The 288,358-nt window shown below is 44.8% G+C and overlaps 2 protein-coding genes and 1 long non-coding RNA gene across 4 annotated transcripts; all 3 read left to right on the top strand.

Moving 5' to 3' along the window:
• The first annotated feature begins 36,585 nt into the window (after positions 1–36,585).
• LOC142564910 (uncharacterized) lies at positions 36,586–170,421 on the top strand. 2 transcript variants are annotated; one of them, XM_075676112.1, is made up of 7 exons: positions 36,586–36,703; positions 143,188–143,292; positions 145,226–145,338; positions 151,313–151,381; positions 161,626–161,661; positions 167,317–167,382; positions 170,298–170,421. In XM_075676112.1, the coding sequence occupies exons 2-7, from the start codon at positions 143,193–143,195 to the stop codon at positions 170,400–170,402; spliced, it is 489 nt and encodes a 162-aa protein (XP_075532227.1). In that variant the 5' UTR covers positions 36,586–36,703; positions 143,188–143,192; the 3' UTR covers positions 170,403–170,421. The 2 variants fall into 2 exon arrangements, with proteins under 2 accessions (XP_075532227.1, XP_075532226.1); XM_075676111.1 differs by lacking the exon at positions 36,586–36,703 and adding an exon at positions 138,171–138,268.
• On the top strand, positions 63,490–77,925 carry LOC142563706 (uncharacterized). The gene is made up of 3 exons (XR_012824389.1): positions 63,490–63,529; positions 73,799–73,864; positions 77,787–77,925. It is a non-coding gene; the product is annotated as an uncharacterized LOC142563706 (long non-coding RNA).
• On the top strand, positions 101,154–105,334 carry LOC142563397 (uncharacterized). Its single transcript, XM_075673952.1, has 3 exons — positions 101,154–101,612; positions 104,136–104,343; positions 104,943–105,334. Exons 1-3 carry the CDS (start codon positions 101,154–101,156, stop codon positions 105,332–105,334), a joined length of 1,059 nt encoding a protein of 352 aa, XP_075530067.1.
• Positions 170,422–288,358: the final 117,937 nt, after the last annotated feature.

Here is a 288,358-nt window from a genome sequence, read left to right on the forward strand (position 1 = left end):
TTAGCTCATGTGGCAGCTGCCATCTTACAAACTATAATGACTGCTCAAATAATACGGATCCGTTAGCTATTCATCTTTTCTTTCCAATATGCCTTCTTGCATGTTTTATGTCGTTTTTTACGGAAAGGAAGCCGACAGCCAACGTAAATATCCCGTTTGGAGAATATCGCGTGCAATTCCGCACCCCGTCATTGTAGTCTTCCGGAGGCAGTTTTGGAAAACTTCCCGGCTCCATCAGGGAATGTCAATGTACAGATGTGAATATGTTGGTGAAAGGTACTAACTCAATAAAAACAATAAAAATGTAATCTGGAGTATTGCGTGGTTAAAAAAGATAAAAAATACAGACTCGACTCCCTTTGACATCTACACCAAGCGAATCATTCTTCATGTGATTTGCTCATGAGGCCTGTGCGTGTGACGTGAAGTGTGATCCGAAATATTAGTTGTATAGAGGAGCATGTTATACGAAGAAAGTAACTTATTTGCAGCTAATTACAGGTAGGCGCGTTACTATACACACAGTTACATGCAGTGCATCACACATAATATAATTGTTTTAATTTTCAGTTTCTTCTAGTGTAACTGTGGATCAAACGCGCCAACCCTCTCAACATGCTGGCTTGGCCGCTAAAAAGGTGCTTTCATGTGGCTTGTCAAAGCATGCGCACAGGGCGATCAACGGTGTGTCTCTATGCGTACAATAGCCTGACGTTTCATAGTCTTCATGAGACTATATTTGAAGGTAGCAAACAGGAGGGTTGCTTACGACTTGAACTAACATCAAGTTTGTCACTGAAGTGCTTTGAGCCCTTTTGCCGCTGTATCTGCTCTTTAGTTTGAGCGTGTTCCCTTTCTGATAGGACTGCGAATGATTTTTTTTTCAGACGCTTTGCAGGCCATATTTATCCCGATCGACTAATTCAACCAATAGGATACTGAACCACTTAGAATGTTGAACCGGTATGGGATTCCCGTACAGTGCTGCACATTATTCTGATGTGTACTTGATCGTGTGTTCTTATGCAGCTGGTGAATATTGGAAACCTTTGTGTTGGTAGATTTGCTGTTGTTCACTGATCAGCCTTGACTTCTGTGAAGTGTTAAGCAGACTTGGGAGACGCAGCAGTAGGACTCCAGGCCATGACATCAGCAACGTGTGATTCATTACCGGGATTTATTACCGCCGCTGTCAGAATGCGGCTGTCAGAACCTGCCAAATGGAGTATTTACTTAATGTGATACATCATGGCATTTTACCAGCTGAGGAGAAGCCAAGATGAAGCGATGGACGCTGACGCGGTGTCAAAGTGTGGTAGGCAGCGAAGCTTGCGCGTGCATATGCTACGTTGCGAAGCATACTGTCATAAATTTGCGAGTGTTTCTTGCCGCTGCTTCTTTCCGCATTTGCTTCTTAGAACTACTTTCATAGTGCTCCGTGGCCCCGATAGGGATCCTATGATTACGGAGAGAACATTTCGTCGTCGGTTGTCGCTCGACAACATTGCCTACCAGCACCTTAGATGGTACCAGCTTCCAAAGAAGCTAATGTGGAGCCTGCGCGCGGCAGTATAACCACAGCTGCAACCGCGCCCAGCGCGATCACATATCATACCGACGAACGTACGGGTGCTGATGGCCATTCCGTCAAGCCATATGAATGATTATTTATGCAGCGTTTTTTTGTTCTTTCCCTAATAAGTATCAAAGTTGATGTACTCATTTTCCTTGTAGTATTGTTATGGTGGTGGGGATAGTGGTAGTGGTGATGTTGCGACAGTACGGGGTTTGGTTGGGCGACCTGGTCCTCAATTGCTCTGCCTGAGCGTCTCTTTGTGCGCCAGTAATGTCACCATGAGTAAATGGGTTTTGCTCTCGCACAAATGTGAGAATAATGCGTGACAGTTGCCACTGCCATTCTTTCGATGGCGGTGCGGTGAACGGGCGAGCGCGTTTGCGCTTGGCGGTGCTGTAGCAGACTCATGGAAAAGGACGCTTTCGAAAAGGGGTGAGCAGTGGCTTCATGTAAGAATATTGCCTCAACTACATATGCATGGTGCGCGATCACATTAGCCATTGACCCCGTTTCTTTCGTGCCTGGTCCTTTAATCCCAGCTTAGGTCCTTCCTCAGTCTCATACATCGCTGTTAGCGTGCCTCCTACGCCATTTCGGCTGCTGCGTTATCTTAGCGTAAGAAATCTTTGGCTAATAAATTGCATAGGAACGGCGCCACTTAGTGAATTGCACAGAAAATATGTACAAAAAGTGCCCGGAACTGAACTAGAAAGCTTCCCTTTATTAGCAATCTGATTTTGAGACAAGCCGTACTTGGGCGCTCCAAACTAATTTGGGCCAACCGGATTACTTTAACGCGCGCACTTTGCCTTTAAAGGGCGTTTGGCAGACCGGCACTTTTGAATGTGGTCCCTATCAAAATGCGGCTGCCGCGACCGAGATATGATTTCACGACCTCGTCCTGAGATCGTATAACGAAAAATTATTCCAAAATATTTTTATTCCAATCTCTTGATGTCAAATTTGCGTAACCGCCGACCCAAGCATCGTGCGGTGACCCGCATGGTTGTCTGAACAGAACAATAAAAAGCTATCCTCGTTTATAGGACGTCACTTTTGTTTGCTTTAAAAACGAATAACAATGCTTATACTGAACGGCTTGTCTGATCTAATTGGTTGAGAAGAGACGAGGAGTAACCTCAAATAGAGAGGGATTCAATGACGACGACCCAGTGCACTGAAAATCGGTAACTGGATTACGAGGGTGGTGCAGGCTTCTGCGATTGGTCCGCTTTTCCATAATTAGCTTGCGGTGGCTGCCCGAAAATCGCCGTAGCGTGCAACCTAAGGTTAAAAATGCCGGTAAAATGCATCCTCAGCAAAGAAGAGTTGGCAGAGCGGGGTCGTAAACGTGGCAAAAGTCTAAGAAAACGTTACACTGTCCTGCAAAATTTTACTGTACGCAAATAAAGCCAAGCGCTGCGGCAGGGGAAAGTAGTCAGTGCCCAAGCGATCGGCGGCAGCAATCTAACGCGATAGCGTTAAGGAGCTCGTGTCGCAGAAAAGCCGGTGTTGTCGGCGTCGCCGGCATTGGCCGTGATCGAAAAATCCCGGAAGGCAATTCATAAATAAAAACCACTTGCAAGATGGGCTGGGTTGGAATCGAACGAGGCTCTGCTGAGTGTGAGACGGAGGAGCTTCCACTCAGCCTTGAGTTCGATGGTTGAAGGCGGGACAAAAGCGCCTCTAGTAAATGCGATGTTTCCTTAGAAACGCGCCGTAGAAAGTTATACTGCGGTGTGTATAGGTAATTATGAGCCTATAAATTACAGTAGTCGCAGTTAAACGAGTAGAAAAGTACGTTTGTGCTACATTTCTTCTGGGTTTGGCGCACATGCAGATCCATCTTGCGGCAAACCCAGAAGACCCCCTCTTCGCAATGTATGGCGCTGCCCCGATAGGTGGCGCGCCACTAGCTCGCTTCTCCCCTTCGTCTAGTTTGAGCGCATTGGGGCCGTGCGGCGACCGGGGCGAGGATGCCCCAATACCCCTGTGTTTACTAAGTTTTCTCGCTCTCTCCCCTTCCAACTTCCAGCCTGCACCACTGGAACCCTCTTGTTTAGGCGACGCGGCTGCTCTTCCACTCACAGCGCAATTCCTAGGTGGAGCGTCCGATGCGGGATGCCTCTGACGTTATCGCTGCGCTGTGGCGCGTGTGCTGGGAAAGCGTCCACTGCGATGTGTGCCGTCCTGTTGGTGAGGAGTCATGCGTCTGCGTGGGGCTCCTGGAATAAATGATTCGAAAGAAGTTGGGCTGTGGGCTTAGAAATATCGTATATGAAAGCTATGTCTGTGTTACCCAAGAACATACCGAGCGAATGAGTGGGCGGTGTGAACGGGGTGCACTAACGCTGTCGTGTTCCACTCTTGAAGGCGAAGCTTAAGCGTCCTCCAACTTTTTTCACTGCGGAACAGGGCAGCCTGCGGCTATTGAGAGGAACATTCAGTTTTGTTCGGCATATTACTGCATCTTTAACGAGCACACGTCTATTTGACATGGTGAGTTATCGTGGATTTTTGACGTCGCGCGACTTGCCGGTGAAGTGGGTGCAGCCCAAAAAGTTTTGACCAAAAGCCATGGCTAATGGCGAAGTGGTGCCGAATCAGGGGCCCTATAACGTAAAACTATTCCAATATGTTTTTGTTCCAATCTCGAGATGTCAAATTTGCGTAGCCGCCAACGCAAGCATCGGGCGGTGACCCGCAGGGTTGTGTGAACGGACCCATCAAATGCTCACCTCGCTCATCGGAGGTTACTTTTGTTTCCTTCAAAAAACGAATAACATTGTCTACACTGAGCGGCTTGTCTTATCTCATTGGCTGACAAGATTCGGGGAGCACGCTCAAGTGGAGAGGGAGGCGATGGGGCTGAGCCACTGCACTGAAAATTGATAACCGGATGAAGAGGGTGCTGCCGGAGTCTGCGATTGGTCCGCTTTCCCTTGCTTAGCTTGCAGTGCCTGGTCGAAAATCGCGGCGGCATGCAGCGGAAGCTTCAGAATGACACAAAAATGGATCCTCAGCAAAGAAGAATTGGCAGAACGAGGTCGTAAATGGGTCGAAAGTGCTCAAAAACGTTATACGGCCACGCAAACAGTATATTATACACAAATAAACCCAGGCTCTTCGGCAGGTGCGAGTACCGAGTGCCTGAGCGATCAGCGGCAGCAATCTTTTATTCCTTTCGGAAGGGGGAAGCCTGCGGCTATTCAGAAGAAAATTCACTTTTGTGCGGCATATTAATGCATCTTACACGTCACTTTGACGCGATGAGTATTTGCGGTCTTGTGACGTCGCGTGACAGGCAGGGGAAGTGAGTGCAACACGAAAAATTTTAACCAATAGCCAAGGGCTAATGGCAAAAAGGCGTCGAATCGGAAATAACTATTTTTCTTTTGCTCGGTCAAATCATGCATAAGCAGCGTGTACACGTCTTATCATATGGGGAGCTATCGCGGTTTTCGTGACGTCGCGTGACAGACAGGCGAAGTGAGGGTGGTCCAAAAAGTTTTTAACCAATCACGGAGGACTGATTGCTGAATTGGAATAGAAAAGTTTGGAATAATGTTACGTTATAACGCCTCAGAAATAACTATTTTTCTTTCGTTCTGTCCAACCGTGTGTAATTAGCGTGTATACGTCGTGTCAGATGGGGAGCTATCGCGGTTTTCGCGACGTCGCGTGGCAGACATGCGAAATGGGGGTGGTCAAAAAGAAGTTTTTGACGAATCGCGGAGGGCTGGTTGCAGAATTTGCATAGCAAAGTTTGGAATAGCTTTACGTGATAGCGTCACCGTCAAGCACAACGCCAAAGCCGCAAATGCACCACGTGGGACTGAAATAAAGTTATGAACATGGAATATTTCAGTGATCTCAGACAAAAATTATGATGGCTCAGACGACTCTTATTAGGATATATATGAGGAAATCTATGCCTTGCCACGAAACTCGAACAACCGGACTAGGTTAAAACGCAGGAGACCTATAACGTAAAACTATTCCAATATGTTTTATTCCAATCTTCTGATCTCAAATTTGCGTAACCGTCCACCCAAGCATCGGGTGGTCACCCGTAGGGTTGTCCGAACAGGCCAATCAAACGCTCTCCTCATTCATAGGAGGTCACTTTTGTTTGCTTGAAAAACGAATAACATTGCCTACACTGAGCGGCTTGCCTTATCTAATTGGCTGACAAGAGGCGAGGAGCACGGTCAAGTAGAGTGTGATTCGAGGGGGCCGATCCACTGCACTGAAAGTCGATAACCCGACGAAGAGGCTGGCGCCAGCGTCTGCGATTGGTCTGCTTTCCCTTACGTAGCTTGCGGTGGCGGGTCGAAAATCGCGGTGCCATGCAACGGAAGCTTACGAATGGCGCTGAAACGGATGCTCAACAAAGAAGAGTTGGCAAAACGAGGTCGCAAACGTGCTGAAAGTGCTCGAAAACGTTACTTGGCCACGCAGAAAGATTTATTATACCCAATCAAACCCATGCTCTCCGGCAGGTGCGAGTCGCCAGTGCCTGAGCAGTCGGTGGCAGCTATCTTTTATTCCTTTCGTAACGCGGCAGCCTGCGGCTATTCAGAAGAAAATTCAGTTTTGTTCGGCATATTAATGCATCTTTAACGCGTAGTCGTAACTTTGACGCGGTGAGTCTTTGGCGTTTTGTGAGGTGGCGGGACAGCCAGGTGAAGTGGGTGCAACCAGAGTACTTTTGACCAATAGCCGAGGGCTAATGGAGAAAAGGGGCGAATCATAAATATTTTTCTTTTGTTCGGTCAAATCATGCGCAATCAGTGCGTACACGTCATATCAGATGGGAAGCCATCACGGTTTTCTTGATGTCGCGTGGCCGACAGGTGAAGGGGGGTGGTCCAAAAAGTTTTTGACCAATCGTGGAGGGCTGATTGCAGAAGTGGAATAGAAAGTTTGGAAAAGTTTTACGTTATAGTGCCCCAGGACGGTTTCTGAGAGGTTAGCGTACTTTTCCAAGCGATCTAGTAGTTGCGATAATTAAGCAAGCAGGCTCCACTGTTTCTGACAAGCAAATTCTTATATTGTGGAACCAAAACATTCAAATGAAAAAAATTATAAAACCCTAATTATTGTGTCAGTTTTATGCGAACTAAGTCACGTTCCCCTTATTTGTAGAACATCGCAATGAGCATGCATTTATATACGTCATCTCCAATAATGTGCACTCATAAAATCACTAAAATGAGACACAAATACGTTTGGCTCAATGTTGGATGCGTATTCTTGAGTTCTGTTTTCTTTGAAATATAAGGCTGGTAAATAACGTAACTGAAAATTAAGTACATCAGTCTTGGACCATTCTACCTACAAGAGCATCAAAGTGTTCTTTCATTACCTGGCCAAGACTGTCGTCAAGTCAAAGATATTTTTGTCATAAAAGACACCGCTATGTTGCGTACTCACACGCCCTACAAGGTGTGATTCGGCCACGCTAACTAAGTATCTGAGAAATCTTAAATATATTGCTGTTTTAACTTTGTTTCACTCGTTTTTAGTTGGAATGGTGAAACTATTTTAGGTTTCTCTCTTTCGATATAATTTTGAGTGAAAGTTACATTAAAGACCACATTTCTTTTCTTCTTCATTTGACTCATCGCATGCCCGCAATAGAGAATACTGTTTTGACCCACAGCCTTCGTGGCTAGTTCTGGGTTAAATAAGAAAACACAAGTAAAAGCAACAGTGTACTCGTTGTACTAGACAATTTAAACACACCGTAATAAAGAATCTTTGCGGGTAAAATGTAGGATAAACAAAAAGTATGTTATGACAACCGGGGATACAAATAGAAAGACTGTCAGCAATCACGAAAGAAGTTTTTTAAGCATGGTACGAAAATTTCACCAGTTTTTACACTGGCTGGGAGTGCGTTCAATATTATAGCACCGTTGAACTCCACGCGTATTCGGTCCATATATGTGACACGGTGATAAGGTAATACAGTTGTTAGTAGCTACCCTCGTGTTTCGTGAAGAAAAATTACATATTGTGAATGGTAGCGGATAATTAAAACGTATTATTGCCTTAGCAACATTCACTTTATTCGCCCTACTGAACGGCAGAACACGAAGCAATTGAAACAAATGTTTACTTGGACCAGTATGTTTAGAAAAGATTAGTCGTACCGCCTGTTCATGAAGACTGACGACAGGTTACACGTAGAATTTGTACGTACTACCCCAAAGCTCTAAACAATAACAAAGGTAACTCTCTGTAAAGGCAATGTAAAGTAACCGCAAAACTTTAAGTTCAAAACATTGACGGGCTTTTAACAATACATGACAACCATACGCCAATTTGGAACATACCTTACCAATTTGATATTTCCATTGCATAACCTATTCAAAGAAAACTGCTAAATACTTGGAGCGGCTACATTGTTAAGCCGTGCATTATTCAGAAACATAGACAACAAGTTCAAAAACAAGACAAGTTGAAGGGGTCGTGTAAGCTATTTTACAAATAAATAAAATAAATTCGTTTCCTTCCTCCGGCAATAGAACACTACACAATTGGTTTCCCTCCTACAGGATTGAAGACTACAATATTGCGCTGATTAAGGCCAATCATTGTGAATAATATTGAAAATATGACTGGACATGTGTCTTGTGCCTCAAGTTTTCACGGAATAAACTGAAGACGTCGGTGAGCTAGGTTGTAATGGCATTACAAAACAGCCGTAGGCTTTGACGCTCGTAGTGCACTATGTATCTCGAAAGTATTGATACTTGCTACGTCATTCAGTTGTTACCTTCGTATAAATCTTAGAGGACGTTCGTTGAGGGCAAGTTTCCAGGACGACCCTAGCAGGCATACTAGTCCAATATGAAACGCAAGACAAACAACAGGGCGTAATTCTTGTTGACTGGGGTCGCAGTGTTGCTAGGTGACCAGCAATGAAGACAATCAACAGTGGCAAGAAAGCGACTAAGTTTATAGCGGTGCAGTACACCATATATGCTGTTTTATTATATTTTGTAAATAGCAAATAAATTTTAAACTTTTAGCGAACTACTATGTATTGACAGATGTGCGGATTTTAGCGCAAGACGAAACTCCGCTGAAGTGCCATTCTGCCATGCAGCCGACGAGGGAAAGCAACATTAACAGTTTCGGGGACATAGCCGCACTGCTTGTATGTTCCGCCCTGCTGTGAAGATGAACTTCTCTATAAAGTCCAAGTGCTTATTTATCGATCTGATTTTTCATAGTGAGGAACGCCTGTCTAAGGTGTCTTTTTTTTGCCATGAGCAACGGATACGCATGCGGTATACTGTCTGCATCTATTATGTCCTCCGTTTTCAGGTGTCGGCCCAATAAAGCAGTTGCCGTTAGGGCCTGAGGTATCCTCTCCTCTTTGTCCGTGCTCTTTTGCGCTACAATGTCCTAGATTTCTACAGTATTGGTAAACTGATTTTCAGGCTTGGAAGTCTTTTCGAGAGTGATTCTGGCGTCCCAAAAAAGCACGCGATAACCTAGCCGGGTACTCAGATTGTTGGCGACAACATGGCGAAGGGATCGGCGTGTCGTTTCGCCACGCCAAGCCAATGTTAAGCGCTTCCTCAAGAGCGGTACTCATAGTCAATCTAGCATCGGATAAGCGCTTCTGTTTTGCGTCGTCATGTAAGCGAGCTTGGCACAGCGCTTCTTCGGCTGTAAGTTTTGTGCACCGGCGCAATTCTCGTACGCTCATACGCCTACGACGAATCTGTCTTCAACAAGGCGGTCCTCGACCAGCAGGCTCTTATAGCTACAGCGCTTTGCCAGGTTGCGTAATGCATTAAACAAGTCATCCACGTATTTGTCTGGCTGCTGAGCATGGCGGTGGAAACGACGACTTTCGTATATGCCATTTACTCGATGCAAGGAGTGCGAATCGAACTTTTCTTTGACGGCATTGAAAGAGAGCGCCTCCGATGTTGACACCCTGAAGGACGAAAGGATGGCCCTGGCTTGCGGACCCATACAGTAAAATGTCCGTACCTGGGCCTCGTCACTGGCACTGTGGATTCCGTCCAGGAAAACGTAATCCTCGTACGTTGAAATCCAGGTTTGCCAATCTCCCGAGTTTGAAAACGGGAAGTTCTCCAGTTTATGTCCCAGCGTGAACAATCTCCACTTTTGGTTCTTTGGTCTCGGCAGTGGCGGGTACTGTGTCAGGCAAGTTAGCGTTAACGGCCGGGTTCCGCTTCTGACCACGTTCAGCACAGGAGTCGAGAGTTCAGGCGGACTATTGGCAAGCGGAAGCCCTGTTGCACACATGGCCCTTTCAGTGGATTGTAGCGCCTCCTTGTGATCACTTGCTACAAGGTATACAGGGGGTGGCATCTACATGTACCACCTGAGGTGAGCGCACTGTTTGTTGGTTTCAAGCCATCTAAATGACACGTTAAAAGAGTCTGTAAGATATTACCCTCGGCGTTGCGACGCCAGGTCAGATTTTGTGGGAATTTTCAACGTGCGCTCTCTAACGCCCACACACAACCTGATTTGGCTCATACGAGTTTGAGGAATTTGGAGCGCAGCACGGCTCGCCTGACCGAAGTATCCCGGAAGTGTTGCTTGATGGTGCTCTGAGTGGTCCTGGTACTAAAGGAACACATCGTCAAGTAAGTGTTGTAGTGCTATAGGATGGCGTGACGGTTCCACAGGGCGGCATTGGGGGTCCTCGAGAAGGGACCCAAATACCATCATGAGCTTGCGCTTTCTACCCAGGAACTTTCGGCATTGAATCGGCGGATATCCGAAGATTCCCCCAATTAAGACCACGACTATAGTGCCTACTGGCAGGATCCGATGCTCTTTACAGAACTGCTGGAACCAAGCGTGCGAGCATACATGACCCTAAAAGGTTGGTCATATTTTTTGCCGAAGGAGCAGTTCGGCCCTTACGCAGTCCTGCAAAGGAGGACAATGTGTGGTGCTTTCTACAGGTGCTCATAGCGATAAGGCACGGGAAGCGGTGACAAAGGACTTCTCCCCGCAAAAGTGTTAGCAAGTCTGCAGCTTCGTGCAAATAATTAAAACTGCCAATATATAGGCCAAGGCAATAATTAATTGTAAGGGTGAAACGCTTATTGCGTTTTTCAAGGCATAATCTCAAAAACACGGCCTTCCTTGCCCAGGAATTGCCAGGGAAAAGCGCGTTTGGCAGCAGCACATAAATCAGTTTCTCTCAAGACAACTTAATTTCCACTGACCGGATGACCCTTTTCTTACAGAAAGTTGAGATGTCATTTCCCATCTAAAAGACAGCGGTCTGATTGGAAGTGCCCTTTTATTTGATGTGGAAGATTTGTTTTATTCTGTGCCCCAGAAAGAAATGTGAGCTTCCGTTCAGGTGTGTATTACGTATAATGGGGGCGGTGGCATTTCAGATCTCAGTGGCTGTGCCTATAGATATCTTTCATCGGGTTATGCATTGCACCACTGCTCTGCGACATTTTTCGGACTTCTATTGATCGCGGTTAACAAATCTATTATTGAAGAGCGAAATTTCGCTTGAAACGTTTTAGGTGTGTTCATTTCTTTGATAGATTAAAGAACTGTGCACTTGGTTTTAGCTGTTCTACTGAACACTATTTAGTCCCTTTTAGACAACATGGCAAGGACACGCTATTTAGACATGAAGCCCCATTCCATGGTTCAATGTGGTTTTGGGGAATTTTAATCACTTTTAAGCATGTCCAAGGTTGTTCATCATATAGCACAACGATGCGAAAAGCTCTCATGTCAAGGATTCTGCTCATTCTAAGCTCATTAAGATGTGAATTGTCGCCATATCCCTGGAATCCAGGCATATCAATTCCGACCTTTTTGAGAAACAATTGGCAGAGCTCAGTGCTGCAGGCTATACGTGCTCGGTCTTGGAAGGTGTCTCGGAGACTCCTGAAAAGAGGTAAAGGACCCTAGACGTTTTCCAGCACCTCAGCCCGAAAAAATATTAGGGCCGAAGCAGACCCCTATGTGCAGGAGATGTCCTTCAACATGAAGGTCGCCATTAGGTACGGTGTACCAGTTAGCCAGTCAGTCAAAAATTCTATTGATGTCCTGAGGAAGGATAAGCCGTTGGTGATCACACGCGGGGAGCTCCTCGGGCCCAACCCGTAGGCGACGCCCTAGTCGGGACGGGTACGTGGTGACGCTCCGCCAGTTCTTGGGCGCTCTGGACAGCCTTAAGTTGGAGTTAGAGATCCGGGCTTTTGAGGGCTTCTTGCCATTTGGGCTCACTGGAGAGAGGGCCTTTGGTAACGTGGTATATTGCCATAGCATGTGCGTGAGTGACAATAAATTTGTGGGCACACGGGGCAATTTGCCGGGATTGCTGAGTTGTAATGGCTTTAGCAGGCCTCGTGACGGATGCGAATCAGTTTTTAGCATTCGAAACGCGGCCACCTGCGCGCGTTCGAGTTTGGCTTGCTGGAGCGGGTAGTTCATTCTGCCTTTTCGATATTGTTAGGTGATTTCTTGGTAAGTGAGTAGCGGGTCATAAAACTGAATGTCCAGCCCCTCGGAGGCCGTAGGACCGACGCGGCGGGCGAGTTCTCGCGCACGTTCGTGGCCCGTTTTATTGAGGTTTGGTTTTTGCAGGTGAATGGCTTTCCCCATGCGAGCGGTGAACCAGGAGAGGCATCGTTTGCTCTCTTTTGAGCTCGCCAGTTGTATATGCTCTACCTCTTTAGATACGTTGCCACTTTCCTAAGCCCCAATTGCAGCACGCGAGTCCGTGAAGACACGGGTAAATTGTGGTCTGCCATGGGGATGGCTACGGCCATCTATTCCGCTTAAGCGCTGGTGGTCGATTTGACCGATACGGATGATCGTAACCTTCCGTTGCCGTCCACGACTGATATAGTGAAAGTGGATGTGTTGCCGTATTGGGCCGCGTCTACAAATGCGGTGGCTTCACAATCCGCGTCGGTGCGGTCGAGAATCGCGCGGGCGCGGGCGCGGCGCTTACCCAAGTTGTATAGTGGGTGGACGGTTTTGGGAAACAGTGAGGCTCTGCAGTTCTCTCTAACTTAGCTCGGTAGGGTAACCGCGTGCTCGAGATAAGGAGATGGGGAGACATTAGCTTCGCTTTGGATTAGTCTACCGTCTTTGGACGAGGATAGGCCGAGTATTTTCGTCATAGTCTGAGCTTCCATTACTTCGTCGATGTTGCTGTGCATGTCTAGCTGATCTACTTTTGCTATACTTGCTCTTTCTGGAATGCCCAAGACTTGTTTGACGCTCTTGAGCAGGAGATAGTTTAGATTCGTCTTTTCTATTTTCGTCCAGTTGTGGCCAGAGGCGACGTAATTAATGTGGTTCATAAGGAACGCGCGGTATATGCGCAGAAGGTTATCGTCGCAGAGACCCTTCCTGCGCCACTACACTCTGTGGATGAGTCTGATCATGCTTTCGGTTTTGGTGGTTAAGTGTTTGATCGTGTGTCCGTGGCATCAGGTGGCTTTGATAAGGAGCCCAAGAATGCGTATGTGGTTGACTCGCGGAATCTGTTGTCCGTCTCTTGTGTGTAGTGCAATCGCAAGTGTAGTGCAATCGCCTAGAGGAGTTAGGTAGCGCACTCCTTAACAAGACTTGCAAAATAGTAAGAGTTCCGATTTCATGGAGGATAGTTTCATTCCTGTGTCTAGTAGGTACTCTTCCGTGTCATCCAGGGCAGACTATAATGCCTGCTGCATGTCTGGCAAGGAGACTACCAGGCTCCATATGGTGATGTCATCTGCATATAGAGCGCAGTTTACGTTCGGGATGTCTCGTACTTTGTCTGCGAGTCCCTTCATGGCTATGTCAAATAGAAATGGAGAAATGACTGAGCCTTGCGGTGTTACGATGGATCCCAGCGGTAGGGGTCCGACTTAAGTTGTGAGTCTCGCAGTCGAGCTTCTCAGTCTTTTAGGAAGGAGCATTTTCTTTCGGAACCGCGCAAACTAGCAGGCCTTTTCCCACGCATTCTTTGAGAACAAACAATGCTTGATTACAAGAAAACGTACATTTGACCTATGTTGAATGCGCTACCAATTTCGTCTATATGATATCGGTGTCGTGCGGGAAGCTCTATATAGGTGAAACCGGGAAGTGCGTTAATGACTGAGTGCGGGAGCATGAACTGCCAATTATAGAAAAGGCAATGCGCAGCTGCCTGTGCATTGCCTGACCTGCAAGTGTAAACAATGGCGGCGTCAGCTTAAGATTCTAGACAGGAGTAAGGATACCCTTGCTCGTAAACGTGTAGAAGGTTATCACATCAGAATGAGAGGCACTGGTTGCTTTAGCGACACGTCGATCTGCTGATTTGATAGCGAGAAACGTCGTTTCAGTTTCTTTTTCTTCCCATGAAGCATGTGTATGCATGCGCTATTAAGTAGGCATCTATTATTTCCTATTTTTCTGCGGTGGACTCAATAAACCAGTTGTAAGCTAGCGCTCCCGGTGCGCTGTATATTTCTTCGTCTATATGTCATTGCGCCAGAGTAGCTTCAATTCGTCTGCGTACTAAGACGTAGGCGTTAATTGGGCATAGTTGTACTTAAACAGAGGGTATGCCTCCTCAGTTCAATAGCTCACTTTATCGCATACAGTTTTGAAAAGAAACATAAGGTCTTTAGCAGAATTCAACCCAAATCTATCGTCTCGTGGGACTGGACTGTTTATCGGTCTTTGGAAAGACTGATTGTGATGGAGCGTAAACATACACAGAACACTAAGACACCGCAGCCGCCACAAGTGTGTGTTATCGTCCGTTTATTAGTGCGCGTTCAAACTGAATCTGTAACTAACTGTGTACCAGTTAGTTACAGTTACAGTTACAGTTACCAGTTAGTCTCTCAAACTTCAAGCCGAAGGATCAGAGCATAACTAATATAGCAGATATGCTTTATATTTACCTTTCTAGGAAATGGTCTGCTCAAATAGATTGAGCAACCAGTCAGATTATTCTAAAAATCCGACGACAGCTGCCTTCAAAGAAACTCATTATTTGTGATACTTTCCGAATCCTTAGTAGGACTTCTCCTTTACAGAGGCCCTGGCAGAACTGAATTTGCGCAGCCGTGACGAATGAGCAAATCACAAACACTTTTCGCTTACGAAAAAGCCCACATTCCAAGATGTATTCCCTGAAGACTATGCAAAAATGTCAACATAAATGGCACGAACATTTTACCATAATTTTGAAGTTGCTGCTTCTCTCTTCATGTTTCCTAAAGCCTCATTTTATCGTTACGTGTTAACGGAAGCGTCGACTAATCTGACATCTTCAAGACGCATAATATCAAGTCAATGGCACGTGATTCAAGAGTGTGATGTTCTAATGCAGATTTTTGAGCGACCTGGTGATTTCCTAAGCCGCGGCATCTTAATATTAACCAGGACGTCTCAGGATATAACAATGTCGTTTGCTGAACACTGATGTAGCGCAGCACTAAATCTAGCATCTTCCTTCATTAATATATCGACTTGTCTGAAAAACCGGCTACATGTCGAATGCCACATGTCGGCCACCAAAAGATGCGCGAAGTGTGGAGACAACACTTTCTTAATGGTCAACCTAATCCTTGGAGTGCGCGCGTAGACGAGCTGCTCTTTTATTGCCTATGCATTGATTTTGTCAAGCCTTTGTCAGATGATCAGCAGAAGATAATGCTGCATGTATCTGCATAGATAAACAGAGGCTTGCTCCTCTTTTTGCACTGAAAGAGGCGTTTGTGGCGGGAAATTGCGGTTTTTCTGCCGGGAGCTTTAGTTGGGCTCATATAGTCTGCTTTCTTGTCGTGGAGTGATTATTAGGCGTCTTAAAGTTCACTCCTACAATTGACACACAATCCTGTTGTGTTGTTTTTTGTCCTACTCGATTTCACAGCATTTGAAATTATGTAAAGCGTTCCAAACGACACTACAGAGCTGGTGTTTGTTTGGCGGCATAAGTTATCTCTATGTTTATCCTGCTAATCCAGTGTCAAAACATCGATGTTTAATGACAGCACACTCTGAATACTTATTCCACAACATTAAAGACTCGCTCACCCCACATTGACAGATCTGCTTTCTTCATTTCGGAGGAAAAATTTCGGTTTTCATATTCTCTGTCATTCACTCGTTTTTCCACGTTATGGTGCTGCTCAGGCAGAATACACAAACAGCATCGAGGGTAATCAAGGATGAGTGGTTTCCCTAGCGGATAAGGTGCTCGCAGTAAATTTTGACTTCTAGCCATGTGTACAGCGGACAGATATATTCAAGGGGGCAATAGATACTCGAAAACTGCTACGGGAAAGACTAACTAACGAGGAAAGAGCACTCGAATTCCGATTATATCACTCCATTTAAAAAAAAGCAAACTTTAGTTAATGCGACAAAATGTTCTTGGAATCAGTGAAATCATTCAGAAGTTGTCAACATTGCGGTAGGCTCCTATGACGTGCGTGTATGTGTGTGTCTAGGCCAGGCAGTCACAAATGTAAAGCCATGAGAAGTGTTTGATTATGCTGTTCACAAACTCTGGCGAAATTCAAACAATAGGTAAAGTTGGCGCTTACTTTGGGGCATTTACAAACAGCGTTAATAAACCAGGAAATGTGTGGTGTTTCTCGACTGAACAATGGTGAGGAATGGAGCACGCACTCAAGAGTGGGACACGCGTTTATTACATTTCGTAACACTACACGTCATTGTCACACGGGCACATGGTCACCAAAAGGATGTTCAAGAATGGGATATGGTTGGAGCTGAAAATAGCTATTACGCAAATAAGCAACTATACAATATTAAAGTGATTTCTCACGGAACAGTTGTTTTTTGCAGGCTGATTCAGGATTCATGATGTATACTGGGACAGGCAATTTTGGAGCACGTAAACCACATAGAAGAAACCAGCATTTCTCATCGGCTCGAATATATTCGAATTAGATGGCGCACAATCTTGAGGAAACTGCATGTAAATGTGGGAATCAAGAAAGTTCTATTTTAAACAAAACATATTAACCTTACTGCATCAAACAAAATTGGCGTAGGAATACGTTAAATTTGTAAAAAGGCACACACATTTTATTAAGACAGCTACTGCTGAAGGGAGTATTGACTGAATTTTTCTCGAAACGTCAAAACATTTTCTTGCATAATTCCACAGTACCACGTATCAGCGAAATAACCTAAATGTGGTTTTTATTTGATGAAACCGCGACACATTTAAATGCCTTCCTTCTTCTACACCAGGTGTGTTCCATAAAGCAACTGGGAGAAATTTTTTTGTGTGGAACACTTGAAGTGCAGTTTCCATATTCTAAAAGAGAATTTTTTTATCCCAATATTTAAGTGCATAAAATGAATTCATTTCTATTTATTATTCGGATATGCTGGAGAAGCCTGTTATTGTACAGTATCGATATGTCTCATAATCATTGCTATCCCAAATAAAATACCTATACCTACACCTAAAAATACTGCAGCATTTTTGTTACCTATATCGAATGAATGCCAGCTATGGACAAGCAAAACTTGTCATGATTACTAAAGCAGTGCTTCACTGCAGTAAACTATGAGCTTTGCTTCGGCACTGTTAGGGCGCTTCACGTATATAGCATACCTCAGTGCAGAATTTATTCGGATAACATGTGAGCGCGCATAGTTTGCGCCTACGTTCCATTTAATGGTTCTACGTCTACACCTATCTCGTCTTTTTGAGCAGTGCTCGAGTTCTTAATTTCTCGAGTAATGGTGTGATTTCACAAATTTGCTTAGGCACCATCTGCTGCGTAGGCGAACGTTACTGGACCTAATGTTTGCTTCGCGCTACACGTACTGATTTTCCTCATAGTCAAGGCAGATATTGCTGATGATTCATTAGGTCTTATATTAGCTCAGGACGCATCGGGTGCTATCAAACGCTCGACCGTTTGTTCAGAGAATTTGGAATGCTGAGATAGATGTTAGACTTCATTTTATTATAGCTGGAGCTTGATTTGTGTCCAAAAAAAGGAAATAACCTTGATCGCATAGCTTAGCCTTCACTTATATGGATATTTGCATGCATACATAGTGTATTGGCTTTATTTAAAATTGCATTTATTTGATTCACGTACCCTATCTCCCTTCTCGACCTTGTTCTCCATTTCATGCATGATTCATAGAATCACGTCACTTTGCCTAATTTCCTACTTTCACCTACTACTGCGCTGTGCAGTAGTAGGTGCAAGTACATATTTTGCAAGTGCTTAGTTCAACTGTTCTTATCTCAAACTTGTGAAAGCGAGGCTTTCTTTGCTTATCATTCCATGCTTTCAGCTGGGTTGGTCTGTCTGTCTACCTGTGTCTCTGCATCTCTGCCTGTTATGAAATTATCGCATGTTGGAAAAGAACCTACTACTTCGTTTGAGTTGAACAAAACAACTAACATTATTTCCAAAAGGATGCACCTTGCTGAAATTGTTTGGCGCAGAAAAGCATTACCCGTTGTCCAAAAGAATGAGGCTGCAGTTGGAATTTTTTTCATTGTTCCCGGCAATGATGTTGAGCTCATATATACCTGTAGTCCACGTATAAAACAGTTGAATTGGTCTCCCCAATGTTGTGTCATTAGGCGTGCGCGTAATGGAGGCTCTGAGTCTTACTTCTCGTCCGAAAAGAATTTCGACCACCTGTCCAACTTTACAGACCTGACTCGCCAGGTAATGTTCGCGAATACAACGAGGGTTCCCTTTTTTATTACACTTGACGAATTCGACTCAGCCAACTGGGCTTATTGTACACTCCTCAAGCAGACATTGTGCCAGTAGCGCGAAAATTGGTCGACAATATTTTGGTGGTGGCGCCATCGCTGAGTGAGCTCTACATGTGGGTGAGCCATATCTGTAATGGATCTGCTGTGAAAAAGAGTGCTCATTTGCTTTTCTGTTAGGAAGTGCAATGGTGCTAGAGGTTTCGATTTCCTAACCTAAGTGTAGATGTAGGTCAAGTGCGGAGGGTTGATGACAGCTTGAATTTCAGTCAGTATTGTCGTGGTTTTCTCGAAGTTGCAGCTTCAACTTCCAAGACATTCTTCAATGTAATTTTCATGGACCCAACCATCCTTTCGCAGAATGCGCCCTACCAAGCGGCTTCCTCAGTTTTGAATTTGCAGTGCATCTTGTGGCTTGTAGAGAAGTTGTGAATGTCTTACCCTCTTATTGCTGTCCACAGCCGCCTTAGATCTGGAGAAGTAGGCGGCTGTGTTTTGGCGTTGTCGAGAAAGATGACCTGAGAGACTCCTTTTCTGGAGGTAAATCTTCGGAACGCCATCATGAAGTTTGAGGTGGACATGTCGGTCAAAAGTTCGAGCTCTATTGCACGAGCAACTGCACGCTTGAACCGAACCATCTGAGACTTCCGGTTATTTCCTTGATGCTTTGGGTTTTATTCGTCCACAAGGGCCCACCCCTACAAATCAAAAGCTGACGTGTGTGTCACCTTCTCACAGAGCAGAGGACCGACTGGCTGAGCAGCACCTTGAATGCTGAAATTGTTGCAAGTCACCAATTTCTTGAACATCTTTTGCACCCTTTACCTTGCTCTCAAAATCCAGGACTGACTCACTTCGGTGAGCTTCTCTTGCTTGCTAGCATGCTGGAGACCCTGGTTGGTTGCGGTGATCGTTCCCTCTTTGAAAGGACGTCACGAGGAGAGGATAAGAGGATGATTAACATTAAAGGACAGCCCGGCTGCATTGAGCTTTCCTCCCGCTCTTAGCTATGTATTGTCGTCACAGATGATACTGAGATCACGTAGCGGGATAATGCTTGGTATGCGTGTTGAGTGGCGAATATATTGGAGTTCATCTAAGAAGACTTCAAATTGTGCTTTAAGAATCAAACAACTGTCATCATTTTGGATTTCCTCTGTCGTACTTCTGGTTGGGGTGCCTGGCGTTGTGGAAGAATCCTAACACCTAGACTGTTACCTGAACCAGTTAAGACAGGGAGCTGTATTTTTGAAGAGGCAAGACAAATTCCTCCACAGGTATATCATTAAGGAAAAGTGTTCTTTCCTGCTCTGTAATTGTTATATCAGAGACACCTCATGAGTCGACCAGCACGTACAAAACCGCAAAAGCCAAACAGATCCATTCTACTAAATTTAGCTGCACTTGAGTGCTTAGGTGTTACTCCTCTTGTCAAATAGTGATTCCATAAAAGCGATTCCAGATCACTGCATCAGTTCGCAGCTGAATCTCAAACTCTGTTTTCTACAAAGAGCCACTATTATGCAGAACGTCGCATCCCAGTCCAATCTAATAGATGTATCTGTCTGCAGAAAGTATTTAGCTATTGGGAGGTCCATGCATTGCTCCAAATATTCTCTCAACCATGCACCTGTCACCTTGCCCAATAATTACACTTTCGGAAGTGAAATTCCCTTGGTCAGTGCTATTTGGGATTTGAGAGAACCGCTTTCACTTTTGCTTCCCAGAGCGCTTAGATCCATTGATACACTTTTCTGCCGTAAGCTTTGGGGCTCACGTCTGTGGATACCCATTTTCACATCTCTGAAGATGAGCACTTCCTATTAGGTATCCCTATGTAAGCTACCACATTATATTGGCACAGTTAAATTGGTTTGTTGCAACTTAACGCATTTTCGAAGTGCGCGCACCTTTTATCGCCTCATCTGGCGATCCTTCGGGTTCGGACTATCTCTACTAACACGTGCTCCTTTCTATCTTCCTGCCACTCGGCTACTTATAAATACGCTCTACACGTTTGAATAAACGTTCATTTTGTTCTACTGACTACGCTGAGGCTTCACTGGTCTGGCGTTATTGCGAGCACGCCATGGCTATGCTACAGTGGCGACGAAGATGGACATCGCCCATGCAGTGAAAGTCGACGCTGAACCGGAACCCACGCAGAACCGAGAAACCAAGGTCATCATGGCTCACCAACTTCCCGACTTCGATGAAGGCAAAGATAAGTGGAAGCCGTACCTTATTAAAGTAGAAGCATACTTCGAAGCGAATGCGATTGAAGACTCGACTAAGAAAAGAGCATTGCTTGTTGCTGCGTTAAATACGCATACGATCCAAGTGCTGGCAGGGAAGGTGGCTCCACGCAAGCCAAATGCATTGACGTATGAAGAAGTCGTCGAAGTTTTGAGTGAGCACTACAGTCCCAAAAGACACGAAATCACCGAAAGCTACAAGTTCTTCAGTCGTTGTCAAGCGGAGGGCGAGCCTGTTAATGAATTCCTGGTAGACATTCGCCGAATAGCTGACAATTGCAATTTTGGCAGTGCTTTGGATCGCATGCTTCGAGATCGCATTGTTTGTGGAATACGGTCAGGTGCCCTGCAGAAGCAGCTACTGGCACAGCGAGAATTAACGCTACAAGACGCTGAAGCAATGGCCCTTGCAGCTGAGGCTGCGGATAGTGATGTAAAAGAGATGATCGGACCGGCAACGACACCCGTGTTAAAAGTACAGGCGTATCGGAAAGAAACTCTAGTGGATGAGAGGAGGGCTGCCACACGTCAAGAATGCGCAAGGTGCGGTAGTACAACACATAATGACGCGTGTTGCTCCTGGTCTAACGCTCGCTGTTACCGCTGTGGACGACGTGGTCACCTTGCAAGGAAATGTCGAAGTCGCGGGGCTAGAGAACAAGGCACGGCAAGGACAGCCCAAACTAACACCCTCTTGGGGACGGAAGCCTCAGCCGACAAGGAATCCGAAGCCACCCACATTTGGACTTTGGTATCCCAACGAAAAAGCTGTCTGGAACCGCCGATCCGCCGAACGTTTGATTGGTGCGGTGTGCAGCTGAGCATGGAAGTTGATACCGGGTCGCCCGTTTGTGTCATCCCGCGTGAACTATATTATAAGCACCGTGAGCAATGGCCGAAACTGAAACCGTCCAGTTTCAATTTATCTTGCTACACAGGACGCCTTCCAGTACTTGGGGAGCTTGCGCTCCCGGTTTGTCATAAAGGGGTGACAGTGGAGTGTGCGCTGACAGTCTTGGACTGTGCGGGACCAAGCCTCTGCGGTCGCGATTTAATCCAGCGGCTGAACAGCGCAGGTGCTCCAGTGGTTAGTTTTGTAGAGAACTTGGCGGCAACAAATGACTCGAGCGAATCCAGCGTGAACAGCATATTCAATGACTACAACGACATGTTCTCCGAGGAACTGGGGCTAATCAAGGGTCCTCCAGCCAGCCTGCACATGAAGGAAGGCGCCGTACCCAAGTTCTGCAAGGCCAGACCCATTCCATACGCGCTACGCGAGCGAGTGTCACTCGAGCTAGACCGTTTAGTTTCTGTGGGCGCGCTGTCGCCGGAGGCACACTCTGAATGGGCAACGCCCATAGTCGTAGTGCTTAAGAAAGACGGCGCAGTAAGAATCTGGCCACAGTAAATCCAGCGTGTGCAACTGAGCAATACCCATTGCCAATCATTGAGGATATGTTTGCCCGATTACACGATGGGGACTATTTCAGCACTTTGGATTTACGGGATGCATACAATCAAGTGGCGCTAAACGATAACGCGAACAAAGTTTGCGTCATTAATACGCCAAAAGGGCTATTTTGCTACAATCGACTTCCTTTCGGTATAGCCTCAGCGCCCGCAATATTCCAAAGGAAAATGGATGAGGTATTGGCTGGCCTTCCAGGAGCACAGGCTTATCTTGACGATGTGCTCATTTCCGAAAAAGCGAGTGACGGCGGCGAAAGGCTGAAAAACGTCTTACAGCGCTTCCGAGAGCGCGGTGTAAAGCTAAGGTTCGATAAGTGCAACTTGCGCAGCCCAGCAGTAACTTATCTAGGCCATCGGATCGATCGTGATGGGCTTCATCCGACAGAAAAAAACCTTGACGCTATCATGAAGGCACCAAGCCCCTGTAATGTCAGTGAGCTTCGTTCATTCTTGGGTATGATTACTTTTTACGCGCGGTTTCTGCCGAACATGTCAACCACACTTGGCCCATTGTATCAACTGCTTGAAAAGAACGCACGCTGGCAATGGAAACAGCCGCAAGAGCACGCGTTTGATCTTGCCAAGCAAAGCCTTAAAACAGCCAAGGTTCTAGTTCATTTCGACCCTTCGAAGGAACTTAAACTTGAGTGTGACGCGTCTCCGTACGGTGTGGGAGCTGTCTTGTTTCACACGACCGGTAACGTTCACAGGCCCATTGGGTTCCGCTCGCGAACATTAACGCAGGCGGAGCGCAACTATTCGCAGCTCGAGCGAGAGGCACTGGCACTGGTATTCGGCGTCACGAAATTCCGCGACTACCTTCTAGTTCGGGAATTTACCTTAGTGACTGACCACCAGCCATTGTTGGGCCTGCTGAAATCGGACAAGCAGACGCCCACAATGGCCGCCGCACGGATACAACGTTGGGCACTCCACCTGGGGGCCTACCGCTTCAGCCAGGCTGAAGTGTTTACAACAATAGCTAGCCTAAATAACAGGGATGCCAAACATGTCGATGGTTTGAAATCTAAAGCTCTTAAGTATATTGCTGGTCTGCTAGTACCTTTTTAACACATATTTTAAATCTTCGTCTTAGTCAATATGTCTTTCCGCATAAAATGCAGCTTGCACGGGTGACTGTTCATAAAAAGGAAAACAAATATGACATGAACAAATATAGACGTATTATTACTCTACCTTTTTGATCTAAAGCCTTCCAGAAAATCATATGTAGCCGTTTTCGCAAATTCAAAGCGAAACTCAAGATAATAATTAATTTTCAATATGGCTTTCTGCGATGTCTAAGTACAGAATTTGCCTTTCTAACACTAAACGAGACTATTTTAGTGCACTTCCATCAAGGTAATTTTTACTGGTATATTTGGGGATTTTTCAAGGTATTCGTCCTTATCAGAAATGAAATATTATTTGGAAAATTTGAGTGGTATAGTTTCCTTGGCAGAGCATTAAGTGTAATACAGTCTTATTTGGAACATCGGTACCAAATTGTTAAAATAGCTGACTGTCTCCGAACAACTATGGGTTTCTACCTGCATACTTCCGGGCAGTATTTTAGGCCCATTCTTGTTCAATATGTATAAAAATGATATTACAAACATTTAGCCTACGGAAAAATGTCTTATGTATGCCGACGACACGAGCATTTTCCTAACATGAAAAGATATTGAAGAATTATTTGACTACCCAGTATCCACGCTGCGCGCTTTAGAAGAATGCACTGAAAAAAAACTACTTGACGGCCAATGTGTCCAAGACGAAACGCGTCTTGTTCAGGGCAAAATGGAGAAATGTAACTGTATATAGAAATATAACCTTACACGCCTATCAAATCGAAATTGTTTCTATGTTCATAACTTTAGGTGTAATTTTTACACAAACGTTATCCGGGATCATCTTATCAACCATTTAGTAACAAAACTCTCTCAAGTTATACGCCTCACACATCGCAGCCATGATATTGTATCACGGAATGCTATGCTAATCATCTATAACACCCTATTTTCCTCAAGGTTAAAGTACTTCCCAATAGTGTGGGCATCTACAGTGAAGCGAAATATGCAAAAGCTCCATAAACTGCAAAAATGCTTTCTTCGTACCGCAGAAAATCTACACAGTCGTTTTCGCACACATAAATATTTTGTAAATACAGCGTTAGGCCTAATCGGATGACATACAATGATATACAAGTAAGCGTTATATACAGGAAATAAAAATGGCGGTACATTGTTAAACAGTTCGCGAACATACATAGCAACGTCCCTAGACATGTCACCCGTTACAGGGAATAGGAGAATGTAAAAACATGCCGCACAGGCTATTGTCTTCAAACACAGGAAGATCAGTTGCCGAGATCATTAAATCAACTGAATAGAGAAACTGTATATCAGGAAATAAATAAGTTTAAAGAACTCCGAAATATTATATAACGGAATGATCATGCCTTTGACTGTAATGGGAAATCTCCAATTACGCTACTCTTTTTTTTGCTCCATATTCTTTTATTTTTGTTCTCAGGCTTCTTCATCTTCAATGGAGCCCTTTCTCCTTATTTCAAGGGACGATGTTTAAATTACCAGTTTTTGTTGTATACGTATGCATGTTATTTCCACCAGACCAGTAAATTGTATTTCTGACTCGTATTGTATATTGAATAATTGGAATTTTAATTGTAGTGAATTGCATTTTTCTTTCCTTTGTAGGCTAGAACTGCGAATGAATTTTTGTTCCTATTGATTATAGGAAATTATTTTGTCGTAGCTTTCTTCCTTGCATCAAACTAATTGTATGTTTCTATCCATTTGCGGAAAGTGGATTTTACTAATCAATGTGTACTTTCTACTGTGGGGCGCATTGTGTTTGTTTCTTTTTTTCTGATGTAAGCAGTGCCGCTTTACTCTTATCAAGTGCATGGGGGCCTGCGGCTTCCTAAAGCAGTCATTTATAACAGCTTGTACTGCCGGCCTGAAGTGCCGTGTACCGCACACATGATACGAGTAAATACATTATTATTATTATTATTATTATTATTATTATTATTATTATTATTATTATTATAACAAAGGTTATCGCTCAGCGCAGGACGCGTCCTCAGGTATCGCAAGTTGCTCGATTGTTATGAATGGTTCTATCCAGTGTGTGTCGTCACGAGCCTTGCATGATATCAAGCTATGCGCGGCGCGAATTGTGTCATACTTTCTGGAACACACGCGCGCAGCAGCAATTACTCCAGAACTTCTTATGACTCGTGTATAAAAGTCGACGTGCTTGACCCGCTGGTAAACTTTACGACGATCGCCGACTGTGTTTACCGCTACCGTTGTGTTTCCAGTGTAACTTGCTTTTGTGGGCACAGGTTCGCTTAATAAAAAGTTCAGTTATACACACTTTCGCTGCTGTGTTTTTCGCCTATCACTACCACTACGGGAGAGCGGCCAAAATGATGTCGCGGACGAGTTCCTTTCACTTTTATGTGCAGCTTATTGCCGAGTTGGCATGCAGCTTTCTCTGCTAGCCGGTGGACCGAGTGTTCCTTTCTCGTCGCCTATGCGGATCTCGAGAACAACCCTGAGAGTCACAGCTATAACCAGCAAAAATTACTGGTTCATCCTATGTGACCTGCGCAATGCTTTTGCATTGCACTCAAGTGGCACATCGGCAACACAAGCGCCATCATTCCACGGCGAGCCCTTAAAGAACTCGCGTCGGCGGCCCTCGTTTAGTGGGCAGGGGATAGCGGCCAAAATGCTGTCGCTCACGAATCCCTTTTGCTTTCATGTGTAGGTTGGTGGTACTTCACCTCTTTATTCTAAACGATCCAACAATCTTTACCTGCTGCCGTCTCTAAACGTTGACCCTAGCAAATCGAACAAAGAATAGCTTGACGCCATAGTCGCCCCGTCAGCGAAATTCGGCCGTCACCACTGAGAGATGAAAATGAACTGCGCCTTCATGTAGCATAGTTACGTGTCATGTGATGCCGCGTCGAAGAAACTTAGTTCTTTTTCTGTGAGAGCCAGAGAGGGAAGCTAACACACTTATCACCCAATTTTGCGATCATCTGCGCTTCAGATATTTCACGGATGAGCTGCGTACTGCTACGGGAAACAATCGTGCATTGGTACTCAAGAGATTTGCAGCCATGATCGCGACAATGAGTTGCCAAGAAACCACCGGAGCCATGCTTTATATTGTTGCTGTGTTCGCGGAGCCGATCGCTCAGGCAACGCCCAGTTTGTCCGATATATTAACGCGATAGCGTTAAGGAGCTCGTGTCGCAGAAAAGCCGGTGTCGTCGGCGTAGGTGTCGGCGTCCGCGGCGTTGGCCGTGAGCGATAAATCACGGCAGGCACTTCATAAATAAAAAGCAACTTCCAAGATGGGCTGGGTGGGAATCGAACCAGGGTCTCCGGAGTGTGAGACGGAGACGTTACCACTGAGCCACGAGTTTTTTTTTTTTTTCTTTATACCACTGAGCCACGAGTTCGATGCTTCAAAGCGGTACAAAAGCGCCTCTAGTGAACGCGGTGTTACCTTAGAAGGCTCAGGCGTGCGTCGCTTGCTGAGGCGCGCATTTCGTTGTCGCGCCGAACGCTGCGTTGCTTGACGCTCACCGCGTCCGATGCGGGGCGCGTTGTCGCTGCGCCGTAGCCCAATACCCCTTGGCGGGTCGACGGGAACGCTGTCGCGTTCCACTCTTGAAGGCGAAGCTTAAGCGTCCTCCAATTTTTGCTTGCCACATGAAAGCGGGAGGTTGTAAACCACCCGGACGCGGAATGACATGACTCGCAACTGTGTTACATGAATGCGCAGTTCATTTTTATGTAAGCGCATGCGCGGTATGTACTGCTTCACATGTATAAAATCGGTTTCAGTGGTACAATAAACATACTTTTTAAAGTTTGCGCTTGGTGTGGTCGTCCTCTCACGTCCGTGTCATTTTTTTAGTTGTGCAATATTATTTGAGTAATGGATTACCAACTTGGCCGGAATGCTGCTCTCATTAACGCCTAAGACGTTCACGCTGAAGATTAACCGTTGCAAAGGTGTCGTGGGCGCTGATCGACTCAAACCTGCCTATGTCGCCTCTTTTGCGGCCGCGGTCCCTCCAATATACCTGACCCCCATCCGTTTATCAGTCTGGGCGGTGGCGCCTAAGCACGGTCAATGGGTGGCTCCTCTGTCTTGCACTCTACGTGGGGAAGTCCTATGGCACCCCTTCTCCAGGGCCATGGCCCCAGGCCACAGCTCGCTCAGCGTGCAGCGTTCATCCAGGAACAGGAGGTTAGGTCGCGACCGCGCAGCGAGTGCAGCGGGATGTAAAAAATAAAGAAGTACAGTTCAAAATCCAAGCTGCTGGAGCTGGGCTCTCTTCGCATTTTCTGCGGAAGGGTCAGAATATCCTGGATCATAAAGAAAGAAGTCCGATTCTCTTGGCATCAACTTTAAACTACGTAGATACTACAAAAACTACACCACCTAAGATGAAGATATTCACTTTGGGTGTATTTTGCAATGGCCAATTGAAAAACAAGAAAGTGTCTAGGAAAGAAACCGAAGCTACGGACGTTTCATTCAGATCTGTATGTGTTAACTACTTGATCACGGAACGCCTGGAGAGCTGCATTTTCATGCCAAAATGTCTTGCATAGATTTCGCAGCGTTAACGTCTTCTGAATAAATTGAATTCAGCTGTTTTATGTGCCAAAATCACTATTTGAAGACACGCCGTAGTAGGAGACACTGGATTAATTTTGACCATCAGGAAGAAGACGCAAACCGGGGATGCGTGTGGCGTCGGCTCCGCCGATTTTAAATGATTGTCGGCGTACATTCGAAGAATTTACCGACGCCCTATTATCGAAAAGAAAGTGGACGTTCCACGGACTACCCTGATATCATTCTAATGTAAGTGGAGCGTTTATTTTCGGCCCACTGACCAATTTTACATAACGCGCACGCCGACACGGCCGCTACGCCTGACCCAACGAAGCTGGTGGCTTCAGCCCTGCAAGGTCACCTCTTTTCGGGCTAGCGCTGCGCGATGGCAGCGGTGAGCGTGGAAGGGGTGGATAATAACGAGAAGGGAGTATCAGAACGAAGCAAGTTGGAGCGTTGTGAAAAGAGAAGGGTGTGCCAACGAGCAGACCAAATATCACGCAACCAAATATCAAACAGCACGTTTCTCAAGCGTGAACGCAGTCAATAATAGGTGGAGCAGGGGACAGAGTACAAGACAAATCATGGCGGGCCCATTCAGGATGCCCAGTTTGCCGAAGGCAGAGCACAAGATAATAGTGTGCCCACGTGACGGCTTCAAGGTCGCGTACTATGGGATCAATCGCCTAGAATGCTGCGTCGCCAACACCGTGGGAATCATTAGGAAGGATTCGGAAGATTACGGAAGATTACGCGATGTGGGCTAACTACAAACAGAACATTCTAGTGATCAGCACGCCATCGGAAGACCGCGCCGAAAGACACAGCACTATCCCTCGACTGAGGATGGGAGACTGAGATAGGGCCAGCGCTTACGAGTCGGCTCCGGAAGATACATATAAGAGAGTGATAAGAGGAGTAACGCACGAGGTGTCTCCTAGAGAAATGGTGGAGAGTCTAGTAACACCAATGAATCCGACGGTCCTCATAGCCAAGAGGTTGCGGTACACTCAGAACGTCATCATCTTTTTTGATGGGCATCACGTCCCAAACTACGTGAGAAACGGAAGGGTACTTCTCAAGTGCTTGCTATACCGGAAACAAATAGACCTGTGCTTCCAGTGCGGGCGCCTGGGTCACAGAGCCGATGTCTGCCCGAACCCGAACAGCAGCATATGTAGAGATTGCGGGATATAGAACCCGCCGCGGGACCACGAGCACGAAGCGAAGTGCCTGCTCTGCGGCAAAGGCGGGTCGCCGACGTAATGCGAGTTACAAGTTACCGTACTTGGTAAAGAGGCGCCGCCGGGGGAGAGTCAGACGAGAGGAAGAAGAACCATGTACGACGAAAGGGAAGCCGAAAGACTGTACAGGCCAGGATGGCAAGACTGGAGACAGTGGTCGGAAAATCGGAGGAAGGACGGATCCGGATTGGAAAACTTTTCCAGGCTCCAGGGAAGAGAAAGGGGCCGCTGGACTTCCAACAACCGAACGAGATTGTGATCGCGGTCCAGATCGAGATCCAGACCAAAGACTAGTAATACTGGATCTCCCAAAGCAGAGGATCCCAGAGCCCAAAGGAATGAGCAATGTCAACAGCACCGCGGTGCCCTTACAGGTGAGCTGGGCCAACGCGATTTCCGGGGTGCGTGTGGAGGCAGAAGCTGCGTTTCAAAATAGAGTTAGGACGCTAGAGAAATAATAGGTGCAGATCAAGCACAGCAATGTTGCGTTTATGGATGAAATTAAAAAACTCCGGGAATAGAACGACCAATTGGGGTCCCGAGAAGTACCAAGCAATGAGGAAACCTCGCCAGTTATCAGGGAAAAAAAGACAGCAATGGAAGAAGACGGAGTACTCACCCCCATTAAGCGTAAAGCCGAGAATGCTCCAATTGAAACTAGAGCAATGAAACACAAGCGAGCCATGACGCTCCAAGAAAGACATCCCTTACAGCGCGTAAATAGACGGGGACCAAAAGAACGACGAAGGCTAGCGCTGACTTCCAACTCATGTTGTTTGGAAAGACACCAAGAAAAAAGCGCCCCCCCCCCCAAAGCATAAATCCGGCGTGAGTTTGCATTGAAAATTCAAAGAAACCATGACTGCCGCCTTAAGATGCACGAGAGCGCTTGAGCGACTTTAAAAAAAGAAACATTTCTTCATCTGTTAACGCAGTTGACGACTTACTAACCGAGTTACCTTCAGCAATCGCTGCTGCTAACAATGATAAGTCCAGTGCATTTATTAGGATGCCTACCTGCGATAGTGTTTTTTTAAGCGGGATACAGCCGCATTGTGCGCTATGGACACCTAGAAACCCTTCCCGCCCTTTGCGCAATTTAATGCTATGTTCTTGCAACCGAACATTCAGACATCTACCTGTCTGCCCTATATAAGACCGACCACATTTCAGGGATATCTTGTACACCACACCTTGCGAACAAGCCTGTATACTTCTTTCTATAATTAATACTGGAAGTGCTACGTTCCTTAGCAACATGATTAGTCCTGACACAAAGCCGTGCAAGTTTCTTCGGAGCAGAGAAAAGAGCATCGATACCTGCTCGTTGTCCTATTTGTTTAAGTTTGTAGGAGATACCATGAAGGTACGCGAATAACAGCAGTTTTCTTTCTACGATCATAGCTCAAGCTCTTTGTATGATCATGTACCTGAGACTCTTGTCTGAGTATCGGGGAACTTGAGCAGTAAGTTAAGCACTGATCCTCACAGCATTGAGCCTCAGGCTCAATGCTGTGAGGATTAATGCTTGAAAGGTAACTGAAGGACTAAAAACTTAATAATAATAACATAATAAAGTGCACCATGATCGGTATCTAGCAGCGTGAACCTTCCGGATACTTCAGTGAACTTGTGCAAAGCAGTAATCATGGAACCATGGCCCGTGCGTAATTGGCAGGACCCATAAGAAAAAATACTCGGTGCGGTAAGTGCTAAACACAGTTTGCTAGTTGGAAATATGAGAAACCTTCTGCGGAGTATCAGCGGCAAGAAAGAAAGAAGTGGTTAATGTTTCTTGTTTATTATAAAAAGAGCAGAGGTTAGATATGGATACGACAGTAAAAAAGTAGGCTGGGAACTCTAGAGAGGAAGATTGATAACGTCCCCTTGCATCGGCGTGAAACGTATTTTCTCTTGTTCCACCGAAATATTATATGTCGAAAAGTAAATCCGGAAAGTATGGAGGATTCATTACGATTCAACAATAAAAAACGTTTGGTTTGTTGTGGACACTCACACGTTCGTAAGATAAGAGCCTATCTTCGCGGTCTTTTTCGTCGCAGCCGCTGAAAATTGCTTGATCCCGTTGACGCAGCGAGCCGGACATAAAAGGGTGGGCGATGCCAGTGTTGATGTTTGGCTTACGTCGTCAGGCAAGATGGGCGGTAACTTGCGACTGCGCAGGTCCAGGGTTGGGGAAAGCCTACGAAATTCCACAAAATATCTAACGTTGTTTTATTTAAAAGTCTAAACAGTATTTCTGTTGTTCAAGCTTCACTCACCTAGCGCGCAAGCGCTGTTCTCGAGTGAGGCCATCACGAGCTTTCTTCGGTACAGTTGTTTCGTCTCTAAAGGGGAGGATGCTCCAAGTTTGCCTTGATGCATTTATTATTGTTTCTGTGCTGGCTGCACAGAACGGGGATGGTATGCACGGGGATGGTATGAGCAATGCGAGAGTACTCTAAATCTGTCCAGTCTCATCAGAGTAATCGCTCTCTTCAAGCATTATATTGCGGCACAAAAATCAATGATTAGAGTATAGAAGAAGCCCACGTAACCTCCAGTGGGAGCGCTAACGATTACCTTGTTGTCGACATGGTTAATCTATCGATAGACAATTGTAGGTTTTCGAAGAGTGACTTAAGCCCCAACTAGTCTAGAAAATGAGTAACTAAGAATTCTTGAAGCGCAGCAGCCTCTTTTCAGGCTTTAACGGTGCCTTGGACAGACGATGTATGACCATTTTCAAAACCCGTCGAACACTCTATTTTGCACCACTAACAGCCCTAAATCGAATACCTAGTCACTCGCTCTGCGTTCTGCGAGCTGGAGCCTCGGTAGTATTTCTCCCAATGGTACATAGTCCGTCTGTTTCCGTCTTAGGCTATCTTTACCATCTGCAAAGAATCGTATAAGTCCTTGATTTTGTTGTCTTTGACTCTGAGCAACTGTGTAGTAGCTATTTGTGGACAAAATCCAATCGGCAGTGAAGTCAAACTTGCATACTTGAAGTCCGCGTAATAGCACCCCCCCCCCCCAAAAGCAATCGACGTCACTCCGTCCGCTGCTTCTAAATATCATTGCTGAGATTTTACGCTCAAAGAATTCGTCCAACACCAATTTGACCGGTAAAAGTGATGGGGAAACCCCTTGACGTACTCCTATCGTAGGCTGATGAAGAAGGACGGCATTATCACAACATAATACAGTAGTGGCCGTACATAAAAACAATTTGTTTAGTTGAAAAAGCTATTCGCGACTACGCTCCTCTTTCGGCTAACGGCGATTGCGCTGTGTGCTATATTATCAAAAGATTTCCCATTAACTGATGACACTGCAAGATGCATCAAACTGTGTCTTTCTTCATGTATGGTTTTCTTGAACAAGAAGACGTTTTTTAGACATTCATCTGCTAGGATGCACGCTCCATGTTGCCTATGAAGCTTCAACTCGGCCATAATTATTTTGACATAAATCTTGCGACTGATGCACGTAAGCACATGGGACACGGTAATTTACCGAAGCTGTGTCGCAGGCGAGGCCCAAGATAACATTGAAATTAAGGTGTTCCATTGCAAGAAGTACCAACAAATGTCCGTGAAGCCTGTTTCGGTTCAGTAAAACACGAAGAACAAGAATCAGCGCCGAGCGCAGTGTTTTGCCTTAAAGGACACCGAGAAAAAGAGCATCGCTACTTGTAGGCGGTCTTCCTGGCACAGTCTCCGCCGCATGGAGTTTTCCCTTTTCTTTATCTTCCCTCTGCAATTATAGTGAGGTACGCGCAGCATACTTGGGGCCAGCCTTCTGTTATCACAGAAGGCTTCACGAAGGTAGGCTATACTGACAATTTCTTTGTCTTAAGTGACGACAAATTTTCTCGTTATCTCCTAAAACCACAATGCTTGAAGCCACACAGGTGGTGGTTTATGAATGCAGATCTTACCTCTTCTTTCACAGCGGCCCAGGGGTCTTCTTGTACAGGTGTGCCTGTCCTTAATAAGATGCCACCAGAGTCCACAGGTTCATCCGAGACAGCTTGATTTTTGCGAGACATAATTCTCTCATCTCTCCTAATGTAACTATGGTGTGTATGATGACAGTTGATGTTGCCGAGTGTCTGATATGTAAACTTTTCAAGAACATGCTGAGTGATGTTGTAGACTGCTTTCTCTTTCAGCTTTGCCCCATAAAAAGTCATGAGATTCTCCTCTTCTTTATTTCAAGTTGGTTTGGGTCTTTCTCTTTATTGCAGCATTTTATGCCTCCAGGTGGGTGTGTTTACAGTGTTGGCTTGAGCTAATCTTTGAGTAAAAGGCTACGCATATTGAAAATGTGGAACTGTTAATGCAGAGGAGGGATTTAAAACAAGTACAAAGACTACAACACCATCAGCCATGGGCGCGGCCTTCGCACCACATCCGAACTCGTCACTAACCCTGCAACATGAGCCCGTGGGCCACATGAGGGTCATAGTTACTCAAGCCTTAGCCGGCGCATTCATTAATTTTTTTTTCATATAAACATTGTATTATATACTCTTAATCACGATACACCAGTTGTGTTCACTTAGGCTGATCGCTACTGTTATGTACATTATAGAAGCTTCGAGGATAGAAAATGGAAGAGTTGTAAGTAGACATACTATAGTGTTGTCATTGAAAGAGCAATCTTCTTATAATGCTAGATGACCATTAGATTATTTAGAATATCGCAACGTTTAAAATATATTATCACCATACATTGCCACATATCCATATTGCAGGATCGTCCAAGAAACGTGTCCGCATGTCGGTTATGGTGATTTTTATACATTGGGGGGTGGGCGTATCAAATGGTGTGTCAAATGGTGTGTCAAAATGGTGTGCCATGCATTGGTGTGTCAAAAATGGCAGCATCTCGTGCCAACGTCAATTACCTCATTCAGGTGACGGTGCGTGCTGGTAATGATCCTCATTCTATGGAACATATCGAACATACCCTCGATATGGGGTTAGCCATAATGCGCCTCCGCGTGTTCATTGTGGGGATCATAGTTTTAAAACAGTGGCTCTCACCCAGAACTAAGAGTTAGCCAAAATGCGGGTGACGCGGGTGACGCGCGGGCGAAATTCACAGAAGCCGCCCTCGACAGACCTCCTCTCGTGCAGCCGTTTCTTTCTAATTAAGGTATCGGTGGACGCGCTTGCCGCATGCCATCGTTGAAGAGACGACGGTGCGCTACACTAGTGCCATCACGTAGCGGTCGTCGCAGTAGAGCCCGTTTGCCTGGCGCTATGCCCGTCTCGTACTTTACTCATACCTTCGATGTCCGCTTTCCACCTCATAGTTCCGCTGCACCCTCCTCATCCGCTTTCCGCCTCGCGCTGTCTTTGCGTTCACCATCCCTCATCCCCCGCTATCGACCGCGTTCACTGTTTCGTCATTCGCTATGTTCATTCGCTGCATTACGCGCAACGACGCTGAGGGACGCCCACGCTAAACGTAGGAATGGGCGCCTGAGAGCTTTGCTCTGAATATATTTGCCATCGTGGCTACGTTAACTAGCTCGTCGGGATAATTGAGGAGTTTGGCAGACGATTATGTACTCCATGCTCTGGCAGATACCCGTGACGCTTACTGGCAAGGAACTGCCCAGTGCACTTAAAATAAAAAAGCAGAAGTTAACACATACAAGTGTACATAAGATTTGGAACATTATCGAAGCGCGTGTACGTGAGGTAACAGGGGCACGCCAGTTAGCTATACATCAAAGCTACATGATTGAAATGTGTAAATTTCTGACATTTCGTGAGGCACTTCCTGAACTCTTTCTTTTAGATAGAATGTGTCATGTTCGCTAGATCCGCAGTGTTTTTTAACTGAGGCGCTATATTGCACTCTCTTGGAGATTGGTCCCCGAACATGGTCTGACACTCACAAGAAACCACGGTTATTTCCCAAAGAACGATGAACGCACTAAACATGCGCCAATAAGGTAAACAGAGAGCCAGATGCAGTCCCTCATGCGCGGCTAGTTCTGCGGTTGTTCGCCTTTGTTTCCAACCCTCTGTCCCCCGTAATCATACACAAAGGGCGTCTGGCTAAGGACCCGCTATTTCCCTGACTCTGAGGCTTTCGTTATTCTTGCAGATGGTCGCAGAAATAGGAACTTGATCATTTAAATTTAAATCCCAGTTTTGTGACTTCGCATTTACAATGGAAACACTCTGTGCAGAATTTTACCTTGACTGGTCTGCCGTTTGCCTTGCTTCTGAATGTCGAGGAATGACTCGCTTGAGTATTTCAATATCTCCCGTGCACCTACGCGCGTGTATTGATATGGCCTATTGCTACCATCACCAAAGTCATTTTGTGTTCCTCGACTGGTTTTTCTCAGATACACTTTTGATATTTTCTTGTGGAACTCAGTGTACCAAAGTAGGGGAGGTTCACGTCTCACTAACAGTGAGAGGCAGAGAGGTGAAGCGCAGGCGTCGGCCTATTTCTTTTATATAGCATACAATGCACTTTTTCCTTCCTACACAGAAGCCTCGGCTCTATTATGCGAACATTCCGCTGGGAAGAAAAAACACGCAAACGCCAAAGGAAGGTTTTGCAGCTTCCCACAAGCCGTGGTGGCCTTCGTCACAGAGACATGCCAACAAACACTAAAACTCTAGTAGCAAAAACACCATAAAAACCATTCCGTGATGATGCTTCCAACATACGGTTGCTGCACTGGCTTTGTAGCCTGAAACTTAATTTCACAGCGACTTGGTACTTAGGAGGTCAACACAAGCACCACTCAAATCATAGAGAACCGTTAGTCGCCGGGAGATGAAAATGGAAGCAATGAGCTTGCACAGCGTAAAAGATAATTCTTCGCCAGGTAATCGGATCAACGAAACCTGCTCAGCAATGAAAAAAACAATGAATCATCATGTAGTGACTCAAAATGTAGCAGGTGGCATAGAAATCGCATCCCTGACTAGGTGCCTAAGAACATAGGGTGCCTACTTACGCGTCCGCTATTACCACACTGGCGAATGGTAGCAAATGACCACTGCCCGAAATGAGGAAAACGTGAAATGGGAAATCACGTGGTGGTTTTATTGCAGAAATGTTATTCATTCAAAAGCCGAAATGTTTTTTCATGCGATATATTCGTGGGAAAACTGGGTGATGAAATACAAGGGCGATCCAGTTACTTTTGTGCTTCGATCTATAAGATATTGTCATGAATAATAATTTGGAGGAACATCAATGCATTTTTAGCGATAGTACGCACGGCATACGTCTCTAAGATAATCCTAGAGAATATTTCATTTTCTTAGGTGCTGAACCTTGGACGCTTATATTGGCCGGATGTGTTCATTTTTCTGGGGTTTTTTGCATAAAATATAAAAGAGCTCCAAATGTTCGTGCACAAATTTCAGTTTGTCGGCGGGCAGCTGCTTGAGCACCTAAATGATGATCCGATGAAGTGGCATAGGAAGAGTTTTCTTTTGCATTTTTGCTACTTCTGTACAGAGCCAGATTCAGCAAGCATAGTTCCATTAAAGTCGTCTGCTCAGCAGGTGAACGGTTCGCGATGCAATAAAAGAAGCTACGACTAAGGAAATTGAGGAGTTCAGTAATGTTTGCCGGTAAGATAACCGCAGCTCTCGTAGTAATAAAAGCGAGCGCTGTAGAGTGTGAAAGTGCCGAAGATGCATTGCGTGTGACTCCGCGAATTGCGACAGTTCTGGTAGGTAAAAGTTTCTGAAGCCTTCTAGTACTGTCCATAGATATTGCAAGGTAGTGTGTGTGAAAGTGCCATCGTAGTAGGTCAGACTGGTCTCAATGTATGCACTGTGTTTGTATTACATTTATTGGAACGAAACACTTGACAACCCTGAAGCATACGGCGTCCCCATCCAATATCGTACGTGCGACTAGCTTTTTCTCTTGTCTTGAATAATTAAATGAACGCCATTCCCATTCACAAAACTTGAACGTCATCTGGCAAAAAAATCAGCAAGCTCATATGAAGCACGCGTACGTCAAGGCGTTGCAACCATAATAAGTATTCTAGGCAATCTACAAGTGCGTCAGATAAATCAATTATTGAACTTGAACTTGTATCCTCTCCTCAATTTATAAAATACATAAAGACATTAGTGAAAGCAATTTTGGCATACGTCTAATACACACGGCTGTCTTAGCACTGGCTCTTTTATTTTACGTGAGAAAGGACTCTCGCATTTGCGAGGTCAACAATCGCATGAATTTTTCAGAACGCATGAACACGATAGCTTTCTACCCAGTACATGCAGCACGCGCAATTAGGTCTTATGATTTCATAGCAAGGCAACCAATGTTTTCAATCTGCCCTTGTTCCGCAGCTGTTTGTCAAGTTACTGATTCAGCACTGCCCATATTTCTTACAATACACTATAAACAACATTCATGGGTTACATATATTGGACACTCGTGTTTTCAACGATACTGTATAATATGGAGAGCGGATCGTCATGTTGAATTGAATTGCCGCGTAAGAATCTTCCTTTCTCTACGCTTCCACCTTTCTTTGCAGCTTCTTCAGCAACTGAAATTTCCAGTACCGAGACCACGACGCTGTAAGAGATCCAAGGAATATCTTGCAGATTCATAGGGCTTTAGAAAGCGTTTCATAGACAAAACTTGTTTCAGGACCCTGAATGTTATAGTGGTGTCGGAATGCTTTCAAACTTCCGACCCTCTTTTTAGGCTTAATGATATAATTTTTGCTGTAATAACAATTCCTCTAAAACGATTCTAAAGAATTGAAAGGGTGTTATGGGGAACAATGCCAATCATATCATGGTTCTAAAGGTATTTATGAAAGCTAATTATGTGTTGAAGTCAATTAGGGCTCGTATGTGTCGAGCAAGCTGTCTTCTATCTCTGCAGCACTTCGGCCCCGGCTTCTGTCTGGGTAAATTTTATTCGGTAATCAGAAGGTATCGTGTACGAAGGGAGTAGTTGCATATTTAAGAGCAATGGCAGCCTGATGGATACGTCAGGTACTTGCGAACTAAATAGCATATAAAAGGAACAAGTTTATTATAGACGCAAGTACATCACATCTCTTCATTTGCCAGTGTTTTGATTTTAGGTATGCCTACTAGGAGGTCGTTAGGGTGTTAATAGATTTTTTTCAATCCCCAACGTTCGTTGGAGAGCACACTTGAAAGATTGTACTTTTTCAGAAATTCTCTCAGAATACAAAATGTTTTGGTAGCATCTGGGTTAGAGCACAATCGGCAGTCATACTCCAGACTCCGCAATTCTCGGTGCGTTGGGGGCGTTGCTCATGTGTCATGTGTTATAGAAAATTACTTATTGTACAGCATGTAAAGAAAAATCACCAACAGCTCGAAGACATCCTCTAGTGGGCCGATATCTACTCACTACAGCATGCTGATTCACTGAACAAGTCCTGTAGACCAATAGCACGACGCGAACAGGCAAATACAGACAGAGTAAATCTTTGAACGTGTCCTTAGTACGGAAAGAATCTGAAATCGGTCCAGTGTACTTGTGAAATGGCTCAACATGGAAGATTACGCTTCCGAAATGACACTAGAATGCCCTTCGAAGTTTCTTTATAGAACCCTGAAGTTTTATCAATGTTCTAAAGAAGATGTGGTCAATGTGCTTATCCAATTTAGGCCTCGTAATTATGGAATAGAAAGAATACATACATCCGACATTTTCGCGGGAACAATTGGTAAAGGAGTAGTAGTGAACTAGACCTCTTTTTTATGGCTTTCATTCCTAGACACAGTCTTGGGGAGGGTGAAAACAATTTCTGCCTGTTCGAACCAGTATTTGAGCGTAATTAAGTTGCAGTGTAATGGAGGTCGATTAGTTCTATTGCAAACGAAAGCTAAAATTCGGGAGCCGTCAGCAAGCAATTGCCTTTGAACATGTTTTAATGCGATAGCAAAATATAGACACTCCACGCTGACTTCTGCTGTCGCCGTCGGCGTCGGCGCCACCGTGAGGACCCGTATAAAGTCCATGGGCGATAAAATTGTCGCCGTACGCCGTATGCTGCACGTGCGAGTGAAAGCGTCCGAAGGTGAGCCGGCCTAAGCACGAGTGAGCAATGTGGGTCGGAAGAGCGCCCTCTCCTGTCACACGCCAGGCACCAGGGTGGGGTGATGGGGTGGGGTTTTCCGGTGGCTGCTGCTTACGGGGCGGTCGTGCAGATGCCGTATATTGGAATCGATCTACGACGTGGCCAAAGTCCTCGCGCGGTCCTGAACTTCAAAGCCATCCGCAATCTTTGCAGAAGGCGCGTATAGCGCTGGTAGCTTCGTATGCGCACTGCAGTCGACGTTTCGTTCGCGTTGTAGTGAGATATGCACGAACGACAATTCGCTTGCTGCAGCTGCCGCGCTTACTCCCCCCAGGGTTTAGACACCGAGTTCCCACGGCCATCCAGCGATAGCTGTTCACCTGTGCATTCATGACAACGTGCTTGCTAATTTAGGTTTAAGCAAATTTTTTACAAGGTTCTACTTCCTATCTATCTGGCAATTTGCTCTCGCAATGGGTGTTTGTTTCTGGCGAAACTGCGCCTTTTTTAAATGTCTACAGCCCATTATAACTCACCTCAATGAGAAATAATACGGAGTAGAACAATGCTGTTTATTGGACAACTGATGAGTCTTGCGGTCTCTTCAGCTGTCAGCCTCTCGTTGAAGAAAGCGTGTTCAGTTGTTTCTAGAGACCTCAACCTAATAACAAATATTGGCGGATAGGCTCATTTTACACAGCCTTTAAATTATTGCTAAATATGGGTTTCATTTGAGCGGTTGAAGTGCATTCATGGATAATGTCTCAGTTTGAAGACTCTTCTCAGTGATGTGAGGAACATTATGAATAACAACCACTTCTTGTTTTGAAGATACCTCTTTTCTAACATCTTATTGTTAGTTGACGAAAAGATCAGTGGATTTAACGTTTCATGCGAAGGTACTCATAATATGGTAATGTAACTAGTAGCATGTGCCCATTAACCATATGGCTTTTTAATTTTCCGCTACGCGCTGTGTAGTGGTAAGCAACATAAATGCTCCTCTTGCCAAACATTCCGCACATCTTCTCATTGGACATTGTGCCTACTCTCTGTTTCTTTTGTCTGTGTACGTTTTTGATCTACCTTTTACACCGTCATTACAATAACTATCTCCTATGGTCACTTGGCAAAGATAATTTTTATTTGTCGTTGCAACGTGTTAAATTGAAAGCGCTGCGATCGAATAATGAGGACTAGCACTATAGTCGATGTGGTTGAACAAGTTCTCTTAAGTGGCAAGTTAGCATCAAGTATTCGCATCTGTAAAAGAAATGCACCCCTGAGAGCACTTGTGCAGTGCAGGAACGGACCCTGGAACATTCATGCCAGATCACTGCGAGTCTCAATTTTGTAGAATTTAAAGAATGAGACCGTTTTCCTAAAAATAGCTGCATACGTTATGAATTTTCTCCATTCATTAATAAAAATACCTTGGAGCTTTTAAAATAACAGCCCTAGTGGTGGTAAAATACACAGAGCAGCCTTCTACATCTAATATAATTGCAATGAATGTTCATGAAAATCAAAATTGAATTCTGAATTCTGGAGTTTTACGTGCTCAACGCACGATTGCATTATGAGGCACACCGTAGTGTGGAACTCCGTATTTATTTTGACCACCAGGCGATCACCCAACGCTGAGGCAGGAGCCGGACCACTATTGTACATCCCCGAACATAGCAACAGCGTTGTCATCGCTTCCTGGGTATCAAATGCAGCAGCCTTTTTTGTATTTGAAGAGCCATAATCACCGACTCTATTGTTACGGTCGTGGCGTAAATATTCAGCATGTCCTATTACAATTTAACCCAAAAAGCCCATTACATACAGGCTGTTCCAGCTAAATTTAGCCATAGTTTAAATAACTACGAATGCCACGTAGCTAGACAGAACCAAAGTAATATTGTTTGCCGTCGTTTGGAGATACTCAAATTATTTTTCTATTCCTGCTAAATACATAAATAGTCCTATATAATTAATGAACTCAAATATTATAGCTATAAAAAAGTATCAATGAGAAAATTGTATACGTACATGAAAACTCCCGATACAGATTTATCTCGCTCAGTACGTGAGTACATAAAAGTATTTTTTTTAAATTGAAAGACGGCCAAGATACACGCAACATTTCCACGCTACTGGCCGCTCACACGACATTGCGTGCATTTGGGGGCTTCTTTCTCTCTCGGAAAAACGCTTTTATACACCACATTTGTAAATGTTCATTGGCTAATACATAAATGATTCCCTTATATGGCTGCATCCACTCCTTTCAAACATCGTGTAAGTATATGTGAGTCGCGAAACATTAAAATGGCATTTCATCATTCGAATACATCGGACAAAGTGAACAAGCAATTTTTTTGTAGCTATGTGATGTGGAAAGCGCATCAGGGAGATTAATGGTTCCGTGCAACGCCCTCACGCATATTTTGGGTTGTCAAAGCCCGAGGTCTAAAGAGCGAAGTTGCAGTTTTAGTGAAATGTTGAGGGCCAATAATTTTTGATATCGGGGTTCTTTTAGCGCAGTCGATTGAATTGCCGAATGATGTGTTCAGCGCAGTTTGCATTGCGAGCAGGTGTAGAACAATGTTTGCCTTGAAAGCGACCAGTGTCACTCTAGCAATCTCTAGAATGTTTCTGTATCTGACACACTTTCATCATTCTCAGTTGTATATAGACATCATCCTCAACATCAACGTGGGCCATCCCTGGGGAATAAACAGGTATGCTAGCGTTAGCTGTTCTGGTAGTCTTTCTTCTTTCAAAGTCGTCGACGCGCGTCAAGATCACGACGTCCTGCTGCGTACCTGCCCTACCTGGAGCTATGATCCGGTCGCCGCTTGAGCCCAGTCACCCCTACAGCTATAGAAACATCGGTTCCTGGCACTTTCGCTGCCCCTAACGCACCCACACCCACGACATTGGCTGCACTGACATCGTGCAACATCACCAGCCCTCAACGCGATCCGCCAGTCTTTTGCGGTCTCCGCCGTGACGACGTCGACGACTGGATTGACATTTACAACCGTCTGAGTTCGGCCAATGGGTGGACCGACAAACAGGAGTTGACTACAGGCATGTTCCCTCTGACCGGCTTTACGAAGACGGTGTTTTCACCATCAAACTGACATCGCGGACTGGTCACCCCTTGCCACCACCTTGCAGTAAACGTTTGCGTCGTGATCTGCCCAATCAGAAGTCACCAAGCAGAAGCTCACTGCGCATGCCCAACTATCACATGAGTCATATACCTCGTACATGGCAGATGTCCTGGCTCTCTGCGGCCACGCCAGCATTGGAATCACGTAAGCCGAACACATTCGCCACATTCGTTAAGGCATTGGTCCCAACGCATTTTATGCTTTAGCGGTTCACAATCCTAAGTTACAGAAATTATATCGATGTGCCAGCGCTTGGACGAGCTTCACCATGAAAGCGACCAACACCTGCCTTCTCATTCTGCCCTACCTGCTCTTATGGGCACTATTATTCGCGAAGATTTCAGGAGCCGGAGCAGAGGCAATCCACTGTTGCTTCCAACCCATACCCAACGGGCAAACTGCGCTATACTGAGAAGCAGGAGCTGTTAGCCATGACGACTCCAACAACGTCTGTCGATCCAGCAGAATTTCCGAGGCGCAGATACGCGGATGTCGCTGCCATACCACCTGCCGCTGTCGCATCTGGGCAACATGAACTAACTCCAGCCATTTAGCTTTTATGAGCGCCAGATCAGCGGCTGCAGCTTCGTATCCTCAGTGGTGTCCACATCGTACGCTCTGCTTTTAGTGCGGTATCATTGCCGCCACCACCGACTCCATGAAAGCCGAGGCTATGCCGATTTCAAGAGAGACAGGATCCACATACCCGATCCTTACTACCCAGGTCTATTCGCTTTCACGCAGCGTCGTTCTCCATCTCCTCCAGCATTTTCACGTCTACCTCAGGGCTCTCGTTCAGCGTGAGAACGATCTGATCCGCCCTATCGCCGCTTTGCTCAGTCTCCTGCTTTGATGACCAACACTCGGAATACTAAGGATTGCAGTTTTTGGAGGGAAAACTGCTTCCCGCCAGACATCAGAAATACCTCCTTGTCTCCCGGCCAATATGCTGTCTCTAACTATCGAAGGTGTTCCTGTGCAAACGTTTATCGATAGCAGTGGCGTTGTTTCAACTGTGCCTAGTGATTAGTGGTCAAAGCTCCGTAAAGTCAGAAGACAATATGTTGTATGCATATTGCACGGTTCTAATAACTTCCTAATCTACCCAGAAAGACAATGTACGCGTCTCGTGCTTTGACCAGCGGAATTTGTCACCTCATTGAGATGAATGTGCCACTCGCGAGCCTCTATGGACTTATTCTTGGTTGGGAGTTCCTTCATTCTACATCCGCCATTATATATGTAGGGAGAACGTCGTCCACATCACAGATGCAGTGGATGTACTTATTTTGGAGTCCTTAACTTCCATATTGGCCCTGGTTGTTGCTGCTGACTACATCCTGCACTCTGGTCGCGAACACGTTGTAGGTGTCACATCTATCCATAAAACCGGTGGATACGCACTCGTTACTGCTTCTTCATGCTGTTTATCACGAGGAATTCTTGTCGTCCCTTGTCTCCTCTGGTTTTCATGTGGCCGAGCTCTTCTGTTAGCCTGCAACACAAACCAACCTCCTGAGGAGTTGTCCAAACGGATGACCATGACAACCTTGACCAACTCTCTATTGATCACTGCCGCAGCGCTTTCCCCTTCTTCGTTCCCATTACCTGCCTCAGCTTTGCATTCTTCTTCTCTCCGAATCATAAATGGTCCCGAGCGAACCGCTGCCCATTCAGAAGCGTTACTCACCCTTTGGGATGAGCACAAATGCTGTTTGGAATACTCTACCACCACACTGGTCCAGATTTCCGTGGCTGCGCAATGCATCGAAACCTAATGTTCTGAAATTTGATGCCGTCGCCATCGTCGTCTTTCGCAGTTGGAACGGAAGGTCATTGAACAAGTTGATGACATCGTAGCGCGAATGATTATATGACCTTCATCCAGTTTCTGGTATTCTCCTGTTCTGGTGCAAAATAAAGATGGTTCCGTTCCTTCTTGCATTGCTTATCGAGCTCTCAATACGATTACACGCTAGGATGTATATTCTATAGCCTGAGTTGACGACCCCTTAAACAGACTACAATGAGCGGAATATTTCTCCAGCCTTGATATGCGATGAGAATATTGGCAGATTCCTATGAATGAGGCTGACAAAAAGAAAACCGTTTTTGCCACGCCGGACGGACTGGATGAATCTAATGTAATGCCATTTGGCCTCTTCAACGCGCGAGCAACGCTTGAGTGTATGATAGACATCATTCTTCGTGGCGTTTAGTGGAAGTCCTGCCTGTGTTACCTAGATGATATCGTCGTTTTTCTTCAAGCTTCAGCAAACATTAGATGAAGTCCTCCAATGCCTTTCAAATGCTGGTTTTCAGATAAATAGAAAAAAGTGCACATTCGCCCGCAGAAGCATCCAAGTCCTGGGTCATGTCATTTCACAAGACGGCATCCAAAAAGACCCCATGAAGATTGCTGCTGTGCTTCAATTCGCTCGCCCATCGAATCAGAAAACATTGCGCCGCTTTTTCGGCCTGGCATCTTACTTTATCTCTTTTATATGCAAATGTGCTACAATAGCAGCTCCTTTACATAGCCTACTGGCCACGGGCGCCACTTTCGAATGGTCCGAAGACCGTGAGTCGGCAGTTCAAGCCTTTAGGAACACATCACTTCAAGACCGCTGCTTAATACCTTTGATGAGAGACCGCCGACTACACTCCACACTGACGCAAGTGCACAAAGCATCGAAGCAGTGCCCCTGCAACGGGGTTGGGCATCTCAAGAGCCGCTTGTGGCATACGCCAGCCGGAACCTCTCCCCATCTGAGCGGAATTACACCATCACAGAACCAAAATGCCTGGCGATCGTTTGGTCCATTGAGGAAATTCTGTCGTGCCTCTACGGTAGCCATTTTACCATCGTCACCGACCATCATGCTCTGTGTTTGCTGTCTACTGTAAAACACATGCCACGACCCCTGCGATGCCGGATACTGCGCTTACAAGCATGTGAATTCACATTTCACGTACCGGTCTGTAAAATGTCACCATGATGCAGACGCGCTGTTTCAATGCCCACTTTCCCCATCCCTTGATCATGCGCACTACACGTCTCCACCGCCTCGCTCTGACGCAGCACCTGCCTCACACCAGGTCTCGGTAACGTCGCAGGATAAAGCTCGGCTTTCTTCAGGCTCCGATTTCACTTCCCTTCAGCTCGCAGGATCCAACTGTCCAACTCTCATTTCTCGCCTTCGTGGCCTAACTAAACCATCGAACAGGTGCTTGCGACGCCAGTTTCTGCAATTTCCCTTTCAAAATGGGGTATTTCACTGTTTTATTTATTATTCCACGGGTATCTAGTGGGTCTACACCTAACATGCTCCCTTCGTCCTCGAGTTTTAGAAGATTTTCACGATGACGATGCCGCCGGCCACTTAGGCTTTCACAAGAACTAAGACCACATCAAAACACGCTGCTTCTAGCCTGAACTGCCCACGACGGTGGCCAAATGCGTTTCTTCGTGCGCATCGTATCAGCACCGTAAACGCTCTACGTCCAACCGAGCATTTAAATTAGTTCCAATTGACTTATGCGGTCACTTGCCCTTGACGCCCTCCGGTCACCGTTGGATGAACCTTGCGGTAGGCCCTCTAATAAGATACGCCGAGACTGCGCCTCTTCGATCTGCTGCTGCTTCTGAGGTTGCTAACATTTTTGCGATTCATAGTGTGGCACCATGGTGCTTCTCCCATTCTTTTGACTGAGCTTGGCAAAGCCTTCATGTCCCATGTCCTAGATGAAATCTTGCACTCGATTAGTACGAAGCATAAAACCACTTGTACATATCACCGGCAAATGAACGACCTTACTAAGCCCTTCCACCATACGTTCTCCAACATGATTTCAATGTACATACGTTCTGACCATAACACCTGTCCAACAATTCTTCATTTGTTACATTCGCCTGCAATACTGCGATACAACGGAATACCGGCTACAGCCCTGTCTTATTCGTGCGTGGGCGATGTGCGTCCTCCGTCTTCCACAAAGAATTCTTTTCTCTCCTACTTCGCCTAACGCTTCCCTTCCAGAAGAGTTTGCAGCTCGAGTCGTGCATTGACGTGAAATTGCTCGTAGAAACATGGAAGCTGCACAAAAAGAAAGAAAACATCGCTGCGACAGTAAGCGCAGCGACATCACCGTCCATCCTGGAGACCGATTCCTCCTATGGAAGCTGGTTCGAACCGCTGGACTTTCCGACAAATTCCTCCACCGGCCCATTGGGCCCGGCACCGTTCTACAAGAAACTACCGCAGTGAACTGTCTAGTCACTCCGCTTCGATGCGTCGCGGACGGTCGTCATCGTAGTGCAGAAAATGCTCACGTCCCCCACATGAAGCACTTTATTCTCCGTTGAGCCGATCTTTAGATTGCGGCCAAGTTGGCCGCTTCTACGAGGGGGGCATTAGTATAAGCATATTTAACGTACTTCATCCTTTCATTTGTATATAGCCATTATAATCCCTGTTCTTCTTCTTCGTGGTGAGGCCTGGGCAGTTCCTACAGATTAAACGGATCTGCTGGCGCTGCCTGTTGTGTTCGTCTTCCAATTTTCAGTATTCTCTCAATTTATACTCGTATTTCGATAGCTGACGCGTAAAACTAAATGCTACACGGGCTAGAAACAATTCGGTTATTGCGTCATCTCTGGAAACGTACCACAGTAAAGTTTCTTTCAGGTAATCGGTTATGTCAGCCGCGACCACCATTAGGCCAGAATGGAGAACATTTCACTAGCAGATATATCTCAAGAAAGTCGGTTTGATCTCGTCTGAAAAAAAAATAAATGTATACCAGTGTTGTTCTCATCGCTTCTGAAAATTGCCAGGAATCAGATGACATTCGTTTGTCTATTCCTGCGTTTTACAGAAAAAATAGAGTGTATTTGCGTATCCGCGTGCACACAGGAGGCAACTCTGCAACGCTATATTGCAATATTGGAACCTTAACGCACCGCAAATGGCCCGCACATAACAGTCTCACTCCGTGCGTTCCATAATGAACTTTTCATTGATTTACAATGCCTTGTAATACATAAGTACTTCAAATATTGGAGCCTTAATTTTGTGGACGTTAGCCGACGTGAAGCCATATTTCATTGTGCAGCTTGGTGATTCTAGTATTCGACTTATCATGTATTGGTCGCGAGGGCTAGGCTTGGCCTAATGCTGGCAGATGCAGAAATGTGTCAGTCCGCCCGATCCGTAGTAAATAGGCTAACATGTGGAAACCTCTTATATAATATTCGCATCCTATTTGGTGACATAAAAATATCAAACAATGTCATATTACTCAATAAGTACACCGATTGTATACATTTACGTGCCGCCCTAATTTGTGCCTGCGAACGACCGCAAAAAGACATGTCTCGTTGAACTTATTAGCGCTATCCACAGTTTCGAAAAATGAGCAATTATTTTCACATACTAAAGCAAACAGCGGGCCTCTATTTCTTGAGGCCAATTCTATGAAATTTTTGGAGGAGCGTCATTCAGTACATATGTCCGTGTAAAAAATTTTGTCTTTACTTTGTGCCCTTGTACTGGCTTGCTCTGTCTCGCTATTTAGTGCTTCTCTAAAAAGTTTCGATGTACCCACAAGGTTAATTTCTGTACCCTGTGCCGATTCTCCGCGTTTATTCATCTATAAACCGTGATTGAGCGTTATGAATTTGTATGTTCAGGTTCCAAATTCCACATGACTATTCTTCGCTGAAGGTCTTTGTCTTCTTGAAGAAACTTCTATTCACTTCTTTTGCACGTTTACTTCTATTTCGTCGTAACTAAAAATGAATTTTCTGTGTAAGGTGTTCCAGCAAGAATATTAGAGGCTTTGTTTCTTCCACATGCGAGGCTATCCCGAAACAGCACAGGTGAGTTGGTGGAGGCCACAGCGGGCTTGCCCGTTGGGATAAGGTGAATTACTTTTGCGATGGTTGTACTTGGATGTATAAGGTGAATGTATAAGTTTTTTGCCGCAAGTTAAAACACGCACAGAAGGAAGAAATATAAAGACAACACGGGCGGGCCGAGTTGTCCTTATGTGTCTTCCTTTTGTGTGTGTTTTAACTTGCGACAAAGATCATGTATTTTAGTAAGCACCAACTAGGTCAACAAGCAGTTCTGGATGTATATAATGTCAACGTAGACACTGATGTTAAAGGTGGATGTATGGTACCTCTACACTAATTCACTAAAGTTTACTTAAGGATGCACTTAAGCACAGCTCAAAATTATAATGGGCGCATACAATGCCTAATTATTTACTTGGAGCGGGGGTATAAGAAATGTATTGCTCATACTTTGTAGCACAATAAGTGAAAATTGATCCTCTCAAATAGCGTATTCACATGCTGCTGAAATATTAATAGTTTAGCTTTTATTTCACAGAAAAAATGCAGGTGTCTACCCTCATCCAAGCAAGTCTGGTGGTCACATTCGCATTTCTGCCATGTGTTTTCGAGCCGACTTTAGCGTGCAATACCAAGTTGCCACGTAAGGAAAACTGCTTCACAATAAGTACATGTTCATCCGCTTCATTTAGTTGTTCTATAGTTTATAAGAAGTAATAAACATTATGCCATAAAGAAAAATTCATGACAATATTGTCGATAGGTGCAACTGAACTAGAGACACCGCATTTTTTCATAACTCAATCTCAATCCTACAGGATAAAAAACGTTCTGCTGAAAGACAGAACTCATAAGCTTTGTTAACCAGCCTGGTGCCGTTTTTAACTACAGTAATTCACCTCCCCTACATCCCTAGTTTTGCTTTCGCACGTGAATCTTATCTTTTTATGTTCGATTAAGTTAGGGTGGCCGTCTAATGGGGACCATGTCTTTTTCTGTGTGTTCTTTCTCTTGTCTCTGGTTTCCAGTGTAGATTATGTTTGGAACTTTCACGTGTCCCAACAGTGGACATCAATATTATGGACACAGTTATTACACATTTCAAACAAAAGATAATCAAATGAGCAAACGTAGTCACGCATTGGTGTTAACGAGTAGAATTTTTTTATCAGTGAGCACTTTCTAGGTGAAGACCACAAGAGCGCTAATTTGCTTATTGTGTTCGACGTGTTTGCGAGATAGGTTGTGAGAGAGATGTAAGTCGCTGATACATACTCTGTGCCAATTTTTGTTTTCCAATTTGCCTTTATTTTCATAAACGTACAATTTATGGCGGATTTAAAGAAAAGGTTGCTCGCAGCAACTTTACGGGCCTTAAACCCTGTCTGAGGGCAGCAGCAGCCGGTACAGGCACTGATTCAAGACCGAAAAAAACAATACATCAACAATACAATGACAAATTGGCTTAGACATTATGCCAGCAAACAGAAATGCATTGTAAAAACTGCGCAATCCATGGTCTACACACTACGCAATCCACAGTGTACACAAGAGCAACAAAAGCAGTGACAGAACCCTTAACCGAGTAAACATTGTAAGGAAAGAATACGACGTGATTCAGCCGTTGACAAAGGCTAACATCAAACGGAGATGTGCAACAACAGTCTACATCAGAAACAGTCACAAACAAATTAAATCGTGTTGAAAAATCACTGGAATACTTGTATAAACACGATATAGGACAAGAAGTGACATCTATGTTATTACGTTTGAGCGTGTTTAACAGGCGTGGTAAGCGATGGTGTAACATTTGAAGAGCATAGTTAGTGCGAGGATGCGGCACATACTAGTGTTCAGGTGACAGTGTACTGTATTCCGTTCTGTTTCTAATTATTTGCGCTAATGACGTGATGTATCACTGGCTTTCCTTGCCCCCCCCCCCCCCCCCTTTCTGTCTTTCTATCTCTATAAATCGTTTCAGCGCGTAGCCATATTGCACCCGTTCCTGCATCCAGCTTCAGCGTTCCCGGTGTAACCGAGCGAACGAGCGCTGCGCATCAAAGTCCAACACGCAGCGCAGTGGGCGAAGGAAAAAAAAAGCTCTGAGAGCAAAGGGAGCGCGAAGACGAAAGCGGAGGAAAAGGGTATGGTGAAAGCGTGATAAGGAAAGCGTATTGACGCACAAGGCGCGCACTGCGGCTTCAACGGCTACGATATGGCGCCAGAGTAGCCCGCTCCATGAGAGAGTTCTGTCAGCGGCGACTCTTCTGAATGGCCACCACGCATCTCCCACGCGCTGCTTCTTGCGATCTCTCCGTTAGCGATGCAGGCGCGCCACACTTCACTACGTTTACAATGTGCCGCAAGAGATAGATTACACTCTCCAGATATTATTCCAGTAATTCACAACACGCATAGAGCTGCGCCGAAGTTTCGCATTAGGACGTATCGTAATAGTTCGTGAATATTTTCAAGTTATTTTCGCTTGGAGTAGCAAACAAGGTTTTTAACGCGAACGCATTTTAGGCGCCATTACGCGAAAAATCAGCGCAGTAGTCGCAACGAGACGCAATGATGAAAAAGAATGGCCGGCGGCACAGCGTAAAGCTACATAAGTAAATCAAGAAATTGACGTCTAAATTTTAGGCAAGTTTCTGCAGGCCAATAAATTATTGCTTTTGAAAGGAAAGCTAGGTAAATATTGGTATGGTTGGAAATGAAGCCCTGGCCTCCGGGGTTGGAGACGAGCACGCTTTCCGGAGGCCACGGCGGATCTACTTTTATGCTTGAGAAAGTGTCTGCCTAGTGCGCTCGTCATTGGGCACGTGACGGCGTAGCCAATAGACAGGAGATGAAGGCACGTTATGAGCGCATAAAATAAAAGCATTGTTGTTCAATTGAATGCCGCTGAGCGGTCCATCGAGTTATGAGCTCCTCGCGGGCAAGCGTCGCGTTTTATAGGGCTTTACCGCCGGGCATCTAAAGCGCGGGGGAGAGCTTGCACAGAGAAGAAGCGCGCTTAAGAAAAACATTTCACCAAATCAAGTATAATTCTTTTCTATTCCCACCCGTAGGAAGTCCTAAGTGTGCCTGTCATATATTTTTTTTTGCGGTTAACCTACTTGCTTTCGTTTGTTCCGTTTTATAACATACGTTTTGTCTGAATGTAAATGAAAGGGCGCACTTTAAATTATCCGTTATGAATTTTACTCGCAGCTCCAGGACCTCGCTTAATGCAAGCAAAAGTGTTATTTGGTGAAATAATGCGAGTGTGCAAGACGGAAATACTGGAATACGTAAAAAATATACCGCCTCACCTGTTTCACAAGGCAAGTACATCGGTCTTTCTAAGCCACAGATATTTGTTATTATTGCTGTTAATAATTTTCCTCTTGGTGTAATCAAAATGCTCCAATGAAAGGACTATGTTTTTGAGGAGAACATGCAGTATCAGAATTAGCATACCAAAACATAGCCGGCAATATCAACCTTGCGTAAAAGCTCATCTCAAGGGCGCACATTTTCAATATTAGGGTCGCTATGCGTCACTTACGCTGTGCCATTCTATGTGCACGTAATATGTTGTATAAAATATATTATTGAAATTATCTAATCCAACTTTTGTGCGTTCGCGAAGATTGAAGAACGTTCTGCTAATGAGGCAATATTGTTTACTATCTCGGAGTAATAGACCACGGAACACATGATAACAACAACGTGGCACATCGTGAGGAAGAAAGCTTCCACATTTTTTGTCATTCCAAAACAGAGTTGCTTAGCTTTCGGCCTACAGAACTAAAATTTCTAGATAGAATCCGACGGTTGAGAAAGCGCTTTTTCCGTATTTTCACATCTTGTCCTCGTTACACGTCATAAGTTTTCTCATTCCTAAAGCACTAAGGTCTTTGACCCAGTTTACCTGTACTTATGACTACAATGAGACATAATGGCAAATAGATGATGCTGAATATGGCACGTACCGTTTCACATTTCAATGATGCTTAAGAAACCGCAAGTTAAGAGAAAAAAACATGATTGTCTTACCCACTGAACACCAATTGTTCTATAAGCCGTCTTTGCAAAATATTTATTGTTTCTCGTGCGCATCTTTTCATAACATTGTCGGATGTGTTAAGACATCTTGTAGCCGTCGTGGAGGTCGTGTAACTCACCGCAATTTAAGGGATATAAGACGTCTTGGAAGACATTTTGCAGCCGTTTTAAAAGCGCCTATCAAATATTTTGCAAAGCGTTTGGTAGTTTAAAAAAAGGCTATAAGAAGCTTTGCGAGACCTTCCTGTAGCCATCTTAAAAACTTATTTTCACAGATAAAACAGCCTCGAAGAGCTAGGCACGACACTTCTAATCAGTATATACGGAACGCAGCCCTCTAATTTGTTGAGTAACAGGTCTTTAATGGCACACGTTGACGCACGTAACAACAATTTCAAAGCTCTTTAAACACTGATGGCACAATATCTCGTGAGGACTGTTTAACCTTCATTGCAACCGTCAGCACTTCAAAAGTAATCGAATAGCACCGCTTGATCATCTAGGGAGAAGTTAGCTTCAACAATGACAGGAAGATCTACCATGCATGTCAAGGTAAAGCGGGAACTCTATTGTCAGGGAAAATACCAGCACAAAAATAACATTCGAAATGTACTCTAGATGCTTAAGTTTAGACTTAAAATTGCAATCCAGATGGTCTGTGTGCGTTCAGTTTCTAGTGTACAGCAAAGTATTGCTTAGCTTGAGTTACCTGGTTAGAAAGGGTAACTGCATTTACGCCGTGGTCTGGGAAGACCAAGGATCATTTTACTTAGCTTGTTACCACTGATAGAGATTTAAAGAAGAAACGATTAGAAGGGCTTCAGCAATGCTATCGCAGAAGTTTTCTTGCATGGATGACTAGCAAACACCCAAATTCAGAAACGCAAAACACCTTTCTATTATAGCATTAGGCATGAAGGAATTGTGTGTCTTCTGTTACTTGTTGAACGGGCAAATTATCGGAAATGCTCCTAATGTTTTCAATTGTGAGCAAAAATTTGGCTCTATCCACAGCATCAATGCTTATGTCCTGTTTCTTACGACCCACCATAGCATCACTGAAATATTGCCAAGGCCACAAAAGTGATAACCTTTGTTAGAGCCTCGCTTAACAGAAAGCGTGATTAATCAAGCAAAGAGGCAATTCAGAGGCCAAATGTTTCAAAGAATATGCTATATATACATCAATAAGAGGCTGCTACATCAGCAAATGTTTCTACTGCACATTCTAGACTGTTACTTTGTGGCCGTCTCTTATCACACATTGGTCAGTTTGCACTTGCAGAAAATTCTCCTTGTTCCTAATGATACTCTACCACAGATATGCCACTTGTAAATAGAAGGTAAAACAAAAGATTTCACGCATATAAGCTACAGTGGAACTTCGGTATACTGAACAGTATGTAACACCTTGTTAAATATGACAGAGTGAAATTCCCCTTGAAATCCCCGTAAATATCCACTTTTTTGATACCTTGTTTCAACAAAGTAAACTTATTCTGTCAATATATATAGCAAGTTTGATTTATAACCGCAACAAGAAGGGCTCGAGCCTTGTACGCGCAATACATCGCTTACATACGGGGCCGATGTTCCAAACTTTTGGGTATTTGCGTTGTGTGCGTCGTTGAATACTGGCCGTTCTCACCATTGACTGTCCGCAGCACTCCACTCAGCTCAAGAAACGCCATTCAGACAGACCCCGCACACCGACGTGAGTTTATTCTGCACACAAGGACTAATTCTGAAACTTGCAAGGTGACGGCCATGCCCAGCTAAGCCTACTCATGCACGTTGGGCTACCCGACAATGGCTTTTCCTATGTTTTTCTCTCTTCAAACGTAGCCGCAATCTGGCACTGTGGAATTTGACCTAACGAACTCTATAACAGTCATAACAAATAATGAAGCAGTGATTAATCACACGGAGGCGACGTTCGACAGCAACAGCGGGAAAACTCTATGCAAGATCGGACCATGGGTGATGCTACTAGTGCGACATCAGAAGAAAGAATCCGTCGCAACGTCGAAGACACTGAAGGAGTTCTCATTCGAACACAGCAAGGGGCAGAACACAAATGATGGAAAACGGCAACAAGCCCCTCAAAAGTCATAAGGCTACAGCAACGCAAGAAAGCCACGTCCTCGCTGGCCAGCCACCCCACCGCTACCAGAAAACCATTACAAGATTGCTTACAAATTTCAAGCCGGTGTGAAAGTATCGAACTGGAAAGACGGAGTGATAGCAAGAGGATTAGCCCAGCGTGCGGAGTCACACCCCAGAAACACTACGCCAAAGTGATCATACAGACAAAGTGGCAACAAATCTTAATTCTGGCAAGTACCGAAGAAGGGGATTGCGCACTTAAACTAGCAGAAATAACGAGCATCGAAATAAGAGACGCAACATGCGAAGTCACACTGTACCTGAAGCCAATTCCGGGCACAGCACGTAGCGTTGCTCACGGAATAGAGGAAGACACCAGCGACAAGCAGATAGTAGGTCTACTAGAAACTACAAACAAGTGCAAAATCCTGTACCCTAAAATGCTGGGAAGATCGACGTCGGGATCACCTTCGAGGGCCCGCACGTGCCGTTCTACGTTAAAGCGCAGGTGTGGAAGTGCCGATGATAAGAAATACACTGACACCGACTTTGCCGTTAGTAAACATTGGCAACCTTCAGACACATTTGATCTCCCACTGAAGTGACCCACCAACGTTCGGTAGATGCCTCCATCAGGTTCTTAGATCTTAGATTGTTTTTGGCAAGTAACCAGGTATGTTGGCAGCATGAACCTCCGGCTAGTAAACCTCTGCTACCTTCTGGTTCCTATCACTCTTAGTCAGTAAAACGCAGCATTACTAACATGTGCCTGCTGAATGTTTTTAAGAAGTCCTGCCCACATCGAGCAGCGGCGAATTTTCTTAAGCAGAGTGACCGACTGGAAGAGGCAGGCTACCAGCAAGCTGTTTTAGTTTCCGTAGCGGAAACAATCCTTAAGAAGTCGTGAACTCGCCAACCAGACTAACCCTTTTTCCCGCAAGGCCCCGGACTGTGTAACAAAAACGAGAACAAATGCGTAGAACGTCAGAAAGGGGTCGTTTATGAGATTGCTATAGATTATGGTAGAAAGCACGTGGGACAAACAGAGCAGTGTCTGAATCGCAGGCTGAGGCAACACAATAACAATGTCAACAATAGGAAGGCGGCCCACCCGGCAATTCATTGCAGAAATTGCAAATGTAAGCCAGACTTAAACGCCTGCGCTATTGTTGCCAGAAGCTATGACAAATGGGTTCCATTATTAATTGAGGCCAAAAGGATCATTGAAGCAGGTGATGCGTGTGTAAGCGTTGCATCGATAGCCCTATCACGCAAAGAACTGCTTTACCTGAACGCGAATGCGTTCTGAGAAACTGTGAGTGCGCTCCTAGTATAAATCAGTGGCGCTTTTGTTTTCCTGATTAAACATCGTTGGAAGTGGCGCCCTGTATGTGTGTTCTTTCTTTATCCACCGTCGTTTTAGCGCCTTCACTTCAGATCTCGCCCCATGAAACAGCCAGTAGGGACTATCGAAGGAAGCTGAAATTGGCCCCGCCACCGTTGAGAGTCAGGGAGCGGTGGTGATCGAGACAAAGAAGCTTCTGGTACCAGGCCAGCCTAGTAACTACCAACAACAACGAGCACATGATGACCATGTCACCATCACCACAGTGACTGAATGTACGGAGCACAGAAAACGATCCAGAACCAAATCGGAAACGAGATCGAGGGGGAAGAAAAACAGGGCGTCCCCCGTATAACGTAACAGGCGTAAACATGACAACGCCCAGCGCAAGGCAAGCTGGGCCAATGCCATCACAGGGCACAATCATTTGTCCAGGGAGAATAATGGCATTCAAACCGCAATACACTCCAGGTACGAAGACACGATACTGATTCTCCGAACAAAGAACGTTGAATTGAAGCGAGAGCTAGAAAAGCTAATAAAGAAAGCACAAGAGAAGGAAACCAGTACAGAAAAACAGCTCGAATACCTCATGCAAGAAATAGAACAACTACGGAGAGAACAGACCCAGCAATCGCAAACACCCCTACCGCAGCCTTCATTCCTACCACCACCACCATCAACACCAACAGAACCAGAGTCATCAACACTTTCGAGCCAAGCAGTGACAACCTAGAACGACCTCAAGAAACTTAAGGACCGCATCAACGCCAACGTAACCGTCATGATGGAAACCACACTGCTCACAGTAACGCAGGTTATGCAAACCACAAAAGCACAGATGATACAGACTGGGTTCCAATCTTTCAAGAGCGAAATAGAGAACTAGATTCAGGCTCTGCAGACCAAAGGGACACAATCGGGAGAAAGTTTCAGTCAGCGCATTCACATGCTAGAAGAAAGAGATAATGTTCACAAGAAACCTAAGTAACCCGCGAGAGAAGTCAAGATAATGCAGACCCTAATCGAACAAGATGGCGAGGCTAACTAAAGAGAAAGATGACTACACGCAACACCGACGGCTCGAAATTTGGCAATGGAACTGTTATTCTCTCCGAAGTAGGAGAAGAAACCTTGATGAGCTCTGCACGCAGATTGACCGAGATATTATAGCCTCACACGAAACCGACGCTGAAGACTTCAAGGTCAGTGGTTACCTCACTCACGTCACCGACGGTAAAGCGAGGACAGCAATCCTGACCAACATGGCCATTAAATCTCAACAACATGACATCCAACACCTCACTGAAGACACCCTCGTCTGATATTGTAGCCGAGAAAGAACAGCAGCAAAGCCTCTTTCTATTAATCGTGTACAGGCCATTAAAGCACCACCTAAAGGGATCTAGAAAAGCTAAAGCGAGAGGTGAAGGAGCTGAGCAACGGGCTGTTAGTCATTGGAGATTTTAATGCTCCCCATGTGGCCTGGGGTTTTGCGGTCTGAAAGAAAAAAGGAGAAGATCTGCACAACGTAGCCCAACAACACATCCTCACGCTACTCGACGACCCGCAGACACCCACACGCATCGGCAACAGTGTATCTGGAAACACCAGCCCCAACCTCACATTCGTACACGCACTCAAACAGTACGAGTCGAGCGGCATGGACGAGAATCTGGGTAGCGACCGTTATATAGTTCAAACGATCATCCCGTACCACAAAGCAACGATGAAGATCGGAAAAGCCAAGATCGAGGACTGGCACGGCTTTCGCAAAGATGAGAGTACCATTAATGCGATGGTAGACGCCACATAAATATGGATCAGAGGAGTCCTGGAAAGAGCCGGAAGCATACGAGAACAATCCAACTGTCGCAATTCAACCCAGTTTTCGACCCCCACTTACTCCTCTTGTGGGAGGCGTGGAGGGCCCAAGCGCTGACAACGTAACAAGTGCAACCGGAAACTCAAAATCTGAATCTCCAAGCTGATCAAGGGAACGCAAGAGTACTCTGAACAACTTGAAAGAAAGAACTGGGGCGAAACATGTAACACGCGTCAAGGCACCTTAAGCAGCAGGCGCACTTGGGCGGTACTCAAAACTCTCCTATCTAATAAGAACGAGAACGCCGAAAAAGAGAAAACGCAGAGACTCATACACAACCACCGGGGGAAAGAGGACGACATTATAAATGAAGTGAAGGAGAAGCTCCTCAGTACGGAGCGGAACATTACTGTAGATTAGCACTTTAACGAAGATCCAGGCAGCCAAAATATAGAACTGGATCGGCCCATTACAGAAGCGAAAATCGAGAGGGCCTTGAGCAAGTTCACCCGCAGCACAGCGCCGGGGTACGACAGAATAAAGAAGACACTCCGGAACCTTGAGGGACCCTGGGTAGATGCGCTCTTAATATACGTCAACGAGTGCTCGGAACACGGTAAGGTACCACCGGAATGGAAACATGCCGACAAATCATGATACCTAAGCCCAACAAGCTCATCAGCGTGCAGAACCTTCGACCTATATCCCTCACCTTGTGTGCTGGGAAACTCTACGAGCACATGGTGCACAAACATATGATCGAACGTCTTGAAGACAATGGACACGTCCAAAACACCGTGTTCACATTTAAGGCTCACCTGTTCGCACAATACGTGTCACTGCAGGTCAAGGAAAAAGTCTTCGACAAAGTAGAACCGCACAGCAAAAGAGCCATCCTCGAACTCTACGTGAAGGGGCTTTCAACAACGTACCACACGAAGCACTACTGCAACACCACAACGGTTATAACTGCGGCGAAGAAATATATAAGTACATCAAAGCTTTTCTGAAAGAACGGACCGCCACAGTGGCGATTGGCTAATTACGCTCTGAGAAATTTGACATACCGCGAGAAGGAACGCCACAGGGCTCCGTCATATCGCCGACGCTATACAATCTGGCAATGAGCTCGCTACCAAAGCAACTGTAGCAAATAGAAGGGACTGGTCACGCCATATACGCTGACGACCTCACCATCTGGACTACGGGAGGGTCGGCAGGTAAACAGCAAGACGCTCTGCAAGAAGTGGTTAACACAATGCAAAAGCACCTGGAAACATGTGGACTGACATGCAACCTAAAAAGTAGGAGCTCCTTTTGCTAAGAAAGCGTACAAGAGGCCGACGACCGCAGCAGATACCAGACCCGGTAGTAAAGGTGGGAGGCACCAGGATTCCACAGGTTACGATGCTCCACATCCTCGTACTCATGATTCAAAAGGACGGGGCTGGGGGATCATAGTTGAAAATATTCAGAGAACAGTGCGACAAATAACCCACCTTATCAAAAGAGTGACGAGCAAAAGTCACGAACTCAAGGAAGAAGACTGCACGAGAATCATGCAAGCGCTGCTCACGAGCATCGTCACGTACGGGACCCCATACGTTGGCATGAAGAACAGTCAACGAGACAAAGTAAACGCCCTCATCAGAAAATCCTACAAAGTTGCCTTGGGCCTGTTCGCCTCCACGTCAACAGCACAACTTCTCAAGATGGGAGTCCACAACACGTTGGAAGAGCTCGTGGAACCGCACAACATCAACCAACTGGAGAGACTAAAGCTGACAGAGACGGGAGAACCCTCCTTCAACATCTGGGCTACCGAGTCGAGGATGAGAGGCACCTGCCTCAGCGTATCCCACACGAGATCAGAGACAAGCTACACATAAGTTCCATTCCAAGAAACATGCATGCCGAGTACGACAAGGAAAGGAGACAGACGAGAATGCAGGCGTTTAAGCACGTACTCGAACGCCCCAACAGGAAAGAAGAAAATGTGAGATACACGGACGCAGCTGCGAACAGAACGAACGACCGATTTGCAATCAGCGTGGTCGACGGGAAGGGCGAACAACTTACAGCCACATCCACACCTACCAACGATGCGAGCGGAAATGCTGAGCATAGCCCTGGCTATGTGCAAGAACACCTTGGTTACCATGGTGAAAGACTCGCAAGAAGCATGCAGAAGGTATATGAACGGAAGGATCGGAAAGGCAGCACTTCAGGTCTTGAACAACACCGCGATAGAAGCAGGCCAAATTCTCTGGACGCCTGGACTGGAGTCTCTCACGGGTAACCAGACGGCGCACGCCGAGCCACCTACGATACGCAGAGAACACGGACCCACGACTTTGACGAGGATGATGATCGGATATACAAGAAGTACTCGAATTGCTTGGCGAGCTACTAGAAGCACAGGCATCGCTACCGGCGCGCGCATAAGACGATGAGTTGGGAAAAGCGGTAACCTGGTAACCAGCTTACAAGCGGTAACGGGTAACCAGACTGGAACCTACTAGCATGGAACACTGATGCACGCCATGTATCCGGGCACCTACGGGTGAGACTGCAAGTTCTGCCCGCCCAACACGCCCAACAGCTTGCGCTATATGGTGCTGGGGCGCAAGAATAATCGAGAAGTACAACCGTCATCATCACCACCAGGCGATAACATGCAGAAAGAAGCGGTTTCAGAGGAAGAATTGGAAGATCCGTGGGAGGCTATGATGGTGACGCAAGACCCTGACAATAAGCCACGGTTGTGAACAGGGCTCGGGCGGCGGCAGCAAGCCATGGCTGCCTGGACTGACGCGGCCACTCACATTTGTGCTCAAGAAGCCTGGTCTAACTATAAATTTAATTTCTCTCTCTCTCTCTTACCCTTTCGCGTTTAGCGTAACTGCGCAAGTTCCATTACCCGAGTGAGTTATGTTTCCTCAAGAATGTCACAGAAACCATTTCCGGCAGATGCCACTTCTCTTTTGCATACTCCAAACGAAGCATAATTTTCTCATAGTTGGCATTAATTTTTCTTGGTTAAATGGTATACGTGACGTAATGATTCGGCCTAAAGACGATGTCATTTCAACTGACAATTTAGTGCCATTGAACACGTGTCTGTTTTTTACTGAAAGGTCAAATATAAAGTCATAGAAATGCGCATGATATTGCTCGGTCAACATGATTAGCCTATGTTTCTTATCTGTAGAGACTAATAGGCATGTCTGAATCATGAGCAAATACACCATAACAAGCGCGTATCCATGTAGTGGAAGTATAATAGAAACCCTCACGTAATTTCATATGCGTGGTACATCTCTGTGAATACATTTCTTTTCAAGGTTCTTGCCTCGACAAGCTTCATAAATCCTTTAGCTCTCGTGATGCCACCAGCTAAGAGCTGCCGGTGGCGAGGCTGCCCAAGCGTCATCCGCAGGCGCTGAAGCTGCGCTAACTCAAACATTCTGTGCATTTGTTACATTAGGACATTTACTAGCTCCAACCGCTAAGCCATTGGGGGGTTTTACGTGCCAAAAACACGAACTTGTCATGAGGCACGCCGTAGTGGGGGACTCTGGAAATTTGGACCACCTGGGGCTGTTTAACATGCACCTAAATTTAAGTACAGCGGTGTTTTCGCATGTCTACCCATTTAAATGCGGCCGCTGTGGCCGGGATTCGATCGCGCGGCCTCATGCTTAGCAGCCCAACACCATAGCCACTAAGCAGCCACGGCGGCTTTTGTTGCAGCCGTATATTCTTTTAAGTAGAGGTTTTCCATTTGTGCTTGTATATGTCTGCGACGTGTAATTTGTAACTTGGAGATGGTGTTGTTTATTAGCGAGTGATTTCTGTACTGTAACTCAGTGTACACGAAAAGAAAACAGTTACCATTACACCTAAAGTTGCAACGGCCAGGCTGTGTACAAATATTCGACTGTAGAACTACCTGCGCAGCCCTGCCTATCTAATATCCTCTTAAGAACCAGAAAGTTGGAGTGATAGACAGTTCTGAAAACATAACGACAACAAATTAGAAGGATATCAATATGGTTGGCTATACTTACCAACATTGCTACTTCGTAACACAATGCAGAGTAATCAACGTTCCGTTTGATTGCATGGTGAATTTCATGCGACAGTTCCTGTCACTAGATGATCCCGTAACGACTGTCGATCAGTGCTCCTTTGGAGCTGTTTTCTAGATAATTATCGTTTATACTGGGTACACATCTTTCTGAAGATTTTCTTGTCTATATGATTATGGTTGATTTTCGCAGATTTTACCCATTTCATGCGCTGTCTACAACGAATGCCGATGGATAGCTGAAGACAACGGCCTTAAACCGGTAGCAGCCTTTTTTTCTATCACATCCTTCAAACGATGCCCGTTTCGAAGGTTTTGTGTAAAACCATTTGACACTTCATTTGCGACTTTCCAGCATAAAAAAAAACTAGTTTTGTGAAAGTGCCTGATATAACAATGAACGTAGCTTAGTCCAGTATACCTTCTGTATTTAGTTTTTCTGATTGTATTTTTAGAATGATTGTTGCAAAATTGTCTCACTTGCACACTTGCGGCCAATTAGTACAAAAGAAGCATTGTTATTCACAGTATCATTCCTCATTGGCTAAAGATTAATTGCTACGTGGGCGACCACGGCCTAGCGTGAGCAGGCGATAGTCTGCTGGTTCCGGAAGTACGCAAGTATTAGCCTAATCCAAAAGCAGATTTTCGCTTCCATCATGCTGCTTTTAAAGTCCATTAATAAACATAAATAGCAACAATAGAAAGACGCGCACTGACGTAAACACGGTTCTTGATTGATGTCAGCCATTGGCCAATAGCGACAGCGTACATGGATCGGTCTGTACTACGAAATAAAGCGTCTAAAAAGGGATGACGAGCAGATTTCCGAAAAAAGCGTTTCAGAAGAAAGTGACATTGCGCTCCCCCTGCGAGCTCTGCGCGCCGCTCAGGACTGCAGTATTCGGCTAAGATATATACAGAAGCTATGTGTGGAGTGTCATTTTTCACCGAGCCCTATGGGTGGTTGGGAACCCTTTTAAGTCAAGTAAGTAAGTCTGCCGTTGAAATTGGGCAGCGTAAACACGCAAAACTATGCGAGCCGTCATTCATGTCAGTTATCATCAACGGTAGGACGGCACAGCCCGGAAATCCACGCTCCGCAAAGTGGAACAATTGTTTCATCTCAAAAAAAATAATCTAGAAGCATCCGTTCTGTTTGTCCGAACGTTATTGAATCGTCGCAACTGCCAATTGAGCTTCGCGCAAGAGGAAAAAGAAAGCTGTCTTTACATTTGTGGATAACGGGACATTGCATTGACTTCCGTTTGAATCAGCGCATGTTCCACATCTCCGGCGTGGACGTACACTAGTTTTTGTACAACTGTATTCATAGAGTTTTTTTCAGAAATTGGCTGCAGATGACGCCTCATTGAAACTATCTGGCTTTATTTATTCCATGTGTGGTTTCTGGGCTTTTAGGAAGTCGGAAGCTCCTTTCATGCGCCCGTTGCTGCCGCTAGTCTGCAAGTTCCGCTTCTGCAGCCGCATTTTCAGCGTGTATTTAGTCTTTCTCTTGGATTATTTCGCTTAATCTGCCAGAAAGATGCTCTCAGATAAGGATATAGAAGCAAGGACACGTACCCCACCTGTCTCGATGAGGGTCAATTTTTTCAATGTACTCTTCCCAGTGAATATTTAAAGCATCTCCGACAATCTCACTGAATACTCAAGCACCACCCAGTGTTTGCCATCAGGCTAGTAGGCTTTTACAGCCGCCGGCCCCTACGCTCTCTCACGAAGTTGATTTCGACTACCACAATCGGCTGCTATGATTATAAAATACGAGCTACAATTGAGCTATTCAATTAAAATCGTATGTGTTGACTATCCTCTTCTCTTCTTGTTTTATTGCTCCTGCTTGTGCCTTGAGTCTTTTTTTCTGCGCCGGCAAATGCCATTATACAGCTAAATCTATGGTTAATAAAATATTTATTGTTCTCACGCCAGTAATTGTTAATAATATAAAATTTTCTTGGCCCACAGTTTATTGACTGCTGCATATCAGCATACCAAAACAAGGTAGGTGGGACCAGTTAATTTATTATTATTGTCTAAAACCATTTTGTTTCTTTTCAGCGTATACATGTTTTGAGGTCGCTTTATAGAATAGGGCTTTTATTATGTTTGAGTTATAGTTTCTGGTAGTAGTTTTATAGGACTGACGTAGCGGCAACGGACACTTGGGCGTCTAGCATTAATGCCTGGTGAAGTGGTCTATCTACTCCTTATGCCTGAATAGCGGACCGGAAGATACATTTTCAACCACCATCACCCGGCGCCATTTACCGTCTCATAATATCTCTTCAACGCTGGGAAAATGTGCACGCAAGTACTATGGCTCAAATATTGTTTACACAATCAACCAGAGCTCCGTGCTGCGTGGATCGCCAGGCGGCGAAGTAGGGGAAAACAGCGATCACTGAAAGCTGTCTCCTGCAGTGCAGTTGTGATGCTGATGAGAGAAGTAATACATTGCAGGCAAGAATATGATGCGGCTGAGTAGACTTCTCTTTTAGCTTTTGTGTCTACGCCATCTTTAGTATCTAACATGTATTTCTAGTCCATATTTTATTTACGTAACAATTCATACATTTTAGTTTTTCTTTGAATTAAATGCTGATTTTTATGCCTTAAGCCTCATGTTTAAATGTGAGACCTGCCGTTGCGGGGACTTCGGAATGTTTTTGCTACTTTTGGGGCAATTTGCCGCCGTAAGCCCCCGTCCTAGAAGAAGCTCCGGAGCGAGTCAATTAAGTTTTCAGTGTGAAGGACTCAGACAAACGTCGTGTACAAACTCAGTCTTCGCGGAGCGCCATCCAATTGCGGTGAGACGCGCAGGTCGACAGTTTACCTGAATGAGCGTGTCAACAAGAACGTACGGGCCTTTATAGCTAGCGACAACGTTCTGACACAGGCCAAATTTGCGCACTGGAGACCACAAGGAGACTAGATCCCCAGGAAAACAGGTGATATCCCGATGGTGCCTTTCATACCGTTCTTTTTACCGGCCTTCGGAAGCTTCACTACGCATGCTGGCCAAGCATTTAGCTGCTTCAGTGAGACACAGATTTTCGCCGAAGAAGAGATCGTCGTGGGTTGCGCAAGAAAAATATGTTGTCCAGCCTGCGGCACGGCGGACGAGTGTAGAGGAGGAAAATGGGCTGTAGCCAGTAGTTTCCGGATTTGCAGTATTAAAGGCATACGTAATAAAGGGCAAAAATTCCTGACAGTCTTTAAGGTCGGATGAGACGTACATGGAAAGCATGTTCTTCATTGTGCGGTTCGTATGCTCGGTCAGCCCATTTGTTTACGGGTGATACCTTGTTCAATGGCGAAAACTGGAAGTACACAATTGAAGAAAGTCTCCTATGACATCTGCGGAAATCTGACGGCGGTCGTCGCTGCTGATGACTCGAGGAGGGCCGTGACGGAGAATAATGGAGTGCATCAAAAAAAATGAAACTTGGTTGACGGTCGCAGATGGTAAGGCAGCCGTTTAACAGTACCGGGTCGGATAACCTGCAGCTACGATGATCCAAAGGTTCCTTTTCGATGAGCGGGGATACTCCAACTTGCTGGAAAGGTGAGCTAGGCGGCGGCAGTGGTTGTAAAAGTTCGGCTGGCGTGGTAGTTAAGTGGTTGTGGCTGTCACTGAGCGCCACTGCCCACATGCTTTTCAGTTGACCGACACATACATCGTCATCATCATCGTCATCATCATCATCATCATCATCATTACCATCATCAGGAGCAGCAGCAGCCTGTTACGCCCACTGCAGTGCAAAGGCCTCTCTCATACTTCTCCAACTACCCCGGTCATGTACTAATTGTGGCCATGTTGTCCCTGCAAACTTCTTAATCACATCCGCCCACCTAACTTTCTGCCGCCTTCTGCTACGCTTCCCTTCCCTTGGAATCCATTCGGTAACTCTTAATGACCATCGGTTAGCTTCCCTACTGATTACAGGTCCTGCCCATGCCCCCCATTTCTTTTTCTTGATTTTAACTAAGATGTCATTAACTCGCGTTTTTTCTCTCACCCAATCTGCTCTTTTCTTATCCCTTAACGTTACACCCATCATTCTTCTTTCCATAGCTTGTTGCGTCATCCTCAATTTAAGTAGAACCTTTTTCGTGAGCCTTCACGTTTCTGCCCCGTGCGCGAGTAGTGCTTAAGTCACAGATGTTATACACTTTCTCTTTAGGCATAATGGCAACCTGCTGTTCATGATCTGAGAATGCCTGCCGAACGCACCCCAGCCCATTCTTATTCTTCTGATTATTTCAGTCTCATGATCAGGATCCGCGGTCACTACCTATCTTAAGTAGATGTATTCCCTTACCACTTCCAGTGCCTCGCTATCTATCGTAAAGTGCTGTCCTCTTCCGAGAGTGTTAAACATCACTTTAGTTTTCTGCAGCTTAATATTTAGACCCACCCTTGTGCTTTGCCTCTCCCGGTCAATGAGCATGCATTTCAACTCGTCCCCTGAGTTACTAAGCAAGGCAATAGCGACAGCGATTCGCAAGTTACTAAGATATTCTCCATTAAATTTTATCCCCAAGTTCTTCCCAATCGAGGTCTCTGAATCCCTTCTGTAACCACGCTGTGAATAGCATTGGAGATATCGTAGCTCCCTGCCTGACGCCTTTCTTTATTGGGATTTAGTTGCTTTCTTTATGGAGGACTACGCTGGCTGTGAAGCCGCTATAGATATCTTTCAGTATTTTTACATATGGGCTCGTCTACACACTGATTCCGTAATGCCTCCATGACTGCCGAGATTTCGACTGAATCAAACGCTTTCTCGTAATCAATGAAAGCTGTATATAAGGGTTGGTTATATTCCGCACATTTATCTATCACGTAATTCATAGTGTGAATATGGTCTATTGTTGAGTAGGCGTTACGGAATCCTCCCTGGTCCTTTGGTTGACAGAAGTCTACAGTGTTCCTGATTCTATTTGCGATTACCTTAGTAAATACTTTGAAGGCAATTTTTGAAGTCTTTTGCATTCCTTTTCTTACAGATTAGGATTATGCTAGCGTTCTTCCAAGATTCCGGTACGCTCGAAGTCATGAGGCATTGCGCATACAGGGTGGCTAGTTTTTCTGGAACAATATTCCCACCATCCTTCAAGAAATCTGCTGTTACCTGATCCTCCCTCGCAGCCTTCACCGTTTGCAAAGCTCCGAAGGCTTTCTTTACTTCTTCCGGCGTTACTTGTGGGATTTCAAGTTCCTCTAGACTATTCTCCCTTCCATTACTATCGACGAGTGCCATTGGTACTGTATAAATCTCTATAGAATTCCTCAGCCACTTGAACTATTTCTCTCCGCTCTTAGGCACGATGAAATGTACGCTCTAATCATATAAGTCTAGAGGTAGGATCGTCGTGCATGGCCCGCAGAATAGTGGAACCTTGTTCCTCGGGAACAACCAGAAGGAAGCAGGCACGAGTGGTTGCGAAATTGCTTCTTTAGAGGAGGCCATCACGAGTACAAGAGCCTCGAGGTGTTCTGGAGTCAAGCGCCGTGTTTAAAACCGGCTGTAAGCTGACGCCTTCTCGCTACTCCTTCTCAAATGTCTCTTTACGAGAAAATTCTGGGCCACCCAAATTATCTACAGACGCTGCCCGCGCATGTAAGCCATCTTGACGTGCAAGTCCATGGTGTTGCTATATCTGCTCTTATATACCCGTGTGCGCATTTATATGTTATCAGTATTTATCTGCTCGTACTTTCACCGCTTCGTGAAAAATTTCGCGGCTATCGCACGACCTATTAAGGCGCTTTTCAAGAAAGACGCCCCTTTCAAATGAGGCAATAGCGAGGCCTCTGCAATCTCGCATCTATTCGGCCTTCTCACCATGCCGACCGCGCTTGATCCATTTTGATCCTTCTGTCCCTACTGAAGTCCGTACCGATGCCAGCAGCCACGGAATTGACGCACTCCTATCACGACGTCCGCGCGCCGCCGATCGTGCTATCACTTACGCCAGCAGGCTCGTCTGTATCTTCTAGCGCAAGTATTTTATCATTGAGCCTGAGTGTCTTGCCCTGGTGTGGGCGGTTGCGAAGTTCCGCCCATACTTATATAGCCGACCCTTTTCGGTCCTCACAGGCCATCACACGCTTTGTTGGTTGTGCTCGCTGAAAGATCCTACAGGATGACTTGCTCGCTGGCCGTTAGCCCTATGAGAATATTCGTATTCTGTCTTATACAAATCTGGCCGTCTCCTCAAGAAAGCTGACTGCCTGTCCCGCTGTCTGGTTGGCCAGCCTGACGACGCCAACAGTTGCAACACCAACATCATTTTCTCTGTGTCCGCCTTCGCTAACATCGCCAACGAGGGGTACCGGGATCCATTTCTACGAGCACTCATCGAGCGTCTGCATTATTCATATACTGGCGCCTCTGTTAGCCAAGAGGTCCTCCAGGACGGCATTATTTGCCAAAGAAACTGTCGGATCGCCTGAAAGATTTTTACGGATACCTGACGGATCTACCTGAGGACACTGTGGGGTATCTCGCACGTACGACCGCGTTCGCCGCCACTTGTATTATTACCGGTCCCGCTCACTCCATCCGACGCTTTCTTGCTGCCTGTGATTCCTCCCAGCGTAGGAAGAATGAACAGGCTTTGCCTGCCCGTCATCTCGAGCCGATAACCGCCTTTTTGAAATCGTTCTTCCGTGTCCGATCAGATCTCCTTGGCCCCTTTCCCACGTCGTCGTCTGGCAACAAATGGGTAGCCGTTGCAACTGAGTACACCACCCGATACGCCATCACATGCGCTCTCCCGACCATTTGTGCCACTGAAGTCGCAGACTTTCTTTTGCACGACATCATGTTACTTCGTGGCGCCCCACGACAGCTGCTTACTGACCGTGGTCGTAACTTTTCCTTAATTAATCGTAGACACTACCTTGCTGCTCTATTCAACAGAAGCAAAGCACCTTATACCATACTCAAACCATTGCACTCACGGAGCGGTTGAACCATATTCAGAAAGAAATACTGTCCATGTACGTTTCAAAGAACCATCATTACTGGGACATTGCCTTTCCTTGCGTCAAAATTGCCTACAACTCTTCTTGTCACGACAACGCGGGATTTTCTCCATTTTATCTATTGTATGGTTCCGACACCGACCTTCCTCCTGCTGTGAATTCAACAAGACAGTATGCGCGACGCCATCGACATGGCCAGCCATGCACGTCAGCGGGCACATACTCGACTGACGGCGTCACAAACTGCTCTTCAGCGTCTGTACAACGCGCGCCACGGTGACGCATAGTTTTCGCTTGGTGCGCTCGTGCTGCTGTTTTCACCTTCTTGTCATGACGGACTTTCAGACAAGCTACTTTCCCTCTACACGGGACCCTACTGCGTTCTGTACCAAGTGACGCCAGTGACGTATGAAATTGATACCGTTAATATTTCACCCTCTACTAAAGTACCCAGTGATGTTGTGCAGGCGAGTATGCTGAAGGCCTAACACATTGCTTCCGAGTCCGGCGTTCAGATGCTACGGGCGGCGCTTTTGCCGCCGGTAGTAGTGCAACAGACCAGTATTCCTGATTTCAAAGGATGAAGAGGCGAGCTGGGCGAAGTCTACGACGCCGATTTGCGGCTAGCGCGAGCTTTTTGGTTAAGTGCAGTGTATCGACCTGTATATATAGATATAGATATTTAATATTGTGACGTAGCATTTATCACGCCGTTTCTTCTGCGTCGAAGATGCGGTGAACAGAACACGCCCACAGCATGGACCACATTCAAGAGCAAACCCCACAAGCGATGATGAAGAAGAACCCCATATAAACCCCACATAATGATGATGTTCATGTACAGATGACAGAATAGCTTACAAATGCCCACACTAATGTCCCGTCGCGTGACAGCGGCCATCCTGGCTACAAATCAAAGGGGCGGCGAACGCCTCGTGTAAGGCTTCGTACGGGCAGCGCGGACAACGTCAGCAGCGCGGCAGCGGCGGTCATTTGGAACAATAACTGGTGCCACGCGATAGTTAACCGGAGAAGTCTGCTCCAAGGCTCTGTAAGGGCCGATGAACCGAACTTGAAACTTGTCACACAAGGCCGGAGTACGAACTGGTGTCCACAGTAGTACTTCCGCGCCAGGGCGGAAGCACACGACGCGACGAGAAGCGTCGTAATACAGCTTGCGGTTCTGTTGCCGTGCTTTGGTGTTGGTGCGGACGAGTTGGCGACAACGCGGAATGCGGGACACATATTCTTCGCAGGAGGATGGCCATCGATTGAGAGTTGGCGCGAAGAAAGAGACGTGAAGACAGGAAGAGGGCAAACGACCGTAGACAAGGTAGAATGGCGAGTAACCAGTCGTCCGTTGAACGGCGGTATTATACGCAAAAGTCACGAATGGCAAAATGGCGTCCCAGCTTCTGTGATCTGGTTCTATGTACATGGCTAGCATGTCTGACAACGTGCGATGAAACCGCTCTGTTAGGCCATTGGTTTGCGGATGGTAACTGGAGTTAGTCTTGTCAGTGGTTCCGGAGGCTCTGAGTACTTCGTGTACTAGTTGCGAGATGAATGCTTTGCCGCGATCGCTCAGGAGGACGCAATGTGCACCGTGACGCAGTATTAAGACTTGAAGTATGAATGCAGCAACTTCAGAGGCGGAGGATGAACTCACACAATCTTTTTCGGCATAGTGTGTCAAGTGGTCAACAGCTGTCACAATCAATCGTTTACCGGTGAGATTCACAGAAGTCGTTAGCATTGACCATGCAGGCAAATGCTAACGACGTCAAGTGGTTGTGACAGACACGGAACCGGTTGTAGTTGTCCGCTTGAAGCTGATGTAGGGAGCTTTTTACGCTGACACAGGGCGCAGGAAGCGACATACCTCGCTACACTAGCGGACAAGCCAGGCCAGTCGAAGCGACCTTTGATGCGGTCATAGGTTTTCTTGGAACCAAGATGACAAGCCGCCATGTCGTCGTGAAAAGTCTGCAGGACATGAGCACGTAGATAGCTTCGCAGGACAAGAACCCAGCGTTGACCGTCAGGGTGATAAATATGACGGTACAGGACGCGATCGTCAATCTTAAATTGCGTCAGCTGTCGATGAAGGCAGGCGTTAGGTGGTCGCGAAGCTCCTTGAAGGCGGTCTATGATGCGCCGACAGCAAAAATCGGCAAGTTGATGAGATTGGAAGAGTCTAATCTAGCGTGGAGGCATCTAATCGACAGTGGCCAACAAGAAAGCATGTGAAGAGAGATTGCGCGAAAGCATGTCACGGATGGTAGTTGGAGGTCCATTGCATGGTTCCCTAGGACGAGGACAGCCAGAAAGCGCGTCTGCCTCCTGGTGTTTTTTTTCCGCACTTCAAGGTAATTGTAAAGTCGGATTCTTGCAGACGAATTCACCCACCAAGTCGTTCAGACAAGTTCTTCAGCGTTGAAAGCCAGCATAATGCATGATGCTCTGTAACGATTCTAAAATTCCGGCAGTAAAGAAAAGGTCGAAATTTCTGCACATACCAAACGATAGCTAGGCGTTCCTGCTCCGTGATGGCGTAATTTTATTAGGCGTTTGACAGTACACGACTTGCGTATGCGACAACCTTCTCAGCCGCGACTCCAGCATTTGCTACAGCTGTAGTGTGCCTGCCGGCATTGATAGGTATTAACCACCACCGCCAGCACCGTGCTCAACGGTTTTATGCCTATACATTTCGTGGGCCCGCTAACGAGCCCTAGCCGTATCCCAGTCTATTCCAACAGCTGCAGCCGGGACCTGCGAACCGCAGTGGCTCCCCCGTTTCCGAGCGCAGCCTTACACCGCCACCGACCCAACGGCCGCTCTTCGTCCCCACGTCATCGCTCTTCACCGCCGCCGCTGGGCAGCTGGTGCAACCAACGAGGATGAGGCGGCAGTATAGTCATCGTCATCAAGACACCCTTGTGCAATAATGTTTAAAAACAAAGTGGTGTTTCAGTCGTCTATGTGAGTGCGTTTGCTTTAGTTGATACCGGGGCTGCCGTTTCTGCTGTTAGCCGGTGTTTAGAAAATCGTCTAGGACAAGAAGTTATCTTTTCTTGTGATGGGAACGCTACTTTTCGCGGAGTTAGCGGGGAAATGTTACGCCCACTTTCATTTATCATAGCAAACCAGACATTTCGAAGAGAATATACTGCGCTTGCACGCACAACGCATGGAATTATGTTGGGAATCGATTTCTTGCGTGAGGTGGGGGGGGGCAACTTTGATTGTGGCATTGGCACGATTTATCTTCCCCGCGACGCGCGAACTTCAATGACAGACACTGCCAGTGAGGCCGCGGACGTCCTCTCTGTGTCGGCAAGATGGGTGTCTGCGCCCTCAAACATCAATGTTTGTACATGTCAACACATCCCGCCCTCATGCGGGTTCTTTTTTCGGTTTAGCCGAGCCCGACTATAACAACGCGCTAAAAAAATGCGATAGTGCCTCGCTCCCTTGTTGTCAGCACTATTGGCCTCACGGCGCGGAAGCTTTGAACACTTACCAACATGCTATAAATTCATGCTGCTGCTGACCGCTTACCTTTTGTAACGTAAGCGTACAATAGTGCCAAGCATGAAGTGACAGGATATGGTCCGTTCTTTTCGCTCTACGTATGTGCTCCCCAGAGCTTTCTGACCACAATTCTACATTTATCGTGTCAAGAAGGTCCTTCAATCGCCCAAAGTCTGTGTCGTGCTGAAGAAGCACGTCAACTGGCGCATCTTAGGACGTTGTCCTCACAAGGCGACAGCCAGATTCGCTACGTTGAGCGGCTTATCACCGCCAGCTTTACTCCCCGTTAGTACGTTTGGTTGTGGACACCTGTTCACAAAAACGCGTCGCACTAAAGGTTTCTCGCCACTTACACTCGACCATTCGTTATACTCAGTCACTTGAGCGATGTGAACTACGTCGTTGGGAAAGTGACGGCAAGTAATCAGCGCTCACGTGCGACGAATGTTGTTCGCGTGGCCAGACTCAAGCAGTGGCATCACAAGTCCTGTTAACTCACTCAGCGAGCTTCGTCTACCCCCGGGGAAATGCAACAGCACTGTGCGATTGAGGCAGGGAAAGAGGAAGTCGGGTGGGTTGCAATCGCTGGCTCGGAGGGTCTCTGAGCCTGCTGGGCCTTTCCTAAGGCTGCCTCCTGGACCTTGTTTCACACCGCAAATAAACATATTTCACAACAATATATATTTATATATATATATATATATGTGTGTGTGTGTGTGTGTGTGTGTGTGTGTGTGTGTGTGTGTGTGTGTGTGTGTGTGTGTGTGTGTGCGTGCGTGCGGGTGTGTGCGCGTGTTCTATTATATATGAAATCTGCCGTCGCTCTGGCAGCTTGCGCAACAGTGATCATTACCAGGAACCGTATGCGGGGAGGGCTACGAGCTTCGCATTGTTAGCAGGAGCGCATTTGCATGAGCTATGTAGTTTCGATGCTTGTTCATTATTGGAACGGATGCCCTGCTGTGTAGGTAACACATGATACGAACGAATTTTCGCACCGTTCCTTTAATCAATGAAATATTTTTCCCTGACATTATAACAACATTTTAGGAAGCAAAACGTTGATATGGAACAGCACATATGTTTTTACAAAAATTGTTGTGCATTGGCCACCTTTACAAAATAGAGGTATTAAACTACTAGACTCTTAACTCGGTGTCAAACGGGAATCTTCGTTGTGTAAGTCGCGTCTATTAAAATACCTTGAGTAGATAAAACTTATACATGAATTTACACCTTATGTAAAATTACTGCCATGTTTAAAAACGTTTTCAAAATATCTTACCGGCAATATACTTGCATATTGCAGGACAGTGCAACGTACACAATATGTTCCCTACCTTGAGATACATTGACAGCTGTAATTACCATAATTGCAATGTCGTCTTTATTGCCTGTATATATATTTGTTAGAAGGATACTGAAGTTTCTTTCCTTTTTAGGCCTAGAAAAATATAATTGTGACAGTTTCCGGAAATTGATATATATTAAATGCAACAAACGTTATCAAAATAGATTCAGCGGTTGTCTACAAAAAGCACAGATTCATTCTCATATTTCTAGATAGAAGGCAGCGTTGCAAAGCTTCCTTATTATGCACCTCATAGATTATAAACAGAGACGCCGACGCAATCTAGGTGCGCCTAAGCAAAGAGTTTATTCTATGAGACTTCTGGTTTCTCTCCGAGAAAACGTCATTTAGAAAATGTAATTACCTGTGTATTTTCTTCCCAAAGAGCGCCCCGTTTTACACCAAGTTGAAGTTGACAGATGCTTACGGAAGAAGCGCAGAAAGAGGCTTGGTAAGCATTTCAAGATATCACAAATACAATGAGCCTTTATATTAACACATAACGGTACTTTGTCAGCGGTAGCTCACAGATTTCCATGGAAATGCGGCGACTTTCCTTGAGTGAAATCACTGGTAGTTTTGCGGCGGCGTTCTACTCAGGCGCCGGCTGCGTATCGCGAGGCTGAACGTTGCCACGCAGGCCGTATCTTGAAAGGGATCTGCGTTAGGTTCAGCGTCTATGTGTGCCGAAGGCTAAATAGGTTCGTGTGCGCTGTGCTTTGCAGGTGATGACATATGGGGACTGACAAAGAAGCTTGAGAACAAGTTAAGGGCTGTGCAAAGAGCGATGGAACGAAGAATGCTAGGCATAATTTTAAGAGGCAGGAAGAGAGTGGTTCGGATCAGAGAGCAAGCGGGTAAACACGACATTTTAATTGACATAAAGATAAATAAATGGCGCTGGGCAGGTCCTGTAAATCGTAGAGTAGATAACCGTTGGACCATTAGGGTGACAGAATGAGTACCAAGAGAAGGGAAGCGCAGTATAGGACGACAGAAGGCTAGGTGGTACGACGAAATTGCGAAATTTCCAGATGCGGTTGGAATCAACTGGCGCTGGAAAAGTGTAATTGGAGATTGCGAGGAGACGCCTTCGTCTTGCAGTGGACATAAATTAGGCCACTGCTGCTGCCGCTGCTACCGCCGTCGCAGCCGCCGCCGCTGCAGCCACTGCTGCCGCTGCTGCTGCTGCTGCTGCTGCTGCTGCCGCTGCTGCCGCCGCAGCAGCCGCTGCTGCTGCCGCGGCCGCGGCCGCGGCCGTTTTGGGGTTTTAATTGGGGAAAGTCATGCCACAAAAGGTCAGCCATACGGGTGTGAAAATTGCACTCTTGCACTGAACATATTTTCCTGGAGGCCGAAGAAACGTTTGGGTGTAGAGTGCTGATCGCCTCGGCGGACGCCAAGTTCGTCGGGCAGCGCCGCCGGAAATAAAGGAGCTATAAAAACAATTATCTGGCCCTCTTAATTCACTAATTCTGACTGTAAACGTTATGTAAAGATGCGGCTACCCGCGCCACCAAATTCTGATAATATTTCCCAAGCAAAACGACACAACGTGTCGTTCGGGCGTATTGTAACAGGTGAAGCGGGTGAACTTTACGAGTGCGTTTCTACGCAACTCAAAAGCTGCTTTGCTCCACAAGTGCTAACGGCTTCAACGCCATTTTATTGTGGGTGCATAAATAGAAGAATGCATTGACAATAATAAAGAAAAAAAATGTCCTTTCTTTTCTCGCCACCTGCATATAAAAATGATTGGAAATTTTAATTTTGTTGCGTAAATCAAAGTCTCGCTAGCTTTATACGTAAAAATGCTGTCCTTTTCCCAATGTTGCCGGCTCAAACAGCCCTGCTTCAATCACGGCTCCCATAACCACCCTTGCTGATGTCGGCGACAATTCGTTCGGAACCAGTTTTCGCCCGAAGCTTCGTGACTTATTTCGATCAAACTTGAAAGTGACGCTGAGGTGTCAACATTTTTCTTAGGATCCACGATGTATTTGGCGGATTTGTAAATTATGTAGCAACAACACTAAGTAATGTTTGGGCAGGCCGCTTAGCATAATCTTGCATTGTTAGGTATCATTTCCTTGCTGTCACAGAAATAAAATTGGTAATATACCATGAAGTTAGCTGAACAGCCTAAAGCCTAAAACCATCACATGCGTGACATGAAGTGCGTTCAATGGAGAAGAAATACAGAAAATCGACGTGCGCCAGCACACGATTCAAAACATCACTGAAACAATACCTCATATTATGAAACCTGAGCGGCATGAGAAACGGTCATGTGAAGATGCTATCAAACAAAAACAAAGGATTTACGGTAAGAAGACGTCATACGATCAAGGCACAGCGTGTCTTTTTCAATCATTCATGCAGCCAAACGTGCACTTGTATATTGCTGCTGACTGCCGCGAAATATATTTTCAGGCAACATACCCCAGGGTCCTTATGTGCTCAGCATGACAGCAGTCGGCACATAGCTTATGAATCAACCCACTAGACAGCATGAGTCACCGTGCCAATATTTGCTGTATGAGACGGCCTAGCCATCCACGCCGGCCGGCGTAGCGATTGCAATGCTTCATTTGCGACTTTGGCGCATGAATAAAATTGGACACGTTGGATGGTTCGAAACAGACCAGTTTAAGGATGACCACTCAGTTTAATTGCCTAGAGTGGCGTAATGTACAACGGGCATTCATACAATCAACAATACCATGATACTGACATGTGTACCTGTTCTTCCTTCTCTCGTAATCAATTTTTACCGGCCAACAGATGTTAAACGTTACCGCTTGACGCAGGACGCGGCTGCGTGCATCGAAAGTTTCCCGAATGATATGGATGGTTCCATCCGTTGCATGTTACCACCGAACTTCGTGTAATCTGACTGTATGCTCGACGTGAATTAGTACCTTTGGGTAGGCACGCTTGAACAAACGATTACGCTAGCCCGTTCAACGAGTTCTGCACAAAAGCCAACGTGCTTGACCCGCAGATCAGATTTAGACGATCGGCGACTCTCTTCGCCGCTATCTTTGTGCATCGATTGTCACGTGGTTTTGTGGACATAGGCTAGCCCGATTTAAGAGTTTGGTGATACACAGTTCTTGTGTTCCTAAAAGTCGCTCCAACCTGACATTATAAAAGCGCAAAGAAGCCAATAGAACTCTGCTGAAGTGTTTTCCTTGAGCTCATGTGGAGTAAGCTAATATGTGAGTTTAGGGTTCCTAATTTGAGAGATGGCGGTTACTTTAAGGTATCTTACAGCGAAGCTGTTCGCCTCTAGCCCCCGTATGCATACTCCGCATGCGTATCAAGTAAGAATGGCCTTGCGGCTTGAGCCGTTGTCATGACGAGGAATGTGCGCGCTCCTTACCATTTGGGGTAGAAGGGGTGGCACACGTGCAAAGGCCACATGCGCCTGTGCACGTGGCCGGTGCCTCAGTAGTGATAAGGTCACGCGCGTTCGATGTACCGGCGCTGCAGCTTTGGAGGCGGATAAGGGGAGAGGGGAAAGAATATGGCGACGGCGCCTGGGTAGGTGATCCGCGGTTCTGTGGTTATTACGTCACGCGCGTGACGGGTACCGGCGCTGCTGGAATGAAGACTGATAGAGGGAAAGAGTGTGGTGACGACGCTGTGGCAATGGAGACGGGTAGGGAGAGAGCGGAAAGAGTATGGAGATGGCGGCTGCGCAAGTGGCTGGCACTTCTGTGGCTATAACGTGGCGCGCGTTTGCTGTACGCGCGCTACAGCTTGGGGAACGGGTAGGGGGAGAGGAGAAAGAGTATTACGCCGGCGGCTCTTGACGTGGCCTCCGCTTCTGTGGTTATAGCGTCAAGCGCGTTAAAGGTACCGGCGCTGCAGCAAAGGAGACGAGTAGGGGGAGAGGGGAAGAGTATGGCGAAGGCGCCTGTGTAGGTGAACCGCGCTTCTTTGTTTATAACGTCACGTGCATCGGGGGTACCGGCGCTGCTAGAATGAAGATGGGTACGGGAGAGGGTGAAAGAGTGTGGTGACGACGCTGCAGCAATGGAGACGGGTAGGGGGAGAGCGGAAAGAGGATGGCAATTGTGTATGTGCACATGGCGTGCGCTTCTGTGTCTACACCGTCAGGTACGTCGGAAGCGGTGGGGGAGGGGCGAAAGGAGGAGTGGATGCACGAGATGCATGGGAGGTGCGCTGACCGCGGCGGCGCTTGTGTTGGCGTAGTGCGGTACCCCGTGAAAGAAATATATGAGCTCATAATGTATCAAGCCCCTGTATGCTGCCTAAAAAGATTCGCTTGTAATCTGTCCGCATATGAATGTTGTGACCAACAAATGTTTTTGTGTTGCTGACGTCTGTACATTTTAATTTTCTAGGTGTGCCTACTCAAAGGTGCCCAAGATCGCCGTATCGGTCTACAGACCTTTGACGACGCCGCCGCATTCGCACGAAGAGCTGTTCTAGCGTATGGATGGACCTGAGTTAACAATATTCGCGGATAACATTCGGCATCAATGGAGCCGATATGCTATATTGCTGTTCTATAGCAATCTACTCCTCAAGCTTTGCTGTTGTACCCGCCGTGGTTGCTCAGTGGCTATGGTGTTGGGCTGCTGAGCACGAGGTCGCGGGATCGAATCCCGGCCACGGCGGCCGCATTTCGATGTGGGCGAAATGCGAAAACACCCGTGTGCTTAGATTTAGGCGCACGTTAAAGAACCCCAGGTGGTCAAAATTTCCGGAGTCCTCCACTACGGCGTGCCTCATAATCAGAAAGTGGTTTTGGCACGTAAAACCCCAAATATTAAGCTTTGCTGTTGTAATGTACCCGTGTAAGTAGTCATCTCGGTGCCTAATTCTATTACAATAAAATGAACTATTCGGAATTTCTAAAGCATGTCACTGAAATTTGTTCCATGACTCTCAGTATGTAATGGTTGGAAAGTATGAAATGCACGGAGCACGAATCTTACGATGAAATAAGGAAGATAGCCAAAGTGAAGGACAAGGAAAGGTTCAATTTCACGAGGAGTTCGTATTGAGGCCACAAGTAGAGGGTGATTTAGTCAATAGACACAGCGAGAATGTTATCAGTGCCAACTGGCTGAATGTTGGTAAGAAAAGTTGTACAAATTTATTCACACTCCAGCATGAAACAGATGTGTCAGCGATTTACAAACAAGTATGTATATTGGTGTTCTAAACAGCGATTTGGTTTTCGTCGTTGCAGTACAGATATACGTTTTACCCTGTGTACAAGTTACCACGATAAACTAATGTGTAACAGTGAGTGCTAAACTGTATGTCATACGCGCTACATACTGGTGTCAGAAATAAATTATTTCCTGTGTTTATACCACGGGTAGGCAGCAAAAATCAGGACATCACAGGGGTGTCTGCGTCAGACGCCCTTTGGTGTGTTGCGGTACTGTCGACCCGAGCCCATTTGCGTCTGACCCTCCTGCGCTTAGCCATGCGTGGGTTCCCGCGGTTGAGCTGAGGCAACACATCACTTGCCCAAATGCTTCACGTAGACGGCACCCCCCCCCTATAATGAAGAAACCATAGAAAATCTGTAGACACCTTATCCTATTCACCACTTCACCCTCTTGCTCTCCTTTTTTCAACATCTCTTGTCTCCTTTCTTTCTTTTCATTTCCGAATTTCCTGGCTGGTATGGTTATGTTCCTATAAGCATTCTCAAAATGCTGCCCTTGAAATGGGCTTCTAAACACTTCTTATCGAAGTCTAGCTATTCAGTTGAAGTGCAAGTTTATTATATGATAAATACTTTGCATGAAAAAGTATTTTATAGCGCTCATAATAAGCAAAATTACTGCTAATCAAAGATCGCCTTTGATCCCCTTCGCGGTGATGGTCCTTCTTTTTTAATGATTTGCACGGCGAAATGGGATGTGCTCATAAATACCGCCTATTCAACGTGGCCGTGGTGCGCAAACCAACTTGGATTTCGGATGTTAACCTTGACACCATTACTTCCCATTTCGACGCCGACGACAAGCGAAACTTATCCAAAGTCCGGGGCAATTCTTTAACTTACGTTTGAATTCACGGTGTCTTCATCCCATTGGTGCGCTACTGTCTGCAACTACGCATGATTCTGTTTTCTTGCACCGACTGACAAGTACCACAGAATATTTCGTGCTTATTTATAAGGCAACCACACAATACCCGAAGGTAGAACATAGCGCCATTTTGGTCTTTTCTCGCGCGAGCACGTCAGCAATGCCAACTCGCATTGTAAGGATTGCTAACGTAATGAGCTTCGACCATGACGGCGAAACGTATCGAACCTGTACAACCCGGGAAGCAGGCAACCTGTTCCGATGACATGCTGGGGATAGAGCGGGCTCGGTGCGCGCCTAGAGCACTTCACCCACACAAACCTCAGGGGAAATTCGGTTGCCCGCAGTAGCCTGCAACAACAGTACGCTCGTCACGGCACCCGGCGAACGGTCGCGCTATCTATCTTAAGCAGCACACGCAGTTACACGGAACTGTAGCAGAGCGCTACGCTTCCTACATGCAAGACAAGGCTGGGAAGTGGTGCTAGCGACCACGGGCTACACTCTGGACGAGCTACGCTGGATAGTAACCGCATTTAAATCGCACATTTTGAAGTGCTGTCAATGGTTCAATACTAACAAGACTTTTACGCTACAGATTACATGTAATTACTTAGTTTTAACCAGTTACGTTAGTAAAACGATTACGTTGTGTAGTAAGTAACGACCACTGTTATTCTGATATTTTCAATAAGCCATTACGCGTAACCAGTAACATGATTCATAAAACAAGCTCTAATGGCTACGCAGGTTTGCGCGCTTAAAATTGGCGGGATGGAAATAGTCCAACATAAGGAAAGCATGTGGCTGCCTAACGCAATTTGTGAAATCAGCATCCTGCAGCTAAGTCTCGAACACCTGAGTATGACAGGCTCGCCCATATTTACACGTTTTTGGAGGCCCGAGCACTGAGCGTTTTTCGTTTAATATAAATTGATAGTTCTGTCTTTCATGCGTGACACATACACACCTATTTTTACCATTGAAACACAATAGTAGTTCATTGCTGAATAATATATATAATAACTTGATGTTATTTTGCATTAAAGTTTCTCTCCTTCATCAAGGAACGTGAACGTTTGTTGTGGTTGGTTACAATTTGTTCTATAAATTTAAATTGCATAACAGTAAAGGGCACTGGAAAGAGACCCTTGAAATGTTCGCCGACAAAGTGAGAAAGCACTTCTATATACATCGATGCTTACATTGGACTGTAGCGCCAGGTAATATTCTGTGAGGGATTTTCATTTATTTATATGACCTTACGGGGAGCGCCGTGCTGTAGTTCAAGTAAAAATAAAGCCTTTCGCTTTATAGAGGTCTCAGTTCCAAGCATTGTTGCATTCAGTTAGCACAATCTAGAGACAAAGGTGGTCGTACACTACAAGGCAACCCTTCTCTCCAGCGCTCATATTGAGCAACTTTTCAGTGCCGCAGCAGATGTCTTGGCATGAAAACCTGTAAACGTTCTTTGTGAACCTTGTACAAGACAATTCTTAGCGAAGAAAAGTGGCAGTGTCGCCCGCAATAAGAAGCGTTGATTACGATGGTAAGTTATTGGTCAGCTATTAGTAGTAAGGTTAGTTGTTCATCAGCGGTGTAAACTGACGCATACATTCGCTTACTAAATAAATTATCAAGCACACCGTGACGTGCGTAAAGGGAAAACAAACACATCTTGCTGAATGACCAGTGAGCCTCGCTGTCAAAGCGGTAGGAATTAAGAGAGCTAGCAACAGCGAACGAACTCCTTAGTGCTGCCTCTGGCATAAACGTGAACTACCCAAGCAAGAACGCAACACAGATGATGCCATCAGCTATCTGGTGTTGGTTAGACTACGAACCCACTGCAGATTACCTGCAAGATAGTACGTGTGCAGCAGCGTTCAAACGAGTCATGCGCAGTCGCAGCCAGAGTAGAAGCGGAGGCGTGCGCTACCCTGCTCCTTTTGTACCCCTTTCCATTCCCTTGCGCGCTTCCCCCTTGGGCGCGAAAAGTCGCCGTACACTTCCCCGACTTCCTCCCTTAGTAGTGTCGACAGCTTCCTGGAGAGTGGCTTCGACTTGTCCGTTACTTCCACCCAAGCACAAGACAGTGATGTCGTCCACGTAGATCCTGTGACCGATGCCCTGGACCTTGCCTAGGTATCTTGAGAGGTCGACCATTGCGATGCTGAAGACGAGCGGTGAGCTGACTGACCCCCTGGGGGGGATGCCTCTTCTGTTCAGCTCCATTTTCTCCGGTTCCAAACCTCCAGACTTAAGGATGGCGCATCGTTTATTCAAGAAAGACCTGACGAAGGCATGGAAGTACGAGGCTAGGTCGAGTTTGGAAATGGCGTTGAGAACGAACTCGTGACGGATGTTATCAAAGGCCTTCTCCAGGTCCAAACCAAGGATGGCTCTCATGTCCCAAGTGCAGCGTTCCAGGATTTGGATCTAGATAAGCTTCATGGCGTCCTGGGTGGAGAGGCTTGGCCTGAAACCAATCATGTTGTGAGGGAAAAGGTCGTTGGTCTCGATATACTCGGCAATTCTGTTATGGATGGCGTGGTCGGCCACCTTCCCTACACATGACGACAGTGAGATGGGGCGGAGGTTGTCCAAGCTCAACGGTTTACCGGGCTTTAGGATTAATATGACCTTCGCCAACTTCGATTGTTCCGGTACAATTCCCTCCTTCCAATTTCGATTTATCTCATCTGTGAGAAACTCGATCGATGCGTCCTCTAGGTTTCTGAGAGCCTTGTTGATACTGTGATCCGGGCCAGGTGATGACCTACCATTGAGGTTGTGTAGGGCGTGACAGATTTCACCGATTTGGAAAGACTCGTCCAGCGCGGGGTTCGGCTTCCCTTTGTATACTAGGTATGCTGCCTCATCGGCCAAAGTTTTGAGCGGCAGGTACTTCTTAGCCAGCATCTCCAGCACGTTCTTTTCCGAAGACGACTTCTTGGCTTCGTGGAGCGCTTTATTGAGGACGCTTCTCTGGTTTGACTTGGTGCTGGAGTCATCGAGAAAGTGTTTGAGAAGATTCCACTTGCCTCCCGTCGCATCTTCCCGTCAACTGAATTGCAAATTTCGTCCCTTTGCTGCCTAGGCATGGCTTGGCAGTGCTGGTGGATCTGCTTGTAGATCACGGCTATCTTCTTTCTGAGCTTGCGATTCTAGCGTTGGCTTTTCCACCTCTCGAGAAATGATTGCTTGGCCTCGAGAAGGTGTGTTAGCCTGCTATCCATTCTGTCTGTCTGTAGATCTGTCTCTATGGTTTTGGTGGTGGAGCAGACATCTTGCAGAATTAGTGAGCACCACTGGACGAGACTCTGCTGCTATTCTCCATGGGGGGCGCGGGACTTGCGAACCTCGCGGAATTTGTCCCAGTCAGGGACCGAGAAGGCCTTCTATCTTTTCTGCTCCCCTTGTAATCTGGTGGCCGTGATGAAGTGATCACTACCGAGGTCTACCGCATCTTGCGGCTGAATTTGCCGCGATTGACGGTTTCCGAGTGACTGTCAGATCTCCTTTCGCATGACGTCGGCATTCAAAGCAACCTGAGGCTGTGATAAAAAAAACATCTGCAGCTCCTCTCACTCAACCGATCTCATGATGTTGCGCAGATCGTCGGTGTCCAGTGAATAACTTCGACGTAGTTTGTAGAGATCGTGTGGCGGTCGAATTATAGGTTCCGCATTTGCAGTGTTTTCTTTATGCTGGCGTCGTCGTGAAGAAATTCTTTGACGATCTTAGGTGGGTGTCGTATCTTGCGGGTATACACACTAACAAGAGCACAAGTGCTTGTCACTCGAAACAACTACTTTATTACGTTCTATACTACATGCTAAAGCACTCTCTTGCAATTGAAAAACGCTTAAAGACTCATACACGAAAAGCTTAAACAAATACTGCCCTTGCAGCTGTGTTTACATTGCTGGAAGTCGCGCATGGAAAGTAACAATCCCCTCATAGATGTTCACAAATGCACCAGCATGTAATAACTCCATCCCAACACCCAGTTGCAATGTTTGCAATTGACGCTCTTTTGATCGAGGCTATACAACGTTCTGTAAAGCTTGAGTTACTATTTTTACCGCCACCACCTGCCCGGAAGGGCCGGGGTACCGTCATCAACAGCGGTAAACGTACCGGCCATCCTGACCAGCGGCAACAACGCCAACACGAACCACACCGGGGCAGCAGGGACGCGCGGACAGTTGTGTCCCCACAACACCTCTGCATAATAATCGTAGCTGTGTCCCGCGAGTCCGATAGCAGACGCATAGTCTGGCAGTGGAACAACAGGGGCTTCAAAAACAAGAAAGCAACGATGGTGCAATACATGAAAACGCTTTCGAATAACAAACTTCCTGTCGTGCTTGCCTTGCAAGAACCTTCCCGCGGCCTGTCCTTTACCTTTATTTCATTGTGAATGCCTAGCCCTCATTCAACCGGTGGACACCTTTGCATCTTGGACGCTCCTGCCATTTCTACTCCTGCGGACCTTGGCGCACTTACTTCTGAACCTACGGTTGATAAGTCACTCCTCGACGCCTTCCACTGCTCCATCGATAATGGAAGGTCATCTTCAGATTGAAGCCAGCTCATCGCTCTCCTGCAGAAGTTACACGCTTCTTTCGATAGAAATGTTTCCGGTTAGGGTCGCACATCAACCGTTTTTCACCAGATAGATATCGGCAATCATGCACCTTTACGGCAACGCCCATACCGAGTATCCGCCTCTGAGCGCCGTGTCATTGACCACCAGGTTGCTGACATGCTCAAGTGTGGTGTTGTGCAGCCTTCCAACAGTCCCTGGGCATCAACAGTCGTTCTCGTTAAGAAAAAGAATGGCTCTATTCGACTCTGCGTCGACTACCGACTTCTGAATAAGATAACGCGAAAGGACGTTTACCCGTTACCGCGCATCCACGACGGAATGGACTGTTTCCACATAGCGGAGCTCTTTTTATTGCGAAAGCAATACTGCTCGAGGTTTCCGCTCTTGGCCGTCGTCCCGGAGAATCCACCATTGAGCGTTAGCGTAACCTATGTGTTACGTCATACCAGCTGTGGATAAGCGGGGCCCCAACTCGGCTCGTCGCGATCGTCCCAGCGAATCTTTCAGGCGCCGTTGCCGTGGGGGAGGCGCTCGCTCTACGTGACGTCATGCCAGCTGTGGAAAAGTGGTCCCCCAACTCGACTCCTCGCAGTCGTCCCAGCGAATCCTCCACGGTATGTCGGATGATGTGTATAAGGTGAAGCTGCAACGATGTGCTGCAGCTAAGAAGCGGCGGCGTGCGGAAGAAGCGGATGAAGAGCAGGAACAACGTTTAGCTAAACGGCGTGCATATTATGCAGCCAGGCGAATGCGTTCAACATCTCTTGATCTGGGTACATCTATAAGTATCATGCATGCTCCCAATGCTGACGCGACTTTGGCGAAACCTGATCGTTCGACAGCAAGCCTTATGGATGCTTTAAATGGCGCCGAGACTGCATCTACACGTTCGATGAGCAGTATGGAACTCTACAACCTGAACAGAAGATTGCTTTCGCAATCCACTAGGCTTGGCCATGCTAAGCCTCTGCCAATTTTTTTTCGCTGGATTTACGTTCCGCATACTCATAAGTTTCTTTCGCGCCATCTGATCGACCTAAAACAGCATTTATAATACTTTACGGATTATACGAATTCATCGTAACGCCTTTCGACCTGTGTAATGCTCCAGACACATCTGAGAGCATAATGCACCATATATTACGCGGCTTCAAATAGAACACATGTATATGCTATCGAGAAGACGTAGTTGGCTTTTCCGCTGATTTTCGAACACATCGGAGCCGTCTCGAGCGCGTTCTGAAATGCCTTACTGACGCGGGACTTCAACTCAACTTAAAGAAGATGTCGTTTCGGCGCGCGAAAGCTCACTATTCTTGGCCAAGATGTGTCGCGAGATGGCGTCCGTCCGGATCCAGCCAAGCTCCGCGCTGTCAGACTTTCCACAACCAAAGAAGTTAAAGGATATTCAAGTTTTCTTTGGTTTTGCTCCTATTCCCGACGTTTCATCCTGCAGGCCCCACAGAGGTCCGTACCGATGCTAACGGCGTCAGACTCGGCGCCGCACTCGCGCAGCGAAAAGCGGGGTTTGATGAATATGTCGTTGCCTGCACGAGCCGAACTCTAACAAAGGCCGAGGCTAATTACTCGGTTACAGAGAAAGAGTGTTAGCCATTATTTTGGCCTTTGGAAAACTTCGTCCTTATTTTTATGGTCACCCTTTTGATGTCACTGATCATCACGCCCTCTTTGTTGGCTGTCTACTTTTAAGGACCCATCTGGCCAACTTTCTTGCTGGGCCCTTAAGCTACAGGAGTACGACATCCGCGTTTCCTACAGTTCCGGCCACAAACACACTAACGCTCACGCCCTTTCTCGCTCACCGGTGTTCGCTAACTGCGCTGGCGTGTCTGCCCTTGAGCCCACACTGACATCTCATGCACTGCGCAACACGCCGTCAGAGCGGCGCAAGGATCCATGGATAAGTGATATCATCAGCATCCTTTCAGGTCCATCCACCTCTTCACCTACTCGCGCTCTTCGCCGCCAGGCTACCCACTTCTGCATTCGCGACGGCCTTCTTTATCCCCGTAATTACCTATCAGACGGTCGCAAGCGGCTACTTGGCTACCCCGCTATCTCCGTGACCTTAACTGCGACGCTTTCCATGCAGACCCTCCGTGTGCGCATGCCGGCCTCTTCAAGACCTCTGCTTGACTACACATCTGATTGTATTGGCGCGGCATGTATAACTACGTTCGAAAGTTCATTTGCTCCTGTGCGCAGTGCCGACGCCGAAAATTACCTCCCCGACAAGTCTAACCATCAAAACCCTTCCCGAGGCCTAGTCGGCCCTTTGATCATGTTGGTATAGACATATACAAACTGCTACCTTCCACTGCAGCAGGCAATCGCTGAATTATTGTTGCAGTGGATCACTTGACCCGCTATGCTGAAATAGCCGCTCTACCAACTGCCACCACCCGCGACGTTGCATCATGTCTGTTACGATATTTCGTTCTTCGCCATGGTGCCCCTCGCGGACTTCTGAGCTATAGAGGTCGTGCCTTTCTTTCCGATACTTTGAAGGCACTACTGGGCGAATGCCGAATCGTCCACCACACCAGTACAGCGTACCATCCGCAAACTAACGGCATGACCGAGCGCTTCAACCGTACTCTTGGCGATATGCTCTCGATGTACGTCGCCTCTGATCATTCAAACTGGGACCACGTTCTCCCTTTCGTGACGTATGCGTACAATACTGCGGGCCAAGCAACTACTGGATTTTCCCCTTACTTTCTCCTATACGGAAGAGAACCTTCTACTACACTCGTTACCATTCTTTCATATACACCTGACGCGTCCCAAAGTACTCCGCTATCTGAAGCTGCTCGTCAGTCAGAGGAATGCCGTCAGCTTGCTCGCTCTTTTTGCACTGAGGACCAGTGACAGCAGCAATCCCGTCAACCTGCCGACCGTTCTGCACCAACTTTTTCTCCTAACTCTCGGGTATGGCTTCGGGCACCCGCTACCACACCCGGCCTCTCCGCAAAACTTGTCGCAAAATATCTAGGACCGTACCGCGTCCTGGAGCAAACGTCCTCCGTCAATTACGTCATAAAGGCCCTCACGCCATCCACGGACCTGCGCATCGAGGCCGCGAACTTGTCCACGTGTCTCGCATTAAGTCGTACTACGACCCAATTGTAGTCTCTTCTTCTTAAGCCGCAAGGATGGCGCCTTTTTCTGCGGAGGGTGATTGTAACGAAGACGAGTAGCCTGCTTCTAGACTAGCTCGTGGTTCCTATTCTTGGACGAACGCTTGTGACTGCTACCTATTCGCCTGCGCCCACCGCTAATAAATTTCCTAGCAATATATATATATATATATATATATATTTATATATATTACTTCTTTAAACAAATGCACTATCGTTAGCCATATAGTCGGGAACACGCGAACGCGGGGCAAATAGCTTCGAAATCGAGTGAAAGCGATGCACGGATGAAGCTGTCAAAAAGTCTGGAGACAGGCGGTCGCTCTTCCGCTAGCTTTTGGGACTTCCAGCACCCCTGGGTCTGTCGAGAATGGCAGCTTAGGGCATTTCACTGGCCGCCAACAGTGGCCAGTGTCGGATATGTGTCGCAATGACTTACAGCGAGTCAAGGTTTTCTGCTTTCATGCTTTGTTAATTCATTTTTGTTCGCGCATCCGTTTCAAGGGAGTTTCAGATCTTCCTCGCATTTTAAACAGATTCTGTTAGTGATCAGACGACGTGTCAGTGGCACCTTGAACAGCGGCGCGATAAAATTGGAACCCAAGACAATGGAGGAATAGAATAATAGAATTACAGAATAGAACAAATTAAGGCTAAGCAGTCGCTTGTGTGAATTTGTTTTCTTCAAGCCTGTTTCACTGTTTTCTCAGAACCACTTATGTAGAACACTGCAGTGACCAACGCACAACAGTTAAATGTGATTCGGTAGCCATAACGATGTCTCGAGATCCCTTTAAACATTGTGAAGACTAGATAAAAATGTCTAAAGGAGTTTATACGCTCTGCAGTATTGCTCTCGTGTCAAGCCGTACATTAAACACCGTCAACAGCATTGTCCAGGCTTGCCGAAACGAATGACGCATTAACGATGCACCGCACCAGAGACGCCATCATTCAAGTTTGGATGACCGCGACTTTTGCCTTGTTGCTGCAGAGAGAGCGAAAAGCATTTGAAAATGCAAAGCCAGTGCGAAATGCTCTCGGCCTAGAACATTTTACTGATAGCAACGCGCTGCGAAGGCCCAGAGAAGCAGGATTACGAAGCCACCTACTTCGTAATCCTGCTCAGGCCTGCTAAGGCAAACCTCAGGCAGCTCGCCTGAGGTTTGTTACCGACCACGTGAGCTGAAGCGACGAGGAGTGGACGTATGCGGTTTTCTCAGAGGAATCTGCATTTTGAAGCCGCAGCGACCAACAAAGGAGAGTGTGGCGAACGCAACGCGCACGCTTTCGTTCGCAAAATATATAGGAGGTGTCCACCGGTAGATGTAGGTCTGTGAAAATTTAGGGGGGAGGCGATTTTACATGTTACCCTAGGTCCACGGGCAAGAATTGATCGGAGGTTCATCTGTGCTGCCTATTGCACATTGCTCATGCCCATGATTGCGTGCGTGTTGAATGCACCGCATCCAGGTGCGTAATATATTTTTCTAGCATGACTTGTCTTACTGTTATCCCCGCGAAGGACGTGGCACGCGTTTTGGACGAACGAATGTTAATGCAACTTCAATGGTGTGCGTAGGGTGCGGTACGAACTTTATAAGCATGTTCAGGGATACATAAGAGTAAACATTTCGAGGTTATCTGTAGACTTGGCCACCTCCGAGCAACTGTGTCAAGCGATTGATTAGCAGTGAAAGTTTCTTCAGCGTGACACTACCTTTATCAAGACCCTCTGCGGGTCATTGCATAATATAATGGAGACAGTCATTCATGCTGGCGGCTGTATGACACATTAGAAGGTCGCCAAAGCAAAAGTGAAGAAAACGAGCATATGCTAGGGGCGACACTGGTCCCCTATATTTAGTAGGGTATGATGTGGTAAAACTTTGCTGAAGTCCTGCAGATCGTGCTTATTCACGAAGTGGGCCGCTCCCACGTGGGAACCAGAAGGCCGAGCCACTCGGCCGCATCGTGGGCCTGCCGGACAGTCAAAAGTTGGACAATAAGAAGAGGGCTTCTGAAAAACTCCTCCCATCTGGCCGACCTGTTATGAATGATAGAGCGTAACCGGGCACGCCATCAGTGCATGTGTTCTAACGTGGATATTTCACCACAATCGCGGCAGTACCGATGGTGTAAGTATCCGCATAGAGTGTATGTAAGAGCGATGGATTTGGATACGTATCTGTTTGTAGTAGACAGAGCGTGAGTGCTTGAGCTCTATTGAGCCGCGGATGAGGAACGAAGTAAGTTCTACGGCTGAGATCGTAGCGTTTAGCAATCTCGCTGTAGGTAAAGGGCGTGTTCCTGTGCTCTGGAGAGTCGGCTTGCGATTGGTCGGGGGGTAGCGCGGTGGTCAAGTTCACGCACAGCCCAATGAGCCAAGTAATTCAGGTTGGGAGGAACACCCTTTATCTCTCCCTGATATGCGGGAAACCAAGAAATGAAGCGGTGCGTGATTGCCTTACCCCCAAGAAGTCTGAGGGCCTGTTTGTAAACGGTGCCTTTTTCAAATGCTCTGACTGCAGACCTTGAATTACTGTGGATGACACCCCATTAGCTGTCCAGCGGGGCTAGTGCAATAGTCGTTTGTTCAGCAATTTCGGAGTCTTTTGACCTAACCGAGGCAGCATTGGTGATTCCTTGCCGACCATCGACAGTGACGATGGTGAACGCTCGACAACCCTTACAAGAAGCGGCATCCACAAAGCTGATCTTTCGCTCATCACTGTGCATATGATATGCCTAAGGAGGTTGGCCGCCTTTGCCCTCCTTCTTCCGCTGCTATGGTCGGAGTGCATGTTCCTTGATATGGGCGCGACCGTAATGTTCTCACGTACTGATGAAGGAACGTCAGAGAACTCCTCCGCTACCCTATCGGGGTGATATCCGAGTTCCCTGCAAGATGGATCTCCCTGCCTTCTTTGTAGTTAGGCGAGTAAACTTTGTGCGGTCCTGGGCCTCTGCAATCTCTTCTAGAGTATAGCCAATGCCAAGCTGCATTAAGCGCTCTGTACAAGTGTATGTGGGTAATTCGAGAACGCGCTAAGTAATATTCCTAATTTCTGCATTAAATTCATCCCACTCTGCCTGTTTCCATCGATGCATGGCTGCACGTATGCGAGATGACAAAGAATGAAGGCATACATAAGTCAAACGAGGTTAAGCTCCTTGAGTTCATGATGCCGATTTGATACCCTCCGAACTAAATTAACGAACAGCCCTTTTGGTTTTAGCAATTAGCTTTCTATAGTCTTGTCATTTTTACTGCTGACTCAACAATCATGCCCAAGACTTTGATTGAATCAGCTCTAGGGATGCGGCGACCGTTTCTTGTATATAGGGTGAAGTCTGTGTCTGCTAACGATGTCCACCCCTTGAGCCTTGGACTCCATTTCTTGGGACTATACAGTGAGAATTCCATCTTCAAGGGGGAGCATCTGAGAACGGTGGGTTCCAGATAGGTTTCCGTAGTGTCTATGGCCTGTCCTAAGGCTCCCTCAAACCGTCCATAATTGCTTCCTGTGCACCATATAGATATATTGTCAGCATACATAGTGTGTTTGATGCCTTAAATCTCGATAGGCTTTCTGCTGAGGCCGACCATGGCTATATTGAATCATTATCATCATCAGCCTGGTTACGCCCACTGCAGTGCAAAGGCCTCTCCTATACTTCTCCAACTACCCCGCTCATGTAGTAGTTGTGGTCATGTTGTCCCTGCAACCTTCTTAATCTCTTTCGCCCACATAACTTTGTGCCACACCCTGTTACGCTTCACTTCCCTAGAAATCCACTCCGTAACCCTTAATGAGCATTGGTTATCTTCCCTCCCCATTACATGTCCTGTCCATGTCCATTTCTTTTTCTTGATTTCAATGAGGATGTCATTAACTCGCGTTTGTTCCCTCACCAAATCTGCTCTTTCTTATCCGTTAACGATACACCCATCATTCTTCTTTCCATAGCTCTTTGCGTCGTCCTCAATGTAAGTAGAAGCCTTCTCGTAAGTCTCCAGGTTTCTGCCCCGTACGTGAGTACTGGTAAGACACAGCTGTTACACATATTTCTCTTGAGGGATAATGACAACCTGCTCTTCATGATCTGAGAATGCCTGTCAAACGCACCGCAGCCCATTTTTATTCTTCGGATTATTTCAGCCTCATGATCCGGATTCGCAGTCACTACCTGTCCTAAGTAGATGTATTCCCTTAGCACTTCCTGTGCCTCACTACCTATCGTAAACTGCTGTTCTCTTCTAAGACTGTTAAACATTACTTTAATTTTCTGCAGATTATTTTTTAGGCAACCACCCTCCTGCTTTCCCTCTCCAGATCAGTGAGCACGCATTGCAACTGGTCCCCTGAATTACTAAGCAAGGCAATATCGTCAGCGAATCGCAAGTTACTAAGGTATTCTCCATTAGGTCTTATCCCTAATTCTTGCCAATCCAGATATCAGAATACCTCCTGTAAACACGCTGTGAATAGCACTGGATAGATTGTATCTCCCTGCCTGACGCCTTACTTCATTGGAATCTTGTTGCTTTCTTTATGGAGGACGAGGGTGGCTGTGGAGTCGCTATAGATATCTTTCAGTATTTTTGTATACGGCTCGTCTACACCCTGATTCCATTACGCCTCCATGACTGCTGCGCTTTCGACTAAATCAAACGCTTTCTCGTAATCAAGGGAAGCTATATATAAAGGTTGGTTAAATACCGCACATTTCTCTATCACCTGATTGATAGTGTGAATATGGTCTATTGTTGAGAAGCCTTTACGGAATCCTGCCTGGTCATTTGGTTGAGAGAAGTCTAAGGTGTTCCTGATTCAATTTGCTATTACCTTAGTAAATACTTTGTAGGCAACATACAGTAAGCTGATCGGACGATAATTTTTCAAGTCTTTGGCGTCCCCCATTTTATGGATTAGGATTATGTTAGCGTTTTTCCAAGATTCTGGTGCGCTCGAATTGATGAGGCATTGCGTATACAGGGCGACTAGTTGTTCTAGAACAATCTGCCCACCATCCCTCAACCAATATGCTGTTACCTGATCCTACCAATATGACCTCCCCCTTTGCATAGTTCCCAAGGCTTTCTTTACTTCTTCCGGCGTTACTTGTGGGATGTAAAGTTCGTCTACACTTATCTCTTTTCCATTAGCGTCGTGGTTGCCACTGGTAGTGTGTAATTTTTATACAACTCCTCAGCTACTTGAACTACCACATCTATATTAGTAATCATATTGCCGGCTCTGTCTCCTAAGGCATACATCTGATTCTTGCCTATTCCTACTGTCTTCTTCACTGCTTTTAGGCTTCCTCCGTTCCTGACAGTATGTTCAATTCTATCCATATTATACTTACTTATGTCAGCAGTCTTACGCTTTTTGATTAGCTTGGAAAGTTCAGCCAGTTCAATTCTAGCTGTAGTATTAGAGCCTCTCATACATTGTGCTTCTTAAACGGATCTTTCGTCTCATGCGATAGCTGACTGGTATCCTGTCTAACGAAGTTACCACCGACTTATATTCCACACTCCATAATGATGGCCATAAGGTTGTCGTTCATATCTTCATCACTAAGGTCCTCTTCCTGGGTTAAGGCCGAATACCTGTTCTGTAGGTTGATCTGGAATTCCTCTATTTATCCACTTACAGCTAACTCATTGATCGGCTTCTTATGTACCAGTTTCTTGCGTTCCCTCCTCAAGTCTAGGCTAAATCGAGTTGTTACCATCCTATGGTAACTGCAGCGCACCTTGCCGAGCGCGTACACATATTTTATGAAGCCAGGGTTAGCGCAGAGTATAAAGTCTATTTCATTTCTGGTCTCACCATTCGAGTTCCTCCACGTCCACTTTTGGCTGTCCCGCTTGCGGAAGAAGGTATTCGTTATCCGCATATTATTCTGTTCTGCAAAGTCTAATAATAACTCTCCCCTGCTATTCCTAATGTATATGACACATTCCCTCACTGACTTATCTCCAGCCTGCTTCTTGCCTACCTTGGCATTGAAGTCGCTGAGTCCATGTAGAACTCTACAAATCTCCTCGTGTAACTCTGCATCCAGGTAGGAATTGCCCTGGTCCAGGTAATAAAGATGTACAGCAGACCGCCCTTACCCGACTAGGAGCAAGCGTGCGGATTAACTCATCATCAGAGGTCATTCGTGCGGCCTCATGCATGGCTCTACGAATGACATGCCTCTGATTAGACTTAGTATTTGCTTCGTTAAGCAGATGCTTAAGCCAGTTCCAAGATTTACCATTACGCATTTGGCCGTCTCTCGAATTGCGAAACTCGTGCCACTGCTGTTTAGAGAGGGTTATACAATGTTCTTTAATGTCTTTGTTAATCTCAGATATCTTTTGGTGTAACCTATGATTAAGGCAAAAACACTTGCACTTGTCGAGAATGGACTGTTTGGTCTCAAACAGATGGGCTAAACAGCTGTCCATTTTCTCAACAGGAAGGAGGGTGCACACCTTCGAGGTCACGCTCAGAACGTCCTCTTCGACTTGACCCATTCATTGCTTTATGGTTGGTCGGCAATCGGAGAAGGGCCTCTTCTGCGCAGCTTGCGAAATTTATCCCAGTCAGCGTACGAGAATTCGCGCTGTTTTTACCCGTGATAGGAAGCTGCGCAGCACATATATAATGACTACTATCAACGTTCTCCGCCAAGTTGTTCCATTCGGGCTCAGTCACGGTCTTTAGAAAGATGAGATCAGGCGTAGAGTCTCTACACGGGGATATCCCGATTCGGGTCGGAAAGTTAAGGTCCATGATCATCGTCAAGTCCAGATTCATGGCATTCTGGGTTACATCAGTGAGTTTCCTACTATTGAGAGAACATACCCCCGATTGCGCAGCTATGGAGCAAAACCCAGTCATCGAGATGCCAGGCGAGAGGGTTTCCTCTAATATGATAACCCGGGACTTTCTTTCACAACCGCGTAGATATTGCTGTAGCGGCGCCTTCTTCCTAGAGAATCCCCTACAGTTCCGCTGCCAAATTTGGAATGTCTCAAGAGGCGGAGCCATCTCTTACGAGCTGGACACCGACCCTAGGTGGGGCTAGAATTGTGGCTACACTGCTAGCCACTAGTTCAGGAAGACGTATTGGCGGGTTTGGGGGCGCTACCGGGCCCACAAAAACTCGAGAAAGAATTACATTTTGGCCAACTGCTGTTTGTGTTTGCTTCTAATGTCGTCAGCTTGCTTTGCATCTCAGTAATCCTATCACTTAACTGCTTCATACTTCCACTGAGGCCGGTTAACATCTCGCGAACCTCTGATTTAGCTTTACGTGACACGCTCTTCTGATCACATGCTATATCCCTCTTCTTCGGGGGTCGTTACCCGTCGCTACCCACGGCCATCGGGACTTCCAGAACTTCCACGTTGACGGGAGCGCTGGGTTACGAGTTCCTAGCACTCTTAGTCTCTGCTAACTCTGCCATTAGCCTATTATTGTTCTCTCACATGGCCGCGTTCACGCGAACTATTCTCATGATTTTTGCCAAACTATCATCACCCTCTGGCAGCAACCTCAACATCACCTCTGATGGTCCTCTACGGATCCAATCTGCCCAAGAGGGGCAGCCCTTCTTGTGGACGATCTGCTGCTGCTGCTGATGACATCCCCTGGCTCTGGATCTGTACTTGGATCGGCTTCTGGGCTCGAAGAAAATCATGGAAACAGATCGTCTCCTCGAGTGACCAGGGGAACGGCTCCAGGATAAACTCCTGGAACGGTCGCGCCTCCTTGACAGCATTCTGAAGCGACGACGATCTCCCTCGACGGCTGGTTCCTGGGGGTGATGTTGGTCGAGCTTCAGGAACTGGAGCTCGCCCCCGTTGTAATCCGGGGTAGCGCCTCTCATCTGGCCCCTTTCGGGTCTAGCTTGTTCTCTTCGACGACATCGAATGACGTATGAGATTTTGAAGGGTTGTCTGCATGCCTTCCCTGTCGTGAGATGCCTCTCGCCGCACAACTTGTATTCAGGCATGCACCGACGCTGGTCGTCTGGGCTCAAGGTTCCCCATCCTCTGCACACGGCTTCGCTAGGCGTCGGACATACGTCGGCACGATGGCTGAGCCTCCTTCAAACGTAGCTGATGTCGATCTGCTTACGAGATAAAGTACATCTGATCAATGCATTGTCAGATCTGACGTATTTGGGTACCCGGCATCCGTCAAAGGCAATTAGGATGGTGCCAGTGTGCTCATGCTCTTGGCTGCCGGCGTCAGGGGGATTCTTGCATTAACAATATTCCGCTGTAACACCTCTGGCCCGTCACAAAGGGCACAGTCTCGTATTACTCCTTTGCACGTAACATATGATGTCATGCGGTATGCCGCTACCTCGTGGAGACGTCCCTCCACCAAAATTTTCCTGATCCTGACATATTTGATTGTGTTCTCCTTATCGGGGTTGCTGACCAGAACGATTCTTATTCCCATACATTCATTTCCCACTATGCTAAAATCGCGACCAGGGATTCTAGTATTTATAAATAAAGAATATTCTGTTGATTGTTGGGACAGATCGTGTCCGCTTGACGCTTCCAATCCTCGATACAAGTAGAGGTGTTTAATGCATCAGCCACCACAGTCGGGCCTATCCTAGATATATTCCGGCCATCCCTCACCCTGATCACAACTTTAATGTCCTCCCTGGGGAGCGGCGGCATTTTACGACGTTGAATAATGCATCTCTTGACACCCACTCTGGTCCTGCCACAATCGTTCTGCCCGGGCAGCGCGCTATACTGGTCCCGTTGCTAGGCCTGTCTTTCGACGATTTCGTGAAATGGTGTCTTTGGCTGCCAAAATTCCAGCCGGAATCGTCTAGAAACTCGTCGGGGGGAAGGTCTTCCCCTTGCACAATATATTCCATAGGAAGAGGTCGCACCTAGCAGCCAAAAGGCTAGGAGCGGTTTCCCGCCCCGAACTCTTATGGTCCAACTGCGTTGCGATCTAAGTCAAGAAGAGCCGTGCAATTTGAAAAATTTCACTCACTGGCAACAGTCTGGTATCCTGTTGTAGCTCACAATGGATCTATCGGCTTTGAAATTAGGCACCCTTAAGCTTAAAATGCGGTCAGAAGCTTTCCAAAAAACGGCAGCCGATACAGACGAGGCATTGTGTACTTCCTTCTCCTTTGCCCTCAGCCCTATTTCAAATGCTTTAATATTTTTACCATCGTCCTTATATATTTCCTACCTAAATATGCTTAGTTTACACGTAATAAATTGGAAAAAAAGGTTTCAAAAGCACCAAAAATATTTTTCTGAGTCAGCCTTTTTCCGCTACTTTTTCCGCTTTGCAATATTTATGATAGAGCAACATTGGAAGATACGATTGTAAGGTAATACGTGAGCATTATTTGCGGTCGATCATCTGGTAATCAAGCAACGACTGATTGACAGAGTTGCCGAGTTGACACACCAAGGCTCATTGCCTCGGATATCACGCAGTGTGCTGGTAATAAGCAGTGACCTGTTGCAACACCCTAATGGGTGAACGTCATTACTTGTAATTCTTCCCATTGGGCGGAATAATGTAACCGTAATTATTCGCATTGAGCGTAATGTAATGCAATGAGAAATAATCATTTGTTAGCCTCGTTGCTTCGTGGCTCGAAGGGTCGCATGGTTTGGAAATGTCGTTTGCCAGAATGGTGCGAAATCTTCGAGAGGGGCCAAGGATGAGAACCATAGCAGAAAGCTATACAAGCCCGTCTTCAGTACCCAGATGGGGTCAGAACCCCAGTTGTCCAGGGCAATACAAGGAATATCGCTCGAGCCACCATGTAATATGTGTCACGAGCATACGCTCCATTTGCTTGCGTAATGTTCGGGTTAGCGCTATTGGGCTCATATGAGCAATATCTTCTGAGAGATTTCTGTGTATGGGAAGAGGATATAATTCTGGATGTCGTCAGGAATGTGTAAGGGCTCCTGTAGCCCAACCTTCGTTTATGGCGCCCAGACAAGCATCGAGAACCTAGCCTTTGGTGTTTCATACGATATACCATCCTTTCCTGGTGCCTTACCTTAGCTTCTACAAGTATATTGCTGCTAAAAATTCCTCTATAGAGAAGGTAACTTCAATACTCTCGATGTCAGCAAGCGTAGGCGACGTGCCTACATTCATTGGAAGCCTTTTTGATGAACGGAAGGGTGCGGTTCCGTGCCCAACGCAAGTTAAGAAGCTGTGGGCCGCACCTTCAGCGAATACCGCTTGCGTCTGGCTAGATGCTGACAAGCGCAGCTTGAGGAGTCTGGAGGGTGCCGACCGTGCTAAATTGCGCAGAAGGTGCACCAGATAGATGCATTGGACGAGGAATGGCCGAGAGAAGAGGATCCGTCTGTCCAGCAGCCAACTCATAAGCGGTGTTCATGGCACCAAACTTCTGCTGTAAGGCGTTGGACCTCCAACCGAAGGGTATTTGCTGCACAGCCTTGTTCTGACACAAGTTCTGCTTGCAGGTGTGACGCGTAGAGAAGCAGAAGTTAACAATCTGGAGTGGTTCGCGATTCTTCAACCCACGAGGTATGTGTTGCTTGAACTAGTGTCGCACTAACACAATGGGACAGGTCCCAAAGACATGTGGAAACTGCGTTTTATGGCACCGCCCGGTATCGATCACAATTCACCACTCGATGCAGCCGGTGAAGGCGGCCTGTTCCGACCGAAGGTGAGCCAAAGTGAATCGAACGGTGGCTGCTATCCGAGTAGTCGGGTTCACAGGACCACGACACGGTCATCCTTTCTAGCCACCAAGATAAGTCCGCTGAGTGTGGCGACACGGGAGGGTGGAAACTTCGACACGTAGCTGCTGACACATTAATGAGTAGCGTAAACTGGGCGTCGACAAATGTATGCAGCACACGCATGGCGGAACACCATGTGGTGGTGGGGAGGGGAGTGGGCGTTATCATCTCGTGCTACGATAATGTGGTAGCCACGATGTTTCTTTCTTATATGGACCAACCAAACACTTTGCCATAAAGAGCACAACGGTGAAAGATTCACACGCGTCTCATAAAGAGTGGAACGCACAGATACTGCCTTATCTGGAGGTACACCAAGCTTTGCCCTTCTATGGCCGAACAATGAAGACGATGAGAATGCCACAAATCCGGAAATAGGTGGCCGGCAGTTGGATTCTTGTAGCAGTAGACCATAAACTCGAAGCTTCCTATATTTCACACGCTGTCAGAGCTCTCCGACTTTCTCAGCGAAGTCACGTCAGGTCCAATGTAAAATGTCTTCTGGTGCACTTGAAGATGTAGGAGTCATCACAGGTTAAAGTTAGCCATTAGAGCCCAGGTGAGTTGCTGGAGCTGTTGCTCAACGAAGTGCAAGAATTTTTGTGTCAAAGCAATTTCCACATATATGCCGGGATAGTCACATGAGCAGGAACGGATGTCGTCGAAAATTGCGATGACCGTGTTACGTCACGACAAAACTGCAGCATTGTGCTAAGTTCCTTGAGGCACTGAATTCCCTTTTCAAGGGAGGGCGGGCGAACGTCGATCTCGAACTCTTCCTTCGCCAAGAAAAGAAACGTGTGTTCCACCGATTGTGACGCCTGTTGTGGTCGCCAAATGGACTACCTGATGGCGCGTTCACACTGAGCCATCCGGTGTCTGGCACGGCGCCCTCTTCGGCGGAAACCAGTTCGGCGGCGGCGAGATCTGCCGGAATAGCCGCTTCCGCACCAATCGCTCCCGGACGGATTTTTGCGGCAGCTGCTGCCGGATTCCCTCACCGCGAACCAATTGGAGCGCGACTCAGCAATTCGAAACATGGCGGCCAATCTTGACGCGCTCGTCATATCGCAGCCTTCGTACGCGTCCCGACATCGGAAATGCTCATCAAATTGGTGCGTAACTGCCCCGCCCTTTTCGACAAGTACCACGCGAAACCCAAAGTCTAAGCGACCTGACAAGGTTGCGTGACCAAGCTACGCGAGCTCTTGCAAAGCAGGACGAACCCACCAACGCCGCTGGCGTCATCTCTTCGGCGAATGCTTCTGCGGATCACGCATCGCCAGAAAGGTGCTTGCCAACAGGCCTAGCAGTACTGCCTCTTGCTCAGGGTTCATCATTATCTTTCCAACCAATGGTGGACACGCGCAAAATTGACACCTGCTCAACGCGAGCGGAGACAACTGCGCAATTTCGAGCCGCGCGAACATCCGGGCTATCCCGCGCTTGCTTGTAGGTGAGCACTCTATGGGGCAGATGGCGCTGTATCTCGTTCCGGTGGCGCGGTGTGCAAGCAGTGTGAAATACACGATTTTCGGCGGCAGGAGAATACCATTCGCTCTACACGCCGGATTCCTCAGTGTGTACGTGCCATAACAGCTGTGTTATATGTAGATGTTCTAAAATCGTGTGTCGTACTTCCTGCTGTCACCTGGCTAGCGTTCTCTTCTATTGAGACCAGAACAGCGTAACTGTTGTACACAGAGACTCGCTTAATCCAAGAATCTTGAGGGCCCCTTGCTGGTGGCAGGTCGAGCTTTCTTAGTGTTCTTCAATTTGCTGTGGCACGTGGTGGATGTGATGTCATGATCATTTGTTTGGCACAGGCCGCGTCAAAACTATGCTGACGTTTCAGGCGCCATGGTGTCGTCCTTGGGTGGGTACGGGCAGGATACATTCAAGTGTCCATCTTTGTACCAAGAACAGCAGTATACAACGGAATGCTTGAAAGGACGCGGGCGAAGTACGCAGCCTCAGTAGAGAACACGTTCAGATGGGGAATTAGGATATTGAAGCGTTTTTAGGCACCTACCATAGCGGCTATGCAGTGAGCAACCCGACCTTGTGCGTGGAACGCCACAGTTCCTGCAGGAGCATTTCAGATCCTTCGTCGTGGACAACGCCATTAACTGCATAGCGCCTTAATTCAGTACTATAGGCGAGGTGCACCGGTACTAGAAAGGCACATTGTTCTGGGACTTGTATCTGTTGCAGTTCTTGGAGCTTGTAAACTAGCGCCAGAGGGGACACCCATACTGAGCCCGTACATTTAGGTTTGCGTAGAGCGAAACCTTGAGGAAACTGGAAGTCTCGACGCAGGCGTTGAAATCCGGTTGAATGATACGGTTGGGCAGAGAAGAGAGGTCGTATGTACAAGGAGACTTTTTAACCCCTCCGTGCGACGTTGTCGTTTGAGACACCGGAGACACATGTCTCGTTCGTACGTGCAGGCCTTGTGATGAGCGAGGTCGTTTTGGCGCTGTTGAAGCTACGTTTAAATCTAATTGAAGTCAGAGCCTTCCGTCATTCCCTAGGCCGAGGTGTACGCCGCGACCGCAGAGCTGCAGTGCGCCATGCTGGTGATATCCATCTTGCTTCCCTCCCACTTGAAAACGAGACGCTCCTGGCATGGATGGCGGTTGCATCGGTAATAGAGAGGTTTAGCTTGTCCGGAAAGCCGCCCCGTGGGCGTATTACCGGATTCCCGGTTAGCGTTTTACCGGGTTGCCGGATGAAAGCGAGCAATCGAGTTTTAGCAGGCTTTCCGTACGCCCGCACGCCCCCAACGCCCGCGTAGCTACGTTCCTAGCTCAGATTTACTGCCAAAAACTGACACTCAATGACCCATGCTAGTCGTGTTTTTTTTTCTTTATGAAGTAAGTAATTTGCTTGCTTTATTATTTGAACGAAGCAATAAACAAACATTTGTCTTGCGTTTGCTACGCGCCAAAGTAGCCAACATGAAGCCAAGACAAGCCTGAGCCACGTCTGGACGCTGATCGCTAATTTGTGACTTACGCAGGCTATAAGCAAGCACTCTCAGTAATTTGCCTTTGAATTGTGCGCACAATTGTGTCTGCGTTCATCAGCGATGCCGTATAGCGTGCTTCACGACGAACTGCTGCTGCGATCTCTGCACTGGGATGAATTAGAAGATGTGCACTTGCTCCCAGTGGAACCACGGCGGGATCTTCGGAATCATGGCCTGCTTAATTTGGATGCCATGGACAGCACGTTGTTCTACCGGTCGTTCAGGTTCGAGAAATCGGATCTGGACGATCTTCTGACCGGCCTCCTGATTCCAGAAGAGGTAGAGAGTGCTCAACGGGTTCGAGTTCCAGGCCGCGAGGCACTGTGCATGACGCTGCGGCGTCTCGCCTGTCCGAGCCTCTTGTGTGATCTTGAGGTGTTCTTCAGCCGCCACAGTTCGGTGATATCGAGTGTGGTGTCTAAAGTTTTATCTCACATTGAATACTACTTTGGACACCTCCTAGCGGACCTCACGGAGCACAGGTGGCTCAACCTACAAAACCTGAAGCTGTTTTCCCAGGTAAGAGCACGCTTTCAGCAGAAGTGTAAAATACACATCCATCCTGTTCCCCCACCCCCACTTTCCTTTGTGCGTACTTTTTCTTTTCATTTAAGCGAAACCACCTTTGCTCTTCCTTCGACATTCCCGCGGGGATAGCCGAGAGCGTGCAGACTACACATGAGCAGCAGGCTAGAGGGGCAAAGGCGACGCCAGGAAGCATGCCCTGTTTGGGGTCTCTTCAGTTAAAAGGGGAAAAAATGCATGTTCAGTTAAGCCAGCGACGCATTTTTTTTTACTCTCTGAAAACGGGTAACGAAACGACCTAATCAACAACATTGGAAAATGCAACGCGGTAGCTTCTCGAAGCAAGCAACTCGGGGACATATGGCTGAAGGCTTTAGGGTTTGACGAATTCGCTGTCGACGAGCAGAAGTATGCCTGCATACATCGCGAGACGACTTCGTCGTGCCAGTGCACAATGCGGCTTGTCCACATGCCATATAGAACTAGAAAAATTACAGCTTCATAAGGTATGCCATTTTCTTTCTCAGAAGGAACCTGATAGCTTATAGATGTAAAGGAAAGCCTTGTTCTAAATTTCGCTGTAGTAATCCCAAAGAACATTGCACTACAGCTTTTGCCTCCATACAGGATTTAACCAGCCGTATGAGACCGCTGCAGGTGAACAGTGTGTGTCTTACGCTTGTCCTGTCACCGTTGCTAACACGTGTCGTACTATGGCGCGAACAGGCACACCACGTAATCAGTGTGGTCCTCACTTTCAACTATGTAGTAATGAAATGAGTGAACAGCCTCTTTGCTCTTTGCTCATGGCAGTTTGCAAGGCGAAACTACAAATGTATGAATGCTTCAAAGCAAGTGAATGTGGGTGTTATCTGGAGGTGCTTTATGGAATTTCAGAATTCGACGCAGCTCTCATTTCATCGGAAATGAGAGCTGTGAGAGTATTAATTTTAAGATGTGCACTGGGCAGTGCTAACTTAATGGACGGCAAGGAAATTGTATTTAAGGAAAGCCGAAATGTCCTGGCTGCCGAATTTTATGGACGAGGCCATTGGTGTAAACATTGTGCGCTGACACTTGAACATGCCTTTGCCTAAATTCAGAGCTAGTGGTGGTAACGATCATTGTTTTCACAAAGGGTACTTAAATGCTAGACCTCACACAGTATGTTCCATACTTTTCCATTACACAGCCCTTGCTCACAACCAGACCGTGACATCAAGGTGACACTAATGTGCAAGGTGCAGTCCAGCACACAAACAGTTGTGCCACGATGCAGTGCGCTGTGTGAGGTGGTGACAGTACACAACTTCCCACTGAATAAAAATTGTGCAGGACAAACCGTAATAAAACATCTCACTGTGTATTCTTTGTACTGCGTAGACAAACACATTTTGCACCCAAGATAATGGTTAATATCATTTCAACACTGTCATACTTCACAAAACTGTGAACATAAAAATTCGGCACTAATTAATGGTCAGGCAGTGCCAGAATTAAAGGAAGCTTTGCTTCAACTGATTGCCATAGCATGTGGGATATGCATGCTTTTTCACCTATGTTGTGTGCTTGTATGGGTTTGTGTTTAAGAGAGCGAGGGAGAACCTTGCTTTATTCTGTTGTGGTGCTAGAGTTTTAAGTCATGTCAAAAGTGCAGGCAGTGAGGTATGCTTGTTGCATCTTGAACAGCAGTGCTGGGTGAGCAATGAAGTCTAATCCATGCTGTAAGGCATATGTACACTCTTTAGGTGTGTGCACATGACAAGGAATGTAGTCACGAGCGCTCTCAGCTAATGTACCTTCATGTTGCGCTTGTGCACACCGGTCAAAGCATCCTCCGGGGAGAAACCGGTACATTGCACGAGCAAAAAGAAGAATGAAAGGAAATGGTCTTGTTGCCATGGTAACTGGTACACAGTCCGCTCTCTTATCACGCACAGGACCAACGTGGCTATTTCTGCCTGGTCAGTGGCAGGGTGGTATTCATTACTTGTGGAAAACAAAATAGTCAGCCAAGAAGATATTCACGTGTTTAAATGCAACAAACTTTTAGTTGTGAGTCAGCGCTCGTGTTTGTCTATTCTTCATCCGTGTTTTTTAGTGCACGCTGTGTGTAATAGTTATGAAGAAGTGTGTCGTTTCATTACCTTCTAAAATAGTTCTTTTTGTACTTCGCACGTAACCATGTGCAGATGACGAAGATTTGGCAAAAGAACAGTCAAGTAAATTTGTTTGTTGCACACAAGTGCATGCATGAAACGACGCCACAACAGCGGACATTTCTACTATACAAGAATTGCCACCTCCGACGTGACACACGTACAGTCAGAGATACATCTTCTGGCACGATTTCGAAACAGGGACATAATTAGCTCTTCCTGCAAGGCACGATGTCCACACCTAAAGAGTGTATCATACACTGTAGTCTAATCCTATTATGATCTTTTTCTCAATACGTTAAGAGTTTCTTGCTATAGATAGCTGTTTACCGCTGTTTCTTTTTTCTTTTTTTATCAGGCCATTCACAGGAAAGGCGCTCCACTGAAGAACTGCTGGGGTTTCGTTGATGGCACAGCGCGACGAATTTGCAGGCCATCAGTTGGACAGCAGGATCACTTCTCTGGCCACAAACGGCATCACGTGCAAAAATATCAAGCCGTTATGTGCCCCAATGGCTTGATTTGCCAAATGGATGGACCATTTCATGGTCGGCGCCACGATGCTGGTGCGTGAGGTTGCCTCTAAATTGCTTCTCTAATGCGCCATGGCGATTAGCTTCAATAACTCAAATACCTAATCTAGTATGGCAATATTCAATGTTATAATTGCTACCAAGCTGCCTATGCATGTCCTGCCCTGGCGTGTTCCATATTTTCAGAACCACTTTACACTTACAGGACGACTTCCACCAAATATCAAACTATACATGTTTGTGTTGTTTGATTTTCTTGCTTACTTAGGTATTTCTGACCGAGAATTAATGAGGTCGTGAACCACCCCTCGCGCATTGTGAAAAAAACACATTCAGTGGATAGCATACACTCCTCTGAACATTTCAGCTAAATTTTTCAGTCATGGACGACGCATGAAGTTCACAAGGTTGCAAGGTTACCTTTTTCACAAACAAATTGTTTTCGAACAGAGGCCTTCCGCTCACCCATTTCAAAGCTACCAGCACCTTGCATGCTTAATGGTGAAAATGTATACCCTAATAAGGTCCCTTAACTTTTCTTTAGCTCACGCACTGCTTCTGTTTGTACAAAACAAGTGCATTTGCATGAGTCTTTTTCTTCTACTCTCACAAGATCTGTAGCTTTGTTTTAGGAATTTTGAAGAAGACGGCCCTCTACAGGAACCTGGAGAAAGTCGCCCAAGGCCATGAATATGTCATCTATGGCGACCCAGCCTATCCACTCCGGCCCCTGCTCCTTAAGCCTTTTGGAGGTGCATCATTGCAGCCCTACGAGGCTCATTTCAACAAGCGCATGAGCACTGTGCGGCAGGCTGTGGAATGGGGGTTTGGCAACGTGGCAGCGGACTTCGCATTCGTTGATTTCCACGAAAATCAAAGAATGACTCAGCAGAGGGTGGGGCGAATGTATAAAGTTGCAACACTGCTGTCCAAATGCCGTACTTACATGTATGGCAGTCAAGTGTCTACATACTTTGGCATTGCACCACCCTCTTTCAGAGGATATCTGGTACCTTCCGAATAAGTTGCCCGAGATAGTGTATTGCAGGTTCTATTGCGCAACATTTTGACGGCACACACAGAAGAGAAACACACTACAGAGCGCTACTTGCACCTGTTGTTTTATTCCCTTGTCAATGGAATAAATGGGGCAAGATACTGGGGGGAGGTGGAGTAGCGACTAAAAACAGATAAACAAAAAAATTTTACAAACATGGCCATCTACCAATGCGAAGCCGGCTTTGTCATGTCATAATTTTTTCTGCAGTCAACATCCCAATAAAGGAACCAGGATACAAAATTTCAGATTAGCGCGTGAGGAAATCTATTTCCTTAGCACTAAGGGAGGCTGATGGCATGCTCACGCGCATACTTCCCAAACGCACAATCTCAGCAGCTTTGATTATCTCTTGCGTCATTTGGCTGCCATCTTTGCTCACAATCTTGCATTTCTTAAAGAATGGCCGACATCCGCAGTCTCTACAATGTACCCCAAGGTGTCTGGCGACTGCTTTTGAAAGAAAGATTAAAAGAGCATGATTATAACTTTTCAAAAGCAGTCGCCAGACACCTTGGGATACTTTGTAGAGACTGCGGATGTCGGCCATTCTTTAAGAAATGCAAGATTGTGAGCAAAGATGGCAGCCAAATGACGCAAGAGATAATCAAAGCTGCTGAGATTGTGCGTTTGGGAAGTATGTGCGTGAGCATGCCATCAGCCTCCCTTAGCGCAAAGGAAATAGATTTCCTCACGCGCTAATCTGAGATTTTGTATACTGGTGCCTTTATTGGGATGTTGACTGCAGAAAAAATCACATGACAAAGCCGGCTTGGCATTGGTAGATGGCCATGTTTGTAAAATTTTTTTGTTTATTTGTTTTTAGTCGCTACCCCACCTCCCCCCAGTATCTTGCCCCATTTATTCCATTGACAAGGGAATAAAACAATAGTTACAAGTAGCGCTCTGTAGTGTGTGTCATCCTTTGCGCTGATAGTCTGTTTGCTTTATGTGGAGCGGTCCTGCAAAGTCTAGTCTAGTTAACACCTTGAGTCATAGAGAGCTAAGACAGGTTGTGAAGTCAAGGCTTTCTTAATTTGTTGAAAAGCCTGCTTTTGAGTGGCATCCCAAATGAAATGCGAGTTGGATTTATGCAAGCGCTCCATCAGCGGGTGTGCGGTGTCACAGAAGTTTGGAATGAACCAATACGAAGTCGGTCCTCCTCTGGAAGTGCTTGAGCTCTATCATTTCATGTCATTTTAGCGATGGCTTCTATGTCCACGGAGTTGTTGCGCCGTCTGTGATCGCTCCCAGGAAGCTTGTACTTTCCGGAGATGTACTTAAAGGGACACTAAAGGTTACCAGAAAGTCAAGTTAAAGTGGTAGAGCAATGTTCTAGAACGTCTAAGGCATCACTATAATGGCGAACAGAGCTTTAGTAACCGAGAAATTGAGGTAAATGCATGACACGATTCGAGACCCCCAGCGACATTCCGGTACTAGCCCGATGACGAAAGCACTCCTCATAATTTGTGTTACTAATACTCAACTACTCGTATTAAAAATATTTCATTCGATTATAAGACGGAAGAAAATGCTACTTGTCTACGTCTATTCGATTCTAAGAAAAAATAACATTTTGACGCCCTTCAGTAGTATGGGTGGTCGAAAGGTTTCGTTTTCGCTCGACTCTGCGCCGCGCACGCTTTGGAGTTCCAGTAGTTTCGTTATCGCGTCGTGCTGTGCGGGTTCTGCTGGCTCGCGAAACTTTCATTTGGAACAAGCAGCGAGAATGCCACATCCATGTGATGTCGTGGGAAGCCCTCGTTGCTTTCCCGCTCCGGAGAGCCGGTGTCGAGGCCGCCGTCGTAGTACGCAACGACGCTGGCAGCGCGAGCCCTCAGCAGCAGGTCGCGCTCGTCTGTGCTCAAATCGCTGAAGTTGAGCCCAGCATCGCGAGACAATCTGTCGTTGTCAGGGTCCATTGCGACGAGCGTCGAACTTTGCGTCATAGAATGAAGTACCAGCTTATGGTCGCGCGTTTCTCCTTCCGCCAGCCGCCATACTCCCGCTTTCGCTCTGCTGTCGGCTCTGTCTTGGCTCTGTTTCTGGCCGCGCGTTTGCGTTTTGCGCAGAAAAGCCGTAGCACCGTCTGTGGACGCCGTTCTACTCACCGACGGCACAACGTCACTGAGAGACCATGATGTCAGTACTCCTCGATCGGAGGGCGGGCGACTTGAACGGCGCTAGAGGTACGCGGACGCTTCAGAACGTATTTTCTCTTAAAAAAAGTTTCTCCTTGGCACGAAACAAGCGTTTCGAGGTTTCTGAGATGGTATTTCAACAGTCCACGTTGGCTTAATACTAACCTTTAGTGTCCCTTTAATTGCAGATGATGAAGCATGCGTGATGATCAGCATACAGTGGTCAAACGTCCCTTTTTGCAGCACTTTTGATGCTGGACTCTTATTTGGGGTGTGTTCCTTGTCTACCGCACCAGTGACAGGAATGCTTTGTCTGAGGTTGCTCAACTGTGTTGCGTTTCCTGTCGACACGTCGCGTTGGGCGAGTTGTATGCAAAGATCGATGGTTTCCGATGAGCCGGCAGCATGAATGTGCGGTTGCTGCTTAAGGACTTCCTCAAACTGCTTGCCGCAAAGTACTGCTTTCTTCAATGTGAGGTCTTGTCCAAGCTGTAGTTGTGTCACGTTGCGTTAGCATTTTAACCAGCTTACTAAGGCAAGTGAGAGCTGTATCACAGTTATCTCTGAATAAATGCTTGCCCTCTTCCCACAGTAGCGTGACAATACATTTGCCATTAGATTTTCTGTTAGTCTCGTCAAATCGCTCTAGAGACTTGTAAGTGATTGAGTCGCTTTGCTGAGCGCTACCCATTGCCTTGAGTCAGTCACCAAAAGGGCTGCAAAATCTGTAACATTTTGTGATCAGAAAGACTTGCCACTTACAGTGCACAGACCATCAAGTTCGTATTGCGTTCGATGAATGCTTTGCTTTGACTTGGTCCTTGGAGTGTCCATCCTATGATGGAATTTACTGCGACTAATCCTTAGATATCTGTGCTCCATTCAAGTTCTCCAGTCAATACCTTCCAGAGATGTTCTCACCCGATGACCAAACAAAGTCCGGATTTGGCATTTGCTTCAAAGAAACGCCGCTAATCTGCAAGAAATTTGCCTTTAAATCTTACTTGTCCCACAAAGTTGTTGTCGATGGATGGTGCAGAAATGTAGCGGCATATGGCACCATGATTGCTTGCACTGTGAAGACTTGGGCATTGTACTAGTTATGCAAAGCAACTTTCACGATTCTACGCCTTTCAGTGCCTGATGGAGTGCTGAAACGCACGGACCTGTGTTGAAAGTGATTCTTGTCTCACCAACAAGCTTTGGTCGTAACCTTATTGCGAGACTAAGTGAGCTTTACATGACAAGATCTTGACTGGTGAACTCGTGACATACATCTGAAGCAACAATTGTCCTAATCTAGCTGTTCCTTTTTCTCAGCCAGAGAGAGCTTAGCATCACAGGTTCGTGTGGAATGGTTCTTTGATTAGCAGAAGAAATGCACTTCTCACCTAAGGCACATTATGCAAAACTGGTGCTGTGGTCTCGTGACTTTTCGATGTATGTACACCTTCCGAACGCACGCCGCTTATGTGAAGCACTTCACCTGGCTTTCTAATTCTACCCTGGTAAAGTTGAGCAGCTCTTTCAACTTGGCCGCTACCATTTGTCCCGAAACATTTCCCAGAGGGTCCGCAATGCTAAATCCCCTTAGCGCCTCTCTGCACTTCTCTTGCACAAGATCAAGTACATGTTACATGACAAGGCGTTCCGCATGACGTCTGCCAGCATTCCCGAAAAACTAAGGGCTGGTAGGTTCGATGCAGTAAGGCAATGAATATGCAGTTACGTGGCATCATACAACTTCTGGAGACCTTGCATCGTGTTCCCGACATGACATGCGGAAAGTTTCTTGGGTTGACAAGTGACACTGTTCAGTCTTCTTTTGGTCACCGAACCTTTACGTAAGAAACTCGACGGCATCCGCCTAACATTCTGTGGTCAGTAAACCAGCAATCGACGCTGCTGCCTTATCTACAAGGCAATTCCTCAAGTAGTGGAACTTGGTCTTGTGCAATAGTGTCGCACTGCGTTGGGCAGTTTTCTTCAGACTGTTCCCAAAATTCTGCTAATTGGTGAATGTCTCCTCTAAAAATCGGAATGCTAAGCTTGAGCAGTCATAATCCTAAATGCGACAATGCCATGTTAATTGCGGCCAGATAACGTTGAGCAGAAACTGCACTGCGGGTCGCATTCAAGTCGTTCCAAAGTGGTGGTCTGGCAGAGCAATTCGGCCAGCATACCATGACCCGATTGTCATAATCTGCTGCAGTGCTGTATTCTGCCTCAAGCTCGTCGTCAGGAACGTGCCCTTGAATACTGGCATTAAGACTTGAATTTCAAGATTGCTGCAACTCAGGCAGTCAAGAATACGTGTGAGATTGGCAATGTCAGTGTTGCAGCTGTTGAGCAGCACTTGGACCCCCCTTGCAGCTGCTTGCTGTTCTGGGCATGTCAAGCTGCCCGCTTGTTCTTTAGATGGTCCATCAGTGAAATTCCTTGGTGATGCTTGGGAGTGTTCGTCGGTCTCTTGATCCTCTCACCCACAGCGTGAAGTGGTCGAGTGTAAGGTCGCTTGAATCGTGTGAAGGAACGTATTGTCGTGCATGGGGTATTCGGCCGCGAAAATATAAAGAAACTGAGCTGACACAAGAAGTCAGACACCGAGCCATTTTCCCTTGCATTTACAACGCCCTTTCAATATTTACCCATGTGTTTAGTCGGTGCACAATTATTCTTTTTCTACAAAAATAGAACAGTGATATTATTAGAGAGGTTTAGCTTGTCTGGTATTCGGGTAAACGCAGGTGGACGGCGTGTTGGCGAGGAGGCGGAAACAGGAGTGGCCTACATGATGTAGCCACCTGGTAGCGTAGAGCTCGAACAGACGAAAATGGTTAATATTTCAGCAACCAAGTGTATTTTACATTGTTGCGGGTGTAAATTTTTGGCAGCAACACGGTTATGCCAGTGCCCAAAATTTACACCAGCAGCAAAGTGGAATACACTTGGTTAAGGCAATATTAGCTGTTTTGTCTGTTTGAGCTCTGCACTGTCCAGGCCGCTCACGTTTACGCCTCCGCCCCAACGCCCACCTGGATTTACCCAAATACCGGGCAAGCTAAAGCTCTCTATTCTCGTATTGTGCGAACTTTTTCTTTTGCGACTCAAATTTATAAAATTCCTAGCTTCCACATTGAATTTAACACCACAGCAGTAAATTGCGCACACATAAACAAGGAACGTGTTTCGTTCCCCACTTTCGAATTAGTTGCAAATTTCAGTCACTACAACATAATATTCCTTTATTCTGACTGGGTATGATCACACAATAGTTTTCACAAATGAATGACTGCTGCAGTATATTTGTAAATTTGAAAACGTAACGTGCCTGCCATTGTTGCATTGCTCGCATGTTAAATGACGCAACTTTCCTTTATTGACCCTTTTCATGGCAGTCCCGTGGCCGCTGCCATGTTTTTATCATGTGGCGACGCATCCATTGCTTGCCTCAACTGCGCCCATTGCCTCCGCGTTTACAGTGGGTGTGTATGACGCTGGTGTGGCTTAGCAAACCTCTTTTTTGGAAGGTGTCGTAGATGGTAACTGGGTGGATCACACGAAGCTTTGACTCCAGTTTCGGAGAACATGCAAAAGTGCTTTGGAAGTTGATTATGCTATGTCCAAACAGCGTATATGGTGCTTGTTTTAAAAGCAAGGCTAAATACATATTCCAAGCTATCCAAACTTTCCGTTCATGAATTGAATCAGGATTAGTGTTTTGCTCTTCGTTCTTTATATGGCAAATTTTTGAAGCAGTGGCTTGTCACATTTCTGACTCAAATTTCCTTGGTGTGGTCCACCATCTGATTATTTCTTGCTAAACATTTGTGGGTGTGCTCACTTGCGACAAATTTGTTCTTGCTGCGCGCGAGGCTTGAAACGTGGCCGTTTTGTACATTGTAATATCTTGTAGCAAACGTGTCTTATTGCTAGCAGCTCGCTTACTCTTGTGGACCCTCACAAAGCATTCGGCTTCGACCATTCGTGTGGTATAATTACAGTCCCTTATTTATTGTGCGTATATGGCATGCATATTAAAGTGTGTGCCCATTCACTTATTAACACGTTGGCACTAGAGTGGGTGTAAGATTGTGTGCCAGTTGGGTTAGATATTTGTAGATACTGTGCAGGAACGTACTATGACACGAAGCGGCGCTACTCTCTTTGTCTATGTTTAACGAGCGATACTGACTCTTGCCGTCATCCCGGGGCTGAAGCACTTTCTTTGAAGGTTAACGATACAACGCTGGTGGATGAGCAAATTTCTGTATCCTCGAAGAAAGCCGTACATCTTGAAGTGCCGGTAACATGTGCGGACAATTGCAGAAACAGTCCACTAATTTTGCTGCAAAGATTCATTCCATTCCTTAGTATGCCAGCCACCACTTTTGCAGCCAACTACTGTACGTCTTCAATCCACATGATTGGAGCACAGTGCACTAGCGAAAACTCAGTTCTATTTCCAACAGCTGATTGTACAGAAGCAAGGTGGAAGCGGTAATGGTTTCATATTCGTGTGCTGTCACTGAGGAGACGTGCGGTGCGCCATCTCATTTCTCTACAACAAACTGCTCCATGAAAAGTGTCAATACGTTCGTTTACCATACATATTGTGACATGCTGACGAAGATGATGATGTCAGCTTGGTCGGAAGACGATGCTCTGGACTTCGCGCGCTGTCTACCGTCTTGTCAGCCGCTACGATTATCGTAAATATCCTGTAAATATACGTCTGACTACTTTTAACCTCGTAACAATATGTACAATTTTTTCTTTGTTGTTTGTGTATGATGTACTTCGGCATGTATAGCAAGAGACCCTTTGCGTATTATGTTTTTTGTGTTACTCTGTTTGCTGTGTGGCTTTTCTTTGGACGTTTGTGTTGCGCATTGCCTGTGTTTCTGGACCTAGTGAAGCTGCTAAAAAGCAGCTTTTAGTCCAGAAACCTTTGTCTCAAATGAAAATAAAGCTAAATTGAATTTAGGTGAATGAATGTCGGCAAGTTACTGAAACATTCATAATCTGCAACACAAAAGTAGCAAGAAAGTTCTGAATGCCGTATGTTGCTTGTATTGTGTCCACAGAAATTGATTATAATTAAGGTTCACAGACGTGTTACCACAGAGAAGGCTGCATAGTAACATGTTAATCTGCAGAGGAAAATATAACGACTGATTCCAACATGACTTTCGCTAATGAGCTACTTCGTTTGTGCCCCACATGTTGGTAACATCTGTGACATGCAAGGACTACAAGTTAGAGTGTTTTACATTTAGTTGTACAAACTGAAAATAAAGGGAAAAACCAGAGAACAAGAGATGGACTTCGCATATCATGAAAACTAAGCCTCCTGGCAACATGGCAGCAGGACAACGGACAAGAATACTCGGAGAAATATTTTAATAGAGATGTAATTAACAGTGAAAATATTGCACTTCAAACTGCAATGCAGTGTACACTTCACTGCCCTGCCTTCTAAAGAATTGTACCATGATTTGCATGGACAAAGCACTGGACACATGGCACAATAAACAATTCTTAAATAAACAGAACTAGAATAACAGTTGATGAACATGAAATTGACCATAAAATGTGACTATTCATTCTCATGGCTTGAAAAAATCACAGCAAAGATATTGTACTTCAACCTGTGCAACGCATTGTGCACTTAACTGCCATAATATTCTAACGCAGTGCACCATGATCTGCGTGAACTGAGATTACAAAAAGAGAGGGAAAAAATAAGCAGGGAATGAAAAATTGATGCATCGTGCAATGCGAAGACTAAGCATCCTCAACACGTGAGCAAAGAACTGAACACTTGCGATGACTCATAAATAATCTTTAAATAAGCAGAATTACAATAGCGTGGTCGACGAAGAACACGTGAATTAAACAAAATGTGGCTATTGATTCTCATGGCTTGAAAACATCCCAGCAATGATATTGTACCTCAACCTGTGCAAGGTAGTGTACACTTTGCTGCCCTGTCCACGCATTCTGAAAGTGTGCATCATGATCTGTATAAATTGAGACTCAGAAAAAAAAGTGAACAAGAAATTGGGGCATCGTGCATTCTGAGGACTAGGCATCCTCAACAACACGTGAGCATCCAACAAATTCATTTCGAAATTTATTTTCTATGAAAACCGCCAAAAGCTACGGTATACTAAGGCACTAAAGAGATAAGAAGGCAGAAAAACAGCGCTTGTTTTGTGCTGCTAAGCTGAGAGCCTTGTCTAATGCGTGGCAGTGATATTATACTGCAGAGAATTCCTGCCTGATTGGCCTGCGCAATGATAAGCACAAAGTTTTCGACTGCGATTTGACAAAATTGTTAAATGATAAACCGAGGAAATTTTGGAAGGTCGTCAACCCTATTGAATCACGTTGTCACTCTAACGAATTCGGAGAAACCACTGGAGATCTCGAATGTGATAACACCTTTAACATCGTTTTTAGCACATATTTGCCTACGCCACCGGCCAGAACTCCGTCTACTATGCCTGCTATCACAATATTTCATGATGGAAATTTATCTTTGTTACATAACACTAAGCTTTCTTCATCGACAAGCGCCATTGATAATAATTCCAAGCTGTTAAAGGACACCAGACATACCATTACTACATATCTGTGTATTTTCTTTTATCATTCACTCTCTGTAGGTCACATGCCAAACGATTGGAAAGTGCAGTAGGTCGATCCTATCTTCTAATCTGGCAAAAGAAGATTGCCCACTAAAGTACTGCCCTATATCATTAGAAGTTAAAAAGGCCTTTGCAAGACATAAAACAGGGAAAAGCAGCAGAAGATGGACTACCAGTCGATTTATTCAACGATAAAGGAGACATAATGCTTGAAAAACTAGCGGCCCTTTATCTGACTGTCTATGGACTTCAAGAGCCCCAGAGAACTGAAAGAATGGCAATATTATACTAATCCACAAAACAAGACATTAAAGAATTTAAAAATTATATGCCCATTAGCTTACTTCCAGTATTTCGTAATCGCTAAGATAATCTCCAATTGAATAAGGGCAACACTGGACTTCAGTCAACCAAGGGAACAGGCAGGTTCCATGAAAGGATACTCTACATTGGATCGTATCCATGCCATCAATCAGGTTAAATCCGCAGAGCACAATCAGCTTCTCTATATGGCTTTCATAGATTAAGAAAAGGCGTTTGATCCCATAGAGATACCAGCAGTCATAGAGGCATTACGTAATAAAGGAGTACAGACCGCTTATGTAAATATCTTGGAAAACATCTACCGAAATTTCACAGCTACCTTATCCTACACAAGTAGGAAGATACCTATAAAGAGTGGGGTCACACAAGGAGACACAATCTCTACATTGCTATTTTCTGCGTGCTTGGAAGAAGTATTCAAGCTATTAAACTAGGAAGGCTTAGAAGCAAGGATCTATGGTAAATATCTCAGCAACCTTCGATTTGCAGATGACATTGTCCCGTTCAGCAACACTGGGGACGAGTTATAAGAAATGATTTAGGACCTCAACAGAGAAAGTATAAGAGTGGGGCTGAAGATTAATATGCAGAAGACAAAGATGATCATAAATAGTTGGGCAACGGAACAAGAGTTCAGGATCGCCAGTCAGCCTCTCGAGTCTGTGAAGGAGTATGGTCACCTAGGTCAATTACTCAGGGCACACTGATCATGAGAAGGAAATTCATAGAAGAATAAAAATGGGCTGCAGCGCATTCAGCACGCATTGTCAGATACTGACTAGAAGCTTACCATTATCATTAAAAAGAAAGGTGTACAATCAGTGCATTCTGCCAGTGCTGACATATGAGGCAGAAACTTGAGACTGACAAAGAAGCTCAAAAACAAGTTAAGGACCGCACAAAGAGCTATGGAATGAAGAATGTTAGGTGTAACGTTAAGAGACAGGAAGAGAGCAAACGGGTAGCCAATACTCTAATTGGCATTAAAAGAAAAAATGGAGCTGGGCAGGCCATATAATAATAATAAACGGGTAGCCAATACTCTAATTGGCATTAAGAGAAACAATGGAGCTGGGCAGGCCATATAATGAGTTGATTAGGTAATCAGTGGACCATTAGGGTTACAGAATGGGCACCAAGAGAAAGAAAGCGCAGCCGAGGCCGGCAGAAGACTATGTGGGGTGATGAAAAGAAATTCGCAGGTGATAGCTGGAATCTATTGGCACAGGACAGGGGTCATTGGAGATCACAGGAAGAAGCCTTTGTCCTGTATTGGACATCAAATAGGCTGATTGATGGTGGTGATTGTCATTAAGTGTCCCGTGCAAAATCATTCAGCATGTCATTTACTCTCATATCGTGGCATTTCTCGATAAAAATACTTTTCATTCATCCCAGCGTGGCTTTCAAAAGGGGTTTCTTATGCGAGACAACTGTCCATTTTCTTTCATGATTTGCATGTTAACTTTGACACCAACATACAAACTGATGCCATTTTCTTAGATTATGCAAAAGTGTCTGACAAAGTGGCGCATCAACAATTTCTATTAAAACTAAACCAGTTAAAGCAGTGCACAATGATCTGTACGAACTGACTAACAAAAGAAAAAGAAAACAAATATTGAATAAAAATTGGGGCATCGTGCATTCTGAAGACAAGGCATCCTCTATGAGTGAGCAAAACATTGAACACTTATGGCAACTTAATAAATCATCGCTAAATAAGTAGAATTAGTGTGGCTGATGAGGAACACATGAATGAAACACAAAACCCGAGCATTCATTCTCATGGCTTAAAAACTTCACAGCAAAGATACACCTCAACTTGTGCAAGGTAGTGTACCCTTCACTATCCCATCAGAGCATGCTAAAACAGTGCGCGTAATGTGAAAACACTGTGTACTTAAATTTAGGTACACATTAAAAAATCCCAGGGGGTGCAAATTTACGGAGTCCCACACTACGGCGTGCCTCACTATCAAATATTGGTTCTGGTACGTAAAACCCCCTAATTTAATTGTTTTAAAATAGTGCACCATGATCTGTATGTACCGAGATTAAGAAACGAAAGAAAAAGAGCAGTGAACAAGAAATGGGAGCATCATGCATGTGAACTGAGAGTAAGAAAAGAGAGGAAAAAAGAGCACTGAACAAGAAACTGGAGCATCAGGTACAATTAACACTATTTTTGGAGCTTTTCCGTTAAAGCTTTGATCAGCTCCAGCTGGGCAGTCTGGTACACTTGGCTGCTCCGCCGTTCCTCAAGAAGTGCGGCCAGCTCAGTTTTTCGCAGCTCAAGCTCCTGCTCCCTCAGCCTCACGTTGTCGTCATGCTGGCGGATGTGGAGCTGCATCTTGTCGTCGTGCTGGCGTATCTGGAGGGCCAGTCTCTCCCGGTCAAGTTCATGACCGAGCATGCGCATCTGCATTTCTTGGTCTGACCGGGCCTCCAGATACGCCAGGGTGGCTTCATTATGCCCTCGTGTGCCTGCACAAATCAAGCAAGGAACATAAGAAATGTTATGAAGCGTTTCTGAACTTCATGCTTTGAAGCACAAGCAGTGCTTTTTTGAAGGCGACAAACGCAGCATTGAGTACAAGGACACACACGTGTGTCTTGTACTCAGGGACACTACAGTAAAAGCTCATTAATGCGACACCCGTTAATTTGGAAATTTGGGTGATTCGGATGGCTCTATTGGTCCCGGCCAAAGTGCATGGCAGTGTATGGGCCCAAACCTTCGTTAATTTGTCAGAATTCGGCCCCACACCGCTTAATTCAGACAAATGCTGACGGTTGCCGCTACACGAAAGTGTGGTAAAACAGCGCAGCGTCGCCGAATGTCACTGTCTTCTTTCTTTGCTCCACTGCGCCTTCGATGCCATTTTTCCTTGTGTTGTCGAGTCGGCATCATCTCTTCTTGCGGAGTTGTCTCTTTTCGTTTTGACCATGTTTTGCATGCCACCACCATCCTGTGCTACGGTGATGGCAACGCCGGCAAAGCGGGAGAAGTACGAAGCCAACAACTTGGCGACTAAGGTGGAAATTTTGCAGGCTTTGAAGAATGGCGAATTGCGACAGCACATGATGACCAAGTACAACGTGAAGCAGAGCACGTTGGGAACATACGTGAAAATGAACAGATTCTTCAGGCATCAAGAAAGCGGTTGCGAACCGCAGCTTATCCCCAGCTCAAAGAAGCTTTGCTCCAGTAGGTTACTGACTGCTGCAACGTGCATCTGTCAGTCTGGGAGGCCCTAACTGTCAGTCTGGGCCTGCAGAGAACGCTACAATGGATTTTCATAATAGCCGACGTGAAATTGGCCATTCTCAGGGAGGATTTTCTGCGCCACTTCGCACTGTTAGTCGACGTGCATAACCGGAAGTTACAGGACCCTGTGTCACAAAGCGATGTAAAAGGCAAGCCTTCAAGACATACGCTGCTCAGCCCTATGCTGATCAAGCCAGCAGGCCCTCTTCGTTTCACTTCCATACTGAGCCAATTTTCTGACCAGACACAACAGCGCCAAGTGGGATCCCCAGTAATACACGACGTGTTTCACCACATCACCACTACTGGACCACCGGTTTACGCTCGACTATGTCGATTGTCGCCCGAGAAACTGGTGGTGGCACGACAGGAATTCGACCATATGTTGGAGTTGGGTGTCATCCAACCATCTTCCAGTCCTTGGGCATCTCCCCTTCACATGGTTCCTAAGCAATCATCCGGTGACTGGCGTCCTTGCTGGTATTATCGAGCACTGAACAGTGTCACAATGCCCGACAGGTACCCCGTGCCACATATTCACGACATACTGGCACCTGCACAACAGATGCATTGATGCCTCGTGTACAGTTCGTTAAGGGGTCAACGTGCAACATTGTTGAAGGTACCATTAAAAACAAATAAATGGCCGTATCGAAAAAAATAATAGAACAGCCTGATCTGGGTGTACAAACCCCCACCACCCTCCTTCTGTCGCATGCTAAATACAACACCCCTTTCTGAATGCATCAGAAGCCACAACGGGCCAGTAAGCACTGTTTAGCTCACCCAAAAATGTAAAGTAGAAGTTTTAGCGTGGTTGCAGAACGTGAAACGCAGAAACGCTTATTGAAACCATGTATTACAATCGGCCACTAGGCCAATTTTTATGAAATTAGTTGCACTTGAGAGAAAAAAAGTCTAGCGACTGTTGGAAGCGAAACTATGATTTAAGGCCTGAATCTTTTTCTTTTCGAGAACTTCGTAAGTTTGCAAAAAAATAAAAGCACGAAGTTTACAACTTTGTAGCTCTGCACCAAGAACAGATGCGCAGTTCTGTAAGCTACGCCCATTACAGCACTCAAAACAAATTCGACATCAATTTATATTGTGCGTGGATTTGCTACACTGTTTATAAGAGTATTGCGAAAGTCCTACTCACATGTTAGTGGTCTATTTCAGAACCATGCGTACCATGTCAACTATGTCCGCTTTAAATGTAGAGTTAGATGCAATTCACGGAGTCATATTATTTTTCCTTACTGTGCTACATCGCTGCAAACTTCACAGTAACCTTTTCAGAAAATTTTGGATTTTAAGCTATTTTTATTTTTAAAATTGACAGCGTAAATAAAAAATTTAGTAACAACAGTCATTAGATTTATCCTTTTTCTTTGAGATGCAACAAAGTTAATCAAATTCGGTGCAATGGTTGCTAATAAAAATGATATCTCATTTTCTGTGGATTTAGATTGAAGCTCCTGAGCTAAACCTTCCTCTTAAGGTCGCAAAAGTTAACTACGTGATAATTCTATGTTCCTTGCTTGCTGCATGGCTCGGTCCTCCTCTCCTTCCCAATTTTTTTTGGCGACAGCTCCTTGCACAGCATGCAGAAAATCAAACAGTCATGTCATGGAACTGGCCCAATCCTCAATCCATTCACACTAATTTTCAGAATTGTCCACTCATACATGAATAACACTTCACACTTGCTACAATGAAAGCAAAAGAAAGCACCACGCAGTTCGCACCCGGTGTAACACTGCAGAACCACAAGCTCGACCATGGTCGGAATATGCAACTATCTGCAAACAAGTGCCGAACTGCGCAATTCACGAGCCTATGCTATGCGCCAATCCAACTGACGAGTTTGCAGTGGCCACCGGAACCGAAGACTGTGGTAACAACAGTGCGCAAAACATACATGAGCGTAACACGAAGCACTCCACTGCATTCCACTGCACCCTACTGCCAGACTTGGTCAGTAAGGCAGACAAGCGCTTGTGACACCAGGTTCTTTGAGAAGAAAGTTATTTACGTCTCAGTAGTGTCCTTCGTACTCGAGGGGTCGCTTGTATAGGGGCAGCAGGTGGCAATGGTCTGTTGCTGCTGCTGCTGTTGCCATGCACGGTCCCATGGCAGGTGCCCATTGCATTTGCAGGAAGCTCTTAAAATGCAAAATTTAATATTGCCTGAGTGTGCATTTAGGAATTCTGTAACATCAGGCAGTACTGGCACTAACTGCAGTAAAGCAGTGCTGAAAATTGGCTTTTCACTTGAATTTCAGACATGCAGTATTCACTGGACTAATGCAGCTTTGCTGAATTGTACATACTACAAACAGTATGACAATATAGGTGTGACAATACTTTTATACGCAAGGGGACAGATATATGACATACACCAATAGTGTGTTTAAAAACTACCATCATTACCAATGTGGCCTCACTTGATGATTATTATTTATGCAAGTGCTGACAGAAAGCATTCGGAATGTGTTAAGTAGGCAGTTGGCAGCATCCAATCAGTTATATTATTGAAGCATAAAATACTGGCCTTACTATTACTGGCTGCACTGCTAGTACCACAATGCATACAGCGTGTCTGTGGTGCCAGAGGGAAATGAATGAATGAATGTGTAGTTTTTATTGGCACAAGGGCCAGGTATGGCCAAAGAGTGCCATGCCAGTGTTAGTGATTTCGCAGTGGAGTGATACAATCTATTAAGTTGATGTGACGTGGCTGTAAAGGGGCCTAAAAAATAGTCGCTCTAAAGGCTGTAAAATCTACATGTAGTAAGGTTATGGCGATGGCTAACGACGTGTACTATCAGCCTTAAACTACATTACGAAAATGATGATATACAAAGCATGTCAGAATCAAAGACTGGCCACAGCACTATGGCCTCACCAGAGCCCTTGAGACACAAGGTCCTGGAGGCATGTGTTATGCAATGCTGCTATCACAGCGGCATCCTCTGAAGAGAGGGAGCGCTACGAATGTATGGGACTAATAACATGTAGGACAACATCATTGAAGAAACTGAGGACTGCTTTGGCGTTAAAATGCGGTACTTTGCCAAGAAACATAGCCGGGTGAAGCGGGATACAATACCGCTATGCCAGAGGAAAATGTTTATTTCTCTCAGCTTCGGCTTCCCGACCCTCAAGTAAGATGTGGAGGACGGTCACCCTCTCCCAGCATCTACAACAGGTTGAAGGTTCATTTCTAGAAAGTATAACATTTATGGGGGGGGGGGGGAGTCCCAAATGTGGGTCCTATTCTGAGATGACAGAATAGGAAATCTGTTCGAATAGGAAATCTGTTTTTGTTGCAGAGGGCCAAGAACTTAATTGTGGCTTTATCACCTGCAGTTTATTATTTGTTTCTATGTTCCACATGCATTGCCAGTGGTTTCGCAGTTTCCTTCGTAAGAAAGGCTTCGGATCTGTGACAGGGACAGCAGCGGTAGGATTAACAGCATGTGATGCACTTGATGTGGCCATCTGGTCCGCCAGAATGTTACCCTTGGTTCCCCTATGGCTGGGTACACAGCATATAATGATATGATGGTTAGCAAGATAAGCTTTACACAGCTCGGAATAGAGCTAAATAAGTACGGGATTTTTATGCTTACAGATTGACAAGGCTTTCACGACACTTAGGGAGTCTGTATACACAACTGCTTGTATATACATACAAGCAGTTGTATATACAGTATATATATACTATATATACCTTATGGATGGTGCAAGAGGGAGTGAAACGAATAAGATAGTTACCTTGCAATGGCAAACTGGCGTCATTACCACCTGTCCCCACTGGTGACCTCTGTGTGGGGTTTTCGCGTGCGAAGTCACTGGGACTTGCCGGCTGCCCTTGAGGTGTAAAAAAATGGAGTATAAGATTTGCACATGAATCAGGTCATTGACAAATCTGCAGAGTACAATCAAAATCTCTATGTGGCTTCCATAGATTCAGGAATATAATCGATGTTATTTGTTTCTATTGTTTAGTGTTTTAAAATTTTAATGTTATCTGCATGTTTAAGGGTCTAAAAAAAATTGTTCCCCGATACTTCAGAAGTCCTAAATCTGCCACTCACATCAGCAGTTTTATGTTACTGACTGACAGCTAATAATTGCAGTGTCTGGCAATATTTTCTCATTTATGCAGGACTACCGTATTTATTTCAATATAGGTCACCCTTTATTTTCTGGAATGGTATGCAAAATGACCTATTGCCTCATACTCATTGCAAAAAATTTTGATCTTCATTCGTGAAAAAGCTAACAATATTTATGAGCTAATGGAGTTCCTTCGACGCGCAGGCCATAAAGTCAGTCTGGAGATTATCCAGACTAGCTTCAAGAAATACTGCTATCCAACGAACTCGGAACACAGTATGAGCAAATGCACTGTTCTGGGGAAATCAGCAATGTAGGGGAAGTTTCATGAAAGGAAAGAATTGTGTTATCCATCTGAAAGTAGCCTACAGCGACTAGGAAACCCCCCCCTCCTTTTTTTTTCTTTAAAGAAAGCTGCACAGTTCCAAGAAAATTCATCCTGGCCTTGGGATTCAATCTTGGACAAATGCCTTTCCAGGAGAGTTCCTCCACCGACTGAGCTAACCAGAAGACAAGATGAGGAAGAATTAATTGACAATTCAAAGCACCAGGATACTGATAGAGTAAATGAGTTCCGCAGTAACCCACGAAGTGGCGCCTATTATATGAGCACATTAACAATGTCTTCCTCAAGACAACAGGTAACAGATTACTTGAAGAATCGAGTACAAGCGGCACTATTTTACTGAGCTTTCATCATATGCACTGAGAATAAGGTACTTTTACATACGACAACATGGCTCAGGCGATGCAGGCCACCCACTTGAGGCCCACCTGCCTGGGTCGTCAGGCTCCTCTTCTCGCTCTGGTACGAACACGTGCACGTCACTGTTCTCCCCTACAGATAGAAAAGAGCACAAAATTTCATGACATTTAAAACAAAACCAGTAGCTTTGCTAACACTTAGGGCAGGTTCCTTGTACTGGTTCCCAACAGTTCAATCATAGGGAGGCACGCGTGGTGAAATGTTTGCCTAAAGAATTTGTGGGAGAAAACTGCACTTTCAAGAGGAAGCAGCAGCACAGTTCTACATAATTTACACATTTTAAAACGCGGTCCCATAAAAATTGCAGGCTTGAGGCATTTAGATTACGGTAATTACAGTAATTACTTTGCTCTCATGATTCATAACTGCAGCTGCACGGCTAAATAAAATGAACATGGTATGCATAATTGAATGCAAGCTTTCAGGAAGCCACATAGCGACCAATCTTAGGTGTGAAATGAATAATGATAGCAATGCATATGGTATGGCACAAGGGCATGCAGCATTGTATTTAGCAATCTAGTTGAGTGCTAACATCTCAACTCATGCACGTCGCACCCCCCCTCCCCCCAAAGAAGAATAAAAGAAAAAGTGAAGTATTAAGTCTCCTACCACAATCAGTAGACGAGGCAGCGAAGCACTCCATGGCAGCTGTCTTGCGGGTGCTGGGCTGGCGCTGCTTTGCCCCTGCGGCGCTCGCAGCAGCGCAGACAGGCCTACCCTTATTAGTGCCGCGGTGGCTCCGCACCGCTGATCTTGGTGGTCGGTAGCTGTACTTACGTGCCAGGTCTGCTACCTGCTGTAGCAGCCTGTGCACCACCTCGTAATCTTCCTCCGTCCCTGATCTAGAAAAGCAAACAGGCGCATTTAGAAAATTTGGCCGAAACGTGTTAGCTTAGGATATCGACGAGTAATAAACGTCTGGAACACTTACTTTTTCCTGTTTTTTATGTCGTCCCGCAAGAACTGCGCCAGGAGGAGGTCCAGCCGTTCTCTCACGCTGCGGAGATTGCAAACCACTTGCGTGAGTTCGCTAAGTTTCTCGGTGATCTTCACCCACATCGTGGGATCGTCGAATGGGTTATGTGTTAGCATTTCTTGTAATATAATAATATCATCGCTTGGCATAAATCGCCTACGCGAACGAACGACAGGAGGGACAGCCATTTTGTAGTTCTTTGTTTTGTTTTTTGGGCTTGTCTTGACTCGGCTTATTTGGTCGTCGGTGTAGACGCGGTAATCTGGCCACCTGGGTCGGAGCGGACGGTACCGGGATCCGGCAATCCGGTAACGCAATAGGGTATCCGGTAAAGTCATGCGCATGCGCAGTTCGCAACCGGTAAAACGCCCCAACGCTAACGGGGCGGCTTTCCGGACAAGCTAAACCTCTCTAATGCTGCGCACCCTCGACATAGCGAACGGCGACACAAGAGACGGAACCAGCACAAGATTATGTGATGGATGCCTCCGCTGGATGGGGTAGGTGGGGGCAGTCTTTTAATTATCTCCATGTATATATTCATAATCATAAATCTTATTAGCCATATATAGTCATAAGGCATTCTCATATGAACGAGCATAAGAGCTCATGTGTACCAGTGAAGTGCATCGTGTCAGGTTTTAGATGGACAGATTCTCGAGAGTAGCCCTAGAGTGGATACGCTTTACGACGGTGTTGACTCGTAGATAAAGTGTCTGCGAAGAAACGCTGAAAGCCCGCCTTGGTGAATTAAACCCTTGTAACACGAGTGGCCTGAACCGCGCTTTAGACAACCGTGGTTATTGCAAAACAAGGTTGAACCATTAAACTGCTTAGCGTCAGTTGATAAAATGCATTACCAGTCGCGACGGCCGCATTCCTCAGTTTTTGAAATACCAAATCGCTCGTGCACTGCACACGTTTCGCACGTTAAAATATACTGCGAAATAATCTCCGTCACTATACGGAGGATTACCGTCATTATACAGACGAACTTCAAGTAAAAATACGGAAAATATGTCGTATTTAAGAAATACGCCAAAATATGCCGGAATACGTGGGAAAATACACGGAAATACTGCCCGTTTTAATTTTTACGGATATTTCACTCTAATAATACAGTAGGCTACGTTGGTTTTCACGAAACAGACTGAATTGCGTATTTTTGTTGTGCTAACATCTGTATTCTTACGAGGAAAACTATACAGGCTGTCTGAAACAGCGCTCGTACTGATGAAGTTTCATCTAACAATATTTTAGTGAGCACACAGACTGTAGGCAGTGCTAAGATACGTACAGAATGTGAGGGCCAGCGTTCTGCGAAATGCTGCAATAACAGATCGTATAAATATATATACGCATCGTCTATACAAGTCGTAGTTTGCCACGCATACGTGCCTTGTAATTCTGATCGTATTCGCAAATATGTACGCGTGTTTGCAATTTTCTCCAATTCATTTTTCTGCGTTAAGGTGCTGCTCAGGCACAATACGCAAACAGCATCGAGGGTAATAACAAGGATGAGTTCTTTCACCAGCGAATAGGACGTCCACAGTAAATTTTGCCTTCTAGCCATGTTTACAGCGGACAGATATATTTCACAGGCCAGTAGTTACTCGAAAACCGCAATGGGAAAGGCTAGCCAACGAGGAAAGAGCACTCCAATTCGAAAATTTGGGTAATGCGACTAAATGTTTTTTTTAATTAGTGAAAACATACCTAAGTTGTCAACATTGAGATAGGGTCATGTAACGTGTGTGTATGTGTGCTCCTAGGCCAGGCAGTCACAAATATAAAGTCATGAGATGTGTTTCGTGAAGCTGTTCACAACCTCTGCCGAAACTGAAACAACAGTTCATGTTGGCGCGTATTGTTGTACGTTTTCAAACAGTGTTAATAAACCAGCAAGTGTTCGGTATTCGTCGACTGATTAAAGTGACATATGGAGCATGGACTCAAGCGTACGACAAGCTTTTAGTATTACGTTTTGTAACACTACACCTGAGTGTCACACGAGCATATGGTCATAAAGAGGATTTTCAAGAATGGGACAAGGTTTGAGCAGAAAATAGCTATTACACAAAAAAGCAACTACCAAATATCAAAATAATTTCACACGGGGCAGCTGTGTTTTGCGGGATAATTCAGGATTCATGATCTATACTGGGACTGGCAATTTCGGAACACGTAAACTACATAGGCGAAACAAGCATTTCTCATCGGCTACAATATTTTTCAATTAGATAGCGCACAAACTTTAAACTGCATGAAAATGTGGGAATCAAGAAAGTTCTGGTTTGAAGAAAACATATTAACCTTACTGCATCAAGCATAATTGGCGTAGGAAACGTTAAATTTGTAAAAAGGCACACAAATTTTATCAAGACAGCTACTGCTGAAGGGAGTATTGACTGAATTCTTCTCGAAACGCCAAAACATTCTCTTCTCTAAATCCACAGTACCACGTATCAGCGAAATAACTTAAATGTGTTTTTATTTGAGGAAACCTAGACAAATTTAAATGATTTCCTTCTTCTATACCAGGTGTGTTCTGTAAAGCACCTGAAAGACATTTTTTTGTGCGGAACACTTGAACTGCAGTTCTATATTCGCAAAGACAAGTCTGTTCTCGCAGTATTTGCGTGCATAAAAAGAATTCATTTCTATTTATTTTCGGGTATGCTGGAGAAGCATGTTATTATACAGCATTCATATGTCTCATACTCATTGCTATCCCTTATGAAATACCTATACCTACACTTAAGAGTACTGCAGTATTAGTGTTACCCATATCTAATGAATACCAGCTACGGATGAGTAAAACTTGTCAAGATTATCAAAGCACTGCTTTGCTGTAGTAAGCTGAGTCTTGCTTCAGCACTGTAAGGGCGCTTCACGTATATAACATACCTCGAATGCACAATTTATTCGGATAACATGTAAAGCAGGTATAGTTTTAGCCTATGTCCGATTTAATGGTGCTACGTCTGCGCTTATCTCGTCATTTTGAGCAGTGCTCGAGTTCTCAATTTCTCGGGTAATGGTGTGATCTCACAAATTTGCTTACGCTCCACCTGCTGCGTAGTCGAACATTACTGGACCTAATGTTTCCGTCGTGCTAGTACACGTACTGAATTTCCTCGCCGTCAAGGCAGATATTGCTCATGATTTCTTAGGTCCTATATTAGCTCAGGATGCAGCGGGTACTATCAAACACTCGACCGTTTGTTCACCCAATTTGGAATGGTGAGATAGATGTTAGTCTTCATTTTCATATATTTTGAACTTGATTTTTTTCAAAAAGAAGGAAATAACCTTGATCGCACAGTTTAACCCTAACCCATATGGATCTGCGCATGGATACATGCGCTATTTATGTAATATTGCATTTATTTCGTTCACGTACCCTATTTCCCTTCTTGATCTTGTTCTTCATTTCATGCGTGATGCATAGAATCACTTGACTTTGCCTCATTTCCCACTTTTACATACTACTGCGCTTGGCAGAAGAAGGTGCAAGTGCATATTTTGCAAGTGCTTATTTCTCCTGTTCTTTTTGCAAACTTCTGAAATTGAGGCTTTCTTTGCTCATCATTCCATGGTTTCGGCTGGGTTGGCCTGTCGGTCTGCCTGTGTTTCTGCATCTCAGCCTGTGATGAAATTATGGCATGTCCAAAAAGAACCTACTGCTTCGTTTGAGTTGAGCAAAAGAACTAACATTATTTCGAAAAGGATGCACGTTTCCGAACTAGTTTGGCGTGGCACAGAATTGCCCGCTGTGCAAAAGAAAGAGGCTGAAGTTGGAATTTTTTTCCTTATTCTCCAGGAATGCCGTTCAGGTCATTTCTACGTGTATTCCACGTAAAAAACCGTTGAATTGATTTCCTCAACGTTTTTTTTCGGTAGGCGTGCACGTAATGAGGACTCTGAGTCTTTCATCTTGTCTGAAAAGAATTTCGACCACCTGTCCCGTTTTCCAGACCTGCCTCGGCAAGTAATATTCGAGAAATAACACGAGATTTCCTTTCTTTAATACGTTTGACGAATTGGGCTCAGCCAACTATGCTGATTGTACACTCGTCAAGCATACATTTTATCAGTGGCGCCAAAATTGGTCGACGACCCTTTGGCGGTAGCGCCATCGAGGAGTGAGCTCTACAGGTGGCTGAGCCATCTCTGTAATGGATCTGTTGTGAGGAAGAGTGCTAATTTGCTTTTATATTAGGAAGCACGATGACGCTAGAAGTTCGGGTTTCTTAACCTGAGTGTAGACGTAGGTCATGGGTGGAGGGTTGATGACAGCTTCAATTTCAGTTACTATTGTCGTAAGCTTCATGTAATTTTCATGGACCCAACCATCCCTTCCCAGAATGTGCCCCCACGAAGTGGCTTCCAGTTACAAATTTTCAGTGGATCTCGTGGCTTGTGGAGATGTTGTGAATGTCTTATCACTTAAAAGTTGCCCGCAGCCGCCTTAGATGTACAGGTGAACGCTGCAATGTTTTGGCGTTGTCAGAAAAGATGACCTGACAGACTCGTTATCTAGAGGTAAATCTTCGGAACGCCATCAGGAAGCGTGAGGTAGACATGTCGGTCAAAAGGTCAAGCTTTAACACGCGAGTCACTGCACCATTGAAACGAACCATCTGAGACTTCCGGTTATTTCCCTGATGCATTGGGTATATTGGTCCACAAAGGCCTACCCCTGAACATCAACATGTGGCGTTTGTGTCACCTTCTCACAAAGCAGAGGACAGACTTGCTGAGCAGCAACGGGACTGCTAAAATGGTTGCAAGTCACCCATTTCTTGAGCATCCCTTGGTCGCACAATCCAGAAAAATCCATATATTCGTTGGAAAACTGGGCGATGAAATACAAGGGCTATCCAGTTACTTTTCCACTTCGATGCGTATAATATTGTAACGAATAATAATTTGGAGCAACAGCAATGCATATTTAGCGCTTTTTGGCATGGCACACGTCCCTAAGATAATTCTAAAAAATATTTCATTTTTTAGGTGCTGAAGCTTGGACGTTTACATTGGCCTGATGCGCTGTTTTTGTTTTTTTTTTGCATAAAACGTCAAAGAGCTCCAAATGCTCGTGCAAAGATTTCAGTTTGTCGGCGGCCAGGTGCTTGAGCACCCAAATGATGACCCGATGAAGTGGCATAGCAATACTTTGCTTTTGCATTTTCGCAAGTTCTGTACAGTGCCGGATTCAGCGAACATTCTTCAATTAAAGTTGTCTGCTCAGCTGTTGAACGCTTCGCCATGGAATGAAAGGAGCGTGCATGACTGAGGAAATTGAGGAGTCCCGTAGTGTTTGCCGGCACGATAACCACAGCTCTCGGAGAAATAAAGGGAGCGCTGTAGAGTGTGAAAGGGCCGAAGGTCCATTGCGTACTACTGGGCGAATTGCGACAGTTCGGGTAGGTAAAAGTTTGTGAAGCCTTCTAGCGCTGCCCTCAGATATTGAAAGGTATTTTGTGTGACAGCGCCATTGTAGTAGTTCAGACTGGTCTCACTGAATGCGTTGTGGTTGTATTACATTCATTGGAACGAAACATTTTAACAACCGTGATGCATAATGCGTCCCCATTCGATATTGTACGTGCGACTAGCTTTTTTTCATGTGTTGCGTAATAAAATAAACGCCGTTCTCATTCATGAGACTTTCAGATCAGCTGGCTAAAGAGCAGTAACTTCATTTAAAGCACACACCAAGGCGTTCGAACCATATTAAGTATTCTATGCAATCCAAAAGTACGTCATATCAATCAATTATTCAACTTGAACGCATATCTTCTCACCTAGATATAAAAACATAAAGACATTTGCAAAAGTCACCTTAACATACGTCTAATACAAACGGCTTTCTTAGCGCTGGCTCTTTTATTTTACTTGAGAAAGGACTCTCGCATTTGCAAGATCATCAATATCATAAATTATTCACGACGCATGGCTCTGATAGATTTCCAACCAGCGCATGCACCATGCACAGCTTTCTGCACTGTTCCGTCGCGTGATTTCATAGCGAGAAAACCATTGTTTTCAGTCTGCCCTTGTTCCGTAGCTGTTTGTCAAGTTACTGATTAACCACTGTCCATATTTTTTATTACTATACAATATAAACAACATTGATGGGCTACATATATTGGACACTCGTGTTTGCAACTATACAGCATATTATGGAGTGCGGATCCTAGTGTTGAACGGAATGGAAGCGTAAGAATGTAGTTTTCTCTCTGCCTCCACCTTCCTTTGCAGCTTCTTCTGCATCTCCCGACCCTGTTTTTAGGCCTAATGATGTCATTTTTGCTGTAATAACAATTCCTCTAAAACTGTTTTAAAGATTTGGAAGGGCGTGACGGAAAAACATTACCGATCATATCATAGTTCCAACGACATTTATGAAAGAATGGTGCTTGCTATGAAAGTGCTTAAACCCATACTTGGAACAAGCAAATCTAATTATGAGTTGAAGTCAATTAAGGCTCATATGCGTCGAACAGATAATCTGTCTTCTATCTATGCAGCACTTCAATCTTGCCTTCTGCGTGCGTAAACTTTATTCGGTAAACCGAAGGTATCCCCTACGATGGCAGTAGTTGTATATTTAAGAGCAAGAACAGCCGGATGGTACATCAGCTACTTATCAAAGAAATATATTAGAATATTAAACGGACAAGTTTATTATAGACACATGGACATATGATCTCTTAATTTGCAAATTTATTGAGTTTAGACATCCCTCTAGGAGGCGTTAGGGTGTTAGTAGACTTTTTTTTCGTTCAGCATCGTTCGCTGGTCAACAATAGCACTCTGGAAAGATTCTACTGTTGCAGAAATCGCCGTATAAAACAAAATGTTTTTGAAGCACCTGGGTTAGAAGGGAATACGGATTATTATGTCAGACTCCGCAATACTCGGTGGCGTTGGAGGCGTGGGTCGGGCTTCATGTGTGCAATTGATTTACCCATTGTATTGCATGAGAAAAAAAAACATCACTTACAGCCATGAGACACACCTCTAGTGGGCCGATGTCTAGTCACTGCAGCATGCTGATTCACTGAACAAGTACTGCAGAACAATACTACGTGAAAACTGGCAAAGACAGAGCGCGAAACAACTTGAACACGGCCTTAGTACGGAAAGAATCTGAAATTGGTGCAGGGTACTTGAGAAATGGCTTAATATGGAACATTACGCTTCCCAACTGACATTGGAAGGGCCTTTAAAGTGTCTTTCTAGAAAACTGAAATTTTATGAAAGTTCTAATGAAAACATGGACAATGTGGTGACCCCTATTGCACCTAGTATTTATTGCCATACCAAGGATACACTCAGACGACATCCACGGGGAAACAGTTGCTAAAGGAGTAGTAGTGAACTAGGCCAATGTTTTTATGAGTTTGTTTCATAGACGCAGTCTTGGAGAGGGTGAGAACAACTTCTGCTCGTTTGCACCAGTATGTGAGCCTAATTAAGTTGCAGTGTAATGGAGTTCGATTGGATTTATTGCAAACAAAAGCTTAGATTCGGGAGCGCTCAGGAACCAATTGCACTTGAAGATGTTTTATCGGCATAGCAATTTTACAGACACTCCAGGCGCACTTCTGCTGTGACCGTGGGCGTCGGTGCCGCCGTGAAGATCCCTATAAAGTTCAAGGGCGAGCCAATCGTCGCCGCGCGCTGTATGCTGCGTGTGCGAGTGAAAGCATCCAAGGGTTAGCCTGCGAATTCATGAGCGCGCTATATGGGACGGAAGCGCGCCCTCTCCTGTCACACCAGGATGAGTCTCACCAGGATGAGTCGACGGGGTGGGGTTTCTATGGTAGCTGCTGCTTACGGCGCGGGCGTGCGGACGCCGTATATTCGAAGCGATCCACGACGTTGCCAAAGTACTTGAGCGCGCCTCATCTTCAAAGCCATCGACATCGTTTGCAGAATCCGCGTACAGCGCTGGTAGCTTCGTGTGCGCTGTGCATTCGATGTTTCATTCACGCTGTAGTGAGAAATGCACGGAGGTCAATTCGCTTGCCGCTGCAGCCGCACTTACCCCCTCCATGGTTTAGAGAGTGAGTTCCCGCAGCCATCGAGCGATAGCTGTTCACCTGTGCGTGCGTGATAACGTGCTTTCTAATTTAGGTTTAAGCGAATTCTTTACACTGTTTTACTTGCTATCTATCTGCTAATTTTCTCTCGCAATAGGCGTTTCTGTCGAAACTTCGCCTTTTCTAAATGTCTACGGCCCATAATAATTCACGTTGATGAGAAATAATACGGATGAGAACAATGCCTTTTGTGGGACAACTGATGAGTCTTGTGGTCTCAATTGTGGATTGTATGCTGGATTGACAATTGCAACCGTCTCAGTTCGGCCAATGGATTGACCGACACACAGAAGTTGACTACCGTCATGTTTTCTCTGACCGGCGTTGCGAAGACTTGGTGTTTTAAACGTCCAACTGACATCGCGGACTGGCCACTCCTTACCACCAGCTTGCGGTAAACGCTTGCGTCTTCATCTGGCGCATCAGAAGTCACCAAACAGAAGCTCGCTACGCGTGTCCAACTTCCACATGAGTCATATACTTCTTAAATGGAAGATGTCCTGGCTCTCTGCTGCCGCGCCAGCATTGTAATGAGGTAAGCGGAACGCATTCGCGACATTCTTTAAGGCATTCGTCCCAACGCATCTAATGCTTTAGCGGTTCACAATCCTACCTCAGTTCCAGAAATTATATCGATGTGCCAGCGCTTGGACGAGCTTCACCATGACAGCGACCTACACTAACACCTCATTCTGACCTACGTGCTCTTATCCGCACTATTATTCGCGAAGAATTTCAGGAGCAGGAACAGGGCCCAATCCACTGTTACTTCCAACCCATCCCCAACAGGCGAATTGCGCTACCTTGAGAAGCAGGAGCTGTCAGCAATGACGACTTCAACAACGTCTGTTGATCCAGCAGCATTTCCGAGGCGCTGTGATACAACGTGCCGCTGCCTCATCTGGGACATCTCATCTAACTGCAGCCATTTAGCTTCTATGAGCGCCAGAGCACATGCTGCACCTTCGTACACTCAGTGACGTCCACCTCGTCCGGTATGCTTTTAGTGCGGTATCACTGCCACCGCCACCAACTCAGTGAAAGCCGAGGCTTTGCAGATTTCTAGAGAGAGAGGATCCGGAGAGCCTATCCTTACTACCCAGGTCTATTCACTTTCACGCAGAGTTCTTCTCCATCTCCTCAAGTATTTCCACGTCTACCTCACGGCTCCCGTTCGGCGTGAAAACAATCTGATTCTCCCTATCGCCGCTTTGCATCACCGCTTTGCTCAATCTTTTGCTTTGATGACCAACGCTCGGAATACTAAGGATTGCAGTTATTTGGATGGAAAAACTGCTTCCTACCAGACATCAGAAATACCTCCTTGTCTCCCGGCCGATATGCTGTCTGTAACTATCGAAGGTCTTCCTGTGCAAGCGCTCATCGATACCGGTGGCGCTCTTTCAGCTGTGCGTAGTGACTTGTGGTCAAGGCTCCGTAAAGTCAGAAGACTTTATGTTGTATGCATATTGCACAGCTCTAATAACCTCCTAATCCACCCCGAAGGATAATGTAGGCGTCTCGTGCTTTGACCGACGGAATTCGTCACCGCATTGAGATGAGTGTGCTACTCGCGAGCCTCCATGAATTTATTCTTGGTTGGGAGTTCCTTAATTCTACATCCGCTATTATATATGTAGGGAGAACGTCGTCCACATCACAGATACAGTGGGTGTACCTATTTTGGAGTCCTTAACATCCATTTTTGCCTTGGTTGTTGCCGCTGACTAAATCCTGCACTCTGGTCGCTAACACGTTGTAGCTGTCACATCCATCCAGGTAACCGGTAGATACGCACCCATTACCGCTTCTTCATGCTGTACTTCACTGGGAATTCTTGTCGTCCCTTGTCTCCTCGGGTTTTCATATGGCTGAGCTCTTCTGTTAGCCTGCAACGCAAACCAACCTCCTGTGCTGTTGCCCGAACGGATGACTGTGACAAGCTTCACCAACTCTCTAATGATCACTGCCGCAGCACTTTCCCCTTCTTCGTCGCCATTACCTGCCTCAGGTTTGGATTCTTCTCTCCAAGCCATAATTGGTTCGGAGCGAGTCACTGTCCATTCAGAAGAGTTACTCGCCCTTTTGGATAAGCACAAATGGAGCTTTGAATAGTGTACCACCACACTGGGCCACACTTCGGTGGCTGCGCACTACATCGAGACTGTTCGTTCTGAAATTTTACGCCGTCGCCCACATCGTCTTTCGCAGTTGGAACGGAAGGTCATTGAACAAGCTGATGACATCGTAGCGAGAATTAGTATACAACCTTCATTCAATTTCTGGGATTCCCCTGTTGTTCTGGTGAAAAAGATGGTTTCGTTCCGTCTTGCATTGCTTATCGTGCACTCAATACGATAACACAGTAGGATGTATATTCCATATCCCGAACTGACGACTCCTTAGACACACTACAATGAGCGGAATATTTCTCCAGCCTTGATCTGCGATGAGAATATTGGCAGATTCCTATGAAAGAGGCTGACAAAGAAACAACCGCTTTTGCCACGTCGGACGGACTTGATGAATTTATTGTAATGCCGTTCGGCCTCTCCGACTCTCTTGTCACACTTGAGTGTATGATCGACATTGTTCTTTGCGGTGTAAAATGGAAGTCCTGCCTGTGTTATCTGGATGACATCATCGTTTTTTCTTCCAGCTACAGCAAGCATCTGCAAACATTAGACGAAGTGATCCAATCCCTTTCAAATGCTGGTTTTCAGATTAACACTAAAAAGTGCACATTCGCCAGCAGAATCATCGAGCAGAAGCAGTACACATCGTTTCAAAAGACGGCATCTAAAAAGACCCTATGGAGATTTCTGCTTTGTTTCGATTCATTCGCCCATCGAATCACAAAACATTACGCAGTTTTTCGCCCTGGCATCTTACTTTCCCTGTTTTATATGCAAATGTGCTACAATAGCAGCTCCTCTACATAACCTTCTGGTCACGGGCGCCACTTTCGAATGGTCCGAAGATCGTGAGTCGGAATTTAAAGCCCTTAAAAGCACATCACTTCAAGACCGGTGCTTAGCCACTTTGATGAGAGAGCGCCCACTATACTCCACAGTGACGCAAGTGCACAAGACATCGGAGCAGTGCCCTGCAACGGGATCGGGCATCTGAAGAGCAGCTTGTGGCATACGTCAGCCGGAACATCTACACCATCAATACACCATCACAGAACCAAAATTCCTCGCGATTGTCTTGTCCATAGAGAAAATTATCTCGTACCTCTATGGTAGCCATTCCAGCATCGTCACCGACCATCACGCTCTGTGTTGGCTGCCATCTATGAAACGCATGCCACGACCCCTGCGATGCTGGAAACTGCGCTTACAAGGGTGTGAATTCACATTTCACGTACCGGTCTAGAAAATGTCACCATGATGCAGACGCACTGTTTCAATGCCCACTTTCCCCTTCCCTTGATTACCACTTATTAGCACATCCCTTGATTGGCATCCATTTTTACATACTAAAGCAAACGGCGGACCTCTTTTTGATCAGGTCAATTCGACGAAACTTCTTGGATGAGCGTCATTAAAAGTATCAGTCACCCCGTTCCGTAGTATAAAGGTTAACATGTACGAAACCTCTCATATTATATTCGGATCCCATTGGGGGACATAAAAGTATGATATGTCATATTACTCAAAAAGAAGATCAACTGTTTTTATTTACGTGCAGTCCTAATTGGTGCTTACGAAAGACTGCAGTAAGATAAGTCTCGTAGAACTTAGTACCGTTACCCACACTTTAAAAAATGAGCATTTATTTTTACATATAAAACAAACAGCGGGCCTGCTTTTGTTGAGGCCAATCCTGTGAAACTTTTTGGAGGAGCGTCTTTCAGTACATATGCCCGTGTAAAAAAAATTTGTCTTTACTGTGTGCCCTTGTACTGGCTTGCTTTGTCTCCATGTTTAGTGCTTCTATGAAAAGTTTCAATGTACCCACAAGGTTAATTTCCTAACCCAGTGCGAATTCTGCGCGTTTATTCATGTAGAAATTGTGTTTGATTGTTTTAAATCTGTACGTTCAGGTACCAAATTACACATGACTGTTCTTCGCTCAAAATCTTCACGAAGAACTTCTATTTACTTCTTTTGCATGTTTATTCTATTCTGTCGTAAGTAAAAACAGTAATAAATAAAGTAAACGTAAGTAAAAAGTAAGAGCCAGTGTCTGCCATCTTAGCTTATCTTATCCAGTACGACTCTCTCTACACGGATGAGGGATGCGCCCTCACATTTCTTGGCGAAAATCTTGCGGTTCCTTGTCCAAATGAACTTGTAACTCTTTTCCCTCCCTTTCAGACGAGCCAGTCTGAACAGATTTTTGTTGTGGCGCGTCAAATTTTCATTTAAATAAAGCCGCTGTAAAGACCCTGCTTGAACCAAGCCCGAGAGACCCCTCCTTGCTCTAACCTATTTGTCTTTAGTTGCAACTTCGCAAGTATGGACCAATATGGGCGGAATGGAATCCGTTCTACTGGGTTAGTTGTGATCATATTAGGTGTAAACTCTGTTATCCTTAAATGCTGGGCCAACTGACCCATAAAGACCTCAAATTCTCACTAGGCGTGAGCGGTAGCCCGTGCGATTCAAAATTGCCCTTCCTACTATACTATTCTAGATCATTTACTTCGCTCCTTAGTTTGTCCAGCAAGTCAGCCTGAGTGACAGCAGTTGAAGACAATGATGCCACTTGAGTGTGTAGATGGGTCATCTCCGCTTGGTTAGCTTCCTTGGTGGAAATCATGGTATCATGCTTATTAGACAGAAATTCAATTGACTGAATTTCACTGACTTTTTCAGCCATCTTTTCCCATGAAGCTTTAAACGCAAGCAATTCTTCTACCTTAGTAGCAAGTGTCACATCTGTTCTCGTCAGTTTATCTAGTTTAGCATTTACTGCAGAAAAGTGATTGGCGAATGAAACGCCATCACGGTTCGAGCATGTGTCTGGCTGACTGTTTTCGACACGTTTGCAAGACGGACAAGTCCAAGTTTAACGCTTTGAAATTGACATCTTTGCGTACGCGCTCTCAGTTAGTGAGGAACAGTTCGTTCCAAGGTGATAACTCCCCTTGCAACCAAAACAAGACAAAAACTTCCCTTCCGAAATAGTGGTACAGGCAGAACAAGCAGAAGACATTGTTGCCGTCAGCGGCATAAGACACTATAGGTATGTATGTATATTGATGGCAGAGAACTGCATTTAGCTCGACGAAGCGGCTTGCCGCTGACTGCAACGTTTCCCGAGAATGCCAGGCTTTATGTAGTCGGCGTGAGGTACCACGTGATCGTGAGTAGGCGTGAGATACCACGTGATCATCAGTCAAGGTGATAGCACCCAGGCCCGCCGATGGTTGACTGCCAGTGGATGAGACAGCCGTCTAGGTGTACGCATGTGCGATAGAGCATTCCAGCGGTTTGCATTCAGAAGCCGCAATGCCACGATCCTATTCAGCAATACACCAGTCCGGCCTGCCAAGAATGAAAACAAGGTTTAGCTCAACGAAGTGGCTTGCCGCTGACTGCCGACCTACTGAAAAAGGACCGAAGTGCGGAACTCGTCGTGAATAGCGGGACTGGGAGACAAGAGCATTCCCTTGAAGTCTCGCAGCATTGGGAGGATAAATAAATAAATAAATAAAGAAGAGAATGGTGATGTGCAGCGCTCGCTTTCAATGCGCTTGAACTGTAGTGTCCTATGAGGGATTTCGTACAAAAGGGCCTCTCGGCACATCAGGCCCCTGAATACCGGAAGGTTTTTTTTTACGACCTAAAGTCACGCGAATGACATTACAAAGCTAGAAAAATAGCGTTATTTTGGTTGCGCATTCGGCCACACAATATGGTAATAACACTAGCATCCCATAAGTTATAGTTAGCAGAAACGTTGACTTCTGTAAAACTATCTTTACCATGGTACGTATATATTGTCTTGATTTCTTGAATTGTAGCACGCCGCCGATCAGAGCGTAGTGATAGCTAGGAGCAGCCTTCAATTAGCATAAATAATAGAGTTGGCAGAAGCAGCCAGGTTGGTTGACACGCGTTTTAGGGCACGGGGAAGAGAAAAAAAGGCAAGCTCACCTGTCTAAGCAATGTGCAGAGGTGTTTTTGCCAGGCGAGAGTTATATTAAAGATTTCAAAAATAATGAAGCTTAAATATGTGTGCACTCATCTTCCGTGTTCTGACATGACTTGGCGATGTGTCTATGCTTTTAACATTGCAATAAATTCTGATATTTATCTGGCAGCTGCACCGTTGTGCATGCAAGATTCACTGACTTGCATACATATATCTTTGTGCTTCTGTAATAAATTAATTGGAGGAAGTGCCCATTTCTTCCCTCTCACTTAACTTGTCCTCGTCCTTTTGAATGTGCACGATTCATTAGGGAGCTCTGAGCTATTACGGGACGTTGTAGGAGGTCGTCAAAGAAGGCGGCGAAAGGGACAACTTTGAGGCAGCGACTCAAGTCTGCCTTCTCAGTCTAGCAAATTAGGTGAGTAAGGTATTTTTGTCGCCTATGGAGACTTTATTTGGCATCACTTCGAGCTTGAAAACTACATCTCGCGATACAAAACAAGCATCTGGCAGCCTTGTTCGTTCTGTCTGTAGTCGTTTTTTTTATACGATGACGTATTGATTGCAGCATTACAAAGATTGCAGGGTGAATCGTCTAATCTCGGAAGGGGCAGGGGCCATTTTCTGAAACTTGTCACTCGTACTCAACGCAGAACCACAAGGTGCCGTATTCCCCAGCAGCACCACAGTCACGAAACCATGGGCTCTTCAGGCACCCCTTCACATTTCTGCAAAAAACCATGCTATTGTGCCCTAAAGCAATGGGGGCCCAATATAGGAATCCTTACTACTCTTAGGACCTGAAGAACGTATTGGTAGCCAGGCTTGCATGCAAACTTTATCTCAGTCGGCGGGAGCACATATTGCCATAAGGCAATCAGAGGACACATCGGTCAAATTTGCTGGATATGAAGCTGGAGCTTCAACATCTGTTGATCTGGATATTGTAATACTTCCAGGCAATGCAACTACTAGCAAGGCTTCCATACTGAGCTGCTGTTTGTATGTGCTTCGGTAAAATGCCTTTCTCGCGATACATCTCACCGCCATGCACCAGCCACCGCAGTATTGCATGGCATGTCAGAATGCGCGAAAAAGCCGTACTTATTTCGGCGACGGCTGAGACGCAACCGATGTGTAATTTCTGAGGTGCTTCTTTTTTGCGGATAAGATTGTTATAAGGAGGCACGCGCGTTTACATAGACATGGGTAATCGCACCACCAACGAATACTCTGCAACTGTTTCCGTAGATACTAGGCAGAAATACAGAAGTAAAGGTAAAACGGAATAAGCATTCGTGTTGTTTTTGTTTCTGAGGTATGGCGTCGCAGGAAGCCAGTAAGGAAGACCAGTAAGTAAGTCGACACCTTTGGGTCAACGACGGCTGTAGCCATAGCCAGCGTTCATTGAAGTGAATGACGCTCTTAATAATATTCTCTCGACTACTTTTCGATGCGCAAAAGATCATTCTAGAGCAGACAGTTATGCTCGCGTCAGCTGAAGAATACACAAGGCTGTTGGCAACATGTGCACTGTGTGTAGCATTTGATGATGACTTGCCCGATCTCTCTACAGGAGGGATATTATCATCCATGAATGCTAAATAAAGCAAGCGTGGCTTGCTTTAAGCACATAACACAATAACAGTGGCATCGTCATAAAAACGATTACTTCCTAGCACTTAAGAAAATTAAAAAGAAAACGTACGGCTGTCAGTATATTTCACCGTTACTACCCTGCGTCTAGGAGACAACGCCCGTATGGATGATAAAAGTTAGCACAAACCTCAAAGTTTCCTGCCATGCCTCCATCCTTAGGAAGTTCTCCACAGCCTCCACGTCCGTCTAGGTTTATTGACTTGTTTTGTGGCTGCTAGTCAACTTCTTTCCCAACACGCGTCACGATACCGGCGAGATGAAAACCGACATGTATTTTATAAAACCTACCTATTCCTTACACCGCATGCGCGCCAATACCCAAGACGTCTCAGCAATGATACTTCCGAGTTTCTTGCTAGATCGCTCTGAACTCTGGCTCCTCCATGCGTTCTCTCGCAGATACTTTCATATGTTCAGCAGTTCTATGTAATGCTATTTATATTTATACGTTTCATTCCAAAAGGGGTCTGGCACCTGATCACCAATTCATCAGAGAGAATTCCTTTAGGCTTCCAAACATAATGTTACTTACGGGATTGTTTCCTACGTGACATAAGATTACCCTTGGACTTGCTATCATAGACGGGTTGGAAACATTACCTTTAAAAGGCGAGCGCGAAACGGGTGTCTGGAAGTGCTCAACGGCAAGTACGATTCTGTAATAACCTATATGAAATGGTTGACGGAAAGAAAATAAGGGCACTGTACTAAAGCATTATTTCTCAGAAACTTTATTATTTACTGCTTTGCGCTAAATTGAGGTTTTCCGTTGCTTCTCTAGAGCTGAAGTTAAATCTATACACTTACTGTGCACACTGGCTTACTGACATGGATTGGTGATGCGCACGCAACCAAACTCTTCCATGACGAAGTGCATAATCCCTGTCTGTAATGGCTTTCAAGTCTCCACCATCGTCAATACTTGATTCCTATGCTACAGTGGCCGTTTTACGACAATTGCAGAGTGTGCTACAGTAATATACACGGGGAAACGCATGAGGGAAATTCTATGTGCTTCGCATTGTTCAAACGTGCTGATCACCATACGCTTTTGTTACTTATTCTGTGCTTTTCTTTATTACAACGAATACTGTGGGCTATCTTGCATGCGTAATTCCATTGGACACAAGCACTTTCAACTTGAATTCGTAGAATGGTTTCTGTCAGCAGGGAAGAATAAATCACGGCATCTGAGTCGTACACAGCTTCACAGTGAACAAAAAAATGTCTCACCTGATGCAGCACATGTAGAAGTGGCCCATCGGTCATAGAGTGGGAAATTGTTGTTGAGAGATCACTTTGCTCTAATTTGGTAAACTTAGACCTCTCCGCTAAGGTAGATGCCGCGGTATACTCCCACCGTACTGCTTTTGCACTGTCAGATTCGGACAATGCAAATAAGCCTCTTTGTTGTGGCACCTTTGACCGAGTGGATGAACGAATTGAGGCAGAAGAAGCCGCCATTACTCTAGGAATTGCTCGCATTTAGGTGGAATTCATCTTCTCACATTCAAAAACAGCGATTCGTAACTTTGCTATGCGTTGAATTGACACACCCGCCTGCCGCATCCTACAATCCATCCCTCCTCCCACACACATATTTAATATCCTATGGGTTCCAGCGCACTGTGGACATCCCGAAAATACGGCCACCCACGAACAAGCTAGAGTACTCGTCAACCGGGCAGTGGACGGTCCACTTTCTAGTCTCAGCGCGCGGGATTAGTGAAACTTCAAGAGGACAGTTTCTCATTTCAATACATTGGACGGAGAGTGGACAACAGGCAACTGTAGCTATATCATGTTTAATGTGCCTAAGGGAGCCTAATGATTCCTCGTATACCTTTCTCGCACGTTACGGGTTGCCAAAGCCCAAGGCGCAAAAGACCGAAGTTGCAGTTTCGGTGGAATACTTGAGGACTACAAATGCTCTACATTGGGGCGCGCTTAGCGGAGGCGATATAATTGCCCAAATAAATGTTCAGCCGAGTTTGCAGCGCACGCAGCTGACGAATGATCTTGTCAATGGAAGCCGTCGGTGTCAGCCTCGAGGGCTCTAGAATTTTTCTTGTTTCTTACGTGCATATATACTCGCATTTCAGATGCAGAAGCGTAAAACTAAATGCTATGTGGGCTAGAAACACTCAATTTGTCACGTCCTCCCTGGAAACTTGACACAGTAAAGCTTCTCTGAGATGTTTGGATGTGTCAGGAGTGAGCTTCATTATGCCACAATGGAGAAAACATTATAGGACGACAAGCCTCAAGAAGGTCGAGTTTGTTTCGTCTGAATAATACATAAACGTATATCAGTGCTCTATCGTTTCGACGCTTGTGAAAATGGCCATCAGGAATCCAATGACATTTTTTTGCTAATTTGTACATTTTAGAGAAAACTAATGCTCATTTACTTGTCCTTATGCACATAGCAGGGAACGCATTAGAAGCTACGCAACTAGCCCGCATATAGAACAGTCGCTCCGCGCGTTTCATATGGCACTTGTCTTTGATGACTTATTCCTTACAAAACAGAAGTTTTTTACACATTGCAACTTAAAATTGTGGACGTTAGGCGACGTGAAGTCACGTGTATGTGTGCAGCTTAGTGCTTCGAGTATTGGCCTTATGATGTATTGCTCTCAAAGGCTACGCTTTGCCTGTAGCTGACAGAAGCAGAACAATGTCAGTCCTCCCGTTCAGGTGGTGAATAGGTTAGCAGATACCAAATATACAAAATTATATTCACATCATATTTCGTGACGCAAACGTATGAAAGAATGTCATGTCACACAAAGAGTGTCTCAAATATTTTCGTTTACGTACCGTGTTAGTTTGCAGGTGCGAAGGACTGCACTAAGACAAGTCTCGTTGACATTAGCAGCGTTACTCGCAATGTACGAAAATTGGCATGAATTTTTTACAAACCTAACACAAATAGCGGATCTCCGTTTGATCAGGTAAATTATATAAAACATCTCGCAGGAGCGTCATTCAGTACAAACGCCCCTAAATAAAATTTGCTTGTTACTTTGAGCCCTTGTGCTGTCTTGCTGGGTCCCGTTATTTAGTGCTGGTCGAAAAAGTTTTAATGTACACAGAAGCATGATTTCCAACCCTTGTACGAAATCTGGCAGTTTATTCAGAAAAAAAATACTGTGTGAGATCGTCTTGAATTTGTACGTTGACTTAGCGAAACTGCACAGAACTGTTCTTTGCTCGATGTCTTCGTCTTTATGCAGGAATATGTTTAGTTGTGTTCGCATGTAGCTGAAAATAAATTTGCTGTGTAAGCTGGCGCAAGCAAGAATATTATACGCTTTGCCTATTCGACATGCGAGCTCTCAAGATACAGCAATGGTGAGCTGGTTGCTGCAGGAAACAGCAGGGTTGCCGGTTCTTTTGTTGAGATAAAGTGGAATACTTTTGCCGTGGATGTACTTGTATGTATAAAGTGGATGTATGCCGCCGCTAGAGCAATTGAGTAAAGTGTACTTCAGGACTCACTTCAACAGAGCTAAACATTATGATGGGGGGACACAATTCTTAATTTTTTACTTGGAGCGGAGATGTCCTAAAGGTATTGCGCACATTTTGTGGCCCAATAAGTAACAATTAGTCCTTTAAGATAGCCTACACGTGGGCTGCTGCAGTATTGATATTCAAATATTTATTTCGCAGACAGAATGCAGGCGTCAACTCTCATCCAAGCGTTTACGGCGGTCATATTTGCCCTTCTGCTATGTGTGTTCCAGCCTACTTCACCGTGCAATACCAAGTTGCCACGTAAGAAAAACTGCTTCGTACTAAGTACTTGTTCATCAGCCTAAAGAAGTTGCTTCTATAGTTTATAAAAGGTAAAAAGTGTTATGCTGCAAGGATAGAAAATTCATCACTTATACATCGCCAGGTGCAATTGGAATGCATCTACTGCATTTTTTTTTCCTAACTCAATGTGAACCCTTCAGGATAAAAAGCGCTCTGCTGAAAGGCAGCACATATAAGCTATCTTAACAAGAAGTGTGTTGTTTTTAAGCAGGGTAATTCACCTCTCCTATGTCCCTAGTTTTCCTTTCGGGCATGAATCTTATCTTTTTGTGTTCCAATAAGTTAGGACAGCCATATAATGGAGACCATGTCTTCTTCTGTGTATTCATTCCCTTGTCTCGGGTTTCCAGCGTAGATTATGGTTGAAACTTCGGGGTGTCCCAACAGAGGACATGTATATATAGCCATATTCATAATATATTTCAAGCAAAGAATTATTAAATGAACAGAAGTAGTCATCCAGGGGTGTTACAGACTTCAAATTTTTGTCACTAAGCACTATCCGTGTAAAGACCAGAAGAGCGCTAATTTGCTTACTGTGCTCAACGTGTTTGCGAGATAGGTTGTGAGAGGGAACGTCGGCCGCCTAAAGATATTCTGGGCCAATTTTTCTTTTTGCAACCTTTCTCTCTTTCCACCTCCCTAAACCCTTCGAGTGCGCAGCTCCGTGGCACCCGTTCCTGCATCGAGCGTTCCCAGTGTGACAAAGCGAATGAACACATCGTACGAAAGAGCGAACAGGGAGCGCAGCGGATATTGAAAGAAGGCCGTGATAGCGAAGACGAAAGCGGAGGAGGAGGGTATGACGCAAGTGTGGGAAGCGTAGCGACGCGCAAGGCGCTCACTGTGGCTTCGATGGCTACGAGATGGCGCCAGACTAGCGTGATCCATGAGCGAGTTCTCTCTGGGGCAGCTGTTCTAAAGCGTGCCCGCATGCCTCCCACGCGCGGCTTCTGGCGATCGTGCGATTAGCGATACAGTCGCGCCACACTACGTTACGCTTACGATGTGCCACGAGAGAGAGAGATCGCATGCGCCAGCAAACATAACACTAAATGACAACACACACAGAGCTGCACGGAAGTTTCGCATTAGGGAGTACCCTATAGTCAGTGGATATCGTTGAATTTATTTTTGTCTAGAGTAGGAAACAAGACTTTTACTGCGAAAGCATCATCTTCCCCGTTACGCGAAAATTTAGCGTTGTAGTCGGCGGCGTGACCTAATGATGGTACCGAAAATGGAGGACGGCATAGAGAAAAGCCGCATAAACAAATAGAGGAACTGACGTTAAATTTCTCATGGCGGTTCCTGCAAACAAAGCAAATTAATGTGTCTGAAATAAAATTATGCAAAATATATATGTGGGGTGGGGGGAGTCAAAGTGGGGGGAGCCTCAGGGATTCCCCACGAGCACGCTTCTTCGACATCATGGCGGCTCTACGTTTATGGTTCACTAAATGTGTGCCTATTGCGTTCGTCATTGGGCATTGAACGGCATAGCCAATGGGTAGGAGGTTACATTGCGTTGTGAGTGTATCAAATAAAAACATTGTTGTTCAATTGAATGCCACTGAGCTGTCCTTCGAGTGATGAACTCCTCGCGGGCAAGCGTGTGCGTTTTCAGTTGGCCTTACAGAAGCACATGTAAAGCACTGGCGAGAGCTTGCATGGTCAAGAAACCGGCATAGAAAAAAATTCACCAAAGCAACTATAATGTTTTCGAATTTCCACACCTAGGAAGTCCTAAGTGCGACTGCCGACATTTTTTGCCGTTAACCTCACTGGCATTTCTTTGTTTCGCTTTCTAACGTACGTTTTGTTTAAATGAGGGTCAGTTAAAGTTCTTCCTGGGAACATTTTAATTCTAAGTTATGAATTTTACTTGCAGCTCCAGGACCCCGCTTATTGCAAGCAAAAGCACTTTTGGGTGAAGCAATGCGAGAGTGTAAGAAGGAACTAGTGACATACGTAAAAAATGTTCCGCCTCACCTGCTTGGCAAGGCAAGTACATCGGTCTTTCTGAACAGGAGACTTTTGTTATTATGGCTGTTATTGGTTTTTTCTCACCGTGTAACCAAAATGCTCGAAAGAAATGTTTATGTTTTTGTTGACAACATGTAGTCATATAATTTGCAGACCAAAAGCAAGTCGGCGATATTTACCCTGCATAAAAGCTTATCTCAAGGGCGCACATTTTCAACATAACCACATTATGTGTCAGTTGTTAGGCTGTGCCATTCAAAGTTGACGTAATATGGTGTTGCAATGTATTCTTGAAATTCTCGAATGCAACCTTTGTGCATTCGCGAATATTGAAGCACATTCTGTTAATTTTGCAGTATTGTTTACTATCTCGGAGCAAAAGAATATGGAACAGATGATAACAACAATGTGACACATAGTACAGGAAATAAGCGTCCACTCCTACGTCATTCGAAAACAAACTCCTTAGGTTCCGGCCTACCCAATTCAAACTTCTTAATAGGATCAGGCGATTCAGACATCGCTTCACCCGCATCTTGCGTGTTATGTTCACTACACTTGTTACAAATTTACTACTTGAGCGACCAAGGCCTTCGCCCCTGCTTATCTGTATACATCACTACGATCTGAGACAATGGCGAATGAATGACGCTGGATATAGCATGCAACGTTCCCCATTTGAATCATACCTAACAAACACAAATTAAATGAACAATTACTTGCTTCTATTTCCCCCTGAACAGACGTTAGTCTATTACCCGTCTTGACAAAATATTTCAGGCTTCTTGAACACAACTTATCACAACACTGTCGGGTATCTTAAAAGATCTTGTAGCCGCCCTGAAGACCATGTATATAAGGGATATAAGACATCTTGCAAGACATTTTGTACGCCCTTTAAAAACGGACATAACAAAATTCCTGCGACTTTTTCTAGCTGTCTTAAGAACGTATGTTAACAATATAAACATTCTTGAGGAACAAGGTGCGATAGCTTCTAAGCAGTATTTACGCAGCATAGCCGTATAGTTTGTTTAGGGAGAGGTCCTTTAATGCCACAAGGTGATATGCGTAAAAATAATCTAAAAGTTCTTTAATAAGTTGTGGCACAATGTCGTGTCAGTACTGTTTACTTTAATTGTAACCATCAGCACTTCAAAAAGTGAAGCGAAAAGCACAAGTTGTTCATCGTGCTGGGAAATAGTTCCGAATATGACAGGAATATATACCATACTTGTCGATTTGCAGCCGGAACTCTATTGTCAGGAGAAATAGTAGCACAAAGATGGTACTTTAGGTATTCTCTAGACACTGAAATTGAGACATATCATCGCAATCGACACGGTCTGTCTGCTTCCATCAAGTTTCCAACGAAATGTTGCTTAGATTCAGTTATCTCGTTGGAAACGGCATCCACTGCACATACGTGACGGTCTGGGAAGACGAAGCATCATACCTTTTGAACATTGATAGAGATTTACAGATGGAATAATATCATGGAGTCCAGCAACACAATCGCGGATGTTTTTACTGCATGGATGACTAGCACACACTCAAATATAGAAACAAAAAACACCTTTCCATAATAACATTAATTATGAAGGGATTGAGTGTATCCTGTTACCTACTAAATTGACAAATTAATTTGAATGCTCCGAATCTTTGCAATTTTGAACAAAAACCTGGGTTCTACAGACATCAACAATGCGTATATCCCATTTCTTAAAACCTACTGCAGCATCACTGATAAATTCGCAAGGCCATAAAAGTGATAACATTTGTTCGGGCATCGTTTAACATAAAACATGATTAACGAAACAAATGAAGCACTGAAGCGGCCAGAGGTTTCAAAGAACATTATTAAATTATTCAAAAAATGCTACTATATAACCAAAATGTTCCTTATGTGTGACTGTCTGTTTTGACACATTGCTCATTTCACAATTCAGGGAGCTAACTGACTCAGAAAATTCTAGAGGCCGATGCACTCGCAGAAAATTAAGATTGTTCCTAATGTTGATGAACCTCAAATTTGGCACGTGTAATTTCAGGGGAAAAGAAAAGATATCACGTATTATATGTTACAATGAAGATTCGTTATAATAAAACGGGACATAAAGCTTTATTGCATATGACGAAGTGAATTCCTCTTGGTGTGCGCGTAGCTATCCGCGTTTTTAAATATTTTTTTCAACGAATATCATCCTGCCAACAGATACGCCAACCATGACTGTCTCTACAGCAAGAAATTCCCGACCCTTGCAGGCTCAAAAGTTCACTTTCCACAGGGTTGAGGACACATGCGGGGCCGACGTTCAAAACTATTGAGCATTTGCGCCGTGTACGCCATCCGAACACTGGTCTTTCTCATCACTGCGCGAAGCAGTGCATAAACAGAGGCTCAGTATCGCCTTAGCAATTTCTCTCACTGCGGTACCGCGCGCGCTCCTGCAGCTGGACGTGGCATCGGAGACTACAACAGTGCAATCTCAGAGGCCACACATCCCTATGTGTGCCACATGCTGCTCGAAGAAGACGAGCACTGTTCGCGTCAAAGCGTGCAACCCGTTCAACAGGGTCGTCGCTTCACCGGTTTGGCGATGGTATCGGCGAGCGAAATGAAAGGCGAAACGAAAGACCATTGCCTTGAAATGGAAGGCAGCTATCGTAAACGCAATCGTATCAGCTGCGAAGAATTCGTGCATTGGGGACGCCGAAATTTCTTTTGCTGCTTCCTGTTCAGCGCCCACGTGGTCATGTAGCGGTTCTGCTGGCTGCAAGGCCGCCTTCTTTTTTGCAGATTCAAATTTCTGGCGATATTGTGCATGTATTGCAATGAAGGGCAGAAATGAATATGTTGAAGCACTTTCGGTGGTCCCTTCACCTTTGATATATTAGTTCTGCGGAAACCCGTAAGGTGGAGAGAAGTAAATAAAATCCCTTCAACTTTGTTGTGAAGAAATTCTATTATGAGTGATAAGAGCTCCCACTTATTTGCACGAAAGCCTTGTTTACAAATATTAACTGTTTGAAATTTGACCAGGTGATCTTGCGTATTCTGACGGAATAATGAATGCAATCGCTACAATTAGGCTTTTTCTGCAGTCTAGGCAGCTAGTGCCTTAGATCCTGCCGCGAAATCCCAATTTTTTCCTGCCAATAACGAAAGTTTTGTCCAAGAAGGCCGATGTCATAGCTACATGCAGCTACGTCCTCCGCAAAGTACGCCGTAGGCGACATTTTTTCATTTTCACGCCACACACATGCGGCTTCAAGCAATTTTCGAAGTTGCATCTTTTGTTGATGTAAACCTAGCCACATGTTGCGCAGGGTATGCCTATAGCATACCGAAAGCCATTCTACACCATGTTAATAGCTTGAATGACATATTGAATGGCATCATTAACACAAGGTTGTTCGGCGAAGCGAGGTCATTTGCCTGCCTGAACAATATTTTACGCAACGAACTTAACTAGAGGCGTAACCGAACAGAGAATATTCACGACCTACCCTAAGCACCCTGAATAGAGCAAATTTTACGAGCTCGCACTAAGATATTTCTTTTAATTCTGAAGACTAGATCTCTGACAGTGACCTGCACAGATTACGTCCGAGTGAGCATAACTTGAAATTTTCAGTCCTTCTGTGGAACATCGTTGAGCCCCGCCACATCGTAGGCCACGAGCCCTCATACTCATGCCACCCTTCCCTATGTGCACTAAGTGAGCGAGGCCTTGGCACATGTTCCGAAAACCTATGAAGTCACTGCAGCGCAGGTTTTGGGGCCCTAGTTGCAGCATGAACTGGTAGACGAGAAGCAGATGCAGAAGAATGTTTCTAAGCGCTGTATACAGAATACTCTGTGGTAATCGCAACTAGCTTTACATCGGCGAAAGTAGTGAAACAGAAAACGCTTGGAGCAACAAATATATAATGTCGAAGAGAAGAATGAGAACTGAATCGGACGTGAGATAAATGCCGTTTTCATTGCACTTGCGGATGACGTGACAGTCTGAATGTGCCAATTACCTAGAAAACGCGCCCCATTAATGTCCGATGTCTGCATTACCGCGACCGGCATTTCATTTCGACGCTCCTTTTCATTGACACGTTTCCTTTTCATTGACACATTTGTAATATCTCCTGCTTCACCACAGGAGTTATGTTGGGTGCTATGATGCGCAGTGTTGCCTGCGCGTAATCTTACATTACGGTGGGAGTAGCTAGAGCGCTGCGCCCTAAATACCCGTCACTTTGACGACGCTGTTGAGAAGTCTTTATTACACTTTCGATGCACTAAAACTTGACTTCTCATTCTACACTACGAGAAAATGTATGCGAAAGGTGTGTGATGCTGTCGATTTCTTGATGCTTTTGTATTTCATAAGCATTTCGCGCATGAGTTATATTCCTGAATGATGACCCGACAGCATTTCCTTTGAGTGCACTTCCACGTTGCCTAATCAAACAAAGAATAATTTTCTCGTAGTTAGCCTGGATTTTTCTTGATCAACTGGGCGTGTGTGAACGGATGCTTCGGCCTGTGTAGGTCGATGTCTTGCTTCGGCTGGCAGATTTAAAGGACCCTCCAGGACGCCTCGCAAACTGAAGCGTTATGCTCCAGAAATTTCACAAATCCACGCTGTACAACTCCGAAATGGAACATTCCGATCTCCTCTGCCAAACAAGCGCCCACATATACCCGCCGCCGCATGACGGCGAGGATGACGAAGCCTGTCCAAGAGCAATAAAAGTAGAGGAATTCGTTGAAGACCAACAAGCAGACCTGGAGCTCAAAAACCTCGTCCAGTACTAGGAAGGCAACACCGATGTTGTCTCTAGGTAGTTAGGGCGAATGAGGGCTGTCTTAGTTTTCTCTGCAAAGCGGCCTTTCCTTAGAGAAGAACTCACCAGTACGCGCCAATAATCTTCTAGGTTGGCCCTCAGCATTGCGTCCAGAGGTTTTGCACGACCAACATGACGATCCAACCGCTGGGCACCTCGTACTCTCCCGTACACTTTCGAGGATACAAGAGAAGTATTACTGACCATACCTAACCGCCGACGTTCCCCTCTACGTGATGACGTTCCAAGACTACCAGGGACGCACGGTATTACAAACTGGCCGGAGGGATTGCTGTAGCCAATCCCGCCACCTTATCGACCACTCTGGCAGATCAGAATGGACTTGTTGGGACCATTTCCGACGTCAGCATCTGTGAATCAGCGGATCGTCATGGCTACCAACCCTCTTACCTGCTACACCGAAAGGAAATCCCTGTCTAAATATAGTGTGGAAGAAGTGGCCAGAACACGTTGCTGCGACGTGGCACCCCGAAAGAACTCATCTCCAACCGAAAAACGGCTTTAACAGTGCAACACACACAAGGAAATCTGCAACACAGCCGAACAAGCCACCGCAGGCAACTGCCTACCCCTCGCAGACGAATGGTCTTACGGAGAGGCTGAACATGACCCTCGCCGAGATGTTGACAACGTTCGTCGGGATCAAACACAAGATATGGAATTACGTCTATCCACGTGTAAGCTTCGCTTACAACAGGGGGATGGAAGCAACAAGGCACTGGACGCCGTTGAAGCTTGTTTACGGACGGAACCCGGCGATAATGCTAGACGCCATGCTACCGCATATTACAGACGGAGACAGCCGCAACCTCGCCGAATATCTCCAGCGCGTTGAAGAAGTCCAACAGCTCGCACGGCTCCGCATCAAAAACCAGCAAAGGACTTACAGCCAGAACTACCATCCTCGACGATGCTACGCGGAGTGCCAGCTACGCCGAGTACCATGTTTGGGTTCGACTCGAATGGGGAGGGGGGGCGCCTGAAGGCAACTTGGGGAGACATTTTTGCCACGCTATTAGGGACCCTGCAAGACGGCATTATGCAATCACAGAGGCGCCGCTCAGGACCTAAAGTCGTCCACGTCGTAAACATTTTTTGCGAACTATGTTTTCGTTTGTTTTCCCAGATTATACCCATTTCATGCGCTGTCTACAACGAATGCAGATGGATATCTCAAGGCGAAGATCTTAAACAGGTAACAGATTTTTTCTCTCTCACATCTTTTAAATAATGCCCATTTCAAAGCTTTTCTATTAAACCATTTGACACATTGTGTTGCGACTATTCAAAACTAGTTTTGAAGGTGTCAAATATTTCAATAATAAACGTACCGTTTCCTAGTATACCTTCTATATTCAGTTTTTGTGATTGTATTTTGAGAACTTTTTTTCGCAAAACTGTCTCACTTGCAGAGTTGCGGCCCATTAGTACAACAAAATGCCTTGTTATTCACAATATAATTTTTCGTGCTGCAGTAAAGTGAAAAACCTGTGCGAGTTGGAATATATCCGTCCCGCACTGATATTTGTGCGTTCTACGCTGATCCAAAGTATGCATAAGTAAGGCTGCCTCATAATGAACATACACAAAGAAGGTTAAGACAATTCGCGATTATTCCAAAGCTCATATTCCCGCAATTACGCAAGAAATGGAGCATTTTATGGATGCAGTGATGCCCGATTTTGATCAACGAACACTTGAAGAAAACTGGTCCCTTTATAAGTGCAAGCTGTTATTCCTCATTGGAAAATATGTTCCCCAATGAAGAGTACACTGTAATCCCCAGTAGCCTTGGTTTACGGCCACCTTGCGCCGTCTTCGGAACAAGAAAAAACGGTTATTTCGTTCCGCAAAAAAATCTAACAACCCGACTCGTTGGTGCGAATACAACCGCATCAACGATGGATATTGTAGCGCCATTTGCCAAGCTAACAAAACCTTTTTCAACATTACTTTACCATCGTACTTACACGTCAACCCACGTAAATTCTGGAATGTTGTTCGTGGTAATACCCCATCCACAATACAATTGTCTCAATCTAACATCCCTGTTCAATGTGATCCGTGTTGCACAATTTTTATTAATGTCCTTGCTTCCATTTTTCATGAGGCTGCACCTATGTTTTTGCCACCTTCAATGAAAGTTTGATACCTCAATGGATTCAATTCTTACAGACTGGGTGGGCGTTAGAAAGCTAATCGGTAGTTTGAAAATATCTTCGTCGGCGGGTTCAGATGAAATTAATTCAAAAATACTCAAGTGTGCTGAACTTTATTCATCAACTATTCTTTTTAGGATATTCGAACAATCATTACACTGCTCATCACTACCAAGCGACTGGAAGGTCGGGTGGTGGTTCCTATTCACAAATCAGGTAACACACATTGTCCCGAAAACTACCGTCCCATATCACTAACCAGCAGTCCCTGTAAGATTATGGAGCACATAATATAATCCCACATAGTTGATTGTTTTGAGACGAGCTCTTTTTTAACCGTCCGCATGGCTTTAGGAAATCCTTCTCCTGTGAAATGCAACTAGCTTGCTTTACTAATGACCTCTTCTCTAAAACCGACTTAGGAATTGACACCAATTGCATCTTTATTGATCTTGCTAAAGCCTTCGATACCGTATCCCATAATCTACTAATCTATAAACTTAGTCTTCTTAACATTGACCCGCTAGTACTAGACTGGAATTAAAACTTTCTTGCTAATAAAACACAATATGTAATCGCGAACAATTCGTCGACTGCGCCCCTCGCGGTAAAGTCAGGCGTGCCGCAATGGTCGGTTCTCGGTCCTCTACTTATTCAAATCTATAATAATGATCTTGCTTCCTTTGTGAAATTTTCAACTATTAAGCTTTTTGCTGATGACTCCGTTATATACAAAAATTACTGGCCTCATTGATTCTCGTAAACTTCAAGACGACATTAATAACGTTCTGTTATGGTGTAACAAGTGGTCTATGAAGCTTAACTTAGGCAAAGGTAAATGCATGCGCGTATCACAGCGTACCAATACTACTAATATGCATACATATTTCCTAAATGATAGCCCTCTCTCAGTTGTCTCATGGTGCAAATACCCTGGACTAAACATCACCAGAAACCTTTCCTGGCACATGCATGTCGGCATTATATGTAGCAATGCCAATCGCAGGTCGGGCTATTTGCGCCGTAACTTCTCATCCGCACTATCGTCACTGAAACTAACTCTCTACAAAGCATTAGTTCGCTGCAAACTAGAATACGCATGCGCCATTTGGGACCCGGCTAACATTACACTCATAAACAGCATACAAGCCATTAAAAATCGTGCAGCCAGTTTCATCTTATCAAACTACTCCCGACATGCTAGCGTTACCTCAATGAAAACAACACTTAACTTGCCAGAACTTTCTTTCCATCGTAGATGCTTCCGCCTTTCGCTATTCCATAAAATCTACCACCACAACCCTTTGTTGAAAGAACAGCTTATCACCCAACCGTCATACATATCACCTCGCTCTGACCACAGTTTCATACCGGGTGTGCCGTCTTCACGTACTAAACTTTGTACTAATGCATTCAGCCCTGGCACAAGCAAATATTGGAACCACCTTCCCACCACCTATGCACCCATCCTGGATACCGACACCTGCAAAACCAGCATTCATGAAACGCCACGATAAATGTGTTTTTGTATATTGCACATTATTTTGTTATGTTCACCCACTCCTTTCTCTAATGCCTTCGGGCCTTGAAAGTATCTTAAAAAAAATTTTATAAATAAATAAATATTAAAAACACATATTTCCAGATTCTTTGGTATTATGCTCAGTTACAAGAAAAAAAGCAGTGTTGTCGTGAGAAGGCACTGCGGGTATTTTCGCTGGTATGTTTTCACGGAATATAGACGTTATTGAAAGTATGAGGCAGCAAATTGCCTTGTCCGTGGAAAAATAGACGCCCCCCCTCCCCCCAACCTGAAGATCTGGTTGATTTTTGTCCTTAATTGTCCAGCCCTTGTGACATGTTTGCTTGTTGTTCTTGACATCGTATGTCGTATTTTTTTTACATTGAAAGTGCTTTTTTATCTTCCGATTAGCTTCCCAGACTCCATGGTGCCTTCCGGACAGATTCTGGACTTTCCGCATGAAGCCTCCTGGCACACAGTACTTACCATTACTGTAGATCGCGGCTTCGGTGCCTTCCCACAAGCTATGAAGGCCCGCGTCAATATATGCGTGCACTTGTGTGACGTGGAGACGGGAGAGACCACACGTGTCAGGGAATTTTTAGCCCTGCGAATGGCGTACATCGAACGTGAAACTGCCATATTTGACGTATACAATACGCCACTCTGGCTTTCGGTTGGGTACGTGCCAAGAGGAAGCGTAACGCTTCGTCACACGTGAAAACACGAATTCGACGCTCTCTAAGCAGCTTATGAAATACCGTATTGCTCTTACAGCAACCAATTTCTGTTTTTCTGCCCTCCTACATTGTTCTTGAGCTTTTGAGAATGTAGAAAAATATCGTAGAATTATTTGAGCTGTTTTCCGCTGCTCTGTTTGGTCTCGTTCATAAAACACGGCCTCCGCACCGCCATCTGTATCGTCTGTGCACAGTTCTAAAGGCATCTTAAGACCAGGCAGCACAAACACGGCTTCCGGGGATATAGCATCAATCGTGCGGTGGTCAGGCTTCCCACACTCGCCACTGAACACAAAAGGTACGCAGACCAAAAGGTTATGGATAAATTGCCATTTATTAAACAGATGACTGCGTTGACGTCGCAGCCTGTAAGACTGAGGGCGCTAGCCCAGTCTCTTCTTCCACAGCGGGGCTTTATGAATACTGTCCACTACGTGGCACCCCCCCCCCGTCCCCCAGCGATGAAGTCACTGCCGTTGAGCGCTGCAAGTTGTGGAGATAGTACTGTCACAGTCTAGATGAGCTGGCTTCAATCGGCTGATGGAAATTGTCTCTTTGGGTCACTGAAAAGAAGTGTGAAAAACTTGACGTCTCGCTAGACGACTTTGATGGGACCATCGTAAGGAGCTTGTATAGGAGTGCGAGTAGTGTCGCGACGGATAAATACCTCACTGCTATGATGTAAAGATGTGCTTATGTAAACATTTCTGCGGTCGCTACGAAGCGGCGGCAGTATAACAGCGATAATTGTAGTGCGAAGGCGGGCGGCGTAATGTTGTAGGTCAACAGTTGACGGTTCCGAGGCGAACAACTCACAGGGTACGTGAAGTGTGCAGAAAACGAGTTGTGCTGAAGAAGACTGTGCATGTGCTTTCAGAGCTCGGCAAATACCTAGTAGAACGAAAGGCAGGCGCTCCGTCCCTTGAATCGTGGAGTTATGGGCACGAAGGCCTGCTTTCATTTGACGATGGAAGCGTTCTCCCATGCCATTGTAACTTGGGTTATAAGCTGTTGTTCGTATGTGCCTTACACCCAGAAGACGGGAGAGATCTTCAAATAGGGACGAATCAAATTATCTTCCTCTGCCTATCCTAATGGTCTGTGGTACGCCGTAACGAGAAATTCAGGTATATAGGAGGGTCGGGGTCACGGATTCTGCAGTAATGTGAGAGAGTGGCATTGCTTCAGGAGAGCGTGTGAAGTAATCAATACAAGTGAGTATGTATCGTTGGTTCTAGGACGGTGGTAGAGGACCAATGATATTAATGTGAACGTGGTCAAAACGAACGTCTGGTGGTGGAAAATGACTAAGCGTGCTCATAATGTATCGACTGATCTTGGTGTGGTGGCACTGTATGCATGCCCAATCCCAGCATCAGACGTCAGCGTTCATACGCAGCCACATATAGCCGGAAGTGACAAAGACGTTCTGTGGCACGTACACAAGAGTACGTACAAGGAGTGTAGTGCGTCGAAAACTTGCTGAGGAAATTGTTGTGGAACGTACGGTCGACAATGACCCGTAGACATGTCGCCTAACATTGTGACGTTGCAGCCAGGCAGCAGGATATCTTCGAAGCTCAGAGAATCGTTGGCAGCCTGGAGTGTAAACAAAGTTCACGGACTGTGTGTTGAGCGCTAGCGTGGGGGATGAAGTCAATTCCAAATCTATTTACTTGGCTTGCCTTTGTTTGAATCCATGACATGGCTTCAGCGACGGAATTATCGCACTTTTATATGCCGAGTATTAGTGGTGAATTTGGAGATATATGTAAGCTGGCGAATTTCGCGAGGAGTGTGCGAGGAACTGTCTGAGGTAAAAACATAAATGAGCGGTTTGTGGTCGGTCAAATCTTGACGGACGTCCCAATCTTGACGTCCGGCAAGATTGGGACGGAAGTGGCAAACTGCGAGGTAGAGTCCTAGCAATTCGTGACCAAAATTGCTGCAGCAGGTTTCTTGTGGTGTCAGCGTCCTTCAATAAAAAAAAATAGGCTCTCATGTATTGCCAAAAAGCTGTTGAAACATGGCACCAACAGCTATTACAGAAGCATCTGCCATAGCATACAGTGGAGCTTCCTGTTGCGAGTGTGTCAGCAGAGTAGTGGTGGCAAGGGCGTTCTTGGCCGACATGAAAGCAGATTCAGCAGCATTAGTCAATCATATAGGCGTGCTACCTCGTCATTTTCCAGAGTAGAATGTGCAGAGGCTGCAAAATTAAAGTACAACCAGGAATGAAACGGCGATAATAATTGATGAGGCCCGGAAATGCCAGTAATTGCTTTGTGAAAGAGGGACGTGGGGAAACATTAATGGCTTGGACACGGGATGGGACGGGTTGGATGCCATGCACGTCTACTCGAAGGCCCTGGAATTCGAGAGAAGCAACGGTAAACTTACTCTTCGAGATGTTTGCAACCAGCCCATATTCACGGAGGCGTTCAAACACCTTACGTAGGTCTAATTCATGTTCCACAGCAGAGCGGCTGAATAAAAGAATGTCCTCTAAATAGGCGATGCCACAAGTCAGGCCACGGAATACTTGATCGACGAACCACTGGAATTTTTGAGCGGTATTACGGATGCCGAATGGGATCCGCACGTATTCGAGCATTGCAAAAGGGGTAATGACTGCAGTTTTTGAAATGTTGGAAAGCCCGACACAAATCTGATGGTAGGCTTTTACTAGATCCACGTTGCTAAATATGCAGCAACCATGAAGCGATGCGGTGAAATTCTGGATGTCAGGTATTAGGTACCTATCGGGAATCGTCACTTTCCGGCGCTACAGTCGGCACACGGTTGCCAATCACGCGTATTCTTGGGCACCATCTGTAAAGCAAATGACTAAGGTCTAGCGGAAAGACGAATGAAGCACAAATTGAGCTTGTGTTCGAATTCGCGCTTTGCAATATTCAGGCGGGCTGGTGCTAAGTGCTGAGGTCGCGCGTATAGTACTACTGGTCCTTCAGTCACAATGTGGTGCGTGACGTTGCGCACTATTGGGCGATCTGGCGGGGGTGGTTCGAACAGCTCTGGAAATTCCAGCAGGATTGTGGACCACTGTTTCGGTACCTGGGTCTGTGCTTTTACGAGACGCAAAGGTGGTGTAGACGTCGTGTTAACTTGTACAGACTTGTTTGTTGAGTCAAGAAGGCGGCGGTTGGGTAGCTTGCTCGACGACAAGGTTAAACTTCCACAGAAAATTGGCGCCGATGTTTGGCTCGCGGACGTCAGCGACGGTAAACGGTCATCTAAAAGGGCGTTGCAGACCAAGGTCAGCAGTGACCGATTTCTGGCCGTACGTTTTAATGCTGGAACCTTTGATGGTAATAAGAAATGCCGTGTCATGACGATCTCTTCTGCGTCCTTGAAAAGTAGGGGGAATGACGCAAATTTCCGCACCACTCTCGTCAAGAGAGCGAACTTTCGTGACACGGTCGGTGACGTAGAATAGACGGCTTGATGTAGAGCCAGTAACACTAGCCGTCATCTTTGAATGGCCCGACCGGTTCTCGGAATGTTGCAAGGCGGACGGCACTGACGTGCGCGAATGTCATATGTGGCGTGATAGCAACAAATAAAGAGAGACGGAGGGAGCGAAACCTTTTGGTCATACGAGCGATGCCACTGCTGATGGTCATTCGCCTGAAAGTGAACGGCAGCCACCTGGTTAGCTAGCTCCTCTACTTCCGCAGCAAGGTGCGTGCTTGAACAGTCGGGTTCGTTAAGGTTCTGCTGTAACTGGTGTTGTGTCGCAACGGTGCATTAAAACGGGTGAAAGTGGATATCACAGACTGAAAAGAATCCATAACCTGGTCTGTCATCGTCGCTAAGGCCTCGACAGAGGTCGTAGTAGGTGAGACACACAAAATCATGTGTACCTGGCCCGGTAGGCGCCGAAAGAATAGCTCCCGAAGGATTTTCGAGTCCGGTGATGATGGACTCGTTCCCAGGAGTTGTTTCATGCGGCGAAGCGTCTAAGTGGGTTTTTTGTCAGTAAGTTCCTCCGATAAGAAGAGCTGTGGACCCCATCGCAACTCATAGTCGGTGGTGCGCCATAGTAACTCCCGCTTAAGGGTATCGTACTGATCATCGGGCGGAGGAGCTAGCAGCATGTCGCGTACCAAAGCTGCAGTAGTATGGTTAAGCGCACTCACGACGTTGTCGTACGTGGCCACCTGAGATGCGACTCTGTAACTGCGAAACTGCACCTTGATGTGGACGAACCAGAGTTCGCAGTCCGAGGGACAGAAATCACGAAGTTTAAGTGCGGCGACAGAAGACGTTTTGTTTTCTTCGAGACGTCGTTGTTCAGCGACTGGTTCCACGGCGTTGAGAAGAAACTTGGTGGACATATACAGTTTTGATATGGTATTATGTCCGTGGTCACTAACTTGTAGGAACAGAAGGCCCACAAATAATTGCATTTATTAAAAATATGACTACATTGATATCGCGGCTAACATCGTCGAGCCAATATGCCTGATGGCGCTGGTCCAGTCTGTTCTTCTTCCACCGCGTGGCTCTAGGAGTACTGTCCATTACAGGTACACACAACTGCATCAGCTTATCCTGTTGAAAGGTCCATATGCCGTATAACTCCCATATCCAATAAACCGATATGGCACATGTAAGATCCCGTACAAAAGCCTGTTTTTCCACATGTCTCATTATGTGATTAGATACAGGAATTATGGCGAATAGGAGGTAATTTCAGTAGGGCAGTAAGTCATAATGTCTTTGCGGTGTTATCCTTAATGAACGCACCGAATCGGCCAGCGAACCGAAGGAAAACGCGGATTGAGCGAGTGTATTGAAGGGCTTCGCGAGCTGAGTCATCTTTTGTACAGATTATTCTTTCGTGGTTTTAGTTTTACTATAACAAACTCTTCAAGAAAGGCTAAATTCGCCTGTTTCTTGCATGTTACTCTTGCTCATATCAATGGTTACATTAATTTACTAAAGGCCTCTTATACTTCCGAAATCTGTTTTACTATTCTTCTTTTGTCGGTAAAGATGTGATGATGTTCTCGATGTGGACGTTAGAAAACTTTCCCAATAAGTCACCGAGAACACATTCATCATTTTCTGAAACTAAAGTCTATATTATTTCCAATTAAATTGTAAGTGGTTGTACGCGTGAATATCGAAATGCGCTAAGAAGGCACTGCACCGCCCGTAGTCTTCTTGTAGTGGCACCAACGAGTCTCGTTAACAAAGGTAAATTCAACAGAAGAAACAAGATCCTTCCCTTTCATTGATGATATCACCTATTCGGGGCGTGGGAAAGGGTAACAAATAAGTCAAACCGATTAACAGCCTGCAGTCCTTGCAAAAACGAAAAAGCCATCGTTTTTCAGTACTTTTTTACGATGTGAAGTCTTCCAAGGTGTCTAACCAGGAACGGCCAGGAATGAGAGGGTGCCGGCAAGCACTCGTGTGATCTGACCTCATGTTCTGCCTGGTTCTAGGCTAGTTCATTGCTCAAAACTAGTCGAATTTAGCGAGACCCGACGGCTAACACACCGATAAGCAGGGTGGCCAGAGCTTGATCCCTACGCGGGCGACCACGGTCAAGCGACGGAAGACTATAATCTTCTTTCGCAAGTACGCAAACATTATCCAACTTGGAGAGCAGATTGTCGCTTACTTCAGCAACAGAACGAAGAGACGCGCACTTATCCGAAAACAGTTCTTGCTTGATGTAAGTTACTGGCAAAATGCAGCCGCGTACATGGATCGGCTGTATTAAGAAATAAAGCGTCCAAAAAGAGTGAGGAGCAGACTTTTGTTGAAAAAAAGAGCGCTTGAGAAGGAGGTGACACCGCGCTCCGGTTGCGAGCTCAACGCGTAGCGCACGACTGCGTACTTTGGCTGAGATATTGACAGAAGCTTATGCTATGTGCGGAGTGTCGTTTTTCACCGAGCCCTAGGGGTGGCTTACAGGAGGTTGCGGCGCCCTTTAGGGTGAGCAGGTACTCCATTGAAGTAGGACAGCGTGCACACGAAGAACTATGCGATACCTTATTCATGTCATTTATGATCAATGACGTAGGACGGCAGAGACAGGAACGCGACGCTCCGCAAAGTATAACAATTGTTTCGTCTAAAAAAAATAATCTAGAAGTGTCCGTTCTTTTTGGCTGAACGGTATTCACTCGTCGCACCTGCCACTTGGACTTCGCGTACGGGTCTATCTTTACATTTGTATAATGAGACATTGCATCGACTTGCGATTCAAATAAATCCATATTTTAGACATTCCCTGGTAACAAAATAAAATGAGCGCAAGTGCCATATCTCCTCCTTGGACGTACACTTGTTGTTGTACATGTGTATTCATAAAGTATTATTCAGAAATTGGCCGCACTGGACGCCACACTGAAGCTATCTGGCTTAATTTATTCTGTGTCTGGTTTCTGGCCTTTTAGGAAGTCGGAAGCTCCTTTCATGCGCCCTTTGTTGCCGCTAGTCTACAAGTTGCGCTTCTGCGGCAGCATTTTCAGCGTGTATTTAGTCTTTCCTTCGGAAAAACTTGTTTATGTGCCAGAAAAATGCTCTCAAATACGGATATGGAAACACGGACACGTACCCACCTGTCTCGATGAGGGTGAATTCGTTCAGTTTATTGTTCCGAGTGAATATGTAACGCAGCTACGACAATCTCGCTGAGTACTCAAGCAGCACCGAGTGTTTGCCACAAAGCTAGTAGGTTTTTAAGGTCACCTGCCCATACGTTCTCTTAAAAAGTTTATTTCGACCCCCATATTTGGCTGCTATGAATATAAAATAGGAGCTACAATTGACCTATTTAATTAAAATCGTACATTTTGACCGTCCTATTCCTTTCTTATTAAACTGCTCCTGGTTGTGCCTTCAGTCTTTTTGGTCCGCCTGCAAATGACAGAATATACCTACATGTATGGTTAATAAGATATCTATTGTTAGCTTATGAGTATTCGTCACTAATAACAAGTTAAGGCGCGCGCTTACAGCAAGTTTTCTTCGTCCACAGGTTATAGACTGCTGCATATCAGCATACCAAAACAAGGTAGGTAGGACCAGTTAATTTGTTATTATTTTGGTTAAAGCTCTTTTTTTTCTTTTCGACGTAAAGGTGCGTCAAGTTCGGTTAATAAAAATAGGTCTTTTATTATTTCTGAGTTGTAGTTTCTTGTAGTCATCTTGTAGGGCTGACGTAGCGCCAACGGGCGCTCGGGATTCTAAGACTAATGACTGGGGAAGTGGTACATCTACTCCTTAAAACTGAATAGCAGTAAGGAAGGTTTATTTTAAACCGTCACAACCGCGAGCTATTTGCAGTCTCACAATGTCGTCAAGGCTGACAAAATGTGTACACGAATACTATGTCTGAAATATTGGGTACACAACCAACGGGGGCTGCATCCTACGTGGTACGCCAGGTGGGGCGAAGTGAGTGAAAACGGGGATCTCTGAAAGTTGTCTCTGTAATGTTATCATGATGCTGCTCAGAGCAGTGAGACGTTGCACGCAAGAGTCTGATGGGGCGGAGCAGAGTTCCTTTAACTTTCGAATCAAACATTTATTTCCAGTCTATACTTTATTCTGTGTAACGATTTGTACATTTTTGCTGTTCTTTTCATTAAATGCGGAATTTCACGCCCTAAGCCCCCTGTCTAATTATGAGGCGCGCCGTTGCGGGTAACTACGGAATATTTTTGCTTGCTTTAGATATATTATGGTGCGCTAAGTGCACCGCAAACGGGCGATTTAGATTTCACAAACAGAGGAATGCGGTCGCTGTGACCGGCACTGAATTTCATAAACCGACGCTTACACCGTAATGGTTCAGACACTAAGTAACCATGGCGATGTTTAACTTTGTCTTCGTTTACACATCAGCACTGGCCCAACACCGTCTTAAAGCGCATTTGTCCAAGGGCTACTTCCCTCGTGAATCTGTCTGTCCGTCGACCTCCAAAGTGTGGAGAGAATAGGCCGTTTGGTTAACATGGGGTCCTATGTTGGTTCATATGAGAACGCCTTATAACTACGTATGGCTACTGGTATTTATAATTACGAATATACATAAAGAGCCCTGAAGAGGTATAAAGAATAATTAGGCCTATAAAAGAATAACATGACTGATGACGATCAAAATAATTGAGGTTAATGACGGGTAGGAAAGCCTAATAGAGAATAACTAATTGGGCTAATCAACAGTAATTACAGTTACATTATTTAAGCCTAGAAAAATCTTTAGGGGAATGAAAACATTTAGACGTCATTACAATGAATTGAAAATGCATTAATAAGACAGATCAGACCTAATTGGGGCAAGTACAATGAATTAGGTCCAATATTTAATCATTCGCAACAAATCAGTCAAAACTAATCAGCGTTATGCGGGTTGATGAAAATAACCAAACCATAATTTTGTTTAGGTCATCATCATCACCATCATCAGCCTGGTTACGCCCACTGCAGGGCAGAGGCCTCTCCCATACTTCTCCAACTACTCTGGTCATGTACTAATTGTGGCCATGTTTTCCCTGCAAACTTCTTCATTTCATCCGCCCTTCTCAATTTCTGCCACCCTCTGCTACGCTTCCCTCCCCTTGGAATCCATTCCGTAACTCTTAATGACCACCGGTTATCTTCCCTCCTCATTATGTGTCATGCCGATGCCCATTTCATTTTCTTAATTTCAACTAAGATATCATTAACTCGCGTTTGTCCCCTCACCCAATGTGCTCGCTTGTTATCCCTAACTGTTACACCTATCATTCTTCTTTCCATAGCCCGTTGCGTCGTCCTCAATTTAAGTAGAATCCTTTTCGTAAGCCTCCAGGTTTGTGCCCCGCACGTGACTAATGGTAAGACACAGCTGTTATAAACTTTTCTCATGAGGGATAATGACAACCTGCTGTTCATGATCTGAGAATGCCTGCCAAACGCACCCCAGCCCATTCTTATTCTTCTGATTATTTCAGTCTCATGATCCGGATCCGCAGTCACTACCTGTCCTAAGCAGATGTATTCCTTTACCACTTCCAGTGCCTCACGACCTATCGTAACCTGCTGTTCTCTTCCGAGACCGTTAAACATTACTTTACTTTTCTGCAGATTAATTTTTAGACCCACCCTTCGGCTTTGCCTCTCCAGGTCAGTGAGCAAGCATTGCAGTTGGCCCCCTGAGTTACTAAGCAAGGCAATATCATCAGCGAATCGCAAATTAGTGAGGTATTCTCCATTAACTCTTATCCCCAATTCTTCCCACTCCAGGTCTCTGAATAACTCCTGTAAGCACGCTGTGAATAGCATAGGAGAGATCGTATCTCCCTGCCAGATGCCTTTCTTTATTGGGATTTTGTTGCTTTCTTTATGGAGGACTACGGTGGTTGTGGAGCCGCTATGAATATCTTTCCGTATTTTTACATACGGCTCCTCTACACCATGATTCCGCAATGCCTCCATGACTGCTGAGGTTTCGACTGAATCAAACACTTTCTCTTAATCAATGAAAGCTATATATAAAGGTTGGTTATATTCCGTACATTCTTCTATCACCTGATTGATAGTTTGAATATGGTCGATTGTTGAGTAGCCTTTACAGAATCCTGGCTGGTCCTTTGGCTGATGAAAGTCTAAGGTGTTCCTGATTCTATTTGCAATTACCTTAGTAAATACTCTGTAGGCAACGGACAGTAAGCTGATTGGTGTATGATTTTTCAAGTCTTTGGCGTCCCCTTTCTAATGGATTAGGATTATGTTAGCGTTTTTCCAAGATTCCGTTACGCTCGAAGTCATGAGGCATTGCGTATACAGGGTGGCCAGTTTCTCTAGAACAATCTGCCCACCATTCTTCAACAAATCTGCTGTTACCCGATCCTCCCCAGCTGCCTTCCCCCTATGCATAGCTCCCAAGGCTTTTATTACTTCTTCCGGCGTTACGTGTGGAATTTCGAATTCCTCTAGAATATTCTCTCTACCATTATCGTCGTGGGTGCCACTGGTACTGTATAAATCTCTATAGAACTCCTCAGCCACTTGAACTATCTCATCCATATTAGTTATGATATTGCCGGCTTTGTCTCTTAACGCGTACATCTGATTCTTGCCAATTCCTAGTTTCTTCTTCACTGCTTTTAGGCTTCCTCCGTTCCTGGAGCATGATCAATTCTATCCATATTGTACTTTCTTATGTCAGCTGTCTTACGCTTGTTGATTAACTTCGAAAGTTCTGCCAGTTCTATTGTAGCTGTAGGGTTAGAGGTTTTCATACATTGGCGTTTCTTGATCAGATCTTTCGTCTGCAGCGATAGCTTACTGGTATCCTGTCTACCGGAGTTACCAGCGACTTCTATTGCACACTCCTTAATGATGCCCACAAGATTGTCGTTCATTGCTTCAACACTAAGGTCCTCTTCCTGAGTTAGAGCCGAATACCTGTTCTGTAGCTTGACCTGGAATTCCTCTATTTTCCCTCTTACCGCTAACTCATTGATCGGCTTCTTATGTACCAGTTTCCTCCGTTACATCCTCAGCTCTAGGTTAATTCGAGTTCTTACCATCCTATAATCCCGGCAGCGCACCTTGCTGAACACGTCCACATTTTGTATGATGCTAGGGTTAGCACAGAGTATGAAGTCTATTTCATTTCTAGTCTCGCCGTTCGGGCTCCTCCACGTCCAGTTTCGGCTATCCCGCTTGCGGAAGAAGGTATTCATTATCCGCATATTATTCTGTTCCGCAAACTCTACTAATAACTCTCCCCTGCTATTCCTAGTGCCTATGCCATATCCCCCCCTGCCTTCTCTCCTGCCTGCTTCTTGCCTACCTTCGCATTGAAATCTCCCATCAGTATAGTGTATTTTGTTTTGACTTTACCCATCGCCGATTCCACGTCTTCATAGAAGCATTCGACTTCCTGGTCATCATGACTGGATGTAGGGGCGTAGACCTATACAACCTTCATTTTGTACCCCTTAAGTTTCACAACAAGACCTGCCACCCTCTCGCTATTGGTATGGAATTCCTGTATGTTACCAGCTATATTCTTATTAATCAGGAATCCGACACCTAGTTCTCGTCTCTCCGCTAAGACCCGGTAGCACAGGACGTGCTCGATTTTTAGCACTGCATATGCTTCTTTTGATCTCCTAACTTCCCTGAGCCCTGTAATATCCCATTTACTGCCATCTAATTCCTCCAATACCACTGCTAGACTCGCCTCAATAGATAACGTTCTAGCGTTAAATGTTGCCAGGTTCATATTCCAATGCGGCCTGTCCTGATCACATAAATTTACAGGTGGTCACAGGTACGATCACATAAATTCGCCCATAAGATTATTTCGAACCAATGAAGTTCATGGATTATATGATTGCAAAAGGTCCCTGGAATACTTGCACTAGAATGCGCCATCCTTCTTGACACGGTGAGCTGCTGTGTGCGCATTTCAGCCGCAGTCAATCATTCGTTGCATGAGTGTAAAATGATCGAATGGAAATAACGTTTGTGGATTATCTGAACACTCCCCCTAGGGAGTTTATGCAGTAATATTTCCAACAGAAATATATGTAAGAATGTATAAAGCCCTTTCTGGGGTGACGGCAGCACCAAGTGTAAAAATGGACCCGGATCCCGGCTGCACGCAAGTGGATGTCTAGCGAAGCGGTTCTTTATATATAAAATATTCCTCTCTCTTTCTCTCTCTCTCTCTCTCTCTCTACATATATATATGCGCCTTTTTTTTACTTGTGAAAGCTGTTACAGCGACCTCGCAAACTGCCGTCCACGCGCCAGCTTGCACAACCGAGATCATTACCCGGAAACGCTTCTGGACAGGAAGCGCTGAGCGCTTTGCATTGTTAGCAGGAGCGCCTTAGCATCACCTATAGGGTTTGAAGGCTTATTCTTTACAGAAACGAATGCTGCGCTGCATGCTGCATGCTGCACGCGTTATACCTAAGAATTTACGGACCTCTTGCTTAAATCGCTCAAATATCTCTTTCTTTCTTGACATTATAACAACATTTTAGGAAGCAATACGTTGATCTGGAAGAGCACATTTTTAGACAGTAAATGCTGCACATAGGTCACCTAAGGGAAATCGAAGTTTGAAACTTCTAGATACCTAACTTGGTATCAAACGCATACCTCAGTTCTGTGAGTTTCTACTATCAAAGACCATGGGCAGGTAAAAGTGATACATGAATTTACAGCTTATGCGAAATGAGTGGAATTTTTATAAACGTTTTGCAAATCCCTTACTCGCAATAAACTCACTAATTTCAAGGTAGTGCAAGTACACAATATTTTACTTACTAAAGATGTAGGATTACATGTAATTATCATAATTGCGATTTCGTTGTTATTGCCTACTTACATTTTTGTAAATACGATACTTATGTTTTTTTTCTTAAGCCTAAACAAAAATAATTGCTCGCTGCAGTTTCCAAATATTGATTTCCTTTCAGTGCAACAACCGTTATCAAAATAGTTCCAGTCGTTGTCTACAAAAAGTATCAATTCATTGCCATGTTTCTAGATAGAAGGCTACGTCCGAAAGCTTCCTCATTATGCACCCCATAAATTACAGAGACGCCGACAAAGTCTTTCTGCGCCTAAGAGATTATTTTGTGTGACTTCTGCTTTCTCCACGACAAAACAACTTAGTTAGAAAATGTAATTAGGTGTGTTCTGTATTTTCTTCCAACAGAGCGCCCCCTTTTACACCAGGTTGAACTTGTCAGAAACGTACGGACAAGCTGCAGAAAAAACCTTGGTAAGTACTTCAAGTTATCACAAAAGAATGAGAAACCAGCAGCCTTTATATGAACACATGAAGCTACCGGACAGCTGTAGCTGACAGATTTTGGTGGAAGTGCTGCGACTTCCCTGGAGCGAAATCAGTGGTCATATTCTGGCGGCGCTTTACTCAGGCGCCGCCTGTGTATGCCGCGGCTGAGCGTGGCCACGCGGGACCTATCTTGAAAGCAGTCTGCGTTAGGGGCAGAGTCTAGGCGTGCTGAGGGTTAGAAAGGTTCGTGCGCGCTGTGCTATACCCTCATAGTTAGCGTTGAAGCGAGTGGCAGCACGAAGGTCAATTCACTCGCTGCTGCTGCCTTTCTTCCTCAGGTGTGCGTTTTGAAAGCGAGTGTCCGCGGTAATACAGTGAGATGTCTCCTGCTTGCCCGTACTTGCATGACACCGAGCTTGTTCATTTATTTATTAGGCGATTATTTACAAGTGTCCACAGCTGATAAAACTACTTCCCTTACTTCGTATAGCTGTCTAATCAGATGTTATCGCAATCGATTCTTCACCTATCGCAACACAACGAGTGATTCGCGCGTATTAATTTAATTGTGGGGTTTTACGTGCCAAACCACTTTCTGATTATCAGCCTCTCCGCAGTGGAAAAGTCCGAAAGTTTAGATCACCTGGGGTTCCTTAACGTGCACCTAAGCCAAAGTACACGGGTGTTTTCGCGCTTCACCCCCACTGAAATGCGGCCGCCCTTGCCGGCGTTTGATCCCGCGACCTCGTGCTTGGCAGCCCAACACCATAACCTCTAAGCAACTACGGCGGTTTGATCCGTACATATAGTAACAGGGGAAAAGGGTGAACTTACTGTACACTTCAAGAGCAGTATTGCCCTGCAAGTGCCAGGGGCTTAAGCGCTCTTTAGTTGTGAGTGCATAAAAAGAGGGTATTCATTGATAACAATAAAGTAACAAAAAGTTCTATTATTTTTTCGCCATCTGTACATGAAATTAGTTATGAAGTTAATTTTATTAAATATAGCAAAGTCTGTCTCGTATTACATGTAAAAAAAGGAGCTTTTGTCTATCTCAGTGTTTGTTCCCCGCTCAAATACACGCGCTTCAATCGCGGCTCCCCTAACCACTCTTGCTAACGTCGGTGACAGTTGGTACTGAGCTGCTTTTCGCCCGAAGCTTCGCGACCTGTTTAGATATACCTTGGAGGAGACGTTGAAGCGTGCATATTATTATTATTATTATGCAGAGCGTACTTCGCGGATTTGTAAATTGTGTAGCGACAACTAAAGTTTGTTCAGGCCGCGTAACTTACTCTTGCATTATTACCTATCACTTCCTTACAGTCGCAGAAATCAAAGTGGCAATACACCATGGGCTTAGCTGAACAACCCAAAACCATCACATGCGTGACATGAAGTACGTTTAGTAGTCTAAGAAATTGAGAAAATTGACGTGGGCCAGCAAATGAATCAAAGCATTGCTGAAACAATACAACATGCTACGAAACCTGAGTGGCTTGATAGCCGTTCAGATTGAGATGGTTTCGAGCAAAAGCAATCGATTTAGGGTAAGAAGACATGAAACGATCGAGCAGTGCACACTGTGTCTTTTTTTCTATCATACACGCCACTAACTTTGAACTAGTCCCGATTGGAATGCACAGTGAAATGCCTATCGGCCACATACCCTGGCGTCCTTGTGTACTCAGCAAGACAGCAATCAGCACGTAGCTATTCGCTCAACCCACCAGACAGCATGAGTCACAGTACCCGTCTTCGCGGTGCGAAACCGATTGGTCAACCATGCCGGCCGTTGTAGCGATTGATATACTTCATTTGCGACTTTGGTGCATAGGCAAAATTGTACAAGTTCGAAGGTTCCAAACAGACCAGTTTCAGGATTTCCACTCATAGTTTTGTTGCCTAGAATGCAGCGGTGTGCAACGGACATTTATAAAATCAATAATTCCATGATGCCGACACGTGTAATTGTTCATATTTGTCCCGTCATTGCCTTTTACCGGCTAACAAATGTTGAACGTTACCGCTTGGCGCAGGACGCGTCTACATATATCGGAAGTTACCCAAATGCTTTTGACGGTACTATAGATTGCACGTTGGCACCAAAATTTACGTAATCTAATTGCATGCGCAACGGGAATTGTTCTGTACCTTCGGGCCGGCCCGCTGGAACCAGCGATTACGCTAGCACGTTCGAGGAGTCCTGCACAAAAGCCAGTGGGCTTGATCCGTAGATCAGATTTAGACGATCGGCGACTGTGCTCGCCGCTATTTTGGTGCATCGATTGTGACGTTGTTTTGAGGCTAGTGGTTCGCCCGGCAGAAAGTTAGTTTGGTTATACACATATGGTCTTAAACGTCACTACAGCGCGACAATACCAAAGCGCGAAAGAAGCCAATAAACGATCTTGAAGTGTTTTTTCTGAGCTCAAATGGAGTCAGTTTAGGATTGGTAATTTGAGATATTAGGGTTACATTAACGTATCTTGCAGCGAAGCTGTTTACCTCTCGTCCCCGTATGCATCCCCCGCATGCGTTGCGAGCAGCGGTGGCTTTGCCGCTGGCGTCCGTACCGTGATCAGGAATGCGCGCGCAGCTCACCAATTCGGGGATAGGAGGGTATTACACGTATGAAGGCCACGTGGGCCTGTGCACATGGCCCGCGCTTCTGTGGTTTCACCACCACGCGCGTCGGAGGTACCTGCGCTGCTAGAATGGAGACGGATAGGGGGAGAGGGCGAAAAATAGTGGCGGCAGCACTGGACCAGTGGGCATGGGTAGGGGGAGGGGGAAAAGAGTATGGCAACGCCGCTTCGATGGTCATCCGTCCCCACATGAATGTTGTGACCCCACGAACTTTTGTGTGTTGCTGACTTCCGTACATCTTAATTTTCTAGGTATGCCTACTCAAAGGTGCCCAAGATCGCCATATCAGTCTGCAGGCCTTTGACGACGCCGCCACATATACACGAAGAGCAGTTCTAGCGTATGGATGGACCTGAGTTAAGAATATTCGCAGACGATATTTCAATCTATTTGAATGAAATAAACTGTTCCGACCTTCTAAAGCCTGCCACAGAGATTTGTGGCGTGGCTGTCAACATATAATGGGTGGAACGTAATGAATCGTAATGGGTAACGAACGTAATCGAACGCTAATTGAACGTAATAGGTGGAATGTAGTGGGTCTTAGGCTGAAATATGAAAGATAGCCAAGGCAAATAAGAAGTAAAGTTTCAATTTCACGAAGAGTTTGTTCTCAGGCCACCAGTAGATGGTTATTTAGTCATTAGACATAAAGAGAAAATTACCAGTGCCAACTTACTGAATGTTAATGAGAAAAATTATATAAATTTTATCCCCCTCTCGCATAAAACAGACCCCAATTAACAAACAACTACATATACTGGTCTTCTAAACAAGGACTTTCGCTTTATTGGCTGCTGTATGGATATACGTTTCTACGCGTGTACAAGTTACTGCGACAAAGGGATGGGTAGCAGTGAGTGCTAAACTATCACACAAGCACTGCATACTACCTACAGAAATAAAACATTTACTGTTTTTCAGACCACAGGTAGGTAGTCCGGATCAAAGCACCGCAGAGACGTCTGTGTCCGGAGATGTGTTGCCATGATGGCAACACAATTCGAACCTGTACAAACTGTGAAGCAGGTAACCTGTTCCGGTGGCATGCTAGGGCTCCAACGGGCTCGGTACGCGCTTGGAACACTTCAGGCACACAGACTCCACAGGGCATGCAGGTCTTCAAAGTAGGCTGCAACCAGAGCTGGGTCATCACGGCACTCCGCGTTGGTAGCAGAATCTATGTCACGCAGCAGACGCAGTTACACGGAACTGTAGCCGAGCGCTACGCTTCCTGCGTGCAAGACAAGGCTGCGGAGTGGGGCTAGCGCTCACGGGCTACAGTCTGGACGAGCTATGTGGTGAGGAGTGGTTCTGTGCTGCGACAAATTAACTGCTGGATAGGAGCCGCATTCAAAGTGCGCATCTTGAAGCGCTGTCAATGGTTCGATACGAACATGACTTGTACGCAACGAATTAAATTTAATTAATGACTTTTAACCAGTTACTAGTGCAGCGGTGGAGTAGAGGCAGAACACCCGCCTCGCGTGCAAGAGGTCCGTGGTTCGAATCCCGGTGCCGCACAATTTTCCCACGTTTTAAAAAAAACCGCGTGTTGATAAAATTGCATAAACAACCCTGGAGTGTGGCCTGATCCAGGTGACCAGAACCGGTAACGCACTCCCTCACCAGAGCAGCATTGGCCACCCTGGTGCAGTACTAGGCCACAACCTCCTATATGAACACAACAATCAAACCCCGGCCCTCAGTCCCCAGCAGCTGCGAAACAACTGACCACGGCGGCGGTCAGACCTGCGACGCAGCAGAGGGTGCTAAGAATCCCTGGCTCCGAACAGGCCGCCATTGGAATATGAACCTGGCAACGTTTAACGTTAGAATGTTATCTAGTGAGGCGAGTCTAGCAGTGTTATTGGAGGAATTAGAGGGTAGTAAATGGGATATAATAGGGCTCAATGAAGTTAGGAGGCCAAAAGAAGCATATACAGTGCTAAAAAGCGGGCAGGTCCTTTGCTACCCGGGCTTAGCGGAGAGACGAGAACAAGAAGTCGAATTCCTGATAATTAAGAATATAGCTGGTAACATACAGGAATTCTATAGCATTAACGAGAGGGTGGCAGGTCCTGTTGTGAAACATAATAAGAGGTAGAAAATGAAGGTTACACAGGTCTGCGCCCCTACATCCAGTCATGACGACCAGGAAGTCGAAAGCTTCTATGAAGACGTGGAGTCAGCGATGGGTAAAGTCAAAATAAAATACACAATACTGACGGGCGACTTCAATGCCAAGGTAGCCAAGAAGCAGGCTGCAGATAAGGCAGTCGGGGAATATGGCATAGGCACTAGGAATAGCAGGGGAGAGTAATTAGGGGAGTTAGCGGAACGGAATGATATGCGGATAATGAATACCTTATTCACCAAGCGGGATAGCCGAAAGTGGACGTGGAGGAGCCCGAAAGGCGAGACTATAACTGAAATAGACTTCATACTCTGCGCTAACTCTGGCATCATACAAGATGTGGACGTGCTCAGCAAGGTACGCTGCAGTGACCGTAGGATGGTAAGAACTCGAGTTAGCCTAGACCCGAGGAGGGAACGCAAGAAACTGGTACATAAGAAGACGATCAATTAGTTAGCGGTAAGAGGGAAAATAGAGGAATTCCAGATCAAGCTACAGAACAGGCATTCGGCTTTAACTTAGGAAGAGGACCTTACTGTTGAAGCAATGAAAACAATCTTGTGGGCTTCATTAAGTAGTGTGCAATAGAATTGGGTGGTAACTCCGTTAGACAGGATACGAATAAGCTATCGAGGGATACTAAAGATCTGATCAAGAAACGCCATTGTATGAAAGCCTCTAACCCTACAGCTAGAATAGAACTGGCAGAACTTTCGAAGTTAATCAACAAGCGTAACCCAGCTGACATAAGGAAGTATAATATGGATAGAATTGAACATGCTCTCAGGAACGGAGGAAGCCTAAAAACAGTGAAGAAGAAACTAGGAATTGGCAAGAATGAGATGTATGCGTTAAGGGACAAAACCGGCAATATCATTACTAATATGCATGAGATAGTTCAAGTGGCTGAGTAGTTCTATAGAGATTTATACAGTACCGATAGGTCCCACGACGATAATGGAAGAGAGAATAGTCTAGAGGAGTTCGAAATCCCACAGGTAACGCCGGAAGAAGTCAAGAAAGCCTTGGGAGCTATCCAAAGGGGGAAAGCAGCTGCGGAGGGTTAGGTAACAGGAGATTTGTTGAAGGATGGTGGGCAGATTGTTCTAGACAAACTGGCCGCCCTGTATACGCAATGCCTCATGACTTCGAGCGTACCGGAATCTTGGAAAAACGCTAAAATAATCCTAATCCATAAGAAAGGGGACACCAAAGACTTGGAAAATTATAGACCGATCAGCTTACTGTCCGTTGCCGACAAAGTATTTACTAAGGTAATTGCAAATAGAATCATGAACACCTTAGATTTCCGTCAACCAAAGGACCAGGCAGGATTCCGTAAAGGCTACTCAACAATAGACCATATTCACACTATCAATCAGGTGATAGAAAAATCTGTGGAATATGACCAACCTTTATATATAGCTTTCATTGATTACGAGAAAGCGTTTGATTCAGTCGAAGCCTGAGCAGTCATGGAGGCATTGCGGAATCACGGTGTAGACGAGCCGTATGTAAAAATACTGAAAGATATATATAGCTGCTCCACAGCCACCGTAGTCCTCCATAAAGAAAGCAACAAAATCCCAATAAAGAAAGGCGTCAGGCAGGGAGATACGATATCTCCAATGCTATTCACAGCTTGTTTACAAGAGGTATTCAGAGACCTGGATTGGGAAGAATTGGGGATAAAAGTTAATGGAGAATACCTTAGTAACTTGCGATTCGCTGATGATATTGCCTTGCTTAGTAACTCAGGGGACCAATTACAATGCATGCTCACTGACCTGGAGAGGCAAAGCAGAAGAGTGGGTCTAAAAATTAATCTGCAGAAAACTAAAGTAATGCTTAACAGTCTCGGGAGAGAACAGCAATTTACAATAGGCAGCGAGGCACTGGAAGTCGTAAGGGAATACATCTACTTAGGGCAGGTAGTGACGGCGGATCCGGATCATGAGACGGAAATAATCAGAAGAATAAGAATGGGCTGGGGTGCGTTTGGCAGGCATTCCCAAATCATGAACAGCAGGTTCCCATTATCCCTCAAGAGAAAAGTATATAATAGCTGTGTCTTCCCAGTACTCACCTACGGGGCAGAAACCTGGAGGCTTACTAAAAGGGTTCTACTCAAATTGAGGACGACACAACGAGCTATGGAAAGAAGAATGATAGGTGTAACGTTAAGGGATAAGAAAAGAGCAGATTGGGTGAGGGAACAAACGCGAGTTAATGACATCTTAGTTGAAATCAAGAAAAAGAAATGGGCATGGGCAGGACATGTAATGAGGAGGGAAGATAACCGATGGTCATTAAGGGTTACGGACTGCATCCCAAGGGAAGGGAAGCGTAGCAGGGGGCGGCAGAAAGTTAGGTGGGCGGATGAGATTAAGAAGTTTGCAGGGACGGCATGGCCACAATTAGTACATGACCGGGGTTGTTGGAGAAGTATGGGAGAGGCCTTTGCCCTGCAGTGGGCGTAACCAAACTGATGATGATGGTGATGTACGCGGTGCACCCCCCTCCCATGGCTACGCACACACACACACACACACGCACACAAACACACACACACACACACACACACACACACACACACACACACACACACACACACACACCGATGCACAGCTATAACCTTTTATCCACATCCTTGAATACATACGAATCCACCCATAGGGAGGCGATCAGCAAAACGAGAATAAGGTGAAAACTAGAGCCAACATTTCGACAAGTGGACTCTTGAAGACAAGTCCACTTGTCAAACCAATTTGCTCCAGCTTTCACGTTGTTATCGTTTTGCTCCTGTTCCTGAATTTCCATCTCCCGGCTTCCCCTGTTTCACCTGTAAGGAGGCCAGATGTAGACCCACACAGGTGTGCACACGCGCAGAGCTAGCCATTTCATACAAACAGATGAATACGTTTGAAACCATCAGTAAAGAAACCAGGGTATATGTGCACCATGCATGCCCATACACACACATGCAGGATATGAGGAAGGAACGGAATAAGGTTAACATATATGCATTTTATTAGGTTCAGATGTCTTCCAATGGCATGGGAGAATGCTTCCATCGTCAAATAAAAGCAGCCCTTCGTGCCCATGACTCCATGATTCAAGGGACGGAGCGCCTGCCTTTCTTTCTACTAGGTCTTTGCACCGCTCTTAAAGCAGATGCACAGTCTTCTTCAGCACAACTCGTTTTCGGCACACTTCACGTACCCTGTGAGTTCTTCGCCTCGGAGCCGTCATCTGTTCACCTACATCATTACGCCGACCGCCTTCGGATTACAATTATCGCTGTTATACTACTGCCGCTTCGTAACGACTGCATAAATGTTTACATAAGCACATCTTTACATCATAGCAGTCACGTATTTATTCGTCGCGACACTACTCGCACTCCTATACAAGCTCCTTACGATGGTCCCATCAAAGTCGTCTAGCGGGACGCCATGTTTTTGACACTTCTTTTTAGTGGACCCAAAGAGACAATTTCCATCAGCCGATTGAAGCCAGCTCATCTAGACTTTGACAGTACTATCTCCACAACTTGCAGCGCTCAACGGCAGTGCCTGCATCGCTGGGGGAGGGGGGGTGCCACGTAGTGGACAGTATTTATAAAGCCCCGTGGTGGAAGAAGAGACTGGACTAGCACCCTCAGTCATACAGGTTGCGACGTCAACGCAGTGATCTGTTTAATAAATCTCAATTTATCCATGGCCGTTTGTTCTGCATACCTCTTGAGTATAGTGGCGAGTGTGGGAAGCCTGAGCACCGCACGATTGATGCTATATCCCCAGAAGCCGTGTTTGTGCTGCCTGGTCCTAAGATGCCTTTAGAACTGTGCACTGACGACACAGATGGCGGTGCGGAGGCCGTGTTTTATGAACGAGACCAAACAGAGCAGCGGAAAGCAGCTCAAATAATTCTACGGTATTTTTCTACATTATCAAAAGCTCAAGAAATATGTAGGACGGCAGAAAAACAGAAATTGGTTGCTGTAAGAGCAATTCGGTATTTCATAAGCTGCTCAGAGTGCGTCGAATTTATCTTTTCACGTGTGACGAAGCGTTACGCTTCCTCTTGCCACGAACTCAACCGAAGGCCAGAGTGGCGTATTGTATACGTCAAATATGGCAGTTTCACGTTCGATGTAAGCCATTCGCCGGGCTAAAAATTCCCTGAAACGTGTGGTCTTTTCCGCCCCACGTCACACAAGTGCACGCATATATTGACGTGGACCTTTATAGCTTGTGGGATGGCACCGCAGGCGCGATCAACAGTATTGATAAGAACTGTGTGCCAGGAGGCTTCGTGCGGAAAGTTCTGAATCTGTCCGCAAGGCACCATGGAGTCTGGGAAACTAATCGGAAGATAAAAAGCATTTTCAATGTAAACAAAATACGAAATGCGATGTCAAGAACAACAAGCAAACATGTCACAAGGGCTATACAAATAAGGACAAGGATCAACCAGATCTTCAGGTTGGGGGGACGGGGTCGTCTATTTTGGCTCTGACATGCAATTTGCTGCCTCGTACTTTCAATAACGTCTATATTCTGTTAAAACATACCAGCGAAAATACCTGCAGTGACTTCTCACGACAACACTGCTTTTTCTTGTAACTGAGCATAATACCAAATAATCTGGAAATATGCGCTTTTATTATTTATTTATTTGATATACTTTCAAGACCCGATGGCATTACAGAAATGAGTGGGTGAACATAACAAAAACATAGTGCAATATACAAAGACATTGTTAACGTGGCGTTTCATGAATTCTGGTTTTCAAGGTGTCGGTATCCAGAATGGCATCAGCGGTGCTGGGAAGGTGGCTACAATGTTTGCTTGTGCTAGGAATGAATGCATTACTACCCAGTTTAGTACGTGAAGACGGCACACCAACTCTGAAACTGTGGTCAGAGCGAGATGATATGTGTGACGGTTGGATGAGAAGCTGTTCTATCAAAAAAAGGTTGCGGTGGTAGATATTGTGGAATAGCGAAAAGCGGAAGCATCTACGACGGAAAGAAAGTTCTGGCAAGCTAAGTGTTGTCTGTATGTAACGCTAGCATGTGGGGAGTAGTTTGATAAGATGAAACGCGCTGCACGATTTTTAATGACTTGCATGCTGCTAATAAGTGTAATGTTAGCCGGGTCCCAAATGGCCCATGCGTATTCCAGTTTGGGGTGCACTAATGTTTTGTAGAGAGTTAGTTTCAGTGACGATAGTGCGGATGAGAAGTTTCGGCGCAAATAGCCCAACATGCGATTGGCATTGCTACATATAATGTCGACATGCATGTGCCAGGAAAGGTTGGTTGTGATGTTTAGTCCAAGGTATTTGTACCATGAGACAACTGAGAGAGGGCTATTATTTAGGAAATATATATGCAGATTAATAGTGTTGCTACGCTATGTGATACGCGCATGTATTTACATTTGCTTAAGTTAAGCTTCATAGACCACTTGTTACAACATAGCAGAACGTTATTAATGTCGTCTTCAAGTTTACGAGAATCATTAAGGTCAGTTTTTTATTACATATAACGCAGTCATCAGCAAAAAGCCTTATAGTTGAAAATTTCACACAGGAAGCAAGATTATTTTTAACAATTTGAATAAGTAGAGGACCCAGAACCGACCCTTGCGGCACCCCTGACTTTACCGCGAGGGGTGCAGACGACCAATTGCTCGCGATTACGTATTGTTTTCTATTAGTAAGAAAGTTTTTAATCCAGTCCAGTACTAGCGGGTGAATGTTAAGAAGACTAAGTTTATAGATTAGTAGGTTATGGGATACGGTATCGAAGGCTTTAGCAAAATTGATAAATATACAATAGGTGTCAAATCCTAAGTTGGTGTTAGAAAAGAGGTCGTTACTAAAGTAAGCTTGTTGCGTTTCGCAGTAGCAGGATTTCCTAAAGCCATGCTGACTGTTGTTAAAAAAAGAGTTCGTTTCAAGAAAATAAACAACATGGGAACATATTAGGTGGGCCAGAAACTTACAGGGACTGCTCGTTAGTGATATAGGACGGTAGTTTTCGGGACAATGTGTGTTACCAGATTTGTGAACAGGATTAACCTTCCCCACCTTCCAGTCGCTTGGTAGTGATGAGCAGTCTAATGATTGTTTGAATATCCAAGAAAGAATTATTGATGAATAGACTTCAGCACACTTGAGTATTTTTGAATTAAGTTCATCTGAACCCGACAACGAAGATATATTCAAAATACCGATTGGTTTTCTAACGCCCACCCAGTCTATAAGAATTGAATCGATTGGGGTATCATAAACTTTCGTTGAAGGTGGCAAAATCATAGGTTCAGCGTCATGTAAACGCATCTGAATCATTTGCAATCAACGAAAGAATTTATCTCTTCCATGCAATAACGGTTCCTTATGAGCAGGTAGAAATCAGTCTTGAGGAACTAGAGGTACTTCAAATAAAGCATTTCTTATCTGTGATAACGGGAGTTAGTACACAATTATCGCTACCCTATTTAGAGAACTGTTTACTCCAGCACAAATAAAAAGCACATCAAAATATTACTAAACTCTTCCCAATGTACATGATTCATGCTTCATTTATTTGTAAATTGCGAATTAAATGGGTTCTCACGTGTATACAGGAGCAGTAAATGGGGCCCAGTGCATAAATGTATAGGAAACTATAAAAATATCACCAGGAATTTTGCCTCTAGACGGCCATTTTCTTCCAGGATAGCATTCTTTAATTCCATCCAAATGACAAAAGTGCTTTCATTGCAAACGTCACGGCGTCGTCGATAGCCGTTATTGTAAGACCAGAATTCTTTGTCACATTTCCAAGGCACCGCTACACAGGGTAAGAAAAAACATCTTTAAGTTACAAGAAATTGGCAATTCAGTGGTGAAAACGATAAACACTTACGGTAATCTGACATAATTGTGTATTACGCAACTGTTATTGAACTATTGGCAAAGGATCTATTCAAATTGCCTACTTATATTCATAAAAAGGATAATTTGCCACGTTTTATTGTCGTCAAGGAAAACCAAATCTATTGTAATAGTTCATGCAATAAAATGTTGCCTTCACGATACCTAAGTGATCTGTGTCGTATGGTAAATGGGATTTTGAACTATCGTTATGCTCTCGCCAGGCTAGTTAATAGTGAAACTGAAAATTAATCTTTTTTCATAAATGTGGTTTATGGGCAACTTAATAACAACACAGAAATGTTCGGGAACTCTAGTGATTACTTTTTGTCAGATTAAAATGAAGCGATATACAGATAAGACAGCAATTTAGGTACGGAATAAACGGAGGACAGGTCACGCATAACTACGCATAAAATGCATAACTTATCACCATAGTCACAAACGCTCATCGAGCATGACCCGTAGGCAACAGTGCTGCGCCTTGAGAAAACAGGCTGAAACACTTGGACAATTTTTTCATGCACCCAAATTTCATGGGGACAATCACTTGCACTGCTTTTCAATGAAAAAGAGCTATATTTTCGGGATATGCAGAAGGGGAATACTTCTTTCTCTTTGCTTCTACTGGCGGGCACTGAATAAGAACATGGAAGACTGAGATTATTGCCGCACTTAACATAAGTTGGAGGATCACCCCTCGCCCCTCCGGCAACAGGTACGAGTGAATACCGTAAGTGTGTGCTATTCTTAATCGGCAAAGAAATACTTTCTTGTTCTTGTACCGTGCTGTTTTCTCACTGATCCTGTGCTTTAGTTATTGTTTTAGCATTTCTAGCTGATTCAATGCTTGTGTATCCCACTCTGCTTGCCAATGATTCCTTAGTTTACGGCGTAGATAAGACATCAGGTCGGTTGCAAGGATGGCGATATTTCTATCTGTGCCGCTAAAAGTCGCTGATGTAGTGTTTTCGTGAGCATCTACGTTGTTTTTTTTATACCTTTTTGACCAGGTATCCAGCATAAGACATTCACTTGGTTGCACATGTATGCGGATGACACCAAGCTGTTGAATTTGTTCAAAACAGACTTCGTGTGTTTTCATAGACTAATTGGGGCTCTCACTACACTTAATGAGTGTGCGAAGACAACAGCCTTTGCTGCATTCGTGAGGCTTATTTAATGGATAGCCGAGAAAATAGCGGATGCTTCCCCTGTAGAGGTAGCGGTTTGAGACTTCAGTGCCCCAGATGTTGAAAATGAGGGTCCCAGAGCTGCCTAAGCAACACCAGCAGGAGACTTCGAAAGATGTGTGTAAAATTCAGCACAGGAAGACAGCACAGCTCAATAAAGTACCAGTGTATATGTGGCTCAAAAGCTCGTTTCGATAGTTCTAAGAAAGAGATGACACACTGGATAGTCTACCACTCCCAGGCCTGTTAAATCCGTACTTGTAACCAAGCTGCACTTGTCGCTCGTAGGTACTTAGATTACATGATTTGTAACCTATCTAGATAGTACGTGGTATGGCCGTCTAGATTGAGTTCATTTTTACATTAGAAAGGGCGCAGCTGAGCACACCTTATAGAACACAGCCTCGTGCGTAAAAGGACGGGACAGGACGTTACCAACTCTAAAAGGGAACGTGCGATTCAAGAGCGACCTCTGAATCACGTCCAGCAAGTTGCTTCGAGCTCCCATTATAGCCTGGTCACTGAGAACTCTAAAATAAAATGTTGTTTCTTATGCCTTCTTTATGTCTAAAAATAGTGACACGAAAAATTATTTGTGCGCAAAGGACATCGCGGATATTTTTCTCGATGCGGACAAGGTGATCTGTTCTGGTTATACGTTCCTTGAAACCGCACTGTGAGGAATCGAGTACTTTGTTGCTTTGAAGGAAATTATTGAAGCACCGTCTAATCATTTTCTGAAAGAGTTTGAATATGCAACGTTTCGGAGCTATAGGAATATAGGTACTGGCGGAGGATGGGTACTTGCCCCCCTTGAGAATAGGAATTACAATTGCTTCTTTCCAGGCGCACGGAATGTAGTCGGAAGAGAATTTGAAGTTCAAGACCGGCAGTGTTCTGTTGGTGTCAGGGTGCAAGTGTCCGATCATTTCATATAGTATTCTGTCACTTCCTCGAGCGGACTTGTTACTCATGCACTACCCTATCGTCATTCGTTCTCAGGACGTGCACGTCATGAAGCTTCGCGGCGCACGTGCGTACTTTTTGATAGAAGCATCACATAGATTAGAGACGAGATGTGGCGACGAAATATATTCCGCGGGAATTTCAGTAAAGATATAAGTTGACAGTGCCTGCGTCCTCTTCTAGTCATTCCTTGTGTGTCCGTTTTCCGTACGTTCTGCAGTTACAATCTTCGAAGAAGTATTTTTGGCAGCTTTTTTCTGGGCCCGGCGCCGCTTTCTTGTACCTTCCTACTTTATTTTGCTAAAACAAATGAGGTTCTCGTTGTCAGAGAGTCACGAAGTTGATTCCAAGCCTTATTTAGATTCTTTTGCCCTTCCCTACAGTCATCGTTCCATCAGGGAACACGTTGTTTAGAGGGAGATCCATTTGTTACGGGATAGATGTCGCCGCTGCAGCGACAATAAATTCTGTTAAATATGCAAATGCATCACAAATAGTAACGGTACGAATGTCATCCAATCTCAAAGACTTCAGCTCTATGTATGGGATCAAGTCTGTTGAGTCGACTTTCCACTGGAACACATGTGGGAAGCATTTCTGCCGTTTTGTTGATTTTAAAATAATCGGAAAATGGTCACTTTCGTGAGGATTCTTCACCACCTCCCATTCCAAGTGTGAAACGAATGTACTTGATGCAATGCTTCAATCTACGTATCAAAATGTCTTGCCTGTGACGCCATTTTTATTACATACACAGTCCTACGCTTCCTCAGAGATGTGGTCTTACATGTTATTAGTCACATAGATTCGTAGCCCTTCCTCTCTTCAGGAATGCGCTGCCGATATGCTAAGCAAATATTTCTCTTTCTCTCTGATTCGGCTTCCCGACACTCTAGGAGGAAGTGGAGGATGGTGAACTCGGCCCCGCATCTACCACAGGTTGGAGGGTCATTTCCGGTGAGCAGAAAATTATGGCTGCCAAATGTGTGTCCTACTCTGAGACGAGAGGATAGGACATCTGTTGGGCGTGATTTTGTAGCAGAGGGCCATAATACCAACTGTAGTCTTATCAAGGGGGGCGTATTATTTTATTCCGCGTTCCACATGCGTTACTAGCGGTTTCGCAGTTTCTTTCGTAAGAAAAGCCTCAGAACGGGGACAGGCACATCAGTGGTAGGGTTAGCAGCTTGCGATTCGATTGACGTGGCCATGTCGTCCGCCAGAATGTTCCCCTCGATGCCCCTATGGCCAGGCACCCCGCATATAATGATATACTGGTTAGATATGTAGGGTTTACATGAGACGAAATACCGTTCATTAAATACAGGATTTTGGTGCGTATAGAGTGACATCAAGGCCTTCACGACTCTTAGGAAGTCTATATATATAGCTGCTTTCTGAAGTTTTGATTTTGCTATATGCTTCAAAGCGGACAATAGTGCATAGGCCTCGGCCGTAATGATACTTGTTTCCCGATCGGATTTACATCTTTTTTAGCAAAGATGCACCTGTGCATAAAAGGAAATCTTCTAACAGGCGCCGTCTGGCATCACACTGACAGTCATCCCAGAGGGTAAAATGTGTATTAGGTCTCCAACGACAAGACAGGGCCCTGGAAGTTGTGCACTAACGCTTTCAAAATATGTTCTGGAAAGATTATAGCTGGGCGGGACGTATAACGAAGTAATAGTCAAAAGCTTAACAAAAAGCACTTCTCTGACTGTAACTGCCTCAAGGGGCGTTTGCCGCTGTAAATGCTGGCAGGCGACACCCTTAACTATTACTGCAGCACCGCCTAACGAGGTGAAAGCGTCGTTGCGATCTTTGCGGTCCATGACATATTGTCGGAGAAAGTTAGTGTGTGAAGGATTGATGTGTGTCTCTTGTACACACGGCACCCTTGGATTAAACTTTCGTAGGAGTTTGTGTATTAGACCTCTGACATTCCAATGGAGTATCTGGGTAGCCATATTGGAAGTGTTTTATGGTGTTAGTTAAGAGAAATTAATTTGGTTAGCGCACGAGACCTTTCAAGGCCCGTGATACTGTGTTTTTCTTTTTTCCTGGTGCGCTCCACGGAGCGACACTGTTCCTTCGGCATCTCTGACTCCTGAGCTGTGTCCGTTGCATTGATCACCTCGTAAGAGGAGCTGGACGACGCCCGCTAGGGCGGCACGCTCGGTATTTTGGGGGGCCTGTCTGCATGCGCAGTGGTCTTGCGGCCGGCAGGGCCGGAAAGTCTGCTGGCCCTTCGTGGCAGCGGTCAGTCCAGCAGTGGCTGCTCCTGCCAGGCTGCTCCTCTTTCTACGGGTTTCATTGGGAAGTGTAACGGTTCATCGGTGCACCCCCTCTTCAGGGAGTGATCAGGTATTGGGGGAGAAGAACATGCTATACATGTGTGCCAATTCTTAGACATCACCGTCAGCCACCCGCCATGCAGCCCAACGAGGGGAGGCTGCAGGACCGTGAAAAGACAGGTCCTGCATGCGCCAGCTGTACTACACTACTACAGCCAGATCTTTTACAACCAAGGTTGGCTATCCCACGCAAGGTTAACCATTTCTGCCTGGTAAAAGTGGAAGTAAATGGAAGCCAAAAGAACCCACGAAATATCAGAAGTAGGAGAAAGACGAAGATTAGAGTGGAAGAGAGGCAAAGGCAACTGGCAGATTTCCCCCGGATGGGGCTGTCCGCAGGTACCGTCTACGTGAAGCCCAGGACAAAGGGATGTGTTGCCTCCGTTGCGGGGCCTTAAAGCTCCAAGTACTCAGCATGGGGACAACACCCAGGATCCCCTTTTCTCCGGACACGGCTAAGACGCGCACGGTTACACGCAGGAGGATCCAGCCCTCGTGTGCTCCGCTACGTGGTGTCGCAACACAGCGAACAGCTGCTGACGCAGACGTTCCTGCGAGGAGGAACATGCTTTGGCCTTCCTAAAATCAAGGAGGCTACATTCCACTAGCTATTGCTTCTAGTAGTCAAATAACGCATTTCAGCGCTATTACGCGCACGCAATTAGTATTTTTATACATGGTCCAGTTTTCTTTGAATATGTAATATGATGTACTGACATACTCCAAACATATCTCGTCACTTTTCTAACAAAAATCCCACACGACACATGTAGTAGTCAGTAAAATATTTTTGTATTTGTGCTTGTTTAACTTCCTCCGGTGACCACTGTTTATCGGCTAACAAATATTAAGCGTTATCGCTCAGCACAAGATGCGCCTGCATGATTTGGAAGTTATGCGAACCTTATCCTTCATTCTATCTCCTGTGCATGGTTTCGCCGAACCTTGGGTTATCAGACTGCGTGCGCGACACGAATTTGGTAGTAGTTTCTGGAAATCACGCGGGTACCAGCGATTACACTACAACCTCCAACGATCCAATTTGCGCGCCGCAAATTGGATCGACGCGCCTTCTAGCCACGCTGCACCTGCTGTCGTGAGTCGTGTGAGAGCAGCAGTGCCAATGCGCGTCCCATCACATCTGCCGGCTCGTCGTATAGCTTTCCCTGGCGAGGTTACAGTGCTCGTCGACTTCGATTTTTTGCGCCATCACATCTACGCCGTTGTTTCAGTGAGTGGCTGTGGCAGAGATAGCTCGCACGTCCGCCCCTCATTGGATTCCTTCGAATGTTGCGCGGCAAACAATCTGCATCGGCGCCTTTTGATGGCTCGCACAGAATTGTTTGCTCTTTCCGGCGGCGTTATATAATCGGAAATGCTTGCGACTTTCTCTGCCATGAAACCAAGAAAGTTGTTGCAATCATTGTAGTTTTCCCCCGAATCGGCTGCGACTTATCATCAGTGTTGCCCCTATGTATAACCTAAAGATTAGCAAGCTAAAAGAGGCACCGTAAAGCTCTTACGTCTTAAACTTTTGAGCAAGTAAACCGCGGGTATGTCTCCCTATAGACCACTGCAGGAACGTTGCCATGAGCCAAAATATAGGAACTGGGCAGTAGTGCGTCGCAGGCTGCTATAGAGTTTAATTCACGTCTGCCACTAGAAAGTAGATTACGTTGTGCAATTGGAGAAGAAAACAACAGAAGATTCGTTTGCCTCTTGAGTATTCTTAGGGTAAGCTGACATGCTACTGTTGCTTTCAGATAATAAAGTGTTGATACTCTGTCGCACTGCACGTCGCGACAAGGTACACCTATCGAAAACGTTGCGTTAATACGCAGACGCAAATATTGGAAGTGTTTCCGATACGATAATGTTCCAATAAAAGCAAGGCATTATGCGCGATTCATCAAATGCCGCGAGAGAAGACAGTAGGCCGCGCGATAACACAAAATCGCCATGCGCAACAGTCGCGTTGGCCAACTTTGCCGCACCAAATCTGTGAAACAGCGGCGTAAATATGACGGAGCAGTGCAAGCGGCACCCCTTTGTCGTTTATTCGACGAGCAGCGTAACCTTTTCAGGAGAGCAATATGAGAGACTGGCAGTTATGGTGGGACGCTCATGCTCCCCGAAACTTTGGCTTCATTCTCGACTGCAGGTGCAGCGGCGCCAGAATGCGCGCCGACGCAGTGTGGCACGCACTCCCGTGGTCAGCGTGCTTTTGCTCGCGGGTGTACGTGGTACAAACGCTGACGCGCTAGATCCGCTTATCATATTCTAGACTATCGCCGAATGTGTTCGCCGGTATCCTTGTGCTTTGAGTATGGCTTGTTTCGTTCGGCACAGGTTCCCCAAATAGAAGCGTTTGTCATTCGCAGTTTTGCTATGCCATTCTTGGCCGTCCCGACCACGTAACAATATCAGAACGCCTATAAAGCAAAATGTACAGATTGAGTATGGGCAATGTACGGTATACTAGTCATGAAATTTTTATGGATAATCAATAAGCCAAAGTTCCGTAACATGGATGGCTTTTAGGCGTATAATATTTAATCTTAATGTGTTCAAATTTGGAAATGTAACCTTTGCTGCGTCGACGCACAGTTGTCGAAAGTAACATGAAAGGACAGAAATAAGAATTAATGCCCGAATCCGATAAGTTTTGTTTTCACCAGTGACGTTACATTGTGGAAAAGCGCGACTAGAGAAAAAGCCGTTTGACGGCGGCTAGACACGGGTCCAGGCACGGGACACATCAGTGACAAACTGGTGCCACTAAACAGAAAAAAAGTAAAGACATATTAACACACGGCGGTGTTAAAATTTTTATAGCGAACATCGAGGACGAATATAGAATAAATATTTACTTTCAGCATTAATAAAAAAAGTTACATGGATTACACCACAAGAACGAAAATAATGCTTGTGACTCCAAAACTCCTTCACTGGGAAATCAAAGCTGTCCTAGACGACTAACCACTATCTGACTTTATGTTTTTATGCTTTCGTCGAGGTTTCTAGAAGGTGTGTCACAAGCTGTTACTGTACAAGTCTGGCTGCCTAACATTGACAAAAATAGCCTAACAGCTGCAGCGCTATGACGTAAAACTATTCAAAACTTTTCTATTCCACTTCTGCAATCCACCCCCAATTAACCAGTCAGACGATGACAAGAAATGCGTGATAGCTGTCCATCTGATATGGAGTGTACACACTGATTGCGCATGATCTGATCGAACGATAGAAAAATAGTTATTTCTGATTCGACCCTTTTTCGAAATGAGCCCTCGGCTCTTGGTCAAAAGTTTCGGGCTGCATCCACTTCACCTGCCTGTCACGCGGCGTTCCAAAAGCGCAAAAACTCACGCGTCAATGTCACGTGTACGCGATAAAGATGCATTTATATGCCGAACAAAACTGAATTTTCTCCTGAAGAGCCACACCCTGCCCCTTTCGTTCCGTAAGTAAAAAACATGGCAGCCGCCGATCGCCGAGGCAGTGCGGACACGCACCTGCCGGAGAGCATGAATTTATTACCGTATAATAAAACTTTTTCCGTGGCTATGAAACCTTTTCGAGAACTTTCGGCAAGTTTGCGACCTCATTCTGCCAAATATTCTTTGGTGAGGATCCGTGTCAACGTAATTCTTAAGGTTTCGTTGCATGCCGCCGCGATTTTCGCGAGCCACCGCAAACTAAGTAAGGAAAAGTGGGCAACCGCAGAGGCCAGAACCGTCCCCTTGATCCGGTTATCGATTTTCAGTACAGTGACCCGGCCCCACAGGATTCCTCTCCGCTTTAGCGTGCTCCTCACCTCTTGTCAGTCAATTAGATAAGACAAGCCGTTCAATGTCGGCAATGTTGTTCATTTTTCACGCAAGCAGAAGTGACTTCTTATGAACGAGGAGAGCCTTTTATTGGTCTGTTAAGAAAACCCTGCGCCGATCCTTGCGTCGGCGGTTACTCAAATTTGACACCAGGAGATTGGAATAAAAACATATTGCAATACGCTTATGTTATAAGGCCCCTGTACATTGTTTTCGTTTCTACTATTCATTGATTGCTTCTACTGACTACTCAGGCTCCGAGTAAAGTGTTGTGCAATATTTGGTACCCTTGGTCCACGTTCCTAATCTGTTTTCGGGATCTGTAATAGCCGGTACGGAAAGCATAGATTGTGCCTTCTGAGGGCTGCCACTGCGCGACCCCGAAGCAGCCAAGGGTATTTTTGATCTCTTGTTCAAGAGTTAGTTCGACCTGGGGCATGCGCGTCAACATACTCAACATGCAGCGAAGGAAGCAGTATGCTGGGAGTCTGTGCGAGTCATCTCACCAGGCACACTTCCGCGAGGTTTGTATCGCTGAGCGGTGACGGTTAATTAGGTATGTGTTTGACAGCCGCCTCGAATGTTGCGAATTCATCGGATTTCAAAGTTTTATTACGTTATAGCTTTTGTGGCAAGGCCATTTTTTCCGGTGCTTGCAGCTGGTAAAGTAGACTGCTCACGGAACTCAAATAGAATGGACAACGCCATGCTCCCTCCACCCTCTTATAACCTAATTGACACCCATGCAGTTCATCTGGAATTTAGTTATTCCTTGATGAAGCGACTATATTGCCCGAAATTATTTACTACGGTGACGTAATCCTGTTTAAATAATGGTACCCCCATCGTGTAGAAATGTCTTATGAAAATAATTGTCAGTAAAGATAACAGACCAGCTGACTAGAGAACGCGACTCCTACTTATAGCCTAATTTGCAACTGTATGCTGATAAATTTACCTTGGTGGACACATTGAACTTAACCTTTGCTGGAACATGCTTGCGCTGAACATGTAATTAACAACGCTAGCCGCTTACTCCGGAGAATCCAACACAATGTGACGCAGGGAGAAGGCTTCAATATACAACCCTTTTCATGACTGCATTTGAGTGCGTCAGCCATGACAGAAAAATAAACAGTCCTTTAAATGTGTTCCGAACAATTATAGTTGATGGAAGATTTGTGTGTACGCGCTTACTACAAATGTAAAACAAAAATTGCTCAGGTATTAACTTGATAATGCAGAAATTGCCATTTCATAGCTCGCATAGGCATTTCTCAGGCGTTGTATATCAATATGCTTAGGCATTTCTTCCGGCACAGTGTCTATTCCAAAAAGGAACATGCTCATAAAGTTGGTAAAAATTGAAGGGCAACTTGACTTTTAATTTCTGATTTGCCACCTACGTTCAATGTGTGGTGTATACTTTTAGCATCGCTAGCTACAAATGGTAATTACGACACAAATGGAAATTAATGCAAACATTGTAATAATTAACAACTATTTTGTATTCAGTAACAGTGTATGAAATAGGCGAAGAAGAACAAAAGAAGCCACCGTAAAACACCTGTCTCATTCTGTCTGTCATTCATGTCCAAGACACTCTTGCGCTGCAGTTTAATTGTCCCTCTCGCCTAAATATCAAATTATGTTTATTTATTTTTTCTTCTTTCTAATATTTGATCTGCATAATAAAATATGTAAATTTAATATTTTTCACAAATATATTATTCTATATGTGTTCTCTTCTAAACTATAATACTCATTTACATACAGCGACAACTCCTTTCATAGATATGCATCATTTTTTCTGATGTAACCACTTCTCTTTGTAATGTCACATTTCATTGATGATGTTCCAAATAAAAAATAAATTTTCAGCGAGATTTCAAATGCACCATTCTTTGTTAGCACTTACCACAAGATCTCTTGAAACGTATCCAAATTCTATGGGCAACTTGACCTTCGTATAATATAGAGAACTCTGTGTGGAAGGTACATCACGATAAAAGAAGCTGCTTGTAGACTAGAGCGTAAATGTCAGATACTGTAGCACCAGTCAGAGTTTCTGGAAGACCCTGTTTGTTATGTACAGTCTTCGTTACATTATCTAAGAGCGGGGGAACAACACAATAGCTACAATTGCTTTTAGAGAGCTTTATCCACAGATTATTCAGTGCGAAAATTAGTTCCCCATTTATTTAGAATTAGAACCCCAGATATTTATTTCGTCATTTATGAAATACGGAAAACCACGTACAAGTTTCAGCATAGTGGACACATCAACGTCGAGACACACATGAATAAGTAACACAGGATAATATAGCAACAGTTTCAAACTACAACAAAACACATGTGGTTGGTAAAAAACAGAATTGAAACACAGAAAATCCATTCAAGAATCAAATGTGAATCTAACAACAACAAACACATATAGTCAAAGCATATTTAAAGACGCGTAGAATCAAGTAATGTACGTCAGTCCGAAACAGAATAAATTATGGGATATGTCAATACATTCCAGTCCGGAATATTTGTAGGAAGTTGGAACATTTCTATGGGTCTGTACGTGCCAAAGCTGAGGCGGAGATTGGTGAACGCGTGCGTCCAATTTGTAGGGGCTTAAGGTCTAATGAAGGTCGAAATTATGATACATCAAAAAAAAGATTAGTGAAGCGGCTTTTTTTAACTTAAAGTGAGCATCAGCATTCTCTTCATTACCACTACCCCACTTTTGTACTCGGATTCTCAAAATAATAATGAAATAAATATAACATCTTTTCTATCTATGTTTTCAAGATTTTCTATATTTGGTTTGGTTCAAAGACCACAGTCAGTACATTCATTCTCAAGTTTAAGCCTAAAGAATGTTGTGTGACTGAGAAGTTTCTTTTTAGCCAAAGTGTTTCGGACTTTGTGTAATAGGAAACACAGTTTTACAATGGTTGACGCCCGTACGTTATCATCATAAATTGTCCAAGACAACTTAGTAGTTTTCCCAACAGACAAGTATTCTTAGTCTGTACCCTTTTCTAACCGTAACAGTACTAGTTTGTAACTGCACATTTCCGAAACTAATCAACACGGAGAAAATAAGATATATTGGAAATATATAACGTGAGAAAGACTAAGAAAGCAGTAAAAAATAGGCACAGCCTGAAAACAGTGAGAAGGAAATTAGGCATCACGCAAATCGAGATGTATGCAGTCAAAGATAGCCAAGGTAATGTCATCAGCAATCTCGAAGATATAGTAAAACCAGCGCAGGAACTTCGTACTAACCTGTGCAGTACCTAAAGCAGCGATTCCTAACAATGAAATTAGGACTTTGCAAGACGTGAAACGGAGAAAACGCCAGGGAAAGATCTACTATCAGTCCATTTAATCAAAGATGGTGGAGACATAATGCTTGAAAAACTAGCGGCTCTTTATACGAACCATCTATCGACATCGAGGGTCTCCGAGAACTGGAAGAATGCCAACATTAGACTAATACGCAAAAAGGGAGACCTTAAAGAATTGAAAAAGTAGGGGCCGATTAGCTTACTTGAAACTTTATAAAAATATCCACCAATACAATCTCCAATAAAATAAGGGCAACACTGGACTTTAGTCAACCAAAGAAACAGGCTGGCTTCAGGAAGGGATAGTCTACAATTAATCACATTCATGTCATTCATCAAGTTATCGAGAAATTCGCTCAGTACAATGAGCCTCTCTATATGGCTTTCATAGATAACTGAAAAGCATTTGATTCAGTAGAGATACCAGCATTCATAGAGGCAGTGCGTAATCAATGAGTACAGACCGCTTAATTAAATACCCTGGAAGATATCTACAGAGATTCCACAGTCGTCTTAATTTTCCAAAAGTAGGAAGATACCTATAAAGAAAGGGGTCAGACGAGGAGACACAATATCGCCAATGCTATTGACTACTTGCTTAGAAGAAGCATTCAAGCTATTAAACTGGAAAGGCTGAGGCGTGAGTATCAACGGCGAATATCTCAGCAACCTTAGAGTTGGAGATGACATTGTCCTGTTCAGCAACGCTGGGGACGAGTTACCACAAAAGCTTCATGACCTTAACGGAGAAAGTATAAAAGTGGTGGTGGACGTTAATATGCAGAAGACAAAGAGAAGGATCAATAGGCAGGCAAGAGAAGAAGAGTTCAGTATCGCCAGTCATCTAGTAGTCTGCGAAGGAGTACTTATACCTAAGTCAATTACTCACAGGGGACCCTGATCACGAGAAGAAAACTTGCACAAAAAAACGGGTTGCAGCACACTCGACAGACATTGTCAGATCCTGACTGGAAACTTACCGTTATTATTAAAAAGAAAGGTGTATCGTCGATGCATTCTACTGGTGCTGAAATATGGGGCAGAAATTTGGAAACTTACAAAGAGCTCGAAAAAAATTTAAGGAACGCACAAACAGCAATGGAATCAAGAATGCTAGGCATAACGTTAAGACAAAGGAAGAGAGCGGTGTGGATCAGAGAGCAAACAAGGATAGCCGATATTCTAATTGACATTAAGAGAAATACATGGAGCTTGGTTGGTCATGTAATGTGTAGGCTAGATCACTGGTCGACCTTTAGCATTACAGAATGGTTGCCAAGAGAAGGGAAGTGCAGTCGATGATATAAAAAGATTAGGTGGGGTGATGAAATAAAATTCGCATGCGCTAGCTGGAATCCCTTTACGCAAGACAGGGGTAATTGGAGATCGGAGGGAGATGCCTTCGTCCTGCAGTGCACATAATATATGTTGACGATGATGAGGATGAACTGCACTGTAATGTATCCTGGGCATAGCACTCAGAAGAATCTTCTTTTATCGTGCTGAGAAGCAATTCCCGCTTTAAGCAATATTACGTAAATTTTGTTCAGTTGAAGTGGATTGTCTAGGGAAAAAATATCTTCGTACAAAACACAATCGTGAAGAAATTAGCTAATTCTAGCACTACTGTCAAATGCAATGACAACATCAATAATGCCATGCTTCCCAGCTGATGTTAGCCAATTTTCTCAAAGAAAAAGAACAATTAAAAAGGCAGTGCAAGATACAAATATAAAATTTACAGTGCTTGGTATTGAAAGCTGCAACGACTAAATGCCGTAGGTGTTGAGATCGTATCTACCACCACGTTTTTGAATATTTCTTTTCTGCTGAAATGCTTGGGTAATCTAGCTGGGACACTGCTTATATAAAAAGATGGCAGAACCCATCTCACGATGACTGTCGGCAGCAATGCGTTTAGCACTGAAGGGATATAGTAACACAATCAATTACTGAAGTTAAGGTAATTTAAAATCCGTAATCAGCATTCAATGATAAATTCGGGAGTTCTGAAAAAACCCGATCTGATTATGAACCAGGCCTTGGGGGGAAACTCCGGAATAATTGCGATTATCTATGGTTTTTAGCGCGCACCCGATTCACGGTACATTGCATTGTTGAATTTAGCCCCATTGAAATGCAGCCCTCACGGCCTAGTGGTAAATTGGATACTTCTCTATCTTCCGCTGGACGCGGCATGAACTGTATTCAGTATTGGTCTACTTTACAATGGTATCCGCTTACCAAGGTCACCAATAAGCATGACGGCATGGCAACAACTGTATGACCAAGGCACACACTCGACGATTGGATGAGGAAGGAATGACATCGGTCGAACGATAAAGGCGCCATCGATATAATGATATGACGAGGATGAACTGATGGCGAGGGTGTAACTAGGGAAAGGTGAAGACGACAACCTAAACAAATATGGAATGACGACGATAGCCTAATGACGACGGTATGACGGCCACCAGGTAACGACTGTGCGGCCACGATAGAATGGCGACAGCCGTGCGACAGCAGATGAATGAAAGCCACTTCTTGGCGATGGTGCAGTGACAACAATGGCGTCACAGCAACAGCGTAATGACGATTTAAAGAAGACAGCATAATTGCGATAGGCTGGCGAATAAGTTATGACAGTGATGCAAGAACGAAGGCAGTATGACGATGATGGCATGATGACAAGGGGATGACGTTTTGAAGAGGGGAAGACATTAAAAAGACAGCGTGTCGAGAACGGCATTACGACTCTAGTAAGTTGACGACTGTGTGACGACGATGGCGGGACAGCGATAATATGACGAGAGAAATGAATTTAAAATTAGGACAATGGCAGCAACACAACGGCATCATCAAGACGGTATGACAATAAATGCATTGCGACGACAGCATGGCGACAAAGCAATGTCGAGGTTTGCAAGGCAACAGTCTGCGGACTACCTGATTAAGATCGATGTATTATGATGATGGCGGAGCGATGACTGTATCATGTACTCTACACAACCACACTGGTGTAGAGATGAGGTGCGACGACGAAGGCTCGACGAAACTTAAATGACGCAGTCGGAGTGATGCCTATGAGCGATCCGAAAGCCCTCTGGGCAGGGCACGGCCATTATTGCATGACGGGAGTATAACGACACTGTCGTGTGGACCATAGCATCACTAGTGTTAGATGACAATGCTTGATTGATGACAATGCAGCGACTAGGATGGAATCACGGCGAGGAGCCTATGCCAAGTGGTCTAAAATATTGGACAACTTGCCATATTGCGCCACCGAAGGAGGCGTGTTGACGATGGCATCACAAGTGTGCTGAGGAAGCTAGAATGACGACCATTGAACGACCACAAAAGCATTCGAATTGAGTATGACAACTAATTCATGACGAAGATGTGACGGGATGGTTGACGACTATAGCATGACCAGAATCTTATGACAAACATTGAATGACGGTGATGCAAAGAGCACGATGGAATCACGAGGACGGACATATGCCCGATTTCCCGATCTATTATACCGCTTGAGTTACAGAGTGGGCTTAGAAGGCGGGACGACAATGGCATGACGAGAGTCAGATGACAAATCTGGAATGACCACAATGAGACCAGCATGATGGCCATGCCTCCACAAACACATACTGAATGGTCTAAACCATCAGACAACTTTGACTTCTTAGTCGGCATAGAAGGCGTGACTACTAAAGGCTGATGACAAATTAGATGTAAATGCTGGACTGATGATGATGACAGGACCACGAAGGCCTCTGACGAGAGTATGAACCCTAAAGCATGACGACGCGGTGGTGATCATAGTGTCACGAGCACAGATTGAATAGAGTCGGACGACAAAGGTTAAGTGATGACGATGCAATGAACCGATGGCACCAGGACCACGATCAAATAAACCATTAGACAGCTTGGGCGACTTAGTCGGCGTTGAAGGCATGACGACGACGACGTCACAAGTTAGACGTCAAAGCTGGCATGGCGATGACGGAAGGGCAACGAAGGCATCCGACGGCAGTATTATAACTAATCATGACGATGGTGTGACGATGATGGCATGATGACCAAGGCATGACAAAAGTTCGATGTCAAAGCTTGAATTATGACACAGCAATGATTCTAACCGGTTTATTGGGATTTTGTTGCTTTCCGTAGTCCTCCATAAAGAAACCTACAAAATCTCAATAAAGAAAGGCGTCAGGCAGGGAGATAAGATCTCTCCAATGCTATTCACAGCGTGTTTACAGGAGGTATTTAGAGACCTGAATTGGGAAGAATTGGGGATAAAAGTTAATGGAGAATACCTTAGTAACTTGCGATTTGCTGATGATATTGCCTTGCCTAGCAAGTGAAGGGACCAATTGCAATGCATGCTCACTGACCTGGCGTGGCAAAGCGGAAGGGTGGGTCTAAAAATTAATCGCCAGAAAATTATTGCTTAAGAGTCTCGGAAGAGAACAGCAGTTTACGACAGGTAGCGAGACACTGGAAGTGGTAAGGGTATACATCTACTTAGGGCAGGTATTTACTGCGGATCCTCATCATGAGACGGAAATACTCAGAAGAATAAACATGGGCTGGGGTGCGTTTGGGAGGCATTCTCAAGGCATGAACAGCAAGTTGCCATTATCCCTCACGAGAAAAGTGTACAAAAACTGTGTCTTACCCGTACTCATGTACGGGGCAGAAACATGGAGGCTTACGAAAAGGATTCTATTTAAATTGAGGACAACGCAACCAGCTATGGAAAGAAGAATGATAGTTGTAACGTTAAGCGATAAGAAAAGAGCAGATTGGGTCAAGGAAAAAACGCGAGTTAATGACATCTTAGTTGAAATCACGGAAAAGAAATGGGGCATGGGCAGGGCATTTAATGAGGAGGGAATATTACCGATGGTCATTAATGGTTATGGTCTGGTTTCCAAGGGAAGGGAAGCATAGCAGGGGTCGGCAGAAAGTAAGGTGGGCGGATGAGATTAAGAAGTTTGCAGGGACAGCATGGCCACAACTAGTACATGAACGGCGTAGTTGGAGAAGTATGGAAGAGGCCTTTGCCCTGCATTGGGCGTAACCAGGCTAATGATGATAATGATGATGATGAATGATACCGACGGCATGAGCGTAGGAGCGCGTACCGAGCGACCGAATAAATTTGGCGAATTGGGCTACTGAGTGTACAAAAAAGGCGTACTGACGACGGCATAACGAGGTTCAGTTGACGAAGCTGGAATCATGACGATAGAGTGACCATGATTTCTTTACAACCAGGAGCACTTACCTAGGGGCGCATGCTGGCTAACAGCTCAGATCAATGAATCCCATGAAGCATTGAATATATTGATCAATGAAGAAATGATCAATGCATACATATCATCATCATCATCATCATCATCATCATCAACATCATCATCAGCCTAGTTACGCCCACTGCAGGGCAAAGGCCTCTCCCATACTTCTCCAACTACCCCGGTCATTTACTAATTGTGGCCATGTTTTCCCTGCAAACGTCTTAATTTCATCCGCCCACCTAACTTTCTGCCGCCCCCTGCTACGCTTCCCTTCCCTAGGAATCCAGTCCGTAACCCTTAATGTCCATCGGTTATCTTCCCTCCTCATTACATGTCCTGCCCATGCCCATTTCTTTTTCTTGATTTCAACTAAGATGTCGTTTACCCGCGTTTGTTGCCTCACCCAATCTGCTCTTTTCTTATCCCTTAACGTTACACCCATCATTCTTCTTTCCATAGCTCGTTGCGTCGTCCTCAATTTCAGCAGAACCCTTTTCGTAAGCCTCCAGGTTTCTGCCCCATATGTGAGTACTGGTAACACACAGCTGTTATACACTTTCCTTTTGAGGGATAGTGGCAACCTGCTGTTCATGATTTGAGAATGCCTGCCAAACGCACCCCAGCCCATTCTTATTCTTCTGGTTATTTCAGTCTCATGATCCGGATCCGTGGTCACTACCTGCCCTAAGTAGATTTATTCCCTTACCACTTCCAGTGCTTCGCTACCTATCGTAAACTGCTGTTCTCTTCCGAGACTGTTAAACAATACTTTAGTTTTCTGCAAATTAATTTTCAGACCCACCCTTCTGCTTTGCTTCTCCAGGTCAGTGAGCATGCATTGCAATTGGTCTCCTGAGCTACTAAGCAAGGCAATATCATCAGCGAATCGCAAGTTGCTAAGGTATTCTCCATCAACTTTTATCCCCAATTCTTCCCACTACAGGCCTCTGAATACCTCCTGTAAACATGCTGTGAATAGCATTGGAGACATCGTATCTCCCTGTCTGACGCCTTTCTTTATAGGAATTTTGTTACTTTCTTTGTGGAGGACTACGGTGGCTGTGGAGCCGCTATAGATATCTTCCAGTATTTTTAAATATGGCTCATCTACACCCTGATTCCGTAATGCCTCCATGACTGCTGTGGTTTCGACTGAATCAAACGCTTTCTCGTAATCAATGAAAGCTATATATAAGGGTTGGTTATATTCTGCACATTTCTCTATCACTTGATTGGCAGTGTGAATATGGTCTATAGTTGAGTAGCCTGGTCCTTTGGTTGACAGAAGTCTAAGGTGTTCCTGATTCTATTTGCGATTACCTTAGTAAATACTTTGTAGGCAACGGACAGTAAGCTGATCGGTCTATAATTTTTCAAGTCTTTGGCGTCCCCTTTCTTATGGATTAGGATTATGTTAGCGTTCTTCCAAGATTCCGGTACGCTCGAGGTGATGAGGCATTGCGTATAAAGGGTAGCCAGTTTCTCTAGAACAATCTGACCACCATCCTTCAACAAATCTGCTGTTACCTGATCCTCCCCAGCTGCCTTCCCCCTTTGCATAGCTCCTAAGGCTTTCTTGACTTCTTCTGGCGTTACCTGTGGGATTTCGAATTCCTCTAGGCTGTTCTCTCTTCCACTATCGTCGTGGGTACCACTGGTACTGTATAAATCTCTATAGAACTCCTCAGCCACTTGAACTATCTCATCCATATTAGTAACGATATTGCCGGCTTTGTCTCTTAACGAACACATCTGATTCTTGCCTATTCCTAGTTTCTTCTTCACTGTTTTTAGGCTTCCTCCGTTCCTGAGAGCCTGTTCAATTCTATCCATATTATAGTTTCTGATGTCCGCTGTCTTACGCTTGTTGATTAACTTAGAAAGTTCTGCCAGTTCTATTCTAGCTGTAGGGTTACAGGCTTTCATACATTGGCGTTTCTTGATCAGATCTTTCGTCTCCTGCGATAGCTTACTGGTTTCCTGTATAACGGCGTTACATATATATATATATATATATATATATATAGAGAGAGAGAGAGAGAGAGAGAGAGAGGGATGGATGGATAGATAGGTGTGCTTAAACCTGGCGATCAGTACCCACCGTTGGCCATTTGTTCATTAGGGACGTATTCAAGGTATCGAAATTGTTGGATGCATGGGACTTTCTTATTTCGTTGTTAGTGCACCGTGGGATGCATGTTTAATTGCCTTAATAACACACTCCAACACGCCTCCTTAGTGGGTTTTCGGAAATGGTGAAGCTATCAGCCAATAAATTAATGACTATAACTGCTCGCCCTTTTGTTGATGACACTTTATGAACCCATGCTCAACATTTGTTGCTGTAGTGTGTTTGTCGGAAAAACTTCAATTTGTTTATGGACATCTTAAAATAATTTAGAAGATGGTGACAACACAGAAATACTGCAACAATATTGAAAAACAAAGGTGTCTCCTTCTTAAAAACAGTAACGTTGGCACTTGTCAAAGACGCAGGACCTAATATTGGCAGAAATTTTGCTACAGTCGCTGCATAACGCTTGGCAGATGAATCAGGCATATGCATGTGAAAATTCATAAGAAGAGGTAATACCGCTGAACATGAAATCAATTATAACTCACATGTTGAAACAGGAGTAGTGGATAAATAAACGGCTGTGACAAAAATATTAGACCAAATCGTTATTTTTGCATTTTTCTGAAATTTAGGTTCCCAGATTACAGTGGACAGCAGCGGCATAAACCGCACGAGGATATAACAACGTTCTCGAGATGCACTACGTTTCCTTCTATTTGTACCATCCTGTTCCATGGTTTTTAAAACGTGAGATAAAATCAGCCTCAATACATACCTCATTCAAAGTCTTGGAGACAACGAATTCAACAGCCTAGAAATAATGACAGTCATTCGTTATACTTTGTTTAATATGTCCAAATACACGCTATGTCAAGTTTAAGCTAGAAATATTTATTTCTTGCAAATGTTTGTGATTTACTTTGTCAAGTAACCGCCGTTTGATAGCAGACAGCTGCAACTGTGTCCGCCATCTATATTTTGTTGCAAGTTCTTCTTCATGTCTGGCTTTCCTGTCTTCTATTTACCTCTCTCTCTTGTTCTTGTACACTATGCACCGTTCTTTTCCGTTTGAACTAAACTTCCTTTCCTTCCGTTTTCAGCAATGAAAGTATTGATTTAGGGTTATGAAAGCCAAAAGAAAAACAGGTCATAGGGACTAATCTGCGCAACCTTTAAAAATAAATTGTGATAATGCAAAATGAATGAGAGTAAAAGAACCTAACCATTCATAAAGATAAACGTGATATTGACATTTTCAATACTCTATAAGCTAGAAACCACCCTTGAACATTTACCCAGGCAACATTCCCACCAAGTACAAAAGAGAATGCATCACTTTGCCCTCAGTTGACCAGCACCACTGACGAGAATGCTTGCAAGCCATTTCTAGTACATTGGTCTATATTGCAGTCGTTTATAGTGACACGTGGACTTGGTTACCTTTTTTTTGGGTGAGCGCTTTTCACCGTGCAACAAATGTTATCGCTCAGCGTGGGTCGCGACGGCATGTATGGTGAGTTTCTGAAATGTTATGGATTGTTCTATACGCTGTCTGTTGTCTCCGAACGTTGTTTATTCTGATTGCATGCATGTGCGACGCGAATTGTGCAGAACATTCTGGAAGACAAGCGCGCACCAGGGATTACTGTGGAACGTTGCAAGGCTCATGTATAAAAGCCGACGCCCTTGTCCGGTAGATCAGATTTCGACGATCGCCGACTGTGTTCGCAGCAACCGTTGTGATTTAGTGTAGCCTGTATTTGGTGGCACAGCTTCGCCCAATAAAAGTCAGTTTCGTGTTTCACAGTATTGCTACTGTGTTCTTCAGCTTCAGTACCACGTGACAATAATATGAATCGTATTATGCAAATCTCTACTGAAACCGTTGCACAGTTCCTTATCTGAGGAAGACACAAAAGAATTTAGCCGGAGGCAATAAAACAGCGCGAATACCCCTTCCGTTCCCTTCTACATCACTATATATGAAATAAAATTATTGATGGCTCGGAATTGCTGAAATGGATCTGTATAAAAGTACTGTGATTTCGGACGCAGTATATATATATATATATATATATATATATATATATATATATATATATATATATATATATATAAATATATATATATATATATATATATATATATATATACTGCGTCCGAAATGCAACAGTGCACAATGCTACAACTGTGCAGAATTCATCGTCAGATTCACGAAGGTTGCTTGCATGTATTCAGAATACACCCGAAGCTTGCACCGGGAGCGCCGAAAGCATTTCGAAAATGCAGACATGCTACAACCCTTCGGTGAAATGCCAATTCCATAAAGAACTCACAGATCCCAGTTGCGGCCCAATCGGCATATCGTTTGAAATAAGTTCAACGATTTTCTTAATGGATGATAGTGAACTAATTGACCACTACTTATAGCCAACAGTTCTTTTTTTTTCGAAAACGAGTCGTAGAGCGCTGAAAACCATACGTGCAAGTGCAACGCCATCACATATTTATCTTTCCCGGGAGCTCTTTGAGAAAAACGATTATATAGTTTAATGCGCCAAAACCCCAATCTGATTATCGCGCACGTCGCAGAAAAATTTGGAATAATTTCGATCACCCGGGATTCTTTAACGTGCGCGTAAATCAAAATAGAGGGGTGTTTTCGCATTTGGCCCGCATCAAAATCGCTGTGGCCTGGATTTGCCCTAGATTCGCAAAAATGAACGACGTGAGACATAAGGGAACAAAAGCAACGTTTTGAGCTGTTCTGATCCCACTATACACCTTTTCTGCTTACAACAACTTGTGGGGTTTCCACTCTGCGTGCGGCTAGGGCTGAAGGCGAGCTCCGGATCTAGCCCCACGCCGTCGCATTGTGTTAATGCCCAACCCGTAGCGCGAGAATCGCGGCTACGTCGGGTTCGAACGAATAAGGCAACCAGCGGCGTCAACTGCAAGAACGTTTATTGCTACCGGCAATAAAGAACACTGGCAGAGGGACTTCCTCTCTGTAATAATAATAAATAGGCTGGCCTTGTTGCCCGGGATAGTCAGGCAACGTGGGCACTCACGGGTTGCGGCAGGTACTCCAGTTCGGCAGGTTAGAGGTCCGGCCTCAGAGAGAGAAGGTCTCCCCCGGTCGCGCTGTTTTGTTCCTTTTTACCTGGGAGAAGAGAATGTCCTCCTCGCCCGTCAGCTAGCTGCCCGCGAGTCGGGGAGGAAGGGTACGCGCGCGTCGCGAGAGCGAGGGAGAACCTTGAGAGGGCATAATGCGCCTCTCTCCTGTCTATGCCGGCTCTCGACGCGACGGCGCGGGGGAAGATTCGGCGCGTGTGCTCTCCACAAACTAAATAAGCTACTATTAGATTTATTACTACTATTACTACTACTAATCACTGCTAATACGAATGCCATGACTATACTACTTATACAAGCAAGCATCTAATCGAAGAAACAGAATAATATGTATATTTACTAAATCTGCATTACATGTATTTTGTTCGATTGAAATCGTTTTTTCTTGCATGCAATTTGTCAACTCTCAATCATTGTTCTGTAATTTAGTTTATTGTAATTTTTGCGTAGCCGTAAAACATGGTGTATTTTTAATTTCTATTTAAACTTTCTATTCTATTTTTCATGCTTTAGGTTCTGCGTGAATTCTAATTGTTTGTCTTTCTTTCTTTCTTAAATTTCATGTTTTCGACACACCGTGTCGATATCCTGTGTACCTGCGTGTGTAATGCATAGTGAAATAGTTGTGAAGTGCACAGTGTGAAGCGTCTAACAGGTAACCAGTATCCTAAGAGACGCCTAGTCGTTTGCCATCGCGAGCTTTTCACAGCGCAACTGTTTACCTGACGAACCTGTATGAGTGAGCCATATGCATAGCGTGGTGTCGTAGGGGAAAAAGAGGCTGGCTAACGTCCGTAAGGTGAACAGAAAAGATGGTGGCATTGCGTGGTCTCGTAGTGAGGGGGGGGGGTTGGTACGTTGGCTGGCTAACGTCTGTAAAGTGAGCAAAAAAGATAACGATCATTAGTACTGCGCAGAAAAAGAAAGGACACGTGATGTCACCGCGCGCCGTACCTGCGAAGTGGCGTAGCGCACCCACGCGGGCCGCCGTTGCTGCCGGCTGCTTCTGCCGCCGTCTGCCCTCAATACAACGGCGCGGCAGTTGTGGCGGGAAAACATGGGAATGTGCACTGCGACAGCGGCCACGGTGTGTGAGAAGATTAGTGCGCATTTCAGAAGTATGCAATTGCAACAGTTGCAGCTGCAACAAAAATGGGAAAAGTGGGAAGGCCACAGATTGTGCGCACGGTCAAGAACAATAAGAGTACGAGGAGAGGCGCCGACCGCAGGCACGCAACTATGACCAACAATAACGTGCTCGTGTGAATGAGGAGAATGCGACCAGTTGTTTCGCCTACGAAGAACGTCAGGAAGAGCAGGTGCGAGAGTCTCAACGTCGGCGTAGAGCGCAAGCTACCGATGAAAATCCCCCACTGGAGGCCACTCGAAAGCGTCAATCTATGTCGTTCGAGTCTGCGCACAAGCGGCTGAAGCGTCAGTTGCCACCTCCTTCCAGTTTCACCGGGGCGAATTCCAAATACAAGAGAATGCGTCTGGACGAGGAAATTGGCCATAGTTACTGGGTATGTGATCAACTGCTTTTTTGGCCAATATACCACCATGCGGATAATTCGGCCCGGATGTTTTTGTTGAAAAGCGCTTTCACCATCACCGGTGTCCTAAAAAGAACATTCGGGATTCCACATGTTTAAACCTGACAAATTATTGCAAAAAAACTACATGAAGCTTGCACGAAGCTTGCCTTGCGAAACTCTAAACGTCGGATGATTCTGAAGTTGAACTGCTGCCACTGAGCCAGCTGAATTTCCACAGGCACCGAATTTTTGTCTGACCATAATAGGTAAATTGCCAAAACTGCATGCTTAAATGTCGTATCTATCGCCGACACCACCTGTATCGTGTTTGCAGGTATTCACTGAGCCTGCAGCGGCGGCGGACGCGGTGGCGGTGCAGCACTGCAGCGGTGGCGCAGAGGTAGAGCATGCAAGAGGGCCGTGGTTTGAATCCCGTGGCCACGCAACTTTCCCCCGGATTAATAGAGGAATACCCGCAGGTTGACAAAATTGCATAAACAGGCCTGGAGTGTGACCTGATCCTGGTGACCAAAACCGGTAACGCACTCTCTCACCAGACCAGGAATGGCCACCCTGCTGCAGTACTTGGCCACGACCCCCTATATGAATACAACAATCAAACCCCGGCCCTCACTCCCCAGAGGCTGCGAAGCAACTGACCACGGCAGCGGTCGGACCTGTGAAGCAGCATAGGGTGCTAAGAATACCTGGGTCCGAACAGGCCGCCATTGGAATCTGAACCTGGCAACGTTTAACGCTAGAACGTTATGTAGTGAGGCGAGTCTTGCAGTGCTACTGGAGGAACTAGAGGGCACTAAATGGGATATAATATGGCTCAGTGAAGTTACGAGGACAAAAGAAGCAACTGCAGTGCTAAAAAGCGGGCACAATCTTTACTACTGGGGCTTAGCGGAGAGAAGAGAAGCAGGAGTTGGATTCCTGATTAGTAAGGATATATCTAGCAATATACATCAATTATGTAGCAATTATGAGAAGGTGGCAGGTCTTGTGAAACTTAATAAGAGGTACAAGGTAAAGGTCGTACAGGTTTACGCTCCTAGATCCAGTCATGATGAACAGCAAGTCGAAATCGGCGATGGGTAAACTCAAACACTGTACTGATGGGCGACTTCAATGTCAGGGTAGGCAAGAAGCAGGCTGGAGACAAGACAGTTGGGAATATGGCATAGGTTCTAGGAGTAGCAGGGGAGAGTTATTAGCAAAGGTTGCAGAACGGTATATAATGCGGATAATGAATACCTTCTTCCGCAAGCGGGATAGCCGAAATTGGACGTGGAGGAATCCGTATGGCGAAAGTAGAAACGAAATGAACTTCTTCTAAACCTGTCGTCATACAAGTTCCGGATGGGCTCGGCAAGGTGCGCCGCTGTGACCATAGGATGGTAAGAACTCGAATCAGCCTAGAATTGAGGAGGGAACAGACGAAACTGGTACATAGGAAGCTGATCAATGGGTTAGGCGTAAGAGGGAAAATAGATTAATTCCAGATCTATCTACAGAACAGGTATTCGGCTTTAACTCAGGAAGAGGAGCTCAGTGTTGAAGCAATGAACCACAACCTTATGGCCATCATTAAGGAGTGTACAATAGAGGTCGGTGGTAACTTCGTTAGACAGGATACCATTAAGCTGTCGCAGGAGACGAAAGATCCGATTAAGAAGCGCCAATGTATGAAAGACTCTAATCCTACAGCTATAATAGAACTGGCAGAACTTTCCAAGGTAATCAACAAGCTTAAGACAGCTGACATAGGGAAGTATAATATAGATAGAATTGAACATTCTGTCTGGAACGGAGGAAGCCTAAAAGCAGTGAAGAAGAAAGTAGGAATAGGCAAGAATCGGATGTATGCGTTAGGAGACTAAGCCGGCAATATCATTACTAATATGGATGAGATAGTTCAAGTAGCTGAGGAGTTCTATAGAAAATTATACAGTACCAGTGGCACCCACGGCACTATATAATTACGGCCATCAAAGACTCCAATCAGAAATACTGCTGACCTTTTAGAGAATTTCCGCTTTCAAACGGTGATCAGTAATGTTCCTCTACTCCGCGCGTCGGACATGAGACACAAGCGCCACATGGTGCTCCTTTATTCTTAAATACGCAATCATGGGCCCTATAACGCAAAACTATGCCAATATGCTTTTAGTGAAATCTCCTGACGTCAAATTTGCGTAACCGCTGACGCAAGCATCGGGCGGTCACCCGCAGGGTTGTCTGAACAGACCATTCAAACATTCTCCTAGTTCATAGGAGGACACTTTTGTTTACTTGAAAAACTAATAACATTCCCTACACTTAGCGGGTTGTCTTATCTAATTGACGGACAAGAGGCGAGGAGCACACTCAAGTGGAGAGGGATTTGATATGGCGAGCCACTCCACTGAAAATCGATAACCGGATGAAGAGGGTGGCGCCAGTGTCTACCATTGGTCCACTTTCCCTTACATGGTTTGAGGTGGCTGGTCGAAAATTGCGACGTCATGCAATCGAAACCTAAAAATACCAACAGAACGGGTACTTAGCAAAGAAGAGTTGGCAGAAAGTGGTCATAAACGTGCCGAAAGTGCTGGAAAATGTTACACGGCCACTCAAAAAGTTAGATTATACGCAAATAAATCCATGTTCTCTTGCAGGTGCGAGTAGCCAGTGCCTGAGCGATTGGCAGCCGCTATCTTCTATTCCGTTCGCAACGGGGCAGCCAGTCGCCATTCAGAAGAAAGTTCAGTTTTGCTCGGCATATTATAGCATCTTGAACGCGTACACGTCAATTTGACGTGGTCAGTATTTGCGGTTTAGTGACGTCGTGTGACAGGGAGGTGAAGTGGGTGTCCCCCAAAAACTTTTGACCAAACGCCGAGGGCTAATGGAGAAAAAGACTTCGAATCAGGAATAACTACTTTTCTTTTGTTTGGTCAAATCGTGTATAATCAGTGTGTACACGTCTTATCAGATGGGGAGCTATCGCGTTTGCGTGACGTCGTTTGACAAACAAGTGAAATGGATCTGGTCCCAAAAAGTGTTTGAACAGTCGCGAAGGGCTGATTGCAGAATTGGAATAGAAGTGTTTGGATCAGTATTACGTTATAGGCCCCCATTTCTATATAGACGCTGCAGAGCTCACCCTTCAAGGCGACTAGCGCATGCTTTATTATCTCTTGAAACCAGGCGGCGTTTTTATTCCAGCCAAATGATTGCATAATTAATTCCCATACATCGAAACACATGGCGAAAATCCTGATCTTGTTCTATCGATCATGTAGTGCAATCTGTTAGCAGCCTTTTGCCGAAGTCAGTATGGCCAAGCCATGGAGCTTCCTGCTTTATTACTGATTTAATCAAAGTGTAGCTTAGTAAAGGGGAACAGGTTTGCTTACCAATTTACAAGTGGGTAGTCGGCGCAAAGTCTGAATGAACCGTGTTCATTGACCCGTATGGCTATACATGATGCAAAAGTTGATTTTGAAGACCTGATTCACTCAACATAGAAAATCTGCTGAAGTTTCTGCTTAAGCCATACTTTTTTTTGCTATCGAAGATTAGGTATGGCTTTTTGCAGAAAATTGTGTTGTCCCGTAGTTGAAAAAGAACTCCAATGAGGGATGCAACTGGATTTTAGGTTTTATCGGGACTGAGAGCTGCGTACGTGATAGGAAGGTCACCTGCACTTTTCACCGTCTGCACTTGCCTACCAGTCGCAAAAACCTTTCATTAGGTCTATACTCGATGGATAATTCATTTTACCATTACATCTTCAGCTTCAGACGCTTCATGTCAGACCGCATGAAAGCACTCTAAATGTAGCCACTCCTGCAACCTGAGTCATGCAGTCCTTGAATTCGACAAACATTATTGTCCAATTGTGGAGGGGACGTCGATGCTTCCACAGTTTTATCTTGACGAACACGGACTTTGCATATTGTTATGTATTAGTGACGATGCAAAACAGAACAGCTAAACTGTGATAACTTTTTTATTAGACGAACTAGTGCCCACAAAAGGAATGTACACTCAAAGCACAACGATAGCGGCGAGTACAGTCGGCGCTCGTCGAAATCTCATCTGTCGGTCAAGCACATCCGCTTTAATACATGAGTCATCGAAGTTTAATGAGTAATGGCTGGCACCCGCGTGTATTCCAACAAGTACAATATCCCTTTCCTTACACAGCAGACAACGGTCTGGAAGCTAAGGAAATTTCTCGCGGTGGGTTGGTTCGCACTTACTGTTCGAAATTTTTTTTATCGCAGTTGTGCGCAACTTTTTTTGTATAGGCACATCATTGAATGAAACAAGTTTCAATCCTTACAAACAAACACACTGTAGCAAACAGCTACTAATGCGTTTTTTTAGGTTTTGTTTACACGTGTAATTCGGTTCAGGTTATTTTATCTGAAACCCGTCTCGAGGAGCCTCATGTGCATGCTCGCGAGAGCGAACGCTGTTGGCGCGCAGCGAAGCGTGGACAGAGTGCGCGGAGTTATACATTTGCTTGACCCACCTTCTTGCGCACCACCGACAGCGTTGACTGCTATGTATGGAATGGAGTACACACAGTTCGCGTCGCGTATAGAGCCACACTACACTAGCTTTGGTGACAACACGCAAGGCATTGAACAATCGATAACATTCGAGTAAGTTCCAATCATGCAGACGTATGTTTCTTTAGGTTGTTAGTGGGTGAAATGCAGTCCCCGAGAAAAAGATAAAATAACTACTCGTGTCACTATTGTACTCGTACCACCATTGACGGGGCTAACTGACTAACTAACTAACTGGGCTAATTCTCCTTGTTTGGTCTTCGTGTTCGCATAAAGAATATTGGGCTGAAGTAAATACTTAACAGATTCTCTTCTTAATAGTTATACTCTGTTTGGCATTTTTTATCTCATTTTCAGTGAAGCCCTTAATGGTGCTAGTCTAATCCACTGCACATTGTGTGTATACCTCTGTTACTTAAATACTATAATATGAATGTGATCTTGCGTGATGACTACCTGCAGCCCTATTCGGCAAGGTGATCCATCAGTTTGCATATGCAGCGTACTACTAAAACGTCCATCGATGTTTGAAAATTACATTTCAGCGTTATCGGAAAGTTGCTCTTGAATCGGTGCCTGAAAGTCTTCGGTCATACCGCACATGATAAGTGGTACATAGAAGGGGCCAGAAAGGCTATCAGCGGCTGAATTGAGCTTTTTTACTGAAAAGAATACTCTTGAGCGCATGCACTGATATATCTCAACGAAATCGCCCTGTCTGACTGTTCTACAGGAATTGTTTCAAAATCACCCTTCCACACACTCCAAGTGCCCTCTACGTAACTGAGAAATCTGAACTCTTACCAATTTTTTACATTTTACTTATATATGCTCGAGGGTTCTGGATCGATTGTTCATCACTGTCCCATTCGTTACAGCTGCAGGATCATGCATAAAAGTTTTTTAAAAAGATTTTGAGAACCAAAACCACGATTTGTTTATGGGTTGCGTGGCTTCCTGAATAATTTCGCCCACCAGGGCATCTTTAGCGGGCCCCAAATGCACGGGACAAGAAAGTTCTCGCATTTCGCCCCTTAGAAATTGCGGCCGCCACGGCCGGGATTCGATCTCACGACCTTGTGCTAAGCAGCTCAACACAATAGCCACTAAACCACCATGTCAGTATTCGTAAACAATAGTCGGGATAGCCGGATACATTGTGACATATTCGGTCTATTCCCCCGCTGCACAGAATGCTTGATAGCAGTCATGAGATGTGTGTCTTGCGACATTTGTTTTGACCGTTTATAATGTAGGCTTGACGTGGCTGATGGAAAGTGTTGCTGCAACAGTGGTTCATCTGACCGCTCATTAGAGTAAGACTCGGCTTGGTGAATATTATAACTGTCTTTTGCTCCGCCGTCTTCATTGAAGGGACCGTCATATGTGCGTGACTTCAGGCTGACACTGGTAGATAGCTACAATGACAATTAGGACCGGCCCAAATTGGCGATTTTCTTGCCTCTTGGCTGGTAGTCCTCTCACAAGTGCATCTTCTTGGGCGCCGTCTTAAGTCGCACTAACTGACTGGGCGAATATCTAAAAAAAAAACTACATTGTGCATTTCTGAGCCATTCCGCTATATTTTTCACTACTACCCTTCTTCTTCCGCTTCGCAGACACACCCCCCACCTTTTTACATTTGCTCTTTCTGTTCTCCGAGCTCATCAATTACACACACCAAACATACTTGCGAAAATTGTTTTGGGACTAGTAGGGAAGATATGCCGTGATGTTTATTTGTTTCAAATATGTGAAACAAATCGTGTAGCATTCTTGAGCGCAAAGTTTGTTTGGGAACCGTGGATAGGTTCCTCAATAAATTTCTTGCTCATGATCTTTGTTTTGAAAGTGGGCGGGCTGTGTCATACACAACAACAGATTTAATAAACATAACAAGCCGCCCATAAAGTGCCTACAAATATATGGAACTTCGACATATTGAGAGGATTCAAGTGTTCACTTAAAATAAACGTTATGACCAAAACTTGAGAACCTCCAATGCCACACTATCGTGAACCCTGAACTTGAACAGATACTTTTACATCCCTGTGCAAGGCGAACACAAAAATTCAAACCGTTTTGAATGCCCACTGGAGTCTGGTCATAAACAAATGGCGCAGGTACTTGCCCGACGTTAGAATTATTACTGTTTTCGTTCGTCACCTTATGTACACCAGCATGCTCCTGATTCATGTTTGCATGTTGTTCGCACATCATTCAGTTCAGGAATTCATTCTTAGAAGAGGTGGGGCTTACCTTACGACATAATGAATCAAGGTTGTCACAAATTCTCACCGGATCTATATGTTGCTCTTTCGCCAAAGGCAGGCAGGAGTGATATTTGGAGCATGCAACCTGTACAACCTGCAAAGGAAAAATGAATAAAACCTGAAGAACTTAAATTTTAAACTGTGCGGAGCATTCTTACTCTGTGCGGTTGACAGAAGCGCACTTTTTGGGCAATTCCAGCAATTGGAACAACATAAGAAGCCCGATTCAGGATAAAATTGATATTGCTACTTTGGTTGATATGTTGCAGTCCTAATGGATTGTTCGGGCGATATTGAAAATACCACCCCGACATGTCACAGATGCCCTTTCTAGACGTCCATGAGTAAGGCGTTTGCTTGTGCCTCAATGTCTCAGGTGGACAAATATTAAGCCAGCGTTTCAATCAAGCCGCCGTCAAGGTTGCTTCATGCTTGCCCGATGCGGACGTACAGCCGCTCACGTCAGTCACGGACGTCTACAAAAGGCACGCTAGTTGACCTTTTCGGCTGTCGAGTTTTCCCATGCTTTGTGAAACTGGCCGAAATTTATTGCTCTGCAAAATTTAGCGGCGTTTATATTTGCGTTTCTTGAAACAGGTCTGAGCTCCTCCAATTGAACTCCTCGAGGCTTCTTTCTATTGGAATCAATCACATGGCTCTTTTCTTTAAAAAGATAATTGCTATAATTTGTATAGGAACTTGTTTATTTGCTGTGTGAAGCAACTAGCTAATATCTGTATTTCAAATATCTCTGAATGCCTTTAACTACCTTTGACACCCTTTGACACCCTTTGACAAAATTAATTAAGAATAAATTATTTATTTGTCTTATTCTTTATGTACTGAAAGAATATAGGACGCAGAGAAAAGGCGTAAATTATTAAGCTTTCCTTGCCATGGACAGGTGTCTTTCATTCTTACAAAATCTACGTAATAATACAGGTCGTTGGCATAACGCGCATTACCTTAGAAGGCAGTTAAACGAAGTATGCGGTCCTATAAACTAAAACAATTCCTTCCGATTTGATTCTATTCTTCTCATTTAAAATTTCCCTAAACTGTGATGCAAGGGCGGACAGGGGCCTGCCTACGTTTTCTGAACAAAGGCTGTCGCGGTGTTCGAGCAGCCAATTTCACTTGGTGTTTCAGACAGTAGGATTGCCTACTAGGACAGGTTTTACTGGTCTCACTGCCTGACGAAATGCGAGGAACGCGTAAACGTTGAGAGGGCTTTAAAGTGGCCGAGGCAGCGCACCAAAAATTATCACATTGGGGAGGAGGGTTGCGCCGGCGTTTCCGACTGGTTCAAGCAGCGCTGATGTCACTCCGTCGTAACACGACCGAGGCAGACTTCAGGAGAGTTGAGCAAGCGTCTGCGATTTGACCCTTTCCCTTTGCTCAGCTTGATCTGGCTCCTCGACTATCGTGGCGTCGTGAAACATGGTGTTGAATGTACTCCCAAAATATTAATTGTCAAAACAAAGCTGGCAGTCTGACACCGTCTACGTGCTGAAAAGACTAAAGAACTTTGTAGTGCAGAGAAATATTATTTGTGGCACGAACGACTGGGTTATAGATGAGAACAATCAGCACCCAGTGCCGCGAAGCGCAACGTCACGAATGTTCTCATCTTTGCACTAACAATTACTTCGAGAAACACTTCGTTATTTAACTATTTCGAAACCCTTTGTTATTAAACTATTTCGCTGCGGTGTGCGCGATAGACTAAGGTTCCGGTAACGCAGCGAGATTATGTAACCTACTAAGGAATTCGTTACGTCATTGGTTGTGCCACGAAAGCCTTTGTGTTTTCTTGTTGAAAACACAACATTGAAATTCTTCCATTTATAATTTACAAATTGATAAATTTTTGAGCGGGATGCCATCAGAATTTTTCTCGCACATCATTTTCATTTTACTGAATCACGGATACGAAGAGATCAGCGTGTTCTACATTACAGATATTTGCCAAACTAGATAATAATCTTAAGCAGTTTCTCGCATAATTTATTTTCCTATAGTGACTTATAGCGACTTCACATTCGACACAAACACCTATTAGGCGACCATTTGCGTGGTACTTTCAGAAAAATATAATTTTAAAACTTTACAAGCAAAAGCACGTAAAATACATTTCACAGTCAGAGTGGGTATCTAAAATTCTAAAGTTGTACAAGCTTAAGTGCCGATTAAACATGCCATATATGTCATTCTGAGGCCGCAATACAGCAGCCATGCTGCAAACAGCTAGTAGGCAATGGGTGCCGCATTACCTGTTCGTTTGTCAATACGCGGTGATAATTTTTAGATCTCCCGGAATTTTAAAAATGAGGCAGATAACGTAATGTTTCTCCTAAAGCGGGATTATTCGAAGAGGCCGACATTACAAGCACAAGAAATCGAAAAACAACGTCCACTAAATAACAAAAACTCCTGATTTCAATTTTCATTATTTACTTGACGGCCTATACTGCAATTTACGAGATGTTTTCGGTGAGTTTGCAAGGCTTATCAACTTGAATGTCTAGGATGACGCCGATTTCAATATAAGTGGAACGGAATACAAGGGCACTCCCATTTGTTTCGTACTAGACAGCATAAAATAAAATTTTCTTAACAAGATAAGGGGAAACAGCTATGTATTTGGTTACGACGAGTGTTATGGCGTTAATCTCCGAACTGGCGTGATCCTTGAAATGCATTCCGAATTCGTACGCCTTGCGAACTCCCCAGTTACAATGCGTAAATTCAAATAGGTGCCGCAAAGTAATTATGTAAACATGTAACTGATCTGATTTTAAAGCTATTCGAATAAGTGGTTCTATTTCTCGTGCAACTAATGGCCACTTCTCTCTATAATGGAGCAAATGAACTACATGTATGTTATTTGAAAGAGGCCATTTTTAGACTTCCTGAAAAACCTAAAATGAACACCCCATTTATAGCTCTGCGAGATGACATGACATCTTCATAACTTTGGCGTGTTGCATTTGCTTCATACAAGCGGGAACCATGAAAACGTGGAAACAGGTATGCGCGCGGGCACATGCTAATGACTTGTGTGGTATTTCACTGAGCGTGCTCTGATGGTCGCCTGAAGGCCCGTTTTGAACGCCCTCCTTGCATATGGAAAGAAATTCGTTGTCCTCAACGCCTCCGTGCAGGCAACGACAGAGCAGCCAGCGGGCAGTGATCTTCGATTTAAATAGCAAAGCCCCTCCCCCCTCTGTCTCCCAGATACCAAGATATGTCACAGCTTCGCACGAAAGGTGGAGCATCAATAGCGATAGTAAATTAGCAGTAAGCTCTACAAAGTAACAATTGGAGTTTCATCGACTATGCACACTTGTAAACATTCGCTTAATAACTTACCAAAAAGGAATCATCGTGCCACACGCGCACAGGCAAACAGGATTACATCTCATTGAATGACCGCGGACGTTCGCTAGCAGGACGTTGAATTGAAGAAGAGCGGCAGCAGTGACGAGCGAATTACCCTCCGTGCTGCCTCTCGCTTCAACATGAATTAGACGCCCGAGAACGCAGCGCCCACGAAGCTATCGGCGGTCTGTGCGCCGTGGACTCGGTACCCATCGAAGGTCGCTTCCATGATGTTGCGCGTGCGGTCGTGCTTAGGCGTTCCATGCTCAGCTGCCACTACAGTAGACGTCCCCTGGTACGTTGCCCTCGAAGAAAGATGGTGCACTTGCTCCCCGCCTTACTCCCTTGGGCGATAGAGATTGAGTCGCCATCCTCGCTCACCCTCACACCCTCAGCATAAGGCGCGCGGCCACGGGGTTTATGCGGAATAGGGCATCATACAAAACGTCACAGCCACGCCGACAACAAAGGTGAAAATACGCCTGTAGTGTCCTTGTGAATGCTCTTGGAAATATAAGAAATTTGATCTTCTTCGGCACAATAATGGATCCGTAGCCAGTACACCTCACATAGACTTTGTGCATTTTAGCGGTTTCCTTACGTCGCGTACGTGATCGGTGATGTGTGCGTGGCCAGAAAGCATTTAACGAATACAGGAGGGCTTAGCCACTTAGCAATCGGAATTGAAATATTTTGTTTCGTTTTGTTTTGTCCATTCTTTGATAATCAGTTTTTGCATGTTGCTTTGAAATTGACAGTTCTGTGCATGTAGGGACGTCTAATGACCGACAGAAAAAATTGGTGCGGCCCAAAACATGACCAAGAGTGGAGTTATAATGCGATGGCAGAAATAAACAGAAAGAGCACCGAAGTTTAAAAGTTTCACATACCTGACGTAGCTTATGCGACGGGATAGTTTTTGCAAAAGCAAGTATTTCGTTCTTACATTCCCGTATTGCTTTGCCAAAGAAAGCTTTTGCTTGCAGAAGGTGAGGTCCCATAGCTGCATGTGAAATTGTTCATAATGTAGCAACGTTGAGTAATTTAAGGTTATATAATCAATGAAGCGATGTTCATTATCGTTTGAAACATTTTATGGTAGACTCGTAAATGCAGTTTTTATTCTAATCTTCCTTCCACAAATTTCTCTGTAAATATGTTGCTATCATTGTTCGTTAGCACAGAAAATATATTTCTCCATTTGGCACTCAAGTTGAACTCACCAAACAATGTCTTTAGCGCCTTTAATATGTGCACCAGTACGTTCACCTTGGCCAAGTAGCAGGAGAACCAATATATACAATAAAAATATGCAGGCGAATCAAACCCTCTTCCGAACATTATTAGACAGCCATAAAGGCAACCATGAGCAGTTTATTAAAATTAAATTCTCTCATTATTTGACATGTGGACATGTGCCGAAAATTATCAGCTACAAAAACTTAACCTAAATGGAATACATGTGCAGCGTTCCGAGTTGCGAATGATAGACATAACTAAGAGAGCGATGCAGAGCTACATGTTCCAGAACTAATGGGGGTAACAAATAGAATATAAGAGATGAGGATAAAGAAATATGTGCACACGTGAAGGAGCCCATACCTATCACAACTAGATTTGTAGAATTAGACAAGATAGATTTGACGATATATATTACCCAAATTAGCAATCATGAAATTATAAAACAATTTCTCACCTGGTAGGTGCGTTTTGTGCGCTAATACAGGATCCACGATGTATTGTAAAGCTGCAAAAGCAATTATTGAATATGAAAGACAATAGATGAAATCTTCATTTCTGATCAGCTACAATATTTGAACTTGATCACGCACAAACTTGAGAAAACTAGGCGAGTACTAGAAAATGTAGAAATTTTTTGCCGAGAGAAAACGTTATTGGCCCTACTGCCTTAGGCATTAACGATATGAAAACGCGTAAACATGCTGACTATCTACATAATTTTTATCAATACTGGCGGTGTAAAAGAATCACTGCCTGCTTTATTTTACAAACGCCAACAAAGTGTCTTCTACAAATTCAAGTGAACCTGTGAATGTGCGAAGGTATCAAGGTTGTCCATATTACAGTATGCCCGCTCCCAACAAAATAACCTAAATGTGTTTGCTACTTGATGAAACTCAGACAGATATTTAAATGTATTGCTCCTTGTATACCCGGATTGCTTGGTAACTTTCCTAAAATGGGTTTTTTGGTGCAGCTTCAATATACATGAAAGCAAGTTTCTTCTATAAAACATTTAGGTGCATAAAATTAAAACATATATGTACCTTTTGTAGATATGCTGGCAAAGCATATTAATTAATGGACGGTATTCCTATGCTTCAACCTCATTGCTATATATTATCAGGTTATATTCAGCTATAATAATTTGTTTATGCATTCTTTTGTTATACCAAATTATTACTTACCTCTAGATGTGGAAAACACCTTTAAGACGAGGACAGCAGTCATTCAGTTTGTTAAATGTTGTGTCTTGATTTGGCAGTATTAGTGCGCCTCACGGATACAGTATTGCGGAAATCTTTAGTATAACTTCAAAAGCATCTCTAGTTCGCCAGCTGCATTCTCGTTAATGGTTCAACTTTGGCAGCTATTACTCGCTTTCCACTACTGCACGACTTCTTATTTTACCGGCATGCTTTAACGGATATTTCTACGTTTCAGCTGCAAAGTAGGCAAACCTCTGTGCAGTGAACGTTCGATGCATTCCACATGCGCTGTCAAGATGAAGTCAAGCCGATCATTGCAGACGATTTTATAGGTGCCATATTTGCTGATGGAGCATCTGGCACATTGTAGCGCTCAAACGTTTCTTCAAACGCTTTGGAACTGGGAGAAAGATGCGAGAATTTATTTTATTGTATTTTATAAAGCCAGCAAAGGACACGACACCAGAGCAAGAGTACACGTTGGCAGCGTTTTCCTACCAGAGGGGCCCAGGCAATCTGGAGCTCGCGCGTCCCTGGAGACTCGCGATGTGGCTGCAGCGCCGAGCATTCTTCTTTAAAGCAATCTCAAGCTTTATTTCTGCAAATAGACAAACCATGGACCCTCATGGAATAGTTTGTGCCTCAATAGTAAACACAAGAGCTTCAAGACATAATAATAATCCATTTGTATTTATTCATAGTTATATTAAACGTCGGTGCACGTGCCGTGGCTTCCTGGTTCACTTTGTTGTTTTATTCATGCACGATTCATAATATATACCAGCGATACTTTGCCTCACGCTCTAGTGGTATCTGCAATTGCACTTCGCAAATTTAAGGGCAGACATCTTCTTATGAAAATGACCTTTACTGAGGAAATTTTTTTGGCCTACCCTTCCACTGTTGCGCCTGGCCCGATTTATGCTAATGTATATGTGTCCTTTCGTCGCTGGTCGGTTTCTTACCTACTAGATTTCTAGTCACGAAAAAGGAAACGTGCCGCGGGAGGCGACTTTCGAACTGCGGCCCCTCTTTGATTCAAGCAGATGTTCTGAGCATTGCGCCACAGCCGCTTTCATTTTCTTTGTTTTCTTGGCACTAGCGAAACATTACTATCCTAAATACACAAAATGCACGTGCACCTCTTTTCTGCCAATAGCAACTAGCCTTTCGGGATGATCACCGTGTGTTGAAGATTACGATCGAGATAGTATGGCACATAGAGGCAGCGGCGGTTGACGGAGAAGTGGAAAATATATATCCTACCAATGCCAACTACCTCTATAAGTTGATCACCGTGTGTTTGCGATAATCCTGACTTCGACACCGTGGCGCTGTTGATGATTATAATTCGCTTGTTATGTTACATGCCCACAAGAATAATTCGGCAAAGAAACCTGTTCCTGCGTCGATATTATGTTAATATCGACACTATGAAAAGTCCACAATGGGACGTTGAACAAGAATCTCGCAAAACATATTGTGATACTACCAACTAGCTCTCTGAGTTATTCGCAACATGTTAATTCTGTTGATGATGATTTTCACACAATGGCACAAATTCTCGACGGATTATGTCGTGGCGAAGTTGCTGGCGCTAAAATGGAACAAGTTGGTAAGGATGACTAGCCAAGAAGCGGAATGTTCATATTAGGCAAACCCCAACCAGCTTTTTGAAATGATTGCAGTGTGATGATGATTAAACTTTCCATATTGTGGCACATACCCACAAGGGGGCGCTGAAGAGGGAGGGGCCTGTACATCTAAGATAGACAAGAAATGATAAAATATTACCTTGTATAAAATTCCTCACATTGCTAAACATGTGTACACGAGAGCGCATGCTCGTGGCAGTTTCCGTTACGCTAGTGAGGCAGGTACAAAATGGTCAAATTTAACCCATTTCATTAGCCGATTCCCAAAGCCTTCCCTTCACTTTGATGAAAACCTGTTCGTTAGACCACGGTAGCGTTTTACTCAAAACCATTCTGATAAAACCCATCTCACGATGACTGTCGACGGTAATGTGAATAAAGTCAATGAATGCCCGTACACATTTTGTTGTAGGTTGGTTTATTTGCAATCCATAATGGTCATTCTGAGAGAAGCTCTTTGTCACTTATATGTTAAACGCTCCTCTGATGTAATGGCCAACGGATCAATCGTACTGGCTTATCAAGGTCGGCCATTTGCAAGCTGCGTGACGACGACTATCTGACATCGGTGCAGCAACGGCGTTAGGATGGCAAAAAAACAGTGACCGCGATCAAACGATGGAAGTCATTATGGCACGAACAGCATGAGGACCACGGGATAACGACAAGTGAAAGGCAATGGTGGGGCGAAGGCGATGGTATCGCATGACCACGCGCGTCATTTGAAGCTATATTGAAAGCGAGGAAAGCGCATAAGAATTATGTTCACTGAGAGACACGTCAGGCTGAAAAAGTCGTAATGAATGAAGGCCGCGCAAAACACCGAAGTACCGGAAGCTAGGTCCGTGGTTCGTGTAAAAAGGCACAAAACACAAGCGCTACAATGAGCTTTGGATCAATTTTACGACACGGCTACCTTATGTCCGCTGCTCGGTTGCGAACTTTTTTGCATGCTGAAACTGTGCATTTGCCATAACGAGGTCCGGATACTGCACTTACGTTATCACAGGATATAGAGTACCATAACACAAGAAACTTGACTCTAAAAGAACTGTAACACATTTTTTGCTTCGCAACTTATGAAGATGGAAAACATGCCGCCGTGTTCAAGAAGAGAGCAATAAATCGCGAGGACAACATCATAAATTTCTGGAGGTGTACAAAGCGAAGCGGCTATCATTAGGGTGAAATAAATTTCGCGGAGCCGTGCACATACGCCCACTGGGGTGTCGTCAAGCACGCATACTTATCTAGGTGCCAGTGTGTACATACATGATGCTCGTACATAAGGAAATGAAAGTCGCGTGTCGTTTAACTGTCTACAATAAGCCCTCTTGCGTGTCGAGCGGTTTCGTTTGTTGGGTGCAAATTTCCTGGTCTAACCATACTCTCCCCCGAATGTTCTGGTTCTTACGGTTACAATTTCCTTCTATTTCGCTCTGGCGAGAAGTTTCATTGTTGGCTAGAGGAAAGACTGCTTCCCTAGCCTTCTGTTCGTTCCCCTCGATAGCGCACCTCCACAGTCAGGGGTTCTTACTAAAGTGTTTTTATGCTACCATCATTTTTCGAAGTGCTATGGTGTCTAGGCATCAAAAGGCATGGCGATCTCTGTCAGCGTAACGAAAAATTAAGTACACTCAATGCGTCGACGGGTGGCCCGTTTCGCTCGCAACCGGAGGTAGCTTTGGCTAGGCACTTATCATACTAAAAGCAAGAAGGCGTTCCAACTTGTCTAGGATGAAGACACTTCGGAGAAGTTGAGACGAGAAATGACGTGACGATGCTGCCATCATCGACCATCTGGCCCGTTTGCTTGCAGGTGGTCGTGTGCTGTGCACAAAAGGAGAAATGAACGGCAACAACGCGCACGGGCCAGGAGAAACGCAGTTCTAATAAATAGATCGAGCCGAGCAACGGTAGCCGACGGACGTACATTGGGTACGTTCTTTATGTAGGACAATAACAGATCGGCACAGTGAAAGATGAACAGCGAACTATCATCAGCAATTGCTTTGGTACAGTGAGAGAAGCAAAATACCTATATCTGTAATATTACTGTAGTGCCATAATACTAATGTAAAAATACTAAATCTGTACAGTACATGACGTAGCCGTGCTGCATTGATTCTAAGAAGTGATAAACATGATACAGAGGATCCTTATATGCCATGCGATAAAGTCATAGGGATCTTGCAAGGCTTGTCCCGAGAAATAGCAGAGGGAGGAGATGAAATACCAGTCGATTTATTGGAAGGTGGAGGGGGTATTACGATTGAAAACTTGCGGCTCTTTACACGCAGTACCCCACAACTTCTAAGTGTGCCCGGTAGCCTGAAGAATGCCAACGTTATACTAATCCACAGGACGGGCGAAGCTCAAGAATTGAATAATTATAGGTTCCGCACTTTAGACTTGTATTTTTAGGCCCAGTATTGCATAAAGTACTCATAAAGATAATTTTAACAAAATCAGGGCACATTCGACATCAATAAACCAAGAAAACAGGCTGCCTTCACAAATTAATAATCTGCAGTAGGTCACATCCATGTTATTGGTGCTGATGGACAAATCTTCGCAGTACAATCAACTTGTCAATATGGCTTTCGAAGATTATGCAAATACAATTGATTGAGTAGAGACACCAGCAGTCATAGCGGCACTTTTTAATCAAGGAGTACGGGAGGCACGCATGAATATCTTGGAAAATATGGACGAATACCCCACAGCTGCCTGGGTATTCCTCATAAAAAAGCCGAAAATAACTATCAAGAAAGCAATCCGGCATAGAGACAATCTTTTCAATGCTGTTCACTGCATGGCAATATGAAGTATTCAAACTATTAGACTTTCAAGGCTGCGGAGGGAGCATCAATGGCGGAAATCCGAGCCCCCTTCGGTTTGCAGATCACAAATTCTTGTTCAGAAGCACAGGAGAATAATTGCAACAAATGAATGAAAACATTAACAGAAAAAGGGCCACAGGAGGGTGGAAGATAATTATGCAGAAGAGAAAGTTAATGTTCAACATCCTGCAAGGAAAACAGAATTCATGATCGCCTTGGAGCCTCTAGAGTATGTACAGGAATACGTTTATGTATGTCAATTGCTTACAGGCGACTCTGGCAATGAAAATCCAAAATCACGAATAGGGCTGATACATGGAGTAGCACACTGTAGTGCAAGCCTTCTAAACGTGAATAAGCTGCCCCAGAAAGGCTGACCAACGTTTCGGCAGGAGGACGTATCTTCCTCAAAAGCGGCCTCGTCATCCTCGGCAGGTTAGTTTTAACGGGTTAGTAGAGTGATGTCAGTTGTGGTCGTTAACAGTAATAACCCGGAATAACAAAGAGGAGGGTGACCAGAGGAAAAGCGGGAGGGGGCTCGTATATACGGCAAAAGGGATTGTGTAATTTAAATATGCGTAAGAGCATGAAGAGAATAATAAAATGAGAGGCCGGGGAGAGACAGGGAAAATTGGAAATGGAGGATTAGGAGAAGTTTAAAAATTTAGGCTATCGGTGGCATCATGTGTTCTGTGCCTGTGTTGATGATAGGAGAATTTCCCGTTACGGTTATAGCTTTTAGCGATTCTAAGCTCATACATGGCAAAGTAATTTCCATCGGGTGTAGGCACTAAAGCTTGCGTATAAGGTACAATTCCGTAGACTTCCTGTCGCCCGAGTAGCGAAAATTTGTTTGTAGTACATGCAGCCTTGCTTTGAAGAGGCTGGCCATTTGAAGAAGTTTGTTCATTGAAGAGGCTGGCTATTGCTTTAGGTAAATTCTGTTTTGTATCTGCGCGGTGACCGTTGAGTCTTGTATCAATCCGTTGTCAAGTCTCACCTACGTATTGTTTGTAACGAGCGGCACATTCTGGACAGTAGGCTACGTTGCTTGATGTGCAGGTGAAACTCGAATGTACATTGTGTGAGCAATTCGATACTGTGCTTTTTACTGTAGTAGTAGATTGAATATGTTTGCGTGTAGAGCACTTCGACTTGGTCCTTTGTTTAGAATGTACAAGAATATCCTTAAAGTTAGTCTTGCGACTGTAGGCTGCTCTAGGCGGGTCGGGGGAAACCTTAGGTGGTTTGTTGCTGGTTAGAATTGGACAGCATTTAATGAGGATGTTCACCTTTATGAGTACGCTTGCGAATTTAGTAATAAGAAGAGCTGTTGTTCTTCTTGGGAAACTAGGACGGGGCTTGATGAACACTGCTACATCAAACATAGCTGCATCCTTGTAGGTTTTTTGAAGGGCACTCTTTGGGTGGTTCCTGTCTTTAAGGTAATCAGGGGCCCTATAACGTAAAACATTGCCATAATGCTTTTATTCCAATATCCTGACGTCAAATTTGCGTAACCGCCGAGGCAAGCATTGAGCGGTGATCCTCAGGGATGTCTGCACAGACCAGTCAAATGCTCTCCCTGTTTATAAGAGGTCACTTTTGTTTGTTTTAAAAAAGAATACCACTGCCTACACTGAGCACCTTGTCTGATCTAATTGATTGACAAGAGGCGAGGAGCGTGCTCAAGTTTTGAGGGATTCGATGGGACCGAGCCAGTGCACTGAAAATCGATAACCGGATGAAAAGGTTGTTGCCGGCGTCTGTGATTGTCTGCTTTCCATTACTTACCTTGAGGCGGCTAGTCGAAAATCATGGTGGCATGTAACGGAAAGTTAAGAGTGTAGCTAAAACGGTTCCTCAGCAAAGAAGAGTTGGTAGAGCGAGGTTGCAAACGTGACGAAAATGCTCGAAAACTTTACATGGCTATGCAAAAAGTTTTATTGCACGTAAATAAACTCATGCTCTACATTGGAATGCATCATGTAACCGCACAACAACAAGGGACAAAGAAGGAACACACAAGACAGGCGCCTGTCTTGTGTGTTCCTTCTTTGTCCCTTGTTTTTGTGCGGTTACATGATGCATTCCAATAACGACCACCAACTAGCCCGCTTATCCCTGTTAATCATGCTCTCCAGCAGGTGCGAGTAGTCAGTGCTTGAAGGATTGGTGGTAGCCATCTTTTATACCTTCCAGGACAAGGCAGCCTGCGGCTATTCAGAAAAAAATTCAGTTTCGTTCGGAATAATATTGCATCTTTAACGTGTACATGCCACTTTGAGGTGCTGAGTTTTTGCGGTTTTGTGACGTCGCGTGACAGGCAGGTGAAGTGGTGCACCCCCAAAGCTTTTCACCAATGGCTGAGGGCTAATGGCGAAAAGACGTCGAATCAGAAATAATTATTTTTTGTTCGGTCCAATCATGCATAATCAGTGTGTACACGTCATATCAGATGGGGAGCTATCGCGTTTCCGTGATGTCGCATGACAGACAGGCGTAGTGGGGGTGGTCCAAAATAGTTTTTGACCAATCTCCGAGGGCTGACAGCAGAATTGGAATACAATGGTTTATAATAGCTTGAGGTTATAGCGCCCATACAGCGTTGTCTATTTCTTTCCTTTATTCGTTTCTTTACAGGTTTCCCATACAGCGTAATCTTTATTGTCCCATTGTCAATATACATCGTTGCGTGAAAAAGAATTATGCGCTTCGTTAAAGATTGCAAGTGAATTTTATCGCTGGGTGAAAAGGTATCTCAACTGTCCTGACGATGTCTCCATATTACGATTACTACGTCTATGTATTGCAATCACGTGTGGGGCTTGTCTGTCTGTTTCTCTGACCGGAAGATTGCTTTAAGGAAGAGATAAGCGGAAACATAAAGTGAAAGATCGATGTGCGCACCTAGAAACAGAGGGAAGAAAAGTTCTGCTAACTTTAGTCAATTCCCTCTTCACCAACTCAGTGCTTTATAATAAATACCTCGTAACGAACGACTGACAACTTGCATGCATCAAGTAAACGCATCTGTAATATTTGCAATCATCGACAAATCCATCTCTTCAATGCCATAAAAGTTCCTTATCAGCAGGTACAAATCAATCAGCTAGGGGTACTTGAAATAAAGCACTTCTTATCTTTGATAACGTGAGTAAGTACACATTTATAGCTACCCTATTTATAGAACCGTTTACTCCAGCACAAATAAAAAGCCCATCAAAATATCACTAAGCGCTACCCACTGTTCATTACTCATGTTTCATTTATTTGTTTATTACCCATTAATTGGGTAATAAATTGGGCTTCACGTGTATACAGGATAAGTAAATGGCCCAGTGCATAAAACTATAGGAAACTATAAAGATATAAGCTGCAATTTTGCCTCTAGAAGGCAATTTTCTTCCGGAATGAGAATCAATAATTCCATCGAAATGGCAATAGTGACAACGTGACGCCGTCCGGAATAGCCGCTATTGTCAGACCAGAATTATTTTCCAAGGCACCACTACACAGGGCAAGAAAAAAGCATGCTTAAGTTACAAGAAACTGGCGATTTGATGACGAAAACGATAAACACCAGCAGTATTCTGACGAAATTCTGCATTAGACAGGTGTTATTCAATTGTTGGCAAAGTGACTATTCAAGTGGCCCACTTATCATCATAAAAACGATAATGTGTCACGTTTTATTGTCGTCAAGTAAAACCTAATCTGTTGTAGTTGATGCCATAAAATGATCCCTTCCCGATGTGCAAGACATCTGGATCGAGTGGTAAAAGCTATCTTGAACTATCGTTATGCTCATGCCAGTCTTTTAGCTTTTCGAAGAGGAAATGAATCTTTTTTATAAATGTTCTTGAACGTTAATGATCACTTTTTGTCAGATAGAAATGAGGGGATATACAGGCACGGTAGCAATTCAGGTAGAGATAAAACAAAGGAGAGGTAACCCACAACTACACATAAAATGCGTAACTTGTCACCACATTCACAAGCCCTCATCGAGCATGACCTGTATTCAATGGTGCTGCGCCTTGATAAAACAAGTTTTTTTGCAAACTCAAGTTCCATGGCTACCAGCATTTGTACAGTTTTTACAATGAAGGAGACCTCGCCACGGCGAAAACAACTTATTCGCAATTACTCAGCTGCATTTCTGAAGTGTACAGACAACTTCTGCCAAAATGTATAGCGCAGATCCACTTCGCAGTCGTTAAATGTATTTTTCAAATTTGCTTTGAGAGCAGCTGAACGATAGAATTATGCGTTCAGAAAGGTCGCCGCATTATTTGGCAAAAATCAGCGGTAAAAATTGCTCGATATTAGAACCAGAAAAGGCCTTTTTGACCTACCATATCTTTTTCGTATATGCTCTAAATTATCTCGGTAATTGCACTTGAAATGTGTACCTGGCATTGACAATCATTAAATTCGTGCAGGATCATATGTTCGTGATAAAGATATGTGGAGATTTATGGCGTAGGGACCAGGTACGCCCAAAGCGCTCCATGCCGAAGGGTAACGTTATCGATGAATTGCGGATTGCGTGGACAGTCAAATTATTCTGGTAAATGTGACATGTCTGTAAATGGGCCTCGAAAGCGTCGCTGTAAATGGTGTTATATATATGGGTACTAATGTAATGACACTGACTAGTTAGTGATGTGGGCTATGGCAATTGAATATGTTAAAGTCATGATGCAGCAGAACATAACAGTGACATTGCAGCTTCACTAGAGCCCTTCAAAACAAGGGCTGTAATACGTGCGCTAAAATTTATCAAGCCAAATAATTTTCATAGTGCCTGTTTCAGCTAAAATCTGTAAGAACAATTTAAGGTTTAAGAGCGACTCATTGCTCAGCGAAAATTGCCCGGTGAAGATCTATACTTCCGCGATATACGCAAGGGAAATAATTGTTCCTCTCTGCTTCTACTGCAGGGCATCGAATAAGAACATGGACGACTTTCAGTATACTGCCGCACCCAACGTAAGCTGCAGGATCCCCACCCCCATCCCAGTCAAGAAATATCATTGAGTACCGTAAGTGCGTCCTATACCTAATCAACAAAAATGTTCTTTCTTGTACCATGCTATTTTCTCACTTATCCAGTTCTTAGTTTTTGTTTTACCATGTGTAGCTTGTTCAGTGATTATGTATCCCACTCTCTATGCGAATGATTCGTTAGTTTACGGCGTAGATAAGACTTTAGGTCTCTGGTAGTTATGGGGATATTTCTATCTGTGTCGCTAAATGTCACTGACGTAGCGTCTTCGAAAGCAGCTACGTTGCCTGTTATACCTTTGTGGTCTGGTACCTAGCATAAGGCAATCACTTGGTTGCACATATATGCGGAGTAGAACAGGCAGTACAGTTCATTCAAAACAGATTTATTGAGTTGTCTTAGACTAATTGAGGCTCTCAATACACCTAATGAGTCTGTGAATGCAATAACCTTAGAGACATTTGTGAGCCTAGAGCATGGCGAATGCCTCGCTGTGAAGATACTGGTTTGCGTATTTATTGCCCCAGATGTTGAAAATGTAGATCCCAGAGCTACGTAACCAACACAAACAGGAGACTTCCAAGCATCTGTGTAAAATTCAGCACAGGAAGACTTCTAGTTAGGCTCGAAAAAAGCTCGAGTGTATATGTGCCTCAGGTGCTCGTTTCGATATTTCTAAGAACCAGATGTCACACTGGATAGTCTGCCATTCACATGCCGGTGCAAGCCGTACTTGTAACCAAGCTGTACTTGTCGCTCGCAGGTACACAGATTACATAATTTGTAACCTATCCGAATGTCATTGACATATACGGAATCAAATATAGTACGTGGTATGACCGCCTGCATCGATTTCATTTTGACATTAAAAAGAGTAGCTCAGCATACCGCCTTGTGGAACACCAGCCTCCTTTGTAAAATGACGAGATAGGAGGTTACAAACTCTTACATGGCGCATGCGATTCGAGAGGGAACTCTGAATCAAGTTGGGCAAGTTGGCTCGAGCTCCCATTCCAGCCAGGTCACGGAGAAATCCAAAATATGATGTTGCCTTCTGATGCCTGACGCTGCCTGATGCATGATGCCTTCACCATGTCTCTAAATAAAGACAAAAAAAACTATTTGCGCACAGAGGCATCACGGATGTTCGTCTCGATGCGGACAAGGTAATCTGTTGTGGATGTAGTTTTCCTGAAACGGTACTGTAAGGGATCGAGTATTTTGTTGCTTTGAAGAAAATGGATGAGGCGCCGCTTATTCATTTTTTGGAATAGTTTAAACATGCAACTAATCAGAGCTATAGGCATATAAGTAATGGCAGAGAAAGGGTCGTTGGCCTCCTTGAGAATAGGAATGACTATTGCTTTTTTCCAGGCGGGCGGAATGTATTTGGCAGAGAATATAGAGTTAAACAGGGACAGTAGTGTTCTGTGCGTTTCAGGGTGTAAGTGTTTGGTCATTTCATATAGTATTCTGACAACTTCCTGGAGCGGACTTGTCACTGTCGAGCTAGCCCATCATCGCACCTTTTCAGGACTTGCAGGTTATGAAGTTAGGGGTGCACGTGCGTGCTTTTTGAGAGACGTCTCAGATATATTACAGACGAGATGTGGCGACAAAATAAAATGCGCGAGAATTTCAGTAAAGAAATCAGCTTATAGTGCAGTTGCGTCGTCTTCTATTCGCTCTATCTATGTGCGTGTTCCATAAGTTCTGCTGCTACAATCTTCGAAGAAGTATTTTTGCCCGATTTCTCTTTTGGCACGGCGGCGCCTTCTTCTGCATTGCGACTTTATTTTCCGAAAGCAGATGAGGTTTTCTCTGATGGAAAAGTCACGAAGGTGATACCAAGCCTTATTTTGATTATTGTGACCTGCCCTACTTTCATCGTTCCACCAGGGAACACGTTGTTTCGAAGGATATTCATTTGTTGCTGGTTACATATAGCCGCTTCAGCGACAATAAATTCTGGTAATATGCAAGTACATTGCCAATAGTAAGCGTACGAATGTCATCCAATGTCAAACATGTGAACTCTCTGTATCGCTTCCAGTCTGTTGAGCCGACTTTCCACTGGAGCACATGTGGGAAGGATTCGTCCCGTTTTGTTAATTTTGAAATAATTGGAAAATTGTAACTTTCCTATGGATTCATAACCGCCTTCCATTCCAAGTGCGTAACGAATGTACTTGAGGAAATGCCTAAATCTATGTATGAAAATCGCTTGTCTGCGACGCTGTAAAAGGTCGTTTTTTTTCTTATTTAGCAAGGATGCACCTGTGCACAACAGGAAATTTTCTAATAGAAGCCGTCTGAGATCATATCGACAGTCGTCCCAGAGAAATTATGTGCATTTAGGTCTTCAACAAGAACGTTGGGCACCGGAAGTTGTGCAGTAAAGGTTTCAAATTCAGTTGTGCAAAGCTGACAGCACGGCGGGATGTAAAAGAAAGTAATAGTTAAAAGCTTACCAAAAAGCCCTACTATGACTGCTACTGCCTCAAGGGGCGCTTGCAGCTGTAGATTCTGACAGGCGACACCCTTAACTATTGCGGCAACACCGGTAGACGAGGTGAAAGCGTCGTTGCGGTCTTTGCGCCAAGCCGCATATTGTCGGAGAAAGTGTGTGAAGGATTCAGGTGTCTCTTGCACGCACAGCACCCTTTGGACTAAAGTTGTGTAGGAGTTGGTTGTGTATATTGGAAGGGTTTTATGGCGTGTGTCAAAACAAATATATTCGGTAAGCTCACGAGACCTTTCAAGGTGCCGGGGTAAGGGGTTTTTTCTTTTTTCCTGGTGCGCTAAATGTAGCGACACTGTTCCTTTGGCATCTGCGACACCGGAGTCCTTTGGCCGTATGCGTATGCGTCTATGCACATTTTCACGGGTAGCTTGGACCATCAGTAGGCTCAGTCACTAAATCGTGCATGCCTGAGCCCGGCGCTTGTTGAACCTAACGATTATTCGACTATTGAGGGTTGGCGGTCAAAATTTACTGCATTTTGGCAGAGGCAACAGGACGAGCATTGCGTCCACGCTCCTTTTTAAAGATAATGAATTTCAGCAAGGCGTTGAATACCAGCGCGACCCAGGTGCTGTTTCTTTCGTCAGTCTTCATCTGAAATTCAGCATCTCCGGCACAACTATTTCACATGCCTAGAGACACGATTTTTCATAGTCAATCCAGGGTAGCTATAGCATACTTCGTCGCTGCGTTCCACACCTTCACGTTAAACAGTTCAAAATCTGGAAGCATAGTTCTTCGAAAGAGAACTACCTATTCGAGAATTTGTCCTGTCCACCAAAACTATTGCTCTTTAGAAGGTGCGCGCGTACTGGCTTTGGTTTATCCTGAAGCTAATGTTACTACTACGCACGAGGTCTTGCATGCTTCCTTCTCGCTTCATCTGAACTCAATGCAAATTTATCGCCTTTCGCCATCTTTACTTGGAATTTTTGACGTGATTAATTGACCGCGGAGACAGGGCTTTCCTTCATTGACGGTATTTGTCATCGGATTCAGCTTCTTATGCTTTATTTGTGCGCGCGTGTTTACGTTAAACTGAAGTAAGCTCTTGAAATCAATCACTTTACGGTAAACCTTTTTATGCTCGCAAATGTTTCGGAAAAAGATTCGGAAACAGTATCCAAAAATGACAAAGGCTAGGAGAAGTGATGTGGAGGAACCAAAAAAAAATACTTTTTTTGCAAAAAAAAGAGAGTCAAACTGCGACTGTCAGGTGCTCTTGCCCGAAGGATAGGTTGTAATATATAACCAAGGTCCACGGGCTACTAGGAAAAACGCTAGTCCGGCAAGCGTCTTAGTAATTCCAACAGCCTGTCTACTGCCTTGATTTAAGTAATGGCGTTTGACCTCGAATGCCTGGCTTCAATTCCTGGAACGGTACGCAGAGTCATTGCCGCTACTGGCCGATTACTACCGGACCATCAGCTATTGGCGCAATCACAGTCCATACTTTATGTGAACCGCATCAATTCTCTAGTTCTGTTGTTAACGGCGAAACAGTTCAAAAGCCTTCCCCGACCTTTTCAGCAGAGACTTCTGCAGAGACCTCCTCGTTTCTTCGTATATTTGCGGCACGGTCACTCTCATACAACGTCGGGAGCCTCTTATACTACGAGCTAAAGACGTCGCCAGCACTCTCGCGGAATTCAAAATTAAATTCAGGGGTTTTACGTGCGCGAACCTCGATCTGACTTTGAGGCGTGCTGTAGTGGGAGACTCCGGGTTCATTTTAACCACGTCGCACTCTTTAGCGTGCACCCGATGTGCGGCGCATGGCCGTCTTTGCATTTCGCCCCCCTCCCCTCGAAATATGACCGCCGTGGCCGAGATTCGATCCCCGATCTTGTCCTTAGCAGTGCAACGCCATAACCGCTAAGCAACCACGGCGTGCTCTACGTCCGTCTTCCCACCTGATGATCCAATTGAATCAGTCGAATTCTCCGCTTTATTCCCGTCCTTCAGACTAAGCCTCCGCTTCCTCATTATTTCCATGAGAGGCAGGTCATCTTAATAAGTGATAGAAGTTCATGCCAGTTCTATCGGCGAGCTAAACGCTCACGATCCTTCATATTCCGCAGTTGGCACTACTGATACCATGGAAAACGCGTTACGGTAGCTTCCTTTAGCCGCTATTTTAAAGCTTCTTTGTGCTGGGTTATATTGAAGAACAGCGACAGATCTAAGGCATATACCACTAGCCACAGACGCAACACCCGAATTAGACGGCACGGCCGTCGCAGTGATATCTTGAATAACTTTTGTCGTCTATCTGCATGATGAAGTCCATATGTTATATGTCGAACCTCCACCTGTGAACGCTGCAATGACGAAACGCGACGCAACCCATTAACTGGGGCATGTTATCTTCCTCTTATACCATTCCGGGTTACGTTGAAGCCAGGCACTCAGAAAAGCCACTATACAGGACTGGCATAACGCCGAGAATCTTGTTCTACAGTCCGACAACGAGGGTTAACGGCTGTCATTGAGATATGTAATGTGGCTGGCCCTATAGCCAGTCGCCTGTTCCACTGCACGCTTTTACGTTCTGCGCGTTTTGTCTGGTATTCCTACATTAAAACTCAATAAGGTGACTAACTGCAGGCGTGCCGCTGTGCAAGTAGTGGGGCGGCATGTACAGTTCCCGCCGTAAATTACATAATATGTACCAACATTCATGAAGTTCATTGTACCGTACCGTACGTGTATGATACGAGCTGTGGTACGATGCCTACATCAATTATTAATGGTGTCATACGGACACATTTAATCGCGATCGAGGCATATTGAGCTCTACCCAGTTAGATTTCTGCTACTCTGGCACACTTATTGGCATATTTTCTCAATCTAAGCCTAGTCAACCGTGATCTATGGATTGCAGTCTAGCCTCTCGATGGCATTCTTAGAGAAATTTGTAGTGCATAACAGGTAAATTCGCCAAATGCTTCCGAACCACTTATCAACAACTAGCACGCTAGACGCGCATCTCGATGAGGATTGCTGGTCTTCTTGAAATGAAGAATGCCACCTTCTATTTTCAAAACGGATCTTTTTCTCTGAAGTGTGAGGGCGGCACCGAAGCTACCCCGTTTGAACAAGGTTGTATTAAGAGCACATAAGGCTGATGAGAATTTGCACTAGGAAAATGCAGTACATAATTGCGGAGTACTGGTCGCAAGAGGGCAGTACAACGCAACGTGAGAAATATAATTTTATATTGTGCCCCAATCTGATGGGCACCTCATTGGCACCTGCACAATGAGCTATCAAATTACTGAGTCACAGTTCTACTGAATATGCAAAGGTCGCCGTCTGACGGTAGCGCGCAACATGTCTTGAGCTAAAGGCAGCAATGAAGTACTGGGTAGTAGCTTTGGCGACACCATCAGCTGATCGCTTTGCCGAATAATGAAGCCCTCACAAATTGCCTTTCGGCCGCGCTAGATTACCGCGTGATATTGCTACACCAGTACATAACAAAACATATTAAACTTGGCAACGTTTCTTGGTTTGATTACTTCTTTCCCGTGTAGTTTGCTCTAGTTGAAGCTCGAATAGTGAACGATCTCGCGAAGTTTTGTCGGAATGTCTTCATCAGTGATTTTGGATTACAATATTCCAAAACGCGTTTATGCCGAAAGTGCGAAAGTATGTCGATATCTTTCCCTCATGCCGTTGCAGGGAACGAAATTTGATCTGGCGTGGCGATTTGGTACGTCAGAACCCAGCTGTAACGTGGCCCGTAAAGAGTGTCTATGGACGCTCTTTAGCACCTTTAGTATTCACAGTGATTGCCGAAAACCAACGTTGTCCCGCGCAATCAGGGGGTCGTCTGCATTTTGCAAAGCTTTTTGTAATGTCAACCAGGCATTTGCTGTTGACTACAATAGTTCTATCCAGCAACCGCAATGTACATTTGCCACCTTAACCTCACGTGATCATCCACTTCCTGAGGTTTGAATTTCATTTTCAAATTGAAGTTCACTTTCCACGCGGATGTGTATGCAGGTCAACGATTCGTTAGAGTTATTCGGACCACACTGGTTTGTCCTTGGTAATGTTTGGTCCTACGTTGAACTCCCTTATGACGAGATGTTAACACGTCAATGAGGGTGACGTTTGCCACGTAGAAATATTCTCATCGTGGGTGCCTTATGTTTCGTGGCGCGCCTCACTGCTAACGTAGTAACTGAGCACAACTCCTCTTAATGCATAACAGCTGATGAGATGTGCTGTAGAAGGTTTCACACAAGAACGTTTTTCGACAACGTTGCCCTCTGAGTAAGGACGCTAGTGTTGTACCACATTGCTAAAGTGGCCTTCCTGACTGATTAATGTCTCAAGAAATGTCGCCCACTCATACCAGCTGTCAAACGGTTCTATGCTTGCTTTATTGATGTTGATATAATGTGTACTGTCTATACAATCCATGACATAAATTTATGGACCATGCGATCAGAAAAGAAATATTATGCACAGCCTCACAAGGCAGGCACGAATTCGCATTATCAGCCTCTACTAGTACAAAGGAACATCACTCTGATCAACAGCTTTAGTAAGTACTGGTACAAGCTGCATAGCAATCCGATATTTTCTGAAATTAAAATGTCCCTAAACTTTTTAGTGAACTCTACGTCGCCTCGCACGTGTGCCACGTCCCTTGATAGAGGACATTCTGAAGTGTCCGTAACTGGCCTTGACCGCTTCTTATCATACCTTGCTGGTGAAGCAGCACACTGAAACGGACAGAGAGAAGACACACAAGACGACACGCGCTGCAGAAGTTGGGCTAGTTGGTGATGGATCATCATACCTTGCTGGTGTAGCAGCGCACTGACACGGACACAGAAAAGACACACGTCTTCTCTGTGTTCGTGCAGCGAGTCCCGTCTTGTGTGTCTTCTCTGTATCCGTGTCAGTGCGCTGCTTCACCAGCATGGTACGATGATCAATCACCAATTAGCCCAACTTTGCAGCGACTCCCGTCTTGTGTGTTTTCTCTGTGTCCGCGTCAGTGCGCTACTTCACCAGCAAGGTACGATGGTCAATCACCAACTAGTCCAACTTTCCACATTATTGTAGGGCTGCGTTAGCTTGCGTTGTTAAAACAAAGTTGTCAACTAAAATGTTGAAACACCTTTAATGAAATCTACCTCAAAACAGCGATGGGGCATTTTGTGCACACGCCAAAGCAATCTACCCTTTTGCTGTTGGTGCCTGCCTTTCAAGTACTCGGCATTGTGAGAGTCACTCAATACTACTGGTATTGTTTTCACAATAAATTCACATGTTACTGACGCATTTGCTCAGGTCTTACCGTTTTACGCGCACATGTACGTGGTCATCCTGAGAAATTGGTGAAGGCACGTGTAAATCCCCGTGAGAAGAAAGCGGCGGAGGAATAATGCGCCTATAAGCGAAGAAAAGAGAATCATGCGCCAATCACGCTGCGAAGCAATGCCACCTAGGAAAAAGTGTAGGTAGCGTTGAGAGAAGCGACGTGGTGGAGTAGGGCACGCGGAAGCGCCCTCAGTCGCTGGGTTGACTTCCTGTGGCAGTTGCTACGGGTTCTGTGGGCGGTATGCACGTACCAGGTTTTTCTCGCGTTAACAGCATCATCCCGCGTCATATTCTATAAACTGCATCTGCAAATGAGAGGACGTGACGGTCACACGATGATTACGCCATGATCTCACACACGCAAGCGAGGAAAGCTTCGAGGACGCGCGCCGTCTTCCATCGCACGCGAGGCACCGGGGACGTGGGAAAGGAAGGCGGGAGTGGAGGAAAGCGGAGGCGCCTGAAATTGCCTCGTGGCAGATGAAGCATCGCTTCTTGCTGTGTCAGCGAACATTTATCTGCATATATAAGCTGCATGTGTCATATGCTTTAATGCTGTTAAAAAGCTGCTAACATCAAAATTACTTTACTAGCCTTCCACAGATTGCTGACGTTGCTTCAGTAGTCTATGCTCTCTAATCATAACGAATTTACCAGAGTGAACTGTCATCACAGTTGGCTTTGAAAAGTTGATGCAAAGTACTCCAGTTGCCTACGAGACATGTGACCGCCCTAAAGCTTGAAATTATTGACCAGTAAAATTTATGGGTCAGGAAAAGTTAGTTTATTACTCCAGAACCAAATGCCAGGCACTTCGATTATTTCTGCTCCTAGCCCGCGCAGAAGTGGCACCAGACCTGCTACAAAAACATGCACTACCTTTCTCACAAGTGCCGGGAATGCTGTAAGGTCGCCCTGTACAAAGCCTGCACTAAGTAAAACGAATCGCACCATCCAGTTGCTGCCCCCAGTTGAACTGTTGGAATGAGCAATGAAATGCAGCACCTCTTGAATTACTTCAGAAAGTGCAGGTGAATCAAGTGGAGATGATATACTAATGGAAGTTGAGTGATTCTGCATTACATTCACAAAGTATACTTCGAGATACCCTTCCATTTATTTCTTTAGTTATTAAGAATCTCTTTGACCTTGTTGGACAAAACTTCAGAATGTCAATATATTTTATAGCATTTACTTGCAGAAAACATGTCAAAACTTGTTCTACTTTTTTGTTTGCCGCTTTGCCCTTTCACCCCAACGTTAATTCCCCCAAAAAATGCAGCAAATCTTCCAAATTTTTATGTACTAATTTTTTCTGTGTCATTCTCATTCTAAAGATATATTAGTTCATTGGTCTCTGGTTAAAATTAACCCACAAATAAAAGCTGCTGTTGAGGGCAGCTTTCATTCAATGCCCACCGTAACTCATGTTTGACCATCAGGGCAGCATAAAATCGGCCAAGACGAGCGTAACTTGTCATTGGCATTACTGGTGCCACCAACAGGTTGTGACTTCGTTGCGGCCCAATCTTAAGCTGCAGCTGTTACACTTGTGAGTGGTGTGTGTATGTACGTTTACATGCATTAAAACAGCTTCATGCTTGAGCAAAGCAACTGTAGTGCAGAGAGGCATCAGTCTTCTTTATATATTTGCATTGTAAGGATGTGCTGAGTTTACCCTTTGAAGTATATACTTGGCGCTCTTTGGCCAAGGATGCCTTTGTGCCATAATACCCTGTTAATTAATTTCCTTTCTGCCGTAGCTGGTGCTTTATTTCTTTTTTCAGGATCTGTGCCCCGGTTTTAATTTGTTTTCATTAACCATGCACTATCCACTCAAATGACTGCTTTCACCTGAGGTGTTCCTTTTTCAATGGAAAACATTGAGGTTGTGTTTTCCAAACTCGATTTCTTGCCTCAAACGAGCTTGTACAAGCTTACCAACCTGATAATTCTAACTGCTTATTTTAAATATGTTGCGCTTATGAATCCTCAAAATGAATAAGACATAGTACAAAATTTTTATGTATAAAACTATTTTATACAATGTTTAAATATAACCTAAACTTAACCACGCTTTTTTCCCAAATGCAGGAGAAAACTCCCGGTAACACCATGAATTCAGTATGGTGTCCCCGACGTTGTGTATGCAAGCCACCTCCTTCATGTGGTCCAAGAACTACTCTTCATTGCCTCGCAAAGACTTTCACGCAAAGCCCTCAAGATACTCGTTATAGTTGAATGGTTGCTCATCTATCAGCGTGCCCATCACCAAGACGCCCAGTTGTAAAGCTTCTGAACCCCTTAAAGAAAGCTTAATGACTTTATTATTTACTGTTCACAGTTGGCCTTATAATCTGAACATTTTTTATGTTTCTAACATTTTTGCCTGGCACAAAGCAGTGCAATAACTTTTATACCAGTGTTTATTGTATTTAAAGGATGCTCACTTTAATGCCGATCTGGTTTTGTCAGTGTTTAGGAAATTTGAATGTCGATGAGCCGACACGCATTTGAAATTGTCCTCAAGGCTCGTTTCAAAAAGCTGCTAGGAAATGAGACGTAAAACTTCCGCACGCTAGTTGTAGCATTTTTGTTTTCATGACTGCAGCGTATATGTTTCCAAACGTTGAAAAAGGGAAAAAGCCTCAAGAACATGGTCATCCTAGAATTGTCATGTCCGAGGAAAAATTATCTTTGGTAAAAAGCAAGCGCATATTCACTTGAGCTCAAAAGTACAGTCATTCATTACTAGCCACTGCATATGAAATCAAGCTGACAGCTTACATCTCTGCAATGAATAATGCCTCATACTTCTTGGGAGCATATTCGCAACAATGCCTAGAGCTATATTTGGTAAGAGAATTGCTTGCACCCAGATTTCCACACAGTTGATGGCTGATGGCTTTTTTGTCGTGTGATGTTACTACCATGTATTCCATATTCGTTTAGATGTAAAGAACTCTACAGGCATTGGAATACCAAATGGCAGTTGCATTGGTGCAGTTGCAGTGCAATGGCAGGGGATAAAGTGTCCAGCATGCCAGACACAAAACGTGTTCGAGGAGCTGCCTTGCCTCTATAGCTAAATCGACACCAGATGCTCTGTGTACAATGTAATTGGTGTACTTGTCTGCAGCGCCTAAATCATGTGCTACTGGCTGTACTGGCACTGTCTGCTGATAATGCTTGGTTCAAGAAAGAATGCTGTGCCATCAGTGTGGCCGCACACTCCGAGATGCAAGCTATCTCGAACCAAATGTTCGATATACGGCACCTGTGCAGCCAAAGTATGCTGTTTGAGCCCTATAAACAACTGTGTTCACAACTGCACACAAGTGTGCTGTCACAACAGAAAGTTGAGAACAAGCAACATTTTACAGGTGTTTGTTCAAAACATTAGTGCAAGTCATTCTTTTACCAAGGCTGGTTATGATGCATAGGTATTGGGAACAGTACATTTGTGACACACAAAGGCTTTTGTGTGTAAAGTTTAATTAGACCCAGTAATCTATGAGATGGACTGAAGGTGTGCATTTTGCTTCTGAGTGGTCTCTGTTGCAGAGACATGACAACGTTTCGTCTACACCCTGATTTCATAACGAGTCGTTCAATTAGCCGTAGATGCTTTCGCATCGACAACTCTTAGGAAGTGCTTAAGTGTCCTCGTATTTTTAAATTTCCTATGTAGTATGAGCTCAAGTGAGCCTGTATATAAATCTAAAAATGTTTGAATGAACTCATAATGCAAATATTTAGTACTTCTCTTTTGGTCTACACAAAAATGTACCTTTCGTTATGCAAGCTATCGTCGCGGAGCTTCGAAATTTTGCAAAAAAAGGAATAAAATTTACTACGTTCTAGTTATAGTTGTGTAGCAGAAACTAGAATGATTTCACGTACATAAAATACTTATGGTCAAAACTTTTTTTGCATATTGCAACAGTCACACTGTATGCTTTTTACTTATTCCCTAAATACCCCTACTGTGTTGATAATCATGCTAGTCCCACGTTTGTATAGGTCAATATCTTAATATTTACGAAATTATGGTCGTATACACGAAGCTATTTATTTTTTACAAAGGTACAAGTTTGCCTTAAAATCGTGTTCTGAAAAGAATGCTAATAAAATGTTCTCAATTGCGTACATATGTGAAGCAATTTTGGTAATACTGTTTTTTTTTTGTAGTGAACATTACTGTAGCCCTTCTCTCTGTTGTAGTCCTTTCTTTATGGTTTTTCTTTTGCTACTTAGTAGAAGTAATTTTTTTTAACAACGCGTGTCCATCGAAAGCACGCGCATGGAAGTACGCAAAAGGTCCAAGAGCTACCACCTATGGACTTTACCATGCTCTAACTGCTGCAGCTCTTTATTGCGAATGCAGAAAATAATTGTATTTACAGCTAGTACAACAGCATCTTCTTTAGGTGATCTTAGCCCTGGTTTTATTATATCTGGTGCATGCAGGAAAGAAATAAAAAAGTACGTTTTATCAGTACGTACCAGCGTCTGCGTTGCAGCAATTTAGAAACGAAATCAATGAAACAACCAGGTCTTCAATCTTCAAGTATTGAGATGAAACAGTTTAAGTTTACTAGAGTGCTCGGGAACATTGACGCAATTACTTCTCTGTTTATATCCACCCATTGTAATACATGATAAACCGGTATGTTTGTATGCATAGTTTTGTTTTATAGATAGTGTTTATATATTTTTGAAATCTGCAACATATGCGAAGAGGTGCGCGTTTTATCGCAAGACGAAACTGCAGAACAGCCTTGTTCTCCCTATCTGCCATGCTGCCTATGGGTGTAGGCGACATATACAGTGCCTGGGCCATGGGCCCACATTTTGTATGCTTCGCCCAGCCTTGAACTATAATATATAAACGGGTAGTTTAGAATAAAAAACAGTTGCACTAACGACGTTTCATAATTTGCTGGTGTGCGCCCACTACAGCAACATCTTCATGCTTCATCGACGGCTACACTGCTTCATCGTCAGCGTAGCCGTCGGGTTTCGTTAATTTCAATGAATTCTGAATGCTCAATAATTCTTAAACCACGCTGAATGTCACACCATATGTATACTTGCAAGCAAGCGCTAACTCCTGGCCGCTCTTGGCTAGGCGCCTTGACAGACATCGCTTCGTTATGGCCAGTTCATAGCATTTCGAGTTACGCAATTTTGATATAGGTACAAGCTGCCGATCAAGCTGTGCAAGAGAAACTGTAGCACGACCAGACTTGAGCCAAGGGACGCGAGCGTGCACTCAGGGCCTTTCGTGCATACCGAAAATTCATACTGGAATCGTGGCGGTATGCAACGGAAGTTTAAGAATGCCGCTAAAATGTTTCCTCAGCAAAGACGAGTTAGCACAGCGAAACGTGCCGAAAGTGGCCGAAAACATTACACGGTCAACTAAGTTTCTATTGTACGAATACAAACCCAAGCTCTATGGCATGTTCGAGTAGCCAGGGCCTGAGCAATCGGTGGCAGCCATCTTTTATTCCTTTTCGAACGGGGCAGCCTGCGGCTATTCAGAAGATAATTGTGTTTTGTTCGGCATATTAACGGAGCTTTAACGCGCACACGTCATTTTGACGCGGTCAGTTTTCGCAGTTTTGTGGCGTCGCGTGACAGGCAGGTGAAGTGGGTGCTGCCCGAAAACTTCTGACCAATAGCCGAGGGGTAATGGCGAAAATACGCCTAATCAGAAATAACAATTTTCCTTTCCTTCGGTCTAATTAGGCATAATTAGTGTCTACACGTCATATCAGATGGGGAGCTATCGCGGTTTCCGTGACATCGATTGACAGGCGATGCGCCGGTGGTCCGAAAAAGTTTCTCATCAGTCGCTGAGGGTAGATTGCAGAATTGGAATAGAAATATTTTGAATAGCTTTAGGTCATAGTGCCGCAAGTGTCTCTACATAGTCTTGCTTTTCAACGCAAATGCCACGCGATCGCCTTTCTTGTGCATACAAAGATGCCTTGTTAGCAATGTCTGGGATGGTGGCTTGTATATTCTAGCTACTGTTATTTGTCAAAATGTTTCCCATAGAGCGTTCTCTTTATTCTCACACTGTCAATATATATTGTTATGCGCAGAAAGTTCATGCGCTCCGTTGAAGATTCCGTGTGAATTTTATTGTTGGGTGAAAAGATATCTAAAGTGTCCTGACGATGTCCCCGTATTACGAAATGCCGTCTATGTATCGTTACCACGTGTGGGGCTTGCTTGTCTGTATCTCTGACAGCAAGATTGCACTAGGGAAGAGGTAGGCGGACAGCTAAAGAGAAATGTAAATGCGCACGCCTAGAAACAGAGGGAACAGAAATGCTGCTAAATTTAATTCAATGTCCCCTTCCCCAACTCAATGCTTTATAATAAATGCATCATAAAGAACGACTGACAACTTGCATGGGTCTTGTAAACGCATCTGGAACATTTGCAATCAACGACAGAATTCATCTCTTCCATGCAATGAACGCTCCTTATCAGCAGCTACAAATCACTCAGGTAGAGGCACTTGAAATAAAGCACTTCTTACCTGTGATAACCCGAATAAGTACACACTAATCACTACCTTATTTATAGAACCGTTTACTCCAGCACAAATTTAAAGCACATCAAGATATTACTAAGCGGTTCCCAATGTGCATTATTCATGTTTTAGTTATTTTGTTTATTCCGCATTACATGGGCTCTTGTATACAGGAAACGTAAATGGGTCAGTGCGTAAAAGTATGGGAAACTATAAAATTATCAGCAACCCTTCTGTCTTTAGAAGGCGATTCGCTTCCAGGAGAAGATTATTTAATTCCATCCAAATGACAACAGTGCTTTCATTGAAAAGGTGACGGCGTCGTCGATAGCCGCTATTGTAAGACGAGAATTCTTTACCGCTTTTCCAAGGCACCGCTACACAGGGAAAGAAAAAGCATGTTTAAGTTACAAGGAACCGGCAACTGGGTGGGCAGAACGAAAAACACTTAAGGTACTCTGACAAAATCATGCATTACACAAGTGTTATTGATTGATTGGCAAAGGCTCTCTTCAAGCTGCCCACATTTATTCATAAAAAATAATGTGCCGCGTATTATTGTCGTCAAGGAAAACCTAATCTGTTAGTTGTTAATGCAGTAAAATGTTCCCTTCACGATACCTAAAACATGTGGATCGAACGGCAAATGCAATCTTGAATTATCGTCAGGCTGTCACCAGGCTTGTAGCTTTTCGAACTGAAATTGAATAATTTTTATAAATGTTATTTTTTGGTCGATTAGAAAATAGAAAGGAATTTTCTTGAGCGTAAATGATAACATTTTGTGAGATAAAAATGAAGCGATATACAGCCAAGATATCAAATTAGGTTGGGAGAAAACGAAGGACAGGTCACCCATAACTGTAAATAAAATGTGTAACTTGTTATCGTATCACAAGCGCTCATCGAGCATGACCTGTAAGCAACGGTGCTGCGTCTTCACAAAACATGTTTGATTACGCGGCCAATGTTTTCGTGCACTCAAGTTCCATGGCTACCATCATTCGCACAGCTTTTCACAGTGAAGAACGAAACCTTGTGACTGCTAAAACAACTCATCCGCAATTACTCAGCTGCATTTCTGAAGAGTACTGACAACTTGTGCCGAAATGTATAGCGGAGATGCACTTCGCAGACGGTAAATGTATTTTTAAAGTTTACTTGAAGAGCTGCTAAACATGTAAACCATGCCGCGCACCTTTCCCGATAGAATTATGCGTTCAGAAAAGTCAGCGCCTCATTTGACAAAATTTAGCGGTTAAAAACATGCTTGATAACAGAAAAAAAGACCTATTAACCTTCCTTTATGACGCACTATATCTTTTGCGTACGTGCTCTTGATTATTTCTGTAATTGTAGATTAAATATGTACCTGGCATTCACAATCTTTAAATTTGTGCAGTAACATGTCTTGATGATGCATATATTGGGTGATTTATGGTGCAAGCGCCAAGTATGGCCAAAGAGTGCCATGACAAATGGTAATGTTATCGATGAATTGCGGATGGCGTCGACATTGAACTTATTGTGGTGGATGTGTCATGTGTGTAAAAAGGCCTGAAGCGTGTTGCTGTAAATGGCGTAAAATATATAGGTAATAAAATAATGACACTCACTATTTAATGATATGGGCTATGGAAGTTTGGTTTTTTCAAAGCATGATGCAACAGAACATATGAGTGGCACTAGAGCTTCACAAGAGCCCTTGAATACAAGGGCTGTTAATTGTGTGCTAAACATTACCTAGCCAAATGACTTTCTGATTGGCTGTTTCAGCTAAGAATTTGAAGATTTATTTCAGGTTAAAAACGGTTCACTGCTCATCGAAAAAAATGGCGGGTGAATAAGAGTACTTTCGCGATATGCAGAAGGGAAATAGCTTTTCCTCTATGCTTCTATTGCAGGGCATTGAATAAGAACATGGAAGACCGCCCGGTTATTGGCGCACTTAACACAGGTTAGAGGTTCCCCCCTCATCCCGTTCAGAGATAAGAGTGAGTACCGTAAGTGGGTCCTATTCTTAATCGGGAAAGAAGTACTTTTTTGTGTCGTGCTGTTTTCTGAATTACGAATTCCCTAGTTTTGGTGTTATCATGTGTCACTTATTCAATGCTTGCATATCCCACGCTCCTTGCCAATGTTTCCTCAATTTACGGCATAGATAAAACTGTAGGTCTGTGGCAGGGATGTGGATATTTATATCGGTGTCGCTAAAAGTCACTGATGTAGCGTTTTCGTGCGAAGCTACGTTGCCTTTTATACCTTTGTGGCAAGGTAACCAGCATAAGACAATCACTTGGTTGCATATATAAGCGGAGCACAACAAGCTGTACCGTTCATTAAAACAGAGTTCTTGTGTTTTCATAGAATAATCAGTTCTCTCCCTACACCTAATGAGCCTGTGAAGACAATAGCCTTAGCGAAATTTGTGAGCCTCATGTATTGAATAGCCGACAGTATAGTGTAAGCTTCCGCTGTAAAAAATATTGGTTTGCGGATTTAGTGCCCCAGATATTTAATATGAAAGTCCCAGAGCTGCGTAAGCAACAACAGCAGGAGAGCTGGAAGAGAGAGATATATATATAGCAAAGAGAGGAAAGGCAGGGAGGTCAACCAGACGAGCGTCCGGTTTGCCACCCTACACTGGGGGAAGGGAAAGGAAGGAACAGAAACTGCAAAGCGGGATAGAGGGAACACTCTCAGTGGACGCAGCAAAGTGCTTGGAAATCAGTCAAGTCAAAGCAAGTGCTCCGTCGATATGTTAGGCTGCCGTCATTCATGGTGGTTCATAGCTGGTGATGCACGTTGAAGTCACCAGTGAAGATCAAGGATCCGGTGGGAGTCAGCAATACGTTGCAGTGCGTGGCAGTATATTTTTAAGCTAAACCCCGACCGTTCTGACTTCAGTGCGGATATTATGATGCGGGTGAGCCATGATGCTTAGTCAAGAGTTGCAACTACTGCATTGAGAGCATCCCCAGCGCTTGCATTGCACTTCACGCTGACGGAGTGTGCAGGTTATTTAAGAGCATTCGAAGGGCATTCATCAGAGAACGGAGCATCATAACTACTTGCCCGTCCTCTTCGGGCAATTTCTCAGGAACCCTCGCTGCTCGCTCTATGGCCGTGCGCAGCTGTATCACTTGACGTGGCTCCGGCTACGGCTGTGGCATCAGCTGCGGCATCGCCTCCGGTTGCGGCATCGGCGGCGGTATCGCCTCTGGCTGTGGCATCTCCTCTGGCTGTAGCATCGGCTGTACCACTGACTGGGACATTGGCTGCGGCATCAGCTGTGGCTTCGGTTGTGACTTCCGCTGTTGTTCTGGCTTTGGCTGTTGCTTTAGTAGTGAGGACCAAGTTGTATTTTTCTCCGCCATGGCCTTGGCAGATTTAGATTGAATTGCCCCAGGCCAAGGGGGCAGAGGAGGGTGTGTTGTCGGATGGGGCGTACTCTTCATAGAGGTATCAGCGTTCTTTGAATTCCAGCGGCGTAGGGAGTATCGCTTTCTAACGGCCGCAACAGCTTCCCGACGAGACGAATGGTCTCTCGCCATCTGCTTCAAGATCGCCTTTTCCATCATCATTTTGGCGCAGCCCTTCGAGGAAGCATCATGGGACCCAAGACAATTGGTGCATTTGAGAACTGTGGCTGCACAAGAGTCTGCAGCGTGGGGCTCGCTGCAGCGTAAGCAAACTGCCGTGTTCTCGCACACGGCACTCACGTGTCCCAGCCTCATAGAATTGCGGCATTGAATTGGCCTTGGGATGAATGGTCGCACAGGGTGTCTAAAGGGGCCCACCTTGACGTACGAAGGGAGTGTCTAGCCCTTGAATATAATTTTCACACAGCGTGATGGGCGATGCGATACACATGTGTTATGGCGACGCCATCAACGGCAGGCTCCACTAGAATTGGCAAGTCGGCGCTGGAGATGGAGACGTCCGCGTCGTAGATGACACCAGTAGTTGAACCACTGTTCTTGGGGATGTACGAGCGGAGCTTAAGGCCACCTAGTTCTGTCTCTTTAGTCAAATTTCTCAGCGCAGTCTCATGTGTGATGTCGATAGCCAACACACTTTTTCATGTCTTGACTCTAACGTCTGCTATCTGATTTGGTGCCACCACTTCAAGTTGCACCGATACAAACTGTCTGTTGAGTCGCCTCAGGTTGTCGATAGCGAGTTCTGGTACAAATAGAATCGTACTGACTGCGGTATTGAGAGTTGGTCCTACCGTTGGCGTGCTCGAAGACATGGATGCCCTGGTGGTGTGTCTTTGTTTCGCCTTGCAGCTCCGCACAAGCTGAAAGGCGTCATCGGAGAAGTCCTCAGTGCTAAGTGAGTAGACTCTGGGGTCATCGCCGTCGGTGTCGCTCGGGAGGCCGGTCCGCTTCCTAGACCCAGCAGCCGCTGAAGTCGCCATTCCCGGCCGAGGCACGGCGACGTCAACATGCGTCCCAGCCGCGGACATGGCTGGCTCTCGAAAGATATACGCAGAAATAAGGAAACAACAGCTGAGCTAGAGAAATTGCGCTCTGGCATGAGTGTAAAACTCAGCAGGGGAACACTTTTCTTTAAGCTCACAACAGTGCGAGTGTATATGTGGCTAAGGTGCTAGTTATCATATTTCTAAGAAAGAGATGTCACACTGGATAGTCTGTCACTCTAAGGCCGGTGCAAGCTGAGTAGGGATCCTTAGGACATTCTCTAAAATAGGTACACCTGCTTCTTCTCACAGTGCTTCCAAGCGGACGGACAGAAGAGGCTTGTTTGGTCGGCGATAACGGAACAGCCTGGCCGTGGACAAGTCGCAATAATCGAATGACACGGATGATCTACATCTGATTGTACCTTCAAGGCATGGGAGAAGCCAAACGATGTCCTTTGTAAGTGTAGAAACGATTCGTTGCATTCAACGTACATGCTTTCCACAGGACAAGTCCTGAAGGCTCCTTTAGCAAGGCGCATACTCAAGTGGTGGATAGGATCTACCATTGTCACAGCACTAGGCGTAGCATAATTGTATACTATGGCTCCGTAGTCAAGCGGTGATCATATCAGACTTTCATACAAGCTAATGGGCCATCTCTTCTCACTTCCACAGGATGTACGTGACAATAACTTCAATAGGGTAAAAACCTTGAGGCACTTCTCTTTAATATAATTCAGATGGGAGATAAAGGTTCATTTATTGCATGAAATAATAGCTAAGAATTTATATTGGAGCTCAAAGGTAGTCGGTTTCCGTGAAGGTCTATAACAGGGCATAGTAGCACATGCCTCTTATTGGAGAAAATGACGCGCGTACTTTTTTGGCGGTTTAGTTTGAAACAAATCGCATCCCCCCACTTATTCAACTTATTTAAAGCAAACTGTACTTGTCGCTCGCAGGTACTCAGATTGCGTGATTTGGAACCGGTCTGGTAATCATCAACATATACGGAATCGAGTTGATTTTGACAGTAAAAAGAGTACAGCTCAGAATACCACCTTGTGGAAAACCACCCTCCTGCGTAAAAGGAGGAGACAGGACGTCACCAACTCTAACACAGAACCTGCGAAAGGAGATGGAGCTCGGAATTACGTTCAGCAAGTTGCCTCGAGCTCCATTCAAGCCAGGTCATGAAGAATTCCTAAATACAATGTTTTGTCGTATGCCTCCTCCTAGTCTGAAAATAGTGACAAGAAAAACTATTTGTGCGCAAAGGCATCACGGATATTCGCCTTAATGCGGACAAGGTGATCTGTTGTGGATGTACTTGCCCAGAAACCACACTGTAAGGAATCGAGTGTTTTGTCGCTTTCAAGAAAATGAATTATTCGCCGCTTAATCATTTTCTGAGAGGGTTTGAATATGCAACTTGTCAGAACTATAGGCCTATAAGTACTGACGGAGGAAGGGTCTCCGCTCTCCTTGAGAATAGTAGTTACGATTGCTTCTTTCCAGGTGGATGGAATGTAGGAGGCGGTGACAATGACAAGAACTATATTAGAGTCTCATGAGGAACTTGATTGGGGGAAACCGAAGGCTCCGCAATCAAGCTGGTGGCTCCGCCCACAACGGGACAGGGATGTGGTGACTCTCCGTGACGTCGCGGGCCCTCTGGACGGCTTGTACTTGGTTTGTGAAATCAGAGCTCTTCAGCAAGGCGTCCCACTTGGACTTGTATTCCAGTGAACATGGAGTTGAAGAGCGGCAGTAGTGTTCTGTGGGCTTCGGGGTGTAAGTGTTTAATCATTTCACATAGTATTCTGACCCTTCCTGGAGCGGACTTGTTACAATTATTCAGGGTAGCCTGAAACTCCGCCATGCTAAATGGGCGATTGTATAATTCATTGCCTTTGCGTTTGCGACCGATGACCTTTCGCTCTGCTTGACACTGGTGTCTTAGAAATGTATGTTTGTAATTGGATGTACTGGAAATGTGCTCGAAATGCACTCCTAGACAACCAGCCTGGTCCTCAAGAGTGTCTGTTTCTGTGTTTAGAAGTGGTAGAGGATATGTTTCTCGGCCTTTTATTTTGTTTACCCTGTTGCAGGGTTTTCTTCGGTCTGTGTAAGAATAATTGTCGGGGATATAGTTTTCAAAGGGGGTATAACTGAGCTAGTTGGTTCATTCTTCGAGGATTTTACCACCAGAACATATAGAACACGGACACAGAAGGAACGACTAGACGAAGGTGTGACTGCACTGTCAACTGATTTCTTTACTGGAATTTCCGCGAAATTTATTTCGTCGCCACATCTCACTTGTTATCTACCTCAGGCTTCTCTCAAGAAGGTACCTTCTTCACTTGTCAATCCCACTGACAGTGTGCTTACACATTGCACTCTTGTTAGACCTTTCCCAAGTGCCTCAAGAATCTCCCGTTAGCCTATAGTCGTTCCATTTCAGGACTTCCAGATCATGAACTTAGGGGTGCACGTGCGTACTATTTGAGAGATGCCTGAGATAAATTAGAGGCGAGATGTGATGATGTGGTGCGGGAATTTCTGTTAAAGAAATCAGTTAACTGCGCAGTTGCGTCCTCGTCTAGACGCTCCTTCTGTGTCTGTGTTCCATAAGTTCTGCTGCCACAATCCTCCAAGAAGTATTTTGCCAGCTTTCTCTTGTGACGCGGTGGCGCGTTCCTCAACTTTCGGCTTTATTTTCTGTAGCAGATTAGGTTTTCTCTGGTAGAAGAGTAACGGAGGCGATTGGCGACCTTATTTCGATTCTTTTGCGCTTCCCTACATTCATGGTTCCGCCAGAGAACACTTCGCTTAGAAGGAGATCCATTTGTTTGCGGCATAAATATCGAAGCTGCAGCGACAATAAATTCTGTTAAATATGCAACTGCATCGTAAATAGTTACCATATGACCTAATAACGCAACCCGAATATCGCTTCATGCTGCCCAAGAACAAAAAAGCCGGTCGCTTTTATGTCCTTCTTAAAATACACAAATTCACGTCGATGTAATATTTACAGCAGAAGTCGCAGGTCGGCCTATTGTCTTTCATAACAGCACACCTACTGAGTCACTAATTTTGTAAATCACCACCTGTCAAACATCCCCACCATCCTCCCATCCTATGTTTAAGACACGCCGCACTTCCTTCGAATTATTGACGACATGAACGCCAACCACATACTTTCCGACCGCGCTATTCTTGTCACTTTGGATGTTGCTGGCCTTTACGCTAACCCATTAGTGAAGGAACTGAAGCCGTTTCTGAATCCATCGCAGTCAACCCAAAAGCGTAATCTCCTGAAGTTTACCTGGTGCTCCTTGGGTTATTTATCACGCTCAACTATTTAGAATTAGATTATATCCATTACATGCAAACTTTCGGCACTAGCATAGGAAGACCATTCGCTCCCACGTATGCGAACATTTTCATGGGACAGCTTGAAGCAGACCTATTGAAATCCTACCCTTTAAAACCCCACACCTATCTTCGTTAGAGTGGTTATATTTATAATATGTGAACACGGCTCAAGCGCGTTAACCGACCTAATCAGCCATTCGAATCGCTGTCGCCCGAGTATTAAATTTACTCGTCACCATTCTCCTAGTCATATCGACTTCATCGACGCGACGGTCTATATAGGAAACGGAAAACAGAGAACGAAACTTTACTGGAAGCCTACGGATATCCAGCAGTATTTACACTACAACAGTCATTACCTGCCTCACTGCAAGCAAGGAATTTTTGTCGGACAAGTCAAACAAATAAGAAGAATCTGCATCGAAGACCGCGATTATATCATCCACCCAAATGACCTTAAAACAACTTTGCAAAAATAAACTATCCAGAAGTTGCGCTCGATAGAGCTTACGATATCCCGTCAAGATTGGAGAGACAGTCGGAATTAGCGAAGAAATGGCCTACACCAGGATCTGACAGACTGCCAGCCTTTACAACAACATATTCCAATGCACTCCCAAACATAAATAACATCCTATGAAAATACCACCCAATATTATGAAGTAACGAGCGTCTCAGCAAAGCGTTCCCGGATGTACTTATAGTTACCTATCACTGCAACAAGAACCTTAAAGACATTTTGGTGCACGCAAGAACCAGCCAACAGGATTCGCCCGTAATAAAAAAATGTTGTCGCCCTAGTGCAAAACTTGCAGGCACCTTCAAAGTGACATTAAAATTAAAAGCTTCACTTGTACAACTTCGGATGTGATTTATATGCTTGAGTGTTCCTTCTCTAAGAAAAAATATTGCGGTGAAACCGGATAATCAATGAACGTCAGATTAAACTGGCATCGCACGGACACAGCTAAAACGCTTCCCAACGCGGTCGCCTAGCATTTCAACCAACCAGGTCATAACTTTGATGAACTTAAAGTCTACACCACACAATCAAATTTTCGTTCTGAACGAGAAAGCAAATACGGAGAATCATACCTTGTCCATAAGTTCGAGACATTGCAACCAATAGGCATAAACGTTTCGAATGAAGCTTTAGAATCTATTCGTCATGCTAAATTTCAAGCTATGGGGAACAACGCTTGGTGTGGTTGCTTAGTTTTTCTTTCGTTCTTTCCGCTTTTTCCCCATTCATTTATTTATTTATTCATTCCATTTCAGTGTTTTCATTTAATCTTTCTGCGTTTTTTCTTTTCTTTTTTTGACGATCACCGATTTCTGCCGGTCATTCTATTATCTCTTTCAGAGACACGATAGCCCACGACCACCAGCGAAACAGGCAATAGAGGGCTGCTGCGCATGCCGTTCACACGCCAGCTGACACACTACCGTTGACGCCTGATTGACAGACGACCGGCCTGCTGGCCTTGTGCATAGCACTCTTTTATTCTAAATTCTTAACGCTCTCCGCTAACACACCTTGGCTTGTTCTCGCAACCACCGAACTTACAGCGTCTCCCCTTTATAAGAACCCCGCCTATATACACTGTGGCGAGGAAAGCATATGTCGCTTTGAAGAAGACAAGTCCACTTGTCGAAACGCTGGCTCCTGCTTTCACATTGCGGCCGTTTTGCTCATCATTTTGAATCTTCGTCTCCCCCGTTCTGCGTGCTTTCCCTGGTTCTGTTTGTAATGTAAAATTCAGTTGAGGGTGTTTTAAAAGTACAAATCAATTTTCAATTATATTTCAATGCACCATTTTTCGCTACCACTTACCAAGGCATCCCTTGAAGCGTATCCAAATTCTATAGGCAACTTGACCTTCGTATAATATAGAGAACTCTGTGGGGTGAAGGTACATTATGAAAAAGAGAGCTGCTCATAACGGAAAACCAAAATGTCAGACACTGTACCACCTGTCAGAGTTGATGCAAGGCCCTGTTTATTATTTACAGTCTTGTCTAGGCTATATGACAGCGTACATCACAGTGACAACGTTGCCTTTTAGAAAGCCTTGGTCCACATATTATTCAGTACCAAGATAAGAACCCCATTTCTCTACATTTACTTATTATTTTATAAAATACTGAGAACCATGTACAAGTTTACGTAGCCTGGATACTACAGCATCCAGATACACATAAAGAAGTAACGCAGGATATAAGAGCAACAGAATCAAACTACACCAGAAGACGTGTGGTCGCTCCGAAACAAACTTGAAAGGGAGAAAATAAACTCAACAATCAAATTTAAATCTAAAAACAGCAAACACACATAGTCAAGGAACATATAGAGGCATGTAGAATAAAGAAAAAAATGTCAATCAGGAAGGGAATAAATTATTGTGTATGTCAATATTTCGCAGTCCGGAATATTTGTGGATAGATTGAACATTTGAACAGATCCGTACGTACAAAAGGTCGGCAGAGATAGGTTAACGCGTGCGCCTCATCCATATGGGTTTATAGTGTTTTGAAGTTCGAAAATATGGTATATCACTAATAGGTTAAGAAAGGAACTGAAGCAGCTGTTCTTTTTTTCTGCGTAGAGGGAGTAGCTGTATTCTGTTCATTACCATCACCCTTCTTGGGAACTCGGATCCTGAACATATGAAAGAACTAAATCAAATATGTTTTTCTAATCTTTTCTAGATTTTTGATATTTGGTTTCTTTCAGGGAATGCAGTCAGTACATTCATATTCAAGTTTAGACCTAATGAATGCTGCGGAACTAAGCAGTTTGTTTCTAGCCGGAGCGTCTCGTACTTTGTGGCATAGTAAACACAGTTTTACAACAGTCGATGCCCGTGAGTTATCATTACCATTGTTCCAAGACAGATCCTTATTTTTGGTAACTCACAACACGTATTCTTAGTATCTACCTTTTTGTTACCGTAACAATAATGCTTTACATGGGCACATTTAGAAAACAAATCAACAAAGAGAAAGTTAGAAATATTCGATATTAAAACCTGAGAAAGACTGAGGAAGCAGAAAAAATGGACTCAGCCTGAAGACAGTGCAAAGGAAACTAGGCATCGGACAAACCAAGATGTGTACATTGAAAGATAGGCAAGGTAATATCATTAGAAATCGCGAAGATATAGTAAATGCCGCGATTATAGCAAGTGATTGTGCTATACTTTCGTTCACGGATAAAATAAAAGGCGCTATAGATGCCGGTTTCTACGCAGGATAAATTTTTATCGACTTATCCAAAGCATTTGGATCAATAAACCACGTCATTTTACTTACTAAACTACGAGCAGTAGGCATCGATGGCCCAGCATTAGCACTTATAAAAAGTTACCTAACAGATAGACAACAAGCTGTGTATTTTAGTTCCTCACTTTCTAATTTCAGAATAACGAATAAAGGGGTCCCGCAGGGGTCTGTACTTGGCCCGCTACTATTCCTGCTTTATATGAATGATTTACCCGGTTGTTTAACAGAAACTGAGGCCTTTCGTTACGCCGATGACACTACATTACTTGCAACCGATCGTTCACTAACTTCCCTGACTACTAAGCTAAACACTGATCTGAAAATTATTTTAGCGTGGTGCCAGGTTAACTCGCTAAGCATAAATCCTACCAAAACGTTTTTATGCTTTTTCATTCGAATCATAGGACACCAGAGTTCATTCCCACTGTCAACCTAAACTCACTTAACATCAGTGCAGTTAATGAATGCTCATTTCTTGGAATAATTCTTGACTCAAACTTAAAATTTACGAAGCATATTGCCTATTTGAAGCGCAAAATTTCTCCCGGTATTAGAATTTTACTTAAATCTAGATATTATATTAGCAAACCAACATTGCTGACCTTGTATTATTCTTTTATAAACAGCCATCTTAATTATTGCATTACAGCATGGGGCAACACATATCCAACTCATATAGCACCACAACAGCATTTGCAGAATCAAGCCATCCGGATATTGTAATTCAGCTCATACAACTGTAGTGCTTCTGATATGCTTTTCAATCACAGAATACTTTCAGTAAAAAATATTGTTAAATATAAATTAGCCATAACGTTATTTAAGGTACTACGTAATCCATCTCCAGTAAATATATTTTCTGCGGCTACTTTGGTTAACTTGAACCGCGCAAGGTTTGCAGCTAACAACAATTTCTTGTTGCCACTAATACATACTAATTATGGAAAACAATCTGGATATTTCGCAGCATTATCCATTTGGAACAGCCTCCCATTAAATGTCAAGCACTCTTCGTCTTTGAGTTTCTTCAAGAAAACATTATTCACTTTTCTACTAGATAGCCAAAATCATCCACATATCTAAGCTATTCACCTCACTCCTGCTCATTTCCTTGCCGTTTTTTTCTTTTTCTTTTTCCTTAGTTTTCTTTTTCTCTCATTTATAGCCTTTATAAGTATTTTGGTTTGTTATGTTGCGAATGCCCTAAACTACTGTTTTAATTGTACGACTAGCTATTGACTTTTTATTACTTTACAGATTGTACTTATACATTGAATAACCTTCCTCATAGTGACTACTGTATTACTGTTTTATGCCTTGTTTTTCCTTTAATGTATATATTTTCTGACAGGAGGTCCCCTTTCAGCCACATGCTCTGGGACCTCCTTCTGTATACTTATGTAAACATGTATGTCTCCTCCTTATTAAAGAAATAAACTGAAACTGAAACTGAATTATTCCATAGTGAACTGTTCAGTACCCAAAGCAGCGAAGACACCTCCATTCGAAGTACTAATGAACAGGTTACAAATATCCCAGGGATGAAGTTAGAAGGGCCTTGAGAGACGTGAAACACCCAAAAGCGGCAGGACAGATGAACTACAAATCGATTTAATAAACTATTGTGGAGACATAATGCTTCAAAAACTTGCGGCCCCTTTTACGAACTCTTTCGAGTTCAAGTGTCCCTAAGAACTGAAAGAATACCAACATTATATTTATCCACCAAAAGGGAGAAGGTAAAGAATTGGAAAATTAGAGGCCCCTCAGTTTGCTTCAAATATTATATAACATATTTAGCAATACAATCTCCAATAGAATTAGGGCAACGTAGGACTCTAGTCAACCGAAGGAAAATGCAGGATTCGGGAATGAACACTATACAATAGATCACATCCATGTCATCAACCAGGCGATAAAGAAATCCGCCGAGTACATCCTCCCTCTATATAAGGCTTTCATAGATTACGATAAGGCATTTCAATCAGCCGACATAGCAGCACTCATAGAGTCATTACGTAATCAAGGAGTACAGGAGGCTTCCGTAAATATCTTAGCAAGTACTTACACAGCTTCACAGCTACCTGAATTCTCCAAAAGTAGGAAGATACCTATAAGGAAAGGGGTCTGATAAGGATACAGAATATCACCAATGCTTTTCACTGCGTGTTTGGAAGAAGCACTCAAGCTATTAAACTGGGAAAACTTAGGAGTAAGAGTCAACGGCGAACATCTCAGCAACCTTAGATTTGCAGATGGCATTGTCCTGTTCAGCAACACTCGGGACGAGTTACAACAAATGGTTAACCTTAACAGAAAGAGTACAAGAGTGGGGGTGAAAATTGTTATGCTGAAAACAAGGAGAATATTCAATAGCCGGTGAAGGGAACAAGAGTTCAGTATCATCAGTCAGCCTCTCAGTCTGTGAAGGAGTACGTTTACCTAGGTCAATTACTCAGAGGGGACCCTGCTCACGAGAAGATAATTTATAGAAGAATAAAAATGGGTTTGAACGCATTCGGCAGACACTGCCAAGTCCTGATTGGAAGCTTACAGTTATCATTAAAAAGAAAGGCGCACAATCAATGCATTCTGCCGGTGCTAACATATAGGCAAGAAACTTGGAGACTGACAAATTAGCTCGAAAGCAAGTTAAGGACCGCGAGAGGAGCAATGGAAAGAAGAATGTTAGGCACAACGTTAAGAGACATGAAAACAGCGGCGTGGATCAAAGAGCAAACAAGGTTAACCGATGTTCTAATTGACTATACGAGAAAGAAATTGAGTTGAGCAGGTCATGTGTAGAGCAGGTTATATAACCGGTAGGCCATTAGGATTACAGAGTGGGCGCCAAGAGCAGAGAAGGGCTGTCGGGGAGATCAGAAGACTAGGTGGGGTGATGAAGTTAAGAAATTTGCATGCGCAGCTGGGCAGGGTAATTGGCGATCAGGGAGAGCAATTCGTCGTGCAGTGTACGTGCCACGATGTCATGATGACATGACAATGACTGTATGACGAAGATACAGTGCCGTTGATTGGAGGAGGAAGGAATGACGGTCGAACGACAAAGCTGGCATGAATACAACGGCATGAAGATAATGAGATGACGGTTTAGCTAAGGCACCGTGACGACGACAACTTAAAAAAAAGATATGGAATAACGGCGATAGCGTAACGACGACGCCATGACGTCAACTAGATGACAACGCTGAAATAAATGACGATGGCACGGCCAAAATAGCATGGCGATAGTGGTGCGAGAGCAGATGAATGAAACCCACTACTTGGTGACGGCGCAGTGAACACAATGACATCACAGCGGCAGCGTAATGACGATTGAATTACGATAGCATAATTACAATGGAATGCCGAATAAGCAATGACGCTTATGGAACGACGAAGGCGTATAGCGACGATGGCGTGATGATCACAGGATGACGTTTCTGAAGAAGTGACGACACTAAAAGGACAGCATGGCGATAATGGCACGGCGAATCTAGTACGATGACGACTGTGCTACGACCATGGCGGGACGGCGATAACATGACGAGAGAAATGAATTGAAAACCAGAACTATGGCAAGAACATAACGGGCTCAAAGAGACGGTATGACGCTAAATGCGTGACGACGACCGCATTCCGACGCAGCAATGTCGATGATTGCATGACAACAGTGTGAGGATTACATGATTGAGATGAATGTATTATGATATTAGCGGGGCGACAACTGTATCATGCAGTCTGTAGAACCACACTGGTGTAGAGATGAGGTATCACAACGAAGGCTTGACGAAAGTCAAATCACGAAGCTGGAGTGATGGCAATAAGCGACCTGAAAAGCATCTGATGAGAGTACGGCCATTAATGCCTGACGAGAGTGACGACATTGTCGCGAGCACCATACCAGAGTTGGATATCAATGCTTGATTGATGACGATGCAACGTCAAGAATGGAAGCACGGTGACAAGCGCATAACGAAGGGTCTAAAATAGAAGACAACTTAGTCTATTGCGTCCGCGTGGGAAGCTTGTTGACGGTGGCATCACGACAAGTCAGCTGAGGAAGCTGAGTGATGACCACTGAACGACCACAAAAGCCTTCGAAGCGAGTATGACAACTAACACACGACTGCCGTGTGACGGCATTGCTTGACGACTACATAACGACGAGAGTCTTATGACAAACATTGAATGGGGGTGAATTCAAAGAGCACGATGGAATCACAAGGACTCGCACATACCCAATTTCTCAAATTATTATACAACTTGAGTTATTGAGTGGGCTTAGAAGGCGTGACTAAGGAGACATAACGAGAATTAGATGACAATGCTGGAATAACCACGATGAAACGAGCGTGATGTTATTGCCTCGACGAGCACCTATTGAGTCTTCTAAACCATTGGGCAACTTCGACAACATAGTAGGCGTAGAAGGCGTGACTATGAAAAGATGATGACAAATTAGAGGTCAAAGCTGGACTGATGACGATGAAAGGACTACGAAGGCCTCCGGCGAGAGTATGACCACTAAAGCATGACGACGAGCTGGCGATGATGGTGTCGCGAGCACGAAATGACGAGAGTTGGACGACAAAGCTTGAATGATGACGATGCAACGAACTGACGGCACCAGGGCCATGAGCAAATACCTAGTGGCCTAAGCCATTATACAGCTTCGGCGACTTAGTCGGCGTTGAAGGCATGGCGACGACGACATGACAAGTTAGAGGGCAAAGCTGGAATCACGACGATAGATTGACCATGATTTGCTTGCAACCGCGAGCACTTGCTAGTGGCCCATGCTACCTAACAGCTTGGATCACTGGGCTGGCGTAAAGAATGAGCTCGATGGCCACCTAAATTATATATATATATATATATATATATATATATATATATATATATATATATATATATATATATATATATATATATATATATATATATATATATATATATATATATATATATGACAGCATAGGACATTTTTATTGTGGTATTAGTGAACCGTGAGATGCACATTTATTTGCCTTAATAAAGTGATGCAGTTATTAACATCATGACCAAGACTGTTTGCTTTATTGTTCATCATACTTTTATGAACCCATGTCGAACAGTTGTTTCCTCGGAACAAACGTCAATTTGTTTAGGGACATGTTAAAGTAGTTTACAAGTGGGTGAAACGAGAGAAACACGGCAACAATTTTCAGAAACAAAGGTGTCTCCTTCCTAAAAGCAGTAACATTGTCAGTTGTCAAAGACGCAGGACTTAATATTAGAAGAAATTTGCTACAGTTACTGCTTAACACTTGAAGAAGGATTAGGCATATTGTCATAGCCAGAATACGTTTTCACGTCGAAATGCATCAGAAGAGCTAGTTCTAGATAGCTAGCTGAGTTCTAAATAAATTATCACCCACATGTTGAAGCAGGAGCGGGGGGTAAATAAATGTCTGTGACAAAAATATTATGCCCAATCATTATTTTAGTTTTTTCTGAAATTTCGGTACCCAGATAACGATGGACAGCTGCGGCATAAACCGCAATAGCATATAAAATGTTATCGAGGTACACTATGTGGCCTCCTATTTGTCACATCCCGTTCAGTGGTTTTCAATAGATTAAATAATATCAGCCGCAATACATACCTCATTCAAAGTCTTGGAGATAACGCAATCAATAGCCTAGAAATAATGAAAATCATTCGTTATACTTTGTTTAATATGCCGAAATACATTCTATGTGAAGGTCAGGTTAAACATGTTTACTTCTTGCACAAGTGGGGGGATTAACTGTGAGAGGTCACCGCCGTTTTATAGCACATAGCTGCAAGTACGTCTGCCAGGTATGTTTCGTTGCAAGCTCGTCTTCTTGTACACTATATTTACCCATTTCATTTCCATTTTAACTAAGCTTGTTTCCTTTTCTTGCTCAGCCACCAAAGAATTGTTTCAAGGTTACTTATGCCAAATGAAAAGCAATTCAAATAGACTAATCTGTTCAACGCTTGAAATAAATTGGCATAATGCTAAGTAAAGAAATGTAAAAGAATCTAACCTCTCTTAAAGACACACGTAATATTGGCATTTTCAATTATCTATAAGCTAGAAATCGCTCTTGACCATCTAGCGAGGCCACATTCGCACCAAGTAAATGCGACAATGTAGTACTTTGCCCTCAGTTGACCAGCATCGCTGACGAGAATTTTCGCAGAGCATTCCTAGTACGTTTGCCTATATTTCAGTCGTTTATAACGACACATGGACTTGATTATCTTTTTCGGGTGAGCGCTTCTCACCGTGTAACAAATTTTATCGCTCAGCGCCTGCATGTAAAGGCATTTTCTGGAATGTTATCGATTGTTCTATACGCTGTCTGTTGCCACCGGACGTTGTGAAATCTTATTGCAGGTATGCGCGACGAGAATGACTTAGAACTTTCTGGAAAAAACGCGAGCGCCAGCGATTACTCTGGAATGTTCGATACTTCGTGGAGAAAAGCGGAGGCGCTTGTCCGGTAGATCAGATTTGGACGATTGACGATTGTGTTCGCCGCTATCGCTGTGTTTCAAGTGTAGCCTGTTCTCGAAGGCAGACGTTCGCCCAATGAAATTTAGTTTCGTCTTTCACAGAATCGCTACTGTGTTCTTTGCCATAACTACCACATGAAAATAATATCAAGCGCATTATGCATATTTCTAATGAAACAATTGCACCGATCGTTATCCGAGGAAGACACGAAAGACGTTACCGGGAGGTTAAGAACTGGCGAATATTCCTTATCATGCGAATTCTACATTATTTTCTCATAATTAAAACATGGGATCTATATGAAATAATAAAGTTATTGATGGCTCTAAATGAGTGAAATAAATCTGTGAGAACGAATGTAATATATATTAGTCATGTCATAAGAAGCCAACAAACACTGACACCAAGGACAACATAGGCGAAATTACTTGTGCTTAATAAATGAAACAAAGAAATGATGAAATAATGGAAATTAAAGTGAATGAACAAAGAACTTGCCGCAGATGGGAAACGAACCCACAACCTTTGCATTTCGCGTGCGATGTTCTACCATTTGCGCTACCGCGGCGCTGTTCTCCCTTCCACTTTCTTGGGCCTTTATGTGTCCTAATAAAACCCTGGGAGTGTTAGCCATCATGTAGCAGGATGTTCTACACGAAAAACATGCCTATTTCTGCTGCACTACCCATGGGCAGTGCTTTCGTTTCGGCGTAGCGTGTGTTGTAGTCGGCGGCCACGACGATGCATTTGTTTTCATATGCTGACATCGGGAAGGGCCATCGAAGTTTTCTTGGGTACCCGCCGTGGTTGCTCAATGGCTATGGTGTTGGGCAGCTGAGCACGAGGTCGCGGGATCAAATCCCGGCCACGGCGGCCGCATTTCGATGGGGGCGAAATGCGAAAACACTCGTGTACTTAGATTTAGGCGCACGTTAAAGAACCCCAGGTGGTCAAAATTTCCGGAGTCCTCCACTACGGCGTGCCTCATAATCGGAAAGTGGTTTTGGCACGTAAAATTCCATAATTTTTAATGTTTTCTTGGTAATTGCTTGTGCCCGCCTGCCTTCCAGAATGTACTAAACAGTTCATGTCACGTGTACAGCCAGACTACACATGCTTCGGTAAGAACAGATACCGCTTAGAACCATCGATAACATTCCAGTAAGTTCCAATCATCGTGAATCAGCGATAACAAGTGGGTGAAATGTACTCTCAGAGAAAAGGATAGATAAATATACGCGTCAGTATTACACTCGTAGCACCATTGACGGGCCTAACTGATGTTGCTGCTTCGATGAAAGCGTGGCATTCTCCTCTTTCGTTTTTCATGTTGACATGAACAACATTGGGCTCAAGTAAATACATAACAGCTTATCTTCTGAATAGTCATAATGTGTTTGGCATTTCTTATCTCGTTTTGTTTGATGCCCATAATGGTGCTACTCTAATCCATTAGGCATAGTGGGCATACTTTTGTCATTTATCTACTCTAATATGAATGTGCTGCTGCCCGTTGGGTGAGGACTATCTGCAGCCCTATTCGGGACGGTGATCGATCAGTTTGCATATGCAGCGTACTACATCAAACGCCCTTCGATGTTTGAAATTTATATTGCAGCGTTTTCGGAAACTTGAGCTTGAATCGGTGCCTGAAAGTCATCCGTCATAGCACGCATGATGAGTGCCACAAGAAAGGTGCCATGAAGGTTATCAGGGAGCTGAATGGGGCTTTTTTATTGAAAAGAATACTCTGGAGCGCTTGCACAGATATATCTCAACAAAATTGCCCTGTCTGACTGTTCTACTGGTTCGTTTGAAAATCACCCTTCCACGCACTTCGCGTGCGATATACGCAACTTTGAAACCTGAACTCTTACCAATTTTTCGCATTCTACTTTTGAATGCTCCAAGGTTCTGGAGCTATTGTTCATCACTGTTCCGTTCGTTAGAGCTGCAGGCTCATTCATAAAAAGTTGAATTCTGAGATTTTGCGAAACAAAACCACTATATTATTATGGGTTGTGGGGGCTTCTCAATAATTTCGCCCACGAGGGTACATTTAACGTGCCTCCAATGCACGAGACAAAAAATGCTTCTCATTTTGCCGCCATCAAAATGCAGCCGTCACGATCAGGATTTGATGCCGCGGCCTTATGTATTGCGCGCAACACCATAGCCGCTAAGCCACCGCGTCAGTCATTGGTAACAAATGATTAGGATAGCCGGAGCCATTGTGACATCTTCGACTATTCCCCCGTCGCAAAGAGTTCATGGTAGCAGTCATGAGATGGAGTCTGTTGCTCCATTTGGTTTTATTGTATATAAAGTATAACTGACGTGCATGATGGAAAAGGTTGCTCCACTCCTCATTCCACTCATTAGACGAAGACTCGGCTCGGTGAATATTATAGCTGCACTTGCGCCGCCTTCTTCATTGAAGGGACCGTGAGACGTGCGTGACTTGTAGCTGGCACTGGTAGATCGCTCCAATAACAATTAGATCGGCACAAGTTGGCGATTGTCTTGCCTCTTGGCTGGTGGTCCTCTGACAATTCCATCTTCTTGGGCGCCGTCTTAACTCGCACGTAATGGTGGCGCAAGTATCTAAAAATTGCATTATGCTTTTCTGAGCCATTCCACAATGTTTCTCACTACCACCCTTCTTATTCCGCTTCGTAGCTACACACCCACCTTTTTATCTTTGCTCTTTCTGTTCTCCGAGCTCATCAATTACACACACCAAGCATACATACAAAAATTTTCTGAGCATTTTGGGAACAGTAAGGAAGATATGCCGTGATGTTTATTTGTTTCAAATGTGTGAAACAAATGGCGTAGTATTCTTTTGCAGAAAGGTTCTTTGGGAACTGCGGATAATTCCTCAATAAATTTCTTACTCATGATCTTTGTTCCGACAGTAGGCAGGCTGCGTCACACACAGCTTTAATAAAGTTACCAAGGCACCCATAAAGTGCCCAGGTATATGGAACTTCGAGATACTGAGAGGCTTCAATTCCTCACTTAAGGAGCATCGTTACGGCGTCAATTGGAGGACCTCCAATGCCACGCTCGTGTGAACCTTGACTTGAACAGCTAATTTTATATCCCTGTGTCTGTGCAAGACGAACACCAACATTCAAACCATATTGAGTGCCGACCGGAGCCTGATCATAAACAAGTGGCGCAGGCACTTGCGAAGTGCGAACTATTACTCACATATTTCCGGTGAGTCACCGCTTCCCTTCGGAATCTTAGGTACACCAGCACGCTGCTGATTCATGTATGATATTCGCGCGTCAATCAGTTCAAGATTGCATTCGTAGAAGAGGTGGGTCTTACGTCACAACATAATAAAATAAGATTGTCACTAAGTCCTACCGGATCTATGTGTTGCTCTTTAGCCAAAGGCAAGCAGGAGTGATAGATGGAGCATGCAATCGGTACAACCTGTAAAGGAAAAACGAATAAAACGTGAGGACCTTAGGTTTCAAACTCTGCGATGAATTATTACACTGTGCGATAGACAGATGCGCACTTTATGGGCAATTCCAGCAATTGGAACAACACAAAATACCCGATTCAGGATAAAGTTGATATTGCTACTTTGGTTGACATGTTAAAGTCCTAATAGACTGCTCGTGATTTCGGAAATACCCCGTGACTAAGCGCTTGGGCAGCGACATATCATAGATAACCTTTGTAGAGCTTCATGAGTAAGGCGTTTGCTTGTGCCTCACAGTCATAGATCGGCATATATCGAGCCAGCGTTTCGATCAAACAGGGCTCTAGGTTGCTTCATGCTTGCCTGACGGTGACGCACAGCCATTCACGTCAGTAATGGAGACCTACAAGAGAACTCCAATTCAGCTTTCGAATTTCGTCATTCTTTGTGAAAGTGGCCCAAATTTGGTACTCTACGAAATTTAGTGGCATTTAGTTTTTGCATTTCTTAAAACAGTGCGGAGCTCTTCCAACTCAACATTTTATCGTCAGGTCGTGCATGCTCTCCTGGAATGGCCCCTTCCGATTAGAGTGATCAACGAAGCACGTGTCTGTTATCGGGAAGACAACTGAAGGTATACATACGTGTAATCATCCATGAATAAAAACACACATCTTGTTCTTGTTGCATTCATGCTGTGTGGTCGTCACTGCACACCGGAACATGGTCTCGGAAGTAGGATCGATTAGCGCAAGCAGTAGCGCATCGAAAGACGGCCGTCGCAGTGAACTGATAAGATGTTTTTAGTGAAGACGCCGCAACCGTTGTTGCTGTCAGGGAACACCACAACGAATTCGTGCTTCTTCAAGCTGAGATTCGAGCTGTTCTTGCAAGCAACGGAAACGGCGATAGCAGCAATGTCCAAGCCAGCCAAGACTGTCCTCCTGTTCACCATTGCCGGAGAGGACGCCCTTGAGATATTCAACAATTTCTCGTTTTCGAACAACAAAAGCATGGAGGATTATGCAGCAGTGACGGGAAAGTTTGAAGAGTATTATCGACAACAGCAAAACGAGGTGCATGAACAGTATGTGTTCCGTGCAAGGAGTCAAGCTGAGGGGGAGCCTTTTGAACATTTCACTGGAGACCTGAGGAAGCTAGCCCACAGTTGCAATTTTGGGGACCCAAGTGATTGTATGATCAGAGACCAGATTGTTGTCGGCACCGTTAACCTGGAATTGCGAAAGAAAATGCAGAAGGTTAAGGACCTTACATTACGCCAAGTCGAAGTAATCTGCAATGCGGAGGAAGTGGAAACAAGTGGCACCAATCGAAATGAGCAGTTCGAATGTTCAGCGTGCTCAGTTCAAATGCCTGGCACGCGAGGAACTTGCCTCAGGCTCCAAGCAGAGTTAGCCTCAACCTGAAATGGAAGTAGTGCAGATCAAAAGGAGGAGGCAATTCAAATGTTCAAAGTGAAACCGCATCCACGAGCGCGGAAGGTGCCCAGCCTTTGGAAAAACTTGTGCCGTGGCTCTAACCACTTTTCGGCTTGTTGTAGGAAAGGTGCTCAAATAGGGGTTGTGAGGGCCCAGCAGGACGATTTTTAAATCCTGGATGTTGGCATGCGTAACAAAGCTGATTGAGTTATCGACGCCCAAGTCGCGTCCGAACATCTGTCTCTTAAGCTAGACACAGTCTGGCAAGACAACTTACTGCCTCACGCCATTTTTCAAAGGCTCAAGTTGAATCAATGTTTGAAGACAAGGCCCTCTGTTCTGCGCTCATACACTGGCAAAGTCATCAAGGATATCGGCGTGGCTACGCTACCAGTGACTGCGAAAAACCGGAGCGAGTACTTTGACTTTTTTATCGCTAGGAAGAGCAACCAGGCCATGCTTGGGCTGTCGGCAAGCAAAATTTTAGGACTGGTGTTGCGTACTATGGGTTGGCTTCACATGTACAGCACTGACCAAATCGGGAAGGAATTCCCAGAGTTGTTTCATGGCATCGGCTGCCTGGCACGCCCGTACCACATGGTCCTGCGGGAGGAAGCAACGCCGGTGGTCCAGCCGGTGCGACGGGTGCCACTGGCATTGCGCTTGCCCCCCGAGAAGAGTTGGACCGCATGGAACGTGCAGGTATTGTCGTCAAAGTCAGCGAACCGACGGATTGGGTGAGCCCCTTTGCCGCAGCAAGGAAAAAGGATGGCAAACTTCTCATATGTATTGATCCCAGGCACACTAACGCTGGCATAAAGCGAGAGCACTATCAATGACCAAAAAGGGAAGATATTCATGCAGAGCTGGCCAGAGCAATATTTTTTACGCGCCTCGACGCGTACTCGTGTTTTCATCAAATCCCTCTTGATGATGCAACTTTAAGGTTATGCACAATTGGCACGCTGTTTGGCCGTTATCGCTTCTTGAGACTCACTACCCTTCGGAATTGCTTTAGCGCCGCAAGTATTTCAAAAAACTATGAATGAAATATTTCAGCAGGCCCCAGGTGTGCGTATATATATCGACGACATGCTCATATGGGGCAGCACGAGGAAAGAGCATGATACCCACCTCCGCGCGGTTCTCAATTTACCAAGGAAGGCCAGCCTAACGTTTATATCAACAAAGTGTAGATTCCGGGTGACTGATATTTACTTTTTGGGTGACGTCATCAGCCAAAACGGAATAAGTCGGAACCCTGCAATGATGTCACCATTAAGCGAAATGCCTCAGCCAAGCGACAAAGATAGGCTTCCACAGAATTCTTGGAATCATAAACTACTTCTGCAAACACACACCTCACTTGACAGAAAGAACAACGCTACTGCAAAGGCTGATGAAGAAGGACACAGTTTTTGAGTGGTCTCAAAATCACTATAATGTGTGGTAAGCTATCTGCCTTATTCTCAGCAGTGCGCCTCTGCTAGCCATATTTGATCCGACCCGAGAAACCAAAATCTCTTTCGACGCATCACAGAATGGGATCGGCTCGGTCGTACTTCGGTGGAACGGTGACAGTCGGCGGACAGAAGCCTACGCTTCCCGGACAATGAATGAGGCGTAAAAAGATACGCCCCAATAGAAAGAGAGAGAATTGCTATAACCTCGGGGTGCCACACATTTTTTTCGTTTCCTCTACGGTCGCAAATTTTTAATTGAAACCGACAAGAGCATGTCTAGCTATCGCGGCTGAAGCCATTGCACACATGCCTCCAAAATTTCAGCGTTTTTTCTTGCGCTTATTACGAAACAATTTTGTCCTTCACTTTGTCCCATGGAAACAACTGCTCCTGGCAGATATGCTATCCAGATCACCGCCCGTCTCTCCTTGTAGTGTGGATAACTTTACAGACGACGTCGACGTACGTACAGTGGGCGTGGCTTCAGAACTGATGATCAAGAAAATTTTAGACATACTAGCAGAAGCAGCAGCCGCTGACCTAGACTTGCAAAGTGTGTTACGCTGCCTTAGGAACTACGAAGAAATTATTGATGCGATGAAACCGGTTTCCCCTCAGTTACCAGAAGTTGAAGGCATCGTGATGAAGGGATCAAAGGTTGTTATCTCGAAGCTGATGAGAGCTGAAATGCTCACTCGTATTCACGAAGGGCACTTAGCCGTAAATAAGTGCAAAGCAAGAGCCCGGCGTTTGGTGTTCTGGCCAGGACTAAGCGGGGACATCGAAAATATTGTCGTCATGTGCCGTTTGTCAAAAATAAGCATAACCCGCCGTGGTTGCTCAGTGGCTATGTTGTTCGCTCGGTGGCTCAGTGGCTCGTGCTCAGTGGCTAGGCTGCTGAGCACGAGGTCGCGGGATCGAATCCCAGCCATGGCGACCACATTTCGATGGGGGCGAAATGCGAAACACCCGTGTACTTAGATTTAGGTGCACGTTAAAGGACCCCAGGGGGTCGACATCTCCGGAGTCCCCCACTACGGCGTGCCTCGTAATCAGAAAGTGGTTTTCGCACGTAAAACCGCAGAATTTAAATTTTTAAATATAATATAATCAGCCCATCAAACCGATAGTACTTAGGCAGATCCCAGAACATGCCTGGTACCGTGTTGGGGTTGATCTCGTGATGTACGGCGGGAACTCCTACTTATTTTTGTTTGATGCGTTCTCAAATTTTCCCGAAGTCGAGAAACTACCTGACACAACAACAAAAACTGCATAAGTAAACTTAGTGCAGTTTTGCACGATACGTAATTCCTGTGGAAATCCGCACCTATAACGGCCCGTAGTTCTCATCCCATGATTTCGCCCTGTTCGCATCCAGTTACGACATCAAACACCGGACCTCATATCCAAGGTTCCAACAGTCCGATGGTCTCGCCTAGAACTGTGTCCAAATCATGAAAAGGATCATGAAGAAAACAAGTTAAACGAGGAAAGACTTCTGTCAGGGTCTACTCTGCTATCGCACGGCCCCTTTTGAAGAAGGCCACACGCCAGGAGAATTGCTTCAGGGCAGAAGGTTACGAACGCGGCTGCCAGACTTCTGGCCATGCCCCAGGAAGCACGCACTTAGGCGCCAACCTCGGCAATCGTCAAACGGGAAACCCCTACCCGAACTCCAGAAAGATGCAGTAGTAAGAGTACGGGGAGACACGTGGGGCCGCAAAGCTCCAGTCATGGACCTGGTGGCACCGAAGTCCTATCGCGTCGCTGCAGAGGACACCCAGATAACTTCGACGCAACGAGCAACACCTGAACACCAATGTTTTCTGAACAAATTCTCTCGTGGTCTGCAAGCAGCCAATTTCACTTGGTGTTTTAGACAGTAGGATTGCCTACTGTGACACGTTTTACTGGTTTCACTGCTTGACGATATGCGAGGAGCGCGCGAAAGTTGAGAGGGCATTAACGTGGCCGAGACAGCGCACCAAAAAGAGCGCACCATGGGGGAGGATAGGAGGGTTGCGCCGGCGTTCTCGACGGGTTCAAGTAGCGCTGATGTCACTCCGGCCTAACACGACAGAGGCATACGTCAGGAGAGGTGTGCAAGCGTTTGCGATTTGACCCTCTCCCGTCGCTCAGCCTCAGCTGGCTCCTCGACTATCGTGGCGTCACGAAACTCGGTGCTAACTGCACTCCCAAAATATTCATTGCCAAAACAGACCTGGCAGTCTGACACCGTCTACGTGCTGAAAAGACTAGATAACTTTGTAGTGCAGAGAAAGATTATCTGTGGCACGAACGGCTGGGTAATAGATGAGAACACTGAGCACCCAGTGCCGCAAAGTGGAACGTGAGGAACGCCCTCGTATTCTGCGCAAACAATTACTTCGAGAAACACTTGGTTATTTTATTTGGGTGTGGTACGCGCGATCGACTAACGATCCGGTAACACTGTGAGATTTTAGAATGCAATAAGAAATATATTACGTCATTGGTTGTTCCTCGATAGCCTTTGTGTTTTCTAGTTTAAAACATACCGCAAGAAATTCTTGCATTTATAATTTACAAATTGATAAAGCATTGAGCATGATGTCATCAGACATTTGGCAGCACATTCTTTTCATTTCATTGAACCACGGACATGAAGAGAACCGGGAGTTCTCCATTATTTATTAGCGAAATCGGATAACGATCGTATGTAGTTTTTCGCATAATTTATTTTCCTGCAGGCGCTCATAACAACTTCATTTCCGACAACAACACCTACCAACTGACCGATTGCACGGTCCCATAGGCAGGAATAATTTGAAAACTTTACACCCAAAAGCACTTCAAATACATTTCGAAGTGAGTTCGGGTATCTAAAATTCTAACGTTATAGACGCTAAAGAGCCGATTAAGCATGCAATATATGTCATTACGAGGCCACAAGATAGCAGCCTTTCTGCAAACAGCTGAGAGGCTATCGGTGCCGCATTACCTAAGCATTTGCGAATTCGCGGTAATAATTTTAAGATCTTCCGGAGTCTTTAAAAACCTCCGGAGGTATATAGTATAATGTTTCTCGCAAAGCTTGATTATACGAAAGAGGCTGATACTACAAGCACGCGAAACCAAATTATATTGTCGACTAATTAACAAAATTTGCGAATTCAGTTTTAAATAACTGTTTTACCGCTTATATTGTAATTTGAGAATTGTTGTCGGTGAGTTTGCAAGGCCTAGACATTTGAAGTGAATATCTAGGATGACGCCAATTTCGAGATATTTTTTTCCGACATGTGGAACTGAATACAAGGGCGTTTCAGTTTATTTTGTACTAAAGTGCATAAAATAACGCTTTGTTATGCAATAAGTGGGAACAACTATGCAGTTTTTACGGTGAGTGTTATGGCGCTTATCAACAAACTGGCCTGATCCTTGTAATGAATTTCAAATTTGTACGCCTTTCAAAATCCCCGGTTACTATGCGTAAATTCCAGTATGTGCCGCGAAGTAATTGTCTAAAAATATAATAGATCTGCTTTCATAATTATTCCAATATGTGTTTCAATTTCTCGTGCAACTAATGGCCGCCTCTCTCTACAATCGAGCAAATGAACTACAAATATGTTATTTGGAAGATTCCATTTCTAGAGTTCCTGAAAAATTTTAAATCAACGCCCCTTATATAGCCCTGCGAGATGAAATATCTTCACCATCTTGGCGTGTTGCATTTGCTGCATACAAGCGGGAACCATGAAAAGATAGAATCAGGTAAGCAAACACCGTTCTACAAAGTTCTTTGCGCTAAACACTTGTGGTATTTCACTGAGCGTACGCTGATGGTCACTTGAAGTTCTGTTTTAAACGGCCTTGCTATCATACCGAAAAAATTTTGTTGTCGTCAATGATTTCCTGCAGGCAGCGACAGAGCAGTCAGCAGGCAGTGACCTTCGATATAACTAGCAAAGACATCCCCCCCCCTACCCGTCTCCAAGATACCATGATATGTCACAGTTTCGCATGAAAGGTGCAGCATCAATAGCGATAGCAAATTAGGAGTAAGCTCTATAATGTAACAATTGTAGTTTCATCGACTATGTAAACTTGTAAACATTCGCTTAATAACTTAACAAACAACCATCGTGTCACACGCACACAGGCAAACAGAATACATCTCACTGAATGACCGCGGGTGCTCGCTAACAGGACGCTGAGTTGAAGAAGAGCGGCAGCAGTGGCGAGTGAATTTCCCTCCGTGCTGCCTCTCGCTTCAACGCGAATTAGACGCCCGAGAGCGCGGCGCCCACGAAGCTATCAGCCGTCGGTACGCCGTGGACTCTGAACCCATCGAAAATCGCTTACATGATTATGCGCGAGCGGTAGCGCTCAGGCACACCATACCCAGCTGCTGCTACAGTAGACGTACCCCGGTGCGCTGCCGTCAAACAAAGGTGGTGCACTTACTCTCCGTTTTACTCCCTTATTCGATAGATATCGGGCCACAGTCCTCGCTCACCCTCACACCCACGGAATAAGGCGCGCGGCCATGTGGTTTATGCGGAATAGGACTTCATACGAAACGTCGCAGCCACGCAGGCACCAACGGCGGAAATACCCCTTAAGTGGCCATGTAATTGATATTCGAATGAAAATAAATTTTATCTTGTTAGGCACAGCAATAGATCCGTATCCAGTACATCTCGCATAGATGTAGTGCATTTTCGCGGTTTCCTTAGGTCGCGTACGACATCGGTGATCTGTGCGTGGCTAGAAAGGATTTAACCAATAGCGTAGGGCTTAGCTGCTTAGCAGTCAGAATGGAAATCTTTTGTTTCGTTTTGTTTCGCACATCCTTAGATAAACAGTTGGCACATGTTGCTTTGAAATGGACAGTTTTTGCGGATGCATGGACGTCAAATGACCAACAGCAAAAATTGGTGCGGCCCAAAACTTGACCAAGAGCGGAGTGCTAATGCGATGACAGAAATAAACAGAAACAGCACCCAAGTTCAAAATTTTCACGTACCTGACGTAGCTTATGCGGCGCAATAGTTTTTGCATAAGCAAGTATTTCCTTCTTACATTCGCGCATTGCTTTGCCAAAGAATGCTTTTGCTTGCAGAAGGCGAGGTCCCAGAGCTGCATGAGAAAATGTTCATAATGTAGCAACATTTACTAATTTAAGGTTATATGATGAATGAAGCGTTGTTCGCTAGCTAATGAAAAATTTTATGGTAGACTCGTAAATGCAGTTTTTATCCTAATCTTTCGTCCACAAATTCCTTTGGAAATATTTTGCTCTAAATGTTCTTCAGCACAGAAAATTTATTTCTCCATTTGGTTCTCGAGTTCAACTCACCATACCATGTCTTTAGTGTCTTTAATATGTGCACCAGTACGTTCACCTATGCCAAGCAGCAGGAGAACGAGAATATGTAATAAAAATGTGTAGGTGGATAAAACCCTTTGCCGAAAATTATTAGAGAGCCATAAAGGCAACCATGAGCAATTTATCAAAATTAAACTCGTTCAATAACTGAAATGTGCCGAAAAATTTCAGTTCAAAAACTTAATCTAAATGGAATACATATATGGCGTTCCGAGTTGCGAATAATAGACATAACTATGAGATGGAGGAAGAGCTACATGTTCCAGAACTAATGGGGGTAACAAATAGCCTATATGAGATGAAGATTAAGAAATATGTGCACACGCGAAGGCGCCCATACCTATCTCGACTGTAGCTGCATCCAAAACGCCTAGCGGACAAGACAATCAGCATAACTATGGTTTGCACCATCCATATCAACTGAACTTATTTCAACTACAATAAGTTCTTCGATGCAGGTCTAAATGTATAACTGTTATGATGAAAATAGCAGCTACAGAAATTGAGAACGCTGTTTTGAGCGGTGGACAATGATATACCAGGGCGAATCAGATAGCATTTGCCGCATTTTGTTAACCAGATTACGGCTGCAAATGCGAAAATGTCCGTTCCCAGAGGTGGACACTTGTTAGACTTGCCCGGCCTTATATGTTGGTAGCTGCGGGGCAAGGCGCTGGTGTCTGTTGTTGAAGATGGCAGCTGTGCTTAACATGTCAGCGGCATACCAGCAACCAAGTGTTTCTTTTTCTAGTTAGCAAGAGGCGAAGGCCTATCGAAATCCACAAGGAAATGTAGCTTACGTATGGTTAAAACAGTCTTGCTTTGAGAAGTGTGAGGTGGTGGTGTTCTGATATGATAAAAAAGGCCGTGAAGGCTTGCATAACAATCGCAGTCAGACGGACTAATTGCACCATAAGGGCATCTAAGATTTTCGGCTGCAATGGGACAAATGTCTGAACCGGTGTGGTGACTATGTGAAAAAATATTGTGAGGTATGCAGGATTGATCGCGCACTTGTAATTATCTGTGTGTGCCTTTCTTCGCTAATGAGCAGGGGCAAATTCTTTCTGATTCACCCGCGTATAAGTACCAGTTTAACGTAACGCGAGGTAACGGTTGTCGTTAGCTTAGCATTAAACATGATTACGTTTACAATAGCTTTTTTAATCCTATAATAAAAGGGGCGTGTCGTCGTTAGGCGGGCTAGAATGATCTTCTCACGCTACACGAAAACTACTTTTGTCAATGTTTTGAGATGACAGTTGCGATGACTGGCTTGGCTGGCTCTCATAATAGCGCGAAAACTACTGACAGCGAGAAAAGATATGAACTAGACAAGACGATGAGCAAAACGTGAACAAGGTGAACGCAGGAGCCAACGTTTCGACAAGTGGACTTGTCTTCTTCAAGGCGACATATGCTTTCCTCGCCACAGTATATATAGGTGGGGTTCTTCTAAAGGGGAGGGGGTGTGAGGCGGGAGCGCGTGGAAATGAGGGAAAGTGTGTTAGCGTGTCGAATTAGTAAAGGAACGCTGTGTACAAGGTCAAAGCCAGGACCCCCCCTACCCTAACCCAGTCTGTCAACCCACGCGCGTTAGCCGGCGTGTCAAGGGCGTCTGACACGCCAGCTGACAAAAAAAAAGAAGAAAAAGAAGGGAAGAAAAAGGAAAAGGGGGGGATACGCAAAGAAATCAAACTAAGTGTTGTTGCCTATAGCTTGAGGTTTAGCATAGCGAATAGATTCTAAAGCTCCCTTTGAAACGTTTATGCCTATTGGTTGCAATGTCTTTAACTTATGGATAAGGTATGATTCTCTGTATTTTCTTTCTCGTTCAGAACGGAAATTTGACTGTAAGATGTAAAGTTTAAGTTCATCAAAGTTATGACCTGGTTAGTTGAAATGCTCGGCGACGGCTTTGGGAAGCTTTTTAGCTGTGTCCGCGCGATGTCCGTTTAATCTGACGTTCATTGATTGTCCTGTTTCACCGATATATTGTTTCTTACAGAAGGAACATTCAAGCATATAAATCACATCTGAACTTGTGCAAGTGAAGCTAGATTTGACTTTATGTGTATAATTATTTGCGGTGCTTTTAATTTTAATGTCACTTTGAAGGTGCCTGCAGGTTTTGCACGTAGGGCGACAACATGCTTTTATTACGGGGGAATGCTGCTGGCTGACTTTTGCGTGCACTAACATGTCTTTAAAGTTCTTGTTTCGGCGATAGGTAACCCTGGGTAAATCCGGGAACGCTTTTCGCAGATGCTCGTTACTTGATAATATTGGGTGGTATTTTCTTAGGATGTTGTTTATGTTTGGGAGTGCATTAGAATATTTTGTTACAAAGGCCGGCGGTCTGTCAGATTCTAATGTGGGCTGTCTCTTCACCAATTCCGACTGTCTCTCCAATCTTGACGCGGTATCATAAGCTCTATCGAGAGCAACTTGGGGATAGTTCCTTTCTGCTAGCGTTGATCTAAGGTCATTTAGGTAGTGGATATAATCATAGTCTTCGCTGCAGATTCTTCTTATACGTTTCGCTTGTCCGACAAAAATTCCTTGCTCGCAATGTCGCGGGTGATGACTGTAGTAGTCTAAATATTGCTGGCTATCTGTAGGCTTCCGGTAAAGTGTCGTTCTCAGTTTTCCGTTTTCTATGTAGACCGTCGTGTCCAGGAAGTTGACCTGACTAGGAGAGTGGTGAGCAGTAAATTTAATACTCGGGTGAAAGCGATTGAAATGGCTAATTAAGTTCGTTAAGGCACTTGTGCCATGTTCCCATATTATAAATATGTCGTCAATGTAACGAAGATAGGTGTGGGGTTTTAAAGGGAAGTGTTTCAGCAGGTCTGCTTCAAGCTGTCCCATGAAAATGTTCGCATACGTGGGAGCGAATGGCGTACCCATGCTAGTGCCGAAAATTTGCAGGTAGTGTATAGAATCGAATTCGAAATAGTTGAGCGTGAGAAATAACCTAAGGAGCGATAAGTAAACTTCAGGAGCGTGCGCTTGGGGATTGATTGCGAGGGATCTAGAAACGGCTTCAATTCCTTCACTCATGGGAATGTTGGTGTAAAGGGCAGAAACATCCAAAGTGGCTAGAATAGCGCGGTCGGAAAGGATTTGGTTGGCGTTGATGCCGTCGATAATTCGAAGGAAGTGCGGCGTGTCTTGAACGAAAGATTGGAGGGTGGTGGGTATGTTTGACAGGTGGTGACAGGTGGTCAGGTGGTGACAGGTGGGCTTTAAGTTCCACCAACACTAAGGCTATATCACATTCTACGTGGAGCCGAGCATGTACTAACTAAAGGGCTTTCACGATTCCTAAGTGCTCTATATTATTGTTGGCATGCGTCCAGGTAAGTTAACCGCAAAAGAGTGAAAAGCCAGATTGAAACTGCACAGACAACTCTGCATTAAAAAGCCATGTAGATAGGCGACCATCTAATCTTGAAAGCATAAAACATTTCTCACGTGGCAGCTGTGCTCGGCAGGAAGACCCAGGATTCACAATGTATGGCGTAATGACAAAGATGAATATGAAGTTTAGTAGTCTCACAGCGAACACCTCCATGTTTCGGCGAATTCAATAATCTGAGGTACACGAGGCAGGAATCTAAGAAAACAGGTGGTCAGGTTAAAAAAAAGAAATTAGGTTAATGTGTAAATGATACCTTAATTGACCTTACTCCATGAAGGTGTACTTTAAGCACTGTATGAAACAGTTATGACCTCAATCTCTACATAACATAACTATTCGACACAATGTCTTCTATGCAAACATAGTTACAATAAAATGCCATCCTCAGAGGCTGTGCAGAAATAGAACATGTTTCCCACCCTCTCGGAATTAAGCACTGGATATCCGCTAAGATTATCGCTAACATCAGGCGTCCTCCGTCAGGTCTCAAGGCAAACAATCAGCACCTTAAGCAGCCCACACTTTCAAGCAAACACCTCCGCCAGCATGAGTCGTCACCAGCACCCCCCGCCACCCGCAAAGTTGTGCTGGATTCTGGAAGGATGACGTCTCGGACTGGATTGCAAACGGTGACCGCGTCAGCTAGTTGAGCCGGTGAGATGATTTTAAAAACTTCGCAATGTCCCGTTCTACCTCTGAGACGCCGCTAAGGCGTAGTTCCCAAATTCCTAACCCGACTTGGCCGACTGGGCATCTTCTACACAGAATGCAAGTCATTTTTTGTTGCCACGGCCACAAGCTCGGAGGTGGCGAAAAATAACTCGCCATTTGCATGCATTATTATGGAGAACCCTACACAGCCTATAATAACTTTCCAAACGTGATTACTTCCCTCGCTTTACAGGCGCTTGTTGCTCAGAATCTAGCTACCGTACAGGCTGTCGTCGGGAATTGAAGATCTGCAGTCAGTTCCTCTACCTTTTCCATTTTCGCTCCATTTTCTGCTAGGACTGAGTTGCGGTCTCTGATTGTGCACCATCGCTCTTTAATAACTACACATTAAACGCTCCAGCTACCCTTCAGCTGCTACGGCCCCTTAACTACCATCCGGCAGAACTTAAAGAAGATGAGATGACAACAGCTTCTGTCATGGGCCATGACGCCCTAGGTCCTCCTCATATGGGCCTTTTATGCCGACGTTGCTGCGCTTTTGTATGTCTATGGCTTAACCGCCCGGCCTCCGCCTTTCCAAGCTCCCATGGCGGCCATTGCACCACCCTATAGTCACCCTTGCTTCTCACCTTGGCGTTCCAGCCATTCCTATAAGCTGTAAGTGCGGCTACCAAGTACATACTGCCCGCTACGGCAGGCCGCGTGAGCTGGACAAACTCCACGGCTATACTCCAGAGGTACACCTGCTATCATTTACCTCCTCTGCATCATTGTTTGTACGAATGGGCGTAATAAGAATCATGCAAATTTGGTTCTTACACAAACGCCAAAACGTTCTCTTAAAAACAGCCCAGCCTCTGTAGAACTTAGCAGAGGTTGAAGACAAGAATATCTTGGTTTTACGAAATTCACCTGAAATTTATTCCTAACAACGGAAACGAGTCACAAATTTACGGAAAACATCAGCTTACACGCAGTTTGTTCTGTACAGCTCCGAAAGGTGTTTTGCAGGTTAACTGCCTTAAGTGTCATTGAAATAATCACCAATAGATTATTGCTGAAGACGACGTCGATATGAATTTATTAATATTGTTTAACGTTCACTTTTGAATAGATGCCAAACTATTTGTTGTGTACAAGATTGGGTCAATGGGTGAAACATTCACTGCTGCTCGCACTTTCCCAGCACATGATAACACACACAAAAAGCAATCAGCAAAAGCTACCCTTTTACCGAATCAAACGTGCAATGCGACCTATCTCAAGCTCCGCATGATCAGTATTAGCGCGACTAACGCATTACAACGTACCTCGCTTGTGGAACTCCGATTCTCGGAAAGCATTTGCATTCCACTACTACATTCTACTTGGTGTACTACTTGGTGTACAGGTACCCATGCTGTGGATTGCAGCACATGGCGTTCATTATCCTAATGATTGCCCAGTTTTATAATGTGAGGCTTCACCGGCTGAGTCTACAAAGATCACTACTTCATAGGTGCCTGTTCCGCTACACGTATATGTATTCCCCAAGGGAAAGCTATTAGGGTGCATGGCTCTTTGTGTTAAGTTTAGAAGCAGACGGCGGCTTCATAGTTTAATATATATGCTGAAAATATTGAAACGACGATTATATGCTAAGAATTTCCTGATGTCTTGGGCCTTATTTATTGAGAATATAATAAAAATAAACCAAATTTGCACTGACTATTATATAGTTGTCATTGCATGCTTCTCCAATAAAATATGAGAATGTGAACATGTCGTGTCTCATGTATTTTTTTCTTTGACGAAATAACTGAAATATCCAGTTCGTTTGGCTGATTACCGCGTAGAGTGCTTTTTCTTCAATTTGTCAGCCTTGTAAAATTCTTGTGAATGGTAGCCTCAAACATGAAAATTAATTTGAACGATAAAATGGTAGTGCAAGTCGAAGAGGTTCTTTCATAAACAACCATTTGAAACTGAATAATATTGGTAGTAAATAAATCGTCTTACTGTGTTCTCACTCGGCATACTTTTCTAATATTTTCCTGAGCCTAACCGGAAAGCCCAGTAAACAGAATGCATCTTTTCTCTGCCGCGTCTCAGTATTTACTCGAAGAGGGAATAACGAACACGATCCCGCAAAATTTTTCAGGCGTCTTTTATTGTAAGAATAAGACAACTTTGCCTCAAGGTAAAGGATGGGATTGTTAGTAAGGAGGGTAACATGCAGCTCCCCTTGAACTTAATGTATTTCGAGTGGTGCCCTTGTGCCGATAAAGCTGTCGCGTACCGGGCAGCACGAAGCAAAGCAGACTTCAACTTGGATGACGATCCGTCTCCCCGGACAGTCACCGCTGTAGAAGGGACTTTGAATGACGAAACCCAACGACTCCAACCAGGTAACCACGTTATCCAAGTCATCTCCACCTCCTGTTCAAGAGTCACTGGATGGCGGCTGTCAAGTCACCAGGGCGAAATTTTTTCAGACTCCTCGTGAGGAAAAAAGCGGCTGCCGCCTGAGTTCCCTCGGCCCCCGAGCCAGGAACATTGGAAGCTCGTGCGCCTGAAATTGTCATTTTCTTCTGCCGGTACGGTAGGGAGCGGAACACAACTGAAGATCCGCCCTTCAACGAGTATCGAGGCAGCCCAAACCCAAACTGGATCGGCCCTTCACAAAAGCAGAAATCGAAAGGGCCGAGTGCAAGCTCACCCGCAACACGGCACCGGGGTACGACAGAATAAACAACAATACACTCCGGAATCTTGACGGACCCTCTCTAGACGCGCTCTTAAAATACATCAACGAGTGCTGGGAACATGGTAAGGTACCACCTGAATGGAAGCATGCCGAGGTAACCATGATTCCTGAACCCAACAAGCATATCAGCGTGCACAACCTTCGACCTATATCCCTCACCTCGTGTACTGGAAAACTCGACGAGCCCATGGCGCCCAACCGCATCATCGAGTATGTCGAAGACAACGGACGCGTCCAAAACACCATGTTCAGATTTAGAGCTCACCTGTCCACACAAGACGTGTTGCTGCAGATCAAGGAAAAAGTCATTGACAAACTGGACACGCACAGCAAAAGAGCCATCTTCGCACTTGACGTGAAAGGGGCTTTCGACAACGTTTTACACGAAGCCATACTGCAAGACCTCAACATGTATAACAGCGGCGAAAAAATCTATAATTACAACAAAGCTTTTCTGAAAGAACGGACAGCCACAGTGGGGAATACAACTTACGCTCTGAGAAATTTGACATACCGCGAAAGGGAGCGCCACAAGGCTCCGTCATTTCGCGGATGCTATTCAATCTGGCGGTGAGCTCGCTACCCAAGCAACTGAAGCAAATAGAAGGGATTGGTCACGCAATATACGCTCACGACCTCACCATCTGGACTACGGGAGGGTCGACAGGAAAACAGCAAGGCGCTCTGCAAGAAGCGGTTGACACTACCGAAAAATACCTGGAAGCATGTGGACTGACGTGCGCACGTGAAAACTCGGAGCTCTTGGTGCTAAGAAAGCGCACTAGAAGCCGACAACGGCAGGAGATACCAGATCCGGCAGTTAAGGTGGGAGGCATCGTGATTCCGCAGGTTACGACACTCCGGATCCTCGGACTCCTGATTCAAATAGACGGGGCCGGGGGAGCAGAGTTGGAAAAAATTAAGAGAACAGTGCAACAAATAACACAGCTTATCAAAAGAGTGACGAGCAAAAGTCACGGACTCAAGGAAGAAGACTGCAAGAGAATGATACAAGCGCTACTCATGAGCATCGTCACGTACGGGACCCCATACGTTGACATGAAGAAGAGCCAACGAGACAAAGTAAGCGCCCTCATCAGAAAATCCTACACAATTCCATTGGGTTTGTCTCCTTCCACGTCCACAGCGAGACTACTCAAAATGGGAGTCCACAACACGTGGGAAGAGCTCGTGGAAGCGCACAACGTCAACAAATTGGAGAGACTAAAGCTGACAAAGACGGGAAGCGCCCTACTCCAAGATCTGGGCTACCAAGTCGAGGATGAAAGGCACCCACCTCAGTATATCCCACACGAGATCAGAGACAGGCAACACATAAGTATCATTCCCAGGAACGTGCCTCCCGAGTACGACAAGGAAAAGCGACATGCGAGAATACAGGCCCTCAAGCCCATCAACAGCAAAGAAGAAAATTTGAGATATACGGACGCAGTTGCGTACAAAACAAACGACCGATTTGCAATCAGCGTGGTCGACGAGAAGGGCAAACAACTTACAGCCACATCCATACGTGCCAAGCACGCGAGCACAGCGGAAGAGCCGGGCATAGCCCTGGCCATCGCAACGTGCAAGAAGACCCTGGTTACCGTGCTGACGCACTCGCAAGAAGCGTGCAGAAGGTATATGAACGGAAGGATCGGAAAGGCAGCACTTCGGGTCTTGAACAACACCGAGATACAAGCACCACAAATCCTCTCGACGCCGTGAGACGAGCCTCTCGCGGGGAACCAGGCGGCGCACGCCACGGCTCGAGAACATATTACATATATATGTGTATATATGCTTTGTTTTTCCCCTGTCATATGTGAAATGTTTTGTGACTGCATTACGCGCAACTATTTACTTTTCACTTAGCGCTTCTCATGCATTCTTGCAAAAATGTGTATTTTTGTATTGTTAAAAACACGCGGCAGCTCCGGGCTGCCCATATATTGTGGTCATAGGGAGCAGGGTGTTTTTTTAAGCTGCACTTGCAGCATTTCTGCCCTGTCTCCCCCAAGCTGTTGGATATAAAGATATATTCAATTGAATTCAACAGGCACGCCGAGCCACCCCCGACACGCAGAGAACACGGACCAACGACTGTGAGGACGATGATGAACGGATATCCAAGAAGTACTCGGATTTCTTAGCGCACTACAGGAAGCAGATGCGTCGCTACCCGCCCGCGCATAAGACGATGAGTAGGGAACAAGCGGTAACCTGGAGAAGACTCCAGGCCGGAACCTACCCACACGGAACACTGCTGCACGCCATGAATCCGGGCACCTATGGGCGAGACTGCAACTTCTGCCCGCCGGACCCGCCCAACACCTTGAGCCATATGATGCTGGGGTGCAGGAATAATCGAGAAGCACCACCGTCGCCATCACCACCAGGCGATAACATGCAGAGAAAAAGCAGATTCAGAGGAAGAATTGGAAGACCAGTGCTGGTGACGCAAGACCCTGACAGCCAGCTGCGGTTGGTGAACAGGGCTCGGGCGGCGGCAGCGAGCCATGGCTCCCTGGACTAAGGAAGCTACCCACCTTTGAGCTCAAGAAGCCTGGTCTAACAATAAAGTTTATTTCTCTCTCTGTCTTCTGCTGGCAATGCTGCTGCAATGGCAGTGCTTCTACACGTCCATTTTTTGTCTTCGAATTTTCTGCATGCACTCTTGCGTCGTTACCGAAGCCGCGCTGGAATTGCGCGACGGCATCTCCACTTCCCACGCAACTAACAAGTAAAACACACTCAAAGGAACCATTCTTCTGTGCACCACCCTGTGCGTGCCAGCTACTGGACGTATCTACGGTGAAACTCGGTGCGCCCAAATATACACTTCTCTCAGCATGTTGAGAAAAGCTAGACGGGAATTTTATTGAACACTGCAGCGAAACCTGCGTCGGTGCAGGTAACACTGGCCGTGGTGCCAAACCTTACCCGCAAGCCCTTAGATGCGTATATGACAATACTGCTGAAACTACAAAACAATTCAAACAGGCAACAACGAGTTATTCCAGTCTGTTATAGTTCGGGAAAAAAAAGAATACTTCAATACATCTGTCGGTGCAAAATAAGGTGTTAGTGAATTTGGACGACGGTGTCGAGTAAGCCTACGCGTTGTACAGGACAGACACGTTGGATGATTGATTGCAAAGTCTCCATTAAAAAGCATGGAAAGAAATCGAATTCTCAGGTGTTGCCTTCGCTGCTCAACGACTTCGATGCCATTATCACGCATTATTTGTGAGGGGGAATCATATCGAGAGAATTTTGAGTATATGAATCGCACGGCTTTTTTCTGTACCCTTTCGAAGCATTTTATGTTTTGTTTAGGAAACAGGTCCCAAACAACACATCCATATTCAAGTTTCGGTCTAATAATGAATAATAAGCAAGCAGTTTTACGCTATGTGGGGAATTTCTAAGTTTATGTCCCAAAAGATATAATTTACGCAAGGCTGAAGCACAGATATTATCAATGTGTAAATACTATGATAAATTGTTAGTAATTGTGATGCCGAAATACTTATATTTTGTTTCTTCCTGCAAAGGGAACGAACGTAGCTTTCTGACGAGTGAAGCGAAGAAAGACCGTCTCTTCAGCGTTAAGTTGCATTCCCCAGGTTTTGCACCAATTAATAATGCCATGTAGAGAAGCATTTAAATCAGTTTGATCATTGGTTGAAGTGATTTCTCCAATAAGCACACAGTCGTCTGCAAACAACCTATCTTGCACGGTGGGATGGATTGAAGTAGTAATATCATTTATATTGAGTAAAAAGAGCAGTGGCCCTACGACACTTCCTTGAGGAACTCCCGAGGTGACCGGAAGACAGCCAGACTGTTGCTTAGTAATATCCACCAACTGGCGGCGATTTGTTAGATAGTTTCTTATCCATGCGAATAATATTTCAGGGTGCTCATGATGTCTCAGTTTTAGTATTAATTTGTCATATGGAGCTGTATCAAAAGCTTTGCTAAAATCAAGAAATACAGCTTAAATTTGACCATTTTTATCGAGGCATGAGGCGAGTGAATGAATTACGGGGACAAGCTGTGTAACTGCTTAATAGTCTTTTATAAATCCGTGTTGAAATTGAGACAGTATTGAATGTTTATGTAGAAATTCGTTAATCTGATTGGCAACAATATGTTCAATTAGTTCACAACATGAACATGTCAATGATATTGGGCGGTAATTTTCTAACAACGAACAGTCGCCCTTCTTGAATACGAGTACAACTCTGTCTACCCACCCTCCAGTCATCTGGTAATTTTCCAGCAATCAACGAAGCATGAAATATAATAAGAAGGAACCTTGCAATAGTTTCAGCATACCGTTTCAAAAAAATGTTGCAGAACTTTTCCAGAACTTTTCGGGCTGTTCAACAGTAAAATTTCGTAGTACTGTATTGAAATAGTGTTCCTTCGAGGTGCGTACTGCACATGCAAGGTTTTCTTTCATTTCTTTATCTCGATCAGATTGTAATCGTGTGTTCGTTACCCTTTTTATCTTGCGCATCATGTGGATAATATCACGTGTCATCCACGGTGTTTGCTTGCGGACTAGTTGGTATTTATCAGGCACAAAAGTATCAATACAGAACTTACACATGTTTTTAAAACTGCGCCAGAGTGCTATCACATCACTGTCATTAAAGCCGGTGAGACATGTTTCTATATGTTATATTATGGCTGCATCAGTTGCGCGTGAGTAGTCCTTGAAGGAACGCTTCACAGGTTTTTCAGGTGGCGTGGAAGAGACTATGGATATATCGATACTGACAAGTAGGTGATCAGATATACTTTCTACAACTGCAACGGTATATTCAGTTAACATTCTCGGCCAAAATACCAGATCAAGCACAGATTGGCAAAGTCTTTGCACACGTGTTGGCTGTCTGTTCACTCAGAGGACGATCATCAAATTTCCTGAAAGTGTTGGACAAAGATTGCCTTTGTGTTTGAAATTGAGAACAATGGCACAATACGTGGTCAATGTTCTGTTCGCATCCGGTAATCCATGTGACGTTCTCGCGTCCAGGATAGCGGTTGCGTGGGAATGCACTCCTCAAACGCGCACTGGTAACCTGTGTCTACGCCGTGAAGTTGTGATAGCTTGTGCGGAATTTCTCGAGGCACAATTGAAGCGCTGCCATTGCAGGCGGTGACATTCATAACTGCAACTATGGTGACGTTTTACAAGCACGTGAACACTTTGGTAGATTTCGGGGGTTTTTACCAACAGCCAATTTTAACGCTTGGCTGTCTTTTCATACCATTATGAGCGCTGTTAAAAACGGTTCACCCAGGAACTTCGAGGTAGCATGGCCCTCGTGGTCTGGAGTTTGACTAGCGGTTGTAGGATCGCCCTTCTGGGACCAACTTGTTCAGGAATGTGCCGCTGACTGCACCTGGCAGCTGCTGACGAGCCATAAGGGGGCCAGGCAGAAGACACGACGACGACGTAACGATTAACAATGAACATTTAATAACATCGTTCGACTAGCTTCCAGACGGATTTGACATACACTCTCGCATGTGCTGAAGCCTGCTAAAGGCTCAAGTCCATTCGCGGGGGCGTCCTTTATAGTTCAAAAGCGTTGCGTTTTAGACGAGTTGGTTGTACATGGTTCTTATTGGACTTTTGCGCGCATAAAGACAGGACGTCGAACGAAGAAGGGACACACAACATGCGCATCCTGTTTTTGTACGCGCAACATGCGTATCATGTTTTATACGTCCTGATTTATGCGCACAAAAGTCTAATAAGAACCATGTACAACCAATTAACTCGCCCAAAAAGCAACGCTCTTGAACCTTCTTCGTTCGGCGTCCTGTCTTTATGTGCGCGAAAGTATAATGAGAACCTTTATAGAGTCTGGAATGCCCTCTTTCAACAGTAGGTGACAGTAAATGCTTTCCGGCGCTGGAGGCCGCGGCTTGAGACACGAAAGACAGTAAACACGCACACACAATCTATTGTAAAACCCAGTACCCAGTATCCTGTGCGCAGGAATACGGGCCCAGTGCCACGCGTTGGATGCGGGGGCGCTGCGCAGGCGAGGCGTACTGAGAGGCGCTGGCTACTGGTGCGAAAAGCACCTATGGCGCGTTAAATTCGCGGTGCCTGGACACCGTATATATTTTTTGAATACAGAAAGCTACAGATAACGTTCTAGTGCAATAAAAAAAACGTAAAAATAGAAGTCCTACGACCAGGATTTGATTGTATGACCTACAGATCCCAAGCCAGGTACTTTCCTCGTAGGCCATGCCATATTTTTTTTTCTTTATAGCATGGAATTATCGGTAGTGTTAAACCAATACAGTTACATTACATATGAACATACAAGAGAAACAAATTCACGCACAGTATGTAGGTCAATGACAGTTCAAAATTCTGGCAACTAAACACAAGCGTCCAGACGCGAAATCCATTGGGGTACCGGATCAAATCTAGCCACGACACTACGGACTTGAGCAGTCTCTTGTCGGAAGATAGACCTTGTCGAGCGAGGTGGCTCGACATGTCTGTCGATCATTTGACTTCTCCATAATAAATAAAGTTCTAATAATATAAACAAATAGTATGGTGTATTACTGGCTGTCTTTTTGAAAGGAAAGAACCGGATACCATAATATGTGAGAGGAAGGTCTTTTTTGATACTTCTTTTTAAAATCTTCCAAAAATGAAAGGCGTCCCGACTAAGTATAAAGCAATGTTCTATTGTCTCGGGTTGATTGCAAAGTTTACAATTTGTATTCCAGGGTACATACAGTCCTTTTTCCTGAAGCCACGTTTTAACTGGAAGAGTGGCGGCGTGCAGCTTGATGAAAAACGTTTTCGCTGCTGGCTCAATGCCCATTCTACGGACGCGGCAAAGAACATCTTGACAAATAGAGACAGATACGGCTTTCGGAACAGATGTTCAGGGAAAAGTTTATCTATAAGTGCTACATTTAGCGACGTGCGATTAACGGCAAACAAATATTCAAGGGTGAATCTGGCTTTTAAGAATGAAATAGTGCCGACAAGTTCCTTCAGGAAGCCCCATAACGGTAATTCTTCAGCAAAGTTTGTCGTGACAAAAATAAAAGGGAAGTGTGGAGCAAGACGTGCTCGATTAACTGCGAGAAGAAATGAATGACGGACATTTTTAAGGTAAAATAAACGCATGACCAATTGTCGCACAAACAAATGCACAAGACCCAGGCCTCCCTTTTTAAGCGGAAGAAAAAGGTTGTTCCGTCTCTTGGCTTCCCATGATGAATGCCAAATAAAACATGCAGATATTCTATGAAATGCTTGGATATGGACGTGTGAGCAGTGCAAGACCTGCAGAACATATAGAAGCTTAGAAGCAAGAAATGTATTGCTTGCCTTAGCTCTCGCAAAAATGGAGAGATCACGTCAGTGCCAGGTTGTCAACTTTCTACGGATAGTGGTTATCGTGGACGTCCAATGAGGTTTACTACTAAGAAAGTTATTGAGAGGCACACCAAGATATCGCAACGGAGGCTGATTCCAATGAATATTCGCGAATACAGAGGGAGTGAGAGCCCACATGCCTAGCCCAAAGCCTCTACTTTTGTCAAAATTTACACTGCCTCCTGCAGTCTCACATATACGTAGGGTAGCGTTTATTGCCTTGGTAACGCTTGGCTTATCGATGCAAAAGGAGGCAATGTCATCTGTATCAGCTAGCCTTTAATTTCCTCATCGGCATACCTGCCGATGAAGAAATTCTTTAATGCTCGGGATGCAAAGTACGCTTAAGCAAAGCGGTTCTAAGTATATGGCGAAGAGTAAAGGCGAGAGCGGACAACCCTGAGAGGGTACGGTTTACAATTAACTTTACCCGCCGTGGTTGCTCAGCGGCTATGGTGTTGGGCTGCTGAGCACGAGGTCGCGGGATCGATTCCCGGCCACGGCGGGCGCATTTCGATGGGGGCGAAATGCGAAAACACCCGGGTACTTAGATTTAGGTGCACGTTAAAGAACCCCAGGTGGTCGAAATTTCCGGAGTACTCCACTACGGCGTGCCCTATAATCAGAAAGTGGTTTTGGCACGAAAAACCCCATAATTTAATTTTTTTAACAATTAACTTTTTGGTGCAATGTTTATAACAAAGTGTTATACCATTGCATAATACGTCCTCTAACTGAAGATCTCGCAGTAGTTGGAACAAAAAATCGTGTTGAACCTTATCAAAGGCTTTGGCGAGGGCAATCTGGAGAAGACCTACCTGATCCGTACTACCCTGTATGCACCCAAGGAGTGAACGCGCGATATGAACATTTGTCTGTATAGAGCGGCCTAGAATTCCGCATGTTTGATGATCATCTATAAATTAAGTAATGACTGTCTGCAATCTATCTGTCAGTATTTTTGCAAATATATTGTAATCCATGTTACATAACGATATCAGCCCATATCTGTTTACCCTCTTTATTGTTTCATCATCAGTGCTCTGTGGTATTAAAATTGTGTGGCCATGATAGAATTATGGAGGAAGCTCACCACATTGATAGGCTTCCTGGTAAAGCTGCTAAAGAAAAGGACACAGCAATTCCTGAAATTTCATATAAAATTCAGCAATAAGGCCACCAGGGCAAGGCGTCTTGTTCTTCTGCAGCATTTCGACGGCAAAATTAATTTCTTCTCGAGTTATTGGCCCATCAACGCTGAGTCGATTATCGTCTTCTAAGTGTGGCACAAGCGAAATAAACTGGTCAGCTTTTTCTTGGTGTCCATTCTGAGGCTTAACTGCAGTGAAAAGATCTTTATAATGAGCTTCAAATAGGGTCATTATTTGGGCCGTTTCTGTGTATATAGATCCACCAGACACAATTTCCAATATTTGCTTGGAAAGCGCGTATCGCTATTCATCACAGAGAGCCCTTTTTGTGGGCTGCTCTTCTGTGAATCGAGTTGTGGGGGAACGCACCATTGCTCCTTTGTACACTTCCATCGCATATTTCTGTATTTGGGCGCGAACTGTATTTATTTCGTCACTATACAACCCTGCTTCCTGGCTTTCGAAAGCGTGTCGCTTGTGAAGTAGATCATGAAGGTAATGCCTTTCAGCTTTTTTTTTCTTTGAGACAGCTCAGATGAAATGGCAATCGCCTCATTTTTTACTCTATTTTTGAACATTTCCCATTGAGCATAGTGGAAGCTTTTGACATTGTGTTATTTCTAGCAATAATTATTTCGCTTTGTTTACAAAACTTTCCTCTCGTAAAAGTTGTGTATCAAGTTTCCACAATTCCCAGTTTGGAGCATACTTGCGAAACTTTCGGGAACCCCATGAAGCAGCTACTATACAGTGGTCCGTGGAAAAAAGAGGCTTCGCGGCTTAGTTGTGAATGTGAGACAAGAGATTTGTCGAAACATACACACGATCAAGTAGAGCATGGGAGATTCCATGAAAGTGCGTGAACCGCACCCAAGAAGGTGTGTAGGCTCCCACAACTATTAGATTGTGATCTTCCGTTAACTGAAGCACGAAAGTGGCACTTGCATCACAACGATTAGTTAGGTATGAGTGATCTTTGGAAATACAAACACAGTTGAAGTCTCCTAACAGTACCAAATCTCTGTCAGTATCTATGAACGGACCAAATGAGAGGAAGAAAGCGTTCTTGTCACTCACTTTTGAGGGAGCGTAAACCCAATTAAACCACCAATTACGGGAATGAAAAGAAAGGTCACAGCATATGAGGCGGCCTTCCCCATCAACACGTAGCGACAATGAAGAATGATTTAACTGCTTCTCTGACTAACAAAAAGCATCCAGTGGAAGCACCACATGCTTGGCTAATACACACCTCGTAATCTCGTTGAAAAGTTTGCAGCGCAAGGTTGTCATCACCAGCAGACGATATCTTTGTCTCTTTCACTGCACCAACTTCAACTTCATGCTGCCTAAGCATGTGCAGTAACTGCTGCTGACGCCTTATATTCCTCAACCCACGTACGTTGAGTGTCGCTACACATAAGAGGTGGGTGAAGGGGGTAGCCATTTTGCTCACCTTAAGCTTTTTTGTTTAATCGCCCTTGACCACAGGTAAATCTGTGGTCTTGCTCATCTGATGGCCACAACACCAGATGATCATGAATGGATAATTTGCCATGTCAACATCGAGAAGCAGTTTTAGTTTGGCAGAGTTGTGCAGATAAAGGTCTCGCACAGGCATGGTAGATGCGCTATCGCCCAGCAACTAAAACTCACGCCTGTACTACAAAGAAAAATTTGCTGTCCGTATTCAGTAGCATGCTCGGAAGTGCTACAACATCGATTTTCCCTTGCGATTGGTATTTATCTCCGAAAAAAGTCCTAAATGCACCGCCCTCACGGGACGCTGTATGGGCTGTTACTGCCGATTTTGATAGCTGTTTCTTGTCTTCACGCGAGGGATATGCGACGTTTTCTTAGTTCAGTGATGGCTTTCAGTCAACACGTCTGGCTACTCATATACCTTCGTCAGAGAAGCGGAGGCTCGTGCTGGGAGCCTTCGGCGACAGCACATATACCTGTGTTTATGACTCGCCACCGCGGCGGTCATCCGTTCTTGTGCTGGCACTGAGACATGAAAAAAATGGTTTATTTAAGAACACCGATGCGAATTCTGAAATGTAGAGTGATTTATCCTTGCTAGACTTCTTGATTCGTGAGCCTAGACGCGCCGATAGCGTGCAGAAGGACTCGGCGGATACGCTAGGCCTACCTAACCTTCGGTAGGGAGCGATATCGGTGCGAGTAACTGACAAAAGCTAAAATGTGTGCATTTCAGCGTCACAACTTTTTTACTGCAATAGGAAAATTGGAAGCGCACGAATCACATCAGCTTTTTTATCGGTGCGACCATATCAGTCAGCAGTGGTCTTCGTACTCGGGGTCCGCTCCCGCGCGTCTCAACGACTTCTACATTTCATGTCCACTCCAATAACTGTGACAACGGCGACAACTCCCAGTAATATGCTACGTACGAGCTACTAAAAAACGCGGCGTCCTCTGTGTTTGCGTGGTTTTGTTCAAGAATTTAGCTATCCGCCCAGTCAAAAGGGAAAATGCAAAAAACAAATAAGGTCTTCAATGCCAAATGTGCAGGAATAAAGAGGGCAGCTCACGCTCCTTTATTCCATGCTGTGACAGGAAATGTAGTTTTATAACCCCAAGATATAGCGTTATTTAGTACAAGACAATAATATCAAGAGATAAAATTGTACAAATTATTTAATATTCAGCTGCGCTCGTCCTTGCGCACCGGAACCAGCGCGGCACAAACACAACCAGCGCGTTTCCCGTGCGAATCAGCGAACTGCAGCGATAACCAGCGCCTGTACCGCACACACCAGTGCGCCCCAGCGTCATGGCAGTTGAACCAGCGTCTCTTCCAGTGTGACCCAGCTCTTATCGAGCGTTTTCGCTGGTGTCCCAGTGAGTCCCAGTGAGTCCCAGCGAGCGCCAGTGTACCCAGTGCGATCCAGTGCCAAAAAACGCGCCGGTTTCACACTCCAAGGCACTGAAAGACGCTGGTTTTTGCAATAGGGACGCACACGCCCGCACGCACACACAAACTCACACATACACACACGCACACACGTTCAGGCAGGCGCAAGATGCTGGACATCGACAAGGAGCGTAACAAAAACGAAGATATGTTTGATGTTTGTCGAGTAACGAATGCTGAGAAGTGGAGCGCGCAAGAAGTGTTCGACACCTTTTTAATGCATTTGAGACCAGTATACCTGCAGTGTCACAGGGGGCACGCACCCAAGACATGGATTGGTAAGAATTATAGAGGAATAGATTAGAAGATATCTATTACACGAATTAGCAGTCATGAAATGATAAAAAATTTCTCACCTTGTTGTGTTTTGCGCACTGATACAGGATCCACCATGTATTGCAAAGTGAAAAAGCGATTATTGAAGATAGAAGTCCATGGATTAAATCTGCATTTCTCGACAGCTACAATATTAGGAATTGTCACGCACGAACTTAAGAAAAGTAAGCGAGACGATAAAAATGAAGGAATCTTCAGTTGAAAGAAACCGTTATCGGCCCTAATGCATTATGCGTTAGCGATATGGAAACGCGTAAACATGCTGACTGTTTGCACAGTTTTTATCAACACAGGCGGTGTTAAAGGACTACTGCCTGCTTTATTTTACAGACGCCAACACAGTGTTTTCCACAAATTGACAGTTCACCTGTGAATGTGTGAACATATCATGGTTGTTCATAATAAGATATGCCCGCTTTAAACGAAACAAGCTAAATGTGTTTACTTGATGAAACTGAGACATATATTTAAATGTACTGCTCCTGCTATACCAGGATTGGTTTGTAAATCTCCTAAAATGGGTTTTTGGTCCAGCTTCAATAATATTAATAGCAAGTTTCTTCTAGACAACATTTAGGTGCGTAAAATTAATTCATGCACGTTCCTTTTGTAGATATACTGGTAAAGCATATTAATGTACGGCATTGATATGCCTCAAACTCATCGCTATACCCTATCAATCAAATTAGCTAAAGTATAATCATTTGTTTATGCTTTCTTTAATTATACCAAATTATTATATGAAAAAACATTTAAGATAATGACAGCAGTGTTTCAGTTGGGTAAATTTTGTGTCTTGATTCGGCACTATTAGCGCGCCTCACGGATATTGTATTGTAGAATTCTTTCGGATGACTTC

The sequence above is a fragment of the Dermacentor variabilis genome, chromosome 11 (assembly GCF_050947875.1).
Source record: "Dermacentor variabilis isolate Ectoservices chromosome 11, ASM5094787v1, whole genome shotgun sequence".
NCBI classification, from domain to species: Eukaryota; Metazoa; Arthropoda; class Arachnida; order Ixodida; family Ixodidae; genus Dermacentor; species Dermacentor variabilis.

Bases quoted from the DNA above. Each gene is read 5' to 3' on its own strand.
- LOC142564910 (XM_075676112.1), top strand. From the start codon at position 143,193: ATGCAGGCGTCAACTCTCATCCAAGCGTTTACGGCGGTCATATTTGCC. The intron at 151,382-161,625 runs GTAACAGATTTT...CTTCGTCCACAG, and splicing joins AAGGCGAAGATCTTAAACAG to GTTATAGACTGCTGCATATC. The intron at 161,662-167,316 runs GTAGGTAGGACC...TTCTTCCAACAG, and splicing joins TATCAGCATACCAAAACAAG to AGCGCCCCCTTTTACACCAG.
- LOC142563397 (XM_075673952.1), top strand. From the start codon at position 101,154: ATGCCGTATAGCGTGCTTCACGACGAACTGCTGCTGCGATCTCTGCAC. The intron at 101,613-104,135 runs GTAAGAGCACGC...TTTTTTTATCAG, and splicing joins ACCTGAAGCTGTTTTCCCAG to GCCATTCACAGGAAAGGCGC. The intron at 104,344-104,942 runs GTGCGTGAGGTT...GCTTTGTTTTAG, and splicing joins TGGTCGGCGCCACGATGCTG to GAATTTTGAAGAAGACGGCC.